The sequence below is a fragment of the Patella vulgata genome, chromosome 1 (assembly GCF_932274485.2).
Source record: "Patella vulgata chromosome 1, xgPatVulg1.2, whole genome shotgun sequence".
In the NCBI taxonomy this organism is placed as follows: domain Eukaryota; kingdom Metazoa; phylum Mollusca; class Gastropoda; family Patellidae; genus Patella; species Patella vulgata.
The window spans coordinates 19,833,148-20,080,569 of record NC_065879.2 but is presented as its reverse complement, the minus strand read 5'-3'; the positions used below and the strand labels follow the sequence as shown (position 1 = coordinate 20,080,569).

The window sequence follows — 247,422 nt, the reverse complement described above, 5'->3', positions numbered from 1 at the left end:
TGTTTGATTCTGGTTGAGAACAGCATGAGAGCAACATGATTGTTTTCATTGGAGATGAGACGCAAATATTCAAAGGGGTCAGACAAACTCTTAACCAACCGCGTTCCCTTCACTGACTCCCTTCAAAGGAGGCCCTGTCTGTCTACCTGTGGAATAACATGCATTTGTATCTGTTAAATTTGTGTGGTAGACAGATTGATATTATTTATATAACGTCTTACCCCAAACAAATTGCAAAAGAAACCATGAAGTTTCTGAGAGCGATATTTCGTAATAAGTGTGCTTTAATGGTGGGAGAATAAATAATTTCTTTTTAAATTTTTCAAACACAAACTGGTCATATATAAAATAGCATTTTCTGAAAAGACCAGCGATAATCTCGTAAGATATGACTTTTACTATGTCTATTAAATGGTTTTCGACGTCTCTTCAATGTCACCGTCTTGCGCCAAAGTCGTGAAACGCACCGTCGGGGGATTTGTTGGGGCCTGTCTCCCCCAGAAAAATTTCTAGAAATTTCAAGTCGGTCTTGCCTGGCCGTGAATACGGCAACCTGAAAGTGGTCGATTTTAATGTAGACATCTGAACTCCAATCAACAAATCAATCAACCAGGCTGTTGTCGTTGCATTCACATGACACCAGACGTGTCACCGATGAAACAAATATGCCTGAAACAAATGTCGCTGTTAGTGCGACCCATTTGTGACAATTTCAAGGTCCCAAATAATAGTCCTTTTTTACTATTAATAGTAATTCAATCAGTAAGTGCTATTTACCTTATAATAGTCATAATCTTTAAGTGGCATTTAGCGATTGGAAAACACATTAATAGAACACAATTTTTATGGGAAACAATCACTGGTTTATTCTAAAAGCACGACGTTTCGACAAGTATCCTCTTATCGTTATCAAGCACAATGACATTTCATAAACTTCAGATGAATATATAAGATTGGACATGGTGAAACCATATAATAAGATAAAATAACAATAACAATAAAGATAAAGGATTAAACAAATTAGACATAAGATAAGTAGGGTGGTTAATTAGACAATCAACAACAAATGGAACACATTTAGCTAATTATGAAGACCATCAAAGGGAGCCGTTGGATGTTGTTATGTTGTTTCAATGAGGTAATACGGATGAAACCATTTACTAAGATATGGATAACACTTATAATAAATTAATGTAGGCATTGCATAGTCCATTAACAGAAGGCTAAATAAACAAGATAGGTGATAATATGTATGGTAGATGAGCAAGTGGTTATGACAATGAAAAAAATTAAGAGTGTGAAAGCTCAAAAAAAAGAAATGACAAATGAAGTTAATAGCCTAATAAGTTAAACAGTCCAGAAAAAAGCCATAGGTTGGAAACATATTGTAATAAATGGGGTGATAAAGGGGGGGGGGGACCATTTAACTTACTATTACATACATACTAATAGTATGTGAACGCTCAAAAAGAAATGACAAATGAAGTTAATAGCCTAATAAATTAAACAGTCCAGAAAAAGGCCATAGGTTGGAAACATATTGTAATAAATGGGGTGATAAAGGGGGGGGGGACCATTTAACTTACTAATACATACATACTAATAGTAAGAAGGCAAGTACACACTGCCAATTCTCTCAGACTTACTAAACAGTTAAAGTTTGTGATTAATGGGTTGTAACTTAAGTTGAATTGTTCATTTTGATGACCTGATCGTATGCCCTTGAAATATGCAGCCCCGCGTCCCTGTTTAGTTGGGGTGAATAGCGCCTAATGTTAATCGCTTCTAGGATTTTCCTTGTTTTTCTATTCAGTTGGTTGGTTGTTAATATCTGCACCCCATTCCAATCGACTTTGTGCTGCGGGTGGTTCTGTAAGTGCTCCGCTACGGCCGAGTTGTTGGTGGCAGTTTTGGACCGGTGTTCTGATATTCGCTTATCAAGTGGACGTTTAGTTTCGCCAATATATGAAAAATCACGCGAACAATTCACTTTGTATACAACTCCTTTAGGCTGAACAGGTAGGGTTGGTTTTTGTTTGCCATTAGCTTTAAGTATCTGTTTCAAGGTTGTGGGAACAGAGAAAGTAGTGTCGATGTTGTACTTCTTAAGTAAATTACTCACTTGATATGTTAGGTTGCCGTGAAATGGCAAGGTTACTCTAATCATCTCTTTTGGTGTTTTTTGTTGACTTCTGTTGATGTTTTTGGATATTTCATTAATTTGCTTATTGACTAGTGATGGAGGGTAATGGTTCAAGTTGCAAAATACATGGCGTAGATGTTCCAATTCTCCCTGCAGGTATTCAGGTTCACAAATGCTAATGGCTCTTCGTGCTAGGGTGGATATCAGAGCTTTTTTGATGTAGTGGGGGTGGCTTGAGTTGAAATTAATGTACTGATCAGTGTGAGTTGGTTTTCGATATATTTTGGTTTTTAATTGATTATTTACCTTAACAACTTGTACATCTAAAAATGGTAGAGTGTCATCTATCTCGGTCTCAATGGTGAATTTGATACTGGGGTGCTGTTTATTGAGGTGATCTAAAAGAGACATTGGTTCATCATTTTCATCCAGAACCACAAAAGTATCATCAACCTTGCGCAGCCATGTAATAGGAGTAACGGGTGAGGTACTAAGGGCACGTTCTTCAAATTGAGTCATAAAAATTTCAGAAATTAAAGGTGAAAGGGGGCTGCCCATCGGTAAGCCCCTGACTTGCTTGTAAAGGTCATCTCCCCAGGTAAAGTATGTGGAATCAAGGCACATGGTGGTCAATTCAAGGATGCTATCTGTGGATAATTTTGTTTCCAGGGGGACTTCGAGGTCGTTGATTCTGGAGCGGAGAGCTTCAATAGCTTCTTGACGAGGTACATTGGTGAAAAGATCTACTACATCGTATGACACTATTCTTCCAGGGCGGCTTATTTCTCTTATTATCCTGCAAAATCTACCAGAGTCTTGGATGAAGGAGGTAGAGGATGTTCCTAAGTGGGCGAGAAGCTTAGATAGGTGTTTGGCAACATTGTAAAAAACAGAGTCCCTAGAACAAACTAATAATCTAGCCTTAATTGGGTTCTTATGCGTTTTGATAGTGGCTCGGGCGTATGGAGGACGTGGGTGGTTAGGTTTTAACTGGTAGGAAAGATCTTTGGTTATCTGTTGAGAGTCGCACAGTTCTTTTAATTTGTCATTTAAATGTTTTTCTAATGTTGTTGTTGGATTTTTTCGTATCTTTCTATAGGTAGTAGTGTCTTTAAGTAGTTGGTCCACAGTGGAGTTGTAGTCATCAGAGTTCATGATTACAGTGGATTTTCCTTTATCGGCTGGTATAATTACTATGGACTTGTCTTCCTTCAGTTCTTGTGTAGCCCTGGTTTCACCTTTGGAAATGTTGTAGCAGTTCTTCTTAGTAGTTGATTTCATTATTAGGTTAGCTATCTGGTGGCGAAGGAACTCTACTTTACCGCCTGGGGCTAGTTGACATAAACCTTTCTCTATGTTGGCGATGAAAACATCATGTTTACTGGGTGCCCAGGATGGTGCAAACTTTAAACCCTTTGAAAGTAAGTTGATTTGATCATCTGTCAGTTCTTTGCTGCTAAGATTAACTACTGTCTTGGTGAGAAAATCTGTCTTGAGTTGGGTTGTGTCTAATTTCTTGGTAGTAGGTTTACTCTTTATGAGCTCATCAAACTTTTTCTGATGACGTTGTTTAATACTCCCTTCAATGGCTTGGTTGGCGGAGGTCTGCGCCTTGCGGATGGAGATAAAGTCTTCGTTTGTAACTAGGTTGTTGAGTTCCTGGTGTAAGTCTTCTATTTGTCCCAATAGTCGGTATTTGGTGTTCCTATGATGCTGTATTCTTTCACGTATTAGGGATTTACTGGCTTGTAGAAGAATTTTTTCGGCTGCATTGGAATTTACTGGACCCTTTAGTTTTAACCCTTGTGGCACAATGTCACCGTCTCTGCATCTCATGAGAAAAGTTAAATTATTACTCACTCTTATATATTTATCTTCAAGTTTACTGATCTGACGAACACACTTAACTGCCACATCCCCATATTGACGTTGTACATAATCTTTAAGTGGCATTTAGCGATTGGAAAACACATTAATAGAAGACCTTACAAGTGCTGCCATGGGTGGTCTGCTATGAATGGGTTCTTCTGCAGAACCGACACTGGATAAAACTCTCTCCGCTATTGAGGAACATGACTTGGTAAAAACATTTCCTTTGGCTTCATGCTTTGCCTGTAATGATAAGATAAAACATATTAAACTACAAATATATTATTGGTTTATTTATATTTTATTTATTTACACACATATATAAATTTTTAATTTAATTGATATATAATTTTTAAACCTACTGTAACTTTTATCTTGGTAGCCGTGTGTATACCGGGTTCTGCTGGGTGAAGATGGTTCTTTAAGCCTGGTTGGTATGTATCACCATCTTGGATTACTGCTGCCGGACATCGTGTTGGTCCGCTTCTTTTGGAACACCTCCAAATCGTAGTTTTCTTCTCTGTCTAAAATATATTAAATTCATTTATTATTATAGAGGTTACATTTTGTAGCTGAAATACATTTCTATACAAGGTAGTTAACTAGGTAAAATAAATCACCCTACCTTAATTGTATAACTAAACCCTTGGTTGTCAAACAACTTGGACTTGCCACGGGAGGTACCAGCTTCTACCTGCGTATACACCACTACGGGTTCTTCGTCGCAGAAGACACTATCGTCGGCATCGTCTGAGATGGAGGACTCCATGACCGGAACTGGCACATCGTATCGGGTTTCGGCTGTAAACGATTCTTCTACTTCCATAGGTTCAGTTGTTGGGACCTCCATAACTTCTTCTTGTTGTTCGTCCATATCTTCCGTCTGCTTATTAGATTTAAGGTTGTTTTTTTAAACATAAATTAGATTACAATTCAACTAACACAAAGGTGTAAAAAGATTTTTTTCTAGTCTGTGCCCGCGTTTATGTCTACTCTTGGCAAAATCGTTATAATATAAAAAAATCATGAAACAAGAATCAAAATGGCCGCCAATCGGGTCTCCAACGCCAATCCAACCTCCCAAGATGTAATTTCAAAACAGATTCTTACCTGCTGGTTCAAGTCGAGCCGTTTCTGCCTTAATCATAATGTGATTCTGTAATGTAAGTATTTGAACAACATCGTAGCGCCGAACAACTAATGTTAATTAAGCATGATTTCAGAAAAATTGAACAGATTTGATAATAACATGCCGAATTTTTTTTCCTGACCGCGCCATATTATAAACATGAACTTCCGGTTTAAATTGTTGGAGTTTTTTTTAAGGAAACGAAATACTAATATTATACAGAGAAACACTATCGATGCTAAATTACATACATGGTATTATTTTTTTATATAAATATTCACAAACCTGCGGTCTTGTATTCTATGTGACCATTAGCTTACATTTGTCAAACATATCACTGCTCCAAAATCATTTCAGCACGTTGTTAAATGTTAAATTAATTGTGTGAAATCACTTCATTTAATGTCCGCTTCCACCAAGATGATATCGCAGACAAAATGTAGCCTATAGTACGTTGATTTTATCAACCAATCACATTCAATAACAGTTTTACTTATTTTCTTGTCAACGCATTTGGAGTCAATTGTTAAAATCACACCGGGCATGAGCGCTCAACAGGCCTTTGATCTACCAGTTTATTGGGCCCAACTTTATTTTAACTACAGACATCTTAACACCAATTAGCATTCAAGTCTGTCTGGCTATATTGTCTGAGTAAAAAATACCTTTCTCTTACTTGTGGACCCCCGGATTAAGACTTTGTATGGAGTTCAAATTTTAAAAAAAAAATATTTGTTGACGGTACACATTACTTGTGTTAATTATATGGAAAAAACACAAGATTAATTGTGTGGAATCACTTCATTTAATGTCCGCTTCCACCGAGATGATATCGCAGACAAAATGTAGCCTATAGTACGTTGATTTTATCAACCAATCACATTCAATAACAGTTTTACTTATTTTCTTGTCAACGCATTTGGAGTCAATTGTTAAAATCACACCGGGCATGAGCGCTCAACAGGCCTTTGATCTACCAGTTTATTGGGCCCAACTTTATTTCAACTACAGACATCTTAACACCAATTAGCATTCAAGTCTGTCTGGCTATATTGTCTGAGTAAAAAATACCTTTCTCTTACTTGTGGACCCCCGGATTAAGACTTTGTATGGAGTTCAAATTTAAAAAAAAAAATATTTGTTGACGGTACACATTACTTGTGTTAATTATATGGAAAAAACACAAGATTTGTGTTAATGCATTAAAAAGAACACAAGTTTGTGTTAATGCAATGCAAAACAACACATAACTTGTGTAGAATAATTTTCACACAAGTACTTGTGTTGAGATCCAACACAAGTTTTTTTTCAGTGTAGCAAATACACATTATTTTCATGAAATTTTAATATTTTTTTTTTTTTTTTTTTTTTTTTAATTCTTTTTTTATTCATTTAAAAAACAATTTAAATTTATTTATATTATTTTCATTTTCTTTTTTTTTTTTAATTACTGTTGTAAAATTATTATTATTATTTTTTTTTTTTTTTTTTTTTTTAAATTTTTTTTTTAATTTTATTTTTTATCGTTATTATATTTTTTTTTATTTCATGAACAATTTTTTTTTTTTTTTTTATTATTATTTCATGAACAATCTATTTTTATATTTTATGAAGGGGATCACGGTGGGTAAGTGGGTAAGGCGCTGGCTCGCTAGCCTGGAGGTCGGGTGTTCGATCCCTGCATTGGCCGAGAAAGTTCATCCAGATTTTCCGGCGTGGTTCCCCCTTGTCAGTGATGCAGGACGGAGGGCCTGACAAGGACAGCTGTCTAGTCATTCGGATGAGACGAAAAACCGAGGTCCCGTGTACACATTGGCGTGCACGTAAAAGATCCCTTGACAGTTGGAATTCGATATAAGAGTAGGCCGTAGTGCCGCTGTCCGGGCAAAATTACCCTCATAGCACACTGTATGGCGTATGCCCGTCTTCATTAGCCCAGTTCGGAGCAAAACAGTAGGACGTTAAACCCCATTTCATTTCATTTCATTTTTATATTTCATGAAAAAAACAAATATTTTCTAAAAAATAAAAAAAAATATATATTTTCTAAGACAAATTTTTTTTTTTATTTTCTAAATTTTTTTTTCACGTTCCAAGCGTTGCCATAGTGCCGCGGTTATCCAGCTATGAATCGTAACTGATTGCGAGTTGTCTCCCTTATTTTTGTAGTCTCGTGTCATCAGTCGACTCTACCTGCTGCTAAAACCAATATTCGTGTTCCACAGTGTTTCGCTTTCGGGTGTTTTATCAACATGAATCCTTTGACGAAAGCACAGGACGTTGGTTTTCACAAGTAAGTATGAATATTTAATGAAATAGGTCAAGAATTGGAAACCCCAAATCTCGACCTAGAAGAGTCGATCTTAGATCTAGACTATAATTATGAGCATATCATAGCGTATGCTGTCGACACAATACTGCATCTTCAAAATCGTGCAAAATATTTTGGGAGAATGCTAGTTCGGAGACGGTGTTGGGGATTGTGGGTTAGGGTAAAGACTAGGACCTGCAGATTTCGTCAAACAGGGCTAGCCCTAACCCTAACCCTGGGAGTGGGAGCATAATCTAGGCGGTACTGGATAACAGTTGGTATCAAAATATTTCGCACGATTTTGAAGATCCAGTATTGTGCATAATGTCGTCCTGTTTTACCAACCATGCAGTCACAATAATTAATTTGATAATGCTCTAAACTCAGATTTCAAAAAATTTCTAACACACTGTCTTGTGTGAAGAATAACTGGAGAGCGTGGCGGGGTTTATCTTGCCACAGAGCGGACCTGCACACAAATAAAAATAACCGGTAATTACTTGTAGGACTAGGACAATATCGTTTCGGAAGTTAAGCTTCATTGAACAGGGCTTGCTTGCTTTATTAAGTAGGCCTACGGAGTAGATATTATAAAAAACCCACTCAACAACAGTAAGAACAGACTTGAAGTTCGTTATGAGGGGGTGGTTTATAAATGTTTTGGGTTGAAATACTCTTTATCATTCATTTTATCAGAACAGTGGGAAGTTACACCCCATTATTTTATTTGCACTATTCATATATGAGACAAATAGATGTGTTATGGGGCAAACTATTACTATTCAGAGCGGGGGCCACGGTTGCTCAAAGAGTATGACAGTAGCTTGCTGACCTGGGTGTCCTGTTTTCGATCCTTGTGTTGGCCAAGATTGCAAGCGTGGTTCCACCTTGTCAAGGGACAACGTATAGTCGTTCGGATGTTACGTAAAACCGAAGTCCCTTGTATACGCATTGTGTGCACGTAGAAGAACTCTTGGCAGTTGAAATTCGATATAAGAGTAGGCTGTATCACCGCTGTCCAGGCAACATTTAGCTCATGGCACACTGTATTGCCCAGTCTTCATTAGCCCAGATGGAGCAGAACAATAGGATGTTAAACCCCATTTTATTTCATTTTCACTATTCATAGCTGAGCTACATAGATGAATTATGGGTCCAACTGATACAGGCCTATAGTTTTAAGTAGGTCAGTGCCTGTATTTTCAACAATTAGGCGATTCTAGATTGTGTCACGCAATTAAAGGTGCGTTATTTATTATAGCGAGAATGATTAGCTCTTAATCTAAATCTTACATAATGCATCTTTAATTATTTGTATTTATTTTTTCATGTCGAGAAAGTGAAATGCCTTGAATATCTTTTACATATTGAATACAATAATTTTTTGACTGTATATTTGCTTGATTCAAGAGAACATGTTTGATTATGAGAATGAATAAAAGCAAGGGTTATTTACTTTGCTCTAATAGCTGGACTCAACGAACAACAAATTGTAACATTTAAGCCTACCAAAAGGTAAGATACTGGTATTCAATCATAAATTATCTCATAATCATAATAGCATTGAATTTTTTTTGTGGGTTGGTTTGGTAAATGTACATGGTAGACTAGAAAGTGGAAAAAAGACTGATGTTATCTTATCTGAAGAAAACTGGTCCATATATCAAGAACCCACAACTGCCCATAACATTTATCCTACAGAGGATGGCAGTACTGGTACTCATTACATAGAAAAAACATATAGGCCCACAGTTGTTATCTAATATGAAGCAGCCGATAGTCAGTATTTGTTAGAAATGACATCCAGGTTGGTCGCAGTGGTTCAGGACTATGATAACTAAAACGTTCCATCAGGAATTCCCTTTAACCAACTCAGGCTTTAAACATAAATTATGTTATTCGTTTGTAAAATTCTAAGTGGTCATGCTCCGCATTATCTCAGTTCACTGATTGAGCGCTATGTTCCAAGAAATCGCAGTTTGCGATCTGGTGACTCGAACAATGTAACACTTGTTAGAACGGATAAACACAAGAAGACGAAGGAAAATCCACGAACTACCATCAAGAGATACGGCTGGAGGGCTTTCTCTGTGGTTGCCCCGTTCTTGTGGAACGAGCTTCCACGCAGTGTGCGCCAATCACCAAATCTATTGACTTTTAAATCCGGACTAAAAACATTTTATTTTAAAAAACAATTCAATTTATAGCCTAGTCAGTCGTTTGTTTTAATTTGGTTTTAAATGTGTAAACTGTCTTATTTATATTTGTACAGCGCTCTGAAACGAAGTGTAGATCGCTTTAATCAATAAAAATAAAAAAAAATAAAAAAATAAAAAGATCGGCCATTAAGTCAACTGGCGTGGTTTCGTAACACAGGATATAATCTGAGATATTTTATCTACTATACTACGAAAGCCTACAGAGCTCATTTACTTTTTTTTTAATTTCTGTGTTCCGACTTCCCACTTCTGAATTCAGAGTTCTGAGTTCTGAGTTCTTACTTCTGAGTTCAGAATTCCTACTTCAGACTTAAATTCGGAGATATTATAAAAGCGCATGCGCAGTTGCTACTTTCGTGCTTATTCATTTTCAGGTGTTAAATGGTCATAGCTGACCTGTGTTCGTGTAAGGAAGATTACGGATGAACTTCATCCTTGTTCCGCAGTTATTCCGTGTAGAACGCAAGTATTTCGCAGTTATTCCGAAGTGCTACCGTGCCAGACGGATTAGTATCGCCAGCTACCGTAGTTATTCCGCGCATTTTCCGCCATTACCGAGTGTGACCCGCAAGTTGTCCTTATGTCGGTCCCGGTTTAATTGCGGAAGAATACGGCAAATGTATCCGCAACAATGTTTAAAGGAACGTTTGCAGAAAATGTGAACTACGGGTTCACTGCGCTTCCTAGCGGAACCATACGGAATGAGAAGGAAGACTTTTGCGGTACACCTGAGGATTTGCTTCCGCAACTGACTGCAAGTCTTCCGTGGCCCAGTGAAATGGGGGTATTAAACTCGCTTCAAGTTTTTCATATTTTTAGATAATAAGTTGGCCGTAATTTTTCCAATTTTAAAAATAGGTTGATTCAGATGAAATATATAGCACCAATACATTGAAATATCTTATAATACTACAATTTATTAATCGAAATGAAGATTGGGACATGTTTGTAAGTTACAACAAGAGTGGGATTGTCCCTTTAAGCTTCGTTATTCGTTATTATTAGTTAAGTGGAACTTATAGTCTATGTACCAAATACAGTAGATTTCAAGAGATATCTTTATAACAAAATTATTTTTGGATTTTAATTTGATATTTTAAAGGGGCAGTCCAAGATAGTTCAGGTTTTCAAATGAATATTAAAAGCGCTTAACCTTTTACATGAATATTAAAAGCGCTTAACCGGGTTTCGGAACTCACTTAGGGATTTTAGTGGAGGTAAAAAAACGGGACGCCTTGACAAACGCGACTAGTAGATAGTGTGTTAAGTATAGGAAAGTTAGTCGGGTTTTTCCAGAGACTCAATATTCACAGACGAAATGTCTACAGACTTAGTTTACTGAAAACGCGTAAAAATGAATAATATAGCTTGCAATAGTTGCTAATGTAGAAGTTTATACGGAATTTTCTCACAAAATTAAACAGTTTTACCCTCCAAAAACCATCTGGGACCTTACCTTTAAGGAAAGCGCCGACTATTTAAGAAAATTAGAATTACACAAAGTAAGATATCCTCGGTGACACCCCAGTACACCTATTATGCTCATACAGTCCAAATAGTTACACCGCTGACTGTCTCGTCTCGTCTATTTAAGCTTTACGTCCATTACCACAGAAGTAAGATCTCGGACATAATGTTTGTTGTTGAAAGAACTAGTATTGAACTACACTGTATTAAACAATGTGCCTATACTAGTATTCTAGAATAAACTGATTTATTTTACATGACCGAGGAAGATAATGATTAGCACCAAGTTCACCGAAATCCCCGATTTTGTTTTATTTGTTTAGGTATCTCAAGGATAATGAATGAATGAATGAATATTGTCTTATGGCATGTCGACACCGTAAATCAGATCAATTTGCGCCAATCCACATGTTGTCGCAGATGATCTGCTTATACGCTGGGAGTACTTGCGGAGTCACCCGACCACTCTCCCCATGAGTCGCCTTTTACGACACGCTGGGGAGGGGCAATAGACCTATTCTACTACCTAGTACTGGGCTAGCCTCGGTCCAGAGGGGGGATCTCAAGGATAAGGTGTACTATAATAACCATCCTGTAGCGGATCTAGGTGGGGGAGGGGGGCAGGTGTGATAAGAGACTGACTGGTGGGAGACCCATGGACTCAAATTACCAATGAATCCGTGGATTGGGCACAATTATTTTTATCTAACGGACATCGCTGCTGAAATGGTCTCAAATTCATTCGTAATTTTTTTTTAATTCCTTGGGTGGTGTAACCCTAGACACAACCTTTAGCGCTCGCGTTGGGTGATTACGGTGTATAGTGATGTAAAGTTTTCCTGCTAAAAGCCACCTCCCAGCAGACATTTAGCGCTAAAGGTAGATGCCTACGATACTAGTATATGCTCCGCGTTCAAGATAATCAAACTGCAAAGCCTCGCCTCTGGAATGGCCTTATATGCACGGAAATAAATCCTAATTTGCAAAAATGTTTTAGTAAAACCTCTCAGACACTCTCTACCGCTCGCGTTGAATGCCTACAACACAATAACGATTATATAAATAACTATAAGCGATATTTCAACATTTTATTACATGTATATTCTACTGTCTTTATCCAACTAGTGCCATATGTCGAAACGTCGCCTGTTAGTAAAGAAGTAATTGTTACCCATATAATTGTGTCCAGTTACTATAATAACCTGATTATTGATATTTGATAGTACTAGACAAACACACACGCCTATTCACAATTCACATGTGGTTCTAAATAATTCAATTTAGTTGCAAGCTTAAAAAACTTTATACATGTATATGATCCCAAGGTAATCGAAACGTTTGTTCAACCAGGGATTAAGGAGGGTGGGTGACGTGGAGTGTATTAAAAGGGGCCACATTATTGTGAACAAAACACGTTTCTACAACACATTATTAATTACAGGAAAGTATAATCATTTTAGTACTTATTATGAGTCAGAGGTCATCATTGGTAGTGTTCTAACAGTTCTGTTATTTCCATATACAAATTGAGCCCTTCTCTCGCTGTTATAGGAATACCCACCCCTGGTTTTAGGAGCTCAATCAATTGTACAAATTTGTTTGAAGCTATCGACTTGTTATCGTACTCGAAAATCGTCATGCATGCAGAAACATCTCTAATATCCACAAAGGTACCTTGATCGCTGGCATCATATAGCTGTGGCAAAAAATACATTGCGTCAGGTTTTCCTGTTGGAACCTCCGTCTTGCGGCTCCTACTTATCTGGTGCAGATTCCAGTTTCTAGTGACCATGTCAAGTTCTGATTGAATAATGTGCATAAAACAGAACTGCAGACATTCACTGTGAAGAATATTTGAGTCATTAAAAATATTCTGTTCTCGCATGTCTTTAAATAAATTAATCCACCAATGTAAACATTGTCGTCGAAGGATGGACCACCACGCTTCTATACGCTGATTAGAAGTGCTCTTTCCATAAATAAAGGATTTAAAACACGCAGTGGGGTCATTTTCATCATAATGGAATAGCGGCTGAAGATTCTTTAATATAGAATTTTCTATTCCCAAATCACACCTAATTTTAGCAGGGACAACTTCAAGCTGTTGGACCGCCTCGAGGTAATATCTAGCAATTACCTTGGGATTATTGTTAGTTTTCCCAACAGGTAGCCAAATAATTCGTCGACTAAAGCCATCCACACAACCGTGAATGCAAAATCCAAATGGCTTTATCTTGTCATACCCATCTACATGCCAAACCGCATTTGGTCCTTTACAAATATATCGTCTTCGATGTAAACGTCGACGTTTTCTCACTCGAATTCCTTCTGGATCAACAATCCGCATAAGTCTGAGAATTTCATCGCGAGGAAATCTGATGCCCCATTCAATCTTTAAACGATACCACATAGATCGGTATCCAATACAGCGACCACTACATCCGATTTCAGTTATAATTGCATTAACCACATCGTTATAAGAAGAAATTGTATTTCTACTCCCAGTGAGTTTACGTTTTAATCTCAAAGATCTTAGACGTCTTTTTAGAGTGCTCAAACTGATATTGACCTGGTGTAGATACAACAACAGAAGCATTATTTCCCCATTACAAAAATCACAATTGAAATATCGAAGAATCAGCTCATTTAGACTGAAAACACTATTAGACAAGCATGGTAGATAGCTGGTAGGTACAGGTAGGCACTTTACACACGAAATGCAGCATACCAAAATCAAACCGACAAAGAAAATTATCCCCATAATGGTATATGCAGTATAACACACGTAGGATGCCTTTAAAAAGAATAGTTATCTAGATTTTCATTCATCTATTCTCATTCTTTATTTTACCGCTGTCGGCGTCGAACCAATAAGTAATGTGAAAGTAGAAAGTGCGCATGCGCATTTTATACAAATCGTTGAATTCAGAGTTAAACTCAGAAGTGGGAACTAGGAACTCAGAAGTGAGAACTAGGAACTCAGAAGTAAAAAAAAAATAGATGAGCTCTGTAGGCTTTCGTACTATACGGAACTTAATTAATTTTAGAACAACTTGTGTCGTGAAAGAAGTCCGTGTTAGTTTTATAGAAGGCAATTTCTTTCTATCTAGAAATAAAAAAGAGATGGTGTTTATCGTCCTAATTTCAAAAAATTAAATTCTAAAATAATAATTGAAATTCTGTGTGGAAAATTTCACGAGTATGATTCAACGTGGACGTAAATAGAATCAAACTACATGGGTTGGTAACATATTGTTGTGTTAATTTAACAGAATACATGTAAATACGTGTAAAACTTTATGTTAAATTCAGCTTGATATTTTCAAATAATCAATAAGTTTATGTAGCAGTATTGATTGCATTTGGCTAAGGTGTCTGCTCCAGGTTCTATTTTCCTTTTAGTTATCAAATCACTGGAACTACAATTTTCATATACAAACCATTAATAACCCATCTTAGTATCGTATTTGACAGTGTGTATCAAAATAATCTTTTATTTGTGGTTATAATTAAATGCATGACAGTGTGTATCAAAATAATCATTTATTTGTGGCTATATTCAAATTTGTAAAAGACCTATTCTTGAATATATACTGCGCGCCATGGAAAACGCATCACTTTTTTTCCCAAATATTTTATTACTAGGTGGTTTTGTATGTATAATATTATGCAATACTATGAACTATTGTTTCACACAATGCTCCCAAACGCAAAAAATATCGGCCCGTGTGCACAAAAAAAATTGCACGAGATGCACATGAAAAACCCAATATTCATGTGCAGCATTGTGTGTGAGCCCTTTAAAAGCATGTTTTCAACTTAATGTGCAGTACATGAACCGTGAAACGTCAATCTGTCGTAATTTGTTGTTGGACGTGTGAAGGAATCGAGCTAGAGATGCCGAGACTTACTGAAAATCAACGGAATGAAGCCATGGGAATGTCCAGGGCTGGCATGTCTACACGTGCTATTGCCAGACACTTCAATTGGCATCAGTCCACTATTGTAAGGTTGGTGGAACGTGTTCGAGTTACTGGATCAACACGTGACCGTCAACGTCCTGGTCCACAACGCGTTACAACCCAGGCTCAAGACCGCTACATCCGGGTCACTCATCTGGGTGACAGATTCTTCCCAGCGACTCAAACAGGTGCAGCAGTCGTCAAAAGACAAGGACCAGTAAATGCCAACACGGTAAGACGTCGTCTAAGAGAAGTAGGACTCCGTGCATGACGACCTTATGTTGGAGCTATCCTCAGGGATCATCACCGTCAGCGGCGTTTGATATGGGCTCAAGGACACCAGACATGGAGAAGAGTAGACTGGCAAAGTGTGCTCTTCAGTGATGAGAGTCGCTTTCATCTTTATCACGCTGATGGCCGTCAACGTGTATGGAGACGTCTTGGGGAACGTCTTGCAGACTGCTGCGTCTTCGAAACGAATCGATGGGGTGGGGGAAGTGTAATGGTGTGGGGAGGCTTCACATTTCATCACCGGGCCGCCCTACACATTTGGAGGGGTCGCATTAATGCTGTAGCCTACCGTGATGATGTCTTGCAAACAATTGTTGTTCCGAGGTTTTGAGCGCACCCACAACTTCAGCACTTCCAGCAGGATAATGCACGTCCGCATACCGCCCGTTTTAGTATGGACTACCTGGCTGCTAACAACATCAATGTCTTGGACTGGCCAGCCATGTCTCCGGACATGGCACCGATAGAACATGCCTGGGATGAGATTGGACGCCGTCTGTATCGAAGACCACAGATGCACACCATTGCTGCTTTAGAAGCTGTTCTTGTCCAAGAATGGAACACGCGCTACTGACATCTGTGTCGTACTTTTGGTTTTGACCCCCCTGACTTTGTACCGTTGATTACAGATTAAACATCCATAAGTGTACAAATGTGTTGTTATTGATGTGTTCCCATTTGAATATTTTTCACAATAAGACGCAAAATAAATAAGATATGTTTACAGGATCATTTTGTTATACGAAAAACTAAGTGATGCGTTTTCCATGGCGCTCAGTATTTAAAAAATTAATAACTTAAATACAACAGAAGAAACTAGCCCAGTAGGTTTTGCAATTTGGACACATTAGAATTTGCTGCATTGGGAAAAAAACTTTCATTAGTGACACTTGTTCAACAAGCAATTGTTATACTTTTAGTGATTTGTAGGGCGCCCAATCCCAATATTATTGTACCGTTTTGACTAGCATATGCCACTGAAGTTATGGAAAATGCGATGGCTGATATATTTATAGTTCACAAGCAGTATTATAATAAAGATACGTGACGATAAGAAAATTAAATGAAATGGGGTTTAACGTTTTACTGTTTGCTCCGAACTGGGCTAATGAAGACGGGCACACGCCATACAGCTGAACTTCAGTCTACTCTTATATAGAATTGCAACTGTCAAGGCATATTTTACATGCACGCCAATATGTACACGATACTTTGTTCTGGACAAAATACCCCGTTCCAAAAACATGGCAATTTAAAAATAACCTACGTTTTGAAACCCTAGACAAACTTGGCATTTTTTTTTACCACATTACAACGTGGCAAAATTGTGCCAAATATTTTAACACGTTTTTGCCACGTTTGGACACAAATGTCGAACGAGGCATTCTGAAGTTTATAGTGTGAACCCGTAGTCAAATATGAAATGCTGATATTCAAGTAATACACAGGTTGTATTTCATTTCTCTACAATTTGTAGGGAGCCACAGTGGCTAAGTGGGTAAGATGCTAGTCTGGAGGTTGCGTGTTCGATCCTTGCATTGGCCGAGAAAGTTCATCAGGATTTTCCGGTGCGGTTTCCCCTTGTCAGTGGTACAGGCCGGAGAGTCTGACATGGACAGCTGTCTAGTCGTTGGGATGGTATGAAAAACCGAGGTCTCATGTATACATTAGCATGCACGTTAAGTTAAAGATCCCTTGGCAGTTGGATATAAGAGGAGGCCATTGTGCCGCTGCCTGGGCAAATTTTTCCCCATAGCAAAACTGTATGGTGTATGCCCGTCTTCACTGGATGAACTTTCTCGGCCAATGTCGGGTGTTCGATCCCTGCATTGGCCGAGAAAGTTCATCCAGATTTTCCGACGTGGTTTCCCCTTGTCAGTGATGCAGGATGGAGGGCCTGACAAGGACAGCTGTCTAGTCGTTCGGATGGGACGAAAAACATAGGTCCTGTGTAAACATTGGAATGCACGTAAAAGATCCCTTGGCAGATGGAATTTGATATAAGAGTAGGCCGTAGCGCCACTGCCCGGGCAAAATTTTCCTGATACACACTATGGCGTATGCCCGTCTTCATTAGCCCAGGTCAGGAGCAGAACAGTAGGACATTAAACCCCATTTCATTTCATTCCATTTCATTTATGTCTTCATTAGCCCAGTCGGAGCAGAACAGAAGGGGGTTAAACCCCATTTCATTTCTACGAATTGTGACAGGTGTCATGTCAGTTTCGATGCATTGCCTACTTGATCTCCTAAAATTGGTTGGTGTTGGTCTCCTGCTTGTACATCCTGAAATATAAATTAAATACAGCATTTTATGGTTATGTTCCATTGATAAGAAAATAATGTGAAGAAGTATGCATACAAAAAAATTCCAACGGAGGAGCAAAAATAACCACAATTTAAACAATTTTCTACCCATAATCCAAATTACAGGGCTTACTAAATGGAAAGAGAGGGGTCGAAAGGGATGAAAAAATAGATCTCAGATGTTCAAAGAATTTGGAGATCGTATTTAATCTATAGGAAAGTATAAGAATATACACCCACTGAATTATGTCAATGTAAAAGATACCCTGATGGTCCCCAGGCAAAATTCTCCGCAGACCCATGTTCTTGTACAGACATTCATCGAAAGATATCCTTCGATTGTTCTCTCCCTACCCCCAACTGAACAAATTTCCATGGAAAAGAACCCCTACGCACAAGCGAATTGTTGAAATAAAATTGAACCATGCTAGTCCCAAAATGACCTAGTTTGGGTTTAGTGGACGTTATACCCCATTTCTCTCTCTCTCAATCTCATACTCTTTGAGCAACCGTGGACCCCGCTCTGACTAGTAACACATCTACGTATCTCAGATATGAATAGTGCAAAAAAATAATAATGGGGTGTAACTCCCACTCTGAATAGTAATAGTTTGCCCTGTAACACATCTATTAATCTCAAATATGAATAGTGCAAATAAAAAAATGGGGTGTTACTTCCCACTGTTCTGATAAAATGAATGCTAAAGGGTATTTCAACCCAAAACATTTATAAACCACCCCCTCATAACGAACTTCAAGTCTGTTCTTACTGTTGTTGAGTGGGAAATTTTATAATATCTACTTCTATGATAAAGCCAAACCCTGTTCAATAAAGATTCCTAAACGATTTTGTCCTAGTCCTACAACTATGAGTTAATACCGTTTATTTTTATTTGTGTGTAGGTCCGTTCAGCGGCAAAATAAACACTACCACGCTCTCGTGACTCCTGACAAATTATTCTTCATACAAGACAATGCAATTTGTTAGAAATTATTTGAAATCTGAGTTTAGACTTCTTAGACTACTTAGTTAACATTAGACTTAGAGCATAATCAAATATCAAATAAATTTTACGACTGCATGGTAAAATAGGACGACATTATACCATTAGGCCTACCTAGTATAATCCTAGTGTAGGTCGAGACTTTGGTATTCCAATTCCTAACCTATTTCATTAAATATTCATACTTAATTGTGAAAACTAACGCCCTGTGCTTTCGTCGAAGGATTCATGTTGATAAAACGAATATTGGTTTTAGCAGCAGGTAGAGTCGACTGATGACACGAGACTACAAGAATAAGGGAGACAACTCGCAATCACTTACGATTCATAGACAGGCCACAGATCACTAAACATTTGCCCATTGACTTTAATGTTAATTCTCGTCTCTTAGACCGGCTCTAACTTTTTCCCAAATTTTCATTGGGAGACAACTCGCAATCAGTTACGATTCATAGACAGGCCACAGATCACTAAACATTTGCCCATTGACTTTAATGTTAATTCTCGGCTTTTAGACCGGCTCTAACTTTTTCCCAAATTTTCGTTAGGTAGAACGCTTTCTACCACAGATGGAGCAACATGTGGCAACCTCTTGCCCAAAAGCACGCATGAGGTTCACCATGGAAAACTTGAGATACACAAGGTGGAAGTAGAGACAAGAAAACATGCAATTTTGGACCCTACATTTCAACCTAACCAATCTCTCAACTCTTGTATCCTTCCGCCTCAAAATCATGAATATTCACCAAAACCTGGTAAAATATGTATTTTCAAACCCTTTTCTTCGATTCTACACCAAAAAGTCAACAAGAATCGCCATGCAAAAGGGGGGAAAAGGGAAAGGTAGAGAAAGACTAAAAATAACTTTGCCCTACATGCGTGGGTGAATATTTGGTGAGCTGTGTCCAGCTGGATAGCCGCGGCCCTATGGCAACGCTCTGAACGTGAAATTTTTTTTTTTTTTTTAGAAAATAAATAATAATAAAAAAAATTCTTAGATAATAAAAAAAATTTTTTTTAGAAATTTTTTTTTTTTTTTTTTAAGAATATAATAAAAAAATTTTTTTTTTTTTTTTAAGAAAATAAATTAATTTTTTTTGACATGAAATATAAAAATAAATTGTTCATGAAAAAAAAAAATTATTTATGAAATAAAAAAAAAATATATAATAACGATAAAAAATAAAATTAAAAAAAAATATTTAAATGAAAAAAAATAATAATAATTTTACAACAGTAATTAAAAAAAAAATGAAAATAATATAAATTTAAATTGTTTTTTAAATGAATAAAAAAGAATTAAAAAAAAATAAATAAAAATATTAAAATTTCATTAAAATAATGTGTATTTGCTATGGCAACCATAGTCCACCATAGTGGGATGTTTAACCCAATATCTTTTTGATTATAGTTATAACAATTTCTAATATATTTCCATACTCGCTTTTCAAAAAGGCGTTAAATTGTCAGTCCAGAACATTCCCTATTTGACGACATTGTAATCGAGCGCCCTTAGCAAAAAGTCCTACAGAATACCAGTGTAGTATTTATAGAATTCAATAGAAAATTCTATAGAGTGTTGTGTGGGGTGTGTCCCATTTTCTATAGGACAAAATTGTGGGGGCCTGTAGGAAATAATGACCCTAAAAATTATACAGTGTCTGTAGCGCATATCCCACAGGATATACTATAGTTTGTAGGAAATTCTACATTTATTTATAGGAAGGAATTCTGTAGTATTCTGTAGCTTGGAAAATGGATCACTACAGTTTCTTGTAGGAATGGTTACTATAGGAATGGTTACTATAGAAATGACCCACTTCCAGTCCACACATATTTTCGTTTAATGTCATAAATATGACTACTATGATTCAAGAACACTCGCACATTGTTTAAGACAAACTGAACAATAAATACTTTGTTTCAATGGCATTTAGTAATTGAACTGGAATATACAGGTATGTGGACCTGTATAATAAATACTTTACCTGGGACCACAAAAATTGGTTAGCGATTTTTGTCGACAACGAAATTACAGAAACCACTCTTTTACTTAATGCAGACCATTTTCGAACCCTATGTGAAATGCCACCAAAACACATTAATAAATACAAAAGTTTGGCGCATAATATCTGCAACAATTTGTAGAGTACCAAACAACCGAAGTGCCACAGTTGTGAATTCTGTTTTTGGATATGGACAAAAATATAACATTATTTTTAAAATCCGTGCCCAATTTCATACAGTCTGTAGATTCAAAAAACTTTGAAAAAAGCGCACTTTCGTTTTTAATACAACGAACACTGAACATTCAAATTTATTACAGTTATAAATAAAAATTTAAATAAAGTTATTATGTAGTAATTTAAATATTTAAATAAAGTTTTTATGTAGTAATTTAAATATTTGAATAAAGTTATTATGTAGTAATTTAAATAGTTAAATGTGGTAATTTAAATATTTAAATATAGTAATTTAAATATTTAAATATAGTAATTTAAATATTTAAATGTAGTAATTTAAATATTTAAATGTAGTAATTTAAATATTTAAATGTAAAAATGGAGAAGCGAGGGTGAGCCCCAAATATAGGCCTACCATTACCGTGGTTACGATAATTCAATGCACACATCTTGTCAAAACTACAAACAGTGAATGAAATGTTCATTATTCTATTTAGCATTATCTACTTTTGAACTATTATAGCAAGAATGGCCAACCCTTTACAGGCCCGTAACTAGGGGGGGGGGGGGGGGTGCTAAGTCTTACACAATGTATCTTTAAGCTATGGGTAGTACCGTTATGGACCAGGGCCCTGTTTCTCGAAATCTTAACTAAAGATAAAATCCATATTTTAGTAGATACTTCAATTTTGATTGGCTAAGCACTAAAATCAATCTAATATTATCCAATCAAATTACTAAAATCTGGATTTTATCTTAGTTAAAATTTCGTGAAACAGGCCCCAGATTAATTTGAAATTAAGGGAGTTACAGGCCTACAATTGTTTTGTAATCAAATTGGTGTGGCTTGTTCTTGTAAATCCTGAATGAAAGTTCTTGATACCGTAAAGTTCCTACATGTGTTACTACAGGCCCAGGACTGCGTAGCACTGTGAAAGATTTGCTGTTTATTTCTTGCAATGTCTGTGTAGTTTGTCTTGTCCCCAGATTTGCCTTACCGGATTTTTTTGTGTGTGTAGTGCACTTACTATTGTCAATCACTGATTCATTAAACCACGTGTATTTCCTGTCTTCTTTTTCTTGTTTAACTTGTGGAATACTGTTTAAAACCTGGACAATAGATCTACTGTACATTTAATATTGGATAAATACTCTATTATTATTCCCATATCTTTAAGGGGTTTGGTTAGTTACATATGGGAGTCACGGTGGCTAAGTGGGTAAGACGCTTGCTCGCTAGCCTGGAGGTCGGGTGTTCGACCCCTGCATTGGCCGAGAAAGTTCATGCAGATTTTCCGGCTTGGTTCACCTTATTATTGAAAATTTGATAAACACTGAAAATCACAAAAATTGGACAAAAATCAAAGATTCCCCTCACAAGTTTGAAAATATATTTTAAATGTTACCATTTCACTTTTTTATAATCTAAAAGTTAAATATCACATTTCTGTTAATTTAGAGATGATATCTTCAAATTTAGGCTTATCATTCACTGCCAGGCTTATCACTATATAGGAGGCAGACCACCATTAATGTCCCCATTTACTTCAATGTTAATTCTGGTCTCTTTCCCCGGTTCCAATGGCCATGTCTTTACTACCGATTTAGTATGGGTTTGAACAATGTAACTCTGGGATACGCAAACTTGAAGTATCATACTAAAACATATTACCATAACCAAACCCTTAACATTGTCGATTGTCAGCCGGAACGTCCCGAATTGACATAATTGCAATCAAGTGATACGGAATTCAGCCCTGTCATAGTTTTGCGAGCCCGAACAGCTGAGGTGGTGTGTCTAGAATCGTGACGTATATTAAGTAACAAATATGTTTCAGCTGTCATATGCGTTGTACTCCGAAGTTCTCCTTTTCTCTCGATTGACACTATTTTTGGAATTGAGAGAATTTAATTCCCGAACGTTCAATCGAGTAGGCCTATCCCCTGGGTCTCATACAGGCGTTATGTGAGCAGAATCGTGATGTAATCAAACGATTGGTGATTGGTCGATATAGTATCATTTCCTAAACTACAAAGCATAATAATATAGTCATGAAATACTCGATTCAACGTTCCGGAATTCTCAAAAATAGTGAGAATCAAGTAAAAGGGTGGTTAAGGGCTACAACGCATGCGCCGACTGCATAAAAAATATCTCAATCAACTTGAAACATATCGTTGTGTTTAATTACGTTACGATTCCATTCACACCACTCTGGACAGATAATCGAGCACCCCTAATGAATTTTGAGAATTCAATTGAACCGGAAATTTCAACTGAGTATCCCCCATGAATTCCGTATGAAGGGAAACAACTCTATTTCGCCTGAACTATCGTTATCGGGACACAGCTCACCAAATATTCATAGGCCGTCACGAGTGAAGTGCGAAAGTTATTTTTAGTCTTTCTCTCCCCCCCACCCTTTTGCATGGTGATTTTTGTTCACTTTTTGATGTAGAATCGGAAGAAAAGGGTTTGAAAATACATTTTCTGCCAGGTTTTGGTAAATATTCTTGATTTTGAGGCGGAATGATACAAGAGTTGAGAGGTTGGTCAGGTTGAAATGTGTGGTGGAAAATTGCATGTTTACTTTTCTTTACTTCCAGTTTGTGTTTCTCAAGTTTTCCATGGTCAACCTCATACGTGCTTTTGAGCAAGGGGTTGCCACACGTTGCTCCATCTGTGGTAGAAAGCGTTCTACCCAACGAAAATTTGGGAACATTAGTGATCTATGGCCATCATATTAAGCCTCTTTTACTGGTGAACCTCCTATAGAACCAACAGAACGAATGGAGTTATTTGCGTCGCTCTCGCATTGGTCATACATTTTATCTTAAAGCTATTGAACAGTATCTTGCTCCTTTGAAAGTTAAGCAAATTTTTTATTGAGTGAAAGTAACTCAAGGATGTTAGATCTCTGTCAGGCATTTATTAAACAATCTCTCTCTCTCTTTCTCTCTCTCTCTGTGCCGCCCCTACAGCAGAGATAACATAATGTTATATTCACACCCGCTTGTAAAGATCAAGATAACATGAAATTTAAAGCCCTCTTATAGATAAATATATTGGTGAAGAAATAGTCACAATGTCGTAGGGTATATTTCATTTCACCACGAGACCCCTTGACACTATTATTTGTTTACTTTAATGATCTATTGCGCGTAGGGGTCTTTAGTAGTGGGAAGGAAAGGGTTAGATCTAAATATTAAGGCCACCTGCAGATTTCGTTACGTTAACGAAATGCAAACAGGGCTAGCGCTAACTCTAACCCTAGACCTTAAACATACATTATACATGAGCTGAATCTGCCTATATAGATGTTATATAAATTATTAATTAACTAACTCCATAGACCCACGGATGGTTTGGATACAGTTTGGATTTAAACAGTTGTCCATTTAAAATTAAATCAATAAATGGCGGACCAAGCTAACGTTTACCGTTAGTCGCTGATTTCAGTACCGGAAACTGGTAATGAAAGGCCTGCTAAGCGAGGCTACCATAACCATTGAGCATGTTACTTGATAATATAATCGAGAATATGTGGGTGGCGTTATCGTCTGTCAATCAAACGATCGCCAATTGATGCCTATTTCTAGTCCAAACTTCCAACAGTGACAATTCCGTTCAGAACACAGTAATTTGACTGAAATTTTCAACATTTTCTTTGTTCATCATCTATTTTTGAATTATTATAGCAAGAATGGCCAACTCTTTATAAAACTAACTAAGGTATCTTTAGAGAATCCTTGACAGTTGACAATCGAAAAAGACTAGGAAGAAACGCTAGAAATATCAAACGGCTTTCCAGAAAGAAATATTTTCTCGTACGGAAATATCTTTAGCTCGGTCTGCCCAGTTGTTTTTTTTTTCTTTTCGGAAATATAAGATGTTTTGATCAATCGACAAATCACTAGAAAGGGTATATAATGTGCTTGCCTCGCTACGCTTTCGTATTGCACCTAGCATTTACAAAATTGCAGTTTAACGCTGTTTACTAATGTAAATGAAATTCGTATGAATGTGTACCGTTACTACCGGAAGATACACTAAGTTAGGCAGTTTGCCCTTGAGGCTTTACGTGTTTGTAAGGTATACATAGGTAAAAACCGCATATCTCCACTATAGGCCTATATATATATACGCTCAGTGAAGCGCACGGCATATAATATAGCCTACCACAATGACTGAAGTTCTCCATTCATTATAATACACAAATACTTGAACTATTCCCCGCTAACACGGTCGAACTTATGTTGGTAAATCGATGTGTTTTTTAAGTTGTCCAATTTGCGGACAATGCATAAATATTTTAAACACCAGCGACTCTTAACAGAACCGTTTAAAAAGATCGATTTTAAGGCTACTTTCAAATCGTAACGATTTAATGACAGACAAAAAACAGTGTAACCACGGCTTAAATGTACTTGAAGCTTTTGTAAAGGTGATAGCTAACCAGTGAATGTCACGTGTCGTGAAACCCTATCTAGAGCTTTATTACTGTTAAACTACATGCTGTCGCTTGTCTCGTTTAACAATTAGTTTTTTTAGACGAGCATTATGTTTTATATGTAATTCAAAAACTGACCAGGAAAACTTATATATTATTCAAAATGGTTTCTGGGATTTTGTTGCTGGCTACTATCATTACAATCAATGGCGTGAGTATGCAAATTTTGTTGTTGTCGAAATCATTCGTAGTAAACAAGTTAACCTATATATAAGAGTAGATGTGGTGTCGTCAACGGGGAAGAATAGAGTCCCGAAATGACATAGTTTGTGTCGAGTCGACGTTAAACCCCATCTCTCTCTCTCTCTCTCTCTCTCTCTCTCTCTCTCTTTTCCAAGAGAGTTTTTGTTTGTTTTGTTTTGTGTCTCTTCTGTACACGACCGTTGGGTCAATAAACATGGTTTTGTAATCTAAACCAAAAAAGGGGGGTTGGATGGCTGAATGGTTAGCGTGCGCGCGCTGTATCATAAAGTCTGTCATTGAGTCGACTGGCGTGGTTTCGAATCCCCGGTTGTACGTGACAAGGAGTAGGGCGCCTGTCCAACCTCGTGGGTTTTCTCCGGGTCCTCCGGTTTCCTCCCACGGCTAAAGACCCCTATGCGCAAGCGAATTATTGAAATAAAATTAAACCATATGATAGTCCCGAAATGACCTAGTTGTGTCGAGTGAACGTTAAACCCCATTTCTCTCTCTCTCTCTCTAAACCAAAAAGTAGTTGGTGGTTTAACGCATGCGCCACATTAGTAATATCGCAGTGTATTTATAATAGCAACTCATCCTTGTTTTATAGCAATATATTGCTATTTGTCAACATTAAATGACAAGAAATGGGGTTTAACGTCCTACTTTTCTGCACCGACCTGGATAATGAAGACGGACATACACCATGCAGTGTGCTATGAGGACAATTTTGCCCAGACATCGGCACTGTGACCTACTCTTATATGGATTTCAACTGTCAAGGGTTCTTTTACGTGCAAGTCAATGTGTACACGAGACCACGGTTTTTCGTCCCATCCGAACTACTACACGTTGTCTCTTGCCAAGCCCTCCGTTCTACACCACTGACAAAGACGGAACCATGTCGGATAACTTTGTCCTACAACAGATGGATCGAACACGGGACCTCTAGGTTAGCAAGTTAACGTCATACTCAATGATCTTGTAAACGAGATCACACATATGGACTTACAGTGTATTAAAGCAAGTATTACCTAACACATTTTACTTGGGACACAAATCAGCGTGTAACGAAATTTCATTTGAAGCTGTAATTGCATTCTTTTTGAACCAACTGAAAACATTCTAATGCCCGCTCGTCAAATATCTCATCAGTGAATCAGTCATTAAGTTTTTAAAACATAACTATATTAGTCAATAAATTACGTGCATGATTTGTATGGCATGACGAAGATTTATATAGACTGGGGGCGAACCCGCGACTTCCTCCTGATTAGCGAGCAGGCCTCTAAGCGACATGTATATAGACTGATTGGATATCAAATACAGTAGTTTGCTGAAGAATTCGTTATTGATCACAACACCAGTGTCAAAGGAGATTTTAATAATAACAGATCTCATGCATATTCATATACACATTTCTAGTTTCATTTTAATAATAAAACAGGTATATTTCTAGTATCTTAATAATAAAACAGGCATATTTCTAGTATTGTAATAATAAAACAGGCATATTTCTAGTATCTTAATAATAAAACAGGCATATTCTAGTATCTTAATAATAAAAGACATCATATTTCTAGTGTCTTACTAATAATAAAAGATATAATATTTCTAATATCTTAATACTAATAAAAGATATCATATTTCTAGTATCTTAATACTAATAAAATATATCATATTTCTAGTATCTTAATAATAATAAAAGATAACATATTTCTAGTATACTAATAAAAGATATCATATTTCTATTGTATTACTAATAATAAAATATATCATATTTCTAGTATCTTAATACTAATAGAATATATCATATTTCTTGTATCTTAATAATAATAAAAGTTAACATATTTCTTGTATCTTAATAAAAATAAAACATATAATATTTCTAGTAATTTCTAGTATCCTACCTAATAATAGTAAAAGATGTCATATTTTTAGTATCTAAATAATAAAAAATAACATATTTCCAGTATCTTAATAATAATAAAAGATCATATTTCTAGTATCTTAATACTAATAAAAGATATCATATTTATAGTGTCTCACTAATAATAAAATATATCATATTTCTAGTATCTTAATACTAATAAAAGATATCATATTTCTAGTACCTTAATATTCGAAGAAACATATCTCTAGTTGGATTTTGAAAATACAATATCTCGTGCAGACATATTTAGTGTAGTTTTCTTTGTGGTATTGTGATTCACGATTTTGTTTCAAATAACTATAACTGATTGAAAATAAAATGGGGTTGATTACTAGAAATGTTTGGTCAAAAGATGATAATGTAAAGCCGCGGTGGCTCAGTGAGTAAGACGTTGGTTCGCTAACCTAGGGATCCTAAGTTCGATTCCTGTGTTGGCAGAGAAATTTCAACAGGATTTTCCAGCGTGCCCCCCCCCCCCCACCTCCGTTGTGGGTGGTGCAGGACAGAGGACCTGCCAAGGGACAACGTATACTCGTTCGGATGGGACGAAAACCCGAGGTGTGTCACGTAAAATATCCCATTTAGCAATTTTAATTCGACATAAAAGTAGGCTGTCCGGACAAGGTTTCCCTCATAGCACACTGTATAGCGTATGCCCGTAGCCCAGTCGGAGCTGAAGCGTAGGGCGTTAAACCCCATTTCATTTCATTTCATTTTGTAAAGTAGGGGGTGTGGCATGCAGGATCCGAGTCACGTATAGAGTCATTTAATAAATACGATACTGTATGTGAACCTTGTTGTAGACCACTATAAGGTGATTGACCTGTATTCAAAGCCATTCACCGTTACATCAATTGTGTGTGTGTCTTGGTAGAATATATAGGCTAGTCGGTGTTCTTTTTATATTATTTGACATTGGTTGACCAAATAGTCCAGTTTGTTGCGATGTGGATCTGAGGTCTGTCAGCAGTGCAAACCGCGAGTCTGCTCTCATGATAGGTTGGCTGTCTGAGATTGCGGCAGGCAAGGATCCCAAGATCTCAGTCGCCCCCGACCAAAGTCTATAATATTTTAACACTGTCATACACACTGTAGTCTAAAACACATTTCGTCACCACCGGCTTTGCCCAGTTGAGTATAAAACAGACTTTCATCTTCCTCTAGTCTCGAGGGTGGGGGATAGGGATGGATCACGAATAGTTGTTCGGATAGGACAAAAAATCGAGGTCCCGTGTACTCATTGGTGTGCACGTAAAAGGGCTCTTGACAATAGGAATTCGATATAAGAGTATAGGCCGTAGTACCGCTGTCCGGGCAAAATTTCCTTCTTAGCACACTGGTGTATGTGGATCTTCATTGACCCAGGTTTTTTCAGCAATGTTTGTCGTCAAATCCCATTTCATTTCTTTCGTTAATCATAATGGCACCTCTATTGCGTGTGTGGGTGGGTGGAGTGGGGGTGGATGAATGATTAGCACATGCGCGTTGAATCATAAGGTCTGTCATTGAGTCAACTAGTGTGGTTTCACCTGTCCAGCCTCGTGAGAACAATTCTACATGTCGGTGCAGAAAAGTAGAACGTTAAAACTCATTTCCTTTCATTTCAAATATAATACATCTACATTTATTGGTAACTCGTTGAAAATACTCACTTAAAGTCACTTGCGAAATATGATATAAAGACGAATCTCTAATAGAAAAATCAGCCCGAAAATGGTTCAATTCCTTCCACAAATATGTCGAATTGAAATTTCCTCCATTTATGCTGCTTCATTATGTAATAAGCCCGCCGCCATATTGTTATCCGCGAAAATTTATTGATAGGCCTGTTTTAAATTAGTGTTTTGATTCTGTATTCTTAATTTAATTAAAAAATCAACCTGGGTATATATTAGCGTGGATTAAGCTGTGTAAGAAATTTGATATTTTACTAAAAAATGCAAATGGCGCATCGTTACTTTAACAAAAAGAGATTAGTAATAAGATAACCATGTATACTATTCATACAGTTTTGTGTGAGTATTTAACCTTTATATCGACGTCAGAATTTGTGTGGTTTGATGTTTGCTTTCCGGGCAGAAGTTTTTTCCTCATATGCTCCTCTCCATTATCGCCTGTCCAACCTCTTGGGTTTTCCCCGTTCCTCCAGTTTCCTCCGACTGCTGAGAGACCCCTACGCGCAAGCGAACTATTAAAATACACATATGAACCATACGTTAGTCTCGAAATGACCTAGTTTGTGTCGAGTGGACGTTAACACCCTCTCTCTCTCTCTCTCTCTCTCTCTCTCTTCACAGTGGATGCAGAAAAGTCAAATCTCTTTCATTCCCTTTCATGACAATATAAACTATTACATATCTAGGTTAGTTTTAGCGACTCAATAACATTTGAACTAAATGAACAGGTCGGTGTGTGAATGACATTAATTTCCCGGTGGTAGTACTCTATTAGAAAATACAGGAAAAGCGGCATTATCTTTTAAATGGTGTGAAAGTCTATCGTGCCAATTAGCTCTACGTAGTGACGGGTGGCAGGTCACAAAGCGGGTTGTTCTAGCATATTCTAGAAACCTTACATAGCCTGGGGTCTGATATAGCTGACAATTCCTGGAGGTCAAATATAGCCAACAATTCAGGGAACTAAGAATTCTCGGAGGTCAAATATAGCTAACAATTCCTGGGGGTCAAAAATAGCTAACAATTCCTGGAGGTCAAATATAGCTAACAATTCCTGGAGGTCAAATATAGCTAACACTTTCTTGGGGTTTAAAATAGCTAACAATTCCTGGAGATGTAATATAGCTAATAGTTCCTTGAGATCTGATATAGCTAACAATTCCTGGGGATCTGGTATAGCTGACAATTCCCGGAGGTCTGATATAGCTAATAGTTCCTGAGGATCTGATATAGCTAACAATTTCTGGGAGTCTGATATAGCTAACAATTCCTGGGGGTCTAATATATTTTCCTAACCAGGACATTAATGTCTCGTCTAGACATTGGTTGTAACATTTTAATAAACTAAATACTTTTCCCAAGGGAGACCACTATAGACACTTCATTTTATGCCCATGGTCTAACTCAATGTAAAATCTATTGAAACATGGCGAATCACGTACAATAGATATAGATTTGCCATTCTGATCCATGTTCAAACAATATAAAGACTGATAATCTTCACGAAATGACGTAATTTATACACAGTACATTCAAAATGGGCTTACGTCTTGTAATATTTACATATGAATAATCATATCTGATAAGGTTTGATAACAGGGTTATAAATAGGGCGTATAAACTAATGTGTCACAAACACCTTGTCGTTAAAGACGTTCTCAATCGTGACGCATTCTTAAAGGGGCAATATTGGGTATATTTTAAATAAGTTACATCGTAGATACATATATGCTACAAAGTTTTACTTAGACGGGTGTGGGGGTTGGGTGGGTGGCAGTGTGTACACGGGACCTTGGTTTCCTTTGTATTACACATCGACAATATCATTTTCCTTTACCAGATTGTAAAATATCCATTACACCATTTCCCTTTATCAGATTGTAAAATATCCACCACGTCACTTTCCTTTATCAGACTGTAAAATAAAATACGGTCAGTTTATAGGAAATAACAAGTGGATTATCGATTATAACTTTGATATAATCAGGATTTATAGGATTGATTATAACCTTGCCAAGTTTCCTATTAAATATAACTTATGATAGAGCTAAATCTGACCATTGCAGGTCTTTTGTTTGGCCTGATATGTTATATAAATAATCAACTCTCTAGAGCATTATCGAGACTTTGTTTAGTATCGTAACATTGGTAGCAATAAAAATCGAGACTACACTATTCTTATCAAAACTTCAAACACTGATAACTTCGCTCAAAATAAAGTAATTTGAGAGAAATTTTAAATGTATACCTTTTTCATTATCTATTTTTAAATTATTATAGAGAGAACTGTCAGCTCTCTATCTAAATATTTCATAATGCATCAGCGTTGCATCATAAAGTCTGTCATTGAATCAAGTGACGTGGTTTCGATTCCCCGCTTGTATGTGACAAGCAGTAGGGTCGTCTGTCCAGCCTCGTGATTTTTTCCGACCGCTAAATAAGCCTATGCGCAAGCGAATTAATGCACTGTTAGTCCCGAAATGACTTAGTTTGTGTCGAGTGAACATTAAATCCCATCTCTCTCTCTCTCGCTCTCTCTCTCTCTCTCTCTCATAATGCATCTTTAATTATAAATAGAATTGCACCAAAGCGATTAAATATATTGTTTTATTATCGGCAACGAAAGTAATAAATATTTGGGTTTAATTCCGAATTTTTGGACTTCAGTTAACTCATTTATTTGAAAGATGGTAGTCAAGTACATTCCAAGTTCAATTTAGTAATTGAACATATTAAAATCTCAATGCGTCATTTTAGCGCTATAGAATGCGTTGCAAATTACGACGATTCTTTAATCTTAACTCGTTCTCCCATTTCATTTCATTTCAAATCTAAATATCAGTAAAAAAAAAAATGGTTCAATTCCATTTCATATTTACAAAACTATGTTGTTTTCAAATTCCATCGATCAATGCTGCTAGCTATGTAACAAGCCCGCAACCATTTCGTTGTCTGCGAATAATCATTGATAGGCCTAGATTAAATCCTATTGAATTCAAGCCGGGAGATTATCTAGTGTTGGTATTTGGATTTGGATTTCTTAATCAAATGTTCAATAATCAATCGGAGTTCACATTAGCATGGATTAAGCCTTGAGAAATTTGAGCGAAAATTGCAAATGACACAGGTTACTTTAAGCAAATGGCGATAAAGACGGCTTGATCTTAATGTCTATTGCACTCAAGTTCATTTGTAAATTACTTACTTAAACAGGCTTATTGCAGGCATTTCTTTAGGTCTGAAAGGTTATATAAATTATTTATTAGGCATTTATTAACATGACAAGACCATAATCAACTCACGGAAGACTCCGATTTTAAATAGATTAGAACGGTTCTGCCATATTGCACTCAATTTCATTTCTAAATTACTTTCTTAATAAGATTTTCTCTGAATTTATTTGTGTTTAATTTAAATAATTTATTGACCTTGTATCCCTTTAAGGAGCAGGTGCGTAATATGTTTCTATGGATACCAACATGTATTGACATATTTATTTAAATTTCACCAACGGGTGTGCATGGTGTATATGAATAGATCATTGTTAACATGGTATTGATGTTATCATTAGGAATGTATGGGGTTTAACGTCTCGCCAACACCATTTGGTGGTTGTTGTTGTTTTAAGCTGTGATTGTTATCCTATATAACCGTTTGGGTTTTGACATGATATTATTTGTATTTGGACAAGTCAGTTGTTAGGAAGTAGATATCGTCTATAGATGGTATTTAATAGAGGATCAGGGAGAGGGGGGAATGGCCGAATGGTTAGCACGTGCGTGCTGTATCATAAGGTCTGTCATTGAGTCAACTAGCGTGGTTTCGATTCCAAGGTTGTACGTGACAAGGAGTAGGGTCGCCTGTCCAACCTCGTGGGTTTTCTCTGGGGTTCACCGCCCCGCCCCGCAGCTAAAGACGCCTACGCGGAAGCGAATTATTGAAATAAAAATGAACCATGTTTTAGTCCCGAAATGACCTAGTTTGTGTCGAATGGACGTTAATTAAACCCCATTTCTCTCTCTCCCTCTTAATAGTGGATGAGCGGTGTCACACCACTCAAACCTTTCAAGGTTTGTGAAAATGAACCTATTGTCAACATCTTTAAAAAAATAGAAGTTATTGAAGGTGGTTTAACGTCCTACTTTTGTGAACCAATGGGGATAATTAAATGAAATGAAACAGGGTTTAACGTCCCACTGTTCTGCTCCGACAGGGCTATAATGAAGACGGGCATACGTTATGAGGGAAATGTTGCCCGGACAGCGGTGCTAAGTCCTAATCGAATTCCAACTGCTAAAGGATCGCTTACGTGCACGCCAATGTGTACACGGGACCTGTTCTTGTCAGGCCCTTCGTCCTGCAACGCTGACAAGGGGAAAGTACTCGAGAGCGAGCGAGCGCGCGCGCGCGCGAGAGAGAGAGAGAGAGAGAGAGAGAGGTGGGCTTAACATAATATCACTATACTATAGTACTCGGTCTATATGTAGCAACTAATATGTCAATATAAAATTTATATCGCTCTAAGTTGACCTATAATTTCGAATTATGTTGTAACTGATACAAATTGATGAATGACTCATTAAAAAAAACAACAGATGTACACGTTGCACCCAAATATTAATAAGTGAGCTAATAAATTAACCTTTTTATAATCTACATGATGTGAATTTAGATACCATAAAGGGTTTATTTCGACCTTAGTTAAAGATACATTATTTGAGATTAGATAAAGAGCTTTCATTTCTCACTATAATAGTTAAAACTAAATAGTGTAAAGGGAATTTGCTGAAAATTTCAGTCAGATTGATCCACTATGAACCGAGATATTAGCGATTGAATTTTCGGCCTAGCCTCGATCATCATTACTAAAGTCGGTAGGATAAAAAAACATAGTCTCGATTATCCGTTTCATGATTAATTATGAATGGAAGTCGAACAGCAAATCGGAACCTAATCCAATAAACATCGCAGCCTAGCGATACCACCGAGAGTTGATTATGATCTGGATAAGTTAATTAATGTCTAATTAATAATTTAGATAACATTTCAGGCTTAAAGAAAGATCTGCAATTGGCAGATTTAGCTCTTGCATAATGTATGTTTAAGGTTCTGTAAAAATATCGAAATTTCAGTGTCTGCCGAAAGCGCACAGAAACCGATTTATGTAAAATAAATCTGCGATTTGGGCTAAATTAATAGAGTCGGTCGAGTAACCGTAAAAAAAAACCCCAAGTAATTTTAATTCTTTCGGTCTTAGTAATATCTGATTAACTTTATGTATTTATATTTTTCAGGCAGATGTGCCCAACTACAAGATAACGTCGTTAGAGGTTAGTAAACTGTTACTGATCAAATTTTGTTCAGGGCGTGTATACCACAGCGATACATCTGTCGGGGAGGGTGGCCCCAGGGTAATCTGCGGCGCTTATGATGGTCGGGAATATAACATTTCGTTTCAACATCCACAACATTACTATACTGAATGAAATTTGGAAACATAGCTGATTGAAATTTGGAGCCATAGTTCATGAATTTTTTAAGCTTTTTTATAGTGATTTTTGTTTTACGGGGGGGGGGGGGCGTCCCTACGGTCTCCACCCAGATCCGCCAAGCCGAGCCCATGTAATTTTCTAGTCAAATCACGTCGAAATGAATATTATCCTTTTACCAACCGGCGAATCTCACAACATCGGAAAAATCCCTAGATATGCTTAATTCTGGTTTGGTGGCTCTGATTGGATGTTACAATTCAATTGGCTATTGGATCAGTCCGTCTGAATAGAACTGGTCCTATCTATGCAACACGCTATTCATCCAACCATTTGACACATTAGTTGGTCGGATACGACCGTCCGACGGTTGTATGGGTTGGCTGTTTCGTGTAGACATCGCTTAACTTAGTTGACAAGGCTGACATAACTGTGGGAGGACTGACTTGCAGTTTTGTCAATTCGAAACGTCCCGGGCTAACAAATGAGTAACTACCCCCACCCCTAGTCATGTGTCCAGTAACTAGTGGAATAGACCCCGCGTTTCATGTTCACTTATCGATACGAAAGGCTCGGGAGCCACGGTGGCTCAGCGGATAAGACGTTGGCTCGCTAACCTGGGGGTCGGGTGTTCAATCCCAGCGTTGACGGAGAAAGTTCATCAGGATTTTCCGGCGTGGTTGTCCCTTGTCAGTGGTGCAAAGGGCTTGGCAAGAGACAACGTATAGTCGTTCGGATGGGACGAAAAACCGAGGTCCCTTATACACATTGGCGTGCACGCAAAAGATCCCTTGGCAGTTGGAATTCGATATAAGAGTAGGCTGTAGTGCCGCTGTCCGGGTAAAATTTTATGGCATATGCCCATTAAACACCATTTCATTTCGCCGCCAAAAGGCTCGAATTTTTTTTTAGCTAAAACTTCTAGACATGCTAAACAGGCCACTGTGTTCATATTTCGAGGTTGGATTTATATACCTACACGAAATGAAAAATGAAATAAAATAAGAATGGAGTTTCACACCCTGTTGTTCTGCACTAAGTAAATTTAGCATTTTGTAATTTTGGAATGTCTCAGTTGAATATTAATCTGTAGGCCTCATTTTGGTTTGATTGAACGTGTAAGGGCCGCCGGCAAACCGACCCATTTCCCTGAAAAAAACCGGCCCACTTGGTAAAAACATCGGCCCATCTGCCTATCTGGACTAAGCCGCACTCACCCACCCCCTCCCACCCCCCTGTTTTGCGCCCCTGGGGTTGATCTCGTTAGAGAACTAGCGTCTTACCCAGCGATCGAAAGTTTGTGGTGATTTCCCCTTTAAATATTTCACGCTACTTTATTTTACAGGAGCCGCCATATTTAATGCCAACAGAGGGAAAACAATATCAAGGAATTATTATCGACATCTTGGATGAGATGAGTAAATATTCAAATTTTACGTATGATATAGTTACACCAGATGACGGCAATTATGGCTCCGAACATACACCTGGACAGTGGAACGGGATGATAGGAGATTTAGTGCATAAGGTAAGAGATGAACATTGAAGAGAGAGAGAGAGAGAGAGAGAGAGAGTGAGAGAGAGAGGGGGGGGGTAATGTCCACTCGGTACATTTCGGGACTAATAAATGGTTCAATTATTTTTCAATAATTCGCTTGCGCGTAGAGGTCTTTAGCTGCGCGGTGGAAACCGGTGAACCCCGGAGTAAACCCACGAAGTTGGACAGGCGACCATATTTCTTGTCATATACAAGCGGGAATTAAAACCACACCACTTGATTCAATGACAGACCTTATTATTTAACGCGCACCCTTTTAACCATTCGGCCACCTATTTCAAGGGGTTTTAGGCCTGCAGCCAAAATTTCTACCTTGCTTAGAAACACAATTCCGCTACATAGGATGAAGGCATCGGGTGTTTTAGCCAATATTTAATTTTATGTCAACTTCACAATTATTAGTATAAATATAGCATTTACTTAACAATTATCACAATTTTCATCTGGCCCTCAATCGAGTTAGTGCAGACTTTTTGCTTGGAACTCTCTGGATTTGTGTTCCTGATGTTAAAAGCTTTCCAAAAATGTATAGTTTGTTTATTTGGGAGGACCATGTAGCGGAACTTCACGCTAGAAATTTTGGCTGCAAGCCTATTTGAGGGAGAGGGTCAACCGAAGCGGAACTGCCGTCCCAAGCATCTATTTCAAGGGAGGGGCATCCAACCAAGAGGAGCTGTGGGCCCGGGCATCTGATTTCAAGGCGGGGGGAGGGGGGCGGGGGTCAAACCAAAGAGGAACTGCGGTCCCTGACATCTATTTCCGGGGAGGGGGGGGGGCCTCCAAGAAAAGAGTCATATTAGATTAAGGTGTTGGGAAGTTGAAATTATAGCTGTTAATTTCGTTACCGTCCACTTGCAGACAATCAAGGGGTTGGCCCCATGGGCATCACCAACCGTCTGCACTGATATATTATCAAGTTGACCAGATTCCACACCCTATCCCCGGTCACAAAACTCCCTGGAAGACAAAAAACGTCACGTCTAGTCATTAAAATCCCGATGGTCCTATCAGTTTGACCAGATTGGAAACCCTATCCCAATTAGCGTCGGACGTTATGCAGAGTGAAAAGCATAGATCGATATAATTTCAATTCCACGTGTCTTTGTAAATACTGAACAGATTTGAACCATTTGTTGACTGTTATTCCTTTTAGAGATTCGTCGTTCACAGTATTGTAGTTTACAAGTGATTACTGTTACTTTAATCTGATGTTGCTACACCAGGTTCATCAGTATACACATTCGTGTGCACGAAAGAGAGTTGGAAATCGAAGAAAGTAAACGGAACTGTCTTTCCCTAAATGGAATGAAAGGGGGGGGGGGGTAACGTCCTACGTTTCTGCACCAACTGGGCTAATCTCGACGGACATACGTGCACGATAAAGTGTACACGGGACATCGGTTTTACGTCCCATCTGACGTCCTTGTTAGCGATCCAGCGGCTTACTTCCGGTGCCACCTATGGCAAAGGAATCCATACATTAATGAAAACAGGCTGTCGTTCTTCTCGAAAGGTACATTAAACGTCCAATTCTAGGCACGATGAAACTAAGTTTATTATTTGTTTCACAATTTGCATTTACAGGATGTCGATATAGCTGCGGCGCCACTGACCATCACCTCAAAAAGAGCAACAGTAGTTGACTTCTCCCATCCTTTTATTAATGCTGGACTAAGTATCCTGTACAAGCCTCCAGATCCCTGGGCTAATGCTGAACCTCTGACAGTCCTCTTTACGCCCTTCACTCCAGGGGTTTGGGTCATGGTGGCTGTTGTTTTCATAGGAATCTCATTGTTCTTCTATGGAATTGGAAGATACAGCCCCTACGAGGATTGTTCTTTCGTGGGAAAATCATCAACCTATGAAGGTCTTACCCTGTTTAACAGTTTTCTCTACACCTTCAGTTCCTTAACCTGGCAAAGTAAGTAATACCCTAATATATACTACAGGCAGGGCCGGATTTACCTACTTATGGACCCTAGGTCAAACGTATCACCGGCCCCAAATTTATTGAAATATTAGCATGTTTCAATCAGTAGGCCATTGGGCTATATAAGTCCCCCGAGTAGTTGGGTGACCTCCATTATATTATAAGTAATGTATTGGACGTTGAATTTGTAATAAACAACAACAACACCCTCACGAAACCCCACATGAATTTGTCTGTTATTTGCAATTCCAGTCGGTGCATGGCAGTAGGACGTTAAACACCATTGCATTTCATGTCATTACTATTTCTAGGTTATACAGCTGCACCACGATCAATCTCCGGAAGAATGATGGCTGGATTCTGGTGGATGTTTACCATTATGTTCATAGCCACCTATGTGGCCAACCTTACCGCATTCTTCTTGACACAGGAACCTAACACCAGGAACATCCCCTTTATGACATTCTCCGAGTTGTCCCAGCAAAAAAGGGCTTCTTTTGGCGTCATAAAAGGAGGATCAACGTATTGGTATCTGCAGAACTCTAAAAAGTTTCTAGAAAAGCGACTCTTCGCGGGTATGAATATGTCTGATAGTAATTATGTTGCAACTAATAATGAAGCGCTTGTCAAAGTCAGAACTTCTAATTATGCTTTCATTGGCGAAGCTTCTCTTCTGGACTACCTAGCGTCGCAACCACCGTGTGATCTGATGGTGTTAGATAATCTACAGGTTGATAGAGGCTACGGGTTTGCATGTAAGAAAAATAAGACGGGGCTGTGTAATAAGTTAGACGAGGCCATTCTTCATCTGCAGGAACAAGAGAAGATCTATGAGATCAAGCAGAAATGGATGGGTTCAGGGTGTCTTAAGGGTGCCATGAAGGAAACTACCCTGAGTCATGGTCTGCCCATCTTTGATAGCTTTGGACAAGATTCAACTGTAGCTTACGAGAAGGCGGTGACTTTGAGGAGGTTCTCGGGAGCTCTCTTAATTGCTCTAATTGGTTTTATTCTATCAATAATAGCACTACTTGGAGAAGTTGTTTATGCACGTAGATATGGTGTACCAACAGTAAGTATCCCAAACAGTTTACTCCTTCATATGTAATTAATCGTAATTAAATCAAAGTGTCCATAATATCATGTAGTCCACAGCAATCATTGAGTGAATGGTTAACCTCTACCCCTTTGTCGATCTACTTGAGTTGGCACTTTTCCGATGGGGTGTTCGTATGTTTGTCTTGGTGATATTTCAACGGTCCCTTTTGACGAATTATTAAAAATCTTACTAAATGGGAGCCCTGTTTTACCAAGCGTTTTCAACAAGAAAATATTTCTTGCAGTTTAACGTTATATTTTCAGAACAAAAGGTTTTAATAGTAAATTATAACCTCACAATAGTACACTCATATGTATCATATTTAGTTAATGATAATGAATAACTTATATTAGATGCAAAAATTCATTAAAATGACAATGATTTAAATTACGCTTATTGTATATCAAACTATATATATATATTTATATAATTTGTATATAACTGTATCTAGTGTATGCTAAATGTTTGTGTTGCCATCAACATTATATTATGGGAGCAAGTTCATAATTTCTATAATTTGTCTTAATATCTTTGTATATTATCTGCAATAAAATCTGTTTGAACAAACTAATACATTCGATAATAAATGGTATATTTAGTAGATCACTTGACGGCTTAGATAATAAATCCATGACATGGTTTAAATTCGGCGCTTCAGAAAGAGTTACCCCCCTTTCCTTGTTTTTCAGCCACCAAGAAGAATGAATGTTATGAACGAGGAAGATCGAGAACAAATACAGAACTCATTCCACGACTAGTTATGCAAGACTACTGACAGTGAAATACAAAATTCATTCCACGACTATTGCTAGACAACTAACAGCGAAACACAGGTTTCGTTCCTCGACTGGTTATGCAAGACTATTGTTGTATTAAACTTAACTTTTTATAGTAAAAAAAAAACACACACCGAAATTTGTCAAGTATGTTAATATTTTGTTCGCTCATTCTTTCGTGCTTCCATTTCAGGTTGACTCTCTGAATTGTCAAAATATTTTATTGACATGTCAAATTATTTTATGGACATCTCGTTTACTCCGAAATCTCAACTGGCATGATGGTTGCTCTGAAATGTCAAAATATTTTATTGACACGATGGTTACTCTGAAATGTCAGAATATTGCATTGACATCTTGCTTAACTCAGAATATTTCATTGATATCTTGGTTACTCTGAAATGTCAGAATATTTCATTGAAATTTTACTTAATCCTGAAATGTTAGAATATTTCACTGACTTTTCGTTTACCCTGAAAACAATTGCCAATCTGTGTCTTTAAATATGACATATGGTATCTGTGCTAAGATATCCATCTATCCTCTAATGTTTTAATGTATTTTATTGCATTGTTTGCGATCAGTATTATATAACTCTTGTTAGTTGTGTCAGAGATATACATTTATATTTGATTGGGTTGTAAGTGTGACTTCATTTCATACCAATATTATTCACACAGTCTTATTTTATGCACAATATGCACATTCACTCAATATTTAAAATTGGAACTATATGTATATTTTTATATTCTATAAATTCCATTAATATTTCAAAATGTAATTATAATTAACCGATCATTTAATAAGTGAATTTTACTGTAAATTGAAATTCATGATATAATTTTACTGTAAATTTAAGTTATGATATTATAATTTTAATGAAAATTTTATTTCATGATATAATTTTACTGTAGATTTATTTCCATGATGTAATTTTTACTGAAAATATAATTTCATTATATAATTTTACTCACAATGTGATTTCATTATTTGATTTTACTGAAAATGTCATTTCCTTATTTGATTTTACTAAGAATGTAATTTCGTTATATGACTTTACTGAGAATGTAATTTCGTTATATGATTTTACTGAGAATGTTATTTCGTTATATGACTACTGAGAATGTAATTTCGTAATATGACTTTACAGAGAATGTCATTTCGTTATGATTTCACCGAGAATATCATTCCGTTATATGAGTTGACCGAGGATGTTATTTGGTTATATGAGTTTACTGAGAATGTCATTTCGTTATATAACTTTACTGAGAATTTCATTTCTTTATTTAGCTTTATAGAGATTGTCATTGTATTACACAGTTTTTATAAGAATATATTTCAGTTTTTCTAAGAAAATATTACATGTATATCATTATATAGCATTATTGTACACTGAAGCTAGTTTCTCTAGTTATATGTATGTATTAAAGAAAGGTCTTGGTTATAAATGAAATTGTGCACATGGAATTTTATTGTGTGATAATGTTTCTTTGAAAATAAATTTTTCTTTAATTAATTGTCTGCTACTTCTGTTTTTTTCCCCTAATACTAGGTTCCCACTGTCGTGAGATGCGTTACGATAGGATTGCCCCATTCAGTCCACGATCTGGTACGTTCCGATACGATCAACACGATTGCTACGTCTTACTTCAATAAATGATCACCACGATGACTCCACGATTAAAACCACGATTTCAATCGTAGCACGAATCATGATAGTGGGAACCTATCATAAGTTCTATAGCACCTAAACGCTCTCTTCAATAATATAAAGGGTTTTTTTTTTACACGAAGTAGGGTGTGTTTATTCTTTCTAACTTCGAATAGAATTGTGTTCTGATATACCTTAAATAGTAATCAGTCTACTGAATTGTGTGAACTTAGTTTGGGTGAAAATTGTTTAGTCTTATTGTTTGTAACATTGTATCTATGTACAAGGCAGCCAGTTTGATTTTAAACTCCATTGGATAAAGACTTGTTTATATGTTCCCGTAATCAAAAGGCGAACCACGGTGTTACTGGATCATTACCAAGGACGTCCTGGGTTTGGTCCTGGTGAGGTGGGGGGGGGGCTGAATGGTTAGCGTTCGCGCGCTGTATCATAAAGTCTGTCATTGAGTCGACTGGCGTGGTATCGAATCCCCGGTTGTACGTGACAAGGTGTAGGGTCGCCTGTCCAACCTCGTGGGTTTTCTCCGGGTCCTCCGGTTTCCTCCCACTGCTAAAGACCCCTATGCGCAAGCGAATTATTGAAATAAAATTAAACCATATGTTAGTCCCGAAATGACCTAGTTGTGTCGAGTGGACGTTAAACCCCATTTCTCTCTCTCTCTCTCTTGATCCCGGTGTTGGTGGGGAAAGGCCCTCGGGATTTTGCAGTGTGATTTCCGTTTGTCAGTGGTGCACGACTATATCATTAATAAGCTATAGGGCTTTTCTACATCAGGCAGAATGTCTTCATTCCTTCCAGACATGAATAGAATTGTGTTTCCCCGGTATAAACTAGGTCGGTGCTAAAGTGGTGCACTTTAGAGCACAAAGTCAAGTGACACGGCTTCGACCCGATGTTTAATGGTCAAGGGGCATTTGATGTGTTTCAACCATCGGGATGTGACTGGATGAATACCCCCATACCCCCTGATTATAACCGATCTCTCTCTCTCTCTCTCTCTCTCTCTCTCTCTCTCTTGTTTAATGATCAAGGGGCATCTGTTGTGTTCCACCCATCGAGATGTGACTGGATGAATACCCCCTGATTATAACCGATATATATGTTACTCACTGTCTAACGATGTTCTTTGTTTGTTTTGTTTGTTTTAACTGAATGGGAGATATCTCTTTACGGGATATTGCTCAATTCGATATTGCTCAAGGACAATACTACGGAAGCATAATATTGCCACAATGATAGTTCTATACCTGTATATTATTGGTATATTAACGATTTGTGACGTTGAAATTCAAACTCGCAGCAATAATTATAGCTAAGTAAACGCCCCAAATACTTATAACGAAATGAAACAATGTTGTGAACGAACTTTATTTCAGAAGCCGAAGACAAAAAGTTTGCTATCGAAAATGTAAAATCAAAAGTCGAAAGAAATGTCACAGAATATATATGTGCCCGGAATGGCGTATGTAGGATTTTAGAAAGGGGATAGGAGAGACAAAAACTTTTTAAAGACACGTGTCATGTTAACTCCCTACTCGCCGCTCATCAATCTTAACAACGACTCTGCATGGAATAAACAAATTGCATACACATATATAGGGTGACCCATGTACTCTACAGAAATAAAGTCCACCGCTGATAGTTCGAGACTACCACTGAAGCGTGCACATTCGCCGTGCCGAGACTAACTTTCTGACAGTATGATACTATAAATAGCCACGGCACGTGCAGTTCTTTACAAATCTATCAACTATTACAGCCGTAAAAAATTTATTGTTGACGATTTTGAATAGCAGTGAAATTAAGCTTCTTGGTTATTACAGCAGATTTAGAAATTACGTTCGTTTCATTTTTTAAATCGCTTTATCATTAACTGTACCGTTAAGAGCGGCATCTTTTGGTTTAGTACAAATAATATCTCTGAATCACTCGGGTTAGACAGGAACATGATACCAGCAGTAGTTTCATTTTATTTTTACAAGGTTCTTAAAACGATTGTTGAGCTACCTAACGTGCTTATTTCTAAATTCAATTTCTTGTTCTAGTTTTCTGTTATGTTTCGTAAAAAAGTAGTCTTGATTATCCCGACCTGTCAATCAGACGTGGAATGGTCGATAGACTGGTTAAGCTAGACTTATTTCAAAACAAGGGCACGTAACCTATCTTTTACTCAAAAGTGTCTGGATGTTATGGACGACACTTGGAACCAGTTTTCAGTCTATTATTTATAGATGATTATATGGTCATAGCTTATTAAGTACAACATGATCGTTTATTTAGTGACTATAATTGTGTGAAACTGATTTGAGGCTTGGCATATATATAAATATTGTGGCGTTATTGTCGAGATATATGGAGATATATGGAGATATTTATTTATGGTGGGTCACCCTAACATATAACACGTCGTAATGCCGCTTAAATCGTTGAGCAAAGAATTTCTTCGGGCTGAAAAAATCCAAAAGGGCGCTAAATGTATTACTTATACACATTTCACCACAAATAATATTATGACAATAATGTTTCCTATATTTAATAATCGGAAAAAACAAGTTGAAAATGTGTTATATAAATGAATTGAATTAATAGCCGTCTATATTCATCTTATCTAATGCTTTTTGTCTAAATCTACTAATCCGAACTAACAAATGGATTAAATTAATAAAAACTTATACCTTTAAATTTATAGGCCACATTTCTGTTCAAAGTTAATTTTACAAATAATGGTTATATTTTTAAATGCAAAATAAACCTACGCGTGTTGTTTTTGTTTTTTGTTGGGGTTTTTTTTTGGGGGGGGGGTGTTATTAAATTTATTGCGATACTGGGTTTCCGTACTTGTTATTAATTTAAGTCGGGCCAATGTGACCTACTCCCATGACAGGTATTGAAATGATCATGTGTACAGAGAAATGAAGTGAAGTATAGTATACTATAGTATAAAGTATTGTACAGTTTATAGAAGATTATATGTGCGACATATGATAATGCTACAGGTATTTAAATAACCAGGTAGAAGGAAAGCTGTATTTTGAAGTAAAGTATACAGATGTCTAAAGGGGATACAAGACACTTTCCCCAATCTTTAGTTACTATGGCGTTATCATTTAGAGATTTTAGAGACAGGTACGTACATAGCGACTAAAAGTACATATATTTAACTATTCAAAATAACCATAAACTCGACTAATTAGCAAAATACTAAGCGTCAATCTACTTGGAATAAGGGTTTTTTCTCGAGGGTACTTTATAATCACTAACAAATGTGTGTAACTCTTTAATCGAAAGGGAGTCACGGTGGTCAAGTGGGTAAGACGCTAGCTTGCTAGCCTGGAGGTCGGATGTTCGATCCCTGCATTGGCCGAGAAAGTTCATCGGGATTGTCAAGACGTGGTTTCCCCTTGTCAGTGATGCAGGACGGAGGGCCTGATAAGGACAGTCGTCTAGTCCTTCTGATGGGACGAAAAACCGAGGTCCCGTGTATACATTGGCATGCATTGAAAAGATCCCTTGGCAGTTGGAATTTGATATAAGAGTAGGCCATAGTGCCGCTGCGCGAGCAAAATTTCCCTCATAGCTCACTGTATGGCGTATGCCCGTCTTCGTTAGCCCAGTCGGGGCAGAACAGTAGGACGTTAAACCCCATTTCATTTCATTTTCTTTAACTGAAGGTTAAAACTCATATGCCAGCGCTGCCTTGGTACATTTCTCATAAGCTTTACACATTATCTAATTTAAACATACTCGATATAGTTAAATTTGAAGTACCCGGAAAACCCCCACTAGGTTGGAACGGCGACCCTTCTCCTTGTCACGTACAAGCGGGGAATCGGAACCACGCCACTTGACTCAATGACAGACCTTATGATTTAAAGGGCACGTGCCATACAATTCTGCCACCAAACCTCACGATTTAAAGTGCACGCGTCAACCCATTGGGCTACCAACATCCCACTTTTATTTGACTTATGAGTATTTTGATTGAGGTTTTGAGTGTCTGTTCGTTTATTTATATTGCTCCCGTCTTTCCAAACGATCAAACCCGTGGAATAAAATTCAAATATAACCTCTCAAATTTTATATATTAAACATACATTACGCAAGAGCTAAATCTGTCTATTGCAGGTCCATCTTTAGGCCAAAAAATTATATCTAAATTATTTATTATACATTAATTAACCTATCCAGACTATAATCAACCCATGATGGCATCGCTAGCCTTTGACTTTAGTGGATTATGAGCCGATTTACTGCATAACTTTCCTTCACGATTTAATGATTAAATGGATAATCGAGACTATGCTGTTTTTAGTAATGATGATCGAGGCTAGGCGGAAATTTCAATCGCTTAATTCTCGGTTCATAGTGGATCAATTTGAATGAAATTTTCAGCAAATTGCCTTTACATTATCTAGATTTTAACTATTATAGTGACAACTGCCAACTCGTTATCTAATCTCCCATAATGTATCTTTAATAAAGCTTTTTTATTATTTATTGCAGAATTGAAGTCGTTGTTTCTAAAAACGACCTGAAAGCTGTTGAGGACATTATAAACAATCCAATATCATTGAATGATTACGAAAGCCAGTGTTATTATTATTGCAGAGTTAATCATTGTGTTGAGGCTCTAAAAAAGAAAGACATCGCTCTTCTGAAGCTGCTTCTACCACTGAGGTACATCATCATCGATGGTAAATTAGACGAACTCATCAGCATCAAGTTAATAAGCACGGCAATCAAATCAGATTTTGCGGAGGGTGTGGAATTTCTACATTCCCAGGGATTAATTCTGGAAGTTGGGAAACCGGTAACCAAATGTTGCTCTACTTACTACAATTATAACAAGATGCACGAAAGTTGGAGTGCTCTGGTGGAGAGTGTAGAAGATGGGAGCTGCAACGTGTTGAGATATTGTCTCTCGGTCCCGAATCTCGACAAGGATCCCGATCCCGATCTGACTCTGATAATGAGGGCGTGTCAGGGAGACAACATACGGGTTCTAAATATCTTATTAGATAGCGAATTAAAACAAACGGTGAATCGACAAACGAGTATGACATACCATACTGCTTTACATATGTGCATACAAGGGGAAGCAACCACTGATAAACAGGCCTTTATAAAAGCTTTGGTTGAAGCAGGAGCACACGTGAATGCACCTTCAGTAAATCCATCTTTGATTCCTATGTTTATGGCGGTTGAAGCAGGTTTGACCAAAAGTCTGATTTTCCTCGTGGAAAACGGTGCTGATATAAATGTAACTGATAAAGAAGGAAATGGGGTGCTTCATTATCTGGCGGAAAATCTCAACAACACAGACCACATCGAGCAGTGTGTTGATATTTTCAAAGACCACATCGATGACCGCAATCAGCAACAAGAAACGCCTCTACATCTAGCAGCTCGCAAAGGAAATTTACTTATGACTAAATCTTTAATAAGTCTCAAATGTGACATAAATAAAAGGGGCGGAAACGAACTAAGGTCGCCATTATTAGTCGCATTAATGGAATCAGAGTGTGAGATCGCTAAAACATTAATCTTGGCCGGATCTGACGTCGGTCTTGCGGATAAAGATGGTGTCACGCCCATAATGAAATCATGTACTCTAAGACATGTTGGTCTATTTAAACTTTTGGTTGAACATGGGGCCGATATAAATGCCACAGACAATAACGGAAATGCAATCTTTGAACATTGTTTTAGCGAGTCCGCTATTCCCAGGGTGGAATCTTCATGTGCGGAATTTCTAGACGTCCTGTTGTCGATAAAACGTAACATATTGCTCAACCCGTCCGTGATTATAAAAGCCATTAAGATGCAAGACGTCCGCGCTTTAAAACTGTTACTACTTCATTGTTGCGACATAAATAAAATCAGCGAAAATGGAGAAACCCTCCTGATAGTAGCGTGTGGCGTTGATGATGTACATGTGGTACAGCTCCTAATACAAAGCGGATGTGACGTCAACGGTACAAACTCCCATGGCGAAACCGCTTTACACAAGGCAGCTGCCATTCAACGATTATTTGGAGCCGAGAAAATAAGCGAAGTCATAAAACTTTTACTACAACATGGAGCTGATGTAAATGTAAGGGATAACAACGGTAAGGCAGTTATTATGCTTGTAACTGAGACTGGCAACACAGATTTATTCCATGCATTTTTAAAAGAAGGCGCGGATGTTAATTCACAAGACAATGAGGGCAAAACGGCATTGATGATTGCATTAGAAAAGAACCGCGACGCTTTGTCAAGGGCGTTGATTGAAAACATGGCGAATGTGAATTTGTTTGATAAGAGTGGCAGAACAGCTTTAATGATTGCAGCAGAGAAAAACAACAAATCTCTTATTGAAGAGTTGATCACTGCTGGGGCTGATGTTAATTCTGTTGACAATAACGGAAGATCGGCTTTGCACTATATTGCGATTAAGGGTACAAATCGTTCATGGATCAACTGTTTCAAATTACTCTTAATGCACGGAAGTAACGCATCCCTGGACGTTCCAAGACAAAATGGAGAAAAAATACTTTATAATCTTCTGGCGGTTGATGAAGTGGATTTAAATTGGTTTATGTTAATTGAGAATTGTAGTTTGAAGGTTCTACCGGTCCGATCCTCAAATTCTTATTTACAATACCACACTGAGCCTCTTAATCTGGCTAAAATATTATACCAGAGTGGCTGTAATGCAGTAATCGCTGGATTCACCCTGATCTTAGATCCCAATGGCGGTAAAGAATTATCAAATCAGTTTTCTCTGTTTCGAAGAGATATGAGTTTGAAGTCAATCTGTAGACGCCAAATAAGGTTGTGTATAGGAGCCGGTCTGGGATTTAAATTATCCCTGACTAGCCTGTCTTGTCCCCTTAAAGAATTTGTTCTCATGAAAGATGTAATTGATGAAGGGTACTTCAAACTGAAATTAAAGGAGAGCGATGACAAGTCCCTTACCTTCAGTAATTTCCTATCTGACTTTAATTTCAACAAACCACTCAACTTGGACAATCCCTTTGCTTTTAAGTTCAAGTAAGAGTCTTGATAATCTTATCCCTAACCCTGAAACGTCATTGGTTCAAAGCCTTGATTTTCGATTATCACGTCAGAATTGGGATCGAGGGCTTTATATATCAAACGAATACATGTATACAGATAGCAATGTGGGGCTGCTTCTCCCTTTGATTTGATTATGACAAGACAGCCAATGTTTTAACCCCATGTTCTTTAAAGTGACTTTGTAATGTACAAGAACTTTCCTTTTATGTTTTTACCTTTTCGTATTACTCCTTCATAAGTAATGACTTGGGGACATAGATTTGTTTTACTTGACAATTACTTGAATCACTAACCCAGGCAGTGGTGTGCAAAGGTTTGCGGCTCAATCCTTGATTGTATGCCTCCAACACTCAAGTATATTATTGAAAATTTAGAACGGAAGAACTCCATGTCAGTGGTGCAGGATCGAGGGCCTGGCAAGGACAACGTATAGTAGTTCAGATGGGACGAAAAACTGAGATTTCGTGTACACATTGGAATGCGCGTAAAAGATCCCTTGACAGTTGGAATTCGATATTTATAGTCTTTAGATGCCTAAATAGTTGAGACTAATAAAAGCTATATTTAGATTTAAGTCACTGTATTTATATATAGTGAGGGAATAGATATTTGGTAACTGTATGAATAGTAAGTTGACGGATTCTTTCTATATATGTTTTATAATAATATTGCTATCAGCCATATAGTATTTTTAATTTTATAATTTAATAGAAACCCATGTCTTGTTATTTAGCATACTATTAGTGAGTTTATATCCCTATTATATAATCTATTTTTTTGAAAATGTACCATAATACATTGTCTAATATTATTGAGTATTATTATCTCCCTTTACTTAAAGAGCTGAATTTGAATGTATAGCATGCAATTATAATTTATATGCATATCCTATGACTTATTTAACGTAATTGAAATATACTTTTGTATGTCAGTTAAATAATGTTGGATTTATATTGTTGACAATGTATACTTTGTTTACTTAAGGCACGTATAGTTCATAATTTTGCATGAGCTGTGGGAATGAATTCTCAGAATCGATGCTATCCTGTCGAGACGGCCAGGCGAACGTGTTCTCCCGCACTAGTAGCCTTAGTCAGTTGTTCTCACTGGGATATCCGTCTCCACCTAAACTTATAGTTCTTGAGAAATTCTCTTTGAGCGCACGGTCGTTAGATGCTTGCATCTAATGAAAGATACAGTCTTTAACTGCTTGTAGTTAATGAATAGTATAACTTTAAGCTATTACACAGGACAGATCACAGAACAACTTGAACTGGGACAGTTCGCCTCTTTATAAATAGTGTAAGAGTTTTCCCAGTCCATTAAAACTAACCTGTATATATGTTATTAATGCAAAATAAAACTTTATAGTTTTATACAGCTTTGTTCAGTTTGTTCAAAGCGAGAGAGCCGAACATAGCACAACTACTTTTTAGCTCGTCCACCCTCTCCCCTGAAGAGGCTCTACTTTAAAGGCTTATGATCGGCTAATTGATCACTGGTGGCAGAGAAATTACCGGGGTGTGGGTCCTGAGCAACAATTGCAGCAGAATTCCCCACAATACCAAACCGCTACACCATTTCGTGGCGAAAAAGAAAAAGAAGCACGCCACATCAGGAGCATAATAGTAGGACGTTAAACACCATTTCATTTTATTTTAGAATGGAAGCTATTTTAAATGTGTAAAAACAGTTGAAATATATTTTGCAATCCAATCAATTAGCACATCTTGTACAATTTCAACTTAATTTTTAATTTCACTATTTGACTGTACCACCCACCCTCCTCTGAAATGGATGCCCATTTGCCGTTTTCCCTGCACACCACTCAATCCGGGCTGTGCCGAAAGCCCATGTTCTAGGTCCGCTTTCCATTTAAGCTTTTTCGCGCGCTTTTTCGCCAACGAAAAAGTCGGTCTACTGCCAATTTAATGGGACCGTATCCATGAGCGACTTTTTCGTACTTTTTTAGCGTACAAACAAACGGGGGTTCAATTCCATTGTCGATGGATATTCTGCGATATCACTTTGGGCGTTAAATAAAGCTATTTCACACACACACACGCATTATGTCAATCTACGGCTCTTGTTGCGCGTAGGGGTCTGTATCAATGATAGAAAGTCGGAGAAAACCCAACGAGGTTGAGCAGGCTACCATACTGTTAACCATGCCACTTAACTCAATTACAGACCTTAAGATCCAAAGCGTACCCGTAAGACCAATATAACTTCCACCCCATGGCAAAATCACATAAGGTCGTAAACAGCAATAAGTATGTATCTTTGGTTATAGGTAGAGAGTAGAAAAAGGTCGTAAGTGACTTTTCCGAGTTACCACACTTGATAACTGAAAACTTTATATTGCATTTCTAGCTATTCCCAATCATAACATACTGTACAAAATATTAGAAAAAACAATAAATAAACAATTTTACAGGACCATTTTCAAACCTTTAAACTCGATTTTCTCGAAAAGTGAAAAATGTCACTTACGACCTTTTCCCTCTCAGGTATTTATATATAGTGAGGGAATAGATATTTGGTAACTGTATGAATAGTAAGTTGACGGATTCTTTCTATATATGTTTTATAATAATATTGCTATCTGCTATATAGTATTTTTAATTTTATAATTTAATAGAAACCCATGTCTTGTTATTTAGCATACTATTAGTGAGTTTATATCACTATTATATAATCTATTTTGTTGAAAATGTACCATAATACATTGTCTAATATTATTGAGTATTATTATCTTCCTTTACTTAAAGAGCTGAATTTGAATGTAAAGCATGCAATTATAATTTATATGCATATCCTATGACTTATTTAACGTAATTGAAATATACTTTTGTATGTCAGTTAAATAATGTTGAATTTATATTGTTGACAATGTATACTTTGTTTACTTAAGGCACGTATAGTTCATAATTTTGCATGAGCTGGGAATGAATTCTCAGAATCGATACTATCCTGTCGAGACGGCCAGGCGAACGTGTTCTCCCGCACTAGTAGCCTTAGTCAGTTGTTCTCACTGGGATATCCGTCTCCACCTAAACTTATAGTTCTTGAGAAATTCTCTTTGAGCGCACGGTCGTTAGATGCTTGCATCTAATGAAAGATACAGTCTTTAACTGCTTGTAGTTAATGAATAGTATAACTTTAAGCTATTACACAGGACAGATCACAGAACAACTTGAACTGGGACAGTTCGCCTCTTTATAAATAGTGTAAGAGTTTTCCCAGTCCATTAAAACTTACCTGTATATATGTTATTAATGCTTAATAAAACTTTATAGTTTTATACAGTTTTGTTCAGTTTGTTCGAAGCGAGAGAGCCGAACATAGCACAACTACTTTTTAGCTCGTCCACCCTCTCCCCTGAAGAGGCTCTACTTTAAAGGCTTATGATCGGCTAATTGATCACTGGTGGCAGAGAAATTACCGGGGTGTGGGTCCTGAGCAACAATTGCAGCAGAATTCCCCACAATACCAAACAGCTACACCATTTCGTGGCGAAAAAGAAAAAGAAGCACGCCACATCAGGAGCATAATAGTAGGACGTTAAACACCATTTCATTTTATTTTAGAATGGAAGCTATTTTAAATGTGTAAAAACAGTTGAAATATATTTTGCAATCCAATCAATTAGCACATCTTGTACAATTTCAACTTAATTTTTAATTTCACTATTTGACTGTACCACCCACCCTCCTCTGAAATGGATGCCCATTTGCCGTTTTCCCTGCACACCACTCAATCCGGGCTGTGCCGAAAGCCCATGTTCTAGGTCCGCTTTCCATTTAAGCTTTTTCGCGCGCTTTTTCGCGCGCTTTTTCGCCAACGAAAAAGTCGGTCTACTGCCAATTTAATGGGACCGTATCCATGAGCGACTTTTTCGTACTTTTTTAGCGTACAAACAAACGGTGGTTCAATTCCATTGTCGATGGATATTCTGCGATATCACTTTGGGCGTTAAATAAAGCTATTTCACACACACACACACGTTATGTCAATCTACGGCTCTTGTTGCTGCAAATTCAACTTGGAAATGGCCGATTATCGAGTTACTATAAAATGGCGCTGACTGAACGTTAACAATGTCTGACTCCATAATGAACAGAGAAATCATCACTTATCACGTCATTTACATGGAATTCCCCAAACTTTTCAACGATGTTTCTGTGCACATGGAAATACAAAAGATGGAGCGCAGAAACGGGTACATAGAAAGCGGGCCCTACTGACACCAATCTAAATCGAATAAAAAACGGTTCCATCTAATACAATTTAACCATACTACACTTTGTATAACGAAGCAAGAATCCCAAACACAAAATATACACCAGCCATACGTTGGGTTAACGGTCCAACTAGCTTGTGTTAGCGTGATTCATGCACAGAACAAAAATCCATTAAACGAGCTATATTTGGCGCTTATTTTAACAAATATGATAAGACTTACCATTAAAATCATCATTCATGACAGACAGACGCACAGCACGAATATTTGACGAGACAAACATGAATATGGACGAACATTTAGACAAAGTATGTACATTAGGGCGTTTCATATTTGAACTTTTTTTCGCGATTGAACTCTACCATGTGCCATGCGTTTCCAATTGGGTCCAAACTCATCACCAGCGAATATTATAATTTTCCCACCAAAAATGGCGGGCCGCCGCCATTTCGAATTTTTCGCCAAATGTGAAATATATTTCAGAATTTTAGCATAAAAACTTAGGAGGGTTGCCTTTTGGCATTTTTTAGAAAAAAGTCTTTTTCTGTAGAATTTGTTAAGACCACGGTGATTAAACTCCACCAAAACGTCATAAACTAATGTATCTACACAAATGGAGATAAATAAAGAACTAAATTAGTTATACGGGTTGTCCTCGATGAATATTTGATCATACACGAGAGACAGAAACCATTCAAATAGTCACAAAATTCATTTAATAATCCAGACGAGCCAAAGTGTGTTTCATATAGTCAGAAAATTTGGTGTGATGTATTTCGACTGACTGTAGCAAGGCCTGTAACTGTTCTTCATCGCCAATCTCGAATCGTCTTGATTCCCCGTTCTGCAAGATCATTTGTCACACGAGTGTTTTCCACAAAGCTTAGAAATTTTTTAAATTTAAAAAATATTCCTATTCGCTACATGGTACCTGCATCTATTGTGATTCGGTGAGGCCAAGAGGATTAAAGACAAACCATCAGTCGTTAGATATAAGCTCGGTATAATCTGTGTCATTGTATATTTCTGGAAAGTTCTCCCTGCATCCATTCCTGTGGTTCGGTGAGGCCAAGAGGATTAAAACAAGTCGTGAGACGTTAGATATAAGCTCAGAAAAATCTGTTTCATTGTCTATTTCTTGAATTTTGGGTTATCCTGGATTGAGCTGAGGCCTAGGTGTTGAAAACTGGTAGTTTTTTGCTTATGTGACAAAGGACTGTCTGGTAAAGTCTGTGGACCCATGGCTATAAAACTGTTTTCAACACCTAGACCTCATTTCAAACCAGGAAGATCCAAAATTCAAGAAATAGACAATAAACAGATTGTTCTGAGCTTATATCTAACGACTCATGGCTTGTCTTTAATCCTCTTGGCCTCACCGAATCACAGGAATGGATGCAGGTACCATGTAGCGAATAGGACAAATTTTTTAATTTAGAAAATTTCTAAGCTTTGTGGAAAACACTCCTGTGACAAATGATCCAGAACGGGGAATCAGGACGATTCAAGACTTCATTGACAAGACTGGCGATGAAGAACAGTTACAGGCCTTGCTACAGTCAGTCGAAATGCATCACACCAAATTTCCTGACTATATGAAACACACTTTGGCTCGTCTGGATTATTAAATGACTTTTGTGATTATTTGAATGGTTTCTGTCACTCTTGTATGATAAAATATTCATCGAGGACAACCCGTATAACTAATTTAGTTCTTTATTAATCTCCATTTGTGTAGATAGGTTTGTTTATGACATTTTGGTGGAGTTTAATCATCAAGGTCTTAAAAAATTCTACAGGAAAAGACTTTTTTCTAAAAAATGCCAAATTGCAAACCTCCTGAATTTTGATGCTAAAATTCTGAAATAAATCGCAGAACATCTCTGTGCCTTTTCGATGCATTGTGCCACGTTTTGTCTTTCTGCTGTAACGGGAAGTATTTTTTCCGACTTTTTCAAAAATTTCACATTGATCATTTTTGGTGAAAAATTCAAAATGGCGGCGGCCCGCCATTTTTGGTAGGAAAATTATAATATTCGCTGGTGATGAGTTTGGACCCAATTGAAAACGCATGGCACATGGTAGAGTTCAATCGCGAAAAAAAGTTCAAATATGAAACACCCTAATGTACATATATATATTTAAATGTGTCGTTTCTGTCGGTTTGGTCGATTTTTCCGGTTGAATGGCAGGGCGGTGCGACTTTTCCTTGGGGCTTGTTGGTGAGTGTAGGGCCTGGTCCAATCTTCCTTCCATTTCTTCTTCTAGTCCGGTATGGTAGCAGATTTCATCTTTACTTCTGTTTGTTCGTTCCTTTTGTTATTGGTTCTCCGAAGAAAGAATCCAGCACCTGAAAAGAAAAAGGAGAGAAAAGGGAGTATCTGGTCTTAACAGTGGTTTTGTTACATCTAGTAAGGCTTCCCAGGGGGTGGGGGGAGCTGCTGTTAAAATAGGTCAGTTTATATAGTAGAACAAATATTTGAGGCTGTGAGCCACTCTACTTGGGTGTGGCATAGACTGGAAAACCTGGCCTACACAACCTGCATTGTCCAGGCTGTTTTTGAGCATTTAAAGAAGTCAATTATGTCTTATGCATTACAATACTGCTATTGTTTGTATAGCCTATTGTGTCAATACGCTGTCTTTCAAAACGGGTTTTAAATACATACTCATTTCTATAAAATCATATCTACCTGACAACAATAGCCGTTTCTTGTGTTATCATATCGTCAATAGCGATTTAACACCATTAACTAAAGTCACTGGGTGTTAAAATGGCTTCCAACTGTATATAAAAAGTTTTTCTTTTAATAAATATTATCTATTGTCTTCTGTACATATATATAAAAACCTAATTATCCTCTTTTTCACTAATCACATTGTAAATTATTGCACCTTGTATACATAACATGTTATTGTCTACGATATCACCTCGGTGGAAGCGGACGTAAAATACAACTAACCAACAACAACAACATAAATATTAATTTGTTATGAAGTCATATCTACCTCACACCAATAGTCGTTGTTTATATGGGTCTCTGTGTTGGCATGTCGCCAATAGAGATTTAACGGCTTAACGCCATAACTGAAGTGACTCGAGGTGTTAAAATGGTTTTCAACTTATAATATATCAAAAAGGGATAAGAGATAGGAAAGGCTTGATGTCAAAATGGATAACGATCGTTTTCGATTAACGTGTTTGCGCAGGTATTAGTATATTATTACCATATTATATTATTACATTCAATATGTCAATCACTCCGTCATCCACACTAGTCGCTTTGGAAGTGAAATAACATGCATCAACTGGAATCGATTTGGAAACCGGGGATCACGGTGGCTAAGTGGGTAAGACGCTTGCTCGCTAGCCTGGAGGTCCCTGCATTGGCCGAGAAAGTTCATCCAGATTTTCCGGCGTATGGTTTCCCCTTGTCAATGATGCAGGACGGAGGGCCTGACAAGAACAGCTGTCTAGCCGTTCGGATGGGACGAAAAAAACCGAGGTCCCGTGTACACATTGGCGTGCACGTAAAAGATCCCTTGGCAGTTGGAATTTGATATAAGAGTAGGCCGTAGTGCCGCTGCCCGGGCAAAATTTCCCTCATAGCACACTTTATGCCTTATGCCCGTCTTCATTAGCCCAGTTTATGAGCAGAACAGTAGGACGTTAAACACCATTTCATTTCATTTAACGCTTTGGAAACCGGCGCAATTTCAATTTGAACTTTGACAGAGGTTTTGGCACATTCCTGGTCGTGGTATTCATACACGCATTTATATTGTAAGGTCCAGAACACGGAAGTACCAACACCTGCTTAATGTTAAAACTTTCCAGTCCAAGTACACAGCTATTATTGGTATCGAGTAGAAATTCGTGACAAATCCCACACTCGCGTCTTCCATAGAAGGCTTGATCTCGCTTTAACTACGTGCGTCTTATCAAGGCCTTGACGTAATATCCTGTATATGTCGACACTAATTCACCGGGCTTGGGGGTCTATCAGATTCCTCGATCATCGCGAATACCAATTCTCGCGCTTTCCAGCTAAAATGTCTATATGTGATAATCGAATTGCAAAGTTCAAGGTTCGTTCAGTGTCAAGGTTTCCGTGGAGGTCGCTAGAAGTTCGGGAATTGTAAAGTAATCTAGCAACGTCAAGATGTTGTAAAACTCACAGTCGTTGCTTCAGGAACAGCCAAATGATCGGTATTTTTGAAAATTTAGTTTACTCTATTAGCTGTGCTGTAGCCTACCACATGAGACACCCAGGTCGTTTCAAGCCCGGTAGCCGCGGTGGCTCAGTGAGTAAGACGTTGACTTGCTATATAACCCTGAGACTCCGGTTCATTGGGATTTCCCGGCGTGGTTCCCCCAATAGTAATTGGCAGAGGAATCGAAACCACACCACTTGACTCAATGACAGACCCTATAATCTAAAGCGCACGGAACGATAAACCAAAGTAGGCCATAGCGCGCTGTATGGCGTATGTCTGTCTTCATTAGCTCAGTTGCTGCAGAAAAGTATGACCCCATTTCATTTCATATATTGTCGGCTTGATTTCAATTCAACATCTTTCGGTATCTGTTGATATATAGTGAACAATAATTCTATACAATTGTACTGTTTCAGTTGGCAGACCTCAGACTTCAGGCGGTGTGTCGACGCCATGAAAAGGAAAGATTTGCCAGATGTAAAACGAACGTTGCCGTCTAATGTTTATCCGCAGTATTTCCAAACATCAAAAAAGAACGCCGTCATTTTTTTAATATTTATTACGGAAGCCATTAGGATGGAATACATAGAAGGCTTGGAATATTTACGATCACAGGGAATTCCGTTTGAAATACTTGAAGAAAGGACAGGCAAGATACTATGGAGTGCTTTAGTTGACTCCGTACAAAATGCGAGGATTGTCACATTAGAATATCTGCTCACTATTTCCAAGCTGAACAAAGACCCAGATACGGATATGACGTTGTTGATGAAAGCCTGTTATTTTAAGCGCCCAGAATGCTTAGAAATAATACTGAAAAGTGAATTAAAAACAACAATTAAAAGTCAGAGGGGTGAAAATAATTACACGGCTTTACACTGGTGCTTAGTAGAAAAAGGTTCTACAAGTAGAAGCCTTCAGTGTGTCCAGATTTTGATAGATGCAGGTGCCGATTTGGATTTTAAAGAATACGTTACTCCTCCCAAGCACAACTGCCTTCACATGGCTGCAAAAGTTGGAATGACCCCAATTGTAACTTACTTACTGAGACAAGGGGTTCAATTATCTGATGACGATAAACAAAACAACATTCTGCACTTATTAGCGCCTAACTGCAATTCAGGGCATATTACTGAATGCATGGGGGCTTTGATCAAATCTGGTCTGGACGTAAACGCTCCGAATACCAATAATGAAACGCCTATATTTTTAGCCTCTTTACATGGAAATTGTCGTTTTGTTGATGCATTAATCCGAAGTAAATGTGAGTTAAACACCAAATCAGGCGCTCATCAGTTATCTCCATTATTGGCATCACTACTGGAATCAAACTTTCAAATAGCTGAACAATTGATTTTAACCGGATGTGACGTCAATTTAGCTGCCGTAAATGGGTTTACACCCCTGATGAAGGCGGTTAAACTATCAAATATGATTTTAATTAAACTCCTATTGGCACATGGAGCGGATGTAAATTCTACATCACAATTGGGGAAATCTGCATCTGATTATTGCTACAAGCAGAATTTCCATATAGCCTCTGCACACAAGAATTCAAAAGTTTCGTTAAAGGAATATGTGAATGTAACCGACTTCACTGATAAGTGCGATAGAGAAGTCGTCCATGATACGCACTCGGATTTCGAAATCTTGAAGGTTTTAGTAGAAGCTGGTGCAGAACTGTCACCTGACAGTTGTCTGTTACATCGTGCCATAAGCATTGCGGATTTGGCAGGTGTGGCTTTCTTGATCGATAATGGTGCATGTGTAAATAAGAAAAATAAACGAGGAGATACACCGCTTATGGTAGCAGCTAAAAGAGGGTTACAAGAAATAATAAAATTACTGCTGACTAATGGCTGTGACGTGAACAGTAGGAATTTTAAACGGGAAACCGCTTTACATAAAGTTATCAAGTCTGAACTGTCTGAGAAATTAAACGTAATCTTGTTATTGGAAAATGGCGCCAATGTAAACTTAAGGGACCGGGATGGGGATACACCGCTTATGATAGCAGCTAATAGAGGACTACGTGAAGTAATAAAGGTACTGCTGGCTAACGGTTGTGATGTAAACAATCAGAATCTTGAAGGGGAAACCGCTTTACATAAGATTATCCAATCTGAACATTCTAACAAATTAAAAACTGTATTCTTATTGTTGGAAAATGGTGCCAATGTAAACTTAAGGAACGAAGATGGCAAAACAGTGTTAAGGGTTGCAGTAGAAATGGCATTAAATGCCGAAGAAATGAAGTGTACTGTAAACAAAATGATGGGAAGCCGTGCGGAGATCATTATTAAATCTGAACAGGTCGACCAATTAGAAAATAAAACCAATGTAAACTCAACGGAACGAGAAGCCAAGCCGTTGTTTATTAAGGTAGACTTATCAAGGAAATATATCGCAGTTATAAAAGTACTGATTGAGAATGGTGTCGATTTGAACTTGAGTGATATAGACGGTAAAACAGTGCTGATGGTAGCAGTTAAAAAAAGAAGCAGACGGTTGGTAGAACTACTTTTAAAAGCGAATGCTGATGTAATTCAACGAGATATTTATGGACATACGGCTTTATTTTACCTAGACTTTGGCACTGATCGCAGATGGGTGAATATTTTGAAATTAATTCTAATGAAAGGATGCGACGGCACCGACCTATGCGCCCCCTCGTTGCAGTGTTTATTGTTAAACACGCATGAGGCGAATATAATGATGTATCTGCTGATAGAAAACTGTAAGTTGTGTCCATTATATATGGAATGGTACCTTATCCAATTTTCCGACCCTTTATTGTTGGGAAAGATTTTATATGAAAATGGAACTGCCGTTAAAACTGTGGCATCCTTGTATAGGAAGCTAGGTGTGGGTTCTGGCAGACGAAAGTATGAGGTTGTCGCAGACAACTTCCAGGAATACCGTAAAGATAGAAAATTAAATTTTATTTGTAGACGAGTCATTAGATCATGTATGGGTGCTGGTATCATGACCAACATAAACAAGCTACCATTACCCCCTAAACTAAAAGAGTTTATCAAAATGAATGATGTCCTTCCAGAGCAATACTTTCAGCTGAGCTTAAATGACGCAGATGATGTACCAAAGTGTGAAATATTTTGTTTGCAGCTTGACTCTGATTATTAGCTGTTGGAAAACACAACGGCCAGTGGGTGACATTCTTCGAGATAAAATTTAATATGATATTGAAATTCAAGATAACCACCATTGTATAGGGCTTTTCCGGTATAGTACCATTTATGCAAATGAGGAAACGTAGAGGGCCTAGGTACAACCCTTGTGGAACTCACTTGACCACAGTTACCTGGTTGCCAAGTCTTCAGACAAATGATTACATGGACACCTTGTTGAATGGATGGGACCAGTTCTATTCTCATGCAAAGGATAATCGAATTGCGTTATATTAGACCAGGTCGTGCAGTGGATGTAGTTATATCTGATTTGGGAACCAGAATTCCTGCTATTTTTTATATTAAAAATGGCCTCTCTCTTGCATTGATGTCCTCAATTGAAATATCTATAATAATTCTGTATATGGAACATGAACTTTTGTAGAAACCGCGGCATCAAAACTACACTTTTTAAACATTCTTCTTCAAACGACGCCATTGCATTCAATTACTAAGAACTAACAAACGTGTCTAGCATCATATTGCCATACAACGCATTTAATCATTGTATTGTGTAACTAGTCTTTAAGTCACTGACACTAAAATTAGATATTCCTACGATGACCACGCATTAAAATGAAATGCCACATAAACAAATTGAATCTGCTACAAAAAAGCAGACAATGTTCATCATCGAACTCCATGAAGGGATTCACACAATGAAGGCCCACACCAAGTTTGAACATTCTACCTCAAATAGAAGGAGAGTTATTGTGTTCCAAAGTCTCGACCAATCAAATTGCTTATCGCTCTGCTTACTCTTAGCAGAAAATGTTCATTATCGAACTTAAGTCAAGGTATTGATGTAATAAAGCTATACACCAAGTGTCCTCACTTTCACTTAATTAGAACTAAAGTTATCGTGCCCCAAAGCATCAACCAATCAAATTGCTTATCTCGGCTTAACCTTGGCAGACAATAAACACCCACTCCATCAAGGCATTGACCCAATAAACACCTACAACAAGTTTGAACATTCTAGCTCAATTAGAAAGAGAGTTATTGTGTCCCAAAAAGTGTGACGGATAGACGCATGAACCCATTTTAATAGTCCCTGCTTTCTTCGAAAGGCGGGGGGACAAAAAGAAAAAGAAGAAATGGAACAAAACCATGCAGCATTAAATTTAACACAGACAGACAGGACAGAACTGAACAAAAAAAATGAAGAACTGATACAGAAGGAAGAAGAAAAGAAGGAAGAAAAAAAGAACCCAGCCGTCAGCCCAAAACCTTCCGTGTTAAAATACGCCCGAGTCGCATTTACTCCTCCCTTATCGATTAGTGAGTTGGGTGATCCCTAGAGGGATACATTCAAATCTTACCAAGAAAGGGGAACTACAACCAAACGGATAAGTTAACCGAAGCTCAATTAGCATTCTTTATGTATTGGATAGATAAAAAGAAGCATCTCAGTGGTAGGTGTAAATTTCCATTATTGAAATGTAAATAAAATAGTAACATAGGTAAAAGTAATAAGATTGGTAAAATCAAATTTAAATAAAACAGTTACAGAGATAAAAGTAATAAAATCAGCAACAATAACATAGGATACATTTCAAATCAAAGGCTACATTTCAAATCAACAGGAACTTTAAGGAGTACAACTAGTGGATTTATTGATGTAACGTTTCGACAAGTGTTCTTTGGTCATTATCTAAAAATAAAAATCAAGCAATATCATTTTTATTGCTTGATAAGGACAAAAGAACACTTGTCCAAAAGTTGCATCAATAAATCCACTGGTTGTACTCCGTAAAACTCTTGTTGATATCCAATATTCCTCTTTTATGTTTTCAGCTAGCAACTACCATGTAATGGAGTTGGTTAGGGATGGGTGTTTGGAAGAGGTACTCGTCTCCTTCCGCCGTCATGAATCTTCAGGCATATCTACTCAACAGAAAAAGGAGTATACTTCGAAAAAGGAGAAGTAAAGAAATTGAGTTTCATGAAATTGATGAGGGCCTGAGCACTCACTTTTTTAATTTGTATATAAATTTTTAAGTTTTGTATAAAGTTTCAAATTTTTATACATTTTTAGTTTGTATATAGTTAGTTTGTAGTTTAGTTTGTAATGTTTTAATAAAGTTTCATCTCTAAAAAATATCTTAAAAGTTGTAAAATTTTGAAAATTCTAAAACAGTAATAATAATAATCAGCGGCTGCCAGGCAAAATACGCCAACATTTTCCAAGATTGAGATATAAACAAACTGTAGCGGTATCGATATCCATTGGTATTCGGTAAGATTTTAGAACTTTTACGCTCAAAGGATTTAGATTCGGCAGCTGTCATCAATCGAGGACTGCAAGAACTGAAGTTTAATTACTTTGCAGCCTTGCGGTTTACCGATAAAGCAAAAAACAGAAACACTCACTTGACAGGCAAGGCTGTTTGGTCTATAACCTTCGGTGGAAGAAAGCTAACAGGGGAAATCGCCACCGAGTTCGCTGCTAGAGACCTTATTTTTGAGTCAAAGTTAGCTTATATTTTCCAGGATGACCGTATCGTATTTCCCTGGATTGCATAGTTGGTAAGGCGAATGGAAGGGTTGCCGATCGATGATACGGCACAGAAAGATGTTCTTGTTTTCATATCGAGTCTTGCATTTCTCATGGAGGGTTTGTACGTTAATCATGAAAAACTACGTCACTTCTCCCTTCCGTTATCAATATTAAACTCTTATTGGCACATGGGGCGGATATAAATTATTAAAGGAAACTTGGAAAATCTGCATGTGATTATTGCTGCAGTAAAAAGTACACAAGAAATCGACAAATATGGGAGCTTGTAGGCGCTAAGACAGAAATAAGAGAAATACTGGAAGACATCTTCCAACTTTGATATCTTGGTGGTAATACTGGAAGCAGGTGGTAAAGTGGAACCAAATGTTGTTGGTTTTTTTTGTTATATGGTGCCGTACGGAATGGTGATGCAAAAGTCGTGACCTACTAAATAGATCAAGGGGCATGTGTAAATACAATGAATGACGATGGCGTTACACTGCTTATGATAGCAGCAAAACATGGACGAAACATGTAGTTATTGTGTTGAATATAGTAAATAACAACAAAACAATTTTTCTAGATGTAATCTGTTTCATTTATTATGAACATACATTATATGCTTGGTTATATTTAAACAATTTTTATTCATAAAATTTAATATCAAATATACCATGACAATTATAATGGTGTGATACAAAACAAGCTAAAAGCTTATATAATTTTGCTTCATGTATTTACTTTGTGATATTTCAAGAATCTGTACATAATAATAGTAAAGGCAAGTGTTTCATGAGAAAATTCAAAATAATTAGTGTTTCATGAGAAAATTCAAAATAAATAATGTAAATAAATGAATATGAAGATAATTATAAATAAATAGATAAAATGTGCAACATGCCATTCTAATCACCACACCAATTCAAATTTGGTTAATTTACATCAATGATACAGTGTAATTTTAGTATGTTAATACATTTTATTATGAACTGTCTTGAATAAGCTTATATTTTATTTGCATCATCACCAAAGTCTTCATTAACAGACGATATATTAGATGTAACAAGATGACTAGTCATCACCATCCCGCGCCCTTAAACTTGTTTGGAAGGCATAAGGAAAAACAACCTCTTGGAATATCAATGGGACTAGTCAGAAGATTCATACTCTGATCATAGTAGCTCGACAAGGCAAAGTCGCTACTCTCTTTAAGGATTGCACAACAGAGAGAGAGAGAAATGGGGTTTAACGTCCAGTCGACACAAACTAGGTCATTTCGGGACTAACATATGGTTTAATTTTATTTACATAATTCGCTTGCGCGTAGGGGTCTTTAGCTGTGGAAGGAAACCGGAGGACCCGGAGAAAAATCACGAGGTTGGACAGGCGACCCTACTCCTTGTCATGTACAACCGGGGATTCGAAACCACGCCAGTCGACTCAATGACAGACTTTATGATACAGCGCGCGCACGCTAACCATTCAGCCATCCAACCCCCCGGATTGCACAACACCCTTTGCCGACCTCAATCAGCTGCTGTATGTTAAACATTAAGCTTATACATCAGAAAATAAAATACTTTAATAGTTTGATGTTTGTATAAAGTTTTAAAAAGATTTCTCTGAACAGATAATGAAATATGCTCTACAAAGATGGAATTGTTGATTGGTAACGAGTGTGGGATAAATCATCATAATTTTCAAAGGAAAACGGCTTTATATAAGGTTCTCCTTTCTGGGCACGTCAACGTCGTAAAATGTGAAACTGCTACTCGAAAATGATCATGTTGGGCTTAAAAATGGGGAAGGAAAACAACGGAATGTACTCGGTGATAAGAGAACTAATAGATAATTGTGCGGATGTGCACGCAGGAGACAACTTTGGTAAAACGGTATTAATGACAACAGTTGAAAGCAATAAAAAGCGACTGGTAGACATACTTCTGGACGACCACGCCGACGTAAATCAATGTGGCAGCACAGACCACACGGCTTTATTTTACTTACTTTATTAAGGAGCTAAATCGCTAATATTTGGGATCTAGAAATTGACACAAATGGGTCGCAACGCATATAATAGACCGTATTACCCTTTCCGCCGCGCTTGGAATTCTGAGAAGGCACAAATGTAAACAAACCAGACTGACTTCTCGAGCAGACGATCACTTCAGCGAAAACAATGTCGAGTCTTACTATTAGCCACATAAAATTATGGAATGCAAAGTCATTACAGTCTTTTTGTAAGAAGTAGGGCATGAAAATAAAAGGAAGTAAAGAAGAATTAGTTGCTCGTGTTTTTATTGCTATTGAACAAGACTTGCCGGATGTTATGGACATGGAGGAACAAATGAAAGAGAAGGCACTTGTTTACCGGAATTTATTAGATACATCGTCGTCAGGAAAACAGCCCGATCCATATGATCTGAAAACTGGATGGATTGGTGAAAAGATAGGGACTAGATATTGGCCTCCAACTATGTATGGTGATATTTGTGAATATTTTCATTCATCAAATGGTCACATTAACAAAGGTATTTATTAGCCTATTTTACACCCCTCACACAAACCTTACTTTATCTAGTACTAATACTAGGCCTAGTACTAGGAATTAGTACTTAGGCCTAATTTATCTTAGGGCTTAGCCCATTTCTTTAATTGAGCCTCAAAAAAGAGGTGAAGTAATATTTTCTTCAGTCATAAAAATCCCTTTAAAGTTAAAAGGGAAATTATCAAATAATGAAGTATAGGTCTAAAGTTTTCAGCTAGGCCTAACTGGGCTACTAGGCCACAGTATCTCACCGACTACAAATTTTTCATTATTAATAGCCTAATTAGTAATAATAAACGTTGTCTTATATCTAGATAATAAGGTACGGTAACATTTTTTGATGGAAACTGCTATGTAATCGAATTATTTGAATATTTTTAACGATTCGGATATAGGAATGATCTTACTTTTATAGGCCTAATCTATTTTTCAGGCATAACCAAGAGGGCTATGAATAGTTACAAGAAAGGAAAAGCATACAGTTATTTTGACAGCAATTGGTTAAAAGAGGTTTTCTCAGTTATTTTGACAGCAATTGGTTAAAAGAGGTTTTCTATCACCAGATCAATAATGACAGTCCTTTTTGCTACATAAAAGCCATGTGTACACCATCACAGAAAATATCTCACATTCCACATCAAGCTTGGGTAATGGTGAGTTGTATTTTTGTATTTAAAAATTACAAAAAATAATTCTATTTCATGTTAAAAAAAAAAAAAAAATTCATTTTTAAAACTTGTGAGTTCACATAGAACTTTAGTGTATGTTTATGCCTAACATTATTTGTTATGTAGGCTTAACTGTTATTTGTTTTGTTACAGTTGTTAAACTGTATTGTTGTGTGTTGGATTAACCAGCGGCTGCCAGGCAGGATACGCCCACATTTTCGAGAGATGGATAGAGAACAAGCTAAAAAGGAAGTGATTTTTCCTACAATCAAGGGGCATAATTCAGAAAATTACAATTCGATATGCGCAAATATCGAAAGGAACCGAGATCTTTGGGTTATAAACTTACATTTCAAGTTTCAATAAAATCGGATAAAAATTGTGACCTCTATAGGGTCCACAGCCTTGATATACCATATTTTTACGCTATTTGAGAACGAGGGGCGGACATTTTGTCTGTCACTTTTGGCCCAATTTTCACGAAATTCGAACTCAGCCATCCTTAGGGTGTAACGGTGATATGATAATACGTTTTTTTAAATCGGATAAAAATTATGACCTCTATAGGGCCCACAAGCTAAAAACGCGATTTTTCGTACAATCAGGGGCCATAATTCAGGAAGTTACGTTCCGATATGCGCGAATATCGAAAGGAACCGAGATCTTTGGGTTATAAGCATACATTTCAAGTTTGAACCAAATCGGATAAAAATTGTGGCCTCTACAGTGTTCACAAGCTAAAAACGTGATTTTTCGTACAATCAAGGGCCATAATCCATGAAGATACAGTCCGATACATGCCAATATCGAAAGGAACCACGAGCTTAGGGTGATAAACCTATATATCAAGTTTCATTGAAATCGGATAAAAATTGTGACCTGTAGACTGTTATAAAACAATTGTGGACGGACGGACAGGGGCGACGACAATATACGTCCACATGAAAAAGTGGGCGTATAAAAAGTTGACAGAATTTCTTTGCATGTAACTTGTTTGGTAAGTGTTTGGTTTTTGTTCTGATCAATATTTAATTGTTTTATAGAGTTTTCATTTTTGACTGAGTCTAAAGAACTTGATATAAATTGATCATAAACTGAAAAATCAGTATACAGTTTTGGGAATTGGAGACAGGTTTTCTCCTGATCTATAATCTATACCCCATTATTCCATCATTGGGGCCCACATAAACCGTACCTATAATGGCCAGGAGTATGGCAAAGCAAACATGTCTAGGGAATGATAGATGGGTGCAAATTCTACTATTTTTAATTAGAATATTTTAAGCTTATTCATTCAGGTGATAAAATTGCAGTATTCTTAACCACTCTTCTTTTACTATTTCAGATTGGGGTCAACATGTAATCATGTAGCTGCAAAACTTTTTAAAATGGATTTTATTGGAGAGAGGGTATCACCAATAAAGCATGTACTGACAAGCAATTTAGCTGGAATCGATATGGAGCTGAAAAGACAGATTTAAAACCAGTTTTAGTTTCTGATCTTAATTTTAGAAAGCCAGAGTTTGGAATGTCCCAAGTTGCTAATGAACCACACCAAAAAGAGAAAGCGCTTGCATCTATAAATTCTCATGTTGATAAACCTTTTTTATGTGATGGACAGTCTGAGGCTATTATCAAACTTAAAACATAGCACCATAGAGATACAAATAATGGATAGTTTTCTAAAACTTTTAGGGTGACCCACTAAAAATAAATATCTCCATATATCTCGACAATTACGCCACAATATTTATATATTTGCCAAGCCTCAAATCAGTTTCACACAATTATAGTCACTAAAAAACCGATCATGTTGTACTTAATAAGCTATGACCATTAATCATGTATAAATAATAGACTGAAAACTGGTTCCAAGAGTCGTCCATAACATCCAGACACTTTTGAGTAAAAGATAGGTTACGTGCCCTTGTTTTGAAATTAGTCTCGCTTAACCAGCCTATCGACCATTCTACGTCTGATTGACAGGTCGGGATAATCAAGACTACTTTTTTACGAAACATAACAGAAAGCTAGAACAAGAAATTGAATTTAGAAATAAGCACGTTAGGTAGCTCAACAATCGTTTTAAGAAGCTTGTAAAAGTAAAATGAAACTACTGCTAGTATCATGTTCCTGTCTAACCCGAGTGATTCAGAGATATTATTTGTACTAAACCAAAAGATGCCGCTCTTAACGGTACAGTTAATGATAAAGCGATTTAAAAAATGAAACGAACGTAATTTCTAAATCTGCTGTAATAACCAAGAAGCTTAATTTTACTGCTATTCAAAATCGTCAACAATAAATTTTTTACGGCTGTAATAGTTTATAGATTTGTAGAGAATTGCACGTGCCGTGGCTATTTATAGTATCATACTGTCAGAACGTTGGTCTCGGCACGGCGAATGTGCACGCTTCAGTGGTAGTCTCGAACTATCAGCGGTGGGCTGTATTTCAGTGAGTACATGGGTCACCCTACTAAAACAACAAGTCATAAAATAATGGATATATTCTTAAAATAACATGCACATGCTCATGAATGCACGTGACAAAACACTCCAGTCATACAATGCAAGCATACACAGACAGTCTAAAATATTTGACAAGGAGACAACATGTTTATAACACATAGTCGAAAACAAATATTAATAATGAGATAAGCATTTGGATACTGATTACATTGGTAATGTACTCGATATGGAGGATAATTGTCGTAAAAATTGTGATGATCTTCACATGGGGGGATAATAGCCGTCAAAGTTGTGATGGAAAGGCTGCTCAAAACAAAAACATTTCGGTAATTATGAGGTTTTAAGTAATTTCACGTTCTGTAATTTAATTTGTTCAGAGAATAAATTATCCCAAAATACATCTTCATTTTTCAGATAAGTGTCTATTATTGGTATTTTCTTAAACAATCGTCTATTATTTATAAAACTGTCCATTACTAATTGAAAATAATGGACAGTTTTATAAATAATAGAAGATTGTTTAAGAAAAGCGGACATTCTCCTATATACTGGTTAAAAACATCAAAGGGTGACGTCATATCTATGTTTTAATTAAGGAATAATTCGATGCATTACACGATTGTTGCCCTGATGCTGTTGGTTTTAAATTCTGTACTCCTACTCATACGTCTCCTGAAGTTTCTGTTAGCACATCAGCTAGGACCTCACTCTATGAACTCATTCAAAATAGCAATAATTTAGAAGATATTAAAGCTATTTTAGATGACAAGTTTTCGCAGGAAGAAATCTGTGCATTAGAAAGGGCAACCCTGGAACAGGCTGATAATGATACTTGGATATTGAATCGCAAATACAGAATTACAGTATCTATTGCTCACGAAGTGTACACAAAAATGCAATCCCTAGCAACTAAGAAGAGAAGTCAAGATCCCAACCCGATTATTAAAAAAAAATGTAGGGATAACGTCTAAATACTCTATGGCAATACCCGCATTGAAATATGGCTCAGAAATGGAATCTGAAGGCAGGGAGTCTTACAAACGATTAATGATCCCAAAGCATAAAAACCTTTCTGTAAGTGAAACAGGCCTTGCAATTTTCCAAATTATGCCACAGTTTGGGGCATCTCCAGATGCAATGGTATCATCAGGTCTTTTAAAAATAAAATGTCCCTTAAGTACATCACATACTAGTCCAAATGAAATGAATCAGGAATGTTTACATAAGAACAATGGCTTAGTTAAATTAAGTCATACACACAAATATGTGTCTGTCCGCCACACTTTTTGGGACACAATAACTCTCTTTCTAATTGAGCTAGAATGTTAAAACTTGGTGTAGGTGTTTATTAGATTAATACCTTGATGGAGTTCGAAGATGAGCATTTTCCGCTTAGGGAAAGCGGGGATAAGAAATTTGATTGGTTGATGCTTTGGGACACGATAACTTTTGTTCTAATTAGGTGAGAGTGATGAAACTTAGTGTATAGATTCATTACATCAATACCTTGACTTAAGTTCGATTATGAGCATTTTCTGCTTTGGGTAAGCAGAGCGATAAGCAATTTGATTGGCCAAGATTTTGGAAGACAATAACTCTCCTTCTAATTGCGCTAGAATGTTCAAACTTGGTGTAGGTGTTTATTAGGTCAATACCTTGATTGGGTTCGAAGATGAGCATTTTCTGCTTACGGTAAGCAGAGATAAGCAATTTCATTGGTTGATGCTTTGGAACACGATAACTTTAGTTCTAATTAAGTGAGAGTGAGGACACTTGGTGTATAGCTTTATTACATGAATACCTTCACTAAGTTCGATAATGAACATTTTCTGCTGAGGGTAAGCAGAGCGATAAGCAATTTGATTGGTCGAGACTTTGGAACACAATAACTCTCCTTCTAATTGAGGTAGAATGTGGGCATTCATTATAGGTGAATCCCTTGATGGAGTTCGATGATGAACATTGTCTGCTTACGGTAGGCAGAGATAAGCAATTTGATTGGTTGATGCTTTAAGGGCACGATAACTTTGGTTATAATGTAGTGAGAGCGATGAAACTCTGAATATAGATTCATTATCTCATTACCTTGACTAATTTTCTGCATGGGCTAAGGAGCCATAAGCAATTTGATTGGTCAAGACTTTGGAACATAAAAACTCTGCTTTTAATTGAGGTAGAATGTTTAAACCTGGTGAAGATGTTCATTAGGTGAATGTCTTGACTGATTTCAATGATTAACATTTCAAGCTAAAGCTAAGCAGAGCTAATCAATTTCATTGGTCGATGCTTTCGGACAAGATAATCTTGATTCTATCTGATAGAGAGTAATGAAGCTTAGTGTGTAGTTTGATTGCTCGTTACTTTTGAAAACCAGCGGCTGCCAGGCAGGATACGCCCACATTTGCAAGACATGGATAGAGAACAAGCTAAAAACAAACATAATTTTTTGTACAATCAGGGGCAATAATCCAGAAAGTTATGGTCTGAAAAGCGCAAATATCAAAAGGGACTGAGATCTTTAGGATATAAAGATATTTTTACAGTTTCATCAAAATAGGATAGTAATTGTGACCTCTAGAGGGTCAACAACATTCGTATTGCATACTTTTCCACAATTTGCGTACAAAAAGCGGCCATTTGGTTGGACAGTTTCATTTCGATTTTCCCGAAATTCGAATTCAACCTTCATTATGGTGGAATGGTGATATATTTAAACGTTTTTGTGACCTCTAGAGAATCCACAAGCTAAAAATGCCATTTTTCGAACAATCAGGGGCCATAATCCAGGACGTTAAGTTCGGGTATCCGCGATTATCAAATGGATCCAAGATCTTAGTGTGTAATGGTGTCTGATTTTAAAAAAGTGTGACCTCTACAGGGACCACAAGCTAAAAACGTGATTTTTTGTTCAATCAAGGGCCATAATTCAGGAAGTTACGATCCGATATTGGAAAAAACAAGATCTATGGGATATAAACTTACATTTCAAGTTTCATCAAAATCAGAAAAAATTCTGACCGAGGATCCAAAACTTTGATATACCATATTTTTACGCTAATTGTGTACGAGGAGTGGGCATTTTATCCGACAGTTTTGGTCCGATTTTCACGAAATTCGAAGGCAACCAAAATTACGGTGTAACAGTTATATATTTGAACGTTTTTTTTTTTAAATCGAATAATAATTGTGACATCTAGAGGGACCTCAAGCTAAAAACGCCATAATTCAGGAAGTTACTATCCGAGATGCGCGAATATCGAAAGGAACCAAGATCTTTGGGTTATAAACTTACATTTCAAGTTTCGTCAAAATCAAAAGTAAATTGTGAGAGATGGATAGAGAACAAGCTAATACGGTCTATTATGTAATATGAATGTATATAAACTGATTTACATTCAATCGTTTCCGTTTTAACTCTTAATTTCAGTTATGTTCCGCGAAATACGCCAGAAGTCTCAATCGAATGGCAACCTCTAGCGTCTGGTTATTCCACTCTACAACGATAGAATTTATTGCGCATGCTCTCCAGATAACAATATGACGTCATCGTTTGATATGACTTGTGCAATATGTCTAGCCTCGTTCGTCAAATCCCTTGTTACAAATGACGCTGAAACGCATTATTTACGATTTGTGTAATAAGGGTAAAATGTTTATTTTGTCTTAAATATTGGATATCAGAAGCCCATATTTTCCCGGTAAGATAACAGCATCCATGTTGATTTAAATAATTCGTGTTTTCAACGTCGAAGACTTTGGATGATACTGAGTTAAAGACTTAGCTACTTTAAACATTAGTATTTTCAATGGTCAATGGATTAATATTTTGAAATTGATTTTGATGAACGAATATGATTGTGCACCTAATGCCCATGGAGAGTTTCCCATCCCTTTGTTGCCTGATATGTTGCTGAGTATGGGGGACACAGATGTTATACTATACTTATTGATTGAAAACTATCGGCTATTTCCTTGAAAAATATTTTCACCAAAATAAAAGAAAAGTTTTCTGACGTTTTGATGGTTGGAAAGATCTTATATGAAAACGGAGCATCACCTGAGATTGTGACACTGTTATATCGAACTCCAGAAGACAAATACGAGCCGCAACAACAGGTTGATAGTAAGGCAGCCGACTTCTGGGAATACCGGAAGTTAGAAATTTACAGTATATTTGTAGACGAGCTATCAGATTTGTTATCGGGGCTGGTATCTTGAAAAAAATAAAAAAGCTACCACTAGAATTTATGACATTGAGGGAATTGATGCTAAAGAAATACTTTTACTTAAATTTAAATGACGATGTTGATTACAAATATAACGAATCAGATTATCACGCTGACTCTTGTAAAGATATATTATATAGGAGCTAAATCTGCCTATTGCAGGTCTTTATTTTGGCCTCAAATATTATATAACTTATTAAAATTATCGTAGGCCTAACAATAGTGGCAATGAAAATCGAGACTAGCTACTCTTACCAAAACTGCCAACATTCGATCAGAATAAAGTAATTAGACTGAAATATTCAATACATACATTTTATATCATCTTTTTAAAACTATAATAGTGAGAAATGTCAGCTCTTATCTAGATCTTACATAATGTATCTTTTAAAATAAAATTGTATGTTTTATTAAATCTTGTTGTCGATATAAAAGGACAAAATCCCATATATAGATCTAGATTTAAAGGAAAATTTCCCCTATAGCACTAGATTTAAAACTGCTCACAAAATATCTGAATTCTATGTATCACCAAATGGACCTGGCCATTCCTTGGCCAATATCATGTATTTGAATAAGCTTAATCTGTAGAACCACTTTATAACCTCAGCGAAACCAAGATGTCACTGATAAAAATGTTGAAGGATGTTCGCCATCTCGATTTTTGCCTCGCCCGGTCTAAAAAAAACATAGGCTATGCGATTTCCGCAATTCGTGTCTGTTTACTTTTTAATCCTAGCTCTTCAAAATCCTGAATATTCATCAAAAATGTAAATTCAAAGTCTTTTTCTCGGTGTTAGACCAATAAATCAATACAAAATGCCATGCAAAGGGCAGGAAGACGGAGAAAGGTATTATTGGTATAACTAGTCTGTATCCAATTGTAGTTCGTCTATTTATAGCAATTCTCTCTCTGTCTCTTTTCTCCCCTTTTGCATGTCCATTTTTGTGTCTAGAATGGATGAAGAGGGTTTGAATTAAACATTTTCTACCAAGTTTTGGTAAATATTCATGATTTTGAGGCGGAAGCATAACGGGGTTATCAGGTTGGCTACGGTGAAATGTACGGCAACTAGTTACATGTTTTTAGTATGCTTCTTCAAGTTTGTGTATCTCAAAATTTTAGTGGTCAACCTCATACAAATTTTAGTGCAAAGACATTGACCATTTGTTCCTCTGTCTGTAGTGAAAAGCATTCAGCCCAACGAAAATTTTGGGGAGAGGTTGGAGGTGGGCAAACCGACCAGAATTAACATTGAAGTCAATGGGGAAATTAATGGTGGTCTGCCTCCAATTGTCGGTCTTTCACGAAGGTAGTCCCCCTTTTCATATGAAACCCGCGCAAACAATTATCATTGAGTCAACTGGCGTGGTTTCGAATCCCCGGTTGTACGTGACGAGGAGTAGGGTCGCCTGTCCAACCTCGTGGGTTATCTCCGGGTTATCCGGTTTCCTCCCACTGCTAAAGACACCTACGCGCAAGCGAATTATTGAAATAAAAAAATTACCCATATGTTAGTCCCGAAATGACCTAGTTTATGTCGAGTGGACGTTAAACCCCATTTCTCTCTCTCTCTTTCCTAAAACACGGTTGTATTGAATCCTTTCTTATCGAGGGATTCATTTAATTTATCGAATTCCATAACTTCTTTTGAATTCAAATAAGCCTTCTAAATATTCTTAATTAACTAATTATCGTTTTATAATAATGCAAAATGTAAGTTCCTTTTGTATAATTTTGGTATTTTCCGACGTGGTTCCCCGTTGTCAGTGGTGCAGAATGGAGGATCTGTGACAAGGACAGCTGTCTAGGCGTTCGGATAAGACGAAAAACCGAGGTCCCGTGTACGTAAAATATCCCTTGGTAGATGGATTTTGTCGGCCAAAATTTCACATTCACCCACCTCTCTATACACCCGTTTTTTAAGATGTATAGTGCTGGACATTAATGTTTTACTGATCTGAAATGAGGTTTAATGTCTTATTGTTCTGCTCCGACTGGGCTAATGAAGACGGGCATAAGCCATGCAGTGTGCTATGAGGGAAATTTTGCCCGGGCAGCAGCCCTATGGCCTACTCTTATATCGAATTTCAACTGCCAAGGTATCTTATTTCGTTCCAACCATCCGAACGACTATACAAAAATGTATTTTGTAACCCCTACAGCCACACCACCCTCCAATCACTCTATGACGATTGCAAATATAATCAGAGATATTCAACGCCAGTCATCCTTATGGTGAACGCAAGACCATGAGGTCTGTCAAGCAAGTTATTGAATTAAACTGAACTCTGTGTTAGTCCCAAAATGACCTGGCTGCAGCCCGATCCCCTCACAACCTTTGCATCAACAAACTTCTACAGGCCACTGTCTAACGGTGGGCGTGGCCGTTCAAGTAGTTTTTTTTATTGATTATCTCCCTTTGAGTACATCAAACAATGCGTGTATTGGATTATAACCAATCTAATATTAGACAACAAAATCAATTAAATGTTGAATAGTACGGCAAGTAGTTCGTTCGACCTCGTGGTCTTATCAGAATAGATATGTACAAGTACAGCTGGTAACGATGTCGTGATCATTAGTGATCCCACAATACAACGAATAGTTGAATGGCTTTCAAGGCCTGTCATTGCGTTGTTCACTAGTGCTCATGATATGCCTCTACAGTTCTGTCACGTTGAACAGACACGTCGATAAGACCGTTTGTGTAGTGGATGTGGTCTTATTCCAGGACAGAATTCATATTTTAGTAATATTTTGCTGCGAACACAATTTAATAGTCTACACTGAAAAAAAACTTGTGTTGGATCTCAACACAAGTACTTGTGTGAAAATTATTCTACACAAGTTATGTGTTGTTTTGCATTGCATTAACACAAACTTGTGTTCTTTTTAATGCATTAACACAAATCTTGTGTTTTTTCCATATAATTAACACAAGTAATGTGTACCGTCAACAAATATTTTTTTTTTTAAATTTGAACTCCATACAAAGTCTTAATTCGGGGGACCACAAGTAAGAGAAAGGTATTTTTTACTCAGACAATATAGCCAGACAGACTTGAATGCTAATTGGTGTTAAGATGTCTGTAGTTAAAATAAAGTTGGGCCCAATAAACTGGTAGATCAAAGGCCTGTTGAGCGCTCATGCCCGGTGTGATTTTAACAATTGACTCCAAATGCGTTGACAAGAAAATAAGTAAAACTGTTATTGAATGTGATTGGTTGATAAAATCAACGTACTATAGGCTACATTTTGTCTGCGATGTCATCTCGGTGGAAGCGGACATTAAATGAAGTGATTTCACACAATTAATTTAACATTTAACAACGTGCTGAAATGATTTTGGAGCAGTGATATGTTTGACAAATGTAAGCTAATGGTCACATAGAATACAAGACCGCAGGTTTGTGAATATTTATATAAAAAAAATAATACCATGTATGTAATTTAGCATCGATATTGTTTCTCTGTATAATATTAGTATTTCGTTTCCTTAAAAAAACCTCCAACAATTTAAACCGGAAGTTCATGTTTATAATATGGCGCGGTCAGGAAAAAAATTTCGGCATGTTATTATCAAATCTGTTCAATTTTTCTGAAATCATGCTTAATTAACATTAGTTGTTCGGCGCTACGATGTTGTTCAAATACTTACATTACAGAATCGCATTATGATTAAAGCAGAAACGGTTCGACTTGAACCAGCAGGTAAGAATCTGTTTTGAAATTATATCTTGGGAGGTTGGATTGGCGTTGGAGACCCGATTGGCGGCCATTTTGATTCTTGTTTCATGATTTTTTTTATATTATAACGATTTTGCCAAGAGTAGACATAAACGCGGGCACAGACTAGAAAAAATCTTTTTACACTTTTGTGTTAGTTGAATTGTAATCTAATTTATGTTTAAAAAAACAACCTTAAATCAAATAAGCAGATATTTTCCCCAAACCCTCCGTTCAACCTCCGACTCTGTCACTCTGTGGAATATTATTAGGCCCCTATTTTCCTGATTCAGTCACAGTTAATAAATAATAAATAATGGAACTAGAATCAGTCTGTGGAAGTTTCTCTATAGTTTCATTATTTTTTCCAGTCAGTGATGATATGACTCATTCCACCTTACAGTTACAGCAATTACCGTATTGAGAATTTACCGTTCAAGGACTCCATTTTGGCATTGAATTGGAATTTGAAGAAAAACTGGTAACAATTTCATTTAATTTTTATATTTTCTATTTTTTTTTTTTACCAATGTCCTACAATGATTAGTGTATGTGAACATACAATCCCAAGTAAAGTATTTATATGACACTTACATGCAACAGAGAGAGAAAAATGACATAAACAAGGCCTTACGTGTACTTGTATTTGAAGAATCAAGTAGTCCAAGCTATGCCTATATGCATACCGGTAATCAACTACGACGACGATTAGCTTTCTTCCGTTTCCACCATTTCCCTGCACACTGTTCCATTCTACTTAGCCTACAGACGCTAGGTTGTTTCGGGAAAAAGGACAGGTAAGGTTAAATTTGATATGAATAATTCGTTTGCTGGTATGGGTATTTAGCAAACGGAGGAAACCGAATGGCCCAGAGAAAAACTCAAGAGATTGGACAGGCGACTCTACTCCTTGAAATCGAAACCATGCCACTTAACACAATGACAGACCCTGTGATTTCATGTGAATGCATTAACTACTAGACCATTCCCCCCAGCCCCACCCCATATTGAATAAAAGTATGGCTTATTTCAAATATGATATTTACATATAAAGAAAGTAGAGAGACTTCAATCTTACTAGAAAAATACTAGATTACCTGAAATGAAATGGGGTTTAAAGACAACGTCCTACTGTTCAGCTCCGACTGGTCTAATGCAGTGTGCTAAGAGAAAATGTTTGTCCGGGCAGCGACACTATGGCCTACTCTCATAGTGAATTCAAACTGCCAAGAGAACTTTTATGTGTACGCCATGCAATGTGTACATTGGATCTCAGGGGAAACCACTCTGAAAAATCAAGATGAGCTTTCTCGGTCAACCCCAAGAGGTAACCTGTGGCCTCCATGCTAGTATTCCAGCACCTAACTCACTCAGTCACCATGGTCGTCTTCTACTTACTGCGACATTGAAACCATGTGACAAACAAGGATTATAAAAATAGATTTTTACGGCTTAGGTAGTTCCTTGGGATTAAAATTTTTGATAGATATAGATACATTAGTTTCAATTTCAAATCACACAGTTTGTATATATGGTATGGTAGCTTTAATGGTAAATTACATATAATGTATTTATTTTTTCAGTTTCAATATTGGATGTATATGCAAATCACCCAGGAAAAGATCATGTAAGAAAAGAAATTATAAAAGTAAAAAAATGGAAGAAATGGCTGGAAAAAATGATGATAGAGCAGCTTTTTCTTGGTGGGTAACTATTTAATTCTTATAGAAAAGATTGCTGTTATGCTATTTTGAAATCTAAAATTCAGTTTAGTATAGTAAAACTGTACACTACATGTATGAGCACAGATAGAATCTTAGTTAGATATGACTGTCTCATCTGTGGCAAAGCAAACCAACACATGAAACAAAACAAATGTAGTTAAATTAACATTTTTTGACTTAATCAAAACTGTCTAGTCAATTTAAGCCAACTAATGTAATACATTGCATATTTTTTTTCAGTTAGCCACCTCGGAAGATCAAGACAGCTGGAAAGGGCTATTGATATTGTGGAAGTGTTTTCTTACAGAGGTTGCTTATCAGACAAAGGCTATGTAAGTACCATGCATACCGGTATTTGCTTTTTGAATCAGGAACTGGTTCTATACACTTGGTGGGGGTGGGGGGTGGATGGCCGAATGGTTAGCATGTGCGTGCTGTATCATACGGCCTGTCATCCTCGGTTGTACGTGACAAGGAGTAGGGTTGCCTGTTCAACCTCGTGGGTTTTCTCCAGGTCCTACGGTTTCCTCCCACTGCGAAAGACCTATATGACTTCAAAACTATAAGATGGATGCAATGTTACACCCTTTCATAATCATTATTATAAAGCGTTCAAATGCATGAATTTGTAAAATATAATTAATATCATATTGTAATACTGTTTGCAATACTGTATTCACCACTGCCTTAGTGGAGATAATTGGTAAATTAAATGATTATTTTTTCATTTTGTCTTTTTTTCAAGACTTTTGTTCTGGCTTCTGACCCATTGAGGCATAATAATCTACCTGGGTCTGTAACTTGAAAAGACACAATAAGTATTATGCAAAGTTGAAACAAAATAGAGACTCAACGTGTGGAAAAATAAGTTATTTATTTAAAAATTGTGAACCGTAGAAAGTATATTTATTGCCAACTCAACCACATACTATCATCCAGGGTTTATGGACCTACTTATAGTTCAACCTTCGACGATGGGTTGTATGTTCAATCTAGTTGGAGGTGTACGATTGAACATACAATAATTCAATAACTCACTTCTCTTGGTATAATCTTATATTCTGTAACAATATCTAACAAAGATAATATATACATATAATACTGACCCACAGGATAGGTAACTTAATAAGGAACAGCATCTAAGAAATTACGTATCAGAGACCTGCCCTTCAGTATGTCCTCTGTCTGCCTGTGGTTAACTGCCCTTTTCTTTAATATACAATTTTTAGGACTTTTATACCTTAGCTTTGTTTTTAGTTACAATATAATCCTTAATACCTTACTGGAATAACTTTACAATAGATAATAATTTATGAAACAATGTCTCTCTAATATAATTACAGAGTTTATTTTAATTAGGATTCTTGCTAATCTATAATGGCTCTGGCCTCAAATTAACTATGCTCTAATTCTACCTGGTCATAATACTTGAATATTAAACCATCAAATTATTTTATAATTTTGAAAATGAAATGAAATGGGGTTTAACATCCTACTGTTTTGCTCATAAACTGGGCTAATGAAGACGGGCATACACCATACAGTGTGCTATGAGGGAAATTTTGCCCGGGCAGTGGCGCTACAGCCTACTCTTATATCGAATTCCAACTGCCAAGGGATCTTTTACATGCACGCCAATGTGTACACAGGACCTCGTTTTTTTATCCCATCCAAACGACTAGACAGCTGTCCTTGTCAGGTCCTCCGTCCTGTATCACTGACAAGGGGAAGACACGTCGGAAAATCTGGATGAACTTTCTCAGCCAATTCAGGGATCGAACACCCGACCTCCAGGCTAGTGAGCCAGCGTCGTACCCTCTTAGCCATGTGATCTCCTTATAATTTTGAAAAAGAATATAGTGATTGTAAAAGCTAATAAGTTATCAGTTGCATTTTATTTTTGTTTTTAATGTTAAATATCCCTCTCAAACACAATTATATTTTAATTCTCTCCAGAAATTTGTGTAAAATATAGACTGTAAATTAAAACTTTCATCTTTTAACTGTTGAGTCAATTTAAGTCATCTCATACATAGTATGTTTTTTTCCAGTTAACTACATCAGAAAGATAAAAACAGTTGGAAATGGCTATTCATATTGTGGAAACTTTTCTCACAGAGCTTGATAATCAGGCAAAATGTAAGTAACATACATATTTGTATTTTTAATCAGGAAGTAGTTTTATACACTTGCTTGGTAATCTAGTTATTCTTCTTGGGGCAATGCCTAGGACTCAGCTATTTCAAGTACTTGGCATGCTTGATTTTTGCCAATCACATCCATTACAGTAAATAGCAGTAAAATAATGATGGACAATATTTTACTTTTCAAATAGATTTCAATAGATTTTAAAGGGTAATATCCAATTTGTTGTCAATGGAAATAAAATAAGAATGGGTCCAAAAATAATTAGACATTGCCAAGTAAATAGGTGCTGCCAATGATGTAGTAGGGAATCTGGATTTGCAGACAATACATGTATGAACCGGGTGAATAGTTGACCTATTATGAGACTTCAGTCCCAAATCTCAAGACTTTTTTCTGACTTGGCCTGACAAAGACAGCTGTCTAGTCCTTCCGATGACACGAATATTGGAATGCACGTAAAAGATCCCCTGGCAGTTGGAATTCGATATAAGAATAGATGATAGTGCCGCTGCCCGGGCACACTGTGTGGCATATGCCCGTCATTATTAGCCCAGTATAGGAGCAGAACAGTAGGACGTTAAACCCCATTTCATTTCATTTTTCTGACTTTTAACCCATTTGATTTGAGCATAATAATCTGCCTGGGTCTTTAAGTGGACAAGACACAATAAGCGTTACGCAAAGTTGAAACCAAATAGAGACTCAGTCTCGATGTGGCAAAATAAATTGTTTATTTAAACATTGTATTCTTATTGCCTACTTTTTATTTTTTAGGCTGGAACACCCTTGAAAGAGTATTTGGTGTATGATAACAACAAGAGAACCCAAGCATCAATTTATTTTATACTTCTGGGAAAGAATGCATTTGACCCAATTTTTAAATATTTATTTTTTGTTATTAATGTTAAATTTTCTTCCAAAACACAATTAGATTTTAATTCTCTTCAAATATGTATGTATAATATAGCAAGTAAACTGACATATAAATCACTTAGAATTTGGTCGGAAATCATAAAGTATTTAATAGGCATTACTAGAAACCAAATGTAGATCAAATACACCCAGAATTACAAAAAACCTTGACCTACATTAAGGTGACTTTCCCTTGCTTATAAAATGAAATACGTTTTAATATCCTGCTTTTCTGTGTTCTTAGAGTGATTCTACCCTATTCTTATATCAAATATTTCAACTGTCAAGGGTTCTTTAGAGGGTACCCAGGGGGGCCGAATGGTTAACACGCACACATTTGATTTGAAGGTCTGTCATTGATTCAAATAATTCAATTTTCAAGGGTTCTTCAAAGTGTACGCAGTTGGGTTGGTTTCAATTCTGGGGGGTGGGGGTGGATGGCCGAATGGTTAGCACGTGCATGCTGTATCATACGGCCTCCTGTCATTGAGTCAACTGGCATGGTTTCGAATCCCCGGTTGTAGACAAGGAGTGGGGTCGCCTGTCCAATCTTGTGGGTTTTCTCCGGGACCTCCGGTTTCCTCCCACTGCTAAAGACCCCTACGCGCTAGCGAATTATTGAAATAAAATTAAACCATATGTTAGTCCCAAAATGATCTAGTTTGTGTCGAGTAGACGTTAAACCCCATTTCTCTCTGTCTCTCTCTCTTTTGATTCTGGGCTTGTACCCAATTATCCCTTGCCATATCCAACACTGAAAAGTGGGAACTATGCCGGAAAATCCAGTTGAAATTTCGCGGCCAACGCCTTATGCTCACTGAACCACTGTGGCTTATGACTTGTGATTGTATATAAATCTTTTGTACATATGATATTTTTTTATTTCAATCCTGTAATCTTGATGCTTTGCTTCTTTTATTTATAAAATATTCATTTTGTTTGGGGTTTTTTAAATGAGGAAAAGGCTCTACATCATTTTATTACTCCTGCAAAATAGAGCAATTTTCTTTTGTTAGTTTTCTGTGTATGCTAGTTATTTCTAGATGCCTCACAAATCACTTGTAGTGTGATTTTGTAGCATTTTTCAGTTTTTGAAATTGTTTCAATTTAGTGCATAATTAATCTTATTAGTGCTTAGTTTGGATGTTATTAAATTTAGATATATTTGAATTATATATTTTGGGGTATGGGGTAGGGATACTGTGTACATATCTTTATATTCTCAGTTCTTGTTTTGGGGTAAAGAACAATTTAAATAGCTATTTTATATTTTGTGATGGGTAAAGTGTGTGGGGCAAAAAACAATTTAAATAGCTATTTTATATTTTGTGATGGGTAAAGTAGGGGGGGGGGGGCATTATATATAACACAATATAATTTGTATTAGAATTGAAGTCTCTGTTTTTCTGTTAACATTTCAAATATCTATTTAGTTTTGATGTATTAATTTACTTTTTCCTATGATTTTATGAATAAATAATAATCTTACAAAATTTTTTTTTGTTTCCTTCTTTTATCAAACTTTACAGGTCTAACAGAGCAAAGAGAGGGGTCCTGCATAGAAAGGTTGCTATGCTGGATATAAATTGGGGAAAAATACAACACAAGTTTTTGATGATGGTTATACACAAGTTTGTATGAAACCACACAAGTTTAAGAAATTTCAACACAAGTTTCAGAAATTTTAACACAAGTTTCAGAAATTTTAACACAAGTTTCAGAAATTTCAACACAAGTTTCAGAAATTTCAACACAAGTTTCAACACAAGTATTGTGTAGATTTCACACAAGTTTCAACACAAGTTTTGTGTTGTTTGATACATTTTAACACAAGTTTTGTGTTGTTTGATACATTTTAACACAAGTTTTGTGTTGTTTCAACATTTAACACAAGTTTTGTGTTGTTTTAACACAAGTTTTGTGTTGTTTTAACACAAGTTTGTGTTGTTAAATAGAGACACCTAACTTGTGTTGAATTTAACACAAGTTTGTGTTCTTTCAACACAAGTTTTTTTTCAGTGTATTAACTTAAATACAAGGAACATACATGCGTTTCCATGGCACAGCACGTACACGACAACACCCGAGTTGATAAAATGTAGCAGACGACATTTTGCAGACGATCATTTGAGGTGTGTATGCATTTAAATACTATTAGACATAGTGCACCAGTCTGCGTTATAACCTTTGAGTAAGGTGTAAAACCTGAATTTTCTCTGGTGATCGAAATGAAATGAAATGGGGTTTATTAACGTCCCAATGTTCTGCTCCACCCTGGCTAATGAAGACTGGCATTCACCATGCAGTGCTCTCTGAGGGATATTTGACCTAGACAGCAACGCTATGATATATGAGAGAGAGAAATGAGGTTTAACCTCCACTCGACAAAAAACAGGTCATTTCAGGAATAAAAGTTCAATTTTGTTTCAAGAATTCGCTTGCGCTTAGCGGTTTTTATCAATGGGAGGAAACCGGGGGACCCGAAGAAAACCAACGAGGTTGGACAGCTGTGGTATATACATGGCGAGAAACAATTTCTGATCCCTTGTGAGATTTTCTGACTATATAAAGGCCAGGGACCGACATAACAAGTGCGTAAATCTCCTTAGAAAAAGAATTCAAATGACATTGCATTTATCACATTTATCTCTCAACTATCGTATTTTAATTTTTTTTTTTTTTATATGAAATAAATTAAAAAACGGTTTAAAGTTCTATTTCCCCACACGCCATATAATTTCGACTGCCAAGGGTTCCTTTACGTGCACGCCAATATATGTAGATAGGACCTCGGTTTTTCGTCCTACTCCAACGACTAGACAGCTGCCCTTGTCAGGCCCTCCGGCCTGTACCACTGACAAGGGGAAACCACGCCGGGAAATCTTGGTGAACTTTCTCGTCAAACCCGCAACGTCCAGGCTAGAGAGCCAAGGGGGTAACTGAGTCACGGCGGCTCCCGACACATTTCAGATTAGTTCGGATGGGACGAGAAACCAAGGTCCCGTGTATGCACTGGCGTGCACGTAAAAGAACGCTTTACAGTTGGAATTCAATATAAGAGTATGCCGTAGCGTCGCTGTCAGGGAAATATTTCCCTCATAACACACTGTATGGCGTATGTCCGTCTTCATTATTCCAGTCGGTGCAGAACAGTACGACGTTAAACCCCATTTCATTTCATTTAATTTCATTATATACCCGCTCAATACATTTACCCATTCCCCTATTTTGTCCCCTCCGACGAATTAAAAGTTTTGAGGACAGTTTAATGACGTTAAACCCCATTTCATGAATTTCATTTAAAATCTGTCTCCAATTGTGTACAAAATATAATATTTATATGCTGTATTGGGCTGCTTTATCAATCAAATGTCTGCGGGGTAGTTTTTATGACTTCATTGAACATAAAATAAAATAACACACGGTGATAAAAGCATTTATAAAATATATTTATTGTCAAATAAAGCTGACACTAACTGTCAAATTAACAAAGAGACAGTGACGTTTTCGTAAAGAGGGGTTATAATTTTCAAGATGTAATGTGGCTTTGACTATAAATCTTCCCGCGTGAAAGGGGTTTAACAGTTTAACGTTTTACCTTTCTGCACCGGGATGTTAAAAAGAAAGACAAGCTGGGTATTAAAGATGAGCATGTGACACAAATTTTGCACGGACAGCGGCTCTACGGCCTTCTCTTGTATCGAATTCCAACTGTCAAGGGCTTTCTTACATGCACACTAATGTGTACATGGGGCATCGGTTTTGCGTTCCATCCGAACGACTATACGTTGGCCCTTTGCCAGGCCCTCCATCCTGCACCAATTTCTCTTTGAATACTGACGCCAATGTGAAAATGGAAATCCCCTTTTTCGTTCCATCCGAACAACTTTGCCACTCTCCTCCTGCACCACTGACAAGGGGACGTCGCTCTCCTGCACCACTGACAAGAGAAAACAAGGATGGATAATCCGAAGGAACACTCTCGGACTACACCGATTATTACTTAACATCCTGTATTAATGTTTAAATTATAACTTTTATCAGAAGGATTTGACGATGGTTAAACAATCAGATTAACTTTTAACTGTGTCCAAATTAAATCGAAGATTGGAAGATATAATGTCCCTTTAAGATATAAGTAAAGGTTTAAGAAGTAAAACAAATCTTTAGGATTCATAATATATGGTATATTGAAATAAAACCGGCCGTATTCGACACATCCGTCTATATGGAGTAGGGATATGAACATTTATGGTTTCTTGTTATAAAATGACGTAAGCAAATCAACTTTGATTGGCCTTTGCTATTTATTTGCATTAAATTGTAAAACCATATTTATATATCCCACCCCATCTTGCCATTTTTCCTGTGTGTATTGATGTATCCCATCATGTCAGTTTTACATTGTATTGATTCATACCATCATGCCAGTTGTATTGATTCATACCACCATGCCAGTTGTATTGATTCATACCATCATGCCAGCTGTAGTGATTCATACCATCATGCCAGTTTTACATTGTATTTTTTAAATATCACAGTTGTCTGCATCCTTTAAAACACAGTTACAGTTTTATGTACATGTAATTTCTTTTCTCGAATCAGTGTCGTTAAATCTGCTAATATTGACGTGTCACATGTTGCCGACATTTTGTATACTCAGGGAGTCATGTGAAAATAGATATAGGTCATAAATTCTATCGCGTCCACATTCCAAATAATTATTGGCGGGGGGGGGGGGGCGGGGGTATTTATGTGTATACAAGTTAAATCTGAAAACCGCCGACATTTTGACATGTCTCATATTGCGGACATTTTGTATACCCATAGTCCCAAGTGACAATAGATGTATGCGTCATTCCAAATAATTAATGCCGGGAGTGGAGGTCTGTATGTGTATAATTGATCTATTATAATTATAATTGATTTAATATCGGTATGGTTTTACATTATTTATTGGACTGTAAATGGCGGCTATGCTTCAATGAGCTTCTTTATGTAAATCAAACGATTGATATAAGATACAATTTCAATTGACATTTTCTTCTCCTAGATCAACTAGATATCACGACAACTTCATTAAAAATGAACTAGATATCACTTTATTAAAAATAAATCAAACAAGAATTGTAATCTACCCTCAAGGGGATTACATGTCGACTAGATATCATTTGAAATTCATTTAAAAATATCAAGAAGGAGTTGGGATCTATCGTCAATGGGAATACTGATCCCAATTTCACTCTCAAATTACTGACCAGGGAATGTTTATTTATCAAATTACTGCCCAGCTTACATGAATGAAACGCACTTCCTGTTTTTTTTTTGTCAAGACAGTGAATTTTAGCACCTTGTTTTAAGTGAAATTTTCATATAGCCTACATTTTACACATTTTTTTATTACTCCTTAATATTTAAATAACTTAATTAAAATTAACATGTCCATAAAATCATGTATGATGTACTGGACGTTAAATGTGTAACAAACAACAAACTGGTATCTTTTATCATGGACCTCCTCACGACCCTTGAGGAATAAATTCAGACTCTTAACTGTCTAAACTGACAATGCTTTATCCGTTAAGTAGACTTCTGTGTAATTAAAGAGTAACATATTTGTCATCAATCTAACGTGAGACTTTTATCATGCCTTAATTAACTAGTACTAAATGGACCGGAAATAGTATGACGTCAACGTCGCCATCTTGGAACAATAAGTCCGGCAACCTATGTGCCATTCTGCACACAGAGATCCATCTCCTTAATTCTTTGAAAATAAATCCTGAGTGGTCGCCACATCCAAAAATTAGTATACTGTTTTGTAATGCGTTTCTACTCCGTTTCACATCTGTCATACACACAAAGAACAAATAAACTTTTTCAATTTTATTAAAATATGGAAGCAGAATTATTACTCAAACAAAATTCTCGAAGTACACTTAGTGTTTTCGACTAAAACCATTTGATTAGGACTTAAAATGTCGGTCAACTAGCTTAGTGTCTGTTCTGAAGAGGAGTTAACTGTAGACAGACAGCCTAAGTTTAGTAAATTTACCAAAGCAAAAGCATGCTAAATTTCATGTTGATCGTATTTGGTGGAACATTAGACTTGTTTAATGTCGTGTATAATCACTGATACGATCTCAACGTGAAAATATCACACATGAAATAAAATCGGGTAACCCAGATAAACGAATACACTTTTTAAAGGAGCTAAATTTCTAATATTTGGGACTTAGAAATTGACACAAATGGGTCGCAATGTAAATAGTAATGTAATATGAATGTATATAAACTGATTTACATTCAATCGTTTCTGTTTTGACTCTAATTTCTAATCAGTTATGTTCGGCGAAATACGCGAGAAGTTTCAATCGAATGTCAATCTCTAGCGTCTGGTTATTCCAGTCTACACCGATAGTATTTATTGCGCATGCTCTCCAGATAAGAATATGAGGTCACGACTTGAGGAATATGTCTAACCTTGTTCTTCGAGTCCCTTGTTACAAATGGCGCTGAAATGTATTATGGTACACGATTCGTGTACCAATGGTAAAATGTTTATTTTGTGTTAAATATTGGATTTTAGAAACCCATCTTTGCCCGGTAAGATCGCAACGTCAATGTTGATTTAAATTGACAAATAATTCGTGTTTTCAATGTGGAAGACTTTGGATGATAATGAGTAAGAGATTTAGCTAATTGAAAGTGGAATAGTTCAGATAGTATTGTACCTATGTCATTAACGTTCCACATTCCCATATTATGTGGATCTACAATGTGGATGTTAGACAACTACACACCAATTGTAGGTACATCGGGCAAACAGTGTTAACATAAGTAAGATTCGTAAAGAGAATGTCAAATTATCTTTTGCCTGAACGAAATGCTACGGTTTATAGTGAAGTTGTCAAACATCCATATTTGAAATGTGAATGATATATGTACAATACTTTTTGATTTATTCCACTTTAAATAGTGAACTCAGTGTTTTGTTTTTCTGGTCCAGTCGATATATACTGTGATACGTATTACAAAAACTTTATAGTATGCACTTAATAAATTGTTGTTTAGATCAAATTAGAGACTGTAATTCAATAGTTCACTTTATCATATAATACAATGGATACATGATCTTTCTAATAGCATAGTAGGATGAAGTGAAGCGGAATTATATTGTTTGACCCATCTTCAAAACACCGAAAAGCTTGTTTTTGAGTTAAAGTGCAATAAACCAAAGTCGTATATAGATAAAGTTTCGACAACTGTTACGGTCAAGCCAGAAATTTGTCGCAGCTGGCTGTCCATACATACAGGATGGATAGATATGTCATAGATTTCCGCGAAAAAGAGTCTATATGAGATAAAACATACTGGGGTTTTTAACGAAAACTAAAGCTGAACATACTATACTATTCAAAAAAAGTAGGGGATATTTGATTTTTAAGTGTTATTAAAGTCACCTAATGAAACTGACGAAGAAACAAATGACAAAATGAAATGAAGTTCACATTCATCGATTTATTCCAAATGATCGTTAGACTAAGTAAGGCACAGACTGACCATTATAAGGGTAAAATGATACCCGGGGTCAAACAGCAAAGTTACCACAGCATCACAACCAAGTTTGTAACGGGTAAATCCTCCTCTGTTTGCCAAACAAGCATTGATCCGACGTGGCATACTCCTAATGAGACGTCTAAGGTCATTTTGGTCCAGATTGTCCCATTCCTGTTGCAACGCAGCAGCAAGTTCTTGGACATTGGCAGGAAGTTGTTGACGTTGACTTAACCTCTGTCCAAGCATGTCCCAGACATGTTCGATGGGGGAGAGGTCGGGACTCAGTGCTGGCCAAGGTAATGTGGTGATGTTCTGTTGTTGGAGGTAACCTGTAACGATCCTGGCCCTGTGACATCTTGCGTTGTCATCCTGGAAGATGAAACGGCGGCCATGACGTCGTGCGAACGGCACAACATGGACTGCCAAGATGTTGTCCCGGTAGTACTGGCCTGTAACACGCCCTGCAACAACATGTAAAGCCGTTCTTCCAGCAACAGTGATGCCTCCCCACACCATAACAGAACCACCCCCAAATCGATCATGTCTGATGACGCCACACCCTCCTACGTCTGTCCAAAAAATCAACAGTGAACCTTGACTCATCTGAAAACATCACATTGCTCCAGCGTCGATTATCCCAGTGTTGACGATCCCTACACCAACGACGTCTTGCCTGAATGTGATGATCTCTCAAACAAGGGATCACGCGAGGACGTCGGGCGCGAAGGTGACCCCTATGCAGTCGATTCCGAATCGTCTGGCCACTCACTCTCACACCAGTGTCTGTTTGAAGACGAGCGCTGATCTGATTTGCTGTGATGACACGATTTCTCAAGGCCAAGGTACGGATAAATCGATCCTGGGCTTGAGTTGTCGCCCTTGGTCGACCTGAGCGTGGTCTGTCCTGTACAGATTGTGTATCACGGTATCTGGACCATAGCCTGCTTATGACAGACTGAGAAACATTCATCGTCCGCGCCACAACCGCCTGTGTTGTGCCGATCTGTAGCATGCCAAGGGCACGTAACCTTTCATTTTGGGTAAGCCGACGCATATCAAAATTTGTTTTCTGGTCACTAAAACAATTAAACTGATGTTTCCACCCTGGAATTCAATGCCACAATGACTGTAACATTCAAAGCGCTGATCTGATTTGCTGTGATGACACGATTTCTCAAGGCCAAGGTACGGATAAATCGATCCTGGGCTTGAGTTGTCGCCCTTGGTCGACCTGAGCGTGGTCTGTCCTGTACAGATTGTGTATCACGGTATCTGGACCATAGCCTGCTTATGACAGACTGAGAAACATTCATCGTCCGCGCCACAACCGCCTGTGTTGTGCCGATCTGTAGCATGCCAAGGGCACGTAACCTTTCATTTTGGGTAAGCCGACGCATATCAAAATTTGTTTTCTGGTCACTAAAACAATTAAACTGATGTTTCCACCCTGGAATTCAATGCCACAATGACTGTAACATTCAAAGTCAGAGTCGTGCAAATCTTGGGTTGGACCCCATGATGATCCCAAGCATCACCTGCATTCCATGCGGTAGCTATTGGTGCGTTTGGGCGTCACATGTAACTGGAAATGTTTCTTCTGTTAGGTTCTATAGTGACTTTTGTCGTAGTCATTTGCATATTTTAGTATTATGCCCCCAAAATCAAATATCCCCTACTTTTTTTGAATAGTATATTATTATACAACAAAAGGCGCACATTATTGTTATATAGCCTAATTCATAAGAAAATAAAATAAAAGATAAAAGAGATATAAGCGCTATCAAACGCGTTTAAAAATCAGATTTTTCATGCAGACGGTTAAATTGAAAAAAAAAAATTAAAATCGCCTCGAGCATATTTCATACAACCCAACATTTATCAGCATTTTGTTCAATCTATAAAAGCATAAATTCTTACAAAATGTTTTGTTTAGTCAAATGAAACAAGAAAATTGATAAATATGCGGTGCGGGGGGGGGGGGGGCTATTCATCTGCACAAATCTAAATAGACTAAATGGAACAATTGAACAAGTCCACCTTGATGTTGACAAATACGTAAGACTATATGAAAGGTTCTATATTTGCAACATAGATAATTAATATCTACATTCAAGTAAAACCAACTGCATCTATTCATTTATGTCTTACGCCAACCTGAATAAACTATATGATTTATTGTCATTAAAACATCCATGGGTGGTTAACTGTGTGTACCTAGAATTTTCAAAACAAACTGCATCCAGATGTTTAAAACGCGTTAACAATATATTCATTTAAAAGAAACGTATCATAAATTAAATTCATGTGTGTAAACATGGTTTTCAGATTATATCCGAACTACAGGGTACATCATGGTTTAGATATCCTCGACCCCCGGTCTGTCCCTAGTAGCATCAAGGCCTATAGTTACCACGGGTTTATTTCTGTCTGTTATTCATTTCACGACATTTGTGATTGTCACAGTAGTAGGCTACAGTTTTTCACAAGCAAGAGACGAACCGAGGGTTCTCGAACTTGATCTCGTGAGGGGTTCCCACTCTATTGGGGGTCCGGTGGGGTTCTCTCCCCGGTTTTTTAAAACTGATCGTAAAAATATTTTCTGTAATGTTTCCTGATGATTTTAGCTTACGCAAAATTTGAAGTGTGACAATCCTATCTGAAATTAAGATTTTAACCCAATATTAAATTCAGTAACCCTAAAAACCTTATTACAAGCAATATCGTTTCATATTTACACCATCTGGACCATTCATAATTAGGGTTTTGCAATAAACGACATCTTGACGTCATTTGGCAAACTATCGCCCTTTATGTCACGTCATTCAACAGATGACTCACTGTCGTCGTGACATGTCGCACTTTATCCGTTTGCTTCTTTGTATTCAGTTTTTTTTTTAGTAGTAGGCTGTCTGGCTTTTTATACAGTTCACCGATATGGTTACCTTTATAGGTAATTGTTTTCTCTTCAACATGCTGACATTCATATTTCATGTGGCATTTAGCAGATCATGACTTATACTAGTATTATACAATGTTTTTGGGATATATCCATCCTTGTTGTTAGTTTTCATTTCTGAGTGAAGTCTGTATCGCTACAGGCCCGGACTGTACAGCACAGTGGACGCTGACGGCTAACTCCCGGATCCATTCGCTTAATCTGATATGTTTGTTTGTGATTTCTTCGTATTGCATATTTGTTTGTGTAATTGTGTGTGGTGCAGCCGCCCTGCACTTGCTATGGAGAGAGAGAGAGAGCGAGAGAGAGAGAGAGAGAGAGAGAGAGAGAGGGGTGCCATTTGATTTAAAGCGCAGGCGTTAGCCCACTCGATACCCTGTCTCCATTGTTTTTTCTGCATGACAATGCTGTCTAATATTGAAACAAACAAAACGACATACCGAAATACTGAATTTGTTTTTTTCCTGGATGACTATGATATGTAAAATTAAAACGTACTAAACGACATACATGTACGAAGTTTGTTTTTCTGGATGACTATGCTGTTAATGAATTGAAGCGCACTAAACTTCAAACTGAATTGATATGGTATGTAATATTAACACGCACAAGACGGTATACTAAGTTTGTTTTCTTTGGATGACTTATGGTGTTTAAGAATGAGGTACAAGAATAAAACTAAATTTGTAAAACTGAAACGCACAAGACGAGATTTTAAATTTGTTTTTCTGGATGACTAAGCTGACCTGTATTTACCGGTTTATTTAACCATTGTCACATCTTTCTGATAAAGGTTATAGTTGTAAACACGTGTCCCTTAATAAGGAAATTGATACCGGATGTCAAGTGGTCCTACTTGTTCCTGTCAAAACAAGCGTTCCCTTTTAGTCCTATTTTGGTTTTCTTAGGGTTCGATTCCGGTATTCGCCTAGACAAATTGCTCGTAATTTATTTAGCCTGGTTTCCTCTAGTCGTTCGTCAAATGGGGCAAACAACCGTTGTCCCATGTACACATTGCAGAACATTTTGCCCCCGCAGCCTCTAATGGTTCAGATGCGACGAAACAGGGGAATGGGTATATAATGAAATGTAATGAAATAACGTTCTAGTCATCTGCTCATACTGATCTAATGAAGACGGACACGCCATACAGTGTGCTATGATGTAAGTTTTACCCAGACCGCGGAGCTACGGCCTACTCTTATATCGTATTCCAGCTGTCAAGGGTTCATTTACGGGTCCGCCAATGTTTACACGGGGCCTCGGTTTTCGTCCCATCCGAACGACTATACAGTGTGCTATGATGTAAGTTTTACCCAGACCGCGGAGCTACGGCCTACTCTTATATCGTATTCCAGCTGGCAAGGGTTTATTTACGGGTCCGCCAATGTTTACACGGGGCTTCGGTTTTCGTCCCATCCGAACGACTATACGTTGTCCATTTTCAGGCCCTCGGCGCTTTAGCACTGACAAGGGGAAACCGCGCCGGAAAATCCCTATGAACGATCTCGGCTAACGCAGGGATCGAACACGGGACCACTAGGCTAGTCAGGCAACGTCCTACTCATTGAGCCACCCTGGCCTCCGATCGGATATATACTATTCAAAAAAAGTAGGGGATATTTGATTTTTAAGTGTAATTAAAGTCACCTAATGAAACTGACGAAGAAACAAATGACAAAATGAAATGAAGTTCACATTCATCGATTTATTCCAAATGATCGTTAGACTAAGTAAGGCACAGACTGACCATTATAGGGGTAAAATGATACCCGGGGTCAAACAGCAAAGTTACCACAGCATCACAACCAAGTCAGTAACGGGTAAATCCTCCTCTGTTTGCCAAACAAGCATTGATCCGACGTGGCATACTCCTAATGAGACGTCTAAGGTCATTTTGGTCCAGATTGTCCCATTCCTGTTGCAACGCAGCAGCAAGTTCTTGGACATTGGCAGGACGTTGTTGACGTTGACGTAACCTCTGTCCAAGCATGTCCCAGACATGCTCGATGGGGGAGAGGTCGGGACTCAGTGCTGGCCAAGGTAATGTGGTGATGTTCTGATGTTGGAGGTAACCTGTAACGATCCTGGCCCTGTGACATCTTGCGTTGTCATCCTGGAAGATGAAACGGCGGCCATGACGTCGTGCGAACGGCACAACATGGACTGCCAAGATGTTGTCCCGGTAGTACTGGCCTGTAACACGCCCTGCAACAACATGTAAAGCCGTTCTTCCAGTAACAGTGATGCCTCCCTACACCATAACAGAACCACCCCCAAATCGATCATGTCTGATGACGTTAACGTCTTGGAAGCGCTCGTTTCGACGACGCCACACCCTCCTACGTCTGTCCAAAAAATCAACAGTGAACCTTGACTCATCTGAAAACATCACATTGCTCCAGCGTCGATTATCCCAGTGTTGACGATCCCTACACCAACGACGTCTTGCCTGAATGTGATGATCTCTCAAACAAGGGATCACGCGAGGACGTCGGGCGCGAAGGTGACCCCTATGCAGTCGATTCCGAATCGTCTGGCCACTCACTCTCACACCAGTGTCTGTTTGAAGACGAGTGCTGATCTGATTTGCTGTGATGACACGATTTCTCAAGGCCAAGGTACGGATAAATCGATCCTGGGCTTGAGTTGTCGCCCTTGGTCGACCTGAGCGTGGTCTGTCCTGTACAGATTGTGTATCACGGTATCTGGACCATAGCCTGCTTATGACAGACTGAGAAACATTCATCGTCCGCGCCACAACCGCCTGTGTTGTGCCGATCTGTAGCATGCCAAGGGCACGTAACCTTTCATTTTGGGTAAGCCGACGCATATCAAAATTTGTTTTCTGGTCACTAAAACAATTAAACTGATGTTTCCACCCTGGAATTCAATGCCACAATGACTGTAACATTCAAAGTCAGAGTCGTGCAAATCTTGGGTTGGACCCCCATGATGATCCCAAGCATCACCTGCATTCCATGCGGTAGCTATTGGTGCGTTTGGGCGTCACATGTAACTGGAAATGTTTCTTCTGTTAGGTTCTATAGTGACTTTTTTCGTAGTCATTTGCATATTTTAGTATTATGCCCCCAAAATCAAATATCCCCTACTTTTTTTGAATAGTATAAATTGGTCTTAAGTGTTTATAATAATTACACTCAAGAATTAAAAAAAGCCGGATTAAAATTAGCAAAATTATTGCTTAAGCGGAGGAAACACTAGCCGAATCAATCGTTCGGTCGAATCAATCGCCGCCGAAATTCTCCTAGTGTGTCCAGAGTCCCAATGCCGATTTTGTATCCCCCGAATAATTCGCTCAATATGTTTGATATATTCGGTCGAATGTTCATTCGCCGCGTTTATTTTACCCTAGTGTGTCTCTTTCGCCGAAAAGATCGCCCGATTGTAGAATTCATTTAGGAGATAAACACTTCCTTTTTCGCATTTATAGTGGTGTTGTTGTCCAATAGACATGTCCTGAGATCATTAGGACCCAAGACAGGTTAGCGTCGCGGGTTCTAATGTAAAAGGGGGGTTGGGTTGCTGAATGGTTAGCACGTGCGCGCTGTACCATAAAGTCTGTCATTGAGTCAACTGGCGTGGTTTCGAATCCCCGGTTGTACGTGGCAAGGAGTAGGGTCGCCTGTCCAACCTCGTGGGTTTTCTCCGGGTCCCCCGGTTTCCTCCCACTGCTAAAGACCCCTAAGCGCAAGCGAATTATTGAAATAAAATTAAACCATGTGCTAGTCCCGAAATGACCTAGTTTGTGTCGAGTGGACGTTAAACCCCATCTCTCTCTCTCTCTCTCTCTCTCTCTCTCTCTCTTTCTCTCTCACTCATGTAAAATATCAGGACATGTCTATTGGACAATAACACCCCTCTAAATGCGAAACAGGAAGTGTTTATCGACATTGTAACAAGCTATTTTGGCATTTTAATAGACATTACTAAAACACTAAAACAGAGGGGTGTTATTGTCCAATCGACGCTGTCTAATTGACCAATCAAAACGCAAGATTTACCCTTAAGCATGTTACAATGGCCGATCACATATGCCGAGAAAGTCACGGCTTTATAACCGCCAACGTCTTCCTCGCCATTTCTCGAACGAGGTTATTAATGAAAAAACTTGTGTGTCTCGGCGACAGATCCAGGTTTTCGCCCAGTCATTCCTATTCTCTCCCCTCTTTCTACATCGACGTATACCGCGTAAAATTAAAAGAATTCCCACCACTACAGCTATTTTTTTTTTATTATTCTTGGTCGGTGCCATATTTAATCATGTGACGTAAAAGGTGATACAAACTTGTGATTCGGGCAGAAATTCACCCAGTGTGTCTGCCGCAGTAGGGCTACTTTTTGAAAAAGCCCATTTTCAAGATTGTTGACTTCCGACGATTTAGCTGCTGCGACGTATGCTTCGTTGCCTGACAGCCTATCATTTGCGATAAAATCACTCACACACCAAATTGAGCCATTTGAAGTTCCATTAAATCGGACAAACATTGTGATCTCTAGAAGGGCCAAAACCTTTGTACAATTCACAAAGGACCAGGGCCCTGTTTCACGAAATTTTAACTCAAGATAAAATCCGAATTTTAGTAGATACTTCAATTTTGATTAGCTAAGCACTAAAATCAACCGAATATTATCCAATCAAATTACTAAAATTTGGATTTTATCTTAGTTAAAATTTCGTGAAATAGGCCCCAGAACCCATGCAGTTGTGGAGCATGGCAGAGGGACTGGTAAGGGACAAAGTATAGTCGTTCGGATGAGACAAAAAGACGGGGTCCCGTGTACACATTGACGTGCACGTAAACCAACGCTTGGCAGTTGGAATTCGATATAAGAGTAGATCGTAGCGCCGCTGTCCGGAAAAATATCCCACATAGCACACTGTATATGGCGCATGTTTGTTATCAATTGCTCAGTCGGAGCCGAACTGTAGGACGTTAAACCCCATTTCATATCCTTCATTTGTAATTATATAGCGCTGGACATTAACTGTGTCATGTAGAACTGGGCACAGCCTGTAAACGCGACGTATGAACGCCATCCTTTATTAAATTAAGTTAACGAATATCAGGTGATGTAGATAGACATGCTGGATTACAGAGAGACAGAACGAAGCAGTGATAATAAAGTTAATTAATACCAACACACGAGGACGTGACTACCAATAATACCTGGCTCAGAAGGAAGGTAAAACTCGGTCATATATATATAACTAGGTTCTACGATTTTATACCGATATTAATCTCAGGCAGGTAAAACTCGAGCAAATATAGGAATAGATGCTAAGATTTAACGATCAGTCAGAATGAAAGGTGTTAAAAGTGGCCAAATTGCATACGTGTGACGGGGTGAAAGATTTCAAAGGTGTACTAATAATACTAGTCAAATTACACACCTGGCTGAAAGGTATTAAAGGTGTTTTTAAGGTGTACAACTGGTCAAATAACATACCTATTTGTATCGACGTTGTTATCAGGTGATCACGACAGGTAAATGTCTATTCTTTCTCGTATTATAAAGTTTCACTGAACAAGATTCTGATGAATCTCAATCAGTCGATGTCAGTTGGACAGCTGTTTAGACGTTCGGATAGGACGAAAAACTGAGGTCCCGTGAACATATTGACGTGCACATTAAAGATCCCTTGGCAGTGGGAATTCAATATAAGAGTAGGTCGTAGTGCCGCTGTCCGGGTAACATTTCCCTCATAGCACACGGTATGGCGTATGCCCGTCTTCATTAGCCCAGTCGGCGCAGAACAGTAGGACGTAAGACCCCATTTCATTTCATTACACCACTGACCATGGAAAAATCATGGAAAACTTTCCAGACCAATGACAGTTAATATTTAATATGGCGAATACATGTCCGGGCTTATCAACAATTACGATCGAGTTTCATCAAATTAATCAGCCACTTCCAGCTACATGTACACGTAGAAAGCTGATTATATTTGAACAGTACTCGAATGTTGTAATTAAGGTTGCCATCCGGAATCAAGTAGAATTAATATTTACGCCAATTAAAGATGCATTATGTAAGAATTAGATAAGGCACTGGCCGTTCTTGCTTCACTAGTTCAAAAATAGATTATATGAAATGGCTATAACATTTGAGGCCAAAATAAAAATCTGCAATAGGAAGATTTAGCTCTTACTCCTTACTGTACCGTTAACTATAATCCGGTGTTTAGGCAAAATCAATTTAATTTTTTGATAAAAAAAAATATTCAACTTGAGTTTCATTTAGAATTTCAAGACTTAAATATATAGAACTATTTTGAGGAGAAGACCAATCACGTATTTTTGGTTAATAAATATATAATTTTTTCCGGGATATATGCGGTATTCCCGAAGAATAAATTTTTAATTGGCTAGGCATTATCTATAATAGACAAAGAGGTGTCATGGATTTAAAGGGACTAACCCTCTAACTCAATATTATCCATAATATTTAAAATCAAAAACACGAATTAGTATTAAATGTTGGTCTATTTCAATCAATATTTATGTCGTTATCTTAGGATGAAACATGGGATTCTAATATCGAACAGTTAAGACACAGTGACATTATAAATCGGTACGCGACTCTATGGTTTCGAGTGCCATTTGTAATTTACCAAGAAAAACATACCCCACAAGACAATGGGGAAATAATTAAAAATGGCTGATTCACAAACGACAAACTATTTTTTTTTTTATTTTTTTTTTTTAAAACGTGTAGGATAGATTAGGCAGGTGAAAACGATTGTCGTTCAATTTAGGCTGTTCACGTATTTCAACGAACATAATTGGTGAGAAATTGCAGTACATGAATACAATGGGGATAGGATTAGTAGTCTTATCCCTGTCCGTAACGTTGAGTCAACTGACGTGGTTTCGAATCCCCGTTTGTACGTGACAAGGGGTAGGGTCGCCTGTAGGGTATGGTCGTGGGTTTTCTCCGGGTCCTTCGGTTTCCTCCCACTGCTAAAGACCCCTACGCGCAAGCGAATTATTGAAATAAAATTAAACCATATGTTAGTCCCGAAATGACCTAGTTTGTGTCGAGTGGACGTTAAACCCCATTTCTCTCTCTGTCCATACCGTTAGCCATTATCGGCTTGTCTGTAATTACCCTGTTAACTATTATCGGGTTATCTGCAGGTGTTGGCTATTTTGTTCAATCCGGTGTACCATGAAATTGACTTGATAAAAAGGTGTCACAACAATGTCAAGATAACTAAAGACTTTAGATAAAACACCCGATTTAATCCTTATAAACCAAGATCTGTATAAAACCCCGCTTTAAATCTTATAAAGAACCGTTCACAAGGAGGTCTCGGGTACGTTCGCTCCCGGTGTTGACAGAAGAAGCGCTCGATGTTGTTGTTCTTAGTTTTTAACGTCCGCTTCCACCGAGGGGGATATCGCAGACACGTTGTCTTATTCTTTATTATCTTAGCGCACGCGCAGAGGTCTTTCCTGGGGGAGGAAACCGGAGTACACGGAGTAAACCCACGAGGTTGAGCAGGTGCCCCTATCTCCAAGCCATATACACTCACACACTACTCGTTATTTGATATGCTCTGATACTTGAAGGGTTGTATGTACATGCGAAGGATTACATAACTTTTGTTGACTATAGGTGGTCAATCCACGGTCAAAACACTCGTGATTGGTCAACTGTTGACTGGTATTGTCCGATATCTTTTTGTTTACTAGCCATCCACTCGTTGTGTCTGGCCACCGGGAAACCCAATATATAGTGGTCAGTTATCACTGAAGACGGGGCCTGAACGTGACTCTCTGCTATAAGAAACGTTTAAAGTTTATATGAAAGGACTATATTATGTGACAACTAGAGGTAGTGTCTCCTTTATTTTGAAACAATAGTTCATTGATAATTTTGATATCTGGTGATAACACGTTTTGTAAAATGTTTAAAACTATTTTAACTTACTTTATATTTAAGTCATGGGCCTTATAATGTATTATCAGGTCCATGATTAAGGTAAGCTCGTCCGCACGGCATCGAACACCTGCGCGATGGCAGCTCCTTCGCCCGGGCTAAAACTAAAATGTTTTAACTTCAAAATTACACGATGCTCGATCCATGTGGACGCCTACGCTTTGGTTAAATTCATTTCATCTAAAAGTTCTTTGATTGTTTGTAATTTGTATTTCATTTGGATTTGATATCTTGGCTATTGTGTGTGATGTGTTCGTCCTGCAGGTATTATTAGCTGATTACATTGGTAGGTAGTTTCTGGCTGTTTGTGTAGTCGCTGTGGAAATAATGGAATTGCATCGCAGAGGAACAAGGCGGGATTATCTACTATCAAAGGAAATGAAATAAGGTTTGGAGTTACGGTAGCTGCTGGCTCGCTAGCCTGGAGGTCTCCGGTTTTCTCCGGGTGTTGGCCGAGAAAGTTTACCGGGATTTTCCGGCGTGGTTCCAACTGGTGCAGGACGTAGGGCCCGACACGGACAGCTGTCTAGTCGTTGGGGTGGGACGAAAATCCGAGATCCCGTTTACACTTGGCAGTCGCAATTCGATATAATAGTAGGCCATCTGTCCTGGCACAATTTCCCTCATAGAACACTGTATGGCGTATGCCTGTTTCCATTAGCGCAGTCGGAGCAGAACAGTGTTAAACCCCAATTCATTTCAAATCTTTCCCTATAAATGGTGCCCATGTTATGTGGAATAAGCTACAAAGAACAATTAGAGGAAGTTCAACTTTTGTTAAATTTAAATCGGAATTAAAAACACACTTGTTTAAATATTATTACAAGCGGTGATGTGACATTTGTTAAGCTCTTAGAAATATCACCGGATATAATGAAGCGCTAGAGAAGATGAATAATAATAATAATGTCCTGCTTTTTTTAAAGTTTGTAATGAAGAAGCATTGGGTAAGATATACAGTGTTGACAGTCCTTGCTATAATAATTTAAAAGTAGGCAATGAAAAATAAATGTATTGAAATTTTCAGTCAGATTACTTTATTCGGGGCGAGGCTATGAGTGATTGAAGTGTTGACGATATAGTCTCGATTATCAAGTATCATTGCTACGATTATAATCACAGTCTCGATTATCCATTCTAACGTTCAATTATCAAATGGTGAGGATGTTCTAATCCATTTAGTATCACGACCACCCGGTGGTCTGAAGGATTGATTATGTAAATAAATGTCTAAAGAATAATTTATATAACACTTGAAGCTTGAAAAAAGAGCTCTTACCAATCTGATTAAATTACAAATCCTGTTTCGTTTCGTTTTTTTATAGTTCAAAATTTCGTTTTACTTGTCTTTACTACACTAAGTTTTGAAAGAGTTGTTATATAACCCGTTTTCTAGATGATGTGAGTGATTAGCGAATGAAACGGTCTGTTACGGCGAGTTTTTGGCGTGAGGTGCACGGAACTACTGTGGTTAACCCACTAGAAACATCAACGCTGATTGATTAATAGAACGACTGACGTCATAGGGCCAAAAGCCGCTCGCACGACCTCTGACGCGACCTTGCACTACAACCGGTAGAGGCGATCGAAGGTATAAACAAAAAAAACGAAATGAAATATAGATCTGTATTTTACAGTTATAAAAAAAAAATATAAAGAAATAATCCATACAATCCACTTACTAGCAACTAGTGGATTCATTTTAATCCGTCACGAACCAAATCGACTAAAAATTTGACATTCAGATTAAATAAATTGATTAAATATTTGGTCCGTTATTAGGTTAAGCTGGGGTTTGAGTGGGAGACTGATTTAACACATGCTATCTATGCAAGTCAGGAGTTCTGTATAATCATCGGTTTCTATGATTACCACGGTTTCCTTTAATTCGCGCAAGCAAATTATATTAAAACTGTACTATTATGTTAGTCCCGAAATAACATGGTTTTTTTTTATCGAGCGAACTAGCGCTTTTTGATATCATAAGGTCTGACATTGACTCAAGTGCGTGGCAAGGAGTAGGAGCTCTCTCTCTCTCTCTCTCTCTTAATTTATACAGGTGGTAATAAATACACACATGTGAAGTATATGATATACTAGGACTTGCAAACTGTAAATGTTTTTTTCTACATTGGTTGTTGTTATATACACGCATGTTTATAATTGGCACCTGTATTATGAAAAAGGCAGAAGAGTAGGACGTTAAAGCCCATTTCATTTTTATGAAAAAGGTATGTTCACTGCTTGTTATTATTCTACAATATTCTGCACATGAGTGTATATATTAACACCTTTACAATTTAACCTTCATGTAGATTTCACAGTCTTATTAACCCCCCATTAGTTCACGGTTACATAATGACCAGATAAAGGACAATTCTGGTGCAGTTAGCCATTATAAAATATGTGATAGAACTGGTTAACTACATCCCAAATATAATTTTAACACAGAGATCATTGCTACGGGAGATGTGTAACAAGCACGTGAAGAAACGGGAAGTGACGCCAAACATGACAAACATGAGTTATCCTTCTATATAACTGATTGAATTAACGAGCGATAACAGACACGCGATCGAATTTCATTTCACTGATAATTCAGTTGAAGATGAAAAGTTATTATATGAGACGGTGAGAGGATATCTGACAATTCAAAAATAAAATTGGCTGTCAGTAGTAAAAGATAACGAACAAATTAGGAAAAGTCCGTGCATTACCATGTTTTTATTGAACAGAATGAATAAAAACGGGGGAAAGCACGGGATTTTTCTATTTTTCTCGTTTTCCCTTATCTAGTGACAGCCAATTCTATTTTTGAATTGTGAGATACCCTCTCATCGTCCCATTTCACAACTTTTCAACTTCAACGGAATTATCAGTAAAATGAAATTCGATCGTTTGTCTGTAATCGCTCGTTAATTCAATCAGTTATATAGAAGGATAACTCGTGTTTGTCATGTTTGGCGTCACTTCCCGTTTCTTCACGTGCTTGTTACATATCTCTCGTAGCAATGATCTTTGTGTTAAAATTATATTTGAATGTATTTAACCAGCTATATCAGATATGTAATAATGACTGACACCAATATTGTCCTTTAATAATCAGAGCGTATCGATGAGCAATCACTGAATGAAACTTGTTAAAGATACGGTCCCGTGTACAAATTGTGTGCTTTGATGGTATATTTGGATAATAAAAAAACATATTCAAGCTATACTATATATTAAATTCCTCACAGAATATTCTAATTGGAAGTAAGCCATGTTTAACAGGGAATAAATGCTTATAAAACAACTAATAATGTAAACACATGTATTATAATCATAGAATATGATTAAAACCGGTCATAAGAGTTATAAAAACAGAATTTCCATTTATTTTAAATGAAATAAAATGGGGTTTAACGTCCAACTGTTCTGCACCGACTGGGCTAATGTAGACAGGCATACGCCACACAGTGTGATATGAGGGAAATTTTGCCCGGACAGCGCCGGCGCTACGTAGTACTCTTATATAGAATTTCAACTGCCAAGGATCTTTTACGTGCACTCCAATGTGTCCTATCCGAACGACTAGACAGCTGTCTTGTCATGGCCTCCGTCCTGCACCACTAACAAGAGAAAACCACACTCGAACCCACGACCTCCAGACTAGCGAGCCAGCGTCTAACCCACTTAGCCCTGGCGGCTCCCATATTTCATATTAGTTCAGTTACTTCTATCCAACCTTACTACACGATTATCCAACCGACCCCGCTTCTTCGGGTCAAGTAACCGTAAACACGGGTATTTTTGTTCTTGGCCTTATAATTGGAGAGTGTAACATCGTGCACGATAATGATAATACTTACTCTATGTTAATCGCTATGGTTATATCATACAAAACATACGCGGTCAGTCTACAATTAGCTTCGTTTGACAGCAGACACGACGCTAGTTGACCGATATTTTAATCTATAACTAATTTGGCGACTTCAGTCGAAAACACAAAGTATATTTTCGCGAATAATGAGAACTATTTATTCTGCTTCCATTTAACTGTAATTGAAACTGTTTATTTAGTCTTTGTGTGTATGGAAGATGTAGAACGCGTAGCAAAATACTGCACTAATTCTTCAATATGGCGGCCATTTATACATCTGTTTTGAAATTAGATAGCTCTCTGAGGAATTACGTGAGCGATGCATAATTCAAGGGCTAATTCTGCCCATTGCTTGTCTTTTTTTAGACCCAAAATGTTACATAAATTTCTAATTCGACATGACAAGACTATAATGAACTCTCTAGGTAATCGGGGCTCTTCATTTTCACCGAATTTAAAAATGATTGGCATTTAATGATTTAATTAAAATATAGATAATCGAGACTTTGTTTATTATCGTAACAACGGTAGCAATGACAATCGAGACTCGGTCATTCTCTACACAGTCGTAATTTAGCTCAGAATGAAGTAATTTTCAACATATCACCTCTTTATAATATTTTTAACTTTTAGGTGAGAACAGTTAAATATTACATAATGTATCTTTAATGGCTATGGTTATTTATATCTCTGGCTTTATACACTGTCTTACGTCATTTGTAATTTTTAAATGGTGGACATTCAGGACAGAGATCTAATCTCGAAGTAACTAGATCTCTATATGATTGTGTTAATGACTATGGTTATACATATTACTGGTTTTATACACCGTCTTACATCATTTGTAATTCATGTCCTAGGGGTGTGTAGGAGTCTTAATCTATGTACATCGTATTAGTAAGCCTGTACACTGATCGTTATATCTAACACAATATAGATTTTCTCTGGTCGGATAAGCAAACATTATTATTGCCTTTTGTTATTTATTGTTTTGAATAATATAACGGATTAACCACGGAGACATTGTAACAAGACGAAGTAAAGTATTCTATATCTATTTTAGGAGTGGGGACTGAATAGTTTAACGCCTGAGGGTTGGGTGGCCAAAGGGTTTAACACGTTGGGGTTGGGTGGCCGAAGGGTTGAACACCTGGGGGGTTGGGTGGCCAAAGGGTTTAACACGTTGGGGGTTGGGTGGCCAAATGGTTTAACACGTGCACTTTAGATACTATAAGATCTGTCAATGAGTCAAGTGGCGTGGTTTCTATTCTCTGCTTGTGCGTGATAAGTAGCAGGGTGGCCTTTCTAACTAACGATTGAAATAAACCATTTGTTTGTCCCGAATTGACCAAGGTTGTGTCGAATGGGCGTTACCAGCCCCCCCCCCCCTCTCTCTATCTCTCTCTAAAGACTGTACGTGTTTTTTGGGGTTTTTTTATTTTAATAAATAACAATATTGCTACTTATAAAAACGATTCAATAGGCTGGATGTAATTGTGCTCTAACCTTCTGCGCCAGTGAGACTGATGAAGATACCTACTCATCATCGCATTTCAACTGCCAAAGGATCTTTTGCCTGCACGCCAATGTCCCCACATGCCGTTCCTTCAGGGGTGGATCCAGGAATTTTTGCAGGAGGGGGTTTGCCAGGTTCCTGATCCCGCATGGTCTCTATCGTCATTTTGGCGTAAATACATACACATTTAGCTTTTTAAACAGGACAATTCAACACCTCGTTTGACGTCAATTTTTATTATGAATTAATACAATGACATTGTGATTCAATTTCATGGATGGAAAGCATTAATTGTGATATCACATAATGTCTATATCATTATCTCGCGCTTTGAGTGTCCATCCTGTTCCACATCTGACGATAAAAGATAAAGCACACGGGCCGAGAAACTTTTCTCACAAAAAGTGTTGATTTACAAAAACATTTATGTAGCTGAGCAGGGCGTGTACAGTAAAGAAACATTAACGGTTGGTATAAGAGTGGGCCGTAGTGCAGTCGGTGCAGAATGTGGGACCTTTAACTCCTTTTCATTTTATTTTTCCCGTATAGTCGTTCGGATGGGACGATTAAACCTCGAGGTCCCGTGTACATATTGGCGTGCACGTAAAAGATCCCTTGGCAGATGGAATTCGATTTATAGAGTAGGCCGTAGTGCCGCTGCAAAATTGGAAATACCCGTCATCATTAGTCCAGTCGGAGCAGACGTTAAACCCCATTTCATTTCATTTAATTTTATTCCCGTATAGTCGTTCGGATGGGACGATTAAACCTCGAGGTCCCGTGTACATATTGGCGTGCACGTAAAAGATCCCTTGGCAGATGGAATTCGATTTATAGAGTAGGCCGTAGTGCCGCTGCAAAATTTGGGAATACCCGTCATCATTAGTCCAGTCGGAGCAGACGTTAAACCCCATTTCATTTCATTTAATTTTATTTCAAGGTGTTACAAATTGGTTGGTTAAACATACCTTATGCAAGAGTTAAATCTGTCTATTGCAGGTCTTTCTTTAGACCTGAAATGTTATATAAACTATTAATTAGACATTTATAAACATAGCAAGACCATAATCGACTCTGGGCACCATCTGGTGGGTTCGATTTTCATTAGATTTGAACCCGATCTCCTGTTCAACGTCCATTGATGAATAACCGTAATGTGACTGAAATTTTCAGCATATTTCCTTTACATTATCTATTTTTTAACTATTATAGCGGGAACTGTCAGCTCATTATCGATCTAACATAATGCAACTTTAATGTACTGTATAAATTAAATATATGCGTACGTGTTTCAATGCATGGGAATTGTCACTTAGTAAAATAGCGTTTTGTTCATTTATATGGCGAGCATCCTGTTTAGGTTGTATAATATGACTGTACAGCCGGAGTGGTCTAACCACGTGGGCCTTGTAAATCAATAGACCATTTATCTGTGCAAGTGTTATTATTTCAATCTCGCGCTTGTACGTGATATGAAATAAAGTGACCCTTTTGAACTCGTGGGTTTCTATGGGACTATTCCCCTGAGAGCAAGCTAATTATTAAAATAGTGGACGTTCTGACAGCGGGGTATTTGACAGTGGACGTTATGACAGTATAGTGTATGACAGTGAGCTATATAACAGTGGATATTATGACAGTGGGTGTTATGCAAATGGACGACGCCATGACAGTCGGATGTATGAAAGTTGGTGTTATGACAACGGGCGCCATGCAAGTGGGCGCTATGGCAGTGGGACGTAAAACAGTGGACGTTATGATGTAAGAACGTTCCGACAGTGGTCGCTATGACAGTAGGGGGTGGGGTGGGGTAGGACAGCGGGCGTTATGACAGTGGGGTGAATGACAGTGGGTGTTATGAAAGTGGTCGCTATATAGGTCAGTTAGGTGTATCACAGTGGGCGTTACGGCAATTGGTTTTATCATGGACCGTATATACACGGCCCTTGGTGTTATGACAGCGGGCGTTATAACAGTGGACGCTAGAGCAGTTCGTTGTATGACAGTGGGCGTTAGACAGTGAACTTTATAACAGCGGGTATTACCACACTGCTCCTGGTAGGCGTTACGACAGATTATGTTATTGCATTGGGCGTTATAACCGCGGACGTTATGCTTGAGCATTATGATAGCTGACGTTATGCTTCTGGCATAATAACTTGTCTCGGTAATCTTATGTTCATATATTCTATAGTCTCGATCATTTTTTTAATTGTTTCTTGTCTATTTATATTCAGGATAAAATGTAAGAAGCACCTACATACCAAATCAAGATACCGTTAAAGAAGTCTGCTGATTCAAAATGACCGCCACACGCACCGTCAGATTCGCAGACGACATCGACGAAATCTGTGAAATTAACGAAATAATTGAAATCCAGCCGAAATTTAGCGGTAGAATAACAATGGCAGAAAATGGCTCGGTGTCTAATCGTCCGTCTGCGTTTGAAGAAATCGTCCAGTTCACGGAACCGTCAGAACCTTTAGACGAAAATGAAATAGACACATCTCCCCGCCTGAGTGAAAACACCAGCGTTAAGTTCGACTACAACGAGGAGCATTCGAATGGGTTTAAAATCAACTTTGGCAAAAAGTTCGGAACGAAAGGCAGTGGTTACGGCCAGCTTCAGGATGCAACGGATGTAGTGTCGCTGTCTCACGGAAATATTCTAGTCTCCGATATGGTGAATAGCAAGTTGCAGGTGTTTAACGAGAGAGGGTCTCCGACAGTGGCTTACGTCCTCGATGAGTTGATAGAACCTCGTGGTATTATTACCACTTCCGAGGGTTACATCGCCGCAACGTCACGTAAAATAAAAGCCGTAACGATACTTTCGCCGGACGGACGACTCGTCGGAACGTTTGGACAGAATATTTTAAGCGGACCGAGTGGAATCGATGTGGATTGTAGGGGGAATTTCATCATATCGGACATAGTTACCAACCGAGTGTCGGTGGTGGACAAAAATGGAAACTTCATACAGCACGTGGGTAAGAATCAAAGCTTTAATCAACCACGTTACGTCACGGTTTCCAAAAATGGGGAGATAATTGTGAGTGATTCTGGAAATAACTGCTTGAAGATATTCGATTCAAATGGACTGTTCATTCGACAGATTGGTAAGTTTGGAAAGAACGATGGATGTCTGAAAGTGCCTTATGCGACAAGTACGGATAGTTTCGGGAATATTCTTGTGTCGGATCATTACAATGACAGGGTGTCTGTGTTTTCGTCCACTGGGAGATTCCTACGCCATATTGTGACGTCTGCTCATGGAATTAGCCACCCGGCAGGACTGGCTTTATCATCAGATATGGTTCTGTATGTCACTCACGGTGGACTCAAAGCCAATCAAGTAGCTGCATTTGAGTTAAATTTTGATGGACTACCTTGCAATGTGGTGGCTTACGTTTGATGGTGTTTTTTGTCTTATAACGATTTAAAGAAATGAGATTTTTTACTTCCTTTATTGCATAACATCTCTTTCTCGTGGATTATTACCTCTTTTCAACAAACGCTACTTTCATTTTCCGAACCTGTGTAAAACTAAAATGGTGTGCTCGTTTGTCCGCAAGAAACGCCTGACGTAGTGTACGACTCGAAAATTACTCGTGGACATTACCCTTTTTCAACATCTACTTTCATTTTCCGAAACTGTGTAAAACTAAAATGGTGTGCTCCCAGGAACGTCTGACGGAATTACAAACAAGTGACATGGAATCGAATCATACCACAGTTCAACCATTCCTTATAACCGAAGAAGAATCGTGACTCGAACAATTTAGCGGATTCAGTTGTGATGGCAGAAATAGCTTTTTAGTTACCCCATGCGGAGTCCCCGGAAATCTTCGTTTCTTTTTACTTGATTGTCACATTGAGATCGAAAGAAATCAATTCCAGAATGTTCAAAGCAAATCCATATATTATAGCGATTCCTGGTCAACGAGTGTCTGATTTGTAATTTGGTAATCTAAGGCCCATTTCCCATGTACGCGTTTCCGCGTGTTACATTTACCACAGGAGTTTGACCTTCTATCCATGCGCATATCATCATACCCAACTAGACAATATTATAATATATATATAAAAAAAGAACTCATATCACAAAAAATGTATCGACATTTGATGATATACCGTTCTTTATGCTAAATTGTCATCTTTAGTTGAAAATTGTAGCGTTTTTGTTTCAAAAATGCCCCTCAAAATTCTATTTCCAAGCAAGTTTGGAAATTGTAACCATGGGACATAACTCGTGTATTGCACGAAATCTGCTTGCTTCGAAATTGCATTTTGAGGGGCATTTTTGAAACAAAAACGCTACAATTTTCAACTAAAGATGACAATTTAGCATAAAGAACGTTATTTTCAACTAAAAATGGCATTAAATGTTGAACGAGGAATTATTAACTTATAGAATCCAATCGATAATTTTATTGTTTACCCAAATTAAGGATTGACTGTCATTTTAAACTAAATCTAAATCTATGCCTTGTGATATTATATAAAAATATAAAACTTCATATATATTATTAATACAGTATTACTATTTATATCAAAATAATGTATACACATAATCATATCATTTCACCAATTATAACCTTTTTATATACATTTAATTAAACGGTTAATTTTTGTTGTCGTTCTAGTTGTTTTTCTAGCATAATATAAACGTCGATACAAGCGACGTGGTGGCTCAGTGCGTAAGACACCGGCCCGGGGTTTTCGGGTTTGCTCCCGATGTTACCTGAGAAAGTTCTTCGGACAGTCAGCAAAGACGATTTAGTCAGGACTACATACAAGTGAAACATTATTCGTTCATTGGAGAGATAGTTTTAAAAGGGAGACAACTACAATTAAGCGTGCCAATTGGAATTGGACCACCATTAATTTAATAGTACGAAAAAACAAAAGTCCAGTGTACACATTGGCGCGCACGTAAAATACATCTTTATTATTGGAATTTGAAATAAACGTCCACAGGCCGTCGCTGGTGCATGCCCGTCTCCATTAGACCAGTCGGTATAGAAAATTTGGACGTTAAACCCCATTGTATTTCTGTTGGAGAGAATAAGACGATTATAAAGTGTATTTATGTTGGTTCAGGATATGTAGGTCATAGCTTCAAGATGAAGACACGGGTGACTATTAAATGCACGCCGTCTCCTTATCCATAAAATCCTAATGTAGCAAAACATGACACCCCCATCTGCGTACATTGTCGTGTAAACGCAAATTGGTTTTATTACGAAAATTATTATCCGGTCCTAAATAACAAAGATTGCACTTTGAAGGTTAACCAGGAGACTGGGTTAAAACACCGGCGATCGTTCAACCAAATTAACTTTGTCGTACAAACCAATTAAAAAAAAAAACCCTGTTTTTTTACCTATCTTCGAGAAGGAATTTTAAAAAGCTGTGTGGCCGGGTCGGCTTAAATGCAGGGGCAAATTGACGAAATGCACCCATGCGTAACCAGCTCTAACCTTTAACCGACGGGGCCAAAATAGTTAACACTTGCCAGACATATAGAAAGTGTGAACGCACCACTATCCTGTCATAAAAGAACGAGGTAATCTGAATTGTGTTCATTCAATCTGATTAAACCAATGATCCTATTTCGTTTCGTTTATTATAGTTCAAAATTTCGTTTTACTTGTCTTTACTGTGGGCCATCGAAAGTATAAAAAAACGAAACGAAATATAGATCTGTATTTTAATCAGATTGGCGTTCATTTAAAAAAAAAATTAGTGTGAGGGTCATCTCTAAATTGGAAGAACCAAAAATTGTGGACGAAAGTGTCCAGATTAAAGCGAAACAAATGATGTTTTCATTTTATTAATACCCCGTTCACAAACGAAGATGTTTGTCGTGGCGGGCGACGCTGTGCCTAACTGTCATCGATCAGAAGCCGTCGTACATTAAAGGACAATATTGGTGTCAGTCATTATCACATATGTGAATGGGATAGACCTAATTAAACACAGAGATCATTGCTACGATAGCTGAGTAATACAGGTTTCCTGAATCGGAAGCGACGAACGCCAAAGGAAAACACGAGTCATCTCTCTATATAACTGACTGAAGTGACGAGTGATAACAGATACATGGGCGAATTTCTGCTCACTAACAATTCCTTCCAAGACCAAAAGTTGTTGTGTTTAACCATCTCTATCACATGTGATAATGACTGGCACCAATATTGTCCTTTAAGCATAGTTTTTGGGAATTGGATGGGATTTGAAGTCTAGTAGACACAATAACATTATTATTGTTAATTTCTATGGTTACGTGTGCATTGCAAGGTCTTTTGCGGTTAGATCTATTTGACAAGGCCAAGCGCACAATTTCCTCAAAGTTAGGAGATGTAAGACCTAGCCCCACACCTTACACTAACCCTAATCCACCATCCTCGGCAACAATCGCGTACCCTAACCCTGTTTCCATCTCGTGACCTTATGAAATACGCGCCCGGGCTTGTCAAATAGATCTAGCCCTTCTTTCACATGTGCAAGAGAATATGTACACCGGTAGATCTGGGCTCTTTGGCGGCATTCAGAGAAAATCTGGCTAGATAAGTGTCGAAGGGTCTCCTCCGCCCTTGGAGTTATTCGAAATGAAATGAAATGAAATGGAGTTTAACGTCCTACTGTTCTGCTTCTAACCTGGGCTAATGTAGACAGTGTGCTATGAGGGAAATTTTGCCCGGACAGCGGCACTACGGCCTACTCTTATATCGAATTCCAACTGCCAAGGGATCTTTTACGTGCACGCCAATGTGTACACGGGACCTCGGTTTTTCGTCCCATCCGAACGAGTTGACAGCTTTCCTTGTCAGTCCCTCCGTCCTGCATCACTGGCAAGGGAGAACCACGCCGGAAAATCTGGATGAACTTTCTCGGCCAATGTAGGGATCGAACACCCGACCTCCAGGCTAGCGAGCTAGCGTCTTACCCACTTAGCCACGTGATCCCCGGAGTTATTCGAACCCGGACTCTAGAATTGGTGGTAAATGGGTGTAGGTTACGAACTCGGACTCTAACATTGGGGATAAAAGGGAATGGGGTTCGATCCCGGAATCTAGCATTGGGAGTATCTGGGTGTAGGGTACGAACCCGGACTCTAGCATTTGGGGTAACTGGGTGTAGGGTAGGAAGCCCGACTCTAACAATGGGCATTTGGGGTAACTGGATGCAGGGTAAGTCGAACCCAGATCCTAGCATTGGAGGTGGCGGGGGGGGGGAGCTGTGTGCAGGGTAGTTACACTCTGCAAACGAATTTAACATCAGTCTTCATTAGCCCAGTTGGTGCAGAACAGTTGGACGCTAAACCTCATTTTAGTTCATTCCATTAACAGATTTTGTTATGTAATTAGTAACAAAGATTTATTAGTAGGCTAATATAATTTATTACACTTTTGCACTTTTGGGTATTTTGTATAAATCTCTGTTAAGGCATAAAACTACGCAATGAAATTACTACATCATAGCCCTGTTTTTATTTCCAAGTACTAAACTTTGGATTTGTGTTGACTCCCTCTTTCATCTTTGAAATTAAAAAATGTTTGCAAATTAATTTTAGCTTTTGGGTCTTGGCCTTTTGTACTTTTATCCGTTTTTCTGTGGTTCTTCTTCTTACGAGTCTTACCACTAGACGGCGGTGTTGTGTCTGGATTTCGTTTCTTCTCGTGAAGCACCTTATAAGGCAGTGCTTCCATATGTCTCGCGTCTAATATGACAGGCCCGTGGTCGTAAATAACGTTATCTTTCTTTTCACCATCACCCTTTGCTTCATCGTCACTAGGTTCACCAAATGCAGTGGCTTCCTCTTCTACACCGTCCTCGTCTAGAAACGAATCTTCGGTGAAGGAATGGTCAAACGACGTGTCCAGGTGTTTGTTTGGAATTCCTCTAGTTTTGATTTTCAACTTCTCCTCAGGTATGCACCCCTTTTTAGCTTTCTCCGCGCCAACATGGTCGTCCATGCGATACGTGCCAATATCAAAGTTTTCCTGCTGGAATGCGATCGAATATTCTGATCCGTCAGGCAGCGAATCTTGTAAATCAAGAGACGAATTGACCTGAATGCATTTCTCATTTTTACGGACATACCGGGAGGGATCTTTGGGAAAATATCTGGTGGATTTTCTGGATGGGGAAATGCAATAGACGGTTGGTTCCTCAACACCCGTATCCGTGGATTTATCAGCAAATGAACTGGGAACTTCACGAGGTGATTCTTCTTCGTTTTCTGATTCGGACTGTGAATTTGATAAGCTCCTTGCATGCTCCATCCTGGCAATGTTCCTATATTCGGTATGCTCGAGGGGTTTTCGTGAAGGTTCAGTATTCCCCCTTCTGACGGGACTCTCAGAGAGGTCAGTTTTACGATTTCTATATACGTAAGTCTTGTTTGACTGTGATGACCGTCTGGTCTTTGAAGAATCTGTGAGTGATAATCTGAAGGCTCTTGCGACTACGCGTCTCTCGATATCATCCTTAAAATATTCATTTTCTTTGAGATAAGTCACAAATTGCCGCTCCAGAGAGTCGCTAATCCACCTGTCGCCTGTGTGCATAAGATAGTGATTTACTAAACGAACCAAAATCGGCTTTTTGATGACTAATTCTGTCGATCTAAAAGCTTCGGTACTTTTTAGCCTAACAATTATCTCGCCTTGGTGCAGCACGGTGCTTAAGTCTATCGGAAGATTGGGAAGTTCGGGAAGTGATGGATTAGGCATCGATTTTCGTACAGGTAACTTTGAGTTCGTAGATAATTTAGCATTTGATTGTTTCAGGTTTAAGAGATGTCTATTATCTCTGTCAATGAGCAGTTCTATCTTCGTTTTCATCGGGATATCTGGACTCCCACTTCCCTTGATCTGGATATCTGTAGAATCAATCTCTTTGATTGGGCTATCCTGGTCACCTTTGCTTTTGATTGGTTTATCCTGATCGCCTTCGCCTTTGAACGGACCTGTTTTACTATTATCTTTTATTGTAGGGATATCAGGATTGTTTGGTTTGATTTTGTTATCTCCCCCTTTCCTTGTATCCATGGTATAGTCCGTAGTGAAGATATTGTAATCCACTTTCTTCTTGGGCGCCATTCTTAAAATATTAAATGGGACTTCTTCATCTCGATTATTATCGATCTCCTCTGGGGTATCTTTGATCTCCGATTTCGTATATGCATTTTCGTCGCCACTATCATCTTCCACAGAAAAACATGATTTTAATAATGAAGATTTATGATGAACCTTTAGTTTAATTCTATCTGAATTAGGCCTACTTTTTTCAGAAACTGGATTAGAACTGAGATCACGCTCATTATCACTTTTTGAGGCTTGTGAATTCACACTGCTGGAATTTAATAAAATTTCTTTTGGGGGTGAAGCGAGAGATTTCAAATTTGATTCGGGAGTTTTAACAATGCATGGCGGTTCAGATACATCGTTTGGCGAATCTAGTTTCACAATGTCCTTGCTTTTAGAATCTGCAGTACCTTCTGATTTTGACGGTGGATAATTAATTAGGCATAGATCTACTGTTTTTGACTTTTCCGTGTTTTCAGAATTAGTTAAACTCAAACGCTTTCTATTTACGCCATCTTTAAAATATCGAGAGGACCTTTTTGTTCTTCTTTTTGTATATAGTTTTTTTCGATTTTGGTGAACCTCCACGGGTCCGATTTTGATAGGCTCGTTTGTCTTTATCGCACTATCACCAAATATGGATTCGTTATAAGATGCTGACTCGGCTTTAGTCATACGTTTTGATATTGGCTCACTCCATGATGTATACAGGGGTTGTTTTTCATATGTTGATGCTAAATGTGGGCTACTGGGCTTTTGGACTTGGTCAAAATTTCGCATATCAAAAATGATTTTATTGTCATGTGTTATATCTACCTCCGTTTGGGTCTTTTCCAATTCTGTTTGTTCTTCCACAGTTTCTGTGATCTCCTTTTCTTCCTTGGTAACACGCCGGTCATCATTTTGATTCTGCTTTGAATTTAAAGTTTCTTCGTGATTGACATTAAGACTCTGTTGATTATCGGTAGATGAAGGTGCAGATATATTCGTTTCTGTTGACACTGGATTTGGTGGTGGTATAGTGACAATTTCCGTCTTCTCTCCCATAGACGAATCTTTTTTTATTTCTTCCTCTGACGAGGGGGCGTCAAGTCCCTCGTCGCTTTTTAGATTGAAATTTACATACGAGTCATCCAATGCAGATATTGTAAAACCACTCACAGTTGTGGCCCCTGATATAGTTGAAGATGTGTCGATGTCGTAAACCTGGTAAATTTCGGGGCCACTGCCCCCTCTCAAAATGCGTCGAACATAATTTCCGAAGCGATAAAAACAGTTCACAATGCCAAATAATATTTGTCGGATACCGCTTCTACTTTTACTGTCAGTGTCTAGTTCTGGGGATTCTTCTTCCTTCATACTTTGACTTCGTCCCATCATCTCTATTCAAGAGATTATTTTAAACAAAAAATAAACAAAGCCGCCATTACTTGACTAAACAACCTCTGTGTTTTGACGTGATTCATTGCCTGGCGACTTTACATACATTTCAATAGTTCTATATGACGTCATCCCATGTTTGACGTCATATTTATTTTATTTAGAGTCAACAGACTTGAGAAATTTTATGAGGGACACCTCATCATTTTTACGCATCGAATCGTTTGCAAACTGTCTCTCTTTTCACAACTAAATAAATAAATAATCTACTACGAATATAGAATTGCTGTATTATTTTTTTTATTTTATACAAAAATATGAGAAAGCATGTCTTCAATTAACTTATAGACATCAAACAACAGGGTTATTCGTTTTAAACGAAAATGGTAAACCCGAATTATTGGCCAATATTTAATGCTACATGTACCTATAGGCTAGACATCTTCGTCTGAATCAGAGATTACAATAATGTATTCCGTTCAGGGGGATTTCTTTAACACATGGGGGTGGTGTTGGATTGGGGGAGGGGGGGGGGGTAGTCTGTGAATATTTTTAATAATAATTCTTTTCGAATCTCATTTACAAAAATTCAAAGAAAAGAGAGATATTATTTTAAAATAAAAATGGGCAAAAGTGAAAAACATTAAGTGACAATGTAATTCGTTTCGATATTGCATGTTTTCCACGAATTAACTCAATTGTATATTTCAAGTACTATGTTAGTTTTTGTTTCTTTACAATAATAAGATGTATGTGATATTGTAGTATTGAATTAGTATTGGGTATATATAGTGGATAAATCGTCCTACCCATTTAATTCAATGCTGCATATGATATTGTGTTTTTCTATTTTGTGTATTCTAGTAGATGAAAATTTTCCCGGCGAAAATGTTATTTTGAAGTGGTATTTTATGAATTATTTAAAATACATAAGTAAAAAATACGAATCTTTTTTAAATGTAGACCCACTCTGCGGTCTGACAGCCAGTACTGTTGGTCTGTACTTTAGTTTGATTCTTTTTTTTTTATTTTTGTATGATGGAACCAGATCTCGTCTTTGTGTAGTTTTTTTTTTCTTCATGTAACACGGTTGCTATAGAAACGTTGGACGTTAAACCCCATTTCATCTCTGTTCTTATGAAAGCCTTCAAATGAAAATAAAAAAAAAATAAAAGAAATCAATCAATGAAAAGCTATGGCTGAAATATTTTTTACGAGATAATTTTCACACAATAACATATTTGTTGACTTTTGACTTTTGATCTATAATCGAAGCAGATCGGGTACAAGTCAATATTATCTCCCAGATTTTGGGCCAAGAGGTTGTTACGGTGATCAATCTCCCGAGCAGAGTTTTCTCTTTTCTTGTAGTTCTCGACAAGGCCCCTTTGACATGTACGCGAAAAAATCGGTCTAATGCAAATGTAATGGGTCCGTTTCTATGTAGGCGGGGGGTTGGATGGCTGAATGGTTAGCGTGCGCGCGCTGTGTCATAATGTCTGTCATTGAGTCGACTGGCGTGGTATCGAATCCCCGGTTGTATGTGACAAGGTGTAGGGTCGCCTGTCCAACCTCGTGGGTTTTCTCCGGGTCCTCCGGTTTCCTCCCACTGCTAGTCCCGAAATGACCTAGTTTGTGGCGAGTGGACGTTAAACCCCATTTCTCTCTCTCTCTTTCTATGTAGGCCTAACCAGCGATAACGAGACCGATACGCCACACAAACGCTTGACTTGTATGGGAGTATGTTAGACCTACATATTTATGCTACATCAAATTTGTGTATCTCAAATATTCCCTGGTCGACCTATACAAGCTTTGGAGCAAGACATTGCCTGCGATAAAAATTAGAGCAGAACAAAAGGTCAGGAATTAACACTGAAGTCAATTTGGGATGATTTGGTGGTCTGTTTCCGTCTAAACCGGGCGTTTTTTGTATAGTTATCCGCCCTTGGTTTTGCTTTTACTTCCGCCACATGTTTTATCTACTTTTACTTTTATGAACGTAAATAAGTTCTGAATAAGAATAGGCTAAGAAAATGAGCGAGTGTAAAAAGCCTGGTGAATTAATCGTCCATGCTGAACCGTATGCACATGTATTAGCTTATAAAGAAGTAGACAATCGATGTAGCTACTGTTTCAAGTCGTAAGTTTTAAAATTAAATTTGAAACATTGATGTAAGAATATTATAAAGGCAGTGGCTAAATTTTGCCTAATGGCTAAATACCACGCTCCAAAATACCACGCTCGTCCCTATTACGTCTATTATACAAATGTAACGTTTTATAAGAATAAAAGCCAAAGGTGGTGTAGATGAAATGAAATGGGGTTTAACGTCCTACTGTTCTGCTCCGAACTGGGCTAATGAAGACGGGCATATGCCATATATACATGTAGTGATGTACAGTGTGCTATGAGGGAAATTTTTGGCTGGACAGGCGAGACTGCGGCACTATATGGCCTACTCTTATTATATCAAATTCCAACTGTCGAGGGATCTTTTACATACACGCCAATGTGTACACGGGCCCTCGTTTTTTTTTTTGGGTCCCAACCAAACGACTATACAGCACCACAAACAATTAAAATGTTACACAAGACAAACTTATGGACAGGACACGATATAAAGATAGCACAAACAACAAATGCACATATCAGATCAAGCGTCATAAATGTCCATTAAATTGCATATCCGATCAAGAAGCTAATTTGTCGCAGTTTTGGAAATATTGAATGATATGTTTAGTGACTACTTTGATATTGAAAACATTTGGTGCCAGATCTTTTTCATATCTCTGCATCGCTCTGGAATTCCTTACCCCTAAAACTAAATTCTGCTAAAAAATTAACTTCATTAAAATCAAACCCCAGACCTATCTTTTCAGACGTTATCATGTGTGTCTTGTGTTATAGTAGTGTGCTTGGTGTGTGGTCAAAGCTTCGAGCATTTCCCTATTATGATGTGGATTTTAGTGCATTATAAAACTCATTATTATTATTATTACTATTATTATTATTATGTTTTTTAGTTGTACAACATTAAAGAAGTGTGCTGCATGTGGTCTGCTGAAATATTGTGATGTGAAATGTCAGGTAATTTTCTCAAGATGAACAATACACCATGCTCAAGCCAAGACATAAATTATTACACAACTTATAATACCATATATATAACAGTTGGGTGATAATTTGTGTCTGACAAAATCTGTGAAAGGTTCCTTATGTCCAGGCTTGGCCATGCTGTGTACAATGAGGGCTTTTTGCCCTGACAGTGCCTCTTATGGTTCTGAAATTGTTTGCTATGAGTGAATGTTTCAGTGCTTTATAAATGCTCCAATGTAAAAATTGTCCATTCTAGCCAGAAATATGTTTCCTTATGATCTTGATAAGAGATTTAAAGGAATGTTTACAGATCAGCTAACTTTTGAAATGCTGACAAATCAATCCTAGTGGTATAAATGGGACCTCGGTTTTCATCACGTATGAACAAATCAATACCTTTTTCTACGCTATTCGAAACTGATATTTTTATGTCAAATAATTTAGTGGAATTTTCGGAAAACATTGCTTTAAAAGATTAATTATACTTTCTAGGAATCTGTAAAATGCATTCCTTAAATCGACAATTTCAATTAAATCAAATATTCAAATAGCATTTATATATTTTTCAGAAATCTGATTGGTCGATTCACAAGACAGAATGTCCATGTTATAAACAGACTCTACCAAAAATACCAACAGATAGCGTTCGTCTGCTACTGCGAATTGTCATCCGGCATCTTGTAAGTACGCAGAATGATGCAAGGGAGACTAGTCATAAATATTATTATTCACAATCCTACAAGTTCACACACGAGAGACATATAGAGAGAGAAATCAGGTTCAACGTCCACTTGACACAAACTAGATCATTTCGGGACGAACTTATGGTTAATTTTATTTCAGTAATTCAATTGCGCTTAGGGGTCTTTAGCAGTGGGAGGAAACAGGAGGACCCAGAGAAAACCCACGAAAGCTGAACAGTCGACCCTACTCCTTGTCACGTACAAATGGAAACCCCTGCCACTTGACTCAATGACAAACCTTATGATCTAACTCGCACACATTTAACCATTTGACCAGCCAACCCCAGAGATACATAAATTATATGTGTATGTTTCAATAATATGTTTCAATAATTTATAAATAAACCTTGCAAGCAAGTTATTATTACTTAAATGTACAAATATCCTTTAAAGATTTTTTTATATACGATTTTTATTTTAGAGAGGTGATGATGAAAAGTTGGTGCCTGAAGATCCTGGTTGGAGATGTTTTTCCGAATTAGAATCACGTAAGATATTTAGTGTAAAGTGTTTCCCCAGAATGAAGATAGCCACGCCCCTTTGATGATAAATATAGCCAAGGCCCCCTTTTGACAACAAAGATAGCAATGCTGCCTTGTCAACAAAGTGACTATTCATTGTTCTCAGACAACTTAGGTATTTTCAGTCAAAGTTTATATATGCAGGATAGGGGCATAAATTTGTTCATATGCAGGCAATGTAAAGGAGGTGGGGACATAAATTTGTTCATATGTAAGCAATGTAAAGGGGTGGGGAACATATAACCATTGAAATGCTGGAAACAGTTTGTACGGCAGTTTTAAGTCACATTGGATAATATTTTTTATGGAGTGGGGAAAAATGTCATCTTATACCAAAGAAAACGTTTTAATTGGATTGTTTGACTGGATACTTTACAGATTGTCTGTGTGTGGTGTGAAGGGGGGGGGGGGGCGTCAAGTTGTATATGGTCAAGTTGTATATGGTCAAGTTGTATATGGTCAAGTTGTATAAGGTCTGTCATAGAGTCAGGGATGACATGGTTTTGATCCCACATTGACAAGTGGGAACCGCAACGGAAAATCCGAATGAACTTTCTCGGTCAACACGGGGATGGAACATGGAACCTCCATTTTAGCGTGACAACGTCTTACTGGATGTTAAACCCCATCTCTCTGTCCCTGTCAGATATTGTCTGACACTGAGTCCAGGCCTTTAGTCATATTTGATGACATTTTTATTGAGTGGCGGGCAAAAGAAATTATTTTAGTGTATGATATTTTACAGATTGTTTAGATATTCAGAGAGACAAGAAACGATCGGACATCTTTTCACAGATGATGTTTACGTTACAAGAATTAGTCGGTGATTTAATCAAACTGCCGTCTGCTTACCTTCTATTCTCAATGTTTGGAAAGGTTGGTTATTTCTGTGATCATTTCTATTGTATATAACTCGGGGCTCTCACTTTTGGGAGCCATGGTGGCTCAGTGCGTAAGACACAGGCTCACTAGTCTGGAGGTCTCAGGTTCGCTCCCAGTGTTGGTCAAGAAATTTCCTCCAGATTTTCCAGCATGGTTAGCCGGTGCTGGACAAAGATAGCATTCTAGTCCTTTGGATGGGATCCCAGTGTGCACGTAATAGAACCCTTGAATTCGATAGAAGAGTAGACCCTAGTGCTATTGACCGGGCAAAATTTCCCTCAGAACACTGTATGGCATATGCCTGTCTTTATTAGCCCAGTCGGAGCAAAACAATAGGACGCTAAACTCTGTTTCATTTCATAGTCAATGCAGGAGGACTGCACTACATGCAAACAAATCAGATTAAACAAACCTGCAGACAAGACAAAAACAAGAAATATCAAATCAAGTGAATGGATCCGGGGCGAGGGCCAGCTAAGCGTCAACAACATTGTACAGTCCCCGGGCCGGTAATTACAACAAAAAATAACAAGCGGAAATTAAACTAATGTGACAGCTCATTTTATTATATTGTTTTTTAGATGGTGATTAATACATTCAGTATATGTGATGATAGTTTACAATCAATTGGAAGTGGTCTTTATGTCAGGTATGGTCTAATCAATCAGTCAATAAAAATATATTCTTAGAGTTACGTCCCTTGTACAATGGAGGTCCTAGTTTAACGTCCTAGTTTCCTGCACCGACTGGGCCATAAAAGACGGACATACACCATGAAGTGTGTTATGAGAGAAACTGTATAGTGGCAGTACGATCTACTATTATTTCGGATTCCAACTGCCAAGGGTTCTTGTACGTGAACGGCAATGGGACCTCAGTTGTAAACGAAAAACCTAAAAACTGATAACATCTGATAATAACAGAAAATTTGCTAAGTATGTCAATAGACTATTGCCAACAAAACAATTAGCAACACATAGGAGTTTTAGCTGTACTTTTAGATATATAGTTCCAAAACCTTGAAAATATTTTAATAAACAATAGCTAGGCCTAAAAACAGAAGAAGAATTATGTATATTATAATTACAATCATATTGTATCTAAAAATGCAAATAAAATTATGGTATAAAATTTAAATGAAGAATTTTGCTGGAAAATGGTAGTATCCACTGTGAGCTTTGGGTGGTAGATGGCCAGGGTCCTTGAAACAGAATAAATATGACTGGGTTAGAGATGGCTCAGGTACCTGGAAACCGTGCTTAATACAAGTAAACAGGTTAATTAGAAATAAATCAAATAACCCTAGAAAAGTAAAACATTAAACCCTATTTCATGTTATTTAGAAATAACCATGAGTCCTGGAAATGGATTAAGTTTGTTAGAGATCTTTTATAATCCTTTTATACCAAAACAAACACAACCTCTGGAGGCTTAAACTCATTTTTTTTTTCAGCCCATCACAGATAGATCATAGTTGTCAACCAAATGCTGTTGCTATTTTTTCTGGTAAAACTGTTCAAATCAGAGCTGTAGCAGAAATCCCTGATGTGGCACCAGAAAAGGTTTGTAGTTTTGTCACTTCCATCCAACGTAAACATTTTTTTCAGAATTGCTGATGATATTGCATATATAGTTAACGTAAAGGGGGTTTGTGATTTAGATAAGTAGGCCAGGTCAGACCAGGCTGTATAAAGGGGCTGGTATTTAGATGGGTAGGTCATGTAAAGGAGTTGGGATTGAGATGTGTAGGTCATGTAAAGGGGCTGGGATCTAGATATGTAGGTAATGTAAAGAGGTTGGGATTTAGATAGGGTCATGTGTAGGTCGTGGAAAGGGGTTGGGATTTAGTTATGTTCATCTGTATGTTGAAGCAGAACAGTATGGCAATATCCCCACATCATTTCACTGAGATGTGTAGATAATTTCAGATTCCTTGTGTTTTTTACAGCTGTCTTTAAGTTACATCGATCAGTTGAGGCCATCTGCTGAGAGAATTGACGAACTAGAAGAACAATATTATTTTACATGTCAGTGCTCCCGTTGTCTTGATAAAAACATTGTAAGTCAAACTTTTATATTATTATCTCCCTTTTTCCCCCCATCATGCACTTCCCCCATCCATTGAATATTGATGCACCCACATTTAATTATTGGCGGATTATGCCATCACCCATGCCCGTCGGTCTGTTTGTCCCCAATTAACTTATTAATGCAATAGAGAATTGTTTCAAATTTGGTGTTAGTCATTGAGGTCATAAGAGGACGACCCCTTTCGTTCCTGAGTTATCCCCTCTTACCAAAAACCTTGAAAGAGGCTATAGTTTTTATACGCCCACATTTAAATGTGGTGTATATTGTCGTCGCCCCCGTCCGTTCGCCCGTCTGTCGGTCCGGCGTCCACAATTGCTTGTGGACGCTCTAGAGGCTAAAGTTAATATCCGATTGACTTTAAATTTATACACAGTGTTTAAGGTCTTGAGACGAAGAAGCCTATTGATTTTCAGCGATTTCCGATAAATACTGCCAGAGTTATGGCCCTTGATCACTTCAAAAAACCTTGTAGGCGCTCTAGAGGCCAAAGTATATATCCGATTGACTTTAAATTTATAATCAGATTTTAGTGCATTATAAATGTTTCATTACCGAAAATTAAAAATATGCGACAACTCTTGTTGACTGCCCGGACGATTTAGCTGCTGTGGGCGTATGTTTCGTTGCCTGGCAACCAATCTTTGACAATTTTTTTGAGAGTTGGTGTCAGGAAAGGACGAAACTTATCAAGAACTGGGACAGGACTGAATTCCGCGTCACTCGATTGCAATTCTGTCAATTCGGGACGTTCCGGACTGTGAATCGAGCATCCCTAGGTCGTCGTCACACGGTTCAAAGAGATCCGTAGGGTGACCAAACTTATAGGTTATTCAAGATCAATCGGCATGCGCAACGCATGTTTCCAACAGGTGCTAGGAATATTTTTACGACTGTGAATTCGGGGGAAAATTTGTGGATATTCTTGAGTATTTGTCACAACTGTCGTACAAGAGATTAAAATTATCAAAGTAATCAACAAAGACCCATGGTGGCGAGTTTTAATCTCACACATAATTGATTGGTGATTGCTTGTTAATCTTTTGTGGTTTTACGCCCATCAAGTTTTAATCTCACCGATAATTGATTGGTGAGTGTTTGCTTCACACCTACCGATTGAAGGCCGGATAATACAGTGTCGATTCAATGGAAGTCATATGACGGGACGGTTGATTGATTTCGTAATCCGGAACATTCAAAGGTCGAATTACCCAGAGATTTTTTGGCTGAAGTAATAAGGAAATAAATCGGGACATGAAAATGGTATCGGATTTCACAGAGTGCCGGAGTGATCAGAGGTCGGATGTGACCTGAAGAAATAACAAGATAAAATATGTATCATCTTTGTCATGTATTACGTATAACTGGATACTACTCTGCTACTGTGGTTCCACTGAGTTCAAGTCTCGATGCATCATTTTAGCACACTTTCAAACTACAATATTGTGAAAAATGAATCTCTAATAGGAATATCAGTCAAAAAATTTATCAATTCCGTAAAGATATGTGGAATTGAAATTTCATCGATCTATGTTGCTAGCAATCAATGCAATAAGGCCGTCACCATTTTATTGTCAGTGAAAATTTATTGAAAGGCTTTTTAAAATCTGATACTGAAAAATGCAAATGATGCATCATGACTTTAAAGGCTTAAAATGGATATAAAATGCTTATAAATAATTGTACAATATATGGAAGACAAAATGGAAGAATATAAAGGACCACTGACTTTATAGACATTATTATAAAACATAACTTAGATAACTATGGAAGACAAACATGGACAATATAAATGTCTTTATAGACATATAAAAACATAACTTAGATAAATATAGAAGACAAACATGGACAATATAAGTGTCATAATAGACATATTTTTAAAAAAATAACTTAGATGACTATGGACAATATAAGTGTCATTATAGACATATTATAAAAAACATAACTTAGATAACTATGGAAGACAAACATGGACAATATAAGTGTCATTATAGATATATTATATATTATTAAATAAATATGGAAGACAAACATGGACAATATAAAGGTCTTTATAGATGGATTATACAGAAATAACACCAATATATATGGAAGACAAGCAGGGACAAGATATACAAACAAAGCCCTTAGATGTGGTTTATAAAGAAATTTGATAATTAACAACTAACAATTATAACAAGTTTTTATCATCACTGTCTACTCGTATTTCGATACAGTTTAAGGTGTGGTGGATGGCCAAACGGTTAGCGTGTGCGCGTTGTATCATAAGATCTGTCATTGAGTCACTGAAGACAAAGTGGGACAATATAAACACTTGAGGAAATAACTTAATTATATGGGACAATATAATGAAACAAAGCTTCTATAAAGAACATGCAGGTTTTACAACAAATACACAAAGCAAATTAATGTGCAGACAATGTCTACCACAGTAGCAAAGATTTCTGCTTCTCAGATTCTGCTGCAACACTTTAAAAACAGTCACATGACCTGTTGTTTTTTGTCTGTGATATTACTTCGGTTGAAGTGAATGTTAAATAAAGCTATTTCACACACACACACCCACACACACACACACACCCTTTGTTATTTGCCAGTACAGTTTTGTACAGAATATGCCAACTGTCGAGGTTTCTTTTACGTGCCAAATAATACACGGGTGGATCTCATTCGAACACCCAGATGCTGTTTTCCTTGAGAGAGAGAGAGAGTGTAATGTCCACTCGAAACAGACTATGTCATTTTGGGACTAACATATGTTTTAAATTTATTTCAATAATTCGCTTGCGCGTAGGGGTCTTTAGCAGTGGGAGGAAAACGGAGGACCCGGATAAAACGCATGAGGCTGGACAGGCAACCCTACTCCTTGTCACATACAAACCGGGGATTCGAAACCACGCCAGTTGACTCAATGACAGGCCTTATGATACAGCGCGCACTTGCTAACCATTCGGCCATCCAACCCCCCCCCCTGCCAAGAGGGGTACCAGACTGGAATATACCGAGACCCTATATTGGCCAACACCATGATGGAAACTATGACCGCCTTTAGTGAGCCAGTGCCAGTGCCAGCTCCATGCCCACTGTGCCACCCCCCCACTTCCCACAAACCCCACTCCCCCCAAAAAAAACCCTCATCACAAATCCCACTTCCTGCGAAATGAATATATGTAATTTAGTTAAGTTTTTTAGGAGGGTTGGGTGATCTAGTGGTTTAATGCGTGTGTGTGAAACCATAAGGTCTGCCATTGAGTCAGGTGGCATGGTATCAATTCCCTGATTGTACGTGACAAGGAATAGAGGGTTGCCTGTCCAACCCCATGTGTTTTTTCCGGTTTCCTACTAGTGGTAAAGATCCCTATGTGCAAGCGAATTACAGAAATAAAAAATTGAACCATATGTTAGTCCCGAAATAACCTAGTTTGCGCTGAGTGAACGTTTGACCCAATTTCTCTCTCCCTCTTAAGTAAATGAAATGGGGCTTAATGTCCTACTGTTCTGCTCCAACTGGGCTAATGAAGACAGGTCTTATTCGAGTGTTCATGATGAAATGGCAAACACCCTGATTTCACTTATGTCAGGCATGGACACAGCCAATAGATTGGTTTTACTGAGGCACAAACCAGTTGGTCGTTGTAACCCGTGTGATTTATCTAAAACAATGCCCATATAACTGCCTTCTTTCGAAAACATCACAACACGATCATTCCCAGAATCCACCACTAAAATATTACCATACAAATCAATCGCTAGACCTTTAGGATAGCGTAGTTTCCCGGGACCCGTGCCGTAACTACCAAACTTGAAAAGAAAATGTCCATGTTTGGTGAAGACTTTAATGCTGTGATTGCTGGAGTCAGAAACCAGAATGCGATCACGTCTGTCGACAATCAGATTACCAGGATTATCAAAATAATTGTCTGAACATCCATGTCCACCGAACTGGTATCGCAATTCTCCATCTTGTTTTATGACACTCACGGTTTCAAAAACCATGTCTGTAAACAAGAAGTCACCATTTTGAGCTGATGTGATTCCGTAGGGTAATGTCATACAGCGTGGCATAAAGTCACGTAGTAATTCCCCCTTTATGTTGTAAATTTTTACACCTTTAGTTAGTTCATCCGTTATCGCAATTTCCTTTGAATTCAACAGAGTTACTCCCCTTGGTATCATATCACCTTGACCAATGATTTTCAGTGAATGACCATACTTGTCAAAGATTTGTATTCTTTTATTGCCGTTTTCTGCCACGATTATTTCGTCGTTATTAGTGAAACAGATATTGTAAGGCAGGCATAGTTGCTGTGAAGAATCTCCTTGACGACCAAATGTACATATAGGATGAACCGATACTGCATAACGCTGAACGAATCTCTTGTTTTTGTTCGTTCCTGATTGGTCGTGCATTGCTGCTCTTTCATCTGCCGTGTCGTTAATTCCTGATTCATCTGACAGCCTATGCGGTGTTTTTACAATAATGGGATTTAGATCCTCTAATATGTTCAGACTTTGAGATCTGCTAAGCAGTGTTTCTCCGTTTGCCATTGTTGTTGTATCAGACATGGAAACCAAGGCAAAATTAGAAATATGATTGGTGTCTTGTTCTAGGCTGATCTCTTCAAATTTGCCGAGCTGAAACAGACCACCAGGAACAAATCGTTTGAATGTTTGTAAAATTGGAGAATTTTCTAAAGTGGTTTCCGTTTCCAATGAATTGATTCGTTCTAAAAGTTGATCCTGGTGACCTGCGTCCAACTCAGCAGATGACAGAAGACAACTTAACTGGGATTGGAAGATTTCAAGTTGCGTCAGATCAGTTCGAAAGATATTTTTCAATTCGTCTACTTCAGTTCTTTTCTCAAGAAATGTTTCATCCAGTTCTTTTAAGTATTTCTTTTCATCTCCCAGAATTCTTTGCATCAACTTCCTGGCCTGTTTCTGGATCTGATATTTTGATTCAGCATATCGACCTTTCAGACGACCCTCGAAACAGGTCAAGTTGAACAAATCCTCGTGAATTTTCCAGATTTTATGATGCAGATTTTGAAATGTTGCGGCAATAAGTCGTTGATTGTTCTGTATCTGCACATCTCGACCTATGACACTATGATCTGTATGATCCTTGATTACACAGACAACGCAGAGGTCAAGGTCACATGTGTGACACATGAATCGCAGCTCCTCGTCCTGGTGGCTGTTACAGTATCGTGTGGTTTGATTGGCCGATTCCTCTCTATTAACATTCAGCAACATGTGAGATGATAAACATGATTTTGATCTGTGACTTCTTTCGCAGTCGAAACAAAAATGTTTCCGACATTCCGAACAAAATGAAACAGCGTTTTCATATTTATCTTCCAAACTACAAATGTCACAGAGAGATTTGTTGTTTTTCCCAACAACAGATTTCAGCACGTCCATAAATTTGATCAGTCGAAAATCTCGCGGGAATTTCTTGGAATGAGTATTGGGTGTCTTGGTTATGATTCTGCAAGACGGACAAGGGAAATAACTCTGTGAGCCTTGTGAGGAGATCTGGATGTGAGTATCAAGACATTTTTCACAGAAGGAATGAAAGCATGGTAAGATACGTGGTTGTTTTAGTTGACATAAACAAATTGGACATTGTAATAAATCTTGAATATTAGCAGCCATTGTTGTTCAGGTGTTTCACAAATTCCTGTGAAATTAGATATTTTATTCTATTGAATTTAAAATCTTTAAGACAAACACATTGTCTTTAGAGGTTTCACTAATTATGGCCTTGTATTGAATTTAAAATTCTTCTAAAATACATATTAAAACTTCATAGGTTTCACTAATTTCTAACCTTGTATTGAATTTAAAATTCTACAAAGAAACACATTGATGATATTGATATCGATATGATACTTTTCTTCTGTGTGTAATTTTGTCGTGCAGTTCTCTTGGACTATGTGTAATAAAAATTAGTTCACTGATTCAAGATGTATTTATTTTTCCAAATTCTCAAAAGATAGTCCAGATTCTCAAGCGATCATCCAAATTCTCAAAAGATTGTCCAACTTCTCAACAGTTTATCCAAATTCTCAATAGATCGTTTAAATTCTCAACTGATCATTCGAATTCTCAACAGATCATCTGTTTGTGTGTCGACAAAATTTCTTTTCACCAAAATTTAAATTATATTAATGATTTCCATTCACATTTTACAAGTACACCTTTTCAGTAAACGTTACAGGTACATCATCTTAGGAAACAGTTTTTGTTGTGAGATAAAATTTTCCTTGTTGAGACTTGTAGGTTTATAAAGTTTATTATTATTAAGATAGTGGGTTAAAGTCTGTACAGCAATCTAAAGATGGGGTTCGATTAAACACCAATCACCATAGATAAGATTTAAACATCAGTCTCTTCTTTAAAGATACATTATCTGCCTATTGTAGATCTTTCTTTTGACCTTAAATGTTACATAAATTATTAATTAGACATTTATTAATATATGACAAACCCATAATTAACTCTCTAGACCATTGGGGCATTGGATGGTTGTGATTTTGAATGGATTCACTAGTTTCCTTGATATTAGATTTTTTTTTTTATTCAATTTAAAATCCTTCAGACAAACACGTTAAAAGTTCAGATGTTTCACTAATTCTAGCCTTGGATTGAATTTAAAATCCATCGTACAAACAGTTAAAATTGAAGATGTTAATATATCGGTTTAAATGAATGCGTTTTCCATAAACTGTAACACATACTTATGGAAAACAGTTAATTTATTTGGTCGATGTTTCGAAGAGTATTCTCTCATTGTTATCAAGCTAATACAGATGAGTGTTATCTGTTATCATAAGATGAATTACACTAATTTAATCAACTATTGAATCTGTAATCAGAAGTGTAAAAGTCCACTAATATTAATATTTACCGTTATTTTATCCATCAAATATACACTTGAGACATTGATCAATCCAACTTGTTACAACAGGTTTCTTTCAATAAGTCTTCTCACTAAATCTTTTTTCACCAGACTATGATATTCATTTATCTTTTAAATGCAACCATCTTTCACAAAATCCTGCTCCAAACCATCGCTCTAGTTAAGTGAGAGATGTGGTGCATGAGGCATATTATGCTTACTTTTTCTAGAAAAGCTGATACCATTTCTTATTTGAGTATTTCACATAGCTAACAAACGTTATTGTATTGGTGTTTAAAGTTTTTTATATTTATCCTGTTTATCCGAGCAAATCTTCTAACATGCAGTCTTCGTTTATGAAATCCTGCTCTAAACCCTTGCTCAAGTAATAGTGACCAGTGTGATGCATGAGATAGGCTATGCTTACTCTTTCTCAACACCGGATACCACTTCTCGTTCGAGGCATCTACAAATTTTGAGCTTGAATAGTCCTTATACATGAAGTCAGACTGAATAACCAGATATGATATAAGTAGATTTGTTTAAAAGATTTCTAAGGTTATCTTGCCTTTCAAGAACATCTGATACCACTTTCCATGTTTAGCTTGAATAGTCCTAATAGAAGAAGTCATATATGTTATTGCAAACCAATGTGCAAGGGTGTTTAAAAGCTGTATCTGGCTGTGGAGGTTTTAAAATGGGAATATAAAATAGATTAAAGTGTTATATTCTATTATTGATCAATATATATACATATATATACATGGCTGCAGGTAACAGCTATATTGACTTCAGGTGATATACATGTTATTATCATACTCTACCTTATTGTTATAAATAAATACCATATTGTTACAGGCCCATCATTATTGCTGTTGAGCGGTAGATTGGATTCAAATCAAATGAAAATCGGAAGCATCAGATGGCATCGAGAGTTGATTATGGTCTTGTCATGTTAATAAATTTCTAATTGATAGTTTATATAACATTTCAGGCCTAAAGATAGACCTGCAATAGGCAGATTTAGCGCTTGCATAACACCCACCCCCTTTATAATATAAAAAAAATATATGATTTTCTTTGCAGTATCCCTCACATCAAAACCATGACTAAGTTTTCGATAATAAGCATTTTCTACTCTGGTTTAAGCAGAGTGATAAGTAATTTGATTGGTCAGGACTTTGGAGCACAATTCTTATTAAGCGAGAGTTGTGAAACTTGGTGTATACATGTAGTTTGCAGTTCATTGGACGCAATACAAAGCCAACGACCAACGTGCCTATAAAGCCAATTGACATTGGTTGGGCTGCCCTCTTGCCCCCCCCCCCTCCAGCTGGCTACGTGTCTGGTTTTATTGTCAGTGGTATTGGGCCAACTATAGTCGTTCGGATGAGATGGAAAAACGAGGTCATGTATGATGTATGCATAAAAGAATCCTCGACAGTTGTAATTTGATATAAGAGTAGGCATCCCTGTAGTGGCACCGTCTAGGCAGATATTGTAAAAAGATATTCTAGGAGATTGCGCTGTAGGTTATAGTGTGGTAGCATGTTTAGGTTAATAGCCCAGTGGTAGCGAGATTACGTCTGGTTACTAAGCTGCTGATTTAACACATGATTCAAGTTCCTAGATGTTTTGCGGTTCTTGCTAAAACTAGTAATATTATTAGAATTAGAATGACTACGGTAATCAATTGCCCCATGTATTCAATGTATTATATTATTGATAATTTTATATTTATAATAGATATTAGACTTATATAGATGTTGTAGCCACCTGTTGACTGGCACCAGATGTATTCAGAAATTTATATTGCTTTTTTGTGATTATTGGAGGTCAAATGGAATAGGGTTTAACAAAGACTGGTGTATATACACCATGCTGACCTGAGCCTATAACTCATCCAGGAAATAGAAAGAGAGACAGAGATAGGGTCTAACTATTGCAGGTCTTTCTTTGGGGATTAAATGTTATATACATTATTAATTAGACATTTATTAACATGACAAGACCATAATCAGCTCTCAATGCCATCGGAGGGCTCTTATTTTAAGAAGATTAGAACGGTTTGGTCATTTAATGATTTAATTTTAAATTGGAGAAGCGAGGCTAAGACTTGAATGACCAGTACGGTGGTTACGATCAATGCATACATCTTATCAAAACTACGGCCATTGATAACTCTGCTCAAAATAAAGTAATGTAAATGAAATTTTCAATATAGTATGGTGGATGTTGGAGACATGTCATCATACAGGGTGGGGTGCCGTGTTACTAGAGTATGGTGGATGTTGGAAACACATCATCATACAGGGTGGGGTGCTGGGTTACCAGAGTATGGTGGATGTTGGAGACATGTCATCATACAGGGTGGGGTGCTGGGTTACCAGATTATTCACAGTAGAAACTGGAACATCGGTTATTATGAAAAGGCAAAAGCAAAATTAACTGGGGGATTTTGGAGCATGACCCACCAGAATTTCTAGAAGGAGATTTGTTTTCTACCATTTTTGATGATAGTTACGTTAAACCAAAAATATATGTTGTAGAATGGGTGGGTGATGGACATTGGAGAAACATCAACATACATGTATCTTTGTAAATATTAAACTCTATAGCCTTAAAATAACTGAAGTCAGTTAATATGTTCTCTGTTGATGAGTGGTTGTTTTTTTATGCATGGGGCTGATTGTCCTTCTTGTAAACATTTGTAGATCATCAGGATAACTTTGTTATTTTAACCAAAGAAATATTTTGTTAATAACTATTTATTATACTAACATTTTAATTCTTAGTCCAAATACATTTTTGTGTACATCATACTGACAAAGTAGTATAGACACGTGAATTCACCTTGCTGTAACATAAAATCAAAAACATGAAATGACCGACAGTGAAAATTTTAAAGTGGGAGCCATGGTTTATACCATCCTCAGTATCCCCAGTGGTCTTATTCCGTTCCATTCCACTATACCCTGGGTTCTGAGGAAACTTTCCACTAGGATGCTAGTGAATAGTTTATACTATATAAACCTTTAGAATAGAATTAAACCTTTATATCTTCAGGATGAGGTGATGTACAGTGTAAAATGTCCACAAGAAAAATGTTCTGGTTATCTGGGAATAAAATCTGGTAAATATAAGGTTTTCAGTCTGCACAATTTATTCTCAATTTTACTTAATTTGGAGGGTTGGTTGACCAAATTACATAAAGTGTATGCTTTAGATAGGTATGTCATTGAGTCAAGTTGTGAGGTATCGATTCCCCGCTTGTATGTGACGAGTAGTAGGGTGGTCTATCCAACCTCTTGAGTTTTCTCTGGATCCTGTGATGTCTCTCACAGCTAAAGACCCCTATGTGCAAGTAAATTTTCTAAATAAAATTGAACCATGTTATCGTCCCGAAATGACCCAGTTTGTTTCTAGTGAACATTAATCCTCTCTTTCCACTGTCCTGACTGCCCCAAATCACATAGTTTGTGTTGAGTGGACTTTATCCCCATTTAATACCCTACTTGGGTTGTAATGATCTCAGAACATGTCTATTGCACAGTGAATGACACCCCTCTAAATGTGAAACAGGAAGTGTTTATCTCCTATATTGATCATATTTTCCAAAATTTCTCACTAAAGGACTCTAATTGAAAATGTCCATATATCTAATGGGGAAGTGTTTGTTGTTCTAGTGGTTTAACACTAGCATTATTAAGTCAAACGGCATTTTTTTGATCTTAAGCTTGCATGTGACCTGGCCCCAAGTTCACAAAGCATTCTTTGACTTAACTTCAGTCTGAGAATGCTTTGTGAACTCGGTGGCAAGGAGTAGGGTTGTCTTCCCAACCTAGTGTTTTTTCTCTGTGTTCTCACATTTTCCTCCCACTGTTAAAGAACCATAGGTACAGGTGAATTATTGCAATAAAGGTGTACCTATATTAGTCCCCAAAATGAAGGTTTGTGTCAAGTAGGTGTAAATCCTCTCTCTCTCTCTCTCTCTCTCTCTCTCCCCTGCCCCATTAAAATGTCTTTATAGCTCTATTATCTAATTGTTCTACTTTCGATTTGTTTTGTAGATGATACGTTCAAGTCATGTTCTAATTGTGGTGACATCAACACTGATCAACAGTATATCACCCAATCACTGAAAACAATAGAAATTGTTGATGAACGATTGACGAAACTTGAAGATATAAAGAAAAATGGAGGTAATTTATATTAAGAAGACTTGTGTGATCGCTTGGGTTACCTACTGCCTTATAACTTTCGTTATTAGTTTTCCAGAACCGTCTTCATTATCCCAGTAGGAGCAGAGAACAATAGGACGTTAAACCCCATTTCATTTCTTTAGTTTTCCAGAAATAAGTACAGTACAGCCGGTAACTGCTTGAAAACAGGAAAATCGTTCAAATGTGGATACAAGCATGGACCTTATAATACATGTATTATAAGGTCTATGATACAAGTATCAATATTGGCACAAATACGTCTTGAGAACTACTCTTTTGAAAAAGCCCATTAACCATTTGGAAATCCAAGATGGCAGCCATTTTCAAGATAGTCGACATTCAGGCAACTAATATACTTGATTGATCCTTTAACATATATTTTAAGTTTGATCTAAATCGGATGAAAGTTAAGGACTCAAGAGGGTCACCAAACTTTGTACAATTCATATTTTCTGTAAAAGGCAAGAATCATAACTCCAGAACGGAAGGTCCTATGTACACCAAAATAAAAAAAAAAACAACCAATATCTTTTGATCCTTAGCATAACAGAAAAATGTGGGTGTATAAAAATCCTCTCAATCGGTCCTGTAGGTAAAACTCTTTGAAAGAAAAGTTGAAAGTGACAGCCATCTTGAAATTATTTACACTTAGCTGCTTTACTATGGAAATCATGGTATAACATGTCACAATCCTAGGCTGGTACGTGACAAAAATTAGGGACGTCTTCCCACTGATAATTATTAATGACACCTACGTGCATGCAAATTATTAAATTATTTTATTTATTCAATTATTGTTATGTGACACTACATACTTTATTCAATTGTTATGTGAACACTACATAATTTATTTAGTTGTTATGTTAACATTATGTTATGTATTTATTCGATTCTTTTGTGAACACTACATAATTTATTCAGTTATGTTAACACTATGTTATTTATTTATTCGATTGTTATGTTAACACTCCATAATTTATTTATTCTATATTTTTCAGATTGGTCGGGAGTTTTGTCTATTTGTGAAGAATGTTTAAAATCTTTTCACATTCTGTCCGAGTTAAATGTTTATCGAACAAGACTTTTAGATTTAGCATTTGATTCCTGCATCAACTTAGAATTATGGCAGAAAGCCTTGAAATATGGTTTACAGACCCTGGAAGCCTACAGGTATTAGATTATGGCTGTTCAAAGCGATAAAAGACCAAGCTTCATCTTATATAATAAGTCTTGTAGAACCCTATACTACCAACATAAAACTCCATTCTCAGAAAAAACGTCTTCTAAAATCTCCGTTCTCTGAAAAAACATCTTCTAAAATCTCCAAGTATTAACATGGCTTTTCCTGTGCTGGAACTTTTCTGTGGAATATAGTTCCAAATTCAATGAAACAATTAACAATTTCAAAACCCTGATCTGTAAATAATTAGTGAATATAACAACCAGCAGCACCAACGTGCTTTACCACTTGCTACACATTTAAATTGTCTAGTAATTGATCGAAGATTTTTAAATTTTTTTTCAGATATCATTATCCAGTAAATACACCTAATTTATCACTACAGTTGATGAAAGTTGGCAAAATTCAGCTGTTTCTCGAGAAAACAGAAGATTCATTAAAAACTTTACAAGAGGTAAACTATCAGAATCTTATGAACAGGGCTGTCAGTAATTTTTCACAGTTGATTATAGCAGCACTGCTAATCAAAAAGTCTACCAAATTTAAAAAGTGATTAGCAGTTTTTCAGTTTCAACATAAAACACCTAAATAACAAGATATTGTATTACTTTAATTCATAACAAATGATTAGATTTCATTCTTACATCTTTTTTAGCACTGCTACAGGTAGCTGTGACAGTTTGTGAATGTGATGTAGACTTTCGGTTGGTCTTATGTCTGCAGCCAATTCTTGGCAGTGGTTTCCGAACCCCCACTCATTTTAATTGTTATTTCTTCATTACGTTAGAAATCTTTGTTAAAAAACAATTTCGTCTGTATTTTATCGTGTGTTAGGGTACTATTTTTGTTCAATCGGACACACACGGTAATTAACGAATAAACTTGATTAACTGGACACACACGATATAAACAATAATATTTTACGTGAATTCTTACTTTGATTTCTCATTTTACAATACATTTACATGCATTTATTTTTTTTATGTTTAATTTACAGTACGTGGGGGATACAATGGATTTAGTTTGGGTAGTTTGAGAAAAAAAATGTCACACAGAGAATTCAGTTTTGTTTATAGAATTTTATTAGACATTTTATACACCTTGAAAATGTTGAGAAAGCCTTCTAGTGAATCAAAAACATTATATTTTAAATTTTGATTAGCAACGGACAAAATACGTATCACAAATTGCGCTGTGATACTGGTTGTCGGCAGCCCCTTTTACGAACAAGTATGAACATACAATGAAACAGTAACTGAGCAGGGAACGAAAAAAACGAGGTCCCGAGTATACATCGGCGTGCACTTAAAAGATCCCATGGCATTTGGATTTCTATATAAGAGTAGGCCACTACAACTCGTGTAGAGGGGTTGGATGGCCGAATAGTTAGCATGTTGCATCATAAGGTCTGTCATTGAGTCAACTGGCATGGTTTCGATTCCCCAGTTGATATTTAGTTTCAATGACGTGTGCAAGCTAACGATTACATACAGTATTTTGTTTATTTCAGGCTGAGACAGGCTTACAGATCAGTCATGGTGTAGAACATAGTTTGTATCAGGCATTATTACAACTTATAGCACAGGGGACAGAAGAATTACGACATAAAATACGAGAACAATCCTGATTCTAATAAAACTTGTTATTAAATATGTTCACTTTTATTACAACCGTGTTGTGTTAATTTGTGATTGGAGGATGGGGCGAATGGTTTAACACATGTGGGTTAGATCATAGGTCTGTCATCGAGTCAAGTGTTGTGGTTTTGATTCCCAACTTCTACATGACAAGGAGAAGGGTAACCTGTCCAGCCTCTTGGTTTTTCGCGCTGGATCCCCCCACTTCTAAAATTGAACGATGTTAGTCCGAAACTTACCTACTTTGTGTTGATTGAACGTTACACCCCATTTCTCATTTGTGATGGAAGCCACAGTGTCTTGGTGAGTAAAGAGGTCACAGTTTCTATCCTGGTGTTATGTTGGCTGAGAAAGTACCAAGGGATTTTCCGGCCTGGTTTCCACCTTGTTAATGGTGCAGGACTGAGTGATGTCCCCTTGTTAGTGGTGCAGCGCTGACTGATGTCCCCTTGTTTAGTGGCTCACTGCGTATGGTTCTATCCTAGTGGGGAGCAAAACATTTCTACCCAACACTAATAGGTGGCACTGCCATGATTATATCGTCTGTTGCAATCTGATTAAAATACAGATCTATATTTCATTTCGTTTTTATACGTCCACATTCATAATGTGAACGTATTATGCCGTCGCCCCTGTCTGTGTGTGTGTGTGTGTGTATGTATGTATGTGTGTGTGTGTGTGTGTGTGTGTGTGTGTGTGTGTGTGTGTGTGTGTGTGTCTGTGGTTCGCCTACAGGGCGCAATTCTTCATGGATTTTCTTCAAACTTGGTATACTTATTCCTTATACCCCAAGGAAGATCCCTATTGTTTTTGGTGCATGCCCGACCCCCCGGGGCAGAGCCACGCCCATTTCTAGTATTTGTTTGTTTGTCGTCTACAGGCCACATTTCTTAACTAATAATCTTGAAACTTTGCATACACATTCTTTGTACCCTAAGGAACATCCCTATCGTTTGGGGTGCATGCCCAACCCCCAGGGGCAGAGCCACGCCCATTTTCTTTTCGTGTGTCTTTGTGTCGCCTACAGGGCGCAATTCTTACTGGATTTTCTTCAAACTTGGTATACTTATTCCTTATACCCCAAGGAAGATCCCTATTGTTTTTGGTGCATGCCCGACCCCCAGGGGCAGAGCCACGCCCATTTCTAGTATTTGTTTGTTTGTCGTCTACAGGCCACATTTCTTAACTTATAATCTTGCATACACATTCTTTGTACCCTAAGGAACATCCCTATCGTTTGGGGTACATGCCCAACCCCCAGGGGCAGAGCCACGCCCATTTCCCATTTTCTTTTCGTGTGTCTTTGTGTCGCCTACAGGGCGCAATTCTTACTGGATTTTCTTCAAACTTGGTATACTTATTCCTTATACCCCAAGGAAGATCCCTATTGTTTTTGGTGCATGCCCGACCCCCAGGGGCAGAGCCACGCCCATTTCTAGTTTTAAAAAGTACCATATCAATCAAAGCAGGAATGTGGACGTATATTGCAGCGGTAGCGATGCTCTTGTTTTTTTTACTTTCGATGGCCTCTACTGCATGAGGATCTGACCAGTTGTAGTGGGAGGTTGCATCAGGGGTCATATGAGCAGTTTTTGACCTATGACGTCAGACATTTGATTAACCAATCAGCGTTGATGTTTCTAGTGGAATACCCATAGTTCCGTGCATCGCACGCCAAGAACTCGCTGCAACAGACCATTCCATTGATTAATCCCTCACTTCAACCAGAATGCGGGTTATATAACAACTCTTCCAGATCCTGGTGTAGTAAAGACAATTGAAATGAAATGTTGGAACTATAAAAAACGAAACGAAATCGGATCTGTGTTTTAATCAGATTGCGTCTGCTGAGGACGTCATATGTTCAATTCATCATATCTTTTACACCATGAAATTGAACCACTTTTGAACTGATATTCCTTTTAGAGATTCATCTTTCAAAGTAGTGTAGTTTACAATCGATTAAAGAGAGAGATGGGGTTTAACATCCACTTAACACAAACTATGTCATTTGGGACTTACATATGATTCAATTTTATTTCAATAATTCACTTGCGTCTAGAGGACTTTAGCAGTGGGAGGAAACCGGAGGACCAGGAGAAAACCCATGAGGTTCAACAGGCCACGTACAAGCGGAAATCGAAACCACTCCACCTCCACGACAGACCTTATGATACAATGCACACGCGTTAACCACAAATAACAATGAACAGCTTTAAAGTTGGATCACTAAGCTCAGCGTACCATACTGACAGTTCACAAACTATCCCAAAAGGTTGTCAGGGGCAATAACTCCTAACAAATAGTATAATATGTAGATTGGCCTACATCTTGTGTCTTTCTTTAACATTGTACAGGGTATGTCCTTTGGGTTTCACATTTCCCAGCTGGTCGAGTTGTCTGAAGCGTTCGGTTCCAAGATTGCACATGGGTTTTCCCCATATCCCCATATATTGAGACATGACAAATGTATCTGCCATTTTGCAAAATGATCAGCAGTCAATATTCGCTTGGCTACTATCACTGTGAGAGATGACAATGGGCGAGTAAATTAGCTCACAATAATAAACTTTTTTCTTCTGCAAATAAAGTTCTAAAACAATTTTTTGAATTAGTATGAAACCAGATGAGTAAATGGGTACATATAGTATGCGAAGCTGTAAAATAAATGAAAGGCACCAATTCTGTCCAGACAAGTTTATATTATTATGTCCGAAGTAAACAGAATAGAACCACAGTGGCTCAGTAGCTAAGACGTCTCACTAGCCTAGAGGTCCCGGGTTCGATCCCTACGTTGATCGAGAAGTTCATTGTGAATTTTCGGCTGTGATTTCCCCTCAGTGGTGCAGGACAGATTGCTGTGCACTTGAAAGAACCCTTGACAGTTGGGACAGTATAGGTCGTAGCGCCACTGTCCAGGCAAAATTTTCCTCATAGCACACTGTCTTCATTATCCCAGTTGGTGCAGAACAGTAGGACGTTAAACCCCATTTCATTTCTGTTTTCACTTAAATAAAATAACTCAAACAATAAGTAGTAAATAAAAAAAATGTTTTTTGTTTTATCTTGTAATATCTGTACATTATAAACAGAACAAATTCTGCACAAAAAAAAAATAATAATAAATACTGAAAACCTTGATTTCAGTATTCTGAAAACGATTAAAATGATGAGTATTCCACATAAACATACTGGAAGAAAGAGGGGTTTACTTTTTACAGATTTAGTGGAGAATTAATGTTTGAAAAGAACCCCGCTTTCCTGCGTCATGTTTTTGTGGATTAATGTGATGACATCGATGAAGAAAAAACATAAATAAAACATAAATTTATTAATGCGACGATGCAAAATATATTGTATAGGCAGGGTTAAAATGAAAAGCTTACAAAAATGTTTTTTAATGTGTTTAATATGCCGAGAATATTTGAAAGTTAACAATGAAAGCATCATTTTGACACAACAACATTTTACAATTAAATATGGAATGAATGACTTTATAAATAGATTTCTCTGTACAAAATCGTAGCTTAATCACCGCATCATGTGACAGATAAGAGTTCTGATTGGCTGGGAGCATGCTCTATATAACCAGTAAGACTTCTGATTGGCTGAGAGCAAGCTGTGCGTAACCAGTAAAGAGTTCTGATTGGCTGGGAGAATGCTCTATATAACCAGTATACAATCTAATTGTTTTAGTTTCTAAGCACCAATTATCTAAAGACAGGACCCATTTCGGATGAAATAAACAATACATGTTTGTCTTCGTAGAAGACATTTTATTATCAAAGTATTCCAACCATTGATGACAAGACTGATATTGGACAAAAGAAAATAGACACTTTATAGTAGATCATTCACTGTCATTTTTAAACATTTTTTTTTAATTAAAGTATTTCAACAAGACCGATGTTGGACAAAACAAGTGAAAATGAGATTAAATAAACTTCAAGCTTATAATAAATAAATTATACAATTAATCAAAAAAAAATTCTTACTATAAAAATAAATAGGATTATTTTTGTATGAGATAAGAAATGAAATTAAATGAAGTTAGTTATGAAACAGAAAGAATCCATCTCGGCAAATATCAACAGTGGGACTGTCTAGAATACATGTACTATAATATGTACATGTACATCATAGTTATCAGATCGTAAAAAATCTGACGATTCAATTTCTTTAATAGTTTTGTCAAATTCATTTAAATTTTGACGCCTTACAATAAACAAATTTACAAGCTAAGCTCTAAATTTTGTATAATTTAAAACAGAAAGCTGGTCACATCATGGTTATCGGATCGTAAAATCTGACAATCCAATTCTTTTTATTAGATTTCCCACTATTTAGATTTTGAAGCTTTACAATAAACAATTTACAAGCCAAGCTTTAAATTTTATATAATTTATGGAAAGCTAGTCACCTTAATCTAATTTTAAAGCCTAACAAAAGCAAAAAAAAATTTTAACAAGTCAATCCAGAAGCTCTAGTCTAAGATTTTTAATCCTTAATTCAAAAGCATTTGAGTGAGTGAACAATTTAAACTATAATTTGAATTCTTTAGACATTGTAAGGATTTGAATCTCTAATACACAAAATGATGATTTTTGGTATTTAAATATCATTTATTTACATGTATGCCAATCTTTTTTATTTTTTTGCCTTTAATGTACAGAGCACTCTTTATATATAGCACAAGAAACCCTAACGAGTTATCATATAAGAAACCCTAACAAGATACCGTACAAGAAACCCTAACGAGTTATCGTACATTTAAAAGTAAAACAAAATCAGTTCTTGGTAGGGGTAGCTTTGTTTTAGTCGAAAACTTGATTTTAGAATATTTTTCTTATTAAAAGGAGGGCCCTTGTTGTGTTGTCTATCTCACATGAAGAGAGGCTGTAGCCCTCCAAATCTCCGACCCTCACCACTAAAGAAAGATGAGAGTGCGTTTTAAACACAGGCTTATGACAGTGTCAACAATATTATTCACTTTGACGGGAGGGGCCCCCCTCCATTTTGAGGCCCTTGGCTTCAACCTGCCATGCCTATACATGCTGGTAAATAACCGGAGGTCCACCTAGATCTTGAGGGCCTAGGCTTCAACCTGCCACGCTTATAGGTTAATGACTGGAGGCCCAACTACATGTAGATCTTCAGGCCCTCAGTTATTTAATTAGATGCTAGGCTTCAGTCTGCCATGCCTATACTTAAATGACGGAGGCTCTCTTCAATATTGAGGCTCTAGACTTCAGCCTGCCACGTCTATAAGTAAATCTATGACTGTGTATTAGTAAAAGAAGAGTATATGTTTATAGGTAATTAATATAATAATGGTTATTATAATACTGTATAGTAATATTTATACATTCTCTATATCAATATTGACTAACAACTGACCAACAAACAATATTAATATCAGTATCTCTTTTTTTGTGTAAACAATATTTTATTTGAAATGGATCAAAAAAGATCAAGGAACAGGCATAGCCTATATCACCCCTATAAGCGAGCCAATGTCGTATTCACTAAGCCAAAGCGGCTCCCATATTGAAATGTAGTACAATGTCTGCTTTGAAATGTGGTTGTATATTATTGTCACCCCCATCAGTCCAACGAGTAGAGAACAAAACTCCCCACTACATGATATTGTACATTGTACAATGTATGTGTTGTTGTAATTATCAGTTTACGGGGTTGAATATTTTTCACAATAACATTACATGTACGTACAATAGCTTCAACAGCTTTCACCATTAATCACAGAATGATATGTAGTACAATTTCTACCTTGAAGTAGCTTAAATTAACAATATTTATTGGTCAATTGTTAAAATTTCCTGTCATATAAACAGATAAAACTGTGACTTATAGAAATATATGTAATATTGCACACATAAAAACTTAAAATTATTATCATTCTTCTCTTCATTTATTGTAATAAATATCAAATACATGTAATAACGGGGTCTTTATATTCATACTTTCACTTTAAATTGCAATAAAATATCAAATAATACAGTCTTTATTCAAACCTTTACTTAATGTATTAAAATATCAAATAATAATAATAGGGTCTATATTTAGACTTTCACTTTAAACTGTAATAAAATATGAAATAATGGGGTCTTTATTTAGACTTTAATAAAATATGAAATAATAGGGGTTTTATTCAGACCTTAATAAAATATCAAATAATAGGGTTTTTATTTAGATCTTCACTTAAATATAAAATAATTAGGCCTTTATCCAGACCTTTATTTATTGTCATAAAATATCAAATAATAGGAACTTTATACACAAGGTTGAATGTTCATTTTTTTTTCTATACAATATTTTTTTATTTTTAATAATAGAGAGGGAACTTAAATAAACTAAAGTAATTTAGATCATTTACCTAATGCCTTACTTTACAAACAGAACTTCATTATTGATATTCTCACTGAAACAGAATAATAACTCAAGATTCTAATAAACGTATGCCTTACATGTATATTTGGTAAATTTATAAATTCATTGTGTTGTATGTAAATCTACAACGTATAATTTTGTTTTAAAACTGACTACAGTTGGAGAGATACAGGTATATAAGTCTAATGTTAATTACTTTCTCTCTTCAAGCTACTTTCACTTTTTTAACAATTTATTTTGTTTTAAAACTAAATCCTAATTTATTCAACTTAGTTACGAAATATTGAATTTAAAAGTCTAATATATCAGAAACAATAATCTTCGAAAATCAACTAAGACTGCGAAACAAAATTAGGAATTAAGATGCATGCATGGAGAAATATACCATAATAGTTTTTTGTCAATTTGAAACTGCTGAGGGATGATTATTTTCTTAAGACAATTTCCCAATTAGGAAATCAAATAGTCTATCAGTTAAGCATAGATTTCTAATGAGCATTATACACACACACTATTTCAGGAACCATTTTCCCAGCAATTTTTATCATATTAACTACTAATTTAGCTCCCCCGAACAAGCAGGGGAAATAACCCTCAATAACTTCCAGGTCAGTGCATTCAACAAGAGGAGACAGAAGAAAAGAGATATTTGTTGTTTTCTTACATTTGTGTATCTTCTGAATACATGTGTACATAATATCAAAGTTTGATTTAACACACTTCTTTTAGGGAGCGAAGAAAATCAATTATTTTTCTATTGGACTGTACAAAATTCACTTCCGTGCTTGTTTATTTTTTTTTTGTTGTCAAAACGGTACTTTGACCACTGTTGTTCGGAGTCTGAGTGGCTAAATTTAGGTGTAAATGTCTAAACACTATTTAATTATGCTACAACGAGTATCTCAGTCAGAAACCTGGACATAAGGCAACTGTCACAGTACAAATTCTAATTCAACATATATTTGTAAGGGTGAACATCAGGCACCTGTCACAAACGTTCTGTTACTGACTGAGCAAGCCTGGACATCAGGTACCCATCACAAACGTGTGACAATTAGTGTCTGACCAGAGTCTGTGACAAGTGCCTGATGTCCAGGCTTGCTCAGTCAGTAACAGAACAAGTACATTAAATAATGACAGATTAACAAGGCAACGATGATAGTGTCTAGCTTGAGAATAAACAGTTAGGTTGAAAATTTATTTTACTTACGGTTTGATTTAGAGTAAGAGACCAAAGAAATTAAATTGTAATTCACACATGAATTAATGATGTACTGTAACCAGAGCCACAAATAAATGAAAATAATATCATTTATTATCGAAGTTCAGCTAAGATCTGAATATCTATACCCTTTTTTTTAAATTTACACAAAAGTTACACAAAATCTCACAATAGATTTGACTTGTGGTATATAGTTTTTACTGCAGTTGTCTTTAAAGTAAATAATAAGCATGCGTTTTGTTTTTTGGGGTTTTTTCTTTGAGACTGGATACTTCTGTGAATTTTAAGATTCTGTACTATGGATTGCCATTATAGCCAAAACCTGTGATGGTGTTGTACAACATTTTGCCTTTTTGTAAAGCCCATTGTGTCTGAACAGACGATACCTGTTATTAATATGACTTCTCGTAATGTTTTATAATAGCACTTCTTACTCTATGTCAATTTCACAGAATACAGATAAATATTTAGCGCTGTTTTTATTTTTTTTTTCTATTTATATAAGATCTACCGTTTGTGTTTTAAGACTTTATACAAGCTGACAAAAACATTAAGCTATAAATCCATTATCTGACTTTCACTGGCCTGTTAAAAATATTCCATGAAATCTAAATAATTCATCCACCAGTACACACCTGACACACAACCAATAAACACCGGCAAACATTGCATAGAGAGATCAGGAAGCACAGTAGAAATACTCACACAGTCATTGGATAAAAATAATTTAAAAACATGACAATTTATTTATATTATCCTGTCCATTAGCGTCTACACTGGCCGCGAAATTAGGGGATTCCATTGAGCATCTGTTGCCATAGCAACACCATATTATATCCGCTCATATTTAACAAGCGTTCAGATTTAATGAAGTCTCGAGGAATGATGACTAATCAGTTGGTGAATTTCATTGGTTGAAAATCCACAAGTTAATAACGATTGGCTGATTATCACAGCAGGAAATGTCTGCTTTGTCTTGATTGGCTAATATAACTAATTAATTCTGCTTTGATTGGTTTATGCACGTAATGATGTTGTTACTGATTGGCTCTTCTTAATTCATCAGACCAGCTGACTGATTGGCCAAATTTTGTCACATGATTGAATGATAACCAATCGAAGCACACAGTTGGCAGTCTTTGAGCACCTAGTCTTTTCCCCTACAGTTTTCCATTCAGTCGAAAGACATCAAGTTAACTGGAGGCTGAAAAAACAAAATTGAAACATGATCGATAAATATATAAATGAAAATGAAATGACATGGGGTTTAACGTCCTACTGTTCTGGTCCGACTGCGCTAATGAAGATGGGCATACGCCATACAGTGTGCGTAGGAGTCTTTAGCTGTGGGAGGAAACCGGAGGACCCGGAGAAAACACTTGAGGTTGGACAGATGACCCCACTCATGAAAGACCTTATGATGTGTAACACGCACACATTAACCATGCGGCCACCCAATTTCCTAGCTAATGAAGATGCAATTCCAGTAATAAAATAGGACCAGTAAATGCAAATTTGAGACCATTCGGCCACCCAACCCTCTGATGATAAAAAGGTTAGTATCTGGCCCCACATACATGCAGGGAATCGAAAAACAACACTACTTGACTCAATTGCAAACCTTGTGATCTAAAGCGCATATCTTTGACCCTTCGGCCACCTGGTGGTGAAAAGGTTAGCATCTGTATCTGGCCCCACATAATAAAAGCGTAAAGTTTGGACGTTATTTATAATAGATGGGACTATGTTCACCTACCCTTTGATTATAACGTTTCGATGCCTCACTCAAATGTCTGCACCACTGTAAAGCTTGAGATTGACTTCCACCTCGCATTTTATATACATTTCCTGTCAAATAATACAACAATCAACAATCATTGTATATACAATTCCTATGAAATAATATGTCATATTTACAAGATGGAGGCAATGGAGTCCTTAGTCAAGGGACACAGAATGTGTTTAGTATTATGCGCAAGAACATACATAATTTGATAATTATTGGTTGTTTGATGGAATTAAAAAGTGCATTATATTTAATAATATTAGGTCATATAATATATTCTTCGTGTTCTGTAATAAAATAAGTTTGATGTGGATTAACAATAGAAATGACAAGACAGATAAAAAAAAAGGTTTCTATGATCATACCTCGAGCTGGATCTGTAAGTTGGAATGCATCTGGTTGAAGTGGATTATCTCCCATTACTACCATCCAACCAACGATTGAGGTCATCTTACTTGGGTTAGTTTTAAACTACAAATACAAACAATTTATTGGGTAAGTTTTAAACAATAAATACAAATAATTTATTGTAGTTTACTTGGGTTAGTTTTAAACTATAAATACAAATTATTTACTGTAGTTTTACGTACATTTGTTATAAACTATAAACATCCTACTGTTCTATATACTCCGACTGGGCTAATGTGGTAAGAGGGAAATTTTCCCCGAACAGCAGCACTATGGCACGGTCTACTCTTATATTAAATTCCAACTGTCAAGGTATCTTTTACACGCACACCAATTAGTAACATTGAGATCGAACCAAAGACCTTCAGGTTAGCAAGCCAGAGTCTGACTCACTGAGCCACTGCGGCTCCCCTGTTTGGACAAAGAAATACTGTTGTTAAGTTATATATTTTTTAAAAAATGAACTTACATCAGATCGACTGGATCCCCTGAGTGATTTGGCAGGATAATATAATAAATTAGTTCCCCATAATGCTACCCAATATCTCGACCATGACGATACCTGAAAACACAACAAATATAAATAAATCAAATATTATTCTATTGCGCCAAAATTGATGCATCAGACTTAAATAAGTCAAAAGATCTACGAAAGATAATCAGTGGCTTTAAAAATGTTCCAAAATTTTGAATCGCAAGCCAATCAACGAGAATTAACTTACCGTGGGTTTCTTGCCATCTTTGAGCAATGTTTTACGTTTTAAACAACCTTCGCAAGTAAAACTGGCCTGATAAATTGTACCAGGACTTTCATCTGACCCTCGCCATTGAATACTGAAATAATACAAAATAACATTAGTTCATGTGCACAATAAATATATGAGCATAAAAAAAATGTTCAGATTCTTGGATAATCCCACATCACCTAAAATGAGCCGCATGACCTGTTTTTATCTTAAAACATAAAAAAATATAAACAGTCTTATTAATTACCGCATGTAAATGTTTTTCCTGGGTCACAGGAAGTAATTCAGAAATGTATCTAGGTTCAGTTATCCAGTACACAACCCTGATAAATGTTACTGACAATCATAAATGATACTGGATAATCATACATTCAATAATGTGACAATCATAACTCATTGACAAGCATTACCTCACAACCCATGAAGTTCAGAAAGGGATACAGATAAAAGTAATTTGAATGAAAATTTTCAATATATCTATTTTTTAACTATTATAGCAAGAAATGTCCTCTCTTTATCTAAAGCCCACATAATGTATCTTTAAGTTCCCCCACCCCCCACAGTATTATAACATACTGTCTCCAGTTATAATAAGATGGACTATTCCATAACTAGATGGACTAATCTATATCACACTATGGGGATGCTTGATGGTATGTTCTGTAACCTGTATTTAGTGACAAGTAAAATAAGGGATTACAGGCTACAACACATGCACCAACTGAATGAGAAAATATCTCAATCAACCACAACAGTTGAAACATATTCATCATGAATGATGACCAATGACTTTAAGATGGAGTAAAAACTTACTCATTTAATGCTGGCCAGAATGTTTCCTGTTCACTAGATGTAGAATCGTGTTGTTCTCTCGATTCCACTGGAAAAAAAACCCCAAATATACACTTTACATATACTTCAAATACACACCAAAACGTCAAAGAATGACATACTTCCAAAATACACCAAATAAATGAAACGCTTTGGGGTTTTTAACTGTCCTACTGTTCTGCACCAACTGAGCTAATGAAGATAGTCTTATGCCATACAGTGTGCTATGAGGGACTTTTGCATGAACAGCGGTGCTACAGCCTACTCTTTTTTCAAATTCCAACTGTCAAGGGATCTTGTATGTGCATGCCAATGTGTACTCTGGGACCTTAGTTTTTTAATCTTATGGGAATGACTAGATACTGTCCTTGCCAGGCCCCCCTATCCTGCACCACAGACAAGCAGAAACCTTGGTTTTTCTAAATTTATAACAGAATTAAGGTAGAATCAAACCAAAATAAAACAAGCGTTTAATCGGCAGCGCAATTCTTTAAACCATTCACCCCGGGCAAATATTTATTGTTAATAAAACTTACATGACTGAAATTTACTACACACAGATCCATCACTGGATGCACAAGGTGACTCCTCCTCCAAGACACTATCATCCAGTAAATGACGAATACCTTGAACATAAGGAGCTGTGGTTCGCGACGGTAAACTATAACTTTTTTCTACTTGTGGATGAGTACAGCTCATAAAACTAAAAATATAGGAAAAAAACCTCATTTGTAAAACATTTACTTTATGAATAAAGTGTAATTTGATTTCTGAATTGCTTGATTGCTTTTGTCAAAACTTTTTCGTTCAAATTTTCAAATCTTGAAATTATAGAGTGAGAGAAATGGTGCTTAACGTCCATGTCCCAAACTAGGTAATTTCGGGTCTAACATACAGTATAATTTTATCTAAACAATTTGTTTGCACGTAAGGGTCTTTAGCTGTGGGAGGTAACCAACAAGGTTGGATGGGTGGCCCTACTCCTTGTGACAGAGATTCGGCCAACCGAATCTTCAAGAACAGAAACACTGCTGTACGTCTAGTTGTCAGCTCTATTGATTTTTTACTAATTTTCTGTTATACTTTATATTGATCTAAAGCCATCCAATAATTTATCTGAAACGAAAGTCATGAAAGTAAACTGAGCTTACTTGGCTGTCAAACTGCGAGATTTCCGATGCCCCGGAGCATATTTAGATGGTCCGCTGACAGACAAACATCCGGGTCTAGGATCTGTAGCGGGTGACGGAGGTAAAACATGGATCGTGACATCTTCCCGTGACGTAGATACACCTTGACTAGTGGCTGGTTCTAACTTTAACGATAATCTGTAAATAATATAAATAAACTTGAGAGTTATCAACCACCTGGTAAATATTTGTTAATATATACATGTACTGCTTTATTCGAATTAACAATATAGAGAGGTCAATGCCATATTTTCTTCACAAACCCTCTAGGAAATGAAATGGGGTTTAACGTCCTACTGTTTTGCTCCGACAGGACTAATGAAGACTGGCATACACCAATGTGTACACAGGTTTTTTTGTCCCATCCGAACGACTGGACAGCTGTCCTTTTCAGGCTCGCCTGTCCTACACCACTAACAAGGGAAACCATGCCAGAAAATAACGATGAAAACCCTCTAGGTGGAAGTGCCTCTTCCCGCCCCACAAGGTAAGTAAGGCCTTACAACAAAACCATTCTGGTTTCGGACAATCCTTCATTAAAATCTGACAAGGGAGGGAAGTGTTTGTTTTATTGTCAAAAAATCACTAATGGGCTAAATGATTTATCATAAACATCAATTTTCTGGACAGTACATTTATCTCATTGATATCACATTGTTGAATGTATGATTGTCCAGTATTATTTATTATCATCATTAACATTTATCAGGGTTGTGTACTCGATAAATAAGTCTATGGTATGTTTCGGGATTGTGGGTTTTTTTTTTATAACTTACTTGTAATTATCATCTTCAACAAATTTCTGTAGTTCTTCTATATAACGAACAGACTTTAAATAATTCTGTACATGTTCTAAAATACCCAGATTTTCTACAAAAAACACAAACAGAATATAATAATATTTAGACTAGAAACGATCACCAGGATTTTCTACAGTATGCAAGCCTGGACATAATTCCACCTGTTATAGACTTTGTGGGGGGGTTGAATGGCCGAATGGTTAGTGTGTGCGCGTTGTATCACAAGGTCTGTCATTGAGTCAACTGGCATGGTTTTGATTCCACGGTTGTACGTGACAAGGAGTAGGGTCAACTCGTTTTCCTTCCACTACTTAAGACCCATGTGCGCAAGTGAATTATTGAAATAAAATTGAACCAGGTTTGCCCCGAAATGACCCTGTATTTATCGACTCAATTTCCCGCTTTCTCTAATATAAACTCTTGTCATATTTTAAATCACTTACCATACGTAGACTGTTGAAAATCTGCGATAACACGGAGTATATTATTCATCTGTATTCGACGTGAATGACTTTCCATACCTCCGTGATGAGGATGAGCTACGTCTATATAGATCAGATCAGTTAGATATAAACCTGAATAAAACATTTAAATATAGATCAGATCTGGTATTTTAATAAAAGTTTAACAAGCTATCTATATTTACGATTGTGACCAGTGAGTAAGGCACTGGCTCACTAAAGGATCGTGGCAAAATTTCAACACTTGCATCCAAACGAAGAGATCTCAACCCACTCACCCACCAGCCAACAGAGTAAGAAAATACATTTCTGCTCATTATTCTGTCAACATTTATCTTTCAACCCAGTCATCCAGTTCTGTAGATTATTCGTATTGCAGCCAAAAATCATATTGCGATATGACTGATTATGTAAATATACACATTTCACTTTATTTGTTTTTACAACTTTGGTCTTGTCTTTGAAGACTTATTGTTTACTGCAAAGCCTAAAAGATATGACTGATTATGAAGTCTTTATAAACAGTCTAGCTAACTTGCAAGCTTGCAACTACCGTTAATTAAAGAGAGATGGAAATTTACCTAAATAAGGTATGCACGGCAGTTTCACATTCTCCATATAATCTCGTAATTTTTGGCGGTTACTGTTTTCAGAAAATAGATCTGCCATCTTCTCATACGTAGACTTATCTCTTTTAGACAACATCTGAATAAAAAATAAAACCACATGTAATAATTAAACAGAGTAATAATAGATTAACTGCCTAGAACATCCTAGTTTTCAGTAATCAAGTGGCAGTCATGAACAGAAAAAACGAAGGCAAGAAGAGATAGAGAAGAGGGAGAGAGAGAGAGGGAGAAATGGGGGTTTAACATCCACTCGACACAAACTAGGTCATTTTGAAACTTAACATATGGTTCAATTTCATTTCATTTATTTGCTTGTGCGTAGGGGTCTTTGGCAATGGGAGGAAACGGGAGGACCCAGAGAAAACCCAAGTTGGACAGATGACCCTACTGCTCATCACATACAAGTGGTGAATTAAAACCACGCCACTTGACTCAATGACAGACCTTATGATGAAATGCGCATGCGACCACTCAACCCCGCTGAGAGAAGTTTCTAAACCCTTCTTTAATTAGATAAGCTTACTCTTAGGAATTTTATTTCAAGAATCTTCTTCAAACCCTGATCATGGTAACATTATACAAAGTCACGATTTCCATCTTAATTCAAGAAAGAAATTTTACTACACAATCTATTTTAAGATTTGGAAAAATAAAAAGAGTCTTTTTTATTGAGTTGACATATTGAAATGTGTCACAGGTTATTTGTGAGAAGCGATTTCCATATCAATTTTATTATGCAATCTATTCTAAGATTGGAGAAAATAGAGACTGAGCTGACATATTGAAATGCGTTGTAGGTTAATTGTGAGAAGTGAAAATTGATTTTATAATTGACGTCGAGTTACTAAGTCAAGATTCCGATATCTCTCCTGACATTTACACAATCAATAAATCATTACACTGGTCAACCTTGACTACAATCCTATAGTTTCCATTATCAAGTCATTCAATAATCAATTAACTTTTAATTGTTGTCGAATGGCATCAATATCAAATGTTTCAAGACACTTGGTGTATTCAAACTTTCTGTTATATTTCCCGATTTAGTCTTTTTAACTGATTTTGTATTATTTTTTTTCCTCTCTGTTGTAAATTATTGTGGCGAGTTACATGTATTTAATTTATCACACTTTATTTTTTGTATTATATTTTCTATGAAGGGCTATTATAGCCTAATCTTCAACCTTTCTTAAATAGTCATTATCATTATATTCTAGTCTATATTTCTATGAACAGAAGGACTAAAATTACGTCAGAGCTTGTTTATTGGCAGCAAGTTACGACTACTCACAAAAAACGGTGAAAATCACTAAAGTTGAAATTTACCTGTTGCAGGTAACAATGACATTCGGGATCATTTTATATTTAGGGAAAGGATATGTTGACATAATTACTTGAATTATTTTTAAAAAATTATGTAGCTTTTCCGTTGAACTTCCTGCTTTTCTGCACCAATCTCCGAATAATATCATAATAACTAGTTAATCAAGTAATCAAGAATAATTAGACCCAAACGACCAGTCACATGAATCTGTCTACTAGGATAATAACATGCTAGCATATTGATCGTAAAACGTGTTGATCTAGACTTAAGACATGATCAACCAGTCTTACATTATGGATTGTAAAATAATATGCTACAAAGAAATTAATACGTAGAAGTATTCACTTGTTGAGTAAACTTAAAGAGAGAGAGAAAAATGGGGTTTAATGTTCACTCACCGCAAACCTGGTAATTTCGTGACTAACACATGGTACAATCACTGTTTATGAGAAATATATTTGATCCAGAAACACAAAATTTTGCACATATATGTAGTTTCTTATTGATGTATTAGGTATATTAAAACAACAAAAGTTTATAAAGGGCTATATTTTAGTTAAGGCGAGGAATTTTGAGTAAATTTTTAACTTGTGAGGTTATGGGTCTTTAGCAGTATGAGAAAACTGAAGGACATGGAGGAAACCCACAAGGTTAGGCTGGCGAGCTTACTCCGTGTCATGTACAAGTGTGGGATTGAAAACAATCTAATTGACAGACTTTTATGATCATAATAGACCATTCAGCCACCCAACCTCCCAAAAGACATTACAAATAATCAACCAGTCAGGGAGATTATTGATCATAACCTAGTATCACACAGATGTACTCGTATGTATTCCTACGTTGATCAAGACTAAAACTAGAAATGATTGACCAGTCCTATATTAGAGGAATGTAAATTGAATAAATGTGTCTTGTAAATGTCAGGAAGTAATGATTATCCAGTATGCTGTCTGTCAAGATGTCGATTACGTTAGTTGAAATAAAGATTGCTTTTATCTGAAGTAAACACAAGTAAAATGGTCCTCTCCATGTGTACGTGACATGGTGTATTATTTCGTTGATTTGAATAACTTCCTGTTCATGTTAAAGTTATTTTTTACAGAGTCTCCCTCTTTTTTTTGAAACAAAAGGTTTTACATGTATTGTTCACATTTTGCCTGATGCACATTCTTTAGACTTTTTTTTTTTGAAATTTAATTATCTTTTTAATGTTCTATTTTGCTGCAATGACTGGGTTAATGAAGACAGATAAATGTAGAACTGTTCATGACTTTTTATGGATTAACCGATTCCGATATCTAACATCAACGATGATCACCTTACAAATAGAAATATCATGGACATCTTTTTACACGGCTAAATTACATCTTGGTCACGTGATTTATGGCTTTATTGATTAGATGAATGAAAGGTCACGGATTGGCAGAGGAAATTGGAGAGTTTGTTGACGGAATCAAATTACTATTCCCTTTTTCATTTTAGAATGGAAAAAAGGATAAATGATTTTTTTTTGTTTTCACATTAGCAAGCTGACTAATTATTTTCTCATCTAAAAACATTGTTTGGTCTATAATAAATGTGGCTGACTATTTTTAGATTTTGTAATGTCACCTAAAGCCCAATCATACATGAACAAAGGTTAAATATATTGCTACACAATCAAAATTACTTTGGACACTTTCGGCTGGGCCCCGCATCCATTCACTGAAATTGGTATTTGTTGCTTATTCCTTGCAAAGTCTGTGTAGTTTGCCTGTTCTGCAGGTTGTGATATAGTTTTTTTGTGTGTAGTGTTGTTCTCATGCACATATTTCTTTCAATAAATAGTCTTTGAGGGATTGTCAACTACAATATTGAGAAGGACAGACGGCCAGAAAGACGGATGGAGCCAGATTTCAATATCCCACTTTCAGCAAAGGATAATAAAAATAAATATAAAAGTATCTTACCATCCACGTTTTAGAGAGTCTAAAAATAGCAGCACTTTGTAACGCAGATATAACAGCCATTACAGCATGTAAATTATTCAAATCTAACAGTTTTTTGGCAATTTTTATAAAATGGGATAATACTTCAGCGCGCGTTTTTAAAGTCTGACAATTTAATATTTCCTTCTGTACCCAAAAATTTACCTGAAAAATAGAAAATATAGCCAGTCAGTCAAATATTGATTATCAACATTCAAGAATTGTTGGGTAAGTGTGGTTGTACATTAAAGCGAAATGCAAGAGAGAGGGAGAGAAATGGGGCTTAACGTCCATTTGACAAACACTATGGTTCAAATTTATTTCAATAATTCTCTTGTGCGTAGGGGTCAATATATAGCTGTGGTAGGAAACCGGAGGACCCATAAAAATCCATGGAGGCTGGACAGGCAACTATATTCCTTGTAATATACAAGCCAGAAATCGAAACCCTGCCACTCAACTCTATGACACCAGGGCTTACTCTTATATCAATTCCACCTGAAAAGGAATATTTTATGCGCAAGCCATGGGGTACATGGGTCACGAGACCTCGGTTTTTCGAACCATCCAAACAACTAGACAGCTGTCCTTGTAAGGCCCTCAGCCCTGCACCACTGACAAGGAGAAACTACTCCCAAAAATCCCAATGATGTATGAGGAAAACCTTTTGGAATTTTTTAAATGAATTAGGTCACATTACTATATTGTGAATGTATGTAATAAAAGGTATGGCAATTTTGAAACAAACACAGTAAAATAAAAAGACAACTTACATGATTAAATCTGCGAGTGAAGGCAACAACATACGGTGCACGGATTAATTTAGTTTTTGTTGTCCAGGCACATGATGTCAATTCCTGAAAGAAATAAGCATCATAGTCATAATTTCATGGACGACTAGAGCGTCCACACAATTTTTCAAGGTAATCAAAGGCCAGAAATCTGACAGTAATTACTGGAAATCACTGAATACAATCAACTTCTTCAAAACTCTGGCAGTAATTACTAGAAATCACTGAAAATCAATAGACTTCTTCAGAACTCTGGCAGTAATTATAGGAAATCGCTGAAAATCAATAGACTTCTTTGTCTCATGGCCATAAATGCTGTGTATCAATCAGATGGTAACCTTTGCCTCTAGCTGAGCATCCACAAGCAATTGCGGACGTCGGACTGAAGGGCATTCCAATCGGGGTGACAACTATATTACTAAATATTCAATTAAATCAAAATGATCCAGACCATTTTCTTGACCATTTTACCCACTTATATCTAATTTTTCTCTGTGTGTTATAAAATAGAATGAACTTACATCTGGTTGAATTGATTGAAATACTGGTAAATCCATTAACGTTATCTGACTCTGTAATAATATAAAATAAACAAATAACAGACAGTGTAAAGGCAATTAATACATTTAATATAAGGATGCCTCATTTGCTCTAATATCAAATTTCTCATGGTTTAACCATCCCCAATACATTTAAATGTATGCACTCAGATTGATTGTTTAACATTTAATTAAGAAAACAAAATCAAAGTACCAACGCTTGATAATGTCCTGGCTTGGATTCAGTCAGAATTAAAATAGGCCTATCAATGCTGTAGGTACGCTTATTACATAGCGAGCAGCATAGTGCGATGAAATTTCAATTTAAGTATCTTTGTAACTACTGAACGGAATTGAGCCATATTTGTACCGATATTCATAATATTAAAATAATAGAGATTCATCTTTCACTATATTGTTGTTTGCAAGGGATTTCTATTGTGCTAAACTGACACAATGAGACTTTAAGTAACGAAGTAACAATTTAATAAAATTATACAAACACAATACCACCATAAATAATCTCCTCTATTAAACAACAAAAAGATATCCTCAAGGCTGACAAAACAACTATCAATAAATAGCGGTAATTGAGTGATAAATAAACATCTGATCTGACATGAACACTCCATTGATATTTTAAAGATTTGCAGATTTATGGAGAAAAGTTTGTGAGAGAGAGAGAGAGAGAGAGAGAGAGAGAGAGAGATTAATGTACATTCCCAGACTAATAACCTGCTAGTATAGGTATTATCTCACACCTAGAAATAATTTGATTTACATGTAATAATGGATGTTGAATCCTACATGTACATGATCAAGATTCTCCCTAAAACAATCGAAAAAATAGTGGTCTATTTCACATCAAATAATTTTACAACTACATGTAGTACTAGTAGTCCGAACAGGAAATGTATGGACCTCAAGTTTGATGAAGTGACCAAAGTGACTGATTTTGATCCCGGTGTTGGTTGAGAAAGTTCATCAGGACAGTGGTGCAGGACAGAGGGCCTGGCAAGGGACAATGTATAGTCGTTTGGATGGGACAAAAAAGGTCTTGAGTACACATTACCGTGCACAAATAAAATCCCTTGACAGATGGAATACAGTATAAAATTATGCCGTAGCACCAATGTCTGAGCAGAATTTCCCTATATAGCACATTGTATGGCATATGCCTGTTTTCATTAGCCAAATCAGAGTAGACCAGTAGGACATTAGTAAACATCATTTCATTTCATTTATAGAAATGGAGAAATTCCTGCCAACCTGAAAATAAGAGTTAGGTTGTACTGACATCCTGCCACATTTTCTAGGTTAATAAAATATACAGTAGAGCTAGCTAGGCTCAGTAGGGTAAACAATGTTATAGAGTTGTGTAGTAAATACTTCACACCTACGTCTTTCAACTTTCACCTTCATTCATCAAAAACATGGTCACACTCACAATGATAGATTGCACATGTTCACCTAACAATCTGTCACAGCTAGTTTTCTCTAATTATACTTAATGGTGGTTTAACTAATCCTTTATATATAACCCTTTAGATATCAAAGTCAAGTCTTTTGTTCCACTAAAACGTAAACAAGCTGTTGCCTTTTTTAAAGCCATCATGCACCTTCATCTCGATCCAGGAGTATATTTTGTGTCACACCTTATTGCTAATATTGCTTCCAATGATCTGATTTTATAATTCTGTATACTACTTACAATGGAGCCCTGGCTATAAAAACTTTAAATCTTGTACCCAAAGTAATGTTTTAATGAATGGAATTAAATAGAAAATAAATCTCTCTATAAATCCCTTACATCATGCACCATTCACAAGCCTGGAAATTAAGCACCTGTCACAGAAAATATTGGTCACAAATTTTTTTTTTCCCCCTGTTTTTATTGCAACAATTACAAGAAGAAACTAGGTTGGAAAATACCAATAGTATTCAGACCAACTCTGGGATCAAACCTTGGACTATCAGGTAAGTAAGTCAGCTATCATGGCTCAATCCCTGTTCAAATGAAATGAGGTTTAATGTCCTAATGTTCGGCTCCGACTGGGCTAATGAAGTCGGGCATATGCCATACACTGTGCTAGGAGAGAAATTTTGACTGGACAGCAGCGCAACAGCCTAATTCCAACTGCCAAGGGATCTTTTAAATTTACGCCAATGTGTACATGGAACCTCTCTTTTTCAACCCATCCAAACAACTAGAAAGCTGTCATTGTTAGACCCCCCATCCTGCACCACTGACAAGTGGAAACCACACCGCAAAATCCCGATGAACACCAAGAGCAAACACGCGACCTCCAGGATAGCAAGCCAACGTCTTACTCACTTGGCCACCGCTGCTCTGGTTCAAAATAAAGGTGACAGAGTGATGGAGTATCAGTGTAACTTGAAATGTCTGATATATGTGAAAACTCGTTATTAAATGTAGGCTTGGTTAATGGTTGGTGTTCATGTATCAAACAGTTTACTGCTGTATATTGAAGTACATTTATCTCACATTCATGTTTTCAGGTACGTTTCATAATTAAAACAAACTTCAGTTAATTTGGTACAGGTGTGTAGAATATCACACCTGATATTTCACTAGTAGTACATGTAGGTATTAAAATGTGATTAAATTAAAGAGAAACTGAATGAACAACAGTGACACAAACTAGGTCCTTTTGGGACTAACATATGGTTTAATGTTATTTCATCAATTTGCTTGCGCATAGATGTCTTTAACACTAGTGGGAGGAAACTGGAGAGTGAATCAGGGTTATCGTCCACTTCATACAAACTATGGTGTTTTCTGTACAAGTGTGGTATTGAAACCATGATACTTAACTCAATGACAGATCTTATAATCTAAAGCGCACACGATCACTCGACTATAAATTATTGGCCAATGAAAAGACTGTATTTTAAAATATTTCAGTCCAACGTTTCGTGAATGTTCTTTAAACATCATTGATGATAATAATGTAGACCTTAACCTGACCAGGATAGGGATGTTTTCAACACACACTACAATATAACTATCAGGCAATTGGGTCAAAATAAATATGTAGGAAATGTTTATTTAAAGCTACAAGAACAAAAATGTTTTATTGGCTGTGTACCACATACATGTAACCTAGAACATACTCTTGTTGTACGAAGGAAAAGAAATGAAATGAAATGTTTACATTTATGCTCCCACCGGGCTACCAAAGATGGGCATATGCCCTGCAGTGTGCTACGAGGGAAATATTGCCTGCAGCGCTATACAGCCTACTCTTTTTTCAAATTCCAACTGTCAAAGGCTATGTAAGCCAAGGTGTAAACAAGACTGTTGTTTTTTCATAAATCCGAAAGACTTGCCGCTGCTCTTTTCCGGCCACTCCCTATCCATTCCAGTTCTTCAGTCATTTGAGATGTTCACACACGATACAATTTCTTGTTGTATTAATAAATCATGGTAGGATGTGCTCTAACACGGGATATCAAATCAATATTTCACAACTTTTCCAAAATCATAGCCTACATGCTTACTATTTGTAGAATATCTGATATCATACCATGGGAGATATTTCTTAACTCTCCAAGACTTGAGTTTTTCAATGGCAGCCTCCATGTTAATATTCCAGAATACCTGATATCACTTTGCTGTATTCTAATTAATTCTATGACTTTATGTATTTCTCAAATCTCCACTACTTGAATGAATTTTTCAATGTAGGCCTACATGCACCTATGTTAGCATTGTATTTAATCAACAGGTGTGTTTGTATACCTTTCATTTATCTTAAACATCTTTTGTTAAACTCAACATTTATTTTTGTATAAAGCAAATTGCAGTCTGTCATAGGATTCCATGTCATGTCGCTCTGGTTTGTGTTCGTGAATAGATTTATCAAACTTTGCTTTAACCGCTATCGCTAACATACTTTGTATTTCATGTACACTGGGAGCTCATGTGGGGGTGTGGGGGGTCAACATGCCCCCAACAACAGTCTTATATATATAGTGATATAGTTTTCAGGACATTATAAAGTTTTATTTTGACTGACATTATCACTTAAACATGCATTATGCAAGAGCTAAATATGATTATTGCAAGTCTTAATTTAGGCTTCAGATGTTATAGAAATTATAAATTAGATCTTTATTTAAACAACAAGACCAAAATCAACTCTGTAGACCCACGGATGGCTTGGCTACAGCTCGGATATAAATAGGATTTCACTAATTGATTAAATCAGATAAGGGGTAACCTGATAAAAATACGTCTGTTAGATCGAGGCTAAATGATAGAGTGTACATAGCGAGGCCGCTGTAAAGTGTTTCCGTATGCCATTGAAAACTTTACTTGATAATCGAGATATGTAGGTGGAGTTAACGCCTGTCAATCAAACGATCAGCGAAGGTGAAGACACAATTCGCTACCATTTCTAGGCAAATATTACAACGATGATAACTATGTTCAGAATAAAGTAATTTGACTGAATTTTTTGAATATATTCTTCTTTCATCATCTACTTTTGAACTGTTATAGCAAGAATGGCCAACTCTCTATAAAAATCTCCCATAATGTATCTTTAACATTCACAACAAGGAGACTTTCTTTTTATTTTGATTAAGAACCATCCCAATTTTTTCAAGCAATTTGTTGACAATTTGTACATAATTTGTGTAAGTGCAGGAGGACTCCACCACATATAAATAATTACACAAGACAAACCCATAGACAAGACACACAATATACACACATTTCAAACGTATATATCTAAACAAGTAAATGGAGCCAGCTGTAAGCATCCACTGCGCTGTAGAGTTCCGGCCTGTAGTGATGCAGGCTTCACTCAATGAAAAACAAACTACCAAGGACCAATGAAGTTTTTGATCAGGCAATAATATGGGCTAAGATGCAATTTAAATAAAAAATACTTACAGCAAAATCATCTGGAGAGACACGGAGTACGTCAAACACAACAGCATCATAGCTCTTCATACGAGGAAGACTAGATCGCTTCTCTAACGATTCTTCACTCCCGTGACTTAAACTTAAACCCTGAAAAATACATAAAAAATGATATAAATTAATATACATTGCCATAAGTTATCAGCAAGCCTGTAAATAAAGCATCTGTCACAGACTTGCCACATACTAAACTTACACTATATGTCTACATACAACTAGCGCCCCCTTGAGAACAGACACTAAGCTTGTTGACCAACATTTTAATTCATAAATTGAAGATCAGTATACTACACAAATTTTGAGAAGTGTTTGTTTCATTTCCATTTAATAAAAAAGAAAAGGTTAATTTAGTCTTTGGCCTTGGGTGTATGACAGACTTGAGACAGACTGGAACCGTATTACAAAATATTACACTAATTTTTAGATACATGTATGGTGGCCATTCAGGGCAGAGATCTATTCTCCTAGTAGATAGTTTTCTGTGTGCAGAATGACATTGTCAGACACAATCCGGGTTATTCATCTGGAAGCAAGTGTTGATATTTTTTGACATATATCATAGAAAGAGAAATGGAGTTTAACTCCACTAGATAAACATATAAACTTTATATTAAGACCCATGAGGTTGGGCAGGCGAAGCATCTTCTTGTGATACAATACAAACATGGGATGGAAACTTGACTTGATGACAAATCGTTTGATATAAAGCACAAGAATTAGACCTTTAGGTTTTAGATCACGCAAGACCCCAATTACATATCATAAAACCTTCATACTGGATTGTAAGAAAATCATTTCAGCCTTTCTTTCATATTCCAAACCCAATTTTCCATCATTACAGTCCCATTGAATTTTTGAAATTGTCGTTAAAATTAATTGTGGCACTAGTTAATTCAATGATTTCAAGGTTTGTGAAGTGACACCTAAAAAACCTTAAAATCGCACTTAATAAATTTGAGCAAACTTAAAAACTCAGTTTCAACTTTGGTACTATTGGGAGGAAGCCACTTCAAATTGTGAAGATTTTATTTACTTTCTACAAACAAGACTATTATAATAATACACAAGGGAATGGGATGGTTCTTTTATATCGGGTGGCCCAGAAAAAATGAGTACACATGATTTGACTTCTTTTTTTTTTTTTAATGATTCCACTTTCAATTGTGTACTCGTTTTTTCTGGGCCACCCGATATATGACATTTTTTTATAAAGATTTTGTCCAGAGCTGAAAACATCTGCTCGATCAAACAAGTATTACAGTACTATCGGGTACATTTACTATTTCAATTACACTTCAAACACTATTTCATGTCTTAGCCTCTTTTTCAGGTAACATTCAAATTTTAAATTTGACTGTTAAAAAAGTTTAATAATCTGTAATTAAAATTATAATTCATCATAAGCAAGATACTAAAACATTAAATATTAATTACTAATTAAAAAATTATATTACAATCTCTTAATTTCCACAAGATGAACCAAGCAGACAAAACAACTAAACACATCTGTATAAGATGCATTAAGAGCTAAGTCTGCTTATTGCAGGTCTTTATTTTAGCTTCAAATTATCAATTAGACATTTATTCACATGACAAGTCCATATTCAACTCTCTAGATCACCTAGTGGTTGAGATTTTTAATGGATTGAAACACTATAGCAAATATTATAATTTAATTTAGACTTTGTTTATATAATTATAGTAACAATATATGTAGTAGAAATCAAAATCAAGACCACACTATTCTTGTCAAGACTTCCAATAAAGTAATTTGAATGAAATTTTCAATATATTTTTTCATTATCTATCTTTGAACTATTATAGCAAGAATTGTCAGCTCTATCTAAATCTTACAAAATGCATCTTTAAATCCTTTGTCACTTTTTGTAGCTAATAGTTTTATTCACTCAGACATTTTGTTTTGTCTGTGCTGTGTTCATGTAGTGTTTCCTCATTCTTTTTTATTCATTTTCTCTTTTGCTTTTAAAGCAGCAGTTTAAAGGCTACAAGGTCTATCAAATCCATTAAATTGATTTCTGGAATTAATTTACGGAACACTAAAAGATGCAATCAATCGCTAGACTTACAACAACTTGTACCATTTAATGACAGTAATATGTTTGACAGCAATGGTCAATAGAATCTGATTTTGTGAACACAATGTAGTGAAAGTAGATAACTTTGTCAAGGAGACATAGAGGAGTTGTTAAAATGTAGAACGCTGTGATTTATAATCAAGAGACACAGATGTATAAATGAGATCTAAAATTTTGTTGAAAGATTGAAAGTAGATGTTGAATTGAATGACAAATTGAGTATTGAAGTTAACAAGATTTTTAAGTGAATTAAATGTACTATGTGTATGAGGGGTTGTTAAAACGGGAATGCTATGTGATTCATAATTAAGGGACACAGATCTAAAATTCTGTTGAAAGATTAAAAGTGGATGTTGAATTGAATGACAAATTGAGAAATGAAGTTAACAAAATTTTTAAGTGAATTAAATGTACTATGCGTATTTATTTGAGTGCATACTTTAGTTATTTTCTAACTCAATCAATTGAATTCTCGAGGCTAAGGGTACATCTTTAGAATGGTATTCTTACACCATGTTTCTAGCACTAATTGTCGCTAGTGTTCTCTCCCCTTATCTTCTTGTATAGACAGATTGTCCAGTACAGGTCTACAGGGAGCAAAGTAGGACAAATTTCCCAGGGCCCCCATATTTTTGGTTGAGTACAAGATCAAAAGTTCCATCAGATATCGAGAGATTCTAGTTTATATCTTAAAATATGCTGATCATTATCTGAGCTCTCATTCTGTCCACAATCAGGTGCATCCTTTTCTCCATTTGTACATTTGTGCAGAGTTTAATATTCAAATCCAATCATATTTCATTTGTCCATCTGCTTGGTCGTTCTTCAGACTACTTGTATATGAGATTCATATTATAGAAAATGTCAGCCATTATAAATCAAATCAAAAGGTGATTTGTTTAATCTTCCTTATCTCAATGACAGGGAAACCAATAAATAAATGAAAATCAATCAGGGAATGGAACTATCACATAATCATAAACCTAGTATTTGGTATATTATAACTCTATAATGACCGGAATGCTTTCGATTTGATCAGGCCAATTAAAACATTCTTCTTCTTTCTAGGGATCAATCAATAACATTTTTAGTTCATCAATAAATATAACCCACTCAAAATTCCAAAACTTATCTATCCCAAACAAAAAGCTTTTGAGAAGATCCACTAAGTACATTTTGTTTTTAAATTAATTTTTTTCTTAAAGAAAATGGGAGGCAGAATTTTCAATAGGTGTGGCCTAACCATCTATACAGATCAGTAATTCTTGAATATTTTGCTTTGAATGAAGTCAGTGAAGCAAAAGTCATACTCATTAACCTCTTTCTTTAATATTATATCTATGCACAGGTTTATCGATACAACAGTGAGTCCTGGTGTTGGTCGAGAAAGTTCATTGGGATTTTCCGAAGTGGTTCCCACATGTCAGTGCCAGTGGTGCAGGACAGAGGGCCTAGCAAGCCACAATGTATAGTCGTTCGGGTGGGAAGAAAAAACAAGATCCTGTGTGCACATTGGCATGCACGTAACAGATCTATAGTCATAAGTAGCTGGAATTCGATATAAGAGTAGACGATAGAGCCGCTGTCTTGGCAAAATTTCCCTCATACATGTAGCACAACGTATGGCTGGGCAGAACAGTAGGACATTAAACCCCATTATATTTCATCAAATTGTTCCAGTTAGGATATATTTTTGGTTTAAAATGTGTGTTGGTTTTGGTATGTTAATCTAATAAGTTTATATAATAAAAACAGACACAAACATCTAGATTAACTAATGTAAACAGTATGATTAATCCATGGGTCAAAAGGTCATTTACTAACATTCCATACATGCTATTGTTACATATTATAAGCACATACCTAATTCTATCTAATGGAGTAACATTACCCCCCCTCTCTCTCCCTGTCTTATATATTGGCAGAAAATTATGTTTACATTTCGTCATTATAAATAACTATCTCAAAAGTTACATGAGAGGACAGGACAAAGTTAACTACTTTTTAATAATTGGTAGACTGAAAAATATTCAAAATCGGTAAATTCTTATATGGCCATTTAAAATTTACCTATAATCATGATATTACAAACATACCAAATTTCTTACAAAACTATTCTCAAAAGTTGCATGACAGCTACAACAAAGGCTAAAATACTGAGTTACTTTATTTAAATTGGTATCTAATTTAATTTGATTTATGGTCATTTAAAATTTACGGGATATCAAAAGTTACATGACAATGGGTAATTATTTGAAGTCCCAATAGGCCAGGACAAACGTTAATTATAGAGTTAAAGACTACACACAATCAAAAGTACCTATTTATAACTCCTTATACCCCTGTACATGACAAGGAATAAGGTCGCCTGTCCAACCTCAATAAAACAATATTTTATTTAGTATGAAAAATATCAATTTTAACTTCAGTTATGGCCATTGAAAGGTACCATTTCATTTCAATAATTTGCTTGTATGTAGGGGTCTTTAGCAGCGGGAGGAAACCAGAATATTCAAGAGAAAACCTACAAGGTTATAGACAGTACATCCTCATCCTTATGTACAAGCTTTGGATCGAAACCACGCCCCTAGACTCAATGATAGATCATTCAGACCCCTATATATTGGGTGAAAGGCCACCTCGATGGAAGCGGTAAAGCTATTTCACACACATTTACTATACCGGTTAACTCTAATGTACAATGTATAATCAAGGCATTATATGAAAAAGGTCTATTAACGAAAGAGCTGAACTAGTCTTCCATTCAGTCTATAATCACCTATACTAGCAAGTATAACAATAGAGATATATTTGTTGTCCAGTCTTTTTTGTTACAATAAGAGCAAATGTAATCAAGTGTAGGTCTATTTTCCACCATCCCAACATTTATTACGTCTTGTCCCTTTTTATCGTATTGACCTGTTTATTTTACATTGACATATTTTTTAAAAAACATAATAAGCTTATCTGTGCGTAGGAGGAAACAGCATGGTAGTAAAACATATATACGGTCAGACACAATGTGTATATATTACAGTACATTGCAAACCATCGTTCTTTTGTTTGTTATTTTTGGTACTAGGGAAATGATAATTTGTGTCTGATAAAGTCTGACAGGTGCCTTGCCCTTATGTCCAGGCTAGCATTTATGTCAACAACAGTTTAATTTAAATGTTTTAAAATAAGGTTATGCAGTTCTGCATGTGTTAAAAAAAAAATTCATATAAAGAGAGAAATGAGGTTTAACTTGCATTCAGCACAAACTAGGTTATTACGGGAATAACATATTGTTCAAGTTTATTTCAATAATTCGCTTGCGTGTAGGGGTCATTAGCAGTGGTAGAAAACAGGAGTACAGTACCTGGAAAAGGGCCACAGGTTTGGACAAGCGACCCTACTCTTTGTCACATATACAGTCAGGGAAACTAAACCACACCATGTTTTTGTACTATGCATTGAGATTGGTTTTTTTATCATGTAATGCGTATAATAAGAAATAAATACTATTATTAGTATTATTATTACTTGACTTAATGACAGACCTGAAGATCTAACACGCAAGCATTTAACCATTCAGCTATCCAACCCCCAAAAGATTATATAAAACTGTTAACTGGTTATCAGTATGTAGCACACTGACTGATATTCACACTGAGAAAACCGTCTGATAATCATTATTTCTAAATATCCAGTATAAAACTAAGTACATGTAGTAGTTTCAAACTACTAAATATAGGTTTAACAGCTCCAATGTTCAAGTTGGAAGAAAATCGATAGATTTCTCAATTTTTAACCTTTTTCAACTTCACATTTAATCTTTCGTAATATTTTTTTTAAATTTCAGAAGCAGAATCAAAATTCATTTGATATAACTTTCAAGAGGATGTTCATTTTATTAATTTCATTAAGTTGAAAAAAGAATTCAGAACAATAAAATAACAAAGAGAAATGTTATGGACATATAAAGTTTACATTTGTTTTGATGCCTTCATCCTTATATATATGTAAAACAAAGCAATCATTCTGGTTTCTTTTTGTACAAGTCAGCAAGTAGGATGTAATGAAATGTGGTTTAATGTCCTTCTTCAGAAGGAAACAAACAGACCCCTAGGCGCAAGTGAATTAATGAAATATGGTACTGTCAATTTTTGTGTACTTCGGTACCTGTACATATTCAAAGAAATAATTTTTAAAAAGGATTGACAACGAAGAGCTGGGATTTGTGGTATTCCACTATACAAATCAATGCTTTCCAAAATTTTGACAACTATTTACTACTTCTATTATTCTTCACAGCCCTAATAAGGGCGGGATCTCAACAAGAATGACTTAGGTTCACATTTCAGCATGGACAGAGAAGAACATCAGCACGGTTCCCACTTTGTCACAGACAGCACTTTCAGGACCGACAAATATAGTGTTGTGACATTGTCTCACCCATACACACTGCCTAGCAAGATTCTCCAAAGCATTTATGTAAAAATAATCATTTGTTAGTCTCAAAATGACCAAAGATTGTGTTGATCCGACATTAAACTCTACTACATTTCTTGTGTCTACATAATTAAACCCAGTTTTAATTTTTTACGCCTGGGCAAAAATCAACTATTTTCAATCAACTCAACATCAATGGGTGTGTCCATCAAATTCTTCCCGTTCCTATGTAACTAATTTTTACCATGATGTAAAAATCACTATAGTTACGGTAATGTCATGGCAACCTCAATGAAACCGTGGCAACATATTTCTGTTTGCTATTCAATTAAAAAAGTGACTTTGATATCATAGCACCCAGCTCTAAACTGAACTGTTATCTAATTTGAAATTCTAACATCAAAAGCTGTATTGACAATTGATGGACTGTTTTCTATCTAGTGAACATAACTTATGTTTTTTTACCAGCCTATAATAGTCAGTCTTATAATGTCAGAGGTGATATTCTATTTTAAATTACAATTTTTATGCAATCCCAAATTTTTTTTAGCCAGATTCTTTTTAAGTGCACTGCAATAAAGGATCCCTGCATTTGAACTTCATTTTTAGTTTCATAATGTCACAGGGGATATTCTATTTAGCAATGAAATGCGGTTAAGCATCCTACTTTTTTGCACAAAGCAGAGCCAATGAAGAAGGCATTTTCCCCACACAATGGCGCTTCCGTCTAATGCCAAGGCGTTCTTTTATCCATGTATACCAAAGTGTACCATCTAAATAACTAGACATGGTTTCTAACCAGAAGTCTCCTTCCCACACCATGGATTAGGGAAACCCCGCTTCAACCCAGTCTAGGAAATGAAATGAAATTAACGTCTTACTATTCTGGCCTGACTGGGCTTATAAAGATGGGCATATGCCATACAATGTGTTAAATTTTGCCCGGGCAGATGCAATATGTTCAACTCTTATATCAAATTCCAATGCCAAGGGATCTTAAACATTCACACCAATGTGTCCCCAGTCTAGGAATTATTTACCCCTGACTATTCCTGGTATACAGTACAGTGTATCTTTTTGCTGTACACTATATTTAGTACAAATATATCCAAAACTATTAGCACAACCGGTATAGTAAACGATGAAAGATAAAAGAGTGCCCAGACACAAACTGATTTCTTTCAACAATGTTATTAACATTTTATGTATAGATTCAGTATTCACTAATGAAATAATAAAATTTTAATCTGTGAAGGTCCCTGGGATGCAAGCCCCAAAAGCTCATGCTTAATCCGGCCCTGCTAACAACCAGTCAAAAGCGTCTAGTTACAGAAAACCAATTGGAATTCGAAATAAGAGTAGGCTGTTGTGCCACTGTGGGGGCAAATTTCCTCATAGCACACTGTATGTCTTAATCAGAAAAGTAGGATGCTACACGATTAAACCCCATTTCAATTCATTTCCCCCCATTAATCACACTGATATAAAACCCTTTCCTTTAAAATTTATTAATTAGTTTAATATTTCTTACCTCTTCCACCATGTTGAAACGAGTAGTTTTATGTTAGACACCTGTATATATAGGTCTACCAGTATATATAATGTTGAAACCAGTAGTTTTATTCTAGGTGTATTGACATATATAAACCTTACACCTGTTATTCCCTATTTTTACACCACCACATCGAATTGAAAACTGTATACCAGATCACAGCAGCTTATTTATAATACTTATGTCACGTCAAGTTTAAAACTTCACAGATTAAAAAAAATTTTTTATCTTATCAACAAGATCTTTATAACTAAATCAAGATTATAACTGTTTATACATCCATTTCTTGTAAAACTTTTTAAATCCTCAACTGTTTTTGAATCAGGAATACTGTACATTTTACATTTTATTATGAACTTTAAAAACACTTCACTTAATAGAATACTGGAATTTTTTGTTTTAAGTAAAGTCACTAAAAGCTAACACAGAACAGCTCAGATAGTTTCAGGCCTTCCTATAAACACTAAAGGTTAGAAATTGTGTCAGTCAGACACAAACATTTCCCTTCAAATCAACTGTCTTCATCAACTGGCCTAATTTAAAATAGCTCCCAGTCAATATTAATACAATATTAAAGAAACAGGTATATACCAGTAGAATATAGGTTATAACCTACACACAATCCATTAACTACCAGCTAGTTATAACACACATAGTATATAATTGTCTAGTATTTCCCAGTCCAATATACATATACTCAATAGTATATGAGTTAATTCCTACTATAAGAAACACACATAAATATTATATTATGATATATAGATGGTGATTCCCTGTTAAATCATTACACTGAATTACCCTTTGGTTTATGTGTAGGGACTGCAAGTAAACTACTGACTGTGAGAACTGAGACTGTCCTGACTGGCTGACTGAGTTTTGATGTGAATGTGATGTTACATGTATAATAGTAGACTGACTAGCTACCCACGCTGGGTGTTGTCTGAATACTACCTACAACAAATTAATTACTTGACTCCACCAAATTATCTCATTAAAATGGGTTAGCTAACATTTTATGAAAAAACAAAATCAAAATATTAACAATAATTTCCCAGCTTGGATTCAATCAAATTAAATAGGGGACCTCCAAATGATTCACACAACACTTAAAAGATGGCGCTGTCTTGTTAAAGATGAAATAAATGTACTTACATATAAATCAAAATGGCCCGCCTATAGTTTGGTCAAAATGGACATGTTTTAGTCAAAACAACCATAGACTGTTTTGATTCTATGAAAGATTATTGTCATATAGTTCTATCAAATAAGCACATGAAATAAATTTGACACAACATATGATATCATAGACATTTTACTCAGGGACACATTTTAATACATCTTGAACATTCTAAACATTTTAACAACCCCAGCCAAGAATATAACTTAATAAACCCCATACTATCTTCACCCAAAAAAATTAAACACAGTTTTATTATTGATATTAAACCAGGAATGTTTCAGATAAGAGAGAAAATTAAACTGAAAAGGGAATAGGAGATTTTTTTTTTCGGTCACTGAACCATGACAATAGAGTACAGTCAATAAACAGGAGTTATTTTAAATGTATTATTCCCAGTGCGAAAAAGTTTCTAGCGGAGTGTCTAGCTCAAGGTTAGGCAGCATTGTTAAAATTCTTGAGTTACAATGTGTAATGTCACTTAAAGTGTGAGAGAAAAAGACTGAGTGTGTGTGTAACATCCACTAGATCATTTTGGGACTAACATATTTATTTCATTTCAAAAACTTGCTTACACGTAGTGGCCTCCAAGCCCTCTACCAAGAAAATAATAATCATATCTAAACACTCTTTGAAAACCATTTTAAAAAATTGAAAGTTTGAACCTTAAGGTTGTAGCTTGACAGATCGGATCAGACTAAAATTACGCAAAAATACCTGTAATTGAAAACTACTGCGTGGTTATGCCTCTTTAGCTTTTATGCACCTAAAAATCTAAAACATTCTGTAAATATGTTAATACGAAAATTGGTAATTATGACTGCGTAATGCCAATAAATTAATAACTTGAAATATCCCTATGCCAAATTTTAGAATAAAAAGTTTTAACCCATTTACAATTACATCAATAACAAGATTTATTGAACGTGTCAAGTTGTATTGTTGTTGCACAGTTTTCTTCTTCCTTAATGATTTAAAGAACGACAGAACAAATTTTTCAAAACTTAATCCTTTAGCACCATTTAACGACTAGGGACAAAACAAAACTAGGAAGTGTTTTGGGATATACATAATAAATTGAATCATTTTAAAAGAAATCTTTCAAAACTGTTTCAGATTTATAGAAAAAATTGAACCATTTTTAAAAGAAATCTTTTAAAACTGTTTCAGGCTTAATTCTTGCTTGCACTTATTTTTTTTCTTTTTAAAGTACCATGTGGTCTTTTCCATAATTTGTGCACTAGATCAGCCCCTGAGAAAGTTAGTTATAAATACAGCAATGACAATGTGAGAATGAGGAGTGTTTATTTACTTGAATGAATTATAAATAAATCTACAATCGTAATTGTATCTGTTTCATGGATGTTTTTTTTTAGGGTTTGAGATTTGGATGAATGGAGACTTTTGTTTTTATGTAAAGAATGACCAGCCTTTATTGTAGGTTACCTGAAATTAGGTTCACACTCCCACCTGTACTTTACCTGTCAGTCATCCAGATTACAGGTGAATCTTTTTACAGGTATGTACAGGTAGATATAGTGGTATACTGGTACAGGTTCATATGTAGGTGGTAAATTACCTTTATTATCAGCTGATCAAAGGAGTGGGTGTTACGGCTGTCATTGTAAAAATAATTTGTTTAATCTGTGTGTATGCCAGAGTGTGGGAATGACAAGTGGAAAATGAAATGAAATGGGGTTTAACATCTTACTGTTCTGCACCAACTGGGATAATGAAGACGGGTGACATGTGAAGATGTACATGTATGTCTAAAATTTGGCGGTGTAAATTTATTGACAAAAAATGCTAGAATCCAAATGGTTTACGATTTTGTTCACTAACTGAAAAATTTACTGTATGTTCCATCATGCCTGACAAGATGACTCTTGTATCAACAGCCTGCAAGCTTGCACAGAAACAATGTCAAATCTAATACATGTATATGTAACACAATTACTATTTTAATTAAAGTGACTTTTCATTGAAGGTTCTCTCAATGTTATCCAGAAAAGAGAACCTTCAACAAAACAGCACGAATCATGATAGGGGGAATCTAGCATTATGAATGAAAGAAATCATTTTGTTTAATTATATTAGCTCTTGTATATTTACTGAATCCCTCACCTTTTCCAACCAGGTGTCCAGATCTTTTTAAGGAGTTTGATTTTGTACTTTTGCAAATCAAATCAAGTACACCTTTTTTTAAGAGTATTATTTTTTACTTTTGCAAATCAATGAGACCTTTTTTCAGCTCACCGACAAAAGACAAAATATAATAAACAATGACGGCAAGAGACTATTTAACCTAGTTTTATTTCTATGTCAAGTAGAATTTATTGGTTTACTTCCTGGCTTTACATGACAATAAATCAGATATCTTTTATCTATTATTGATCGTAATATTATCATTGACCATCATGTCTGCAGTCTCAAGTCAACTCAGGATACATGTACATGCAACTGTACCTGTCGCAGACTTTGTCTAGACCCAATTCATTACATAAAGTATATTATAATAAAAACATTGTCGGATAATCTACCTTATGTCTTGATTTGCATCATAGAACCACATGTCAGCAATCCTGTTTTACAAATTTACAATGTAATCTAAGGCCACACCAATTTCATTTTCTGTTCTTAGGAACAACTGTGTCAATTTTGGGAGCCTCGGTTGCTCACAAGGATCAGTGACAGTGGCTCACCAGGAGGTTCGTTGTTCAATCCTAGTGACAGTGGCTCACCTGGAGGTCCCTTGTTTGATCCCAGTGACAGTGTTGGCTGAGTAAGTTCCATCAGGATGTTCTGGCGTGGTTCCCCCTTGTCAGTAGTGTAGGACAGAGGGATCTGGCATGGGACAATGTATTGTCGTTCGGAATGGGATGCAGAAACCAAGGTCCTGTATACATATTGACATGCACGTAAAAGAACCCTTTCCACTTCATTTGTATCAATTTTCTTATTTCTTCAGGAAACAGACTTATTTCAAAATCCTAAGTTATGTGTTGTTCAAAATCCTTTAGTTCCAAAATTTAAAGCTTTGAAATTTTAAACAAAACATCTTTCATGTGATTCATGTGGTTATTTATTTATCAAGATGCTGAAGAACTGAAAATCAAGTTTGTGTGGCCTGACAGTTCAGTTAAGTTACCAATATTGATTGGTTTCATATCTCTATCAGTCCATCAGTTTGTAGGGGATATATCTTTAAGCGAATCCGTCAATTTACTATAGTATCATTAGTAAAGATTACTACTTGTATAAACTTGTATGACTGACCCAATTTTACACCAAGTAAACCTCAATCAGTCACTTCAAAATAAAATTAAATAGGGTTTTCGGTTTAACCACCTACTGATCTGCATCAAAAAGTCCAAATGAAATGAAATGAAATGAAATGAAATGGGGTTTAACGTCCTACTGTTCTGCTCCTAAACTGGGCCAATGAAGACGGGCATATGCCATACAGTGTGCTATGAGGGAAATTTTGCCCGGGCAGCGGCACTATCGCCTACTCTTATATCGAATTCCAACTGCCAAGGGATCTTTTACATGCATTCCAATGTATACATGGGACCTTGGTTTTATTAAGAGAAATTTTGCCCAGACATAGGCGGTACAGTTTACTCTTATTTCAAATTCCAACTGTTAAGGGTTCTTTTACAAGGACATCAGCATACACACGGTTTTTGGTACCATCCAAACAACTAAACTTTGTTGAGTTGTTCCTTGGCAGGCCAGCACCACTGACAATTGGGAAACCACATCTGTAATCCTGAGGAAGTTTCTTGACCTATACTGGATTGAACCTAGGATTTCCTAGTTAGCGAGCCGAGCCAGTGTCAACTTATTTTTGTTGTTGAACTATGAATAAATAACCATGTGTTTTAAGCTATTTCCTGTGTATTTATTACAGGCTTTACCAAATATAAATAGTTTTGAACTGATCAATACAATAGGTCATAGCTGTATATACTTTAGTACAGAAAGGTAATGTATGTATGCCTATATTCAACAACAATAACAGGTGACCAACAATAACAAATGTTACTATAAATATATCTGAAATGGATAGATCTTTTATTGTCATATATTCGAATCATATACCGAAAGAGAGAAAGAGAGAGGTCATTTCAGGACTAATATATGCATCAATTTTATTTCCATAATTCGCTTGTGCGTAAGGGTCAATAATGGAATTTGCTGAAAATAAATTTAGATGATAGATGTAAATTTAAATCAGATTGGACGACTGCTACACGCAAGCAAATTATTGAAATAAAATTTCACAATGTGTTAGTCCCAAAATGACCTAAATTGCGTTGAGAGAGATATGGGGTTTATCGTCCACTCAACACAAACTATGTCATTTCGGGAATAACATATGGTTCAATTTTATTTCAAAAATTCGCCTGCAGGTAGGGGTCTTTAGCAGTGGGAGGAAACCGGAGGTCCCGGAGAATAGTCACATACAACCAGGGGAATCGAAACTATGCCAGCTGAATCAATGACAGACCTTACTATGTAACGCGCACATACTAACCATTTGGCCATCCAACCTCCCTAATTTGTGTTGAGTGGAGGTTAACCCTCATTTCTCTGTCTGTTTGTCTGTTTGTCGCTCTCTTTTAAGCTTTCTGCTAGTAAAATGTATAAGATTGTACTTACATCAGTTAATGATTGTCCTGTCAAAACCTCTCCGCTACTATCACTCTCCAGAGATTTAACCATAGTTTTACCTCCACCCCCATCATCAGGTGTTAAAATACGGTGAGGTATATTCATCTTACAAACGTCACACCTGTAAATAGAAATAATAATACCATGATTTATTTAGCACATGATTACTTAACATTTAGTTCTTAAAGCGCTTTCAAGTATTTTCTCGTAGATCACATCAAACTATTTTAAAACAGATGGGTTTTCAAAGCTGACTTGAATTTTTCGATAGATTTGGATTGTCTAATGTTTGATTGGTAACTGGTTCCAGGGATGTTTGAATTTGGTTTATCTGTTTAGTTTTTGATTGTTTAATTTTTGTTAATGAAGTTGATTCTTTTAAACTTCGTGTTTTATTTTTGAACTCTACTTGGTGTAGGTGTTCATCAGGTAAAACCTCGACTGAGTTCAATATAGAGTTTAGCCGGTTGATTTGTTGGATATAAACCTTTGAATAATAGCGCCTAACAGGCAGCTGTGTTTAATTGTGTTTAATTATTATGTTCTCCTGATTTTGATTGTTTCTGTGTGTTTGAAGTATATGTTTGTGATATGCGCTTAGAAACACTTCACGTGTAATGAAGCGCAATATAAATCGAACAATAATAATAATAATATGGTGCTGCAAACGTAAAAGATCTTTGGCAAGAGCTGTATTGGTGGTAAGATAAGAAGGCCTTTTGAAGAAAAACGTAGTCCTCTGGTGGATTCAATACATCCCATTCAAAGACCGGTTGCCAGGCAATAATACAAGTGCAACTAGCAGCTATGGTTGAATGGGCTCCCTTAATTATGAAACAAATGATTGCATTTCATTCAAGACAGGTTATCAGGCAGTGACAGATTTAGATGAAGAAAGGCATAAGGCTACTCCACGTATGAGGCCAATCCCAAGGCACCTTCCAATCCCCAATCCTCACAACAGGAGGAAGATGAAAACAACATTTAGAATTACTTATGACAGTGTTAACAAGTCAACAGTGAGACCGAAATCGGAAAATAAATAGATGACACACATTGATTAATTGCACATTTATCTTTTTCAAAAGTATTGAGCAATCAAACTGATTATCTAAGCATAAAATGTTCTTGATCAAACTCAGTCACGGTTTTGAAGTACATTGTACCTGGTAGTGAAACTATACAGTAAGTTTTACCACTCGCCATCAGTTAGAATCACAGCTATTTTGTCACAAAGCATCGACCAATGTAATTGCTCATCTCTGCTTAGATTTAGTGGGAAATGTTAACCATTGTCGTCAAGACATTCACCTACTTGTAATGAACATCTACATCTAGTTTAAACATTCTACCTCATGACAAATCAAATTGCTGATTGCTCCTTAGCCTAAGCAGAAAAGGCTCATTATTGAACTTAGTCAAGGTATTAATGTAATGAAACTATACACCAAGTTTCATCACTCTCACTTAATTAGAGCTAAAGTTATTGTGTCCTAAAGCATCAGCCAATCAAATTGCGTATCTCTGCATACCCTAAGCAATAAATGCTCATCTTTGAAATCCAAAGCCTAATAAACGCCTACCTCAATTAGTTAAAGCTATAGTGTTCCAAAGTCTCGAACAATCAAATTTCTTATCACTCTGCTTACCCTGAGCAGAAAATGCTCATTATTGAATTTAGTCAAGGTATTGATGTAACGAAACTATACACCAAGTTTCATTTGCCGCACTTAATTAGAACTAAAGTTGACTTGACCCAAAGCATCAACCAATCAAATTGCTTATCTCTGCTTATCCTAAGCAGAAAATGCTCATCTTCGCACTCACCTAATAAACACCTACACCAAGTTTGAAAATTCTAGCTATATTAGAAAAAGAGATATTGTGTTGTGTCCCAACAAGTGTGACGGACAGACAGAGGGACAGACCCATTTTAATAGTCCCTGCTTTCTTCAAAAGGTGGAGGACAAAAATATTATGCACATTGGCTGAATGCCCCTAAATCTTGCATAGTCGATACAAACTGTTTACAATTAGTACATCTTGTAAATTTAAACAGTGTGTATATAGAAATAACAATACAGGTTTAACATTGTTGTTATCCTATACTGTAGTTGACCCAGAATTAAGTCAATCAATATCAGTATCAGTGCCATTATAATAAAGAGACTATTGAACTTGGCCTGCTTAGTGTTTATTCCATTTATTGGCCACTGTACATACTTCAGTTAATAAAGCTTACAGTGAATGTTATTATATTAATGGGATCGTTATTGAATTATACAGCTAGTTATGTGAGAATCTATCATGTTATAAACACATAATATTCACCTGGGTACAAAGTTTATAACAATATAATAACTGATATTACAATATCTTATATTGACTGGTTTTCAGGACTTCGAATTTTGTATAATGGTTTGGATTGTTCCTGCTTGGTTTTATTTATTACCAGAGGGCATTATCGCATATTAACTGGTTAATACATATGTTATTACCCTATCATTATTTATTACCAGAGGGCATATTATCTTATATTGCATGATAAATACATGTGCCTTACATGCTATTATTATTAATTACCAAAGGGGTATATTATCTTATATTGAAGAGTTTATTACCAAATCCAATTAAGGAGCATATCTTCCCTCACTCGGCAAACCTCGGCAGATTCTGGTACCCTACATCTAGCCTCGGCTGTATGACAGTAAGTGATATGTACCTATGCCTATACATTTGCGATGTGGCACCGGTTTACTTATAAGGGAAACTTGCCCGCGTTTAGAAAGAAGTTTTCAAAATTGCATCGTTCGAAGAGTGTGTAAAATTTTCAGTGCAAATTTGTCCTTGTCTTAAGAAAATCGGATAAACTTGAAAGAAAAACAGCTTCAAACTTTGAAAATTTTGTAAGATAAAACATTCTTCAAATACAACGCCATTGTAATCCGGGAACTTGAAAGTAGTTCTAATGGCGGACTTTGTCATACAGCCGAGATTAGATGTAGGGTACTGGAATCTGTTGAGGTTTGCCGAGTGTATCTTCCCTTTCATGGACACATGTACATATACAGATTTATATAACATTTTAATTTCTAACCTAACATTCTCATCATTATGGCCATTAATATCGACATTTTTATTACAGATAACAATATTTAAACTGATATTTGATCATTATAGCTGATAACATCATCTAAATTGATATTTGTGGATATACGTCTTCCTATCCAGTTTATATACCATATAGGAAAATGTGACAGACATGTATTAAATATATTTGTTTAATCACTGTACAATAACAAGTGTTTCAGGCATATTGCCAGACACCAGAGGGATTTTGACTGACATAGCCTGAAGTTGTACCTGACATTGTCTGTGACAGGTGCCCTTATTTCAAGGCTTGGTTGTAGATTAGGCTGTATAAATACCTATGAATAAACACCTGGATACACATATACCTATGCACACCTGAATTTTATATGATATACCGGTACATGTACCTATGCACACCTATATTTTATATGATGTACATGTATACACACCTATATTCCATATGATGTACATTGTACCTACCTAGGAGTACAGGAACAAATAGTTGACTCATAATGAATATCTTCGTATGCAAGATTTACAGTCATTATAACTATATGACCAGATAAAATACTTTAAAAATCTTTTAAATTTGGAACGGTAATCATAAATTTCACCACACTTCCTAATAACCCACCAGACACATTCAAAAGTGTTGATATTTGTGGATCAGTTCTTAAAAAAAATAAATCAACAAAATGTTAATTTTCTCTAAGTTTGATCCAAACACCTACTGGTACTCGAAACTTTACTACACCATAAAAATGTGTTACATCACACATAACGAGCATTAACAATCAAAATGGTTTATGCCAACAACAATTACAAGTTTGAACTAATACACTAATTAAACAATGTATGAACTGAACGGTTTCAAACACAAATATTTCAACTATTTCTCCATGTGGGCTTCACACAAAGATACAACTGTCTGTCATAAACTTGACGGATCTGACCTTGGTCAAGATAAAAATTTACTGATACGCATGTTGGTTTCATGTCTATATATACATGTAGATAATAAAATCCTAGGAAATTGACAATTAAAATCATTTACTACGTATCAATATTTAAAATCTAAGAGATGAGGAACTTATTCAACAACAAACATTTTAATGTTTATTTCCGGAGAGTACACGTAATCCCATGGATAATCATCTACAATTACACACATACACGAAACTGATTAGCAGTAAATATTCCCTTAGCCCCTAATATCACTGAGAGGGATGACATCTGGATGAGTTAATTAGCTCTCAATATTAACATTATTACACCTGCAAATTAAATTCAAAAACATTTTCTTAAAATTTAATGTTTGTTTCCTGAGAATAATCCCAAGGATTATCATCTACAATCACAGACAAATATTGCTACACAGCTTTGGCTGACTGATAATGACTACCCTCCCAATTATGGAAAGTCTGAAAAGATATATGCGGTACTTTATAGACAATGATATTTGAGGAGCATATTGATAAAAAAAAAAACTTATATGGTTCAAAATTCCACATACTAATTGTTTGTTACAGACATCTTCATTATGTCCATGGCATTCTTATTCCAAAATAAAAACACTCTGATGTTTGAACTATATAACATAACATAGTTATATTGTGACTATCCATTGATTTGCATTATGATAACAAAATCGAAACAGATACAAAATACTTGGTTGATAGTGATATTTTCACTATATTGTGTAAATGTATGTCCATTCAGACTACAGTCAGATACATGACTTTGGTCAATTTTAGGAACACTCTTTGTCAAGTACTCAAACACAAGTGCATATCACAGTCGCATAAATAAGAGAGCAGCACACATCCTTAATACAATGTGAAATGTTCAGTCTATAAATCCAACAGCAGTCTAAAGTTAAACATTAACCCATATAAATATGAAAGAAACAGACTTATTCATAGTTACACCTTCAACAATACATGCATTACTCACAAAAACTTCCTTTAATTCATAGTTTTTTATATCACAAAAGTGGGGTCTGTGTCAATGATTTTAAGACAAACTGTATCCACATCATAGAGTAACTAATAACATTTTTCTTTTCCAGATCGACTCCCCAAGAGTTGTCCAAAGACTATATTTCATATGATGCCAGTTTCAGTCGAGGTCACAGAGTACAAATCTATCAAAGCCAAAATATCAACACTAGATAATCTCCCGGTTTAGATTCAATTGGATTAAATAGAGGCCCATGAAAAGATGGCTTGCTTAATATGTCGGCTAACAATGTCGAATGTTAATTAACTTTTAAATTGAAATTATGAGAGAAATCGCCAAACCCAAGTCCCTTTACGAATAAGCTAGGAGTAACCAACACCTAATTTAACTTTCATCCAGACACCTATCAACGTTTGACTATATTGATCATGGAATAAAAACCTTTATCTTGAATTTATTGACCTACAATGTTACTGTGTAAGTGGAGTTATCAAGTAAAATTTGATAAGAACAGATGACCTATGACCTCATCATGTTATATATTTATTTACATGTACTTGAATTATGTAAATAATGATTCATATAAAGATTATAATATACATTACATAGTTTGCTAACATAGACTTAAGTCAGAGCGAATAAGTAGGATGTTAAACCCCCATTTTCTGGCGTGGTCTCCCCTTGTCATTGGTGTAGGATAGAGGACCTGGAAAGGGACAAAGTATTTGAAAGCAAAATTAAATGAAATGGGGTTTAACATCCTACTGTTGAGCTCCGACTGGGCTAATGAAGACGGGCGTATGCCACACAGTGTGCTATGAGGGAAATTTTGCCATGGGATCTTTTAATTGCACGCCATTGTGTACACAGGACCTCATGTTTCATCACATCCGAATGAACATCTGTATGGTGTATACCTGTCTTCATTAGCCCAGTCTGTGCAGAACAGTAGGACATTAAACCTCATTTTACTTCATATCATTACAACTTGCCAACCAAGGTATCCATTGGCCAACGCCTACCCTTTTTTCTTTCTAAAGGGAGCAGAGTATGGAGTAGGGTGGTGCTGGCTTGCTAACCGATAGGTCTTGGGTTCGTTCCTGGTGTTGGTCAACAGTGTATAAATTCCCGTTATACATATATTATGGCTTCTGTCCATCATCAGTAGTCCGGTTGATGCAGAAAAGTTGGTAATGAAATAAAATGAAATGGGGTTTAATGTCCTACTCTTTTATCGAATTCCAACTGCCAAAGGATCTTTTTTTACGCACATGCCAATGTATAAACGGGACATCAGTTTTTCGTCCCATCCGATGACAAGGGGAAACCACGCCAGAAAATCCGGCTGAACTTTCTCAGCCAATGCAGGGATCGAACACGCGACCTCCAGACTAGCAAGTCAGCAGAAAAGTAGGATGTTAAACCCCACTTCATTAATTTTTTTTTAAAGATTCTCATTGTTGTTTGTTAAAAAACAAAGTTACACATATAGGGCCTACATGTATTTTCTTACAGTGTGGTGTGATAATTTTCACTGAAAATTCCTGAAGTAAGGTAACAAGACTTACGTTTTTAAGAATGTCCGTATTTGTTATTCCAACATATTGCATCAACCCTTTCTATCCAAGCTTATAAAAAAATAATACTTGTGAATGGATAGAAATTGTAATGATGTGATTTAAATTTTTAGGATGTTTTTGCTAAAAATACCCTGAAAGGTGATCAATCTTGAAGACTGATCTGATATTCATTATAATCTGTCAATCTAAAATTAACGTTAAAATCTTTAACTGTACTATAAATAAGGCTGCTTGGCTTTAGTCAAAATTTATAGGCGATCTTACAAAATATATAAACTACCTATATATACTATAAATAAAGTTGTTTGGGGTTTAGTCCAAAATATAAACTGTAGCCCACCTTTCAAAATATTCAAATGCAATATAAATAGAAAAGAAATGAAATTGGGTTTAACATCCTACAGTACTGAACCGACTGAGTGGATGAAGAAGGGCATACGCAGTGTGCTATGAGGTAAATTTTAACCAGACAGTGGCAGTACTGTCTACTCTTACATGTATATCAAATTCCAACTGTCAAGGGTTCTATAATGTACACAACAATGTTTACTTGCTTTTCTTGTCCCATCCGAATGATTAGACACTACATGTATTCCGTCTCAGACCCTCCACTACACCACTAACAAGGGAAAATCAAGCGGAACTTTCTAGGCCAACACCGGGAGCGAACAGAGACCTGTTTAGTGAGCCATTGTCCTGGCAGTCACCACTGCCTTTCATTTCATTTATTTCAACATTTGATCACCAACCAGGCTAATGAATCTAAATGCTTAAATTAAATGTGCAATGACAGGACAGTGTTAGGTGATAATTTTAACACATCTTTATGTCTTATATATACCGGTATGTATGTCATGGGATTATGAAAAGCTTTCATTTACTTTTAGCAAGAGAGTGTTATCACACAGATTCGTGTTCACAATTTAAACATGATTTTTACAAGCATGACATTTAGACACTTATATGTAGATATTATTCATGGTTATAATAATTATGTTCTATAATGACTTTCACTTATTTTATATGTTAAAACAGCTGAACATCAATTGTATTTTCAGGATAATATCGAAGTTTTCATGGCTTATATATGTCTGCTGATTTGAATTTTCTGACAATATTTAATGAAAATACATAATTCCAGAAATTGATCTTTTTAAATTTGGGGCCTAGTTGAGCTCAGTAGGACTCGTAGCAGAACAGTAGGACGTTAAACCCCATTTCATTTCATTTCATTTCAAGAAAACTAAACCTAAAATATTTTAAGAATACAGCTCTTTCATTGGCTAAGAGCTTCAATGTGTAATAGGATTTTAACCCGCAACCAATGAAATAGCCTCTTATAAACTATGATTTTTGTAACAAGATGCCTTCATTTATTATAGAATGACAAACATTATAGAGGTTTCATTAAAATTACAGGCAGTCTGAAACAATACTTAAGTAGGTACATGTACAATGTATGTGTAAGTAGGTAAACAATAGATTCATTATACAGAACAATACCCTACTGTACTGAGATCAATGATAATATGTTGTACTTTGATCAGATATTTCAGACAAGCCTGCATGTTCGAACGTAGGAAGATGCTGCACCAGGTTCCACCCAGATCTATTACAAGATTAAACTATTAACTCATGAATTACTGCTGTACATAATGAACTCTGCTCATATAACACTCTGTGACTCCATCAAAGATTTTATAATCTAAAGTGAACATAAATGGCCCACACGCGACATAATTTGTCCAATATTATTGCCAAACAAATGATTCCTTCATTAGTTTAGATATATATTGACCTTTCTGCACATCCTATTCTACTAACGACCAACAAGTAGCAGCGTGTTATGTTAAGCCATACATCCTGTCTATCTTAATTAGGAATAAACTCATCATAGTGGCGATTCCATAAACAAACTTATCTCAGAGATTTAGCTTATCCTCTATGTTGAAATATCTTGCATTACAACCCGATCAAGGCCTAAAATAAGGTTTAATTATTGTGTCACGGATTCTGTGTCCAGTGGATTAAGCTCAGGTTTCCCATCCTTATTTCAATACTTAAGATCACAGATAATACCGAAAATTAGTGAAAATTATGTCAAAAATAAAGTGAAAGTGAAATGACGGTCAAGGACGCAGCGGATCAGATTCCAAACCTACTGAAAACCTGACTAGTGAGCGGATGCGGCTGGCGCTCACTCGACTCATCCGAGGGAGTCGATCGACGCCAACTGATCTGATCTGACCTTCGCAACTGACCACCACAAGAGGAAACACTCATCGGGGGTCAGGAGGCATCGCTACGTTACACTTTTTCATAGCCTTACGCCATTTCTTTCAAAGCACGGTTTTCTTATTTTCGAAGCACAAATTATCTTTTGTTTGCCTTCTTTAAACGGGCATTAGGTAAGATTAGATAAAGAGCTGACAGTTCTCGCTATAATACTAGTTAAAAAAAAAAGATAATGAATACGTAATTAATATATTGAAAATTTCAGTCCAATTACTTCATTCTGAGCAAGGTTCTGCATGTTTGAAGAATAGCATATTCTTGATTTTCATTGCTACTATTGTTACGATAATAAACAAAGTCTTGATTATCCATTTTTCAATTCCTTCAAAATCAAAAGAGTTGACTATACATGTAGGCTTGTCATGTGAATAAATATCTGAATACTATTTATGTAAAATTTCACATCAAAAGAAAGATCTGCAAAAGGCAGATTAGATCTTACATAATGCATTCTTTAACCAAGTTTTTATTAACTAATAACCTGGGACTGTTCCTTAAACCAACTTTATATCAATTACATGTAATAACCTGTAAAAACTGGGACTGTTCCTTTTAGTATCAATATAAAATATAAATCACTTTGAACTAGTAAAACACCTACATTTGTGCACTAGCAAAAAACCTGCATGTTTCAATGAATGTCTGCCATCAAGTGCAAAAGTGTGTAATCTAGTACAAGTACAGGTGAGCCAACATGTGTAGCTCATGGTGTTGGACAAGAAAGTTCCTCAGGTTTCCCCATAGTCAATCGCATGGGACAAAAAAATGGAGGCCCTGTAAGTGTGCAAGTAAAAAATCCCACCCTTGACATTTGTTGCATAAAGTAAGATGTTAAACACGCTTATACAGTTTATTACACATAATTGAATACACAAAGTTTTAAATCGTGACTTCATGTTTTAACAGCCAACACCATTTGACATTGGGGTGGTGTTGTGTGATGATGAATATACTGATGATTTAATTAATCATATGACAGTAATTAAGTCATTTGGTTCAGATTTCCTGGTAATATCATGTAATCAAACATTTATAAGCCAATCATGTACATTGAATAATTAGGGCATATTTATACTCAACTTCTTGTCTAATTATTGGCAAACTATGAAATATTAAACTTTGATTAAATAAATTGTTTAAGCAGCATTTAGTAACTCAATGAGAATAATACATGACACAATAATATGGAATACAAGTTACATAAAAGTTTATTTCTGACATCGTTATACGAAGAGGGTTCTTTTGTTGTATCAAGCAACGAATGACTGAATTTATAATGTTTAAATAGTTTTGCAACACGTCAGGGAGCCACAGTGGCTCAGTAAGATATAGTCTCGCTAACCTGAAGGTCCTGTGTTCAATCCCTGCGTTGGCCGAGAAATTTCATACAGATTTTCCGGGGTGGTTCCTCCTTGTCAGTGATGCAGAACAGAGGGTCTGGCAAGGGACAGCGAATAGTCGTTCGGATGGGACGAAATACTGAGGTCCCATGTACACAATGGGATTAACATTCAAGATCCCTTGGCAGTTGATATAACAGTAGACCGTAGTGCCGCTGTTCGGGCAAAACTTCCCTCTTAGCACACTGTATGGTGTATACCCGTCTTCATTAACCCAGTTGGAGCACAGTAGGACGTTAAAGCCCATTTCATTTCATTTCGGAACACTTCACTACTGAAGTGACTTCAGTAATACAGTTATATTTTGCTAGAATGAATACTTCTCACAATTCGCGAAGTATACGTTTATGTTTTCAATCAAAATCGTTGATTTAGGACTTACAAATGTCAGATAACTAGTTCAGTGTTTAATAGTGTACCACTAAAATCGTTATTTCCAGACTTGTTTGAACTCGGGGTATTAGGGTAGCATAAGAAGAAGAATCAACTTTAAAATGTCTCATCAACACTTTGGTCATTATATGAGACTAATATATTTGTTTTACTATTGAACAATCCTGAACAACAGATATTTGAGACGAGGGGTCAGTGCTCTATCGTTCTATCACTGCAGTCCCAAACCCATATTTACCGGTAGATTGTGACCAACATTGTGAATTTTCAAGATATAAACTGCCAAAACATAATTGAAACTAACATGAGATAAAAGAACTTGGCTGACCTGGATGAAATCTTTGTGTCAATGTACATTCAATAAAATTTTATCTCCTAAAGCTTACAGGTATAGAATCCTCTCAATATATGGATTTAAAATCACTAGTTAAATAACCATTACCTTAAACCACTTCATTTTCTACTTTTATAGAATATTTAAACATCATTAAGTAATTACAACTATTTATAAAATCTAGGTCATTTCTATATTCAACCTGGATCACACCCTCAATCAGCTTGCACATTCTATTTATAAAGTATGCATAATACATGTTTACATGTACCAATTTTATATAATAATCATGTTTACTTGGTTTGACATTTTAAAACGGAGCAAAGACTATGGGGATACTCGATTGAACGTTCCAGAATTAAATGCTCTCAATTCCAAAAATAGTGTCAATCGAGTGAAAAGGAGAATTTCGGAGTACAACCAATCATGACAGCTGAAACATATTTACCTAAAATACGTCACGATTCTATTCACACCACCTCAGCTGTTGGGACTGGGCTGAATTATGCGTCACTTGATTGCAATTCTGTTAATTCGGGATATTCCGGACTGACAATCAAGCACCACCTATAGCTTTACATTTTAAAACTGGACCAAGACCACTAGGTTTTATACTTTAAAACCGGGTCAAGACTAGTTTTTACATTCTAAAACTGAACAAAGCTTAAGTTTTACATTTTACATTTTTAAACTGTGAAGACTATTTTTTACATTTTATTAAAACTGAGAAAATACTAGGTTTTACATTTTAGCAGTGGGAGGAAAATGGAGGAAATGAAATGGGGTTTAACGTCCTACTGTTGTAATGAAGACAGGCATACAGTGTGCTATGAGAGAAATTTTGCCTGGACAGCAGCACTACAGCCTACACTTATATCGAATTCCAACTGTCAAGGGATCTTTTCCATGCACGCCAATGTGTACATGGGAACTTGTTTTTTTGTCCCATCCAAACGACTAGACAGCTGTCCTTGTCAGGCCCTCCTTCCTGCATCCCTGACATGGGGGAACCACGCCGGAAAATCTGGATGAACTTTCTCGGCCAATGCAGGGATTGAACACCCGACCCCCCAGGCTAGCGAGCCAGCGTCTTACCCACTTAGCTACCATGATCCCCTGGAAACTGGAAGACCCAGAGAAAACCCATGAGGTCAAACAGGCGACCCTATTCTTTGTCAAATACAACTGGGGAATCAATACCACGCCCGTTGACTCAATGACAGACCTTATGATACTGCACGCCTGCGCTAACCATTCATTCATCCATCTCCCCAACTGAGAAAAGACTAGGTTTTACATTTTAACACTGAGATAAGACTAGGTTTAACATTTTAAAACCAAGATAAGACTAGGTTTTACATTTTAAAACTGAGATAAAACTAGGTTTTACATTTTAAAACTGAGATAAGACTAGGTTTTACATTTTAAAACTGAAATAAGACTAGGTTTTACATTTTAAATCTGAGAAAAGACTAGGTTTTACATTTTAAAATAAAACCTACTGGTAACAAATTTATAAAATGATAAATGTTAGTCATATCTTTGAATTAAAAATGGTGTTTAAAACCTCCCTGAGAATGTACGCATTTCTTCATCAGATAAACTTTTTTAGGTATCTTAATTTCATAAGAACAAAGAAAGATTTCATATTTCTGACATTAAAGGATTACATAACCTCATTTATTCTAAAAATAAATAAACTCACCAGCCATCAACATTAATCCTACACCCAAATATTTTACAGAACAACCAACTCATTGTTAGCATTTTATCACATGTAGAAACGAAAACCACAAACGGCCAGCTCACAGATTGAAATAAAGACTGAACCAGGAAAAACACTTTTAAATACAACTGCATAAATATCGCAGCAAAAACATTAAGAAACTCACAAGTTTAACAATTAATTAATGAAATACAGGGCTTCATTGGTATCACATGTTTAAATTAACAACCATGTGCTTTTATTTACACAAACAATAACAAGTGAACAGCTGATAGATAATAATAACTGAACAATAAGTTACAATGGAAGTTAATAAAAGTGAAGCCTTGTTGTATTTTAATTATAATACAACTTGGCCAGTTTTCCTTACAATAAAGGTGATCAACTGAACCCAAAATTAAAATCAAACTTTTTAAAAATAATGCTACCACTAAATTTAAATTATAATAGTAATACAACTTGGCCAGTTTTCCTTACTGATCAACTGATTAATTGCAACAGATCACAAGGTTAAAATCAAACTTTTTAAAAGTAACACTGAGGAATAGCGAGAAGCAATTATCGCCGGAAGTAACTAGTAAGGTGGTGAATCGAAAAGTGTCAAGTGACATGTGATAATGGGACGAGTACATTTGTCAAAGATCTTCCTAGAAAACTGTAGGTTTTCAAAATATATCTTTTGCCAATCACCTGTAAAAATTGGTCCATGAATGCCAACCCAGGTGACAGGGTTCCTGTGTTATTGTATACTCTTTGTTGAGACTTGAGAAGGCATTAACAATGTACATTACCTACATACATGTATTAACTCATTCTAGACAGAACAGAATAATTGTCCGTTATATCACTATTATTGTGAAAGTAGATACTGAACGACCAAGATACTAACAGAATAGTAATACCATTTCACCCATTCTATACACAGAGCCCTATCTACTTCAAGAATAGACCTCTGCCCTGAATGGCCATCATGCGATTCTACTCAGTTTCACATCTGTCATAGACACAAAGACTATATAAACATTTTCAATTTTATTAAATGGAAACATAATAAAAACTTCACAATATTCTAGAAGTATACTTAGTGTTTTCGACTAAAACTGTTGATTTAGGAATTCAAATGTCTGTCGACTAGCTTGTGTCTGTTGTTAAGTCGGGCTAATGGTAGACAGTGTTAAAAATGCATTTCAACCCCTCATGCTTACTTGGTTTAATGAAAATGCTTAGTTGACATTCACACTAGACTCTGACATATGTAGAAAAAAAATAAACCTGTCATCGTATGTGAATATAGTTTTAAAGATCATAGATTAAAAGAAATATAATTAACACCTTTGTAATAGAATAGGATTATATTTTGACAAGAGAGGATGTAAGATGATGAAGTGATAATGCTATAATGGTTATAATAATAGTACATGTATCTAAAATAACAGTCTCCATTATTACTAAAGCCTATAAATATAAATAATGGTATTAAAAGATAGTGTTTAGGAAGAAATGAAATGAAATGGGTTTCACATCTTACTGTTGTGCTCTGGGCTAAAGAAGACGGGCATACATCATACAGTGTGCTACACGTATGAAGGAAAGTATGCCCGGACAGCGGCGCTACAGCCTTCCTGTTACCAAATTCCAACTGCCAAGGAATCTTTTACGTGCACGTCAATGTGTACACAGGACCGCATTTTTTGTTCCATACAAATGACTATACATTGTCCCTGGCTAGGCCCCCCACCCTGCATCACTGACACGGGGGAACAATGCCGGAAAATCTTGATGAGGTTTCTCGGCCAACACAGCAAGCAAATTATTTGGCAACTATATAAGTTTTTCACATCTGAGAAACTATTTGTAAATAGACATACAATGTATGTTATTGTATTATATAATATGATGACCTTCAAGCTATTAATGATCCCATGTCGAGTTAGGTTATGTCACAATATAATCATACATGTATCTATATTAGTTACAGTACATCCCAGTAACACAGTCTAGACCATATTGCTGCTTGTACTGACACAGAGTAGGGTAGTCTGTCCAACATTGTGGGTTTCCTCCAGGTCCTTCTGTTTCCTCCCACAGCTAAAGACCCCTTTTCCCTTTCATGCAAGGAGCCCAGTGACATTTTTAGCCAATTGCACCATGCCAGCTTTGTAAAGGACAAGATATACCAATACATGGAAAGATAAGACTTGGAAAGGTTAATTTTGAAGGATCAAAATTACTTACTTGAATACTTTGACCATTAATTTACTTACTATAGTAATAGTAATAAATGTTCCAGTTCACATTGAAGATATTATGGTTTATATGTTCATTAAAGTTACATAACATCACATTTACTCACTCACTTGTATACTTTGACCAAAGGTTCCAGTTTACATTGTATGGTACATGTATATTGTTATGTTGAGGGTATGTTCATCAAGGTTATATTAATATCATACAGTAGAGTATATAACCAATGTAAGATAATACTACTTGAACTTAGTAATAATATACTAGTCTTTATACACATTTATATACAGTACATCTTACATGTTCATGTATATTATATACTCAATGTTTAAACTCTCACTGTTGCGTGCATACATGTAGTAGTAGCGTGGACGAAGCATGATTTATTAGAATAGTTGAATAATAATAATAATAATGCAAATGGAGAGCATTAAAATGTCAAAACTTAAATGTATTATGAACACAAAATGCAAAACAATGGAAAATACATGGAATAGTTAAGAGTTGAGAGAACTGTTTGTAAAGTTGGCATGTGCATTAACCTCAAATTGGCTTTGTACGATTCTGAAGGATCTTGAGCTAACCGAAACAGTTTGCTGTCTAAAATGCCAGTTCGTAAATGAAGCATGTTTTAACGTCCTACTTTTCAGCACAAACTGAACTAATGAAAACTGGCAGTGTGCTGGGAGGAAATTATATATTGAATTCTAACTGCGAGGAGATATTTTACGTGCACGCCAATGTATACGCAGGACCTAGGTTTTTCGTACCATCCAATTGACTATACATTGTCCCTTGCCAGGCCCTTCGTCATACACCATTGACAAGAAGGAACCACGCCGGAAAATCACAATGAACTTTCTCGGCCAACTCCCGGATTGAACACAGGATCTCCAACGTCAGTGAGCCAACGTCTTACTCACACTATCTGAGCCAATCCTGGTTAATGACCGGGCACCATGCTCACTGGGCCACTATTTTTATGCTACATTTGATTTGAAGTTGGTTAGACCACATTGTTCAGCAAAAAAATAAACGAAATGAAAATGTAATCCATCTTGGCTCTTGGGATTATATCTATCCTTCAGTCGATCAATCAGTATTATTTAAACCTTAACTCAGCGGTCCATTATCCTGCAGGAATAACTCACCTTATAATTCTTAATAAGGCACCAATTTCTCTCATCAGGAATCACTATGTATACAAACTTGAACTGTAGATAATTTGACTTAAAACCAATTAAAAGTTTTTAAAAACAAACAACTATATTTTGATGTTTAAGCACATGTAATTTGACTTAAAACCAATTTAAAGTTTTAAAAAAACCTTTATTTTGATGTTTAAGCACATGTAATTTGTATATATGCATAAAGACTTTAAAATACCCATATTTAAAAATCTAACTTCAAGTATATATAGTTATGTTAACACTCTTAAGATTTCCCACTTGAAAACTGAGCAAAGTTCATAAGATTTTGCCTTTAGAACTAAAGTGCTAGACAGGAATAGTCGAGTTAGGAAATAGGCAATTGACAAAATCTTAGAATGTTTCTTCATATTTTTATGAAAGTAAAAACATATGAAGGAAACCTATAAATCAAAAGTCAAAGTAATTAATTTAAGAAAACTTGTATTCGTTACTTTTACATTTAAACATTTCATCCAATCAACAAGACAATTATATATTAACGTCAATTAAAGATGCATTATGTAAGATATAGATAAAGAGCTGGCCATTCTTGTTATAATAGTTCAAAGAAAGGTAATGAAAAATTAATATTGAAAATTTCATTCAAATTACTTTATTCTGAGCAAAGTTAGCATTTCAAGGAAGATCTAGAGATCATTTATTATTGTATCAATGGTATTGGACAACTGAGACTAAGTCTCAATTATCTATTTTATTGTTAAATTGATTGTAGGTTTGGCATGTGAATAAATGTGTAACTAATAATTTATTTAAAGCTAAAAGAAAGACCTGCAATAGGCAGATTTAGCTCTTACATACATGTGTACATGCACATGTAATACATCTTTAAAATATTAGTGTTATTTTCCAAATTCATAAATTAGTTGCCTTTCATATGTGTACATGTACGATCTTGGATTTTATTTCCCAAAATTTTGTTGATAACCAATACTCTCTTTTAACATGTACATGTACACTCTTGTTGTTGTTTTTTTTTTTTCCCCAATTTTGTCCCTGACATTCTCTTTAACACAGGTTTTATTCTCATTTTGTAGATAACTGAGTGATATCCTCTTTAATACCATTAAGGTTGTTTATTTGTAGATGCTAATCTGTTTTTACCATTCTACAAATTAACTCTTACCCTGCCATAGAGGTTAATGGGGTCGACTACCTATACCTAGGCCAAGCCAGACCAAGGATGTTGTAAACAGTCTATAAAGTAAACACGATGGCCATACACAATCCAACAGTTCTAAATATAGATACTATACCATATTAATGTAGTTAATAGCTTTCTTCCTTTCTAATAGTATTAATATGATAATTATAATGAAATAAATATAACATGTAATGTAAATAGGATCTAACTAATAGTCTCAGTCTCAAATTAATACATGTAACTCAAGGTCATTAAACCTAGTCAGTTCACTAACCCTGTAAATTTCAGTTTTTTTATTATCCTAGCACAGTGATTCCCAAAGGTGTGCCGCAGAATTTTGAACGGCACAGTAAGAAAATGCAAAAAAACACATGATCCCAATTGAGTATTCACTGTTGTCTATTGATAAGTTCATATCTGTGTATAGTTCGGGTCAACCTAAGTGTCTATGACTAGTCTCTGTCTACGGTTGTATGCCGTCTGACTTGCCATGTTTTTATTTTGCAAAATTCAAATATTTTTCATATATGTATTTAGCCAGGTGTGCCATTATGTTTTTATTTGTTCCAAGGTTGAGAACCACTGTTCTAGCACATCTTTTATGTTTAAGTTGTTTTATAGGAGAGGGGTTAAATAGACCATGCTTGTTCTCAGATCCAATTCATTTATGAATGAAATACTGTTGATAAGAAAAATCTGGGAATCTTTCCTTATCATCCATTATCTTACCAATTTTTATTGGACCAGGAACTGGTTGCTAATCGCTACTCATCTTTTAAGTTGGGGGGGGGGGGGGGGTCTGGTTCTTGGGGTGATACTCTTTGAAAAAGTCTAAGGCTTCGTCAATTCAAGTCTGATCATCATGAAAATAGGCATGCTTCTTCTTTGAACAATTCTGCATCAATTTGATGAATTAAGATTTTTGAATTCCATCCAACAACATGTTCAGTTTCTGGTCCATAGTACGATCGTAATTGTTTGACCAGGAACTATGCATCTTTTCGTTGTTACGGTTCCGCCAATTCAAGTACAGTGTATGATCGACATGAAACTAGGCATGCTTGTTCCTTGGGCAAATGTGCATCATTGAACAGACTTTGATTTTTGATATCAAAAAATTTCAAGATGGCAGTGACAACATAATGTTCTGTTCCTGGTCCATAGTGAAAATTGTTTCAATTATATTTAGTAATTAAGATAGAAATACACAAGTCTACAATTATTGTTTATCACTGAGTGATGTTTTGACTAGGATCAAACAAAACATTAGAGAATTCTCTACAGAACAAAACATTACTAATCAGTAACTGGCTGATAAAAATCGGTCAATTTAACTGAGATACATGTACATGTACATGTGTACTTCAATTTTTTTAAAAAATATTTTGAAGATATTTTTTAAGTTAGAATGGAAACGATTACAGATTGATATGTTTATTATAAACCATACATGTATTTGAATACCACCAGACATGAAGTATGTAATATGTTCATCAATATATGTAAGTTAGTCTTCCTCCACCCACAAACTGACAACCTAATTACAGGATTAATCTGTCTACATGTCTTAACATATACACCAGATTGTTCAACTTATTATAAAAATAAAACATCTGCTGTCATTGATGGGGGTATTATTATTCCAGTGCCTGTCTCGATCAATTTAATTAAATCATGTAGACTACATGTATTTCGTTTCGTTTTTACAGTTTAAAAAAACAGGTTTTGGATGATGTGATGGATTAGCCAATCAATTGGTCTATTGAGTGGCACTTGAAACTATGGGTAGACATCTGCACCGATAGAAAAAAGATCAAAGCAAAAGTTGTATTTCCGAATAGCTGCTTAAAATACAGACAATGATTGGTTTTAAAATCAAATGACGGACGTCATAGGGTCAAAAGTCATATGCATGACCCCTGATGCAACCCCTGAATACAACCGGTCGGATATTCATGTAGTGAAGGCTATCGAAAGTTTTAACAATCAAAAACAAAATATAGATCAATATTTTAATCAGATTGTGTCTAGATACAAATGATTCCCCCCTCACACTGGAAACCCAGTATGCAAATATGAATCACTAGCTATCAAATATTTCAAATAATAATAGGCCAGCCTGGAACAGTGAAATATTTCAGATAATAGGCAAGCCTGGAATGTGGAAATATTTCAGATCATAGGCAAGCCTGAAAATATTTCAAATAATAAGCAAGTCTGGAACTTGGAAATATATCAGATCATAGGCAAGCCTGAAAATAAGCAATCTGTCACGGACAATGTCTGCAAAAAATTCAGGCTACTAGGCTTCATATAAAACGTGATTCCTTCTGACCCACACATAAACTATTACTGAGTTTTATTTACTACTCCTTTAATATACACGTATACTTATACATTAACCTATCACAGCCCACGCTAGGTCTGATACACATATACCTACATATAACTTATCACAGTCCATGCTCGAGCGCTAAATATTGATACGGTTATTACACTATGTTAGTCAAGAAATGGACGTATCCCATGCCTCCCTACCTCTCTCTCTCTCATATAAGGGTGTTATATATATATGCTATATGCAATCATTGGAGTATTTGAGTTACAATGTGAACGCGAGTCAATAAACCGTCGTAGGGGAAAAATGCAAAAACAAACCCTCGCCTCATTCATAAACCTCATTTTGGAAAAGATAATGTTAAAAATGATTTTCAAGGAAACGCTTTCAAACAAACTTACCTGACGTAAACGTAAGATCCTGACGGTCGTCTCAACTGGAAGGCGTGTTTCTGTTTGGATGGAGATCCATGATACGAGCTGTGTCGTTTTACTGACTGAAAATACAAATAAATGGAAAATGTTGGTTAAGCTTACATTAGTTAAATTAGAAATGAACTTAAGTTATCATTTCTACAGCTTTAAAGGGACATTCTTTCAACAACAGTCCCTGCATTCATCAAAGTAAGTTATCTTTCCTTCAATTTCTTTTTCATATGAATTTAGTTTTAAATCGTACTGTTCTGCACCAAATACATGTAGGCTAATGAAGATCGGTATACATGTACCGGTATATCATATTTTGAGGGGGATTTTGCCCAGGCAGCAGTATTTCTGCCTATTCTTCATCCAATTCAAACTGTCAAGGGTTCTTTTAAGGGCACACAGGATGCAATTTCTTGTCCCATCCATAATGAATAGATCAATATGTTCTTTGCCTGGCATTCTCTCCTACACCAATGACATACATGTAGCCTATAGGGAAGTTGTACAGTAAAATCCTGTAGAGTTTTGTTTGCTGACACCAAGATGAAAGCTGTGACCGTCTGGTTAGCGAACCAGCGTCTTACTATATCATAACCCCTTTAAAAAATTGGACATTTTAAATAATTTCTAAAGAAAAAAATATTTGACTAAATTTTGTAGAAATGTCTCTTTAAATTAGTACCATAATCTAGTAATAAAAATAATTTGAAGATACCTCATATATCATCTGGTTTTGATATATCAGTAGATGATGTTCTATCAAGTGGGCGTTCTTAATATCCCCCAAAGAACATCGCAATTTTAGTTTTAAAAGCCATATATCCACACAGATTTTACATTACATGTATGTAAATTATCAATAGGATAAATAAACAAACTGGTAGGATTAGAGTTTGAAATTATCAGACAAAATGAAATGAAATGGGGTTTTATTTAATTTTCCTACTCTTATGCACCAACCAGGCTAATGAAGACCGAGTGCTAAGCGAGACATTTTGCCGGGATTACAGCATTTCCACCTACTTTTAACGCGTCTTCAAGGTCAAGGGTTCTTGAATGTGCATGCTGGAGTAAACACCAGACCTTGTTTTTCTGTTCCATCTTAACGACTATAGGCACTGTTCCTTGCCAGGCCCTCCATCCTGCACCACTGACAAGGGGAAACCATACCCTCCATAATGCACAATTGACACGAGGAAACCAATTCTGATCAATCAAGATGACCTTTTTCGGCCTACACTGGGTTCGAACCTGGAACCTTCCAGTTGGATCAGCCAGCATCATACTGATTGAGGTACCTACAGTGACTCCCTTTTATCAGACGAAACACAGAAATCTGTTATTCGCACTGGAAAAGGATTATAATAGGAAAAGAGGGCTCTAGGTTTAAGAATACTACTGGATGCATTTTTTAACCAAAAGGGTCTGCGACTCCGCGTTCACTTAACTATAAGTGGATTGGAACCTAGGAGGATAGCTAGAGTTAAATTAAACTATTATCTGTATCATGATGTAATCGATCCTATAATTGTGTATTAAAATGTATGCCATCTCCTAGAAGGGCCACCATTTCAAACTGTGTATTAATCGGTCTATTATGGTCTGTGCATTGCTTCTTCCAACTCTAATAATAGAAGACGCAGACGACCATTACATCATCGCGAGGTCATCAAGGACATTGATTTAATTAATCACTATTGATTATTTGATTGTTGTGAGGGCGGAATTCTATTTCCAGATACATGTATAAGTATCGCTTATGTAACTTTATCTTATGTAACTTTATTACACATGGTAATAATCAGAGGTTGATCACTTGTTATAAGTCTTATTTATAATACATGCTAAAAATTAAAGATGCTGATCAGCATTCTTGCTATAATGGTTTTAAAATAGAAGTGGGAAGTGCATATAGAAAATTTCAGTCAGATTACTTTATTCTGAGTGAAGTTATGAATGTTGGACATGTAAATAGTCTTGATTGTCAAGTACTATTGCTAATAAACTATTGAAAATTTGTCTAAAATCCCCTAATCTGTACTTGTGTCCAGTCACTCCAGATAAAAAGCTGACCTTTAAAACGATAAGACTACTTTTACTATTCAATACAAACTAGGTCATTTCGGGACAAACATATAGTTCAAATTTATTTCAATAATTCATGTGCACGTAGGGGTTTTTAGCAGTGGGAGGAAACCAGATAAACTGGGGAAAACCCACAAGATTGGATCAACAACCGAGAAGTCGAAACCACGCCAGTTGACTCAAATGACAGACCTTATGATACAATAGCAATATCCGCCCTCCCTCCCCCCTCGATTTGATATTGAGTGAACGTGAAAGAATAATAGATGTACCCAGGTTATAGTGCTGCACAATTTGCAGCAAGAGCAAGGCAATTCAATATCTTTACTTCAGATTAATGCAATTGTCAGGTATTTTTTCAAAGGAAAATATATTTTTAAGTGCTTTTACAGATAAATTCAACTGTTTAAAATGTTTTAAGTCAAAATTTAGAAATTCTATTTTTGTGGAATGTAAATTAAGTGACAGAAATGTTTTCCATAAAAAATTTATTTGGAGTAATTTTCAGCTGCAAGGTGCTCGACAATAAACTCTCCTGAATCTACAATCAAGTTTATAAACTTCACATCTGTTAGTATGTTGATAATGCACGCCTACACTCAACCCCCAAAAAAATGAAAATAAAAAAATAAACCCATTTTAATCATACATGTAGATAAAATATCTACAAAAGAACCACATGTATTATGATAATTGTTATTTTTTTCTTCTCTAAACTTCTCTAATGATTTTTCTGTGTTGTATTATTAGTTCCTGACAATGATGGATGGATTGTACATGTAAGTTAGTGAAACAAATAAAACATCTTTGTAAGAAGAAAGAGCTTGATCTTTGCAAATTTTTAGTCCTTTCTGTTGTTAGATCAAACAAATTTAATATCTAATTGTTCAGGGCCTTGATATATAAATAACTACAGTACTCAAGTTTTGTGTATGATGTTTTGTTTAATATTTCAAAACTTTTGAAAAGAACAACCAGGTACTTTTTGTTTTTAAATCAATTAATGTGCTCTTGCGTTGCTATTAATACATGTACATGTATACTGACTGCAGTGTCTGTAAGTTAGAAACGGGAGTGGGTATAAGCCAAATCTCTTATTAATCTGTATCTAGAATCAAGCTAAAATTGAGCGTAAAAAAAACTGGAACATATCTTATTCCATGAGCCGTGCTTCAAGTCATGCAGGCAATCTATCCATTAGGAGAAAGTAAGATTATTGAAACATGTATACCTAAGTGATATTATCATGGATGTATCCTGAATCATATAGCGCAGAAGGTTATGATTTTACCATAACCATTGCCAAAAACAAACTTGGATATTTTCCAAACAACTTGTAATTTAGAACACTTGATCAAACTAAGTTACACTTAACTTGTGAACAAAAATCTGACATATTTTAAGAGTCACGGATAATAAATACCTCATTCATCAACATGTATTTCATTCCAATGTTACTCTTTACTATTTTTTAATTAAGTAAAATTAGTTACGTACAAATAATTGACAAATAAAAAAACAAATGGGGTTTCGATTTCTACTTTTCTGCACCGACTGAGCTAATCAATTTGGGCATACAGTATCTTAATAGGGAATTTTTTCCAGGACAGCAACTCTACAGCCTACTCTTATTCTGAATTTCAACTGTCAAGGTTTTATTTACGTGCACACCAATGTGTACACGAGACCTCTGTACATTGTCCCTTGACATGACCTCGATCACTCCTACACTTCTGACAACAGGGAACCACACTGAAAAATGCAGATGAACATTTTCGGCCAATACTGGGATAAAACATGGGACCTCCATGTTAGTGAGCCAACACCTTACTCACTTAGCCACCGCAGCTCCCCTTCACAAATATACTATTCAAAAAAAGTAGGGGATATTTGATTTTTAAGTGTTATTAAAGTCACCTAATGAAACTGACGAAGAAACAAATGACAAAATGAAATGAAGTTCACATTCATCGATTTATTCCAAATGATCGTTAGACTAAGTAAGGCACAGACTGACCATTATAAGGGTAAAATGATACCCGGGGTCAAACAGCAAAGTTACCACAGCATCACAACCAAGTCAGTAACGGGTAAATCCTCCTCTGTTTGCCAAACAAGCATTGATCCGACGTGGCATACTCCTAATGAGACGTTTAAGGTCATTTTGGTCCAGATTGTCCCATTCCTGTTGCAACGCAGCGGCAGGACGTTGTTGACGTTGACGTAACCTCTGTCCAAGCATGTCCCAGACATGCTCGATGGGGGAGAGGTCGGGACTCAGTGCTGGCCAAGGTAATGTGGTGATGTTCTGTTGTTGGAGGTAACCTGTAACGATCCTGGCCCTGTGACATCTTGCGTTGTCATCCTGGAAGATGAAACGGCGGCCATGACGTCGTGCGAACGGCACAACATGGACTGCCAAGATGTTGTCCCGGTAGTACTGGCCTGTAACACGCCCTGCAACAACATGTAAAGCCGTTCTTCCAGCAACAGTGATGCCTCCCCACACCATAACAGAACCACCCCCAAATTGATCATGTCTGATGACGTTAACGTCTTGGAAGCGCTCGTTTCGACGACCCCACACCCTCCTACGTCTGTCCAAAAAATCAACAGTGAACCTTGACTCATCTGAAAACATCACATTGCTCCAGCGTCGATTATCCCAGTGTTGACGATCCCTACACCAACGACGTCTTGCCTGAATGTGATGATCTCTCAAACAAGGGATCACGCGAGGACGTCGGGCGCGAAGGTGACCCCTATGCAGTCGATTCCGAATCGTCTGGCCACTCACTCTCACACCAGTGTCTGTTTGAAGACGAGCGCTGATCTGATTTGCTGTGATGACACGATTTTTCAACGCCAAGGTACGGATAAATCGATCCTGGGCTTGAGTTGTCGCCCTTGGTCGACCTGAGCGTGGTCTGTCCTGTACAGATTGTATATCACGGTATCTGGACCATAGCCTGCTTATGACAGACTGAGAAACATTCATCGTCCGCGCCACAACCGCCTGTGTTGTGCCGATCTGTACCATGCCAAGGGCACGTAACCTTTCATTTTGGGTAAGCCGACGCATATCAAAATTTGTTTTCTGGTCACTAAAACAATTAAACTGATGTTTCCACCCTGGAATTCAATGCCACAATGACTGTAATATTCAAAGTCAGAGTCGTGCAAATCTTTGGTTGGACCCCCATGATGATCCCAAGCATCCCTGCATTCCATGCGGTAGCTATTGGTGCGTTTGGGCGTCACATGTAACTGGAAATGTTTCTTCTGTTAGGTTCTATAGTGACTTTTTTCGTAGTCATTTGCATATTTTAGTATTATGCCCCCAAAATCAAATATCCCCTACTTTTTTTGAATAGTATACATGTAACAAGGTTGACTCATTTAGAACAATCTTAGGATTTCCCTCACAAATAACAGGGTTGACTCATTTAAAACAATCCTATGGTTTCATGTGAGTTTCGTCTAGTTGCACGGTCCTAAACCATGCAACTTGACTCAATGACAGACCTTCTGATCTAAAGCGCACACATTAAACCACTCAACCTCTGTGTCATCGAGAGATAAACCAAGGATACATGTATATCGTTTGAGTGTTTATCATCATCCAAGCTTTAACGGCAAAAATTTCTAAATTGAATTAATCAATATATTCATCAATTACATGATAAAAGAATTATTAACATCAGCAAACTATAATTATATCCTTTTACATGTATACACTAGATGTCAAATTGTTTCAATGGTAACTAAGTGGGTAAGACGCTGGTCGCTGGTTCATTAGCCTGGAGGTCGCGTGTTCGATCCCTACCTTGGCCGAGAAAGTTCATTCAGATGGGACGATAGACCAAGGCGTTGTATATACATTGGGGTGCCTGTAACAGATCCCTTGGCATTTGGAATCTGATATAAGAGTAGGCCATAGTGCCGCTGCCCAGGCAAAATTTCCCTCATAGCACAATGTATGGCGTATGTGACGGTATATCCGTCTTCATTAGCCCAGTATAGGAGCAGAACAGTAGGAGGTTAAACCCCATTTCATTTCATTTGTTTCAATGGCATTTAGATCATTTCGGGACCAACATATGGTTCAATTTTATTTCAATAATTCGTTTGCGCATAGGGGTCTTTAGCAGTGGGAAGAAACTGGAGGACCCGGGGAAAACTCACGAGATTGAACAGGCGACCCTACTCCTTGTCACATACAACCGGGGAATCGAAACCGCACCAGTTGACTCAATGACAGACCTTGTGATACAGCACGCACATGCCATCGATTCGGCCATCCACCCCACAAAGAGCTGACAGTTCTCGCTATAATATTAATAGTGTAAAAATTGATAATGAAAAATGAATATGTTAAAAATTCCAGTCAAATTACTTCATTCTGACCAAGTTCTGTTTGGTGAATGTAGTCTCGATTGTCATTGCTGCCATTGTTACATGTACGATAATAAAGTCTTGATTTTCCATTTTTTAATTAAATCATCGACAGGCAATTATGTTTAAATCCAATGAAAATCAAAACCATTGAATGTTCTAGAGGATGCAGGGGTTACAGTTTGAACAACTTTGACAACCACATACATGTACATGTAGTATTGCAATAAAAACAAGCCTGCATTCATTTCGATTGCTTGAGTTTCAGCAAATAATATATGAAAATGAAGATTATACTGTAGGTGATTTCTATTGAAACAGTTTGCAAAGCACAAATATACATGTACATGTAGGTGGTTTCTTTATCATTATGGGACATTTTGGTCTTTTTAATTAAAGAAACCAGGTCGAAATGTTGCTCAATAATAAACAGCAATCGTATTCCATAGAGTTGAGACAGCAGTCATTGGTTATTGCCTACAAATGCACACTCTACAAAAAACATGATTTCAAAAACTATATTATACATGTAAGCTTACGTGTGCCTTTTGTCACCAAACTAAACGTACCAAACTAAATGTACGTCCTGTATATAGCTCATGCATCTCAATACAAAAATCCGTGTATCGTTGTACATGTAGTTAGCTTTCCACCACTTTTTGGCTCAAAATTCAAATTTTGAGTGAGATGTCAAGTGAAGGCTTGTATTGACAGAGACAATGTTTAAATAGTAATTTGTGTTGAGTTTTTACAACCTGTAAATGTACCTGGGTTTTAAAAACAAGTCAGTGTCTTCAATAACGCTATGTGCGAATTTCTGTCATTTAAAATGTTATAGCTATTTTAAGATTCAGTCAATGCAATGTCAATGAACCTGGTGATCAATCTTTTATTTCTTGAATGAAACTAAATAGGATATTCAGCAAAATTGTTCAATAAAACTTACATTGAGAACAAATATTTATAATTCTTGTGAACCTAGACACAACAAAATACATGCGCATTGTACACATACATGTACATCTACCAGTATGTAGACGTACATAAACACAACAAAGTCTGAAATTAGCAGTACATAGTACTCTGTTTATCTGGACAAAACAGACATTCCTTAAAAATTAGAATCTACCTAGAACAAAACAAATTATATGAAAGTCCACAGACCAATCAATCAAAATTGACAATTTGTTCAGGATATCCAACCCTTTGCCATCTACATGTATTAGATGTATATTGTGAAAAGTTGACATCTAAAATTAATATCAGTCCAAAAATGGTTCAATTCCATTCAGTATTTACAAAGATACATGTATGATGGATTGAAAATTTGTCAACATTCGACATCCTCTGCAAAAAGAAGACATCACTACCAACAATGGATAAGTGTTGGATTTAGCTCTTGGATAATGCATCTTTAAATCATCAATTCAACTATACATGTATTTACGTGTAGCATGGATTAGATTGTGCAAAATAAATTACCTTTCTTTTTCTACAAGGGTGAGGTGTACAAACCCTAACTCCATCCAACGACTGTATTAGATAATCTAAATCCATTGATAGCCACATGCGATTATCCTTTTTACCATTAATCTCCAAAGGATCCTCTCTTTGAAATCCTTATTCCCTCTCGTCACACAATTTCAGAAGATTTAACTTTAATCTTCTTTTTAAACTTATCTGTGATGCATCATTAAAAATGATGATGTTCAGAACAGAAATTGAATCTTTTGATTTCAACTCCTTCCTATCACAGAATCGAAGTTCGAGGCTAAATGCCACGTCGTAATACACAATATAATTCTTTCTCCGTTGCAACAAAAGATATTATACAGTCATAACTATTTTAAATTAGTCTTTTCACTAATAAAACACAAATAACAGAATTTAATTAATTTCTGTTCATAAAAAAAACTTGAACACAAGTTCAAATAGCGAAACAATGTTTTTTGCCCCTGATGAAAGTCATATCGAAAAGTTTGGTACGAACACAGCTCTCGGGTATCTTCTGGTAATGGACGTTGTTATTCAGCAACGACCAGTCTTAGACAACTACATCTTGAAGAAATAAGACAGGTATATCAAGGCCTTTCATAATTATTATTTGTTTCTCTTCAATCCATTATACCTGGTGGTTTATTCTAAACGCCTGTACACCATGAAATGAAACACAATGGGATTTTAATGTGCTACTTTTTTGCTCTTCCACTCCAGTTCCAATGATGACATGCTTACATGTACATGTATAGATATGTGAATGTCACAGACAGTTGCTTTTACATACATGTGATCTCCGCTTTTCGTCCCAACTGACTGATTAGACGGCGTGCTTTGCCAGCCCCTTTGCCTACCCCACTAACAAGGGGTGATACTATGCTGGAAAATTCCGGAAAAATTTTCTAGGCCAACACCTGGATCTAACCGGGGCCCTCCTGGTTAGTGAGCCACCACCTTACACAATGAACTACCGCTGTCCCCCTGTAGGCTTATCCACCACACATACATATGGATGTGTTAAGAGAGAGAAATGGGGTTTAACGTCCACTCGACACAAACTAGGTCATTTCGGGACTAACACATGGTTCTGGTTCAATGTTTTTATTTCAATAATTCTCTTGCACGTAGGGGTCTTTAGCAGTGGGAGGAAACCGGAGGAACAGAGAAAACCCACAAGGTTGAACAGGCTACCCTCCTCCTTGACACGTACAACCAGGGAATAGATGTGTTAAGTAATAAGTTGAGAAGTCAAGCAGGATAATGGAATGGGTTGACACAGGTTCCATGTACACATTGGCGTGCATGTAAAAGAACCCTTGACAGTTGAAATTTGAAATTAAAGAGTAGACCGTACATGTAGTGTTGATGTCCAGACAAAATTTTCCCCATAGCACACTGTAGACATACCCCCATCTTCATTAGCTCAGTCTGTGCAGAAAAGTTGGAAGTTAAACCCCATTTCAGTTCACTTACAGAATTACAATGATAAAATGTTTTATTTCTACATATATGTTTGCAATGCTGAATATTGCAAGGATGACTTAATTTTCAAATTCTCCAAATTTCAACTGCCAAGGGATCCTTTATGTGCATTTTCAATTTGTACTAGAATTGGTTTAACATCTTGTCAACATACTTTACTTCGAGACTAACAATGATAAAATGTTTTATTTGTAATGCTACATGTACATGCAGGTGTAGAATTTTGCCAGGGTGGCTTGGTTTTCAACTTATTCAAATTCCAAATGCAAAGGGATCATATGCCATACAAATTTGTAGAGAAAAAAACGTATTATGTGGAAGTACATATTATTTATTAAATTTATTTAATTCATATGCCCTACCAATTTGTGGAGAGAAATATAACCTGTATACATGTAGTGGGAGTGAGTACCGGTATTATTTATTATATTGGCCTAAGAGACTGACAGCAGGCTGATAAGGTGTATGATGTTATTTATAGTAAGTAAACTGGTAGAGAGAGTGAGTGAGAGAGAGAAGAGATAAGGAATAAGATAGGTAATAATATACTTCCATGATGTTAAATTCTACATTATCAGAGAGCCAGGTTTACTGGTCTGGTACTTTCCCCTCATTTCCTGCTCTACACATCTACCTCTACATGTACATGTAGGTCTACTACCTGTACAAAGAGAGAGAAGTTCAACACTCACTCGACACAAACCAGGTTATTTCGGGACTTACATATGGTTCAATTTTATTTCAATAATTCTCTTGAAAGTAGGGGCCTTTAGCAGTGGCAGGAAACCGAAGGACCTGGAGAAAACACACAAGGTTGAACAGGCGACTCTACTTCTTGTCACGCACAAGCGGGGAACAAAACCATGCAACTTGACTCAATGCGATTTGCATGCTATAAATTTTAAAATTTTCATTTTGTCTTAAATATTAGATATCAGAAGCCCATCTTTTCAAGGCATGGTAACAACATCAATGTTGATTTAAATTGACCAATAAGTCGTGTTTGGAATGTTGAAGACTGTGGATGATATTGAGTTATAGCGACTTGGCTCCTTTAAACTCTGCATTAACAGAGGGGTCTACTGATTCTACTACTACATGTAGATCTGATATGAGCGGTCGTTGTTTGTGGTCTATGTAAATTGTGTCCTCTCCATACGTTTGTCTTGTAACTTCCATGAACTATTACTTTTCCTCTAATTTCCTGGTCTGACTGACAGCTTCCTGTCTGCATACAACGTAGGTATATGTATCATTAAAATATAGTATTCACATCGAAAGCTGAGTTTTATATTTTTAAATATTCAAACCATGTTCTTTCTTAGAACACATAGCACACATCTACATGTATCTTGATTAGGGGAAGAGTCACAGTGGAGGCATAGTGAGTAAGACGTTGGCTCACTAACCTGTGAGTTCGATCTCGGTGTTGGTCGAAAAAGTTCATGATTTTCTGGCATAGTTCCTCGTTGTCGTTTGGATGGCAAGCAATGGTGTGCACATAAAAGAAGCCTTGACAGTTGGAATTTGATATAATAAGAGAGTAGACCGTACCACCGCCATCCAGGCACAATTTCCCTCATAGAACACTATATCATATCGCATATGCCTGTCTAGCTGTCTTCATTAGCCCAGTCGGATTCGGAGCAGAAAAGTTAAACCCCATTTCATTTCTTGATCAGGGAAAACCATATACTAATAATAAATTAAGTTTTCCTATTGGCCTTTAAAGTTCCAACATGCCACAATACGAAACTTATCATTGTTTTTTAAGATATCATTATTATTCATAATAACACAACTTTATGGATTTACTACTTCTTGGTTTATTACATGCAACGTTTCAATACTCTTACAGGTATCTTTATCAAGCAATGATCAATAATGAATAACAACTCTACATTTATAGTACATCCATGAGTAAGAACCATTTAACAATAAAAACATAACATTAATTAAGACTATAACAACAAACATTTCCCTTTGAGTATGGCTTTACCATTTTTCCTTCAATCTAAGGTGTTAAAAGTGGGGATTGAAGCCACCGCCTAAGCTAAAATGCAATCAAAACCCATTAATCACACCATCAAATATTTATGGAGAGAGCCATTTCTAATGTATGGAATGAATTATTTTGTTAAGCAAGTTATTATCTATTATTGGAACTATTTATAAGTATTATACAATAGGATACCATAAGTATCAATTATCAGTGAAGTAAAATTAAAATAATTTTTTATCAGTGGAGTGGATCTAGAAGTTATTATTCGTATCAGTGGAGTGGAAATTAAAATTTTTATTTATCAGTAGAACTATTATTTATAAGGGCTACTATAACTTATTTATTTGTTCTATTGGAACAATAATTAAAATTTTCTATATAATAATATGGTAAATGTATGAGCAAGAGGGGGTGGGTTCAACCTAACTAATTATGCATAATGTATTGAAATTAGTCATATTAAATATTTGATGGTGTGATTAATGGGTTTTGATTGCATTTTAGCTTAGGCGGTGGCTTCAATCCCCACTTTTAACACCTTAGATTGAAGGAAAAATGGTAAAGCCATACTCAAAGGGAAATGTTTGTTGTTATAGTCTTAATTAATGTTATGTTTTTATTGTTAAATGGTTCTTACTCATGGATGTACTATAAATGTAGAGTTGTTATTCATTATTGATCATTGCTTGATAAAGATACCTGTAAGAGTATTGAAACGTTGCATGTAATAAACCAAGAAGTAGTAAATCCATAAAGTTGTGTTATTATGAATATTATACCTCTACTTCTAAATGTCATTCAAGGAACTTATCATTATTATTATATATAAGTTATGAAAATTGTAAATAGTAGTAAGTACTTATATTGTCAATGTTTGAATGGTCATATAATAAAATATTTGCATAAATAACATTCAATTTTCGATATCTGTAATTCTGTAAATTGTTACATATGTATATTGAAATATTTAGTATGTATCATCGATCGTATGATGTAATTTAACTTAATATTATTATTATAAAGCCTAAAGGTTACAATATTACTAGCAATAGTTCATATTTCTGACTTTTGACTTGAATAATTTGGCTCATTGTGACTATTTCAGTAGATAGATACTGACTCTTACTCAATTTATATTATCAATAGATATTAGTAGGTAATAACTAACATACATGTACTAATACTATAAACTTAGAGATTTTAATGTGTCATTAAAGCGAGAATTTCATATTTTCTAAGTCAAAACATAATTATTTCTATGTCTTTTGCTCAATAGGTTATCAACTCACTATTATACCTCCATGGGAATTATTTCCCACCCTTAAAAATCATTGACACAGGAAATAATAACACAATTACCTCCCTTGTTTTCCTATTGCCTTCATGCATTAGCTACCTTCAAACTTTGTAATTTGAAGTTGAAAATGATATTTTTGCCAATTTCTCAGCTGGCAATAGTGAATTATAGGATTAATAGGATTATTCTTTAACAAGGTAGGACGGTTTATGTATACCATCTATTTTAAGGCTTTATTTTAATAAATTTTAAAAATATAACTTAAAAATATGAAATTGCAGCTTTAAGCACTATAGGAATCCCTTGCAAATTACAATATTGTGAAAGTTTTTAATCTGAATGGGAATATCAGCCCAAAAAATGATTCACCTAGGTTCAGTACATGTATTTAAAAAGTTATGATAAACTGTGTTTTCATCAATCTGTACTGCTCAAGCGTAACAAGACCACAGAGACACCTGATGGGCCTGGTTTAAATCTGATTGAATCCAAATAAGACAATTATCTAGCATTTTTGATTTTGTTATATTAATTAAATACATGTATTAATGTAAATAATCAATCTGAGTACGAGATTACATATTTAGTGTACCGGTATATAAAGCCATCAGAATTTTGCTATTTTAGCACAAAATGAATAAGAGACTTCAAGGGGGTTGGGTGGTCAATGGTTTAACCATACTCTCCTTGCTAATCCCACTTAACACTGCTGTAAAGGAAGCAAATTTCTGTTCCAAATTATGACTGGTCAACAGCAGGGCTGCCGACAACCAGTATCGCAGCGCAATTTGCGATACATATTTTGTCCGTTGCTAATCAAAAATTAAAATCTAACGTTTTTAATTCGCAGTAACTGCGAATCATTAACATGCCTGTCATTTTGGATATTGACACAAAGATTTATCCACATTTCTCAACGCTTTCAACGTATATAAAATATCAAATAAATTTTATAAACAAAACGGAATTCTCCGTGTGACATTTTCTTCTCGAACTACCCAGACTCAATTCATTATACTATATAACAATGCTATATAATACAGGGACATAACTCTATGAATCGGGACTATTAAACTGGAAATAGGGAATCAAGTAGTACCACTCACGTTGCGAGACATGTCAATTTCGAGTAATTATATCAGTATTCAATTTGAAAAAAATTAAATTCAATGTACCCCCCACGTATTGTAAATAAAATATAAAAAATAAATATGTGTAAACGTATTGTAAAATGAGAAATCAAAGTAAGAATTCCCGTAAACTATTATTGTTTATATCGCGTGCGTCTAGTTAATCAAGATTATTCGTAAAATACCGCGTGGTTACGATTGAACAAAAATAATAACACTCGATAAAAAGCAGACGAAATTGTTTTCTAACGAAGAAATAAGAAGTCACTGCCCAGACATAAGGCCTAACCAAAAGTCTACACTCATTCGGAAATGTTCACAGCTACCTGTAGAAGTGCTAAAATTCTAAAAAAATCTTAAAATGAAATCTAATCATTTGTTATCAATTAAAATTAAAATAATCTTGTTATTTAGGTGTTTTATGTTGAAACTGAAAAACTGCTAATCAATTTTTAAATTTGCTAATCAAATTTGGCAAAATTGGACTTTTTGATTAGCAGTGCTGCTAATCATCTGTGAAAAATTACCGACAGCCCTGGTCAACAGTCCAATTAAAAACAAATATAGCTATTCTAACTGCGTAACAATATCATTACGCTTTAAACAGAGCTCCAAATTGGACCAAATATGTTTACATAACGCAACGTCATGACTCACGATTTTATCATGCCCAATTAACCAGTGCATAGCAGAATATTGCAGAAAAACTAATTGTGTGACAAACGAGGCTATCAATGATCAACACGGATACAATGTCAACAATACTGATTGGAGACGAACAATACTTTCACTGTTTTTAATACCTTAAATCACTGTCCAAAGTTTTAAGGAAGACAACAGATTAAACAAAAGGCTGTCATGTTGCTGTACTTGGGATAGATTTGATTGAATCTATGGCCCGAGAGGGATTTCTCGAGCCATTGCTTCAGGAATATGTGGTTTAACGTGTGCGTGTTCGATCATAAGGTCTGTCATTGAGGCAACTGGTGTAGTTTGATTTCCAGCTTGTTTTTCCTGACAAGGAGTAGGGTTGCCTGTCCAACTTCATGGGTTTTCTCAGGGTCCTCTGGTTTCCTTCCACAGCTAATAACCGCTACACACAGGCGAATTATTGAAAAAGTATTGAAAAATGTGTAAGTCACCAAGTCTCAAAATTAACCTAGTTTGTATCAAGTGGATATTAACCCCATTTCTCTCTCTCCCATTTACTTTAAACAAAGCTTGGTATATCGAAACAAAAATGTATGACCAGGACTGAACAGCAGAAGGGCAAGGTCACTGATCAACTATGGTAGCATTTCAGGTGAGAACCTCAGGAGCTGTCTGGAATTTGAAGCTCTTGAGACTCATTACAAAGTAGGCCATGTCATTATAAAAAAAACCCATTATTTTCTGCTTATCAAAATGAATAACTTGCAGAATAATAAAATTGTCTCAGTTCACAACAAATTGTTAATCAGTAAAAAACTGATTTGTACTGATTAATATAATTCATAGTGAGTCCTTACATGTATATTGCGCACAGATCCATTGACAAAGTTAATGCACATAAAAAACAGAACAAGTTACAATGTACATGTACATATTCATGTAGCATCATAAATGCCATAAAACACAACTTAAATGAAATGGAGTTAAACATATCTGCACCAAATGGGCTAATGAAGACCGACAAATGCCATAGTATGTTACATCAGTACATGTACATGTAGATGTATAAGGGAAATTTTTCCCGGGCACCTATATTTCCACCTGTAAATGTATTCTTCATTAAATTACAAAGGGTTCTTTTATGTGCACGCATTGTGTACTCTGGAGACAGGTTGGGTTTTTTTGGTCCTAACTTATATTGCAATTTAAGCAAAACAAATGGCTATTTTAGGCACGTTTTTTTTTGCAAATTATTTTAAATTTTAGAAGAAGTGCGTCTAAAGTATGATGTTAAGGCGGTTAAGCACATCTGTGATGAGTTTTTAACACCATTTAAACTGAATTGTACATGTACCTCAGTAACCTGTTAGACCAGTCGGAGTAGAACAGTAGGATGCTAAACCCCATTTCAATTTTGTATTGTTTATCAATGCCAGTTAGTAAAGATCCTTTATATGACTATAAAAGTAATATGATGGATTGTTTAATTGCCTGATCTACACATCCACCTTGTCCTTTTCATAATCAATCAGGTGTCATTGTTTGGCGATTTGCTTTGTTTAATTCTGTCAGATTTATGATCATTCGCAAATTGCTTTCTTCACCTTCATATATATATACATTACAATCATATTGTAATTGATGTGTATGCTCAATATATATACAGGTTCAATAAATACTGGTAAATGGCTAACTTTCCATTTTAAACGGGCTAAATCTCTATGATTGGGCTCACCTATGTTTTATTACAATAGTAATGGGACAACAAGCTCTTAAAATTAAAAAGATATTTTCTAAAGATTAACCTTGTTTACTAATTTAAGTTTCGTTTTTGGCTTATTGGGCATCATGTATATTTACAGCAGTGACTTTCCCTATTGATGTAAAATCTTCAGGAAAGAGGTCGTAATCCAACAAAATAAATGTATACATACTAATAATTATATCAACTTTATCAACACACAAAATCCAATGAATATCAACAATTTCATTTTTGACCCAAATCAAATCAGGCCTTGATTATTTTAAAAAATCAACTAGACTGACAAATAGTACTCGAGCTTTAACCAGACTTTACACACTAGTGGTATGCATTTTATCGACATTTAATAGGCCTACATCGTACAGTACTTCATGTTCATACATGTATAATTGAGAGTAGGCAATTTTCTACTTGAAATGGCAATAAACACAATATGCTCATTTACATACATACTGGTACATGTATGCTGTAGGAATGACAAAAAACTGTTAAAATTTAGATATCATTTACCAGCGGCTGCCAGGCAGGATACGCCCACATTTTCGAGAGATGGATAGAAAACAAGCTAAAACGAAAGTGATTTTTCCTACAATCAAGGGCCATAATTCAGGAAATTACAATTCGATATGCGCAAATATCGAAAGGAACCGAGATCTTTGGGTTATAAACTTACATTTCAAGTTTCAACAAAATCGGATAAAAATTGTGACCTCTATAGGGTCCACAACCTTGATATACCATATTTTTACGCAATTTGAGAACGAGGGCCGGACATTTTGTCTTTCAGTTTTGGGACGATTTTCACGAAATTCGAACTCAGTAGTCCTTAGGGTGTAACGGTGATATCATAATACGGTTTTTTAAATCGGATAAAAATTATGACCTCTATAGGGTCCACAAGCTAAAAACGCGATTTATCGAACAATCAGGGGCCCTAATTCAGGAAGTTATGGTCTGATATACGCGAATATCGACAGGAACCGAGATCTTTGGGTGATAAACCTATATTTCAAGTTTCATTGAAATCGGATAAAAATTGTGACCCGTAGACGGTTCACAAACAATTGTGGACGGACGTCCAGACGTCCAGACGGACGGACGGGGGCGACGACAATATACGTCCACATGAAAATGTGGGCGTATAAAAATGGTAGATCTATTAAATATGATTTAAACTGGTAGATATCATTTTAAAATGGTAGATACATGTATCATTTAAAATGGTACAGTCATTTCACTGTTAATCAATATTTTTCACCAAAATTTAGAAAATAAAGTAAAAAAAAAATAATGCTACCCAATTAAAAATAAGCTCTCAAGTACATGTAATTTGTACCTTGTGAGCATCTATCATTTAATCAATACTAGAGACTGAACATTTCTACTCTTTTGTTTTCCATAGAATTGTACATGTATAACTTATAAGCTTAAACAAAATTTGCACACATGTAGTCTAGTGAGTATGTGAGATTGAGAAGGCTGACCAAAGTAGTTGAGATATTCAACACATGATCGTTTTGACATCGATTTTTTATAACAAATAATTTTAATAGTAAATACTGTAAATTTTACATGTAAAATTACATTGAGTGAGGCCTATATTGTGTCACACGATATTATTGTGTCCAACAGTTTTTTCAAACATCATGTTTAAGCTGAAATGTAGACTACTAGTACTACCAGTACCTACAATACATACTTCCAGGTACATGTAACATGTTCATGTGGATTAATAATATAGACATGAAGTTTATTGGCCTAGTCCCAATCCATCCTGAGTTCTGACACTGAGCGACAGATCCAGGCAGGTACTGGATGACCATGTCTCAGACTCAGGTCTGTTTCTGCCATGGCACTATGGTCAGAAAACAATAGGTTGTTTTTCTTTTTCATTGCAACTTTTACCAATTTTGCGTTGCGCCTAATTACCTAATAAATAAGACAATGGCAGCTTGGTTTTTGCTTTTAAATAATCGGGGTGGGTTTTGTTTGTTTGTTTTTTTTTTGGGGGGGGGGGACTTTCAGAAATTCGAATTTCATCATTTTATTGGGTCGTATTGTATGTACCAAGTTCTATAAAAATTGTAACCTTCTATAGATTCAATCAGAGATCGTTTCTGCATTAATTAAATCCAAAACATATGCTGGCACCATGCCAGACGGGCTATTTATTCTATCGTGTGTGAGTGCACAAAGCGTGACGACTGAATAGAATCAGATGAAAATCAAAACAATCAAAATTTTTCCAGACAGGAGACGAAAGATTTGCATAGTTTTTTCCACATTCCACAAACAAATTTACTTCAAATTTTATGCACCTACCTGTTATCTGCCAAATTTCACTGCTAAAATTCGAAATCTTTTGAGTTGAAACTTGTAAAATCAGACAACAATCCGAAATGATAATAATTTCCACCGTCTGCAAACAACGAAAGCGCCACAAGATATGTGCACACTAACTGATGACCTCACTGATTGTTGTAGTTATTGATCGAGGTCATGCAGAGTTAGCTCCCTTTATCTTAAATGGATTTGTCTCCCTTATACTAATTTTGGCCAATAGTCTTGACACATTTTTTTGGCCAACGGGCTATTGCTAGATTCCGCAACTTGGGAATCGACCCAGACTTGAGATCCCACGACTTGGGATTAGACTCGGAGTCGGATACAAGGTCCTGCGAGTTGGTCAACTCAGTGAGAATGACGCTGACCACAAACCAGGGCAGGAGGTCCTAACAGTATATCTCAACGTTTTTAGCTACGTTCTCGTAGCTAAGCTAGAGGTCCTGGGGACTGGGGTTGAATCCCCGTGCTGGTCGAGAAAGTCCCTCAGGACTTTCCAGAGTGGTTCCCGCTTGTCAATGGTACAGGAGAATAGAGAACCCCCGCACAGGAAGGATTGCCTTCCCAAGGAACAGTGTCTAGTACTTCTGATTGGGCCAAAAACAAGTTGAGGAGTAGATGTGGTGTATATGATCACAGGAGTCTGACCTTCTATCCGTATATATATGATCTCCCTCTCAGTCTCAGTAGTCCAATTGCAGTAAAATACCATGTTAACCTCATTTCATTTCAGCCCCTATTCATTTTATTTCAGCTCCTATTCATTCCGAATCAGCCCTTATTCATTCCAAATCCACCTCGTCAATACTGTCAATAGTCCAACTCCAAGCCCTCCCTCTTCGAATAGACTTTGAACATCTTAAAACACAAAGCATCAACAAAATATTTGGGGGGTTGGATGGCTGAATGGTAAGCGTGCACGCGCTGTATCATTCGAAGTCTGTCATTGAGTCGACTGGCATGGTTTTGAATCCCCGGTTGTACGTGACAAGGAGTAGGGTCGCCTATCCAACCTCAAGGGTTTTCTCCGGGTCCTCCGGTTTCCTCCCACTGTTAAAGACCCCTATGTGTAAGTGAATTATTGAAATAAAATAAAAGTATATGTTAGTCCCGAAATGACCTAGTTTGTGTCGAGTGGACGTTAAACCACATTTCTCTCTCTCTCTCAACAAAATATTTACAATTACCATACATTTTTTAAAAAGGTGGTTTTATTAACAATTAATTATATTGCAATAAGCCAATATGAATCCGAAATTTATAATAACAATAAAACAACATTGAATTTAGATTTAGTAAAATAAATGTCTTGATTATTTGCATAACCTATTCAAATATAGGCCTACCAATATAGTTTTAAATTAGTAAAAAAAAAAACAATTTAATAGGCAAAAATATATTATGATTAGAAATAAAAATGTAAAACACAATACTGTATTAAACAAAACAAACAGATTATGTCTAGCCATAAAAGTATTTCAATTTGATGTTTGCCTCTGCCCCCACCCCTTACATCTAATATGTCAGAGTTTAATCCACCCTAAAATGTACTCAAATTGATGATTTAAAGTCTCTGATCATCATTAAGGGGTTGTAAATCCCTTGAAAATCACAATATTGTGAATGTTGATTTTCTAAAAGGAATACGAGTCAAAATATGATTCAATTCAGTTCAGTATTTACAAAAATATGATGAATTGAAAATTTGTCAACATTTGTATTGGCATCCTCTAGAAATGATATAAATGAGTTATGGTTAAAAACAAACCAGCGCCACCCATAATCTTTGCTAAAATCTTTGATGGGCCAAATTTTAATCCAAATGAACAAAAACCAAGAGATTATCTACTGTTAATATTTAGATTTTTTTCTTAAACATACATTATGCAAGAGAAAAATCTGATTATTGCAAGTCTTAATTTAGGCTTCAGATGTTATAGAAATTATAAATTAGATCTTTATTTAAACAACAAGCCCAAAATCAACTCTGTAGACCCACGGATGGCTCGGCTACAGCTCGGATTTAAATAGGATTTCACTCATTGATAAATTCAAATATGGCGCACCCTGATGAGAATACGTCAGTTAGATCGAGGCTAAATGATAGAGTGTACTTAGCGAGGCCGCTGTAGAGCGTTTCCGCATGCCATTGAAAACTTTACTTGATAATCGAGATATGTAGGTGGAGTTAACGCCTGTCAATCAAACGATCAACCAAGGTGAAGGCACATTTCCCTACCATTTCTAGTCAAATATTACAACGATGATAACTATGTTCAGAATAAAGTAATTTGACTGAAATTTTCAATATATTCTTTTTTCATCATCTATTTTTGAACTGTTATAGCAAGAATGACCAACTCTCTATAAAAATCTCCCATAATGTATCTTTAATTAAACGATCATAATAACAATCTGATTAAAACACAGATTCTAATTCGTTTCGTTTTTTAGAGTTCAAAATTTCCTTTTAGTTGTCTTTACTACACTAGGATCTACACGCATTCTGGATCATGTAAGGGGTTAGCCAATGAAACGGTCTGTGCAGCGCGGAACTGTGGGTAACCCACTAGAAACATCACTGCTGATTGATTAACCAAATGTCTGACATCATAAGGTCAAAAGACGCTTGTGTGACCTCTGACACGACCATTACTACAACCGGTCAGAACTTCATGTAGTGAAGACTATCGGAAGTATATAAAAATGAAACAAAATATAGGTCTGTATTTTAATCAGATTAGTTCAATAATCAATTTGTGTACATTCTAGTATGAATTAAAGCAGCATTAGCTAAGCGGCTATAATAGATAAAAAATAGATAATGGAAAGAGAATATTTTTAAAATTTCAGTCAAATTACTTAACTCTTGAGACAAGGAATCGGCAATATAATTATAGACTAGCCTTGAATGTCATTAATACTGTTGTTACGATAATAAAAAAAGTCTTGACTCTACTTAATATCGCAGACATCCGATATTGTTTGAAAAATATATGAGTTAACCATGGTAATCGAGTTCTGACTTTAAGCAGAGTTACTGAAAACAGTAGATAACGGTTGTGAATTAATGTCTAAATAATAATTTATAAAAGCAGATTTAGCTCTTACATAAATCATCTTTAAATAAATCATCTTTAAATAAGTGATAACTTATATTTTTTTTATAAACAATATTTATTTCATTTAAAAATGGATTGGGGAACAAGCTAGGCCTATGTTGACTCCTCTCCGGGAGAACTTGTGTGTTTCATCACCATAGGTAGAAAAACGTAGAAAAATATAAAATATGATGTAAATACAATGAAGAATAACACCAATGAATGGCAAGATATGAAAGCAAGGAAGATATAAATATTCACATTTTAAACATTTTATAATTAAAGATGCCCCATGGCTGGTAGTCATTTCCCTGGTTTAAATTGAACAAAAATAAGGGCTGAAAAATAATGTTTAGGTGAAATAAAATGTGGTTTCACATCCTTCTATTCTGCACCAAACTTGCTAATGAAGACGCATACACATGACCTCTTTGTTTTTGTCCCATCTGAATGACTAGACAATGTTCCTTGCCAGGTTGTCCTTCCTGCACTAGTAACAAGGGGGAAAATACACAGCAAAATCATGAGGAACTTCTTTGACCAAAACCTGAATCAAAGCCAAGAGGTCCTTGTTAGTGAGCCAGCACGTTATCCACTGATCTTCTGTGTCTCCCAGTTCTTCCATCTTCACTATCCCAGTCAGTGCAGAAGAGTAGGACATTAAACCCCATTGCGTTTCATTTCTCCCAGTTCTATTTATAAAGAACGTTTCATTCCTTATTTTTTGTAAAATTGAAAGAACAATGTTGACTAGCCCTCTGGCATATTACATATTTTAGTAATTTATGTAATTATTTATATAACCTTAGACTGGCCTCATCTTCATAATGTAAGGAGCTCAACAAAAATATCTCGACTGAGATTCCAGTCACACGAGCTTGAGCAAGCACTTTAAAAAACCAATGACTGTTGATTGTGTACCTCTCTTTGTTGCAACAACTTGACGACATGTACATAGGCACAGGAGCCATGGGGGCTGCAGTCTCACCCCCCCCCCCCCCCGGATTCGGTAAACCGTCCATTTTGCAGGCAATGTATTTACGTTTTACGATACAAACAACAGAGAATGAGAATTATGAGATTATATATCATAGATATATAATTGTATAAGGATTGATTCATTCTGAAAATTTGAGTGACAAAGAAAATTTTCGGGCAAATTCCCTTAGCACACCCCCCAAACTGAAATTGCCCCCCCCCACACTTATGTTCATAGAAACAACCTGGCTTATATTTACATTAGAAATATTAATATATAAAAACACAGTAAATCAAATCTACAAAAGCTAAATGTAACTAAATGATAATAGGTGGATTGATGTTTAAAATTTGACACAAATACTGATATATATTTAATTCACCTGAGTAGATGTGGATTTTATATTCTAAATCATATCCAGTCCTCCATCTCATAGCAACCATTGTATACAGATGTGGATAATGTAGTCTAAATTTATGTGATCATACATATATGTGGGACATGGAAGTAATGAAGACTATCGATGTTATAAATAAATAATGATGTTAACAGTTATAATGTCATAACTTCTCTATAATTCCTACTCAACTTTCCTTGGCTGAGGACAATAAAACAATTTTATCGCTCAACTTAATAAGTAGGCTCTACTCAAAAATTTTTACTAATACACTTTAAATACATTTCTGGTGTGGGTCATATTTTATAAATATTTTGAGAGAGTTAAAAAAAAAAAAGCCCATCTCAATTGGACATACATATATATATGCCCAGTTGAAATGGGTTTTTTTTTATTTGGATAAAAAGCAGAAATTAAAAAACTTAAGAAAAATGTTATACTACTTCAATTTCTTAGTCTACCTTATGCAAGAAACAACACAAATTTATCAAGAAATTTTAACAATCTGAGCTTCAGAAACAGAGCCCTTGAATTAGCAAGCGATATTTATTCCAAAGAACATGACAAGTTTTAGTATTATCCCAATTTTTTTAAAGATACATTAGTTAAGAGTTTAATAAAGAGTTGGCCATTCTTGCTTTTATAATTCAAAAGTAGATGATAAAAAAAAGAAAATATTGAAAATTTCAGTCAAATTACTTTATTCTAAATGAAGTTGTCACTGTTGGAAGTTTGGACTAGAAATAGGCATAAAGAAAGACTTGCAATAGGCAGATTTAGCTCTTAACTGATGTATCTTTAACTCGCACCAATCTCATCCCTCTTTTAACTAATGTATCTTAACTCACATAACTGCATTTATTACTATGTGTTATAAGGATAAATACTTTAAAATTCTAATTCTAAGTTTATGTCATGTAAATTATACTTCCAGCCAATCAAGGCTGATAAATATGACTCATACTCAGGCACTTATTTTGGGTCAGTGAAAATGTCTTAAATTTATCCATATAGAAAATACAAATATTCAACAGATGATAGATGGAAAGGCCAAACCCATTTTAATTTTTACTTCTTCAGGAAATTAATTAATATATATCTGTTCGAGTTTCATTAACCATGCTTTGTTTAAAACTACATTTGATGATACATTTGGACTAAAAACATATTCAAACTAATTAATCTATCAAAATTTTGCTTCAATTCACTCTCAAAACTTTGTATTCACAGGGAGATACCTCAAGCTATAAATAAACTGTTGACAGAAGCCATGTTTGTCACCTAACTTCATTGAGGGAGGGTCCATTTTTCAGAATGTATTTTTCATTACTTTCTGTCCATTTACCGTACATATTAAGGCCTAAGTAAATTCTTAATTATTTTGTCAACTTCTTTTTCCGCCGTTTAATTGCAGAGTCTTTGTGACAGTAGTGACACCCCTCAATGTTCCCGAAACCGCCTAACCATCTGATCAAGAAATAACAACCGCTTCCTCAACCAAGCTTGAACACAATAAGCTGGCGGACAACATTCGGGTTGCCAGTTACAGATACCCTGACATTTTTGACCAGTGCTTGCCCCGCGGGTGTTTTTCGGGTAATCCAGTATTTCGGGACAATGTGTCTTTAAATTTAGAACTAGAAGCTTTTGAGAAGAGAAAACAAATATTTAAAAAAAAAAAATAGAAAATTGCTGAATAAATAGTAAGTAATTTTCTAATGGGAAGAAATAGGAAGCAAAATTCCTGAAGAAAAAAAAATTGAAATTGGTGTGGCCTAAATAAAAATATGATTTACACGTTCAACAAGAAATCAATACTTATCTAAATTAACCCTTTATCACCTGAACTGCTCGAAACTACAGCTCCCACTAGAGCAGTGATTCCCAAGGTGGGGCCTGGGAAAATTTGAGTGAGATACAGGTATCTGCATTTGATTAAATGCCTTAATTTCTATTTGTGTGAAAAAAATTTGTTGAAGGTATATTTGAATTATGGGTTTATATAAATGTGGTAGAGCACCAGATTTTTTCTTAAAAAAAGGCGGGACATGGGGGGAAAAAAGGGTTGGGAAACACTGCACTAGAGTTTCAAACTTCCTGAATCACTTTAGATCTATTAACTATTTATGTGACTTGAGGCAGTTTAGAGAGCAGAGGTAGTTTCAAAAATAATCTACATGAAATACAATGTCAAAAAGACTTTCAGAGAACTGGGGGTAGTTAATATTTACATGTACCAGGCGTTTAAGGGTTAATTAAGGTGCTATGGGGTCACATTTAACATTTATTTCTTGTTTAAACCATTAAAAACATTGATTGCACTAGATATTACACAGTTCTCCTAGGACCAGTCTGTGGCTGGATAACCTTTATAAAATCCGTTAAACATGATGGCGAAGGCTACAAAGGCTAAATATAGAGCTAACGTCACCCAGCCTAATGTTGTCTCCCACGGCAACTTTTGAACATTCTTTAAAACTGGTACTCCAAGCAATAAACCTGAAATAAAAAAAACAGAGAAATTAGGGTTAATGTTGACTCAACTAAACCAGGTCATTTCGGGACAAAACATATGGTTCATTTTTTATTTCAATAATTCACTTGATTTACGGGTATTTTGGCTGTGGGAGGAAAGCTGCGAACCAGGAGAAAACCCATGAGGTTGGACAGGGTATCAACACGCTCATTCAACCATTCGCACCCCCCACCCCGCCCAAAAATCACCTATTCGTTAAAAACTCTATTTAAACGACACTATATAATGACACAAACCGGGTCTTTTTGGGACTGACATATGGTACAATGACTCAACGACTGACCTTATGATCTAAAGCACATGTATTAGAACACTCAACCACCCAAAAATGTTATGAAAACTTACCAGCAAGAAAACCGCCAATATGAGCTGTCACACCCACTTTGAACTCATCAGGAGCAGATATACGTCTGTATATGGCAATACCTGTATCAGGTAATACTGGAAAAAAGAGTTTAATAGTCTAGGTTAAAAAGACTTGAAATGGATTTATAACACTAAGTGCACACACTGTGATTAAAGTCTTTCAAAAAGACATCTTAGGTGAAAAAGTGACCCTTTACAACAACATAAACCGACTGGTCTATTGAAGACGGGCATACGCCATACAGTGTGCTATTAGGGCCATTTTGTCCGGATAGTGCCACCAGGGCCTTCTCTTATATCAAATTCCAACTGCCAAGGGCACCCCTACCACCTGAAGGTGGGGAAATGGGAAGGTTTGTCAAAGTCTCTTACACCTTCAACCATACCAAAATGAGACCTACAAATCAATATTCAATTAAGTCATTTAAAAATTAGATAATTCTATACTTATTAACTACTTTTCAACCTAACTGGGGGTGGTAATAATTGATTTTCTAATGCTGAGTGGGAAAATATGTTTGTGCGCCCCTGACCGGACAATGTCTGGAACATGTGCCTGGTCCTGTAGAATAATTATACTCACCTAGAACTAATATAACTGTTAGACGAACAGGGGCACTCAATAATATTCTCTTTATACTTCCACTACAACATTCATAATTCATCTCTCTCCAATTCTGTCAATTATACAATATAATTATATTTCAATACCTCGCATGCACATAGGGGTCTTTTAATTGTGGGAGGAAACAAGAGGACCCAGAGAAAACCCATGAGGTTGGACAGACAACCTACTCCTTGTCATTTATAAGTGTGGGCTCGAAACCACGTCATTTGTCTCAATGACATTCCTGATGATTTAAAGGGCATGTGTTAGACTATTCGACACCCACCCCGCATAAAAACAAAATAAAATACAGATATAAATTTCATAGTTCTAAAAAATAGATTGTCAGTTTTCTTGGGGAGAAAAGCTTCAGATTTAGAAATCCATATCGCACAAGCAAATGAGATGCACGTTTTCAGACAACATAAAGGCAGCTATTCGGTTTCTGCGTTAAATATAAGCCAACGTTAAATAAATCTATTTCACACACACACACCTCTTAGAGCAGGCCAAACTAATGTTATACTTACTGTAATGATAGCAGCTACATGGGCACCTAGTAACGCATAGACCCCTCCACTAGCCCCTACTAATCCTACATAATGATCTGTACACGAATGTGCTAACGAACCTGAAAGAAGATATAATCTACAATTAGAAAACTTAATTATATAATGGACCTTGACTTTATTCAGAAGATATTAAAGAAATAGAGATTGAAACGGGGTTTAACATACACTCAACACAAACTAGCTAGACTTTCTTGGGACTATCATATGGTACAATTTTATTTCAATAACTCACTTGAACGTAGGGGTCTTTAGCTGTGGGAGGAAACCGGAGGACCCACAGGAAACCCTCAAGGTTGAGCAGAGGACCCTGCTAATTGTCCCGAATAAGCTTTGGAATGAAACCACACCACTTGACTCAATGACAGACCTTATGATCTAAAGCTTACAAAGCTTTCTCTCTTTGTAGATTCTTTGTTTTTTGTTGTACAGTTCTCTGGCATTGTCTGTTTGAGCCTAACACGGTTGTTTTTATCCAAGATGATAAATGTTTTACCTGCGATAACACCAAGTATATAAACAATCATCACTCGCCAAAATTTATGTACAAATTCTAGTGGAACACCAAACAGCAGTTGAAAAATCATGTTGGATAGAATATGAATGTATCTGAAAAAAAAGAAAAACAATATGTTAAAACATAAAAATGATTACATGAAATGAAATGAAATGGGGTTTAACGTCCTACTATTCTACTCCAAACTGGGCTAATGAAGACAGGCATAAGCCATACAGTGTGCAATGAGGGAAATTTTGCCCGGACAGTAGCACTATAGCCTATTCTTATATTGAATTCCAACTGCCAAGTGATCTTTTACGTGTACGCTAATGTATACATTGGACCTCAGTTTTTCGTCTCATCCAAATGACTAGACAGCTGTCCTTGTCAAGCCCTCCATCCTGCACCACTGACAAGGGGGGAAACCATGCCAGAAAATCCCAATGAACACACGACCTCTATATAAATATAGGTTATGAGATCAGTTTCAGAAATAAAATCAAGATGAATGGTCAGTCAGACAAAGTGAATTACAGTGCACTCTGTCACATCCGACATCGTACGGGATCGTTACAATATGTCGGATTACACAGAGTGTCGGAATACCCAGTTTTCTCAAAACCGGAAATATTGTAACTTCGAAAACCGGAAGTATTATTATAAGGTAGCTTCGAACATAGAACTTACAATCACCAGAATGTTATTCCCTTTAAAAATGATAAACCTTTCTGTACATTCAAAATTTTATTACATTAATTTTTATTTCATTTAACATGCGTAGGCATTTTGAATAGCTCAAGTCTGTCGTTAATTTATCTTCTTCGCCGTTTTCAGTTGATCACACTCTTGTCTTTGCTATCACGTGTTCATTGATAATGGGCGTACTCGATTCAACGTTCCGGAATTGAATTCTCTCAATCCCCAAAATAGCGACTATCGAGTGAACATGGGTACTTCGGGCTACAACGCAGGCGTCGACTGGATATATAAATATCGCATCCAACCATGCAGCAGAAACCTGTTTAATTACGTCGCAATTCTACTCACACCACCTCCGTCGTCGGGACTGACTTCCGCTTCACTCAATTGCAATTCTGTCAATTCGGGACGTTCCGGACTGTGACTCGAGCATCCTAGGTCGTCAAACGGTTCGAAGAGATCCGTAGGGTGACCAAACATATAGGTTATTCAGGTTCAATCGGCATGCGCAACGAATGTTTCCAACAGGTGCTAGGAATATTTTTACGACTGTGAATTCGGGGGAAAATTTGTGGATATTCTTGAGTATTTGTCACAACTGTCGTACAAGAGAATAAAATTATCAAAGTAATCAACAAAGATCCACGGTAGCGAGTTTTAATCTCACAGATAATTGATTGGTGATTGCTTATTAATCTTTTGTGGCTTCACACCCATCCAGTTTTAATCTCACGGATAATTGATTGGTGGTAAGTGTTTGCTTCACACCCACTGATTGAAGGCCGGATTATACGGTGTCGATTCAATGGAAATCGTATGACGGGACGGCTGGTTGATGTCGTAATCCGGAACGTACAGAGGTCGAATTACCCAGAGATTTTTTGGCTGAAGTAATAAGGAAATAAATCGGGACATGAAAATGGTGTCGGATGTAACAGAGTGCCGGAGTGATCAGAGGTCGGATGTGGCAGAGTGCACTGTAGGTACTATTTTCCTCAACAATGGAATCTCAGAATATGCTGATTAGCAAAAGGTTGAAGTGTGTATAAAACTAGGAGCGCTGGAACCTAATTACTTTCAAATGTACAACTGAATCACTTTTAAATTTACAACTGAATCATTTTCTAAATCACTTTGAAATGTCGGTTGAATCACTTTGAAATTTACAACTGGATCATTTTCTAAATCACTTTGAAATGTACAGTTGAATCACTTGGAAATGTACAACTGAATCACTTTGAAATGTACAACTGAAATATTTTGAAATGCACAACTGAATCACTTTGAAATGTCTCTGTTAAGCTGCTAAATGTAAATATACATTTCTCAACTTACCCTTGATGCATGAACATATATGTTAGAAATCTCCAAGCTTCATAGCGACGTGATGGTCTATAGACAAGCGGACTGCTCATATCAACTCCTGTTGTTGCCGTTATGGGTCTACCTTGAGCTTCTAATTCTACAGCATAATATATAAATACAGCAATCTACAAGTAAATACAATAATATACAGATGATCAAGACTACACATCAAGTGACTTTAGTGTCTGGGTTATCTGGACACAAAATCTGCAGGTACATGAATGAACACATCTTATGGCATTTAATGTCCTACTATTCTGCATGTATATCAATTACCAAGCAAATGGAAGATGGGCATGCACCATGCAGTGTGCTAAGAAGGAAAATTTGCCCAGACAGAAATTGAAATCCAACTGTCAAGCGTTCTTTTATATGCACGTTAATGAGAAACCATACCAAGAACTTTCTTGGCTAACACCAGAATGAAACCCACAACCTTTAGGTCAGCCAATAAACACAGCGCCAAAATTCAACAAGCACTTACCTCTATTGCACTGATGATAGGTATAAATAAAGGAGGAGGTCGACAATTATAATTGGCTATAAAATCTTCCTTCATGCTCTGTGGTATAATATTATCTATAGCGGCACTAATTATTCCACGAAATCTTTGTCTTTCTTCACGCGTTACGCCACCTTGACCACCACCCTCCATCTGTAATCATATAATAATATCAAATAAATGTTTAAAATCTTAGCCACATTTCAGGGCTCCCAATAATTTGCAAATATATTTAATCTATGACTACATTTTGTGCTATATAAACAGACATATTTTTATTATCATTATCATGAATAAGACACTGAAACCTCTATTTTGGATCGCTACACTGAATTTTGTTCCGTCCCCTCGCCCCGACCCTCCTCAATCCCACACCAGGAATATAATGCATTCAGTGCAACATTTCAATAAGTGTTCTATTATTGTTTTCAAGCATATCAACTCTTCCCCTCTTCTCTTCCCTTGTCTCTGTCTCTATTCCTCCCTCTCTCTTTCTCCCTTTCCCTCTCCCCTCCCTCCCATCATACTGTACTCACCAATTTTACAAATTCACCATACGTGATCTGAGCATCCCGATTGGCATCTGCATTATTAAGAAGTGAATTGAGACGTTCCTGGGTCATATGATCTGTAATTCCCTCCTCCTCCAACTCTTGACGTAAATCTTGTAACGGGACACCTTCAGGTCCATGCTGAAAACACAAATAAAATTTTTACAAAATGGGGTAGTATAAAATACAAATTTTATCATTTGCAGTTTACATGAGGGATTATCAAGAACCAGTACATGCATCCAAACGTAAAAAATTGGATGATTAGAGTTTGGCATTGCCTCCCTGTGATAATAATAAAGGCAGGCCTACTCATTATTTTTAGTGATTTCATTATTTCGTGCACATCAGTTTTAGCAAATATTATCTTCTTTTTAAGATTAATTTTTTTATTAGAGTATTTAATGAATCAAATAAGGGAGGATAGACTTTCGTTCATTAAAGAAGATGTGGGTACAAGAGTTATATTCAGCATCTAAATGCTTGTGTGAACGAATCGACATATGGTATATTAAAGAGAATTAGAGGAATGGGGTTTAACGTCCACTCGACACAAACTAGGTCATTTCGGGACTAAGATATGGTTCAGTTTTATTTCGCTGATTCGCTTGAGCATAGGGGTCTTTAGCAGTGGGAGGAACCTGGAGGTTGGACAGGAGACCACTCCTCATCACGTACAAGCAGGGAATCAAAACCATGCCACTTGACTCGATGACAAATCTTAGGATTTCACATGCACGCACATACAGATTTTCACCAATGAGAATTCGAGTTCATATCAGACTTCATTAGCCCGGTTGATTCAGAAAAGTAAACTATCAAACCCTACTTTTTTTTATTACATTTGTCACTGTTCGAGAAATCAGGCGGTCTGTGACAAATAATCTTAGGTGTGCACAGGTCTTAAAAGATTTTAGTCTAACCCTTGAACGTCACTGGTCAACAGCCAGGGACGTGCTAGAGAATTGTTTCATACTCATCAGAGTAACACTGTGTGAAAAATAATCTTAAATAAATTTCAAATCAACTTACCTTATCAAAAACTTTCTTGTAATTCTGAAACATAAAATAAAAAAGTTATCAAAATAACAAAATAGAATGAATAGTCCCACTTCTCTATTGCCACTGTAGCAGTTTTAGGTATCATTTTAACCAATAAATCTGGTTCATTATTTTAAAGACAGTCTACACAGCATATAGTTCTTCAATTTGTTATGACCATGTCTGACCTGACTATCAAAAATCCAGTGGAAAAAGTGCATATCAAGATTTTAACAATTTGTTCACAGCAGTTAATAATAGTTATATCGTACAGAAATGTCATGTCAAATGCTAAGCTCAAAATGTTGGTTTTCTCAAGATTTTCTGAAATATTTCTGAAAAAAAAAGTACATGTAGCGGTTTCGGTCACAGAGGTTCAATAGATGCTAACTCGTTAAGAGTTAGGGTTCGAGTATAAAATGTTAAATAATAAATAGTACATATTGAACATGAATTAAGCCGTGAGAAATTAAACATTTTAGCGTAAATGCAAAGGACGCATCACGCCTTTAAAGTTTAATAACTTATATTTTTATAGTTCTTTATAAACCTATAATGGTAAATCTCTTTGATCTTTGGGGTATATTCTATGCCCAGAATAACTTGTGGTCTGAAAATTGTGGGACAGCTTTGAATATATACAGGGGAATTTGGGGGCTATTCTTCTGAAAGTTTTTCTTTAAACCTGTAACGGGTTATTCTTCCAGGGTAGGGGTTTTTTTCCATAAGAAAACATGACATAACGTTTTTCTTACTGGAGTTCCAGGATATTCTCATTTTACGTGTATGTAAACATATACGGTTTATAAGCAAGATAAAGTCCTCGACTTCGGTTATGCTGCTGGTCTCAATTTTTTTTTCTCAGGTTATTTTCTTCAGTCTTTCTTTCCCCAGAATAAACTCAGTCTCGTGCTTTATCCTACACATATCACTGATCAGTACATTAATTACCATGATTATATATTAAACTATTTATATCATAGCCTCAAGGTTTATAAATATACATCACCTCATACTGTAACCTGAGTATCATGTAATCTTGTGTATTTAGCATTAATTTCTTTCACAATCATTTAATATAAAATCTTTGTTTAAAAGTTGGTAAAAATCATTTCAAATCACCCATAATCATCTAATTTGTATTTATGTCCAGTTTAAAGCTGACCATTCAATTTGACAATGAGTGTCCAAATTACAAGCGTTTAATTTCTCGATCACTGTTAAAAAATAAACAACCATAGGCATACGAGCCTATGGGGGGGCAGGGGGGGCAGCTGCACCCCTAACTTTTGGGCAAGCTGACTTTTTGGGCAGATGGGTAAAGTGAAAAACATTTTTTATTTCATCTACTTGGCAAAATAAAGTGCCCGAAATCTAATAAAACACTAATTTTATGGGCTGGAATAGAAGGAAAACGCGTTTGTGGCTGTCAAATATTCCAAAATTTTCTTGGGGGGTCCACACAACGTCAGTTTCGCTTCTTCGCCTCTCGAAGAAAACTGCCGCCGCTGTCTGTAAACCCGAATTTTTTCCGGGCATTTATAGTTCTGCTTCCCTTACTGTTATCGAGCCCTAATATAACACTAATTTTACTTTTCTTTTAATTGAATACCACAAATTTGTACTGAGTTGACTATGGATTAAAAAATGTTGCCTGGAGCCACTCTACTTTGTGCGACATTTTTCGGGCATCGATTATTGTTTGTGAATGCAGCTGCAACAGTCTGATTGGATGGTTGGAATTCAGAGTGGGATTTCGGTTACAAAACCATTGGATACTTTTGGAGTTTACACGGGATAGAATAGCAGAAAAAGCATTTGCGGTTGTTAAATTTTCAAAATTTTCTCCGGGAGGGTATACCCCGAACCCAGCGATGATTGATTGGTTGTTTGGAATTCCGGTCAGCCAGGTAGGCTATACTGGACCAAATTGAAGTTGCTGTATTCACAGGCTGGAATAGCAGGAAAACGCGTTTGTGGCAGTTACATTTTCAAAATTTTCTCCCAACGGTCCCGTCTTCGTGGACTCTAAACGATTGATTGGAATTCAAGTCAGCGACCTTAATAAGGCTATATTAGACCACTTTGAAGTTACTTTGTTCACGGGCTGAAATAGCAGGAAAACGGGGTTTGCAGCCGTCAAATATTCCAAAATTTTCTTTTGAGAGGGGGGGGCAAGGTAAGCTCCGCTCTCTTCGCCTCTCAAGGAAGACCGGCGCTCTCTGTAAACCCAAATTTTTTTCGGGCATTTCTGGTTCTGCCCCTCTAACTGTCATCGAGCCCGTACTCCTATGTAAACAACCCAACTGATTATTGATGTATAATGATTAATTTTTGAACAGAGGTCAGGAGATTAAATACATGTAGGCCCCTACTTGTAAATTGGACACTCATTATCGAAATTAATCAGTCAGCTTTAAACTAGACACAAGTACAAATTGGGGTGATTTTAAATGATTTTTGTGAATTGTGAAACAAAATAAGTGCTTGATACACAAGATTAAATGATACCCGAGTTACAATGTCAACTGCAGGCCATAAACCCATAAATTACTCTGATTTATAAACCTCACTATGCCTTAAAAGAGAGAGAGAGAGAGAGAGAGAGAGAGAGAGAGAGATGCAGTTTAACATCCACTCCACTCCATGGTCAACTTTGTTTCAGTAATTTACTTGTGTGTAGGGGTCTTTAACAGTGGGAGGAAACTGGAGGACCCAGAGAAAACCTGTTAAAACCCTGGTTCAGGGTCAAGGGTTACACAATCCATCCAAAGCTGTAGGAAATAAATAGTCGAATGTGTAATTATAATTCTGTTGTTTGTCGATTTGGTAAGAAAGAAAAACTTACTGGCATACGTCTGGGCTCCATGACGACTATCTTTCACCTTTTATCACAAAATATATTGACTTATAATCCAGAGAAAAAAGTCTCTCTTTTAGAAGAGATGACGTCAAGATAGTTTTATGATGTAATGCTCAACAGTTTATTGCGAATTAAAACATCGCCAATGTATAACTTACTTAAAGGCGCCAAGCGTCTTTTTTAAGAATTTTGCATCTTTTGCAAACAACAATATTTTGAAAGATGGATCACAAAATAGAATATCCTTTTCACCAATGGTCCAATCCTGTTCAGTATTTAAAAATATCTGATGAATTGAAAATTTGTAAACATTCGGTGTCCGCAGGAGTCGAAATAAGCAAGCTGCTCATACCACCTATTTTGGTTGTGTAAAATCCTTATAGATGGGCCTGTGTTTAATTCGATTGAATCCGAGCAGGGAGATTTATTTTCTTAATTAAATGTTAAATAATCATTTTAAGTACAAGCTGTGAAAATTTGAGATTGTCTGCCAAATGTAAGTGACGATCAGATCTTTATATCCTTATTAATAATATCAAATGGAAAAACACCATAAACAGTAGATCTAATTCCTTATAGATGAATGAGAGAAAAAACACAATTACACACAAACATCCAAAAGAATACAGTTTAACTGATTAAAAAAGTAGAGACACACTCAAATTAACTTCCTAATGGCTACACCTATATGAAACTGCCTGGGGCTACGATTGAAACCTTTCGTGAATTTTCAATAAAAATATTTGCTAATCAATCAGTCAGTTAATACGGTTATAACATGTCAGAATCATCCAATCGGATTCATCAATATATATTTGTTAGGTTGTTACAAAGATAGTTATTGGAGGATAAACCAATTAGCGTGGGTAACGTTATGATCATTTTAAAGGGACATTAATAAGGTATCTAAAAATCTAAAACAATTATTTCTTCAAATTTTATTTCTTAAAAAAAATTTTTTCCCTTAAATCTAGCTTAAATTCTATTTTATTCTACATAATTGAACACAATTTAAGTCTAAATCCCAAAATTAACAAATTATTGTTTAATTCTCTATGATATCTTCAAATTTTATGATTTTTTTTTTTTTTTCTTAAATTTTATTTTATACTAAAACAATTTTTCCCGATCTTCTATTTTATTCTGCATAATTGAACACAACTTAATTCTTAATCCCAAATATAAAATTAACAAATTTATTTTCTAATTTCTATATGAAGAGTCCCTTTAAGGTGAGATTGCAGTTGGAGTCTGCGATCATTGAAGCAAGATAAACCCACAAATTGTATGAGTTATTTTACACAGCAGGGGAACAATAAGGTTAACAATAGGTCATCGCAGGTGAGTAGTTAAAGGTCATCAGGTGATGGCTTACATACAGGTGAAAAACTTCATTCTTTTGTTGACAAGACCATTTAAATGACATAATGGTTGTCACTCACATACGGTAATTACCATATATATGTTGCAGAATTGAAAATGAAACGGGTTTAGCGTCCTACTTTTCTGTACCAACCAAGCTAATGAAGCTAGGCATACATAATACCGTCTGCTATCAGCAACGCTACGACCTATTCTTATTTTGAATTCCTAGTGTAAGGGATCTTTTACGTGCACGCCATGTGCACACAGGATCTCAGTATTTTGTCTCACGTAAAAGAACTCATGACAGTTGGAATTCGATGAAAAGTATTCATTAGCTGGTTTGGTGTAGAAATAAAATGTGACCTTAATTTAAGCACCCAGGTGAGGTGTGAAGCACATTCCAGCTTATTTATTTATGTTTATAATCAAATCATTTTCAAGAATTGTCATTTCATGTAAGATTCATAATTCCTTGCTCTTTCACAATGTTTATTATTTTAGATGATTTTCTAACAGATCAAGATGAAAGTAATTACCCAACTTACCACTCCTATGTACCTGCGATTTTGTCTCGACATCTTGACAACAGATTGGTTTCTTTAACTCTTCAGTCTCAGATGCTTAAAATTTTAATGAATCAGATTCCAGTTCTAATCTTCAATATTATTTATAGAACGTTTCATGAATTAAATCCAATCATTAACTACAGTCATTGAAGAAAGATTTGATGAATCTTGACTCCAATTCTAATCTTCAATATTATTTAAATATTTATAGAACTTTTTAAGAATGAAATCTAATGGTTAACGAATCTTGACCCAAACTTCAATCTTCAGTAACTAAATCATTAATACATGTGGGACCTTAAAACTATAAATAAAATTCAATCATTAACGAATTCGACTGACACAATTTTTCAACACTCCTACGACAACCACTAAAAGTATAACTAAAGCCCGATCATGGATTAGAATTAATACATTTTATAACCAAATCATGTGATGATTCAATAAAATATAAACCTCTAGAAACAAACCATTTATATTGTATACTATACCATTGACTCTAAATTATAAATGTCTAAACTTTTTGAATTAAAAATCAATTCATATTGTCTATTTTTATGCACATACCAAAAACCCTATAATCAAACTGTACTCATATAGTAAGTGCAGGGGGACTGCACAACACACAAACAATTATACAAGATAAATCTACCAACATAACATAACATACATAAATCATAAATAACATACGCACAAATAACATACAGATCAACTGAATAGATACGGGGGCTAGCCGTAAGCAGCCACTGTGTTGTACAGTCTCAGGCCTGTAGTGATACAGACGTCACTCAAAATGAAAAACAAACTAATAATAAGAGCATGTTCCTGAAGCAACGACTGCGAGTTTCACAACATCTGGCCGTTGCTTGTTTAATTCACAATTCTCAAACTTATAGCTATGTTATCTACAGACACGTGAGCAGTAACGTCCAATCAGAGGTTGTGACATCGCGACCTCCACGGAAACCTTGACATTGAATGAACCTTGAACTTTGCAACTCGATTATCACAGGTAAACATTTTAGACTTGGTATTCGCGATGATTGAGGAATCTGATAGGCTCACAAGTTGGACTTGTACCCAATTGAAATTAGTGCCGCAATATGTAGGGTATTACGTGAAGGCCTTGATAAGATGTACGTAGTTAAAGCGAGATCAAGCCTTCTATTGAAGATGCAATAAGGGAAACAACTCAAGAACAAAGGTGAATATTTCCCAAACCTTGTAACGAACTAGAGTGCTTCATGAAATATAAATGTCGGCACATTGAAGGAAAATACCTTACAAGTTACCGTTGAAATGTTGTGAAAGCCAAGTTAAATTAAATGGATAGTCAATAAATATACGGATCAAAAAATTATGAGTGTGCGAAAGAATTTTAAATGTAAATTACAAAGTTAGGGTATATTAAGTCCTTAATTTCTATAAAACAGAGGAAAACTAAGGAAGCAATCAGAAAAATTGTAACTAGCCTTGACCCTGAATGAAGTTATAAGTACATGTATAAACACCCACACATTTTTCTTTTATCTGTTATTAACAGTAAGTGCAGGAGGACCGCATAGGGTTTAAAGTCCACTTGACACAAACTAGTTCATTTCAGGACTAACATATGGTTCAATTTCATTTCAATAATTTGCTTGTGCGTAGTGGTCTTTAGCAATAGGAGGAAACCGGAGGACCCGGAGAAAAGCCATGAGATTGGACAAGCGGGGAATCGAAACCATGTCACTCGCCTCAATAACAGACCTTCTGATCCAATGCGCAGACGTTAACCATCCAGCCACTCAACCTGCCACCAGGCATACAATTTGTCATAATGGCAATTATTGCCCGAACACTAGCAATTCTTGTACACTATGCATCAAATTCATGTGCACACCAACGTGAACGGGTACACAGGACCTCAGTTTTCGCTCCATCCAACGACCCACTGTTCCTTGCAAGGCCCTCTGTCCTGCACCACCGACAAGGAGAAATCAGGCTAGAAAATCCTGAGTAACTTTTTCAGGCCAACACTTGGGACCTCCTGGCTAGTGAACAGTACCATACGCACTGAGCTATTGCGCCTCACTCTATCCCTCTATCTCTCTCCCTAAACATCAGGTGAGTGAGACACAAAGGGAAATGGGGTTTAACTTCTAATCGACACAAACTAGATCATTTCAGTACTAACATATGGTTCAATTATATTTCAGTTATTTGCTTGCACGACGTGATCTATAGCAGTGGGAGGAAACCTTATGGGACCCCGAGAAAACACCAAAGGTAAGGTTGGACTGGCGATTCTACTCCTTGTCACTTGCAAGTGGGAAATCAACACCACGTCACTTGACTCAATGACACAATGACAAACCTTATGATCTAACACGCACACGTTAACCTCAGCCACCCAACACCTTACAATGTAAAACACAAACCTTAAGAATGAAAATAAAATATCCCACTGAAAAACACTTGAATATTTAGAAATATAATCCACTACACACGCCTACACCTTTTTACAGGGGTATTTCAGGTAAACTATGTTACCTGAACGGATCTCGTGAACAGTCCAACTACAAAACCCTGTATCATGTCCTTGTGAGTCACTCAAATTTTTAACAATGTATCTTGTAAATTAAATTATGGATAAAACCTGAGAGCCATTGAAGCATATTATATCATATACCGGTAGCCTACCTGTATACAGATTTACGAGTCATTATAGTCGTAGGTAGATAGGGAGATACATACAGCTATTTAAGGGTTGTTTAAAGCCCCCATTATCTGTAAATTGGTAACCTTACAGATAAAAATACACCCAGTAACATGAATTTGTCTATTAATGTTTATAAATAAATGATATCTTGAATTTGAAAATACATGTTAAATTTTCCAGTTGATCACCAGAATAAAAGCTTGAGTAACAACTATAGATAGATTTTGTTATCTTGCCGGGAAATGATAGGATCCTAATATTTAATAAGACACAATTAACATTATATAATCAGTACACGAGTTGTGTACCCTTTGGTTTCGGGTGCCATTTTGTAACGAGGAAATAAAAACATATCCTACAACACAATGTGGAAGTAATTAGGGATAGTGAAGGCTGTTTCACAAACGACAAAATAATAATTTAAAAAACATGTAGAATGCACTAAGCAGGCGTAAATGACTGCCTGATCTGTTCACGTAATTCAGCAAACATAATTGATTTTTTCAAAAATTGAATATAAATCACTTTACATACATTCATATAGAACCATTTTTGTCTATTTCAAGTATGTATCAAAATAGAGTATAAAGAAAGTATCAATATGTTAAATATAGCCAAAAACAACAACCTGGCCCATCGAGCGAGAGAGAGCTACCGATATGTGTCCGGGGGGGGGCTCTGGTATTCGCCCATAAAATAAATTGCTTCGTTTTCCCTCAGTAACGCAAAAAATCAATAACTAAAAAATTTTAATTCTACTCTATTATCTATAGAATTGGAAAATCAATAGATTTACATTATTGAAACTCTGAAAGCATGAATGAACATTTCAAAAATAGAAAAACATCCACAGTATCCAAGTATAGCCAATCACAACTTGTCTATCAGTTATAAACCCAACTCTTTATCTAATCTAGACAGACTATTTTAAACTATACTACAGTAGAACCCAATGGTTTTCTATGATTCTCAACAGATTTGAACAGTTTTCCAAAAATGGCTTAAAATTATACATTAAAATAGCTCAACTAAATGATGTCCGAGTTGAAGGGTAACATTCTAGAAGGGAAATTTTGCCCTGACAGCAACACTACCGCCTATTCTAATCTCGAATTCCACTGTCAAGGGTTCTTTTACGTCCCATCCAAATGACTTTTCATTGCCCCTTGCCAGACCATCTGTCCTGCACCACTGACAAGGGGGAAGTACACCAGGAAATCCTGATGAACTTTTTCTTGAAACAGCTAGATCGGGCACAGGACCTCTAGGTTAGCGATCCAACGACTAACTTACTGATCCCCTGTACGTGTCTCTCGGCATCTCAGAGTAAGCACAGTCATGAACAAGTTAGCAAGTAGACTCTACTTTTAATAAGCTGGGCAGAGGGTTGGGTGGCCCAATGGTTTAACGTGTGCACTTTAAATCAAATGGTCCGTCATTGAGTCAAGTGGCGTGCTTTCGATTCCTCGCATGTACATGACAAAAACTAGGGTTGACTGTCCAACCTCGGTTCTCCATTTTCCTCCAACTGCTGAAGACCATTATTCAATTAAAATTTAACTATATGTTAGTCCCAAAAGGATCTAGTGTGTGTCAAGTTTTTTCTCTCTCTTCCCCCTAACCCTGCATTGGCCATACAGTCATGTATCACATTAACAGATGCATCCCAAACCAAACCTCCCACCCTAACATAACAACCTCTGAAACTTAGCTAGCTATCTACCCTAGCTGCCTGCGGTAATTATTTTCTCCTCGGTAATCTCGGATAACACAGTTTGACTAATATGAACAAGTTTGATGTAAATTTTGGTTATTTTCAAGTAATTGCTGACTCATTTGTTCAACTGGAAACTGGCCATTTAAACGTGACTTGGGCTTTGTTAAGACTTGAGACTCAACTTGGCTTGGTACTAAAGTCAGCGAATTGGGACTCAGACTTGACATGACTTTACTCAGACACGAGGACCTGTGACTTGTTCCCGCCTTTGAGTATCTTGGAGTAAGCAAACAGTCACATGCATTATTAAGAAGTTTGATATAAGTTAAACCCATCCCTTGTCAACTCTCTGATACCTAAAGTTTCTCTGAGTTTCCGTAAAACTCTTACAGAATAATTTAAATTACCTCGGCCATTTTTTCAATCTGCTAATCCAAATAAACTGCGGACCTATCTGCTAATCCAAATAAAATCAGCCCCTACCTGCAACACACCTCTCTCCCACACACTCACAGTGACAGTCACTATCTTTATGTCAAATTATCAACCTTGACCCTAGTTATATGTCAACCTGTGTGTACCAGTAAATACTAGATGTGGGAGAAGGTTTATTTTCTATTCAAAGAGTAAATGAAGCGTGACCTACAGTAGATTGGAATGTTGATATAACAATAGGAGTAAAGAGATGTCACTGGTCATGTCTCAATACATTCTCTTCATAGTATTAGAGATGGATCACTTTAAGGTAACATGATTAGAAATGAAATGGGGTTTAATGTCCTACTTTTCTGCTTTCACTGTTCTAATGAAGACGGGCATATGTCATGCAGTGTGAGAGAGAGAACTGGTGTTTAACATCCACTCAACACAAACAAGGTCAATTCGGGACTAACATATGGTTCAATTTTATTTAAATAATTCACTTATGTGTTGGGTTCTATAGCAGTGGGAGGAAACCGGAAACCAACGAGGATGGACAGGCGACTACTCCTTGTCACGTACAACCAGGGAATCAAAACCCCAGCAGTTGACTCAATGACAGACCTAATGATACAACGGCCATCCAGCAATGGCCAGAGAGGGATTTCTCAGGCCATTGCTTCAGGAATATGCTACAAACCCTACAATCAAAATCTGAATATCATTATCTCACATGTAACATCTTGCTACTAAAACCATCTGATTAAACATATTATTGCAAGTCAGAATAATTCGTCAATATTCAGTGACTAAATATCAAATTTATAATTTGTAACAGTTTGAGCTCCAATACTTGCAATATTTACAGAACCACCAACAAACAACTAACACAACTTCTAATTTCATTTCACTAAGCTGAAAAATCTTTCTTGTTCCAGTAAGTTTCACTATCAAACTACTGGGTCAATAACAATATCCCTACCTTCAACAAGCTGACAAATCCTTACCACACCTTGCGGTTCCTGTAAGTTGCACTATCAAACTACGGCCATTGGGTCTATAACAATATCTCTACCTTCAACAAGCTGACAAATCCTTACCAAACCTTGATCCTATAACTTGCACTAGCTGACTACCACAGCCTGGTCTAATTCTGATTGGAGATTATAGGTTGACAAACCCTTACCTAACCTTATTAACAAAGACAAATCCTAGCCTACATCCTGTGTACGTATAAAACTTACAAATGTTTAAATCATTTACTAATAATGCATCTGTTACAGAAAGCAACTAGAAACCATTTAATAGAATGTTATCATGACAGTACTATATAGTCGAGTCTAGATATTGATTTTATATATATATAATTATAGATATCAACATGGTTTAACAGGTGCTAACATTTAGATTGGCTTGTCGGTCTACAATAAGAATGGCTTTGTTGTTATTGGCCTTGTTAAAACTTTGGAGTTGGGATAAATGGCCCATGTTCACGCCAAAATAAAATGAGCAAGTATGAACACAGACATAGATAGTAAGATAGGCCTACAATAAGACTATGAACACTAAGGCCTTGTTGAAACTACAGAGTTGTCATAAACAGTGTGTGTTCATACTAATAGAATATGTTGAAGAGGGCGCCTCACAAATAAACCAATAGAATATTTTCTTAACTATGATTGGTGAATTAGAAGTGTAAATCCTAGTTAGTCATCTAGATCAGGGTTTGAATGTTGGTTTATTGATCTGATACACAAGACAATTTGTTGGTCAATAGCAAACTGATCAGCAGTCAATATTCGCTTAGCCGCAACTATCACTGACTGGGATAACATCGGGGCATGTTAATTAACTCTCAATATTAACCCTTTTTACAACATCCGACGTAAACAAAGCACGTCTGTGATGTTACAGCTTATTAGACCTATACTGCATGTAAGATTAAAGTCAGTCATCTTGTGGAACAGATTGGGTCAATAGTCACAGTTTTCACGTTCATATCCCTTTCAGCAAAGTTACGGTGAATTTGCTAATAAAATATAGGGTGATCGTCACCTATAAATTAACAAGTTATCTGGCTGTGGATTACGACTTGTAATAAATTGTAACTCAGTTTTAGCCTAATTAATTTTTTGCTTTGAGAAACACTACTTTATGAATGATTTTGAAATTACTAACAGGTTTATTATAAATGATTTTCCCATATGGTCCATTCTGTACTTAATTTTATATGAAAAAGAAAACCCCTGTTATCTCCCTTCATATGTTTGTTGATAATAAAAGTATTTAGTCATGAATCTGAATAGCCTGCAGTGTCACTGCCTGTGCTTAACACTGAGTCAACTCGCTCTCTTTCTCAGATCATAAGATCTGTCATTGAGTCAACTGGCTCTCTCTATCTTTTAAATCATAAACCCTGTTAAGTGTGCCAGGCACAGCACGGTTAATTTTTTTTATAATGTAACTGAGTCAAACATAAGAATGCTGTACTAAGTACCGTGCCAATTTGGCCCACTGAAGTAAGGTGGTGTCGGTATGTTGCCAGGTACGGCACGGTTAAATTTTCGTAATGTAAACGCTATCTGGTCTGAGGACAATTCTCAGTCGAATTACTGCACATGCACCAAATGAACCTTGACCTTTTTTCCACGAACTCTGACAATTCTATCATCAGTTCTGTCAAAATGGCTGCCCAAACTAAATCAACCACCATAATTGTTTTCATCTGTGTAATTTGCATAGGGATTGAAATCAATTTTTCTGTAAAGATTACGGATTTCCACATTTGGCACGGTTCCGAGACCGTTATTTTAGAGTAATGTAAGCAGGACAATTTCTAGAAATTTATCACAGCCTGGTATCGTGCCGAGAACGACACGCTTATCGCCGATCGCGACCACATGTAAACAGTGCTATAAGGTCTGTGACTGAATCAACCGGTTTAGGTTTGATCACGGGCTATTACATGCAAGGAGTAGAGCTGTATGCCTAAGCTCATGAGGTTGCTCCTGTCTGCAGATGCATTCCACTGCAAACACCCCTGTCCCCTAGTACAGCTAAAAGCAAATTCGGCCATCCAACCCCCCATCATAAGATCTGTCATTGAGTCAACTGGCCTGGTTTCGATTCCCCAGCTGTACGTGACAAAGAGTAGGGTCGCCTGTCCAACCTTGTGGGTTTTCTCACCGTCCTCCAGTTTCCTTCCACTGCTAAAGACCCTTACGCGCCAGCGAATTATTGAAATAAAATTGAACCACATGTTAGTCCCGAAATGACCTGGTTTGTGTCGAGTGGACGCTAAACACCAGTTCTCTCTCTCACAGTGAATGGTGTATGCCCGTCTTCATTAGAACAGTGAACGCAGAAAAGTAGGACGTTAAACTCTATTTCATTTCATTTCATTTCTAATCATGTTACCTTATTGTGATCAATTTTTAACACTATGAAGAGAATGTATTAAGACATGACATCTCTTTACTCCCATGGGCGCAGATCCCGATGGGGACACCGGGACGCGTCCCCACTAATATTTTTAGTGGTGGGGACATGATATACTGTGTCCCCACCACTTATTTCCGATGTATTGCTTTTATTGACATTTTAGAAAGTGTAGAGTTGATCCCAGGCACTTCTGGGCATGGTCCTTGAAGTTGTACAGCTGCACCCGGTGACCGATTTTTATTTAACAGGGAATAAGTGATAATTCATATTATAACAGTAAATAATTAAAATATTCCTTAGGGATTATAATAATATGTATATCATGTAGGTGTGCATATCTGATATGCTGGGTAATAAATAATTGAGATTTTGTTTTTATCTGGTATACTGGATGATAAATCACGTAAATTATAAAATTCCAAACAGGTAATTTCTAACATAACATCACCACTGTCACATTCAAAATAGATAATATAATACAACTGGTACTATGTGAATCATTAAAATAGCTATGGGAACAATATAAACAGCTAGATTTAACTTTAAAAAAAAAAGAAAAGTTATTATTTCAATGTGGTCGCCATTTTTGAATGTTAACGTGGGAAAATTCGCCTTTGCCATCGGATTTTTAATCACCAATGAATAATACAGTAAAATGTTACATTTATTTCAATTGGGATTGAATATTGATATGTTTAGCTGTGTGTGTGGCTTGCTTTAGTTTATATAAATAAAAAGATTTGTAGGCCTGTACATTTGTGTATCCAATTGAATACACATTTTGCTCAAAGACTTTACGTAGTCTTCGAACACTACTGGGAATGGAGGCGGAGCTGGAATCTCAGTAGTGTAAATATTTCTAGTTCTCGAGTGTACATGAGAGAATAAATCGTCAACGGTGGCTTGAAGATTTGTCTTTAGATTAGATTTCGTATCATTTGCTGCCTCAAGGATTAGAATTGTTTGCCAGAAAATGATGCTGAAAATACCCACACAGTGCGTTTTAGAGCGTCTAGTTTTCAAAACATTTCGTGGGAGGACCGCCGAACCCCCTTCTTTACCAATAGTCGCCCACGTATGGACTGTCCCCAACACTCATTTTTGGCGATCTGCGCCCCTGTTTACTCCTATTGTTTTATCAACATTCCAATCACAAATTCGGCTAACTCAATATCTTCCATTATATTTGAAATTAAAAATTAGAATTCAATATTGGTCCATTTCAATCAATATTGATGTTATCTTGCCGTGAAAACATGGGATCTTAATATCCAACATTTAAGACACAATGAACATTTTATAATCAGTACACAAATTGTATATTCTACGGTTTCAGGTGCCATTTGTAATGAACAATAAAAAACATATCCTACAAGACCATGCAGAAGTAATCAATAGTAATGGCTGATTCACAAACGACCAAATGATAACAAACCAAGAATTGAGACCGATGTCCCCCGCCAAAATCCCCTCAAAAAATAGATGATACATATTAATTAATCGCACATTTATTTTTTTTTCAAAAGTATCGAGCAATCCAACTATACACTAAGTTTCATCACTCTCTATCAGATAGAATCAAGATTATCTTGTCCCAAAGCATCGACCAATGAAATTGATTAGCTCTGCTTAGCTTCAGCTCAAAGTGTTAATCTTTGAACTCAGTAAAGACATTCATCTAATGAATTCCATCAAGGCATTCACTTAATGAACATCTACACCAAGTTTGAACATTCTACTTCAATTAGAAGGAAAGTTATTGTGTTCCAAGGTCTCAACCAATCAAATTGCTTGTCATTCTGCTTACCCTCAGCCGACAATGTTCATTATCGAACTTAGTCAAGGTATTGATGTAATGAATCTATACGCCAAGTTTCATCACTCTCACTTAATTAGAACTAAAGTTACCAAGTCCCAAAGCATGAACCAATCAAATTGCTTATCTCTGCTAACCCTAAGCAGAAAATGCCCATCTTTGCACTCCATCAAGGCATTGACCTAATAAACACCTACGCCAAATTTTCACATTCTAGCTCAATTAGAAAGAGAGTTAGTGTGTCCCAAAAAGTGTGACGGACGGACAGACAGACGGACGAACGAACCCATTTTAATACTCCCCAGCTTTCTTCAATAGGCGGGGGACAATAAAAAAAACGTGTAGAATGGACTAAGCAGGGCACAACCGTCGTTCAATTTTGACTATTCACATATTTCATCAAAGTGTAATTGATTAGAAATTACAATAAATTTTTGATAAATTGAATATAAATCATTTTATATATATTCATATTGAATTAATATGTGCTTTTAGAACCATAACTGAACAAACATCATGTAGTGTTATTTATAGAAAAAATGAAATATAAGGCTATCAAGTTAAACTGTTTGATATACAAGTGTTATTTCCTACTTAATCACTGGTGAATATGTATGATATACCACAGTGTATTGTACTATAAATACTCTCTAATTACTGTTATTACAATTAATATAATATAGTCCCTACAATATAAATATACCCATAAAATATATTATACCATTCAACAACCTTTCTAAGATTAAACCATCAATGAAATGAAACGAAATAGGGTTTAACAACCTACTGTTCTGCTTCAACTGGGCTAATGAAGACAGGCCTACATGTATGCCATGCTGTGTGATATGAGGTACATTTTGCACAGGCAGCAACATTTCTACCTACTTTTCGTTGAATTCCACAGGGGATCTTGTTTTTTGTTGCTGCAAAATTTGGGATATTAATATTTTTCATCTACCATACATGATTTTCAAACAACCTTTTTGATGTTTTTCTTCTTTAAAATGTCATAATCTTATTAATATAACCAAAATTAATATCTGTACAGGTAATATCTTCGAACAAAAATATAACTTTCTACTGTATATGTCTAAACCGTGCACTTTTAGAAAGAAAGATTTTACAGTTACTGTATGTTAGTGCTGGCGCCATATATCGTTGAATCGATGTATCACGATTCACCTTCTCACGATTGTGAATTGCGATACGTATTGTATCGTGACTGCAGTGGCAATAGCCAACACTACCGTATTATATCCCCAGGGACGGGCTGAGAAGGAGCCTGCGAGTATGATAGGTTTGGAGGCCCTTAGAGGAATTAGTGTTCTTACATGTTTTAATCTTAAATTTACGACGAATTATTGAATTACATTTTTTTTTTAAATATCTCAATTGGGGGCTCAAAACAGAGTACGGATCGGACAGTCAGTTTTATTTTTAATATCCCTGGTTATACCCTGTGTCAATCTAACACGGACTATCAACCTATTGATCAACCTGAACACAAAAACATGGGTATTATCAATAATCCTATCTATTCTGTATGAATGACCTTCATAATATGCTTCTTAAACACGACAAACAGGTTAGTTACACAAATATTTTAGGGCCAAGTTTGTGTATTTTAGAGTACAGTTAGTTGTAACACTGAAGACATTCATTTTTAATTTGAATTCTACCCCCACAAAATAGGAAACCATAAACTATCACCGACTGAAGGGTGTTCCCCTTTGATATACACTTGTGTGTTGATAAAGACAATATAAAATATTATAATTTTATTAATACGACCAAAACTAATGTTTGTACAGGTAATAAAAACATAATAAAAAAGACCGTAAAATACGATCTCTACTTATATTTGGAGTTCAACTTTTTATGGATATCTAAGAATATGTTTTATTAGGACAGACTGGGATAATGTTTGATAACGTACATGTATAGACCACATCAGCCGTGTTAGAGAGAGAGAAATGGGGTTTAACATCCACTCAACACAAACTAAGTCATTTTTGGACTAACATATGGTTCAACTTTATTTCAATGATTTTCTTGTGCATAGGGGTCTTTAGCTGTGGGAGTAAACCAGAGGTCACGGAGAAAACCCACGAGGTTGGACACGTGACCCTAGACTACATCAGCCGTGTTAGAGAGAGAGAAATGGGGTTTAACATCCACTCAACACAAACTAAGTCATTTTTGGACTAACATATGGTTCAACTTTATTTCAATGATTTTCTTGTGCACAGGGGTCTTTAGCTGTGGGAGTAAACCAGAGGTCACGGAAAAAACCCACGAGGTTGGACACGTGACCCTACTCTTTGTCAAGTACAAGCTGGAAATCGAAACCATGTCACCTGACTCAATTACAGACCTTATGATCTAAACCTTCCGGCCACCCAACTCCTTATAGGCTAGTGGTCACATTCAAAGCTAATTGTCTAATTTTACTTTTTTTACAAGTCGATTATTCAATTCTTGTTTGCATTCTTGTTTGTTTGGAGGTTTTTTTCAGATTTCAAGAAATTATGAATCTGTTAAATCAATATATTTTCCATATTTGTGTTTGGTCCTTTTGAAATGTGAGTTATAAAGCAAGGGTAGGCTATATATATATTTGTGTTTTTATTTTCAGTATATACATGTATATATACTTGGTACACTTAACAATGCTAATATCATTATAATAGGCATTCTAAATATATATCGGTCACCTTTCCTACTTTAGTTTTATAAATGGACATTATTTTCAAAATATACCCTACTTTATTTAAACACACTTCTGCTAATATCATTATTCATAATATTATGTATTCTAAATTTTTTGCTGGTTATTGTTGCATGTTTATATATTATGTCATAATTAAATATATAATGTAGGCCTACATGCTGCCCCACAAAGGTGTTTTATGTTATAAATATTTATCTACTTTTGTGTTGTTTTTGTTTTTTCCAAGTGTCCATCATTTTTATTTCTAATCTATTGAATGCATACTAACAAGTAAGAGATTAAAACCATGTAGATATGTCATGCTATTCTACGACTTTTCGTCGGATGGTTAATTGTTTTGCGCCCATTAGTTAATCAATCAGTCTGAATTAAAATAAATGAGCCTATTGACCTCTGTGGACGAATGAATTTACCAAAATTAACATAGCACGAACAAAATCAAAATGATTTTTCAAAATATGCAATTTCATACATGTATATCTAATTCTACGAATTATGTTCGTCCATTCTATTAGTCTCTGTTCCGGTTCCACTTGTTAACAATGTTGGCCAGATTTAAATATTAGCTATACATCGCTAATATTTGAGACCTAGAAATGGACACAAATGGGTCACAACGCATATAATAATGTAATATGAATGTATATAAACTGATTTACATGCTATCCTTTCTGTTTTTCTATCATTTCTAATCAGTCTCAATCGAATGGCAAACTCTAGTGTCTGGTTATTCCAGTCTATACCGATAGTATTTATTACTGATGCTCTGCAGATAAGAATATGATGTCACCGTTTGATATGACTTGTGGAATATGTCTTCTAGCCTCATTCTTCGAGTCCCTTGTTACAAATGGCTCTGAAACGCATTATGGTACACGATTCGTGTACCAATGGTAAAATGTTTATTTTGTCTTAAACATTGGATATCAGAAACACATGTTTTCTAGGTATGATCACAACATTTATGTTGATTTAATTTGATAAATAATTCATGTTTTCAATGTCGAAGACTTTGGATGATATTGAGTTAGAGACAGTTTAGCTACTTTAATGAATTCTCGGGAAGTTTTTACACATATTTAAGAGATTTCCTTACCCTATCCAAATCTTCTCGTAATTTCCTCATTTCAATATCTTCCACCTTCCCTCGTCTAGCTACCCCTGCTCCTGATCTACGCCCTGATTCTGGTGCAGACATTTTCACAAACCTTTGCTTTGCACTCAGCTAACTTTGCCTCTACCGATTCCAAAACTTCTCGTATAAAAGTTATTTTGACATTTGTCGGTATGTTTATCGAGTCAGTACATTATCCACAGGAACACGAATAAAGGATTTAAACAAAACAGTTGCGAGCGTAAATAAAAAAAATAAGTAGTTAATCCGCAGATTAACGAACAACAAGAACGAAAACAAACGTTACTAAGACCAAGAATTACTTTCTATTGATGTCTTAAAAGTTAATCCGATTATGATTAATTCTGATAGAGTAGTCTCCCCTTAGTTAAAAATAATTCTTACTGTTGGCATCGTAAATGTATTTAGATAACGGTAGATTGCAGTACAATTTTGAACCCCCCAAAAAACCCAACACCAACTGCCTAAAAAAACCAACAAAACAAAGGGAAAATATCTAATTTTTAACGGCCTAATCCTGGCTAAACTGTATTCAGATTACGTTTAACAAAAAAGTGTCTATAGTATTAACTATAATGTAAACTAATTATTCGTGTAGTTTAATCGCATTGTGTGCTTAATAAATTAGTTAGCCATGATAATCCTCGCAACGAAGTGCGTTAAAGAATTGCGTTTTTAAAGAGTTATTCATCTTATTATTCAATCTTCTTTCATTGCGATTAGGTTTCGTCAACGCTATGACGTCATCTATGTGTAGACGTCAACGTGATACGCTGATACGGTCGTCTGTTCTTTGTGTAGGCCTATTTATTTTTAAGCACAAGCACAATCTATACAGGCCAAAATCTATCACAATGTCAACCACGGAAAACAACTTTCGAGTTGAAACACTTCTTCATAGTTTGAAAGAAGTGCAGAATGGTATATGAACATAATTTGATTTCAACCACATGTCGTAGGCCTACTACTCCGTAAACCGTTACTCGTAGGCCTACTAGTACTTGTACTACTCCTACTACTACTAGATACGGTAGCCTAGGCCTAGATAAGAATAAAAACAATGACCATCTTTCAGTCTCACCATTATCTTTTTGATAGTAGTCTTTTAGATAATAAAAGGGTTTTTAAGTATTACAAATAAAAAGTCTCAAATAAGGAAAGCTTAAAGATTCTAATTACATATTTATTTTTAAAATTTATGTTTTTATATTACCTTTATTATATTTATATTAAAAGTTAATCCGATTATGATTAATTCTGATAGAGTAGTCTCCCCTTAGTTAAAAATAATTCTTACTGTTGGCATCGTAAATGTATTTAGATAACGGTAGATTGCAGTACAATTTTGATCTTACGTTATCAAACTGGTTACACTTTTATCTTTTTGATAGTATTAGATAATATAAGGGTTTTTAAGTATTACAAATAAAAAGTCTCAAATAAGGAAAGCTTAAAGATTTTAATTACATATTTATTTTTAAAATTTATGTTTTTATATTACCTGGTACTTCATTTTTTTCACTTCTTTATATATCTTATTATTTCAATATCTTTGTAGAAAGTTTCTAGGTAACGCCGATACTCATGTTTTTGTTGACAGATCGAAAATAAATTCGTCGAGGGCGAGCTAACAGTAATGTTTGTGTGAACCTATATCCTACCATTCCAGTGTGGTGCGCGACGGAGGGACTGACAAATACAGCGTCTGTCGTTC

The 247,422-nt window shown here is 36.3% G+C and overlaps 8 protein-coding genes and 2 long non-coding RNA genes across 25 annotated transcripts; 6 read left to right on the top strand and 4 right to left on the bottom strand.

Moving 5' to 3' along the window:
• Window positions 1-3,942: 3,942 nt before the first annotated feature.
• LOC130014426 (uncharacterized) lies at window positions 3,943-6,443 on the bottom strand. Of its 3 annotated transcripts, none has more exons than XR_008789421.1 (4): window positions 5,427-6,443; window positions 4,638-4,895; window positions 4,375-4,536; window positions 3,943-4,255 (listed from the first exon to the last, which is right to left on the bottom strand). It is a non-coding gene; the product is annotated as an uncharacterized LOC130014426 (long non-coding RNA). The 3 variants fall into 3 exon arrangements; XR_008789420.1 differs by lacking the exon at window positions 5,427-6,443 and adding an exon at window positions 5,123-5,148; XR_008789419.1 differs by lacking the exon at window positions 5,427-6,443 and having other exon boundaries at window positions 4,638-4,962.
• An 18,906-nt stretch (window positions 6,444-25,349) lies between these two features.
• On the top strand, window positions 25,350-41,553 carry LOC126828267 (glutamate receptor ionotropic, kainate 3). The gene is made up of 6 exons (XM_050557952.2): window positions 25,350-25,547; window positions 34,480-34,515; window positions 36,020-36,202; window positions 37,817-38,153; window positions 38,474-39,234; window positions 39,951-41,553. The coding sequence occupies exons 1-6, from the start codon at window positions 25,500-25,502 to the stop codon at window positions 40,017-40,019; spliced, it is 1,434 nt and encodes a 477-aa protein (XP_050413909.2). The 5' UTR covers window positions 25,350-25,499; the 3' UTR covers window positions 40,020-41,553.
• Window positions 41,554-44,624: 3,071 nt separating this feature from the next.
• LOC126828332 (putative ankyrin repeat protein RF_0381) lies at window positions 44,625-50,101 on the top strand. The gene is made up of 2 exons (XM_050558028.2): window positions 44,625-44,835; window positions 46,213-50,101. Exons 1-2 carry the CDS (start codon window positions 44,759-44,761, stop codon window positions 48,746-48,748), a joined length of 2,613 nt encoding a protein of 870 aa, XP_050413985.2. The 5' UTR covers window positions 44,625-44,758; the 3' UTR covers window positions 48,749-50,101.
• A 5,983-nt stretch (window positions 50,102-56,084) lies between these two features.
• LOC126828324 (serine/threonine-protein phosphatase 6 regulatory ankyrin repeat subunit B) lies at window positions 56,085-63,509 on the top strand. The gene is made up of 3 exons (XM_056103529.1): window positions 56,085-56,224; window positions 57,649-61,835; window positions 62,218-63,509. Exons 1-2 carry the CDS (start codon window positions 56,187-56,189, stop codon window positions 60,374-60,376), a joined length of 2,766 nt encoding a protein of 921 aa, XP_055959504.1. The 5' UTR covers window positions 56,085-56,186; the 3' UTR covers window positions 60,377-61,835; window positions 62,218-63,509.
• Window positions 63,510-75,625: 12,116 nt separating this feature from the next.
• On the top strand, window positions 75,626-81,555 carry LOC126810952 (uncharacterized). 5 transcript variants are annotated; one of them, XR_008789416.1, is made up of 6 exons: window positions 75,626-76,244; window positions 76,936-77,045; window positions 78,148-78,267; window positions 78,529-78,620; window positions 80,340-80,427; window positions 81,211-81,555. It is a non-coding gene; the product is annotated as an uncharacterized LOC126810952 (long non-coding RNA). The 5 variants fall into 5 exon arrangements; XR_008789418.1 differs by lacking the exon at window positions 75,626-76,244 and adding an exon at window positions 76,511-76,549; XR_008789417.1 differs by lacking the exon at window positions 75,626-76,244 and adding an exon at window positions 76,590-76,717.
• A 1,810-nt stretch (window positions 81,556-83,365) lies between these two features.
• Window positions 83,366-109,806, top strand: LOC126822918 (tripartite motif-containing protein 2). Of its 8 annotated transcripts, none has more exons than XM_050551837.2 (2): window positions 83,366-83,480; window positions 107,451-109,806. In XM_050551837.2, the coding sequence occupies exon 2, from the start codon at window positions 107,516-107,518 to the stop codon at window positions 108,626-108,628; it is 1,113 nt and encodes a 370-aa protein (XP_050407794.1). In that variant the 5' UTR covers window positions 83,366-83,480; window positions 107,451-107,515; the 3' UTR covers window positions 108,629-109,806. The 8 variants fall into 8 exon arrangements, with proteins under 8 accessions (XP_050407794.1, XP_050407797.1, XP_050407796.1 ...); XM_050551840.2 differs by lacking the exon at window positions 83,366-83,480 and adding an exon at window positions 96,989-97,072; XM_050551839.2 differs by lacking the exon at window positions 83,366-83,480 and adding an exon at window positions 97,139-97,291.
• Window positions 109,807-117,658: 7,852 nt separating this feature from the next.
• On the top strand, window positions 117,659-136,993 carry LOC126808753 (histone-lysine N-methyltransferase SMYD3). The gene is made up of 13 exons (XM_050533696.2): window positions 117,659-117,831; window positions 118,716-118,779; window positions 119,358-119,468; window positions 119,953-120,019; window positions 120,798-120,928; window positions 121,516-121,583; window positions 122,388-122,496; window positions 122,883-122,993; window positions 132,993-133,059; window positions 133,997-134,128; window positions 135,148-135,319; window positions 135,675-135,783; window positions 136,840-136,993. The coding sequence occupies exons 1-13, from the start codon at window positions 117,725-117,727 to the stop codon at window positions 136,954-136,956; spliced, it is 1,365 nt and encodes a 454-aa protein (XP_050389653.2). The 5' UTR covers window positions 117,659-117,724; the 3' UTR covers window positions 136,957-136,993.
• LOC126808752 (E3 ubiquitin-protein ligase TRIM71-like) lies at window positions 126,162-128,735 on the bottom strand. The gene has a single exon (XM_050533694.2). It carries the CDS (start codon window positions 128,678-128,680, stop codon window positions 126,563-126,565), a length of 2,118 nt encoding a protein of 705 aa, XP_050389651.1. The 5' UTR covers window positions 128,681-128,735; the 3' UTR covers window positions 126,162-126,562.
• Window positions 136,994-146,906: 9,913 nt separating the features above from the next.
• LOC126811911 (ras-specific guanine nucleotide-releasing factor RalGPS2) lies at window positions 146,907-203,620 on the bottom strand. Its single transcript, XM_050537959.2, has 16 exons — window positions 203,060-203,620; window positions 195,074-195,168; window positions 174,947-175,079; window positions 160,993-161,112; window positions 156,054-156,104; window positions 155,515-155,598; window positions 154,724-154,906; window positions 151,400-151,523; window positions 150,801-150,932; window positions 150,334-150,427; window positions 149,519-149,695; window positions 148,904-149,070; window positions 148,350-148,416; window positions 147,513-147,624; window positions 147,260-147,352; window positions 146,907-146,936 (listed from the first exon to the last, which is right to left on the bottom strand). The coding sequence occupies exons 1-16, from the start codon at window positions 203,144-203,146 to the stop codon at window positions 146,907-146,909; spliced, it is 1,749 nt and encodes a 582-aa protein (XP_050393916.1). The 5' UTR covers window positions 203,147-203,620.
• Window positions 203,621-214,943: 11,323 nt separating this feature from the next.
• LOC126812169 (rhomboid-related protein 2) lies at window positions 214,944-246,029 on the bottom strand. 3 transcript variants are annotated; one of them, XM_050538434.2, is made up of 11 exons: window positions 234,168-234,278; window positions 231,727-231,801; window positions 226,945-226,968; window positions 225,898-226,053; window positions 225,344-225,514; window positions 224,830-224,984; window positions 222,793-222,905; window positions 222,258-222,358; window positions 221,704-221,797; window positions 221,100-221,195; window positions 214,944-220,717 (listed from the first exon to the last, which is right to left on the bottom strand). In XM_050538434.2, exons 2-11 carry the CDS (start codon window positions 231,757-231,759, stop codon window positions 220,560-220,562), a joined length of 1,101 nt encoding a protein of 366 aa, XP_050394391.1. In that variant the 5' UTR covers window positions 231,760-231,801; window positions 234,168-234,278; the 3' UTR covers window positions 214,944-220,559. The 3 variants fall into 3 exon arrangements, with proteins under 3 accessions (XP_050394391.1, XP_050394389.1, XP_050394393.1); XM_050538432.2 differs by lacking the exons at window positions 231,727-231,801; window positions 234,168-234,278 and adding an exon at window positions 245,670-246,029; XM_050538436.2 differs by lacking the exons at window positions 231,727-231,801; window positions 234,168-234,278 and adding an exon at window positions 236,573-236,714.
• Between the last annotated feature and the right edge of the window lie 1,393 nt (window positions 246,030-247,422).

Coding starts and splice junctions, on each gene's coding strand:
- LOC126822918 (XM_050551837.2), top strand. CDS start 107,516: ATGACCGCCACACGCACCGTCAGATTCGCAGACGACATCGACGAAATC.
- LOC126828324 (XM_056103529.1), top strand. CDS start 56,187: ATGGATAACGATCGTTTTCGATTAACGTGTTTGCGCAG. Junction 56,225..57,648: donor CGATTAACGTGTTTGCGCAG/GTATTAGTATAT, acceptor GTACTGTTTCAG/TTGGCAGACCTCAGACTTCA.
- LOC126811911 (XM_050537959.2), bottom strand. CDS start 203,146: ATGTGGCTATCAATGGATTTAGATTATCTAATACAGTCGTTGGATGGA. Junction 155,599..156,053: donor TTCAATCAATTCAACCAGAT/GTAAGTTCATTC, acceptor TATTTCTTTCAG/GAATTGACATCATGTGCCTG. Junction 147,353..147,512: donor AAGATGGCAAGAAACCCACG/GTAAGTTAATTC, acceptor TTGTGTTTTCAG/GTATCGTCATGGTCGAGATA.
- LOC126812169 (XM_050538432.2), bottom strand. CDS start 245,771: ATGTCTGCACCAGAATCAGGGCGTAGATCAGGAGCAGGGGTAGCTAGA. Junction 226,054..226,944: donor ACAAGAAAGTTTTTGATAAG/GTAAGTTGATTT, acceptor TTGTGTTTTCAG/CATGGACCTGAAGGTGTCCC. Junction 221,798..222,257: donor ATGTAGCTGCTATCATTACA/GTAAGTATAACA, acceptor TATAATTGACAG/AATTGGAGAGAGATGAATTA.
- LOC126828267 (XM_050557952.2), top strand. CDS start 25,500: ATGGTTTCTGGGATTTTGTTGCTGGCTACTATCATTACAATCAATGGC. Junction 25,548..34,479: donor CTATCATTACAATCAATGGC/GTGAGTATGCAA, acceptor TATATTTTTCAG/GCAGATGTGCCCAACTACAA. Junction 39,235..39,950: donor GTAGATATGGTGTACCAACA/GTAAGTATCCCA, acceptor CTTGTTTTTCAG/CCACCAAGAAGAATGAATGT.
- LOC126808752 (XM_050533694.2), bottom strand. CDS start 128,680: ATGGCTGCTAATATTCAAGATTTATTACAATGTCCAATTTGTTTATGT.
- LOC126808753 (XM_050533696.2), top strand. CDS start 117,725: ATGAGCGAGTGTAAAAAGCCTGGTGAATTAATCGTCCATGCTGAACCG. Junction 120,929..121,515: donor TATTCTCAATGTTTGGAAAG/GTTGGTTATTTC, acceptor ATTGTTTTTTAG/ATGGTGATTAATACATTCAG. Junction 122,994..132,992: donor GTTGTCTTGATAAAAACATT/GTAAGTCAAACT, acceptor TTATATCTTCAG/GATGAGGTGATGTACAGTGT.
- LOC126828332 (XM_050558028.2), top strand. CDS start 44,759: ATGTCTAAAGGGGATACAAGACACTTTCCCCAATCTTTAGTTACTATG. Junction 44,836..46,212: donor TTTAGAGATTTTAGAGACAG/GTACGTACATAG, acceptor TATTTATTGCAG/AATTGAAGTCGTTGTTTCTA.